Source organism: Dermacentor andersoni, chromosome 1, assembly GCF_023375885.2.
Source record: "Dermacentor andersoni chromosome 1, qqDerAnde1_hic_scaffold, whole genome shotgun sequence".
NCBI lineage: Eukaryota > Metazoa > Arthropoda > Arachnida > Ixodida > Ixodidae > Dermacentor > Dermacentor andersoni.
This window is the reverse complement of record NC_092814.1, coordinates 122,081,972-122,327,817: the sequence shown is the minus strand read 5'-3', so window position 1 is coordinate 122,327,817 and position 245,846 is coordinate 122,081,972. Positions and strand designations below refer to the sequence as shown.

Below are 245,846 nucleotides of genomic sequence, written 5' to 3'. Positions count from 1 at the left end.
TTGCATTGTGCTTCACATACCTGTATTACGTCTCTTTACGCTGTATTCATGTATGTACGTGTCCTCCTTGCTATAATCTCGTGTGATATTAGCAGTATTGATAAATAAATAAATAAATAAATAAATAAATAAATAAATAAATAAATAAGGTCTGAACGCACATGTACCCCTATTGTGAAGAATTATGCATTGTGAATTGACTCGGCGAACCTTAAACAGCAAATACGTTAAAAGTTTTTCATTATCGAGCGTCATACGATAACTACGCCTCCTTCCTGTCAGAGCCTGATTCCTCGAAGTCTGCATTTGACAGGAGACCTCATGCAAAGGGCCGACGACGGGTCGAAGCAGGGCAGCTGTTGCTGCGGTTACCGGCTCCGCCTGCTTAGGAAGGAAGGAAGGAAAAGAAGAGGTGAAAGGCAGAGATGCGCCTCCTTAGTCACGGCTACCAAACCGCAGCACAGTTAACGAGTGCTGTGACAATGGTTGCGTGGCGTTTCGATGTTGGTTGTCTGAGATCGCGTCCTGAAACACCTGTGACAGTGGCCCATAATAAGCCTAGGGGGATGAGAGACGCTTCTATGGGATTTCACACTATTCTGAATTTTCAATCGTTCCGCTCACCGGACGGCACCGAAGAACCTGCTATAACGCATGGAAGCGAGATCGGTATATCACAAAGCGTTATCGACTGCCAGAAGAACACTACAGCAATGAAAACTTGGATAGAAACTCAAAGTAATGTGGGCATTGCTAAATTCTGCCCTATCGTTTAGTTCGCCATCTTGTCAGGTGTGATTGGCTCTCAGCTAGAGGTGCTAAAGGCTCTCTAATTGGCTCAAAATGCCGCCATTGCAGAAGTATACAATATGGCCAGGGGCGTAGCCAGGGGGGGGGGGGGGGGGGCTTATGGGCCTTCAGCCCTCCCCTCCCCCCCTGAAATGTTTTCGTGCTGTCATGCACCGCCAACCAAAAGAACCCCCGGCGCTGGAAATCATTCTGGATTTGGTCTAGAATGTCTTTTTCAAGCTCGAAAATACATACGTTGCGAACATTGCAAACTCGGGCTGGATTTCGTGGCAACGCCCATGCACTGGAGTCACATAACGCAAGGAGCCCCATTCAAGCACAAAGTTTCAGGGGCGTCTTGATGGCGAGCGGGCTCGTCGCGGCACCTTGAGGAGGCGGCGGAATCCACGGAGTGCATGGATTTCAATTCCGAAATTTTATGGGTATAAAGTTCTCATAACCTTTTGATGCGAAAAGTGCAGTGCCATTTCCAAACGCTTGCTTTATATTTTCAATTCCGGAACTTTGTTGGTTTAATGTTGTTATAAACATTTGACGCCAAAGGTGCATTGACTTTTCTAAAGTCGTACACCGGATCATACAACGAGACAAGTCGAATCAACACGCTACCAGACAAGTTGACAAAGCACGCAGCGAGGTCCGATGAGACGAAACGTTGTGGTGGTTCATTTGTGCAAGAATATATAGAGCTATATGTGCAAGAAAAGAATATCAACATTTTTTCCGCCTGCGCCAAAGCATCCATGTCAAGACACTAAAGCCAGCAAAGGTAACTACTGTTACGACTTTGCACCGGTGCCACCACTATTACGACTTTGAGGTGGTCCCGTAGCGCTCGTCACCCGTTTCGTGACAGAGCATTGGTAGCGAAGACTCCGAGTCAGGCGTCGGTGAGAATAACAAAAGGGACTTTATACACTATATACAGGTCATTATACAGGACATGAAGGGATCGGCACTGGGGCCGAGAGCTCACAGCAAACGCGGCTGTTCCCGCACGGCGACGTCCGGCGAAAACGCGTGACACATCTCACTCCAGTCGAGAGCGGCACTCAGCTCCCGGTGGGTCGGCGGATCCGGTTTTCCAGGCGGCGCGTCGCGGCTTATAAGCCCCGAGAAACCATTGTCACTCAAACGGCCCAATACAAAGCCAGCACTCGACGGTCGTCCGAGAGGTCCAACCAGCGACCGCGCTGGCCACCCCGTTCAAAGTTGGCGGGCGCGGTGACCTCCCGGCAAAGGGAGGTACGGCGCCGGGCTGTCTGGCACTTGGTGACACGTTTGGACATGTTGCTCGCCGACACTTCTCCGCAGGACACCGCTGCCTGACGGCTCAGCATCTTGACTTGTCAAGGGAGAATTAGGGCGCTGTGCCTTTCGGCGCAGCCCCGGGTTTGTCCAAAGGGCGCTCGCAGGATAAATTCTGCATCTTGTAGATTCGGAATCCGGGCTGGTGGTAATGGCACAACACTACGCTCTTATATATATATATATATAAATATATCCTTTGACCTTTATTCGCGAGGACACATTGAGCCTCTTCAGTGTTATTGTCCTCGCTGCCCGCGGGCTGCCAGAGCCAGCCAGAGCGCATGCGTTTTTCTCATACTGCCCCGACCACCGCGCGACCACTTTAGTGCGCGTTCGTTTTTATCTGGCCGAGGGGATTTTAACCTGGCAGAGTTGTAGACGCTTTCCGGCTAGCAGACGAGAAAAAGAAACAATGGTCGCTTGCCATCATCACTGTGGGGACTCGACAGATTGCAATGCGTTACCTTGAGAGCATCATCTTCACTTCGATGTTATTGCAATCTCTCCGGAAAGTCTTGTCTCGCCCGTGTAGGATACCGAGCAGTATGCGTATGCTTCTCTGTGAACCAAGCGTCTCACGTTTTCTTCGATATTCCTTCGGTAGCTACATTAGATGCCCAAAGGAGGCATTCGACTGTGGCCAACATTTATTCCTTTGCGTTTTTCTTTTCATTTCAGTGCCCCCGCCTCACAAAACGAGAAGGGACATTGTTGCGGCACAGCGAATTGCCGCATGATGAAAGTTCGATTTTGTAACTTCTTCTTTTGCGGAAATGGATGAGCCGCGGGACGCTTCAGTTGCCGGATGCTCTTATTATATTATTGCGATAGCAATTACATGGACACTACAGGCGCATTCATGCCGTCGCCGTCACCCTCATGTTCCGTATGAAGTCCCAGGGCGATAACATCATGACCGCGCGCCGCATGCTGTATGTGCGAGTGAAAGCACAGGGGTGGGGGGGGGGGGCTGGCAAGGGTAAGCCGACGATGGTGGCTCAGTCGTTTGAGCGCAAGGAAGAAAAGGCGGAGAGGATGCGCGCCGCCTTCCGCTGCGCGTGATACGTCAGGGGGAGTAGAGGAGGGGTTGGGGGCGGCGAGCTTTAGGATTCTGTGATCTGTGAATCTGTGATTGCGCAACACGTTTATTTGCCTTGTTTGACGCATTATACACAGTGGCTTTTTCCTAGATAGGGAGATTTATTGGAGACTTTTACGTATATTTAAATATCTTGTTGCCAGGTTTTGTATATACGTGCAGTGAACCTTGTTTTCAGTGACACTTTCTTGCCCTTTATCAAGCTGTATCTTCGCATTTGTATATTCCATTGTATCTTCGCATTTCTAATATACGAGGACGAGTCAAATGAAAATGAGCCAATCCATCCCGCGCAATAATAGTTCGGTTCATTATCGGCGAGGAGTGCGCGTAGCACCCAGGCACCTCTCATTTACAAAAGTGGCACGCATGTGTGAGGATAAATATTCATTAATGCTCTTACACACTGGGTTGAACATGGTTGTGTGACATAATGGACGCTCCAAAAGTTGAACAGCGTGGTGTAGTGAGGTTTTTGACAGCTGAAGGTGTTTCCCAAAAAGAAAGTAGTCGCCGTATGACTGCCGTATACGTTGAACATTGTATTTCATTGGCCACTCTGAAGCATTGGAGCAAATGGTTCAAAGAAGAACGTGAAAGTTGCAAATACGATCCAAGACCGGTCGAAAGCCACCGTGCAATCACCCCCAACACAACTGCAAAGATTGATGAGCTGATTAGACAAGAACGAAGGATAAGCACCGATGAACTGGCAGAGCGTGCGAACATCAGCCACGGTTCGGTTCCCACCATAATTAATGAACATCTCAGTTATCGGTTCTTGTGTGCGCAATGGATGCCCAAGATTTTGAACCACCACCAGAATCTGATTCTGGTATCACAATAAGGGTGACGATTTCTTGTCTGCAATTGTGTTCGGAGACGAACCATCATGCCACTACTACGAGCCTGAAACACGACAGGAAAGTTCACAGTGGAAACATTAGAATTCACCACCCCCTAAGAAATCAAAGGCCGTCATTTCTGCCGGAAAGGTGTTGACTTCTTTTTCGATCGACAGGGGCCATTACTGATCGAATTTGCTAAACCTGGAGAGACTAGGGGCCCTATAACGTAAAACTATTCCAATATATTTCTATTCCAATCTCCTGACGTCAAATTTGCGTAACCACCTACGCAAGTACCGGGCGGTCACTCGCAGGGTTGTATGAACAGACCAATCAAACGCTCTCCTCGTTCATAGGAGGTCCCTTTTGTTTGCTTGAAAAACGAATAACATTGCCTACACTGAGCGGCTTGTCGTATCTAATTGGCTGACAAGAGCCGAGGAGAACGCTCAAGTGGAGAGGGATTCGATGGGGCCGAGCCACTGCACTGAAAGTCGATTACCGGATGAAGAGGGTGGTGCCGGCGTCTACGATTGGTCGGCTTTCCCTTACTTAGCTTGCGGTGGCTGGTCGAAAATCGCGGCGGCATGCAACGGAAGCTCAAGAATGACGCTAAAACGGACCCTCAGCAAAGAACAGTTGGCAGAATGAGGGGGTAAACGTGCCGAAAGTGCTCGTAAACGTTACACGGCCACGCAAGAAGTCATATTATACGCAAGTACACCCATGCTCTCCGGCAGGTGCGAGTAGCCAGCGTCTGAGCGATCGGCGGCAGCCATCTTCTATTCCTTTCGGAACGGGGCAGCCTGCGGCTATTCCGAAGAAAATTCAGTTTTGTTCGGCATATTAATGCATCTTTATCGCGTACACGTCACTTTGACGCGGTGAGTTCTTGCGGTTTTGTGACGTCGCGTGACAGGCAGGTGAAGTGGGTGCAGCCGGAAAACTTTTTACCAATAGCCGAGGGCTAATGGCGAAAAGGGGTCGAATCAGAAATAACTGTTTTTCTTTTTTCTGTCAAATCATGCATAATCAGTGGGTACACATCATATCAGATGGGGAGGTATCGCGGTTTTCGTGACGTCGCGTGACAGACAGGTGAAGTGGGGGTGGTCGAAAAAAGTTTTTGACCAATCGTGGAGGGCTGATAGCAGAATTGGAATAGAAAAGTTTGGAATAGTTTTATGTTATAGCGCCCCAGCAATCGTTTCCGATATTCTGAAACGCCGGATCGGCTGCGTGTTGCAATCAAGAACAAATGACGTGGAGGAATGGAGTCATCTTGTTACACGACAATGCCCGTCCCCACGTCGCTGATGTGATTAACACTAAACTGGCAAAGTTCAAGTGGGAAATGCTGTAACATCCGCCATACAGCCCAGACATGTCACCTTGCGACTTCCACATTTTTGGGCAATTGAAAAAAAAAATACAGCTCAAGGGAACGAGATTTGTGTCGGACGATGACGTGAAAGAGTCAGTTACATACTTTTCGAAGCAGCTACACAAAGAGTTGTATGAGACGGGAGTCACGCGACTCGTTAGTCAGTGGGACAAATGTCTAAATGCTAATGGAGACTACTTTTAAATAAAGTATCCCGTTTGTCATATATTCGCGTTGGCTCACTTTCGTTTGACTGGCCCTCCTATATTTTGCGGAACTACTACTTTTTATACATATGTGCTCTCTGTTGCGACTATAATTTCGGTGCACTTACTCCCAATACACGGCCGGTGACAGCTGCTGCTGTGCAATACATTGGAACGAAGGACAGCGTCATTGAGATTTTTTCCTGGCCGTTGCATTTGTACAAAATTGTAAACAAGGTTCTTGAATGACAAAGTTTCATTAAAATATTTGTCCTCAACTTTTTCATTTCATGGCCTTTACATTTTTTATATGAGCGGCATGCACTGCTTTGCCTGTTTCGAACTAATATAGTTCTAAAGTTTGTGTGATATTTTCTTTACTTATTAACTAGAGAAAAAGCATGGAAGCGCTGATATCAGTTATTTTGGGTGGCAGTTTTGGAACATACGAGTATATTCTTTCATGAAAAAATACATTTACTTGTTTTCACAGTGTGTAGCGTTCAAATTCGTTTGCAGCATCTTTGGCAATGGCAGTGCACTTATTATTCACCTGTTTGATCCCTCGACAAATTCCATAACGAGGAGGCCGAGCTGAAAAGTGAGCTCCCCCCCCCCCCCCCCCCGAACGAAATTTCTGGCTACGCCACTGAAAATGGCAGAATTTGACAGCGTCTAGAAAAGCACCCTTGTATGACGTGAGGTAAAGGACCGATGTGAGCTGGCTGCTAGGAACAACTGCTTTGTGTCAGAGCCAGTAAAATTTGTTTTTGAGATAAGCACGGATCGTGCTCCCTGAAACCATCGCCGGGGTTGGCCGCCTCCGAGACATCAGGCGTGGGTTGACGTTCGCACTTGTGTTACGGTGTCCATGATGAAAGAGTGTTCTTTTTTGGTCGGCTCAAGCAAATACTTGGCTGGAGAGTTAGGAAAAATGAGGGTGCCTTCTGAGCTGTGCGTGTCATTTGCGAGTGGCACGAGTGGGCACGAGCAAGTCTAGTCAGACCAGGGCCCCCATGCTTGATATCTCTCTTTTGAGAGATATTGCATTAAGCGCTCCTTGATTGGCTAAGCCATAGAGTGCGGATGCAAGAAAGGGATGACGTACCACACACAGGTGTCAGATTGTAGCTTTCGAGTGCACTGGCTGAATGTCCGCAGTTCCAGTGAGGCGCCGGGATGAACGCTATACAGCCCCCAAAGTTATTCTTAGAAAATACGGCCCAGGGGTATTATTTTGTGAGCTGTAGGGTTCGACTAGGTTGTGTACTCTTGCAATGTTTTCACGTTTGAGCCGCCTAAACAAGGCTATCGATAATGAAGTACTTCCGGAGAAGACTCCTTTTCCTCCTCACACGTTAATTCAAGTGCCTTCTAAAGGTATCTTCAAACATCCGAGTCTGTCCCGCGAGAGTTTACAATGACATTTTGCAAAGCTACATGTTTATTCATAGTGTTGTTGCTGAAACGGTCTGCGTAACTTAGCAAATTTATATCCTCAACTGGACATCCTTGTGGGATAAGGCTGTGGTATAGAATATTTTTTTTCAGCAAGTCGATAATAGCGCAGGTCGATGCCATCGTCTACAACGTAGCGCGTGCTGACATCCTGAGCACAGCGTACCTGTGCGCGATGATGGCACTAGTGCGATCATTTACGAACTTGCGGGTATGGTATCCATGCCTAGTATTGTCCAGCCAGAACCTGTTAAAACATCTGCTAGGACTTCTTATTGCTTTTGAGCATAGCGAAAACTTAATTAGATGATAGCTTGCCTCTGGTGGCTCTAATTTTGGGCAATCTATAATCTAATTAAGTCTGCTACAACATTCTATTGCTTTTGGGCAGAACGGCGAGTTATATAGATGATAACTTGCCTCCAGTGACTCTAATTTTGGGCATATTTCGTCCGTCATTACCGTCCTCACACTCTTCTTTTTTTCTCTCGTCCCTTTTCTCCAGCGCATAGTAGCTGGCTAGAGGAATGAACCTCAGACCGACCTCTCTGCATTTCATGTCATTAAACTTATTTCTCTATATCTCTGTCTCTCTCATTTTGGGCATTAGTTGATTATTTGTACCATTCTCATCAAGACATGCTTGTCCGCAGTGTTCTAGCATGTTGGGTTCCGCCTTCCGACGCAAGGCCACGGATTGCGAGGAATGCCATTGTGGAAGTTATCGGACTCATGCTCGTCACGGGTGGTCACTGTCATGCATGCTCTAGCTGACATGTTAGTGCCGTAAAATTTCCTTCGAATTAATTTCGAGAAGTTTTACGAAACTGTTCGCTCAAACGAATGTTTGCTCAAGTGAAATGTAAACTGGGTGTCGATCACTGAGGGCGCGAGATCTGAACAAATAATTCAAGTGATGTTGAATCAAATGGTATTTCCTTTGAAGAGCTCAAGACAGCGGTTCTAATAAATCAGACGGAGCGCCTGTGTCTCACACAAGCCGGACAACAACTACTGACTGAACTAAGATATTCGCTGAAACCGCAGTATTGCAGTGACAAACTCCACCAGATACCAGGCCACATCAGGAAGCCTTAAATACAAGCCACACCGATACCAAAGAACATGAATCCCGAATACCACAAATGCCGAAGACAAGCCCGAGCCAAGCAACTTGTCAAAAGCTTTGGGAATAATCAAGAAGTGCAATACACGGACGCCGCTCGGACTGCTAGAGGACACGTCATAGTAGCAGTTCGCAACACGCAGCGGAAAAGAGCCGAGATAACGGCCTCAATAAAGACAACATGCACAGCCACTGCCGAAGCTTCAGCACTCGCGATGGCAAACAAACACAGCGACAGCGCCAGGAACTCGGCACTGGTTATCTTCGACTCTCAAGCAGCATGCAGAATGTACATGCAAGGCAGATTGCCACGAATCGCTCTGAGAATCTTAGGCGACGCACTCCAAGAAGAACATGCAATCATATGGTGTCCAGGACACGAGGGCATCCCAGGAGATGAGAGGGCACGCTCCCTAGCTCGAGAACTCACAAACCGAGCGGAGACCCACAGCCCTTTCCAAGATAGTCCACTTACAGCGCGAGAAATCCTCGAACACCAACGTCGCACGAGAGAGCGCCTTGCCCCCCCCCCCCCCCCCCCGCGTCGGCGACTGGGCGTACAAGAAGCCCGCGCGTACAGAAGAACACAAACACACACCTATCCCCACTTGGGAAGAGCACACCACATGAATCCCACACTACATGCCGGCGCTTGTCCGTAGTGCGGTGCATGGCAGTGGCAGTCACTACCACATGTGACGTGGGAATATACAAGAAGACCACAAGAAGCAAACTCGTCTGAGATGCTTACCTACAATAGGGAGCCGTGGGAGATACTCCTCGCCCGGCCGGCGCTGGGGGCCCAAAAGGGCCTCTTGGACCAGGCGGAGAGAGTAGCCAGGATCCCCCCCTCCCCCTACTGGTGACCAGCAATAGGGACCCACCCAACCGCTTCCCTCTCACCCTACCCTTTTCTTTATTCCCGTCTTCTTCTGAATAATGAATAAAGTTTTTACTCCTCCTCCTCCTTCAATCTAGGCATTAGCATTATTGCTTAGCACATCTGAATCGCTGGCCTATTATAAACCGGAATTTGCAGCGCTTCTATAGGGCAGCTATCTTTTGCGTGGAGGCTGCGGGAACTAGCAGATGAAAAAAAGAGCCGCGAGAACGCTCAGCCTGTTCTTATCGCATGCTTGACGCCAGTGCTCGGTCGTCATGGCTTTGTCGTCAGCTGATCCGTTATTACCTTGGCCGCCCAGCGCGGACTGCACAGACAGCTGACAACTGAAGTCGAGATTAAGGGCTCTTGCGCTATTACGCATGTGCGAGAGTAACAGATTTTGGGCCCGTATTCACAAAAGCCTCTTACGCTATAACTGTTCGCAAGAGAAAATTTCAGCCAGTCCTGACGCTGGACATATTTTTTATCTAAAGCTGCCGGCCAGAGGCAAAGAGCACTTACGAACGAGGGTCCGTATTCACAAAAAGCTCTTACGCTAGAATAGTTTGTAAGAACGAAGTCTAGCCATTCCTAATGCTCGGCATTTCATTAGCGAGGGCGGCCGGCCAATTACAAAGATCAATTACGAACGAGAAGTTTTGTGAGTTCGGCCCCTGAGGCGGAATTTACTAAGAAAGCTTACGAACAATTTTTTGCGTAAGAAAAATCTTACGAAAAAGCGTATCCACAAAGATGAAACTTTTCGTAAGATCAGTAAGCTTCGATGCCCCCGCTGCAAATACGAGCGCTGTAGTCGAAAAAATGCGTATACTTAAGGGTAGCACAGGTGCGAACTTCAGCACTTCCGCCAATAGTTATGCCATCTTCGGCTGGTCGCCTCTGAGCGCTCTGGAGCGCTCTCGCGAGCGGCGTTGTCTTCGGCTGGTTGAAAGAGGGCGCGCGCCCTGCGTTCGGCTGGTTCTTCTCGATTGCTCTCCTCCATCTTCGAGCGCTCTGAGGCACTCCGAACCCTGTCGTTGGAGCAGTCGTCGAGATTGAAACGTCATCGCAGCGCCGCGTCGCTGCTGTTGGCGACGGCCCACCGTAACCTAGGCAACCTAAGCCACTGCATGCTGGCGTCTCGACGAACGCTCGTGCCGCCGGCGCGTCCGCCGGTGTTCTCGGCAGCGCCGGGAGCTTTTGATAGGCGAAACATTGGACGTTGGCAGTAGTCACGTGGTTTCACATCTGCCATTTCCTCCTCCGAGAGCGAGTCACACGTTCGGCTTGCGCGCTTGTCCTCTACCTCTGAGCTCGGGGAACGCCGGATCTGCCCAACTCTGCTTCGGGGGATGGAGGCGACCAGTCGAAGATACCATAAGCGTTAGTCGATTCACAAAACCTAAACAGTCGTTGCACATGACCACTTAAGAAGAAATTTCTGCGATAGGGGTGTCGCAGTCTTACGAACACAATTATGTCTATCTGAGCCGCTCGAGCTGACGCGGGTAAGCGTTAGAACGCGCTGTTGCGGCTGATTGGCGAGGGGCCACAACTGATAGCCGAGGATGGCGCGTGCTTATATCTTTGTGGCGCGTTCTGATTTGTCATCTCAAAGTGCATTGAACTGCTTCAGTGCATAATTATATTGAGCAAGCGCTGCTGTGTAAAGCAGTAATATTAATGGTGTGCGGCGAACTTCTGCCTGATGTCTGATAGGCTGTGTTTCTCTAGGCGCGCAACAGCCATGGCTTTTTATACTCGTCATGACACTCCATTTGGTGTTAGGAAATAGAAGTGTAGTGTCCATCCCTGATAACAGTAGAGTTTGTCATTATTGCGTTTGAGTACTTCTATAATTTTCTTTTTCTTCTTTTTTTTTGTTTGAGCTTTCTCTTGCTCATAGGGCGGCGGATGATTATTTTTTCCAACGCTTTGAGGCTATACTTCCCCATGCGATATGAAACAATGAGAAAACGTCTACACGTTTCTAATTATCAAAACCTGTCGCTGTTGCATAATTGGCTGTCGTCTTCCGTGCTGTTAGCCTCAGCCTTCTATCATATAGCTCATAGTTTCAATTCAGCACTAAGTCGAAGCGACGTAGTGCCTGTGTCCGCGATTTTGCCCATTCGTGGCGCTAAGGTGTAAACCAGCGTATCCTTACTACGGATGGCAATCCTGTCTACGATATGAAGCGGGACGTCAACACAAATGAAATATATAAAAAAAGAAATGCCGAATAAAATAGGGTACCACTACTGATACAAAAGTGATGCGGACTGCTTGAACAAGAGTGATGCTCTGGAATAACACGCACACACACACACACGCACAAAGATTTATATTTATATAACCACACTGACGAGGTATCACTGAAGCCACTTAGTTTTTATTAAAAGAGCGCGCAGCATAGCGCTCATAAAGACGCCACTAAGTTTTTCGTTTGGCATGCACAAAGCCAGTAACAGGCAACAGGCCATGGGAAGGCAAAACGACAAAGAAAAACGACAGTGGACGACAGCCATCGTCGTCTTACGTTTGACTGAAGATTTGTATTCTAAACCGGGGTGGGAAATGACGTCGCTCGCGTCCTTTAGTCGCTTCGTGTGATATTATTTTTATAGTTTCCTCCTCTTACATAAGAAACCCTTCATAGGCGTTTGTGAATTCTGCGCAAGAGTTTTCTTCCAGCCGGCGAATTCTTACGGCGCTCTACGCCTGCTGCGCAGTAGTCAGGGCAACATGGCGGCATGAAAAAACCGGTCACAGTGGCCTCGTATCGCAAAACGAACAATATGAAGCGTGCACGACGCTAAGCGCTTTCACTAAAACGCGTCGTATCAGCAAGATCAGCATTAACGTCGCACGAATTATGCTGCCTTGTGTGCTCTCCCGGCGGTGCGCAGCTCGATCACTTAATTCAATTCGTTTACACAAAGCTACGACATTTGTGTGTAATTAGCGGCGTAAGTGCATATCGTACGGATTGTACTGAAGGACTGAATGAATTCCACATCGAGGCCGTGGTGCTTGCAGCATGCGGCTGACAACTCAATAATTATTTCATTTATGCGTAACCTCCATATTTACGTTCCGCCACAGCGCATGTATCCGCAACTCCCCAGGCTTAGTCTCTGGCTCAGTGATAGTTGCGGCTTCAGATGTTTTAATTACCCACAAGAAAAGTGAAAAAAATATTTATCGAGACAACGGTCAGGCAAGGAGACAAAATCTCTCCAATTATATTCATTGCATGCTTAGAAGAAATATTCACGCTATTAAGCTGGGAAGGATTACGGGCGACGGTCAACGACAAATATCTCAACAACCTTCAGCTTGCCGATGGCATTGTCCTGCTCATCAACGCTGGGGCGCATTGCAACAATTGATTGAGGACGTTAACTGAGAAAGTGTAAGAGTAGGTTGAAGAATAATATGCAGAATATGCAGAAGACAACGGTAACGTTGAATAACCTGTCAATCGAACAAGAATTCATGATCGGCAGTCAGTCTCTAGAGAGTGCACAGCAGTACGATTATCTATCAATTACTCACAGGGAACCCTCACCATGAGACGGAAATTTACAGAATGAAAATGGGTCGGACTGAATACGGCCAGCATTAACAAATCGTGACCAGGAGGTCACCGATGTCGTTGAAAATCTACAATCATTCCGTTCTTTAAGTAGCATCATAATATGGGGCAGAAACTTGGAGGTTAACAATGAAGCTTGAGAAAAAGTTGAGGACCGCTCAAACAATCGATAGAACGAAAAATGTTAGGCGTAACGCTAAGAGAGAGGAAGAGAACGGTGTGTATCAGAGAGCAAACGGGGGCAGGGGTAGTTGAAATTAAGAAAAAAATAGGAGCTGGGCAGGCCGCGTAATCCATAGGGCAGATAATCGGTGATTCATTGGAAATGCAGAGCGGGTGCTGTAAGCGCTGTCGAGAACACTGGATGGATGGATGGATGGATGGATGGATGGATGGATGGATGGATGGATGGGGATGTATGTATGTATGTATGTATGTATGTATGTATGTATGTATGTATGTATGTATGTATGTATGTGTGTGTTTATGTATGTATGTATGTATGTATGTATGTATGTATGTATGTATGTATGTATGTATGTATGTATGTATGTATGTATGTATGTATGTATGTATGTATGTATGTATGTGTGTGTGTATGTTATGAGCGTGCCCTTTGGAACGGGGCAATGGGTTGCGCCACCAAGCTTTTGCTATTGTACTGGTTAAAAAAAAGAAAAAGAACACTATGAATTCCCACAACCAAATTTCCTGACCCCCTATTGTGAACTTTGGTTTTGTACGTCTCCGTTTTTCTCGTTTCCCTACTTTTCTTCCACCAATCTTCTAATCGCCTTTTACTAATCTTTATTATGGACATGTTTACTTTCCTCCTGCTCTCGCTGAACCCAAGGGCTTCAAGGAGGCCAGTGGTGCCTAAATCGACCACTGGGCAGAAACTTCACTTTCTAATAAAACATGCTCCATCGTTTCCTTAGCTTTCCCGCAGCAAGAACATGCTTCTTCTTCCTTCTTATATCTTTATATCTCGCTTTATAGGTGCATGTTCTAAGGCATCCTGATCTCGCTTCGAAAAGTAATGAGCTTCCCATTGAGTTACCACAAATTGTTTATTTCCTGATTTCGCTGGTTTCCTCTTAATCAGTTACTCATGGCAGGTTTCTTTCCGTTGTTGCCACGCATGAGATTATTTCAGCCTCTCTGACTTTCCGCTTGATGTTCTTTGTTGCTGTATTGTTCACCCTACAGGCCATATACTTGCTAGTAAGCTTCCTAGTTCTTTTTATCCACAGTGGATAAATTTCTTTCATGTACAAATACTTATATACTCTCCCAGCCCATTTACTTTCTTCCATATTCCTCAGTCGTTCTTCATACTCAATTTTACTGCGAGCTTCCCTCGCTTTGCAAAAAAGTGAGCGCCCCCTGCCGTAGGCCTGAGGAAGCGTTCGGTGCGCTGGGTGCAAGAGTATTTGTGTGGAAAACATTTCCCGTCGTCGCCTTGTTGCTACGTGTGCCATCGAGTTTCATCGCATGAAATTCAGCTTGCACTGTTTGTTTAGTTGTCTTACGTCGTAGAAATGAGGAAATTTGCAGGCATAACTTGGATTCAACTAGCACAGGTCAGGGGTAATTCAAGATCACTGGGAGAGGCCTTCGTCCAGCAGTGAACATAAAAGTACGCTGATGACGTTTTACAACATCCAAAATTCGTCCGGAATTTTAACGGACTGTTGCTCTTGAGCCGCAGTTCGCTTAGTATTGCAAGGCCACATTCGGATACTTACAGAATGGCGTCGAGCACCACTTGGATACCCCCCGCCCCCATTGGCAGCATTGTTGTGCCTAGCGATCCCTCGGAACAAAGCATGCTTCACCGGCGGACGTGCAGGTGCGGAGTGCCATTCACGTTTCGTCGTTTGCTCAAGGCGACTAAGTCGGCGCCACCTGAGTCTTACGGAGCAGCAATTATGTTCTGTATCATAGGCTCTTCGACCACCCAGAGCTGACAGGCGAGACGGGTGCCTCTCCGGTGTTACGATTGACGTTTAAGCACCATACGAAATCAGTGTAACCGAAAATGACGGCCGAAAGAAGCGCTCGCGTGGACGAGAGCTGACCCGCGGTGGGCCTGGTGATCTCTCAGAGCAAAGGACGCTTCACCGGCAGACATGCAGCTGTCACGGGTCCTGTACACGCGTCATGATTCACTTCAAGACAGCAACGTCGCCCTCCCATTGCCGCGAAGGCCGGTCTCCCGATCCTGACAGCAGAGGCCACTAATTGATGACAGGATCATCATTGACGTCAAAAGCAGGCTCACCGTTTTCCACGTGGTTGCCTCGTATTGGGCAATGGTGGGACGTTGAGATTGAGAAACGGTGGGTCGTTGACATTAGGCAATGGTGGGTCGTTGAGAGCGGGTAACGGTGGGGCGATAGAGACAGGAGGTGGTGAACGATTCGGCGTTTTGCGATTGGCCAGGGAATTCCCTCGGTGAGGGAAAGAGGGAAATAAACGGGATAAAAACGGAGCTGGAGTGCAGTGAAGGAGTGCTACAACTCGTACGTGTGCTACGACGCAGACACGTGTTCCGACGCGTACGTGTGTTCCTGATCATGCTCGTACTATTACTCGTACTAGTACATGTAACCTCTCAAATGGTAAAAATGTAAATAAGCCCTTTTCTTATTCCTTGGCCCCGGACCTCTCGATCACCTGGCACCTGGCACATCACCAGCCACGACAGAATAATGGCCGCTCGGATGCCCGAAACCCAAGAAATGCTTGACATCGAAGGGCTACGCTCCCCTGAGTTCCCACACCAGACTACGACTGGACCTAGCGCCGACGGTGAAACGTAAACAATGACAGCTCACTTCAAGACGACAACGCCGCCCTCCGACTACCACGGAGGCCAGTCTCCGGATCCTGACGGACTGACCGTCACGAAGAGGCTGCTAATTGATGAAAGGGGCCATTGTCGAGAACTCCCGTGGGAATGGCGTCGACATCAGGTTCACAGTTTGCCACGTGGTTGTCTCGTATGCGGGGGCGATTGTGCAACGTTGGAGGCGGGTGTCCGACAAAAAGGTGGGACGTCACGGGCGAGATAAGTTCGGTGTTTGTGATTGGCCGAGAAAAAGAACAGTGAATTCCCTCGACGAGTGAAAGGGGGAAATAAACGATATAGAAAGCAGATCTGGACTGCTGTAAAGAGAGGCTCGGACATGAAAAAACTTTAGGATGTAGTGTGCCTCGAGAGATGGTAATTTAGAAATGATTTTAAGCGCAAAAAATAAGACATGGACAACAAAATAAAGAACATGGACAAGTGCGTCTATCTACCAACTAGCTCGACAGCTAACGTTACTAAAATACATTTGCGTATAAACCTTTTTCTCATCTCTTGAGCATAGCTCGGCACCTTTCTTTCTCCCGGCACCTGGCACGGCACCATCCATGGCACCTTCGTGGTCGCACGGACCTCCAACTTCACAACAGCGTACTTTGCAATATTCTGACGTGCACTTGAGCGTTTGTTCTTATGAGGCTGGTAAATTTATGAGAACGTTGGCACTCAGCGTCGTGGTGATATTGACTGATTACCCTTGACGTCCTTGAGGTGCCACTTGAGCTATGACAGACAACGTAGTAAGGGCTTTAGACCTTGACATCACCAACCTATGATTTATTACCGGTCTCCAAACTCGATGTGTACGTGCCTTTGTGCAATTCGCCTCTGTCAGTATGCGGCCGCCTGAACCTGCAAAACAAGCTCTTGACCCGGTGCGAGGCATCATCGTGTTTTATCAGCTGAGAAGGAGCCAATAAGAAGCGATGAACGCTGAAACGATGACAAAGTCTGTCGTAATTTGGGAGTGTCGGTAGCCACGGCTTCTTTCTGCATTTGTTTTTTTGGGCTGCTTTCACAGCTCTCCGTGCCCTCGGCAGTGATCATATACGAAGAAAGCGCACGTTTAGTCGTCGGTCGGCGGTCGACGATACCGTCGACCAGAACCTTAGACGGTACCGGTTGCTGAGGAAACTGATACGTCGAGCCTATGCGCGGCATTAGAACCACTCCTGCAGCCGTGTGCAGTGTGATCACATAGCGTACCAATGAACGTACGTGTACTGGGCCCTTTGCCTTGAGGTATATTACGGAGTTCTTGTTTTCTTTATTTCCGTAATTAATAAAAATAAAGACATTTGGTCGCTTTGTAATACGGTGGTGGTGGTGTGTACAGGTGGGGTTGGCCTGGCAGATCTGGCCCTCAATTGAATTTCTCTTACTGCGCCAAACATGTAATCACGTCACCCTAAGTCCTGTCTCTCGTAGAAACGTGAGAAGAATGCGTAACACTTCCATTGCAATTCTTTTGTCGGCAGTGCGGTGAATTATGGCCGAGCGCGGTTGCGTTTGTCGGCGCTGCAGAAGACGCCTGGAAAAGGAAGAGGGGGGGAGACAAAGGGGAGGAAAGACAGGCGGAGGTTAGCCAGTGTAAGTACCGGCTGGCTACCCTGTGCTGGGGAAAGAGGTAAAGGGAATAAAAGGAGAAAGAAGAAGAGGGAAAAAAAGGAAACCGGAACGCTGTGTTTTTGTCTCTGCGAATTTGAAGCTACTTTGTGGGAGACACGCTCCCTTAACTACGGCGATGGACGTGGAGTCACCTGGAGGGGTTCCTGGCCCTTCTACGTCCACAGCGGCCGCTCAGAGAAAGCGGTCTAGTCGCCCGAGTGACAGCGACAGCGAGGACACTGTGATCTACTCAGCGACCAGTGATGCAACCTCGGATGACAGTGACTTCGTGCCCGTAGCGAAGCACAAATCAAAGAGAAGACTCGTCAGGACATCTCCTTCCACAAGTAAGGCAACTGTGATCCCGACGCGAAAACCATCAGACCTCACAATTTTGTTTGTGCTTGTGGCTGCTAGCGACAATCTAAACCGAATCAACTGCCAAGTCACATCTGTGTCACTCGACGTACTTGTTCCGGGTAAGATAAAAATGTAAGGATCAATACCCGTAAGAACATCCTCGCTATAGATGTCACAAACCACAGCGCGCTAAACATTCTGAGCAACGTTAAGGTGCTGAATAGCATCAGCGTACGCTGCTATAAACAAGACGATCATGACTCTACGGCTGGCGTTGTGTATGACGTAGATAATTCCTGGAAATGGAAGCTGTCGAATAGCGGTGTGCAGTGATTTGGGCCGTAAGAATATAGCCTCAGCTACATATGCATGATGTGCGATCATGGTATCAGTTGACCGCACTTGTTTAATTTCTTGTCATTTAATCCGGGCTTTGCTTCCTCCTCGCTCTCATATGACGCCGTAAGTTAAATGCGCTGCCACTTCGGTTGCACCCTTGTCTCAGCGGAATAACTTTTCAGCTAAGAAATTGCACAGCTTAGTGAATTCCGCCCCTGGTCTATAGCGGGGGGCTACTCCACCATGCCTCCACCCTAGCAAGCTAGTTTAAAATTTTAATTCCTAAACGCCGGCATTTATGCATAATGCCACGTGTGCTCCGCCTTCCTTTTGCTAATAAACTCAAAATTTCTTAGGCCTTCTGGTGTCTTGCATTGTCCACCGCCGTCGACAACTTGTACCTATACCAGAACTGATAATTTACTCAGGGTCGTGGCCTGGACTAAATCTAGATTGAGGGGTTTAAAGCACTGTTCCTTTCTTTAAAGTCAACCTGATTATCTAGCAGACTTCGGCCGCACTGCACACCTCCTTGCGTCTGTGCCCACGTTGTTTCATTCATTAATATTTCCGCCCATCTTTAGTTTTTACGTGCAGGGTCATTCCCATTTAGGGAAAACACACTAGTACTTAATCACTCATAGCAAACTAAAGTTGCGATGAAATGCAGGAGACCACTTTTCCAGTATTAGTATCCGCAGCAGGCGTCTTATAAAGCAGATGTTCCCGACGAAGTAGTACTGATCCTTTAGTGGTTTGGATGCTAATGTCTCCCCTTAGAATGGAAGACCCTTTAACATTGCCCCCCTTCATCCCCCCCCCCCTCTGCTGGTCAGGCAGCCACCCATTACTCTCCCAGTCCGACTCTTGTTTTCTGCCAATTCGTGCTTGAAACAAACAATTACTTTTTTCTGTTGTTCTTTAATAAAGTTAACTGGACTCAACACCTCGGTGGCCCGTTCAGACGGCTCTCCTGAACATCGTTCCTTGATCACCCAAGCAACGGCCGGCGCACCTGCCGATTGTTGGTCCACAGGTATAATTTGAGGATTGAATTGAATTTCAATTTTAATTCCGGTTCATTATAGGCGAAGGGAGAATGCATTGGTCTGCGCCGCCCTGAGCATACGTGAACGATCCGGGTGTGTTTGGAGTGAACCGCGGGACTGGATGCGGAAGTGTGCAACACAGAAGAACGCACATCAAGTGGCTCGATCACTTTTTGATTGCGCGCTAGAGGCGGCGAGCGGCGCGAAGCCACGCTCGAACTACCGATGTCAAGTACCGTTTCGCAGGCTTCAGAAGCTGCGGCAAGCCGGCAACGCACACGGGCCAGCTATCGCAAGCTCGAGCCACGACGGCTCTCAGCGACGTGGCGCCACAGTTGCAGAGCCGTTCGCTCCCTTACCACGGAGCGATTTGGTGGCAGGCAGCCGGAAATTGCGCCAAAACGAGGTGCGGCGTGGCAGCCCCAGGCGATAACGGCCCATGACGCCTGTTGCCCAATGTGCAGCTCGCGAGGAAGAGGGAAATACGGTGATTGAACGGAGACGAAAAGACACTGCGCCGCGTGGGGCACATCGTTTATCCGCTTTTTTTTGTCCTCTTTATTTTCAACATCCATTTTTACGCGCAAACAAAGCGAGAGCACAGAGTGATAACAGCAGTAGAGAGCGAGCGAGAACAGCCAACCAAGAGAACGACAGAGCAACAAGAAAGAAAAAAGAAATAGAAAAAGAGGGCGCCAGTGATTATGTACAGAAATGAAAGAGCTGTAGAGAGGGGTCGTGAACAAAGATTTAATCGCCGGTCCTGTGCCACGGCGCGGCACGAGCCCGTGAATGCAGGCTGGGAAGCGCCTCCTCACGCGTCGCAGGCTCGTCGACAGATGCGCGCAAACCGAGGAGAGAGACGGTTGCAGGCATGGAACTCCGGCAGGTTGATGACAAATATTTAAATTTACTCTTTTACAGAAAACGAAACAGAAAACACACACACACATATATATATACAACGAATGCCATGTTTCGCGTGCCAGAGGCCTAAATGCAAACAATTGCCGGGCCTCTGCTGTGTTTCGCCCTTCCACCAAGACATCGCCACCAAAGCTTTGGTCACTTGACGCCGCGTCCCCATTCAAGCTGCGGTCCTTGAATACTTTTGCATTGCCGCTTATACAGTACACAGTGACGCAGCAGCGAGCGTTGGGGCTTGGTGCGGGCGTGGCGAGTGCCGGTTGGTCATGTGACAGGCACCACAAAAAGAGGCGACCCGTTCAACGCTAACGAGACAGGAGCCGCCTCTGTTCGGTGTGCGGGGGGACGCTCGCCAGTGATTCCACTCGGGCACGCTTGCAGCGCCTGCCAAAAGGCCTGCTGTTCCGTCCGCTGGTCGCGGGTGCCCCCCGAGACATTTCCCACTCGCTGAGCAACCCTCGAGGAGCGGTCTGTTTGCCGCCGGTCTAAATCGGTCTAAATCTGATGTTGGTCGTGAAAGTATACGATCGTGTCTGACAGAGGAAACATGTACGACACAGTTCGTCGTTTCGCCTAGGGAGTCAGGATACTAGATGCCCACATTTTCGGAACTTGGATGACACGTTTGTTTGTTTTTCCTTCCCCCACATTCTGGTTTCTCTGACCGTGCCTTGCACGACAGGCCGACTTCCATTTTTTTTTCGGTTTGTTCAATCTTAAGTTAAATCTTTCAAAGAGGTGTCGCTCCGGCAAACCAACTGCCGACGCGTTCTGATCTTTCCCATCGTTCTACAAAGGCTTACGATGTCTCCTGTTTTGAAACATAATGTTGTTTGTACCGTCTGCGAATGGGCGTTACTTGCAAAGTTATTGTACTGAAGCGAGAACAGATTCATATTTGCAGCCCCGCGATGAGAGGAAAAGGCTGCATTATTAGCAAAAATAGTGGTGTTCCATAACTAACGCTGTGAGGCCTTCCGCTAAAGGTGTTTCACTCGTACCGCAGGAACACAAGGACAGACAAATAAAGAACGGAAAGAGAATTGTCACAACACGCGCTGCCCTCGTGTTTCTTCTCTCAGAATTTTCGTAACGCCGTGCCAACGAGTCCAAGTGTCCCTAATTATATAGAGGAAGCGTCCACAGTGTTACTCGATAAGTCAGCCGGAGTTCACGCCAACATTGCCAAGCTAGCCAGTCTTTTTCAAAAAAGGAAACAAGTTACATAAAGAGCGGATGTCAGCTTTCTCGTGATACAGCCCTCAACGCAAACAACACACTATATGACCTTGGTGTATCCAACTGATCCACCTGGAGCATCGTATAGCGTTTTGAATTTTTATTCGCTATGTGCCGCTCACTTTCGTTATTTTTTTTGCTTTTTGCCGATACGAAGAGCGCATACTTTAAGTTACCCTGTAGCTTGCGCATGTCATAGCTGGGCTTATGCGAATGGAACTAGAAATTGCTGCATGCATTCCTGCGTTCAACAGGCTCTACATAATGCCCTCTCCACTGATAATGCTGATGTCACTAATCTGCTCACCGGCTCCTGTTGTCACATGTACAGGTCGCAAATCCTGAAGTAACCCGTCGATCATCCGACAAAAGACAAATGTCAAAAGTAGTCAAATTTATAACTTGTACCCCCGAGACCAGCTCGGAACACGGAGCAGTGTGGCACAACGAGTGAATTCGCAAGGCCGGCGTCCCTCTGGTGCCCTGGCGCGAGCCCCCAAAGCACCACTGCCGCCGAAGAACACTTATTGCTCGCCATTCGGGACGCACACATATATAATCTCGAACGTGCTCGGCGAGAGAAAAATAATGCTGCCCTTGCAATGGGCCTCGCATAATATATACTTCGTTATTACCTTGCATGCTTGCCACGTGTTGAATATGAAGTACATACCCACACAAAATAGTGATGTGGCATTTTTCCTACGTGCGTGCTCTGAAGTTCACGGGACCACACATCACAAGTATAGGGCGGGATGCAGAGATCGCAGGGAAGGTGACGCTGTTTGCTACAGGGGAAACAACGCACTCTGGGAACACTGTACGCTGGGGTGCTGTATCCTGCTGCGTGAAACACTATTCTGTGCAGCCAGTCGATCGACTCGGGCCGACTTGAGCCGATTCCATCTAAACTGGGGCGAACTCAAGCCGACTCGAGCTGACCTTGACCAACTCGGGTCGGCTTGAAACTACGGGAGCCGACGTCCGATGAACAGGCGAAGCGAGTGCCCTGCTTGTGGCGCACGGATCGTGTCCGCTCCAAAAATAACACGCCGTCAAAGTTTCTCTATAGACCGCAAACATTCACAACCTGCTTTGTCTCTTGTGCAGTCCCTGAAAATATACTGTGAACAACAGGCAACACTCCTGCGCTAAAAGGCCCGGGCACAAATTCACTTTTGGATGTTACACACGCTGTAGCCACGCAACATGATGTTACTATGTCTTGTTACGTTCTTTGCTCATGCGCCTGAGTCGCACAAACTCGTTCAGCGTCTCCTGGTAAGCTGCGTGAGTACAGGGGCGCAGGTGGGCGTGAACGCCGTCGTTACAAGTATATATATATATATATATATATATATATATATATATATATATATATATATATACTTGTAACGACGGCGTTCACGCCCACCTGCGTCTCCTGGTAAGCTATATATATATATATATATATATATATATATATATATATATATATATATATATATATATATATATATATATATATATATATATATATATATATATATATATATATATCTTTGTGCGCGTGGACATAAGCGGTGCTTCTCGTGAACGTGCCTGCATAGCACACACACATACACACGTACCTGGATACCACTGTGGTCAAAGCTATAGGCTATCGACTACAATATCTACCCGTCGCCACTGACACTGTAATCAGTGGAAGATGAGGTGACAGACCAATGACGGCACGTCATTAAAACACCCTGAGTTCAATCTGCTTTAAACACGCGTGTAAAAGAAAAAAAGTTATTCAAACGCACCTCATTTAAGGGTGCAAAAAATACGTATATGACGCAATGCAAGCCCATTTAAATATGAAGCCGTTCTGGGCTGCATTACTATGACGCCATTCACACTGCTAACGGAAGGTAATTAAATAATGAGAGTTACTCCTAAGTAAGAATAATGCTGAAGATAAAAGCAATAGGATGATAGTATTGCATTGCATATTCCCATAACCGGTGCGACATAGTTATTTGACGCGAGACGCGGACAAGAGACACCTGAGCGATGTCCATGAAGCTCATCGTGCGGAGCAGTGAACCGGGTGTTCTGGGACTGACTATGACCTGCTTTCCATGAACATGAAAAAAAAAGAAACAGCTTTCTGGAGCTCCGTGAAGCAATAAATCCCTTAACCTTTTTTTTTGAAATGAAAAAGAATCAAAAACCAAAGATAATAAACGCAGAGCGTTTCTGCACTCTTTCGTTTGCAAGCGCAAGTCTTTGTCGCAAATGACAGAGCACATTGATGCCGACAGCTCACGGCAAGTACGGATGCATAAAGCGTGAAATCACGTGCTCCCGCTACTAACTTCAAAGTCAATGCGACTACGTTTTGGACGAAGCTGCACAGTTGCGTAGCGCCGCTAATGCCGAGTCTGGCCTCCCGGAGAAATCGTGTTCTACGGAGAAGCCCGCTCCATGTGGAAGCAGGAAGACCATTCGTAAGCGCAATGACGCTTGCGCATCGCCGCTAAACTGCACGAATTAACTCCACCTCCTCCCAAAACGCCACGAAAAGCAGCGTGTCCACGACGGGGACGCTTCTCATTCGCTACTCTCAGCTACTCGGACACTTCATCGAGCAGCCGCGCCGATATAATGGCGCGACGCCGCAAACACCATGCCCTGAGCATCAGCACCGACCTGGAATGACTAAGCGCAAAGGAGTAACGAGCGCGCGTTCGACGCACTATATCGTTTACGGAAACTTTGAGCTGAATTATAAGTGAAGCCAGTTGTTGTGGCTTGCTAATGTGTGTGACCTCATTCGTTCCAGCAGGGTCACGCATGACGTTAATGTATGCGCGTTGCAGCGGCTATGTACACACAGGCTACATTTTTTAAAATTACATTCGCACAGGTTAATATATAAAATAATGTGCGCTGCGCTGAGACATTCATGGTTTCTCACATATATTACATATTTATGTGTTATGAACGGTGCAAGTGCTGCGCTTTGGTTGGAAAGCGTTTGAAAAATAAAATGCGGCACTTTTGTAAAATATAGCTTTGGCACACACGTTGCCGCGCATTCAGCAACACCCCGAGAACGTCCGAGGCGCCCGCATTCATAGTATTCAGACACGAAGAACGCTGTCGTGATAATACTCGATGTGTCGGCGGACTATAAGGGCCTGAGCTTCCAAAATCAGGCGCAGCTGCCTGCTGCTGACAATCGTGTTCTTCTGCTTTACGTCCTTTCTTACGTAGATAAATTATTTCTAGTGACGATAAGCGAGAGACAGTCAGAAATTGTCACAGGGTGAAATTGAACAGCAATAACATATTGTGCTATCACCTCTTTTACCATACGCAACTTTTGCTCGTGCTGTCTGGCGTAAAGCTCTCTCTCAATATCTGGCAGATGGCTTAAAGGATGAAACGAAAAAGCGACCGGCAGCTGAGCTTACGCGAAGTTCTGCAATCGCTACGTCAAAACTATGAAGCCCGCGCAAAATCTAACAGTTCGCTCGTGGTCCACAACACGTCACACTACACGGACGAGCCCGAAGCAAAGTGTCACGAAGAGAAACAGCATACTGCAGATCGGGCGTCGTACGAACCAGGCAGTTCAGTTGCGTTTAACTGGCCCCTTTTATGGATCTTACGATGCCTGTTAATTCGTAGCCTCTGTGAAGGATTGCATTAACTATACCAACAGGAAAGCGAGAAACCGTACATATTTTTACACAAGGTTTTCAGAACGGAGGTAGTGTGCTGCAACAACGATGTTTTTTTTTTTGCCGCGTCTTCTACACAGCGACGAACACTCCCCGGTCTATCCACGTGGTACCTGTGGCGGCACAAGAAAGCTAGCGGGACGGGACCGTGCAAGGGCTCAACTTTCGTGCAGCTCTGCTTATGTGCACGCAGAGCTCGGTTAAATGCGAGGCTCTGTGCAACTTCAAAAACACGGTTATGCAACTGGCAAGACTGCGGTGGGTTCTGGGAAGAACAGGGGCTGACAATTCACTAACCACCTGCTAAGCTATAGATCAAAAGGGCAAAATGTACCATCAGCGGACTCGGGAGACCTCAACGCTCGGGCCAACGCTGCGCTCGACTCAAAACTGCTCTGCCATCTACAGGGAAGGGGCGCCAGTTTCTAGGAAAGTGGTGTTGGTCCCCAGTGTGACGTGGCTCGTAATATGACTGAGCAGCGTCAGATAAAACGAGCGGAGGCAGCGAGTTTCCATGACAACACTATCAGCTGATCTCGCTATCTGGCAACAGCCTCGCTCGTGCAACAGCTTCGGCTCGGCCGCATTCAACGCCTCGCTGCACTGCCCCACGTCACACGGATGCTCGAGTTCAACCTTTGGCGTGTTGCATAATCCCCAGATTCACGCACTCCGTGCGGTTGCCGTTGCAGAGGCAGCCAAGTCCGGCGGTGTTCGCTCGGGTAGAGGGCCCTAGCGAAGCAACCGTATAGCACAAGTGTCCAGTCACCGCACTCACCCCCGCGTCCCCCGCGAACACACACCGTCGATGCAGCGAATCCTTCGGCGCGGGCGACGTTCTTCCGAGCACACTGGCAGTCTTTTCTCACAGTTGCCGTCGCGGAAGCGAGGCCTGACGGCGAACACGGAGGGGTACGCGCGAAAGTGACTTTGGCTCCGAAAAATCTTTGGTGAGAAGACTCCAGTCCGAACGGACACCGGTGCAGTCACAAAGTGCACACCCGCAGCAAATGTGAAGGTCGTAGTAGATGCTCGACACTTTACACGTAGGTCCAGTGGCTAAGCTGCAGGAAATGAACGAAAAAAAAAACACACATTGTGAGTCTCGACCGGCACTTGGCATCGTACAGGCGAACACTATGCGGTACAACGCAAGTGCGTGAACGTAAGCGTTCATACGTAAACTGCAATACAAAGAGAAGTTCTATAATTTCGCGCAAATAAGAAGCGAGGGACAGAGACAAAAGAAAATAAAGTAGGGAGTTGTACAAAACGTACAGTCTTTGGCAAAAGTGTACGGGCTACGTTGGCTGCGACCCCCACGCTGACTACCGGCTCTTTAATGGAGCTTCTGTGCCAGGCCATAAGTCCCAGCGCCATGTAAAACGAAAAGAGGAGAAAAAAACTCCGGCACATTCACCATGCAGTTGTCTTGAGTGTCAAGAACGCCGTGGCAACCACACCACACAGCCAAATTACATATAGTGAAGGCGCGGAGTAGCCCGCGGTTTACATTTGACAAAGGCTGTACGTATATAGGGTTAGCTTCCCGACGCAAAGGAAAACGGGCAAGGTTTAGAAAGCCCTGCGAGTACACGTAATGATGCGCATATCACAGATGGAGCGACATCCATGGACAAATTTTACTCTGTGTCTCATTCTTGGTTTCACGAAGAGCGAAACGCTTTTTTTTACAGCGAAGCTTTTAAGGGCTAGTTCCCCCAGGATCGTATCCGTGTGTAGACATAAAACTCCCCCTACGTGGGCCGATCCAGATGATCGTGCAAAGCCGGGACGACCCGCGGCGGAGGTGAAGCGGGCGTTAAGCGCACTCCATATGTGGGCCGATCCCGAAAATAATGCATCACCAGGTCGACCCACGGCGGAGGTGAAGCAGGTGTTAAGCACTCCCCATACGTGGGGTGATCCCGAAAATAATGCAATACCGGGACGACCTGTGGCGGAGGTGCAGTTCGCAATTAGGGGCCCACATACACAGTTTTGCTGATCATCCTTCTTCACAGAGTGGAAAGGCACTGAGTCTTTTGACGATACATGTATGCCAAACACCACCTGCGCGTTATAGTCAATAATATGTGCGTTATTTGACCTGTCTGAACCGATAGTGGCTAGCGTACATGCAGCGAACATATCTGCGTAGAATGCGAATTAACAACTTAATCTGGCTTTTATTTTATCGCGCAATGTGTGTTTACTCATGCATAAATGGCGAAGATAGGCTTAAAAGTTTGCTATTGTGCTGGAGCCACTGTATCGCAGAAAGCGTTCTTGGCAGTTGGTTCAAGTAAAGAACTTGAAGGCGTTCCTTCGGGAAAAGTGATATATCGCCGCCTGTTGTTAGCAATATTGCAAACTGCCGGCTTAGGATTATCAAATTATAGAGTGTAGTTTTCGCGAACCCCGAGAGTATGCAGAAAAATCTTACCTTGAATCTTTCGACTGTACCCGTTTCTTTTTCCTCTTGCCTTTCAGCAGCCGGTGTTATGGTGTATGCAATTCTCTACAAAGACAGTTTTTGACAACTTTTAGCGCGAAGTTTTAGTTTCTCAGGAATGCAACATTTTCCTTTTTCACCGCTACGATCGCACTTTCTAGCGACAACGTTTTACACACTCATGCATCGTTACTGAGATCTTCGTTTCATATGGACAGCTTACGAACAAATTTCGCGGGCATGCACCTCTCATTTCCGATCGGTATCCGCCACCTTAATAAGGTAGTCTTCTACTCGGACAACAAACAGATGCGACAGACGCAAGCCCCTAGGGCTATATCTACTTTTGCCCGGTTGCCAGGGGGTAGTTACGGGTTGAACGAAGTCACGGCCACAGAAAGGAAACGCTTTGCATCCATTATTTTAAGTTATATATATATATATATATATATATATATATATATATATATATATATATATATATATAGCTTCTAACGGAAGAATGGATTCTAAAATGCCTCCGCGATCGAGCTCTTACATTGTGATTTCTCGCTTTACTGAGCGAAGATGCCACGCCAACAGGCTCTTTCGTTGGCCGCGGCGTGCTGTACAAAACACCTACAAGGAAAGCTTTAAGCACGAACTCAGGATCGGAAGTTCATCTATCAGCTTCCGCTACATTGACAAGCGTTCTGGGCAGAAATCAGTCGCCTTTGCACTAATGGCTCGTTCTTTCTAACCTTGAAAAAAAAAAAAAAACTTTGTCTTGGTGCTTTTGCGCAGTAGGCGCTATAGCGAAGGATTGCTACAGGAGCCGAGACCTGGCACCTGAAACTACACTCGAATCCTGGGAGGCATCGACATACATCTTAATTGTGACGACGGACGAGACTACTTTCGCAATGATGCAGTGTTTTTTTTCTTTATATTATATGCTGACAAAAAGCGAGAGCGTTTATTGGGTAAATTTTTTGTTTTAAACGAATGGTCCCCCCAGGGGGGGGGGGGGTGCAAAGGCTCACCTGGGTACAGGTGCCCTTGGCCCTGCACAACTTGATGATGGCCACGAGGGGCACCATGGACACGGAGGAGAGCGCCAGGCCCCAGCCCATGCTGATGGCCCACGGCGGGTACCGATAGTTGTGGTACTCCACGGGCGCCTGGTTCACCACGCCACTGATGATGACCGCCTACAGACGCCAGAGCGCGCCGCTGTCAGACTGAGCGCAAACCAGAACTAAGTCGAGGCAAACCTAAACTACAGATCGTACGAAGTGCTAGAAGATGAGACGTAACCCAATTTAGCAGCATCGCAAAAGGGACACAGACAACGGAAACATTTCGCCTGCCTATTGTGCGAGGTTCCAGTGTGACTAGCGCTGTTTAGAAACAGAAATAGCTAGCGAGTGCTATTCCCGCCCGCCACACTGTCATTTGTAGATCAAAGACCATTTTGGATGCACTTTGTAAGCTACTACATTATAATGCACGCCATTAAAGGCTCAGGGACAATATAAAGTAGCGCTTCTTTTTTTTCTTCTCCCGGTCCTACTTCATTCTTATCGTGTGTTATGCTGATCTGTCTACCTAGGCGATAATGTCGGCAGAGCGATACTCGAACGAACAACAAACAACGAAGGGAATATGTTTGGAACAGATGCATCTTGCAATAACCAGCGTCTTCCAGTGCCTTCCAGTGTGAAACCAGTGCGTTTTTTGACACCGTATCGCACTGGAGACGCTAGCGCTCGCTGGGAGTCACTGGGACACCAGTGAGAACGCTGGATGGGTTACACTGGACGAGAAGCTGGTCTCACTGCCATGACGCTGGGGCGCACTGGTTCGTGCTGTACAGGCGCTGGTTCTCACTGAAGTTCGCTGGCTCGCACTGGAAACTGCGCTGGTTGTGTGTGTGCCACACTGGTTCCAATACGCAAGGAGGAGCGCTGCTGAATATTAAATGCTTTATACAATTTCATCGCTTGATAGTAGTCTATTGTGCTAAATAACGCTATATCTTGGGGTCATAAAAGCCTATTTCGTGTCGCAGCTTGGAATAAAGGTGCGTGAGATGCCATGCTAAGCTTATGCATGCACATTTGACGCTGAAGGTCACTTTCTTTTCTTGTACTTTCCCTTTTGACTGGGCGGATATCTCAGTAGGAATCGCCGCATCAGACCAGCCAGGTTTACGTTTAGAGATGAAAAAAATTTTTAGTGTGGAAAGCGTGGCAGCTTGGGCGAGTTGGTATGTGCGGAAAAGACGTGAAAACCTATAAAGAAACGACCGGACAGGAGACGGTCTTTATCCAAACAGCGCTTGCACTTCAACCGGCATCAGTCTCTTCTCGAGGCAATACGTCAGGCACCGTGGGTGGCTTTTCGCCGAGGTGATATGTACAATTAGCAGAAAAGGCTACCTAGAAGACGAAGATGAAGCGAGAACAGGGCCCGTTATACAATAAATATAACGTATCACTACTTCATGCTGGTCTACTTGATTCGTACTTCACGCGGTAAAGAACAAAAAAAAAACGAGAGAACAAGCAAAATACGACCGGACAGGAAAGAACGTCGTTTATTTAGATGTTTTTGCGTCTTTTTCACAGTAAGAAATGCGCACCAACTAGGCCAGGCAGCAAGTAATGAAACATTTTACGTGCTACATTAATTGTGTGTCCTACACGCACTTTAGGCTGCGTCTTTTATTTCTTGATAGCACAAAAACGCAGGTTGGGGAAATGCTTCGTGACATTGGCTGTTGTGTGCTCTACAGTGCCATGCGACTTACCACAAGGAAAGTCGGAGTGATAAATTTCCAGCAAAGCCTCCAGAAGATTCCTGGACGAAAGCCCAGCATCTCATGTATGTTTCCACAGAACCGGTCCAAGCCTGCGAGAGAGCAGAGGACTTCAAACCACACTGTAAAAATGTTTACACCCTTAAGGGTGTTTTCTTGTCGGGCTGGTAACACCCTTAGCGTTAGGTATGGTATGGTATGGAAAACTTTATTCAGGTCCTTCAGGTCGCGCTAGTTTCCTAGCCCGAAGCAGGCCGCTCCCACGTCGGGACCGAAAGGCCTAGCCTCTCGGCCGCAACGCGGGCCCTCTGGACTGCCCATGTCTGTTCTTCTAGTTCGGGGATACGGATAGCCGCGTCCCAGCGCTCTTTGGTGTTGTCCTTGTGGCTGCGTAACGTGGAGCACCGCCACAGCGTATGTTCTAAGTCTATCGCATCGCGGGCAAGTGCATGAAGCCAAGGCTCCGGGAAATATTTTACTTATTAATAGGGGATTGGGATAGGTCGCCGTCTGCGAGAGCCTCAAGGTGAGAGCTTAGGGTCTGTTTAGTTTTCTGTGCGGAGGCGGATATGATCTGCGCGCCAAGTAAAAGCGTTTCGAGAGTTCGTGGTACGAGAGAAGATGGTCCCTGCAGTACGTAACATCCAAGCCTGGCTGCTTTGGCGCCACGCGGCAGTAAGCCCCCGCGCAGCGTCGTGAGTCGACTCGTTGAGATTAGTCGGGGCTCCGTCAATTTCTCCCATGCGTGCGGGAAACCATATGATCGTGCGCGGGTTAACTTCCTTGCCGTGGAGGATCGCCAGGGCCTGTCTGGAAACGGTACCCTTGGCAAAGGCTCTCACGGTCGCCCTCTGGTCACTGTGTATTCTGGTTCTCTTGTCATTCACGAGTGCCAGGGCGATGGCTACCTGTTAGGCCGCCTTCGGATCCGTTGTATATACTTGCGCGGAATTCGAGACGTTTCCCCTACCATCGAGGCAGACCGCGGTGAACGCTCGCCTGCTGGGTTCGGACGCCGCAGCGACGAAAGTGCTTTCTTCTACTCGTTCCCTGGCTTTCTCGAGCAGGGCTTTGGCTCTAGCTCGCCTTCTGCGCACGTTGTGTACTGGGTGTACGTTCCTTGGAACGGGCATGACCGTGATGCAGTGCCCCAGCTTCCTCTGCATCTCGCAGTGCTTACCTTCAACCGTGGAGGGCGAGATGCCCACCCTGTTCAGGATTTGTCTTCCGGACTGCGTGGTGGAGAGTCTGATGTATTGAGCTCTCTGCTGCGCCTCGGCAATCTCTTTTAGAGTGTTGGGCATGCCCAACTGCGTGAGCCTCTTGGTCTTCGTATATATGGGCAATCCCAGGGCTCTCTTAATCACCTTTCTCAGGAGCGCGTTAATTTGTCCCTCTGCACACTCTGCCATTCGTGCATTGCAGCGACGTAGGCAAAGTGACAGAGAACGAAGACGTGCACCATCTGGACGACGTTGTCTTCGCCGAGGCCTTGCTGTCGGTTGGTGACTCTTTTGATCAGTCTAAAGGCGTAGTCCGCCTTCTTGGTGAGACGGACGATCATTTGGTTGTTGGCAACATTGGCTTCGATCGTCATCCCGAGGACCAGCATAGAATCCACCCTCTGGATGGTTATGCCTCCCTCGTACGTAGGGTGATGTCGTTTTCCTCCAGGGGTTTCCAGCCCTTAGGTTTGGGTCCCCTTCTCTTTGGAACTCTTACTGTACTTACCGTTAGGGCCTTACAAAAATTATAGAGGCCGACAACGAAGCTCTAACTAGACGAGCGATGACAAAAGACGTAGTTGAAAACTATGTAATCATTATGACAGCCTTGGGCGCACAGAAATATCCGACAAGAGAATTTCACAGGGAGAGATATGAAACTCTTCTCTCGAATATTTCTGTGCGCCAAAGGCTGTCAAAATGATAACATAGTTTTCGACTATGTCTTTAGTCATCGCACATCTTATTAGAGCTCCGCTGTCGGCCTCTATAATTTTTTGTAAGGCCCTAACGGTAAGGGCGTTACCAGTGCGACAAGAAAACACCCTTAAGGGTGTAAACATTTTTACAGTGCATATGGTAAAGTTAATATCGCGCCATTATTAACAAGCAGCGATAAGTATTGAAACGTGTTATGTAGTTATTCAGGATTCGGTTATACGAGTTATTCTGTCATTTTTCAAATGCCTCAACATCCAACGTACCTGCACAAATTATAAGGAAAGAGAGATAATACCGCACTGCGCGAGGTATTAAAAAAAGAAGGGAGGAAAGATAGCCCTGAGTCTTGTTAAACTGGGCTGCATTCGAAATATTTGTCGCACAACTTTCCCCCTTTTAAATCTGTTTTCCCAGTTAACAACAAGCGCGAAAATATTTTATGTAGACATTCTCATTGTTGCCGCTCATAACTTTGTTGTTGGAGCAAAATATCGCAGCACCGTACATCATTATTGCACACAATCATACGGAAAGAAGTAACTTTGGATGAGAGCCAGTAGTTAAAAGCCAAAGTTCGCCGAGACTGCAGTCCCCTACTTAGCTCAGCGATTCGTTCACGGCAACCATGCCCAAATGGTAGCGTTGCGTGCCAACGGGGATTGTTGTGGCAAGAGCACAAGTTGTACGTCCAACTCACCGTAAAACCAGGCGATGCCTATAGACTCGAATAGAGCCGCACAGAGAAGAGAGATTCCAGCGGAGTAAGTGTCCAACCACGTGATCATGTAACCGCCACCCTGTGAAGAGAGTAAACGGTGATTTTCAACTTCTTAGTATTCGTACGCACAACTAACGTCGCGACTACAAAAATACGCAATAGCCTAACAGAGTAATACTTGTTGGGGGGCTAGTTGGTGCATGTTTCCAGAAGAGGGTTATAGCGCCGAAAAAACACAACACACAGCAAGCGAGACGGGACAGGCGCAACTTCCAACTGTTTATTCACCGCGTATGCGAATGAATATAAGGTCAAACAAAGATGGGTAGCAAGAACCACACATGCGCACGAGGCTTTTACAAAAAGCGGATAAAGATAGGTGAGGTACACACGTATGTCACTCCCGTGTATCTAAAAAGGCAGTTTCATTCTTATAAATGGAGATAGATGGGGCGCTAACACAATCGCTACAGTTTCTTTGAATATAGTAGGCCTCCAACAGTTCACGGGCTGTCTGGTCCTTACTTCTGCTTAAAACCTTTGCTTCTTTCAGCCTTGCCACACACTTAATCTTCCTTTCTTCTCCGCAGGCTTTACAATGATGCGGCAGATGAGAACCAGTACCATATTTTAAATCGCGATTATGTTCCGCTAATCGGTCATTAATACAACGGCCGGTTTGTCCGATGTACTTCTTTCCACATGTGAGAGGTATCTGATATACGACACCTGGTTCCTGTGGTTCCTGTGGTTTTTTCTGCCCCAAAGAAACTGGCTGGCTTCTGCGTGAAAACTGATCCCAACAAGGTAAAAAAAAAAACTGACTGTAAGAAGAGACATGCAGCCCCACTTGTTAAATGTGCCGTGGGTGTCGTATATCAGATACCTCTCACATGTGGAAAGAAGTACATCGGACAAACCGGCCGTTGTATTAATGACCGATTAGCGGAACATAATCGCGATTTAAAAAATGGTACTGGTTCTCATCTGCCGCATCATTGTAAAGCCTGCGGAGAAGAAAGGAAGATTAAGTGTGTGGCAAGGCTGAAAGAAGCAAAGGTTTTAAGCAGAAGTAAGGACCAGACAGCCCGTGAACTGTTGGAGGCCTACTATATTCAAAGAAACTGTAGCGATTGTGTTAGCGCCCCATCTATCTCCATTTATAAGAATGAAACTGCCTTTTTAGATACACGGGCGTGAGATACGTGTGTACCTCACCTATCTTTATCCGCTTTTTGTAAAAACCTCGTGCGCATGTGTGGTTCTTGCTACCCATCTTTGTTTGACCTTATATTCATTCGCATACGCGGTGAATAAACAGTTGGAAGTTGCGCCTGTCCCGTCTCGCTTGCTGTGTGTTGTGTTTTTTCGGCGCTATAACCCTCTTCTGGAATAGCCTAACAATCAAGAACACGAAAGGAGCGAAATGTGTCATGTATTTGTGATACGTTTGAAATGGTGCTACAAAGCAACCCGTATTTTACGCTGAGTGATGTTCAATGTGGAGCAAGCAACTTAACTCACAGAGCAAGATGCCATTGAAATTATTTTAAATTATGACATCTTACCGAGTTCTCCACTACAGAGGCCACTTTGTCAGCTATATTACACGCTGAGAAAAAGGTGATTTTCATTTAAAAAATTGTGTTCTCCTACATTTAATATCTTACGCTGAATTCGCAAAGCATTTAGTTCGTAAACACTGCCTAGTAATAACCGGCAGAGGTCGCTAATAACACGTCCCTGTTTTTTTTTTTTTTTTCAAGGAGCAAGAATTTGCTCACTTCTTCAAAGGAAACTCGAGCAGTGTGACGATGTACATCATGGTGGTGATGTCAAACACTTATGAACGTATGTACCCTGAAATTATGAAATTGCAGGGATATGAAATACGACCTACACGTGGAAAATCATATGTGGGACAGATCGGCAGGTGTCTCAATGTTAGATTAAAGGAACATAATCAGTCATGAAAGAAGTCCATGGCATCACATACGGCTTCACGCTGTCACACGTGTGGCTATTCACTCTTGCTTGTAGATATAGAGGTTCTTCCAAAACATTAGGAGCCAACTCGCGAAATCATCGAATATTTTTCACATTAAAAGAATAGGGGACGTATGCGTCAGCCAGGCTTCGGCATCGTTATTAGACAAAGAATATGATTATTCTGTTCGTACGTGCGATAACCCTGCATGATAGAAATGTTTCAATTTGTGCTCTTTTTAATGTTCTTGCGCTTTCTTGTCCTTTAGCGCTGATGATCATGGGTACATTGAATTGTTACAGTTTTGCGTTACAATCGCTTATATACGTTCCTTTCCAATAAAAGGTTCAGTTGTGAGTCAGCGCTTGTTCCGTGTGTTTCGTTTATGTCTTTATCTTTTTTCGCTGCAACAACTATGTTTCGTCTCCTTCCTGTTTTCTGCCATGGGAGAAGTCAGGCACTCTGCCGTGTGGCGTGTGAAACAAAGTGTACGCACTATACTGGGATGGTTTGCGACGATTGTGATCAACCGCACTTGTTTTCGTCGGAACTTGTCGAGGAAAGAGCGCGCAAGTCATGTGTCATGAGGTAAGATGGTGCACCAACTTGGATAGCGGGGACGTGGCAACGCGACACTCTTTCTAGCGCATGGTCATGGTCTCACTGGCACATGGTCACTACATTTTCAATGAAGGCTCTTGGTTAGCTTTCGTCCGTCGAACTGTAATGGTGTACGAGACCGAGCGTCATGGTGGACGAAGCAGAGTGACGTATATACGACGGGACCTTCCATCAGCACTAATGGTCAAGTCGCGTACGGACGTACCAGAAACCCTTCGATGCAAGGCCAAGTTGTGTCACATTATTGTCACTGTCGTCAGCGTATATGTGCAGCCTCACGTCAAACCTGTCGCCCACAGACCTGTCGGCAGTGTGTGAAGTTGATAACCCGATTATAATCTACAGATAATTTAGAAAATTCCTTGATGCTTGCGGTACTGAGCGTTGTGATCTACGAGCGTTTATAATAGCGTGTACATCTTAAAGCAACGCATGTATCATATTATATTACGGTTGTGCAATGTTCCAACGCGGCCCTAGCTACTGCAGTTTGCTTACTTTATGCTCCTAAGAACTAGCACATGTGCTCTTATCATTGACAAATGTCATGTCGTAGTGTCACTTGCAGTGCACTTTGTATCGAATGGTCAGTGTGGGTGACCGTGACTCTCACAATAATAATAAATGAACCAATTCATGTATTCAATACTGCATTTCTCATCCCGCGCCGACTGCACTCCATCTCACTGAAAAATAAAGGTAACTGATAACTGTGGTTAACTGTAAGTGTAACTAACTAAATTACTCATGACTTAGTCTGGAAGGGCTTTCGGCAAACCTGGACGGCTCGTCGACTGGCGCCTTACCAGCGTGAACGCTTTGGAAGAACACGGAAATTCCGAACGAGTGGGACGATAGCCCCGTGGCGCTGTGGGCTCTTCGAAGCGGCGTCGAGGCCCTCAACCCCGCTCTTTCGCTTTTCGCTGTTGTTGTGAAGTGTTGAAGCCGTCTCGTGACACGCGACTGCGCCGCCCAAGGGTAAAGACGTCCAGCCGCGCACAGTGGCGACTCCGGGGACACGGCCAATTAGGCGCCGCCTGCGAGTCAATCGCCGCGGGCCTCTTTTATTGCCGCGTGGCGTCTGTTTGCACGCGGACAGAGCGCGACGGCAGTGGCGCGCGCGGGGTCCACGTAATTGCGCCCGCGGCGGAGTCGCGGTGGCCGTAGCAGCTGGTCCGCCCATCCCTGCGACAATGAAACGCTCCTAACGCAGCGCCAACATAGCAGCCGGCCGACGCGCTAATTAAGGAGCTACTCGTGCTACTCGCCGGCGCTGCCGCCGCGCGTTGGCTGCACGCCGCCGTCTGCGGTGATGATCGGCAAGGATCGCTGCTCCTTGCCGTTTAACGTGGGCTAGATGAGGTCGTCCAGTGTGTGTCGAGGTCCGCGCTTCGGCGAAGTCAGTAGTGAGTTTCCTTCATTTTAGGGACTTTTGTTCTCCGTAGCAGGAGTCTGTTTCCGACCACTGTCTGTTTATTATTATTATTTTACATCTTCTTTTTGTTATCGATAACTGCCCCTTTTGCCTGATGATTCTGCTTGGCTTTTGTAGTGAGGTCGGGGCTGCGTCTTCGCAGCATTTAATGGGACTCCGCTGCTCCAATCCATCCTTTTCCTCCTGAGAAGCGTGCTTTGCTTCCCGCACAGTTGAGTGAGACAAAGCACACTTTCCAGGACACAAAGCCAATGTCTGCATGCGAGCGCGCGCCGCAGTTAGTCTCTTATTCCGTATTGAATACAAAGCTAGAAGAACCCGCCACACTAGTTCAGTGGCTACAGCGTACCACTGCTGAGCACGTGATTCAAGGTTAGAACCCGAGCCGCGGCGCCCGCATATTTATAGGGGCGCGTATTGCGCAAATGCTAGTGTACTTTAATTTAAGTTAGAGGTGTCGAAATAATGAACTTTTCAAATCGAATAGAACTATTTAAAAATTGTCTTCGAATATCGAATCAAATACCGTATGTTTATTCACTTCTTAAAAGTATAACAGAACGGTCAGATAGAACCCATATTATAAGCAATAGCTCTTTAAATCCTTTAGAGCATGCAAAGCCGCTCATCACTTAAAATCTGGCAGCTTGGTAGCTTTTGTGCAGAAATACGAAGTGCAGAAATACATTGAAATTGAAATTGTAAATTAAAACCGAAAGATGATAACGGTCACCTCTTGTGAGATCATGCTATAGTGAGGGGAATGAAAGAAAAAATGTTCTACAGTGGACATCTGATGAAGACAAGTCTCCTTGTCAAAATGTTGGCTGTGGGCCGACGCTTCACTTGTTTGTCCACTCTTAAACAACTCAACTGAGGTACTTGAAACGTTGGCTCGATTCGAAGAAGAAACGAAGTTAAAGAAAAAGGAGAAGGAAAAAAGCCTATGTGGTTAACTAACTAACTAACTAACTAACTAACTAACTAACTAACTAACTAACTAACTAACTAACTAACTAACTAACTAACTAACTAACTAACTAACTAACTAACTAACTAACTAACTAACTAACTAACTAACTAACTAACAAAAAAGACATCTCTTCAGTTAAAGGTCAACGTGTATATTTTAGGGAAAAATCAAGCAATGTTTGTTAATGCTCCCAGAAACAACTTATCCGCCTTGGGACTGGTGCACTTGGTAGAAATATTCAAAATCAAAATCAAAATCAAACAATCAAAAGTTTTGAAAATCAAAACTTCTTGAAAGATAGAAAGATATTTATGGAAACAATAGAAGGAGAAAGTAATTATCACAGCATCACGCAGGGCGTTCCGCAGGACAGTGTTCTTAGTCCGTTTTTATTCAATTGTGTCATGGCAGCCTTGCCACAAAAGCACCCGTCTGGTCTACGGTATTCTCTGTACGCAGATGACATCTGCATATGGGCCTCTGGTTCTAATATAAAAGACATTCAAACAACGCTGCAAGAGGGCCTTGATAGCATCGACACCTTTTTAAAAGAAAGAGGCATGAGTCTTTCATACGCAAAGACAGCCGTACTTCCTGTCACTAGACGACAGTTGATTAATTTCCAACTTAGGCTTAACGGGCAAGCTTTGATGTTTGTGAAAGAGCATAAATTTCTTGGAGTTATTCTTGACCGCCAACTTACATGGGCTTCACACATCCGCGCAATTGAAAAACAGACCAATGCAGTAATAAACGTACTTCGGCGACTCGCAGGCACAATGTGGGGGGGATCAGTCTCTTCGCTACTACAAGTTCATAACGCACTCATAAAAGAAAAAATTGCTTACTCGGCACCTATTCTCCATGGTTTATCGCAAACTTCTGAGGAACGTCTTCAACGTTTACTAGCAAGGGGGCTGCGAGTGTGTCTTGGGGTTCCGCAGGCTACCTCGAGTTCTTTAGTAATTGCTGAAGCTCGTCACCCCCCATTTCCAGTCATACGAACGGTTGAAACATGCCGACATATTTATCGCATCTTAACCCAACACGAGAAGGATCCATTAAACCTCGCGCTCACCGAAAGAAACAAAAGCAAAATTCACGATGTTGTTCGAGAACATAAAACATTATTACCAAGATTTGAATTATGCAAAGTGGATGTTAGTTACCCTCCCTGGATGTTAACATACCCTAAAATAGAGTTATCGGTTGACGGGATTATATCTAAGAGAGACATGTTCATAGTAGCCGCACAGCAACTGGCACTCTACCAAATTTACTCATTATATCCCCAGTACATCCACGTTTATACAGATGGTTCGTGTCATAAAAGTTCCTCGACTTCAGCATTCGTCATTCCACACTTAGCGCTAGAGCAAACATTTAAGTTATCCCGGGAGACATCTTCCACCATGGCAGAACTATTTGCAATCCTGTGTGCTTTGCGTTTCATAACTTTAGAAAAACATTCGCAAAAATGGGTTATCTTTAGCGATTCGCAAGCCGCTCTCACATTACTACAGAGCAATAAGAAAAATTCTTTGAACACTTCGATATTGTATGAGTCGCTCAAAGAACTTACAAAAGCAAGCGCAATGAACCACGTAATTGCATTTCAGTGGATTCCTGGGCACTGCAATATTCCTGGTAATACTGCAGCGGACGCAGCTGCGAATCGAGCGCACAACAACGCAGAGACAACCAATCTTCCCCTATTGCATAGTGAAGTCCGTCTGATCCTGAGACAGATTTCTTGTCGTCTCAGCAAAACTACCTGGTTTGACCAGCAAACTAAGAACTCGGAGTTATACTCAATAGACCCATATATAAACTTATCAATGCCGGAAACTCTAAGAGACAACAGAAAATTTGAAACTTTGGTACACCGGCTGCGTCTTGGTACTGCATTTACGAGACACTTCTTGTACAGAATAAAACGTGTCTCTAGTCCACAGTGTTCTTGTGGCCATCCAGACGAAGATGTGCATCATCTTCTTCTCGAGTGCTCGAAATACGATACACAAAGAGCGGTACTGCAAGCTAATTTGTTTATATTAGACAGAAGACCATTCACTCTAAAAAAGATACTTGGCCCATGGCCAACTGCGGGCCTTCAAAAAAGAGCGCTTCTTGCTCTGAAAAAGTTTTTAGAGGAGACCAACATTTTGGGAAAATATTAAGTATTGGATGATCCGAATACGCTAAATGAGTTACATAAACGTTTTTCGTGGTGCATAGTTGGTTTATGTGGTGATCGCAACTTTTACGCAATACGTATAATTCTGTCCTGTACTTGGAGTGTATTACAAGTGTTGTTGTGTGTTTTGGCTGTTCAAAACATCGGACTTCATATATGCGTACGTGGACTGAGCTCATCCACAGAACTTTGCGACTCATGTACTGTTGGACTGTATATTTTTTACTGATCCGGTGTTCTACTGAGTGTTATATTTAGTGTCGCTATCTCCCTTTTTGCGCAAATTTGTTTCGTCTGCCAAGTGACAAGGAGTAGCCGGTGCCACCACATAAAGGCGCCAACCTCTCCTAACATTCACTTCAATAAAAAAAAAAATCAAAATAGGTATACCGATTTCGTGCTATATGCAAGCGCCGTCACATGAAATCAAAGACAGTCACGTACAGAGTATACAGAGAAAATGACATGTTTTGATAGATATATGCAGTAAAATGTCAGAGCATGTTTCACGCAACTTCAGCCAAACAATAAATATATGCAAATTCCACGTAGCTGAACAGAACGAAGGTAATGTTTCCCGTCACTTGGAGATACTCATATTACTTTATTTTCATTTCTCCTAATTAGATAATCAGTCCTAATTAATTAATTAACTTCTCAAATATTATAATTAGATGAAAAGTGTGAATTCGAAAATTGTAGAACAACATGAAAAATTCTCGATACAGCTTTTCGTTGCTCAATACGTGCTACATAAAAGTGTTTTTCCGAGCGTGAAAGAAGGGCGCAAATACACGCAAAATTGATGCACGACTGGCCGCTCGAGGCAATTCGTTGTTGTTTGTTGCTGCCTCCGAAATACATGCACAGACACTCTGACTCTCGGAGTCTGTGAAGCGCCCAAAACCTTGCGCAGATTACGGGAATGTTTGCAAGGACGGAAGTTGTGGTGTACTTGGAGTGGTCGCATGGGCGTGCAAGAGCTTTTTCCTGTTTTCGCTAGTATTACATTGGCTATCTGAAAGGTAACCCTGCAGCAACTTCAATAACAGAGCAGGAACAGCGTTGAGACCTAGTTTCAATAAAAACATTAGAGGACACCTAAGCACTTCTTACGAGTCGTGAATGCGAAAGCACTAATGAGTGGTCCTGGCTTTAATGTTAGATTTAATAAAAGCTTTCGATACTATAGACCATAATATTATGATAAAAAAGTTGCAATATCTGGGCTTTCGGGGACACTTCATTAAGTTTTTTTTCAAGTTGTTTTGCTGACAGATTTCAGTGTGTTAGGTTAGGAGAAACATATAGCAGTTTGGAGCCACTAAAGTATGGAGTACCTCAGGGTAGTACGTTAGGACCCCTGCTTTTTAACATTTATGTTACAGACCTCAGCTTTCTACCATTACATTCTAAAATTTCCAGTATGCGTACGACACTGCGATTACTATAGATGTTGCCAACATTGATACAGGGTTCCAACAACTACAGAGTGATATTGTTAAATTATGTGATTGGTTTCAGGAAAATTATAGTTTCATAAATAAAGAAAAAACAAAGCTAATTTGTTTTAAGAATCCCCACAAAGCTATCACAATTATTAGGAGGATTTTTTTTGCATTCGTCAGACAATAATTCATGCCATTGCCTACCTTTGCCACTCGAATCAACTGTAAAGTATTTAGGTGTACATTTCGATCAATGTCTTAATTAGAATAGTCACGTTAAACACACATGTAAAAAGCTAAGATCAATAGCTGCCATGATGTATCACCTTCGAGGCAGAGCTCCATTTAAAGAAAAGCTTACTCTATTTAAGGCGCTAGCTGAATCTTTACTTATGTATGGCATTACATTATACGGCACTTGCTCTGAAAACAAAAAACAAGAAATTAATCCTGTAATTCGCAAAATAGTCAAGAGCATAACCTACGGTACAGCGTTAGATAGCGCAGGTACAAGGGAAAAATACCAAGCCCTGGGTATACTACCAGTGAAAGAACTATTTAATTATGTAATTTTGAAGAATCACTACTTCAGCAAAGAATTTAGGGTTGCCGTAAAAAAGAACGGGACATTGCGACAAACTGAGAGGTACACCCGCCGTGGTTGCTCAGGCTATGGTGTTGGGCTGCTGAGCACGAGTTCGCGGGATCGAATCCCTGCCCGTGTACTTAGATTTAGGTGCACGTTAAAGAACCCCAGGTGGTCAAAATTTCCGGAGTCCTCCACTACGGCGTGCCTCATAATCAGAAAGTGGTTTTGGCACGTAAAACCCCATAATTAAAAAAAAAAAAACTGAGAGGTACGTGAAAACACGTGTCTACACTCACTATGGAAAAAGAACCCGGAACTACTATGTCCCTGCAGTATTTAATCAATTGAGTGATGAATTATGTACAATAAACACGAAACGAGAAATGAATAAAGCGATCAGAAAATGGTGTGCAAGCTCAATAAACACTTAGTAGGTAAAGCCAGTTGACTCATATGTAATTGTTTTCAACTTTTGTTTATGATCATGCTTCGATACCTGTCTATAATTTTAAAGTCAGCAGTTTGAAGAATTGAGTTGTAGTCCTGTAAGTGACTGGTGTATTTAGGTATTGCTTTGATGTTTTGACTTTGATGTTTTTCTTGACAACATTGTGTAATGAAAAAACAGGACTCAACATGCTTATTTTTTTTTTCATGCACTGGACGGTGTTCAGTGTATATATGCGAGAGAATGTATTAATTGTGGTAATATGAATCTAATATGTTGTTTCACCAACTGCCTGGTTATATTACAAGCACTGCGTGCTTAGATTGACCAGCAAATTCATCCTGTACAAAGAACTTTGGATAAATAAATGAATGAATGAATGAAAATGAATGTCTGCTTGAATGCCGAGGAGCAGTCCCTGGAGTGTTACGCTGCGCGAGATGTTTTCACGTTTTGCTGCGGAGAACATGGTCAAGTTTTGCGATTCAATTGGTGCGGGTTATCATTATTAGTTTTTGTACAGTTTCTAAGTTAGCATGTTGGCTGTAGACCGGAATCACGTTGAGGATACTGCTGAGAAATCAAGGACGCCGCTTGCCACCGACGCCCTGCGTGACGAGAGACGGAGGAAGCGGCCACCCAAGGCTGTAGGAGGCGCGCGCAGCAGCTAAGGGCCGATTTACGCTCGAGCCGCCCATCGCCGCAAGCCGCACCGCACGCGTGCGGTCGCGTGAAAGATCGCACGTATCAAACACTTGTGCACAAATTTCGGTTTACAATGTGTAAGGTATACACTGTGCACACAGTGTGAATGGTAATTTGTGCACAAGTGCTAGATACGTGCAAATATTTCGCGCGACCGCAAGCGTGTGGTGCGGCTTGCGGCGATGGGCGGCTCGAGCGTAAATCGGCCCTAAGCCCAGTGTGTGTGTGAGAGAGAGAGAGATGTACGGAACCGCTCACCGGCTTCCGAGAGCGAGACGGCGGCACCCACACGCGCGCGTCACGCGACTGCCTCGGCGACGACAACCCATCTCGCCCCACGGTGTCGCATCGCCGTATCTGCTCCGTCGAGGCGCGCTTGTGACGTGGCGTCGCAGCCAATGCGAATTTAGGTGCCGTTTCACGGCTACACACACCGGCTTTTTTTCGCTCAATGGGCCATTTGATGCTTTCGCATCAAAATAAGTTGTGACTAATAACATTTTGCATCGCGTTGGCTCCGCGAGGCACCACTCATAAATCGCCACTCGAACGTTCTTGTATTCCGCCCCAGTCGAAATGCGACAGACACGCCCAGGAGTCGAATGCGCGATTTCGTCCTCGCAAACAGAAGAATGAGTAATTGAAAATTAAAGAGATCGTTAAAAGTACGACCGCGACATGAAATGGTGTCATCAGACCTCATATTGCCCCGCAATTTAAGCGGTGCGATGAAGATCACAGATTTGATTAGTTCGTTTTCTATATAAATCTGTAATTTTTGACGTTCGCTGTTTACCATTTGTTCAGTAAACCTTTCTACGGTCTTCTGTGGGCGGTGTGTCTTATACGGTATTGTTAATCGAAATTGCGAAGAGAACCAATAAGTAATTTCTGATGTCTTAAACAAAGAAACAAGTCCGTAGCGTCTCTCCTGTAAGGTGATGATAAATTCGCTTACTTTATCATTAGTATCATCTAATGTTAGTGGATCTGATCAATTAAAATTGAAAAAGTAATTGTAATGACTAACGTAATCACGAGCAACAATGTTATAAACGGGGTATCCTTGATCCTCGTGCATACAGACTCTCATAGCTAACATGGACCAAGCTATCAAAAAATATCAGGCTAGAAGGTACGATAATGGCATCAACGGTGTTTCGTCAGCATTCGTCTTCGGCAAATTGGGATATGCTTTTGTTATCCTTCATTGGCTAATCAACTGAATTTGATTAACCAAACAAATAAGTTTTGATATGCTGCCGTAAATTTGAACACCAAATTGTGCTTTGCACTCGAAAACATTTTATGTTTCTTTACCGCTACATTGTTCATAGTTTCTTTTCCGCATTTCAAAGTTGCAGCGCAAAATAGGAAAAAAAAGAAAAGCAGTCAGCACGCGCCTGTGCATCTCATACGCTTTACACCAACAAAATCGAAGTGGGTTTCCAAAGACTCACTCTACTAAATGTCCGGCACGGCGACTTCGTAAAAGCGACAAGGCGTCAGTGCAATGTATACTGCTGCTAAGAGCAATCCTATTTCTTATCACCGCCCAAAGCCGCCGGGAACTGCTCTAGCTTACAGTGTCACGTGGTTGCTTCTTTTTAGCAGCAGCCAATAACTACACCGATGTCTTGCCACTTTACGCGGTCGCCGTGCCAATCATTTAGCAGAGTGAGTTGTTTGCTACATCATTCATGAATAGTGCCCGTGTCACGCACGCGAGGCGCACTTGCGCGCGCTGACTGCATTTTTTGCCCTCATATTTTGCTTCACGGTATTGAAATGGGGACAAAAATGACTAGGAACAATGTACTGGGCGCGAAGCTATAGAGTATGATGTTTTCGAGTGCGAAGCACAATTTGGCATTCATACTTCCGCCGTTAAACCAGCAATTATTAGTTTGGTTAAATAACTTCAGCGTAGTGGCTAACTAAAGACAAAAAGTTGGCTGGTGACTTGGTCGTCCAGGCAACCACGAGCTGTTCTTAGGTGTGTAACTGAATTGGACCCGTTCTGTTATGTGTAAATATGTTTTTCTTTTTCAGAATGCGCAACTGGACAAAAAGAAGTGTTTTTGTAGATTAAAGAAAACGATAAACCACCGTAACATTTCTCATCAGCATCATGTGATGCACTTCCTCACCAAGAAGCAAAACGAAACAAACTACATTGCAAGCTACGCGGGGACCACTTTCTCAAAAAAGTTTTTTCTTGCTTGGATGGAAAACGCTATAGAGGGAATCGCAATTAAGGATCCTTAGAACAACACCGCGTGATTGAGCAAGCACGTATTTGGCCGTTGTTATGGCGTACCCATGTAAGCGCAAAGCCAAGTCCTTGCCAACGCACTGTAGCGACCGCAATCTCGGCCTCATCTCCAACAGCTTCCGCACCCACTACTACCCACTACCATCGCAATCTTGCCAGTACAGAAGCAGCAACATCACGCATTCATGAACCATCCGAGCAAAATGAACCATTTTATATTTAATGCTCGCTCCACGTTGTACACTGCGTAGTCTTCGTGTGCGTGCCCGAATTTTGAGAGCGGCCGCGAAAGTTAAACAAACGACGCTGGCCTCCTGTAAGGTAAGTGGTGCCCACAGAACAGTGAGACGTTCCAAATTCCATTCTTGAGTCTTAGTTTGGTCACCGTGTTAGTTTTCACATGATATAGACAAAAATTAGGCCATCGAAAACAATTTTTGTAGCTCTTTTGCATTGACTAGCTGCGGAAAAATAATATAGCAGAAGGCTTACACTGCGCACGTCTTAGCAGAGAGCGAACCTACTGGAATAGCGATACACACGTAGTGGTTCTTGGTATAGTATGTGCCATTGCTCTTACAACAAACAATTTACGATGGAAATAATAAAGGTGATGGGAACACCGATGCAAAGTTATGGTTTTCCTGGAAACGCGATGAAACTCCAATGAAGGAACATTAAGAAATAAGATACGAAAAGAAGACATGTGCATTTTGGGCGCTTGTTGTGATTTGACTACGACGTGGCTATGTGCATCTATTCAGCCTCCCGTGACAGTTGGGTGCTCTCGTTTATTTGGATCCATGCCTTGACTGCCAAAAGCACCGTAAACTGCAGCTATTCTTGCGAGCGAAAAGCACGCATGTTTTGGGGGGCTTGTGCCGTGTTGCCGACGAGCGTCGTGTTATTGCTTCAACAAGGCTGCCTCGCTCACGACTATTTAGGCGTAATGACGTAGCTTATCGCTAGCTCATTTGGCACGGTTTGCTTATTTAAAAACTGCCAAATTTTGAAACTTTTTCAATGGTTCATGCTATCTGCTAGCGATCGTGTGTGCTGCGAGAAAGCATGAACCTTTGAAAAATTGTGAAGGCTTGTCATTCTTTGAGTAAGTGTGTGTGTGAAGGGGGGGGGGTGAGTGAGTGAGTGAGTGAGTGAGTGAGTGAGTGAGTGAGTGAGTGAGTGAGTGAGTGAGTGTGTGTGTGCGTGCTTGTGCGCGTGTGCGTTTGTTGCTTGGTTAGGAGCAAGAGCTGCAATTTGTGGTGTTGCAGCATTCTTGGCCGGCAATTGTTCCGTCTGTGCATATCATGGGTTGTTAGCAAGGCTGCGTCACCAAACATTGAACATCTCAGTGTCTAGGAGGAAAACAACAGTTGTAGAACTCCTTTTTGATTACTCCGGGTCCTTGTCCAGGGTAATCAAGAAAGAAGTTGTGAATAAGGAGCTGTTGTTAGTGAAGACATCAGCCGTTATTCCACGGACAACTCACTATGGGAAATGATGGTGACAATGATGATGAAGAACAAAATAAGTGCCTTGCTTTCAAGTTATCAGTGGCTTTCAAAGGCACTAACTACAAGGGGTGCCCACCGCTCACTCTGACACCGCTTATCTGCGCATTTCGCTTTAAAATTTTTAAACACGGGAAAAGTAATTAGGAAAAATGAAGCAGGCTGTAAACTACTGAACGTGACGTTTTGAAATACGAAGAACAATTTGGTATCTGAGTATACATATTTATACCACTGAAAAATTATAAGGCTAATTAATTTCGGATAAGTAGCTATTTGAACATACATGTAATAACAAGAAATGGCTAATTTTGTAGAAGACGACTGCAAACAGAACACCGTTGGTCCCGTCTTCCCATCTCTTAGCTTGTTTTTTAATAGCTTGGCCCGCGTTACTTGTGACGCCCTGTACACTCTCCCTTGAACAAATGTACACCCTTTGGGTCGTATCTTGCCGCATAACAATAATCGTCATCTGCCTTGCTTGCGTTTCCTTTCTTGAAAACGCTGCGCTCACTACTTTCCTGTCGAGAATTCTCTGTCGTGCTGATAACGCGTGTGCCGTTAGTGACTTGGAAGTACCGGGCTCGCAGCGTTAAAGAAAAGAAATGTGGACAAGACAGATGACGATTATCGGTGTATGGCAAATATACACACCAGAGGGCGTAATCTTGTTTAAGAGTGCATAGGAAGAGCTCGTATTTATTTATTTTATTTATTTATTTATTTATTTATACAATACTGCAGGCCTCATTGAGGCCCAGGCAGGAGGGGCATACAAAATACAGAATAATTGCATTTGCAGACGTAAGAACAAAAGGACCAAATTAGTGTGCACAATAGCAATGGAGTCCACCAGCTGCGAGAACCAAATGGGTAAAAAGAACACTCGGTCTTGTAACCAAACAATTCCGAAAACAAAAGTGAAGAGTAAATGTACAAATGAACCGTCAGTACAATTTTAAGCAATGAGAAGGAATGTAACACAAAGATCAATTTCAGTTATTACTATGAAATCAGTAGTTCAAATGGTCAATGGAATCAGTACTGTTTAGTAGCGACTGAGGTAAATTATTCCAATCGGTTATAGTGCGTGGGAAAAAAGAATATTTAAAAATGTTAGTTCTGGCATTATAGGGAGTTAGAGAGTCAGCATGACGATGACGTGTTCGGCGTGCTGCCATTGGCGTTACATAAGGCTCAGGAGTGAGGGCGAGGAGATTATTTTTAAGAAGAAAAAGAAATTTCAGCCGTTGTATTTTTCTTCGTATTTCCAATGTCTGAATGCCATGTTGTCTCATTATTGCTGTCGGGGAATCAGTCATACGGTATTTCGAAAAAATAAATCTGATTGCTTTACGCTGTACTCTTTCTAGTGCACCAATGTTCGTTTTTGTGTAAGGGTCCCACACTATGCAGGCATACTCCAGTTTTGGCCTTATTATTGATGTGTAGGCTAAAAGTTTAGTTTCAGCGGGAGCTTGTTTTAGTTTATGACGTAGAAGACAGAGTTTACGAAAGGCTGAGTTACATACGTTAGAAATGTGAATGTTCCAGTGCAGGTTATGAGTTATTGTGACGCCAAGATATTTGTATTCCCTAACCTCGGTTAATGGTTCAGATCCGAGAGCGTAAGGAAAAGATAGGCTATTTATTTTTTTAGTTATCTTCATGTAAACTGTTTTGTTAGCATTTACCTCCATGTTCCAACGATTGCACCAAGAAAGAAGGTTTTGAAGATTATTGTTCAGGGTTATCTGATCATCGCAACCGGTTACCTCACTGAACAGAACACAATCGTCAGCGAACAGTTTTATTTGAACTGGTGCTGTGACAACGCTGGCAATGTCATTAATATAAATTAAGAATAATAAAGGCCCTAAAACACTACCCTGAGGGACGCCTGAGGTAACTGGAAGTTCATGGGAATGGTAAGTATCGATACTAACAAACTGTTTTCGGTTAGTGAGGTATGCTGAAACCCAATTAACAATGAAACAAGGAATGTTAATTAATCGAAGTTTTTCAATTAACTTGGAGTGTGAAACAAGGTCAAATGCTTTCCTGAAATCTAAAAATATTACATCTACCTGGCTGGATTTGTCTAGAATATTCGCAAAATAATGAATAACCGATGTTAATTGGGTGACAGTAGAAAAACCTTTTCGAAAACCATGTTGCTCAGGTGAGAGTACACTGTTATCACTTAAGAATTTAGTAATGTAGTTAGCTATGATGTGTTCTAGCATCTTACAGCATGATGACGTTAGCGATATTGGGCGATAGTTACTTATCAGCGTTAGGTCCCCTTTTTTCGGTACAGGTACTACGCGTGCAGTTAGCCAGTCAGTAGGAAGAGTTGCTGTGGATAATGAAGCACGAAAAATGAACACAAGAAACTTGGACACCATTTCTGCGTATCGGCGCAGAAAAACATTCGATATATTGTCAGGACCAGGGGTTGATTTGGTTTTTAAGTTAAGAAGCATAGAAACTACGCCAGGTACAGATACAAGGTCCGAGTTTGCAACGGACAAAGAAAAAATGGGAATCGATGTATCACTTGTATTTGCAAAGACACTATGGAAGTATGTGTTGAAATGCTCTGCAATACTTTGCTTTTCGACGATAAGAATGCCGCCAACCACTATTTGTTCAATTGGTTTGTTTTTTTTTACTCAAATATGTCCAAAATTTTTGTGGCGCGGTACGAATAAAATTGGGCAGTGTGTGGTTAAAATATCGCCGTTTAGCATGCCCAATAGACGAGCTTAATTTAGCTCTTGCGGTTTGAATTAGCGTTATAGGGGCGTTCTTTCGTCTCCAGCGTTTAATCTTTCTTTTCAAGTGAATGACTTCCCGCGTAACCCAAGGGTTAACTTTCGCTGTTTTCTTTGTCTTGTTTGGTACAAAATTTTGAACACAATATGTGCAAAGTTCTTTAAACCTGTCCCAAAGTTCTATAACATTGTTTCCTTTGAAGTTGCTGAGGTGAAAATCTAGATAATCTAAAATAGTTTCGTCCCTGGCACGTGAAAAGTCCTTCACTACAACACTTTTTGCATTACTGCGATTGCATTTTTCCAAGCAGCATGAAAAACATACCATTTCATGATCAGATATGCCGCGTTCAACAGACACTGATAACTTTTCGACATTTCTATTCACAAACACAAGGTCAAGTATTGACGACGAAGATCCGTATACTCGCGTGGGTAAAGTTACAACTTGATGTAAATTGTGGCATAGAATTATATCACGCATATAATTGACATGGGGAGTAAGTTCAGTGCAAGAAGTATTATCCTCCCAATTAACTCCTGGAAGATTGAAGTCTCCTAACAGAAATATTTTTTTTTGTGTGTGAACGAAGTGATATGCGTACGCAAATCACTCATGAATTGAAGTGGTGAACCGGGTGCTCGATAAACGGCAAACTCGTAGCACAAGTAATTCGGTTGTCATTGCGGCATTGGCGAAACAATTTGCCAAGGCCAAGAAATCATCAGTGGATGAAGAAAACTTACTGAAAGCCTGCCACGTGCGCTCCTGTAATTTTTTTGACGGCCCACCTTCGGCGCCGCTTTGTAATCGCGTTTTTGTTGTAGCGCAACGATGCACCAGTGATATCTCACTATTGATCCGTCCTGAACTTTCGTTAGACGGGCCCGTCAGATAAGCTTGTCGCGCATGCTCCAAGGTTCTTGGAGCGAGTTGTAAATCAGGAACGAGTGATCTGTCGGGATGGGTTCGACGCCCGACATTCTGGCTTGCTACTTCCGCCGCCGCCGAGTTTCTCTGCGGGCACAAGTTCGCCCAGTAACCTACATCAAGTTATTGCTCTTCGACTCGTTATTCTGACCTTCTTGCGTACCGCCGCTACTACGTGACAATATGTGTTAAAAAATCGCAAATATTATGAAAAGGAGGGACAACCACAATTTCTTGGGATAGGCAATGTGAATTCGACACAATCTGTGACAACCGCATTACCGAAAACAAGGTGACAAAAGCTTGGCGCAGATGTGTTCTGGGTAAGGGACGCTCATCGGGGACAACAGGGACATATCCCGGAAATACCAACTCCCGTCACGAAGGACGCCGTATATAGCGGAGGACTCCGGATTAAGGATGATTTCCTACAGCGTTTTCTTTTTTAAAACCCGTGCTCTTTCGGGCGTCGCGCCAAGTGGAATGGCGGTGCGGGCAATTGAACTCGCGACCCCGCGGGTGGAGCAGGATGGCCGCCGCGGTCAGCGCGGAGGCCATCCCCATGGGCCTTTATGACCCATGGTAAAACTGCCAGTGTTACTTTCCTCTAAGTTTGTGAATAATGAAAGATATAAATTATGGGGTTTTACGTGCCAAAACCACGATCTGATTATGAGGCACGCCGTAGTGTGAGACTGCGGAAATTTGGACCATCTGGGATTCCTTAACGTGCACGTAAATCTAAGTACCACGGGTGTTTTAGCATTTCACCTCCATCCAAATGCGGCCGCCGTGACCGGAATAATGAAAGAATAACACAAATATCACATCTTTCAAAAGTTATCGAGAAATATTTATTGGTTTTCAAGTTAAAATGATGTACTGCATCTGGACATATGAGGTTTCAATGGCTAAGGCACTTGTCATTGCGCTCCTGCCTCCTTGTATGAAACTTTTGAAGCACCCTTTTACGAGGAATAAAGTGTCCGTACACTTCTCGCATCTCCATGATGCTCGGACGTGAAAAATCGGCATGACAGCAGGTTTTCCGATATTTTTAGGGGTACTGATCGTGACTATCCGCCATAAGCGTCCAAATACACATATAGAAACGCCCAGAAAGCACGGCAATGGCCACGCCGGCTTCACGAGTGCGGCTAAGGTGTCTTCAGTCATGCTACTTGAATGAAACACTAACCGCAGACGTCGTTCGCGGCAAAATCATTGGTGTTGTCGCCGTCACCTTCCTTCTGATCCGTATCTTCAGCTGATTCTGGCGGCACAATCACAATATCAATGTCCTCTTCTATGTTTTCTGCACTCTCAGTTGCATCCAGAGCATCGCGAAAGCGACAAAACGGCTTCCTTCCGAAGAAAGAACTCTATATCCATGCTGGAACACATATAAAAAAAATCGCCCATATGTAACTTCTAACGCCCACTGTACTATATCCAAGTACATCAAACTTTGAATACGTCGTCCGTTCTTTGAAATGTAGTCACAGATTCGACAGTTTGCTTCTAACACGCTTAACGTATGCACTAAGCACTGCGAATAGCACAACGCATATATAAAAAGCAGGCGAGCAGAATTAAATGAAAAAGCGAGTACACATCCCCATTTGTCACGAGTCCGCAGTATTGCTGGAATTGGCGCGAAATCATTAGAGATGGATTAAACTGTAGATTACACACTGTGTTAGGGTATCTGCGCGCGGTTTCTGGGTACAAGAAACGCAAATAGTCAAAAGGAAATATTCAGCTGTTCAAGAGGCAGGGATGCGAAACGAAGTGTACTTGTTCTATAGTACAGTGGGCGCTAATCTTGTAAGTGTGAACAAGAACTGCGAGGAACGAAAAAGAGGCGTCTTTTGCGACCCCGCCTCGCCCTCGCAACGTTTCGTGTCGAGCATGCACTGCTGGCATAGGGCCAAGGGTCAAGCGGGTACTGACCCTCGTGACGTTGACGATGGAAATAAGGAAAGAGGCGCAGATGACGACCGCCGTGAATACCTCCCGGCGGCAGCGCCAGCGTGCGAAGAACGTCTTGAATTCGTCCATGAGGCCCGTGATGACGCTCTCCAGGCCACCCATCTGCAACAACAACGTTCCGCGCGCCCCCCAGAAGTCTCCGTCAGCGGCGCAGAAGTAAAGCAGCGTATAACGCTCATCCCTTTCCTATCGGGCAGAGCTTCGATAGAAGAGAGAGATCTGAAGCTATCGCGTGGCTGAGGACCAGGCCTAGTAGCTTAAGGCGAAACAGGAGTCTCCGCACACAGCTAGTTCACAACGAATGACGGGTAACTCATCATATTTGCAACAATGTCAGAAGACGACGAAGCAACACGACGTACAAAGCGGGCGCAATTGTGGTGCTTTCAGTTGAGCAGAGCAGAGCCAGCTTATAGAAAATTCTACTGATTTGCTTAGCTTCCGCGCAGAAAGTTCACCTTTATATAGTTTCGGATAGCAAAAAGATGCTAGTTCTTCAAAAATACTACAGATTGTGGCTTTGAAATAATCCACCGGCGATTACGAATTTCAGTGAGTAAAGGCAAGGCGCAACAGACCAGGACTGAAGAAGAACACGAACGTCCTGGTCTTTTGCGCCTTGCCTTTACTCATTCGAGCATGAACCAACTAGCCCAAGCAAGAGTTTTACTTAACGAATTTGAGCGCAGCTCTATACATGTTTTCATTTCGCGATATATTCGCCGGCGCGGACAATCTGTCTCGTGCGGCGCGTTGCAAACGGAGTGACTGCCTCGCTAATAGGTAGATGGCGAGAGGCAGTGCATGGGTGACGCGCGGCCGCGGTTTACAGCAGCGACCACAGACAGACCTCCGCTCATCCAGCGCTTTGTTTCCATGTCGGTGGCGTCATCGGTGAACCGACTACGCGCGCTACTCTGGCACCATCTCGTAGCCCTTATCGCCGCAGAGCCCCTCTTGCGTGGCATCGCACTTTTCTTCTCCGGCTTTCGCCATACTCTCCTCCTCCGCTTTCCTTCTCGCGCTCTCTTCGCTATCACAGTCTTTCATCCCCCGCTAAGCTCCGCGTTCGCTCTTTGATCTTTCTTGTGCTCGTTCACTCAGTTACGAGGGACGCGGATGCTCGGCGCAGGAACGGGTGCCTAAAAGCTGCGCTCTAAAATACGACGGCAACGACAAAGGATGCGGTAATGAAAAGAAAGTGTTTACACTCCTGTAACGCCTCTTCATTAAAATATATTTCACTGCAATCAAAACAAAATTTAAATGTGAACTGTTTCACGGGAATGAAACGTTGAAATTTTACGACGTTATGACACTGGCTCTTTATCGGCGGAGTTTGATGCCATGTTTGAAATGACAACCAGAGATAACTGCGGAGCAGGGCTCTCTCACACTAGTTCCGCTGTCGAGTGGTCAGAGAACTGAAGCAGGGAGGCTTTGATTCGTGAGTTTCTCTCGATTGCCTGGTGAGTGCGCATACTCCACCAGAGGTAGTTTGGGGCCCCATGACAAGGTGGAAAAGTAGGGTTTTTTCATCACATATCGCTATATTGCCATAGAAATTCTATAGTTGGAAACAGACTTACTACGCTTAAGTACAATAAATTATGAAGTAAAACAGTGACTCACGTTCGAGCCGTCATCGCGTGCAATGTTGAAGCCGCTCAATCTCTATCTAGGGCAGGTATACCCTATGGGATTGACCACTCCAATGTCTTAGCAAGATTTGAGCCCGTGTTCAGCTTGTCGTAAAAGCGATGTATACAGTTAACAGTTAGTTGTTTTAGGAAGCGACCGGATAGTTACGACAACGTATTACCGCAGCGTTGTCATCAAATATAATTCTGGTGTTGGTCGATATTATACCGAGCTGTCCCTATCAACGTCAAGCGTCAGAGGTAGGCTTGTGTTAGGTGGAGTCCTCAAATCTAGGTACTTCAAAGCTAAATGTAAGCGACCGGATATTAACAAATAGTGGCAAATTTATTGGCATCGCGCTGAAGCAGTTGAAGAAATAGCACGTCGCCGCAGCAAGCAAGTAGTCGAGCAACGGAGTGATGCACCAACCGCGCTGTCTAATCCGAGCGTCAGAAGCATGACGAAGAAGAGCACGGCCCACAGAGGACCGCCGGGCAGTGTGGCGATGGCCTCGGGGTAGACCTGGAACACGAGCCCGTGTCCCTCGGTGGCCACCTGCTGGATGGGCACCCCTTGCTTGGCCGCCATGTAGCCCAGGTACACAAAGATCACGAAGCCACTGTAGAAGCTCGTGAAACTGTTCACCGCCGTCGTCATGAGGCAGTCCCTGCGCGAACGTCGCCCATTCACACGAACACTTAACACTTGCAACACCCCGGATGTATAGTGACAAAAATCGCAGATGTATGGCGAAGCGGGACGAGCGCAACACATCCTGTTTCTATTGATAAGACATGAGAAACCTTTCAAAATACATGACGATTTTCGCTACATTTGTTTGCTGAGGGCATCCACAGTAAAATATTGCGTGCATTAGCTTCGAGGAAGAATAGGCGGGCGTTGCGTCCCTTGCGGTGGTAGTTGCCAGCCGGCTTCTCGCTTTCCCTTTCTTATCAAGTGTTTTCAAATAATAATAATAATACTAATACTAATACTACTACTACTACTACTACTACTACTACTACTACTAATAATAATAATAATAATAATAATAATAATAATAATAATAATAATAATAATAATAATAATCCCGAGGAACCGGGGTGTGTATCCACGAGAAAGACTTCACGCTAGACCTGTTTGCAGGGTGCCAGCCAATTGTGATGTTGGACATATATTAGTGAAAGCGGCGGGCCAAAGGCAAACAGCACTTAGGAGCGCACCCCTTTGTGGATACAGTCCCTGTTTTCTGAAATGAAAGCGTTTTAGAAGAGTACATTTTTGTCTTTCACCCGTAAACGCCTCCCTGTGAGATCCGTTTATAATGTTGATGGACTGGCTCTTAAACGGGCTGAGCATTATAACTATCTTGTGGTCTATTCTTAAGAAAATTTCACCTGGAATAGACATATTGAGTATCTCAACCTAAAGTCCTCAAGTGCGCACCCTCATTAGACGTAATTTTTACAAAGCCCCCCAAAGTGTAAAAGAGCAACTTTACAACACATGTTCGCACAATACTCGAGTACGCTTGCGAGGCTTGGGACCCTCAAACCTATAATCTATAGACAAACCTGAACCCATTAGAAACCGCGTGGCCAGGTTTGTTTCTGGAAATTACAACTTCCACAACAGTATTACTTTAATGAAAGAGAACTTTGGTTGGCAAAAACTAGTACAACGTCGCTTATCAACGAAATTCGAGCTTTTTTTTCCGAATTCACTCTGGTCCGACAGGAATGAACAATAACCTGTATATTTTTCGGCCCCATTTCATTTCTTTGCTATGTAATCATGAGTTTAAAGTTTTTAAAACATGCTGTAGTACCGATGTTTTCCGCAAATCATTTTCCCGCTTACATTAACGAACTGAAATAAGCTTCCTAAGAGTATTGTTCAATGTAAAACGTGCTCTGAGTTTCAGTTGCTTTTATCGTCTGACCTGTCGTAAGTGTACATCATTGCGCTTCGTGTGATAAATTAACGCTTCCTTTTTTCTATGACATGAATGCGCCTGTTAGCCTGTTGCTACGGTTTTATTTTTCTAGTTTATTTTGTTATGTTTCGTTTGTATATTGCTGTCTGCTTTTTGAATCAGCTAAATTTTTGCTCATGCTTTGCTTTTCGCTACAAATGTTGCCCCCTCTCCCCTGCAATAATGCCCTTGTGGCGGCGCTGCAGGTACCTGTAGAAATAAATAATAAACAAATAAAAACATAAGTGCGTGAGCTTCCGATCACCGCGGAAGTGTGATTTTTCATTGATACGAATAAGTTGGTTGATGTGACGTTCAAGCATGTAATACTTTACTAACATTTAATTTCACAGTGGTACACAAATAGCTCATGGAATAATAGGCATTGTATAAAATCAAGCGCTAAGCTTAATATTGTTTCCAAATTGTTTACATGTAAGTGCGGGTTGACGTAGCAAGCAGAAAAAAAAATTGGAGGACGCTTAAGTTTCTCCTTCAAGAGTGGAACGCGATAGCGTTATCGCACCCCGTTCGCACCGCCTACGCAAACGCGCTACGCCAGCCAAACGTCGCGATCGGCACAGATAGCCGCGCCCCGACGCGCCATGAAGGCGGACGCGATCATGGGGCGAGTGGCGCGCCACGTGTCGGGGCAGCGCCGTAAGTTACGAGGAGGGGGTCTTGTGTGTTTGCCGCAAGATGGCTCTGCGTGTGCGCAGAACGCAGAAGAAATGTAGCGGAAACGTACTTCGCTACTCGTGAAACTGCGACTTCTGTAAGTTACATGGTCATAATTACCGATATACACCGCGATATACACTTTCTACGGAACGTTTCTAAGGCAACAGCGCATTCACTAGAGGCGATTTTGTCCCGTTTTGAAGGAACCAACTCGTGGCTGAGTGGTAGCGTCTCCGTCTCACACTCCGGAGTGCCTGGTTCAATTCCCACCAGCCCATCTTGCAAGATGTTTTTTATTTATGAAGTGCCTTCTGGGATTTATCGCTCACGGCCAACGCCGCTGACGCCGACACCGACGACACCGGCTTTTCTGCGGCACGAGCTCCTTAACGCTGTCGCGTTAAAACAAGACAAAAGAAAACGCTAGAAATGCAACGTATGCTTAGCTTTTCGTGAGAAGCTCGGTTCTATTGTATTCTGATATCATCCTGCTTTCATGACCAGCGGATCCAGGTGATGGCACAGACGGGGAGTGTCAGTCGGACCAGTGACGAAGCTCGAAAAGTAGTAGTATTGCAATAGAATCATTATGTTATCCCGGCGATGAACACTAAAAAAAAGGAACCTTTGAAGATGTACGACCATTTAAAAGGTTTCGCATGCGCTCCCTGGAACTTTGGAAGGCGTCTGTCGATGTTGAACTAAAGCAGTTGTCTTCTAGAATACGTGCCGTCGAAGTTGACGTCGTGTCCTTGAAGGGCAGCATGGTTCTTCAACAGTCCCGTCATCGCAAATTGTTGCCGACAACGTATGTTAAGAGCTTAAGTGCATTGAATTTCGATGCGAAGACACTGAGAACCGGCTGCGGTGTTTTGGTTTGCTTTTCTTTGGCCACCCCTATGGACTGCCCGAGTTCTGGTCCTCGTCCGACCAAAATATTATCGACCTACGTTCACGGAATCTCGGCATCGTATTTCAACCATCGAAAATTGAAACGGCCCATAGTCTTGTCGGATACCAAGCTGACAAGTGTAGACCTGTCATAATGAAATTTTCATTATTTAAAGACATGCACAGTATACTGGAGAAAGGTCACAAACTAAAAGGTACGGTCTTTGCCATGCGTGAGAAGTTTACCCTTCAAACACGGTTTGCCAGAAAGAAACTAACAATTCGGAAAAGCAAGGAACGTAGCTCTCAAGCTTTCAGTTCATAAACTGCTTATGTGTAGGGCACTAGTAGTGACAGAGTAACAGAAGCTCCGCGAGAGATAGCACGCAAGGCAGCAACGCGCACAGTTGCTAATCGTTGGATATAACGTGCTGATTCCATTTAGTATTAATTTACTTACACTAACGTGCGTAGCATTATTGAAAAACGCACAGAGTCATATTCGTATCTCGAAAATTGGAGCTGTGACATTATACTGCTTATGGGAAACGTGGCTTCACTCCAGTATACCGGACAGCAAAATTTTGCATGATTCATCCGACTTCCGCATTTACAGAAAATATAGGCTAGGATGAACGGGAGGTGGCATGCTCGTTGACTAAAAAAGTTATATCCCGTCCTTCACGGTCGACAATTATTTCGGTGTGTACTTCGTCACATGCATCCAAATCTATATTCAGGGTCTGCTACAGGCCGCCCGACGGCGCAGGTAGTTTGTTTGCTCATCTGCGTGACCGCTTAGCGGTACTGCGCTCAAATTTCCCGAAAGCCGACGTCTTTAGTTTGAGGAACCTTTTTTACCCCGACATTGACTGGCCAAACCTAACTTCTCATTCACGCTGCTCGAAAGAATTTCTTGATATAACATTTGATTCATCTTTTGTGCAATTAGTTGATCAGCCCACAAGCCACACCCTCGATCTTGTTTTACCATCGGCACCTGAAAAAGTTAGCTACACTGTGTACGTTGATGGCTTGGATGGTGACCATCGTCTCACTCAGCTGAGAATTAGTTTACCTGTACGCATGCGTCAGGTGACTCCTACACCGATACTCAATTATAAAAAAAGGTGATGTTACAGCCAGAAACCTGGCCTTAGTAGGCTTTCATTTATGGCTTCTTTCTCCCACCGGTCTGTTAACGAAAATATGTGTCTCTTGAAAGAAAAGTTACTACAGTCGGTGTGCGACTACATACCTTGCTTATCCATTCGGGTCATTATGTCAAAACGATGGTTTAATCGAACAGTTTGCACACTTCTGAAAAAAGAAGCCTCGTTTCAGAACCGCTAAGCTATTTCGATCTCCGGCCGCATGTGCGAAATACGACGTTGCACAATATGTTTACTGTCATGCAGTACGTCAAACTGAATACAAATTCTTTTCACATGACCTTCGACTCCTTTTAAAGAATGACCCCAATAAGCTTTGGAAAGCAATCTCTCACTCACACACTATTGACTGTATCTTGCTTTTGGGTGATATTGGCGTTCCAATCGCTCGTGAAGATTGTTCTTCAGCGTTCAATGATTACTTCACCTTAGTTTTGCTGTAGGGATGTTATGCCGGTATGCCCCTACCTGCTATAGTAGATTATTTGTTTATGAATCTCACAGACATTAGCCCAGCTGGTACCTCATCACTAATTAATAACCTTAGAATTTCAACATGTTCAGGTGTCGAAGATACTAATTCCAAAATTGTAAATCACACTGTTGTTACGTCAAGCATCTTGGTTATCACGTTTTTCAGTAACCCCCCGAATGGCCGAAATTCCATACGACTGGAACGTCTCCAAAGCCATCTTTATTTTCAAATCCGGTGATAAATGCCAGCCTAGCAACTGTCGTCCCGTATATCTAACCAGCTTCCCATATAGGCTCCTAGACCCCTCATGTGAATTATGTGAAAAAACGCCTGACACGAATTTGCCATATGTTTAACTTCCTTGCAGAAAAGACCTGGGGAGTGCCAATACAGTCTATGCTGCAACTGTACAGGGTCCTCTTTATTGGATTCCTGCGGTACAGCCTACCGGTCATGTCCAACAGCTGCAGAACTGACCTTAATATAATCCAAAGCATCCAAGCCCAAGCCCTCAAGATATGTCTTGGTCTACCGCGGAGTGCGTCAACGACTGAAGTTATTGCAGTCACTCAAGATTACACTATTACAACGCACATTAGCATTGAAACAATGCGTGTGCACGTAAGGCACTTCGCCCGGACCCCTACCCACCCCCTAGCAAGTCTCCCAGTAGATAAGCCCCACACGACATTCAGTGCGACTGTCTTCGCGCACCGTGTCTCTTTCAGGTCAGGTTACACACCTGCGGCAAGGCCTTCCATTCCTCCATGGTGTATGCGTCGTACTCAAGTGAACCTTACAATCCCAGGACTTCAGAAAAAGTCGGACTTGCCATCATCAGCGCTCAAGCAACTAACTTTACTTCTCTTCTACGAGAATGGAATGGAAAAACTTTATTTCTCTATATCTCAGAGAGATTGGCGGTGGGCCGGTGTCTTCATGTTTTGAGTCCTGGCCGCTTCACAAGGTCGGCGCCCCTATTCCAGGGCACCGCTGAGTCTTGCTGCCTCGCAGGCGTGCTGCACGATTGCCCGTTGGGCTGCGAGCTCGCTGCTGGTCTACACAATACAGCGACTGCACACAGGTCTACACTGATGGATCAACTATATAAACCAGTTCCGGTGGCGCTGTAGTTATACCAGCAATGAGAATAACCAAGCGATTCAAGACTTCCCATGTCACTACGTCTACAGCTGCAGAGCTCGCGGCTCTCCGCGACGCACTTCAAGTGATAAATGCTGAAAGTCCTAGAAAATGGGCAGTCTTCTGCGATTCACGGCCGGCTTTGAAATGTGTGCAGCCGAAATCGTGGAACTTGTCCATCCCTTAAGAGAAAAAGGCCATGATGTCTCTTTTCAGTGGATACCAGGTCATTGCGGTATAACTGGAAATGATAACGCCGATAAGGCAGCTCGGACGTCAAACCAAGAAGACCGCTGCGTCCCCATTCCTCTCTCAAGGACCGACGCCACGAGACAACTTGGCATTCTAGCACGCACGATCTCCTTAGCAGAGTGGAATACCGCACATACAAGGCGCACAAGACTGCACAGACTAAACCCGTCACTTCAACTCAGACCCCCAGCCGGTCTGCACCGACGTGAAGCGTCTCTTCTGTGTCGGTTACGGCTTGGAGTTGCCTTCACGAATGCCTACTCAGCACTGATTGCAATGGCTCATAGTCCTGCATGCGATGTTTGCGGATGCGAGGAGAACATTGACCACTTATTGTGCCATTGTCCTCAATTTCAAGCACAAAGACAATCTTTGTCAAACACATTGAGAAAATTAGACGATCGTCCTCTGAGTGAACAGACAGTACTAGAGCACCGTCCCGACCGATCATCGGCTCAGAAGGCAATGAAGGCACTTTTGTGTTTTCTCAGAACTTCTGGTTTGCGCGAGCGGCTTTAACTCAAGTGCTGTCCGCACACGTATCTACACCTTCTCTCTCTCTTCTCTCTCTTCCCCTTCTCCCATCCCCCAGCGTAGGGTAGCCAACCAGACTATTGACTGGTTAACATCCCTGCCTTCCTGTATTCTTCTCTCTCTCTCTATCTCTCTTATTGCATCACATGTTGTACCTCACTTAGAGCAAAACAGTTACTTTTTCGGTAACTAGCACGGCTTCCACAAAGGCGTCTCTTGCGATACTCAGCTCACTGAGTTCGCAAACCAGCTATTTATCAACATGAATGAAAATGTTCAAACAGATTGCATATGCATTTATTTATCCAAGACCGATTGCAGATTAATAGGTAAAGTGTCCTTTCTTAACGTATATTCGCTTATGGTCCGTTGAATTAGAAACTTTCGGTGTTTTCATAAGGAGTTCACTTTCATCAGTAACATTTCTTCCCGTCTCACTGAAGTCACATGTCGTTCTTCAGGGTAGTGTCATTGGCATTGGGCATTTGTTACCTTTTTTATAAACAACCTTCCTTTTGAAACCAGATTATTCTATACGCCTTTTCATAGAAGTTTACAGAGCCTATCGCAACATCCACTCACCAACCTATCATATCGCTCTGCAGCAACATCTTGATTGCATTAAAATTTGGTGTTCGTGTTGGCTGATGTCTTATTCATTATAATACGGTGCTTAGTAGATATTGGCGCTTTTAGCAGGCGCCGCATACTCCTTTTCACACAGAGATATAAAAAAACCATTTAAAAGCATTAAAACTAGAAGCCAACTGTAAACCCCAGTAACACAAACTTAAGTCACATAAGTACACTAATGCCACACTAAAACTGAAAGTCAATTCAGAAACACAGCAACACAAAGTCTAGGCACTTAAGTACACTAAAGTCAACACAAAGTCCAGTCACATAACTGCGCTAAATCAGGGCACATAGAAAGCATGGATTAGATTCACACGAATCCACATGAATCTACGGACTGAATGGGCCAAAGCTGGGTCAAATTAATCACATAGAGTGAGCTTATCACAGATAAACGCTCTACTCAATAGTATTCGGGAATATTGATCGCTTCCAGAAATCTTTGGAGGGCCAGTAACACCCGTTTTTGCGCCTTTAAATGAATAAAAGTATAACCAAATTACTTTTACTCGGAAGGGATTAATGTCTACGATTGAGTATTTTCTTAATAATAGTCTTGTCCCCATCCACCTTCATCTTAAAAGTAACCTTTCTTGGTCTACACAACTAATAAGATTGCACGTTTTGTATACTACGCTACCTAAAGCGTAATCTTCGCGACCCCGCCCCCCCCCCCCCTTCCCGCCACCCCCACCCCAGCCCCGTTCCACGTGCAAACTCGCCCAGCAAACATTTGTACGACCTAAACTCGAATACGCATAGTCCATCTGGTCACCTCAACAAGTCTATCTTATCCGCTGTTTAGAATCAGTTCAAAACCAAGTCAACGATTACACCAAACATTCTGGCGTGACGAGAATCAAGCAATCGCTATCACATTTTTCTTTGAATTCGCGGAGAAGCATTTTGCTTCTTTGTCTGATGCACAAAATCAGCAAGTGTAAAGAGCCCTCTTTCTTGCCGCTTCGTAGATCACATGGCCATTTCCCGCCGTCTGTACAATAATCCCAGTTTTCAGATTATCTACGGTCACACCAATGCATGTAACACATCTGCATTTCAACGTTCCTTTGTAGTATGAAATAACCCTCCTGAAGATACAGCGAATACGCCGTTTCTCTGGTACTAGAAATATATTATTGGCTAGATGTTGCGGTTTACGTAGATCCAGCATTTTAAACGTCGTCCTTAACATATTATAATGTTTCATTTCTGTGTACACTTTAATGTATTTCTTCAGAAACCAAAAGTTTCTAATGTCTTTTTCCCTTTCTGTAGCATCTGGTTTTTACTGCTTCTTGTCAAAACAAAAGTGTTATTACCGTGCACACAATATTCCGATGCCGGAACCTGTACAGTACCTGTATAAATAAATAAATAAATAAATAAATAAATAAATAAATAAATAAATAAATAAATAAATCACCGACCGGAGTTCAGAGATGATAAAAGCACAATGACGTTAGCGATGGCCCCTTTTTCCTGGCTCATGCTTAGACTGCCCCTGCCACCTGTCACGTACCGATGTGACGCAATAAAATGCGTCCGTGCTTTCGAATACTATTTATGCAAGGAGGAACATAATTCTACGAGCTACGCAATCGCTGTCACCACGCACATTTCACGCAAGTAACGCAATGGAGTTGCAAAAGCCTATTTTCGCCAGAAACTGCGATTGCACTCGATGCGCGTTTTCCTTGCTCCTTTTTCCACAGCTCCCACGGACCCCCCTTGGCCGTCTCACCGTATAGCCGTAACTTGGCCTTTGTGTCAGCGGCGCATGAGGCAACATCTCCCAATAAGTCAGGCACGCTGGCGGCACATTTTTCGACGCAAAATTTGCCTTTAAAATTTCCGCTCACGCAAGAGAGCTTGCCACGCAAGGCCTGCTCTTATTGACTCAACTGGAGCGTTCGCGGGACGATGCGGTATTTTAAGTCGAATCTGTTGAAGTTAAGAGCACACACATGTGTGGTTTCGGCTAACGAGAACTGGGCCCCTCGATTCCCCTCCTTCTCGTTCTTAAATAAAGCAAATAGTTTCCTAGAAGCTAAATAGGTGTCTAGCGTGTGTTGCTATAGAAATAGCTGAGGCAACGACTCAACGCTCTTGAATGCGTATGTCGGCTGCAGTAAGGACATTTAGGTAGCGTTTGTTGTCTCAGCATTTAGGTCAAATGACGCTGTTTCGACAGCGTAGCGCCATGACACGCGAGAGGCTCAGAAAGTCGCACGGGTATTGACGGAGTTCGTGGTCGCTGTTTGGCTTTCCCTCCAGCTGTGGCCCTTTATCCCCGTTAATTGCCCCCCCTGCTGTAAGCACAGCTCCGTATGGGCATCGGGCAAACAGGCCACACTTCATTAATTAATCAGCTGCCGCTTTATAATGCAACGGAAGCTTGGCTGAAGAATATGCCGGATCAATGCAGATTATTATGGGCGATTTGCCAGTTTTTAGGGTAGGTTAAACTCGATGGACTTCAGAATTTTTTCAGAGGCAAGCATTCTGGGACGGTGACCACATCTGTCGCTGGCGAAAAACGCTATTCGTGCGCCGTTGGAGTATCTTGAAGTGCAGCGCTAGGAGGGACCGTTTGTGTTTGCTGCCTCTCCCTGTGTGTGCGCGGCGTTCACTGTCACTCTTTTTCTGTTCACTCTTTCCTTAGGCCCCTGCCACGTGTAGGGTAGCGAACTGGACACTCGACCAGTTCAGCTTCGTAGTTTTCCTATTTTCACTTTCGTTTCAAAGATAACAGCAAACATAGCAGCAAACATAAAACGCCAGCGGACAATGAATCCATGACAAACACAAAGGACATTATCTGTTGTTTTATATATAAGCTGTACATAAGTATTATGAGCCGTATATCATTATAAAAGCGAGAGTTGTGCTGCACGAAATACTTTATATTTTTAATCAAGGAAAAAAGAAATGGACGGGGAAAAGACCGTGCTGAAACGATGGACAATGACTGTCAATATAAACGAATGGCTGAACGCTTCTAGAAATCTGTTTGCTTTATTGAAGGACCAGAAGGAGGGGAACCAAGGGGCCCAATTTTAGTTAGTCAAAACCACATGAAGCCAACAGATAATGAAGCCAAGAAAAAAACATAGGGTAAATTATTTGTTGTTTTAATTGAAGTGTAGAAGTGATAACGTAAAGAGAAAGGAAAGTGGACAAAGAAGACAACAGCTTGTCGCCAGTGGGAGCCGAATCCCCGTTCTCCGCATTACGTGTGCGTTGCTATAGAAACTTAGCTGAGGCGACGACTCAATGAATGGGGCTCTTGAATGCGTATGTTGGCTGCAGTGAGGATACTTAGGCGGCATTTGTGGTCTCATTGCGTAATTCCGTAGAGACCAGATCTGGTAACCACGACATCTGTAGCGGTGCCGGAGCTCTGTCCTGCAACCGCTACAGGGGGAAAGGCAGCGGGAGAAGTGGAGGGCTGTCCTCCCTTTAATTCTCCACCACAGCATATAAACCTTCACAGGCCCCATAGCTCTCGCGCTACAGCATTTGCCGGTAGGTTCGGGTATTCGCCTACACTCACAACTCTCTGACGCGCTTTACAGACCATGTTGCGAAGGCATGTCTACAACAAGGCTGAGTTCCACCTTCTCATTGTCATCCATTGCCTATTTTTCCAAATACCAACACAGCTCTGGATAATAATTGACATTTGACGAAAGATTTTCCATTCCAATCTATTCCTTTATTTCAGCATTCATTCTTTACAAAAAGAAAAGTTCAAATGCCAGGACAAAGGCAAGGAAGCCGATGTATTTTCGCGAATATCGTATCTATAATAGTAAGTTTGTGAAAACAACGTGCCCATCGAAGGGATTCTGAATCTGATATATTTATTTTTGTATTCGGAAACGAACGCGCACCGCAACTCGGTTGTGCGAGAGCGCGCGCCTTTTGCCTCTACGCCTTTGTAACGGCAGTGCAAGTCTACCCACCAACCATCGACCACGAAAACGGTTGAAAGAGACAAAGAAAGCTAGTCGCTTTATTTTTTTGTATTTTAAAGCGCCTTTGCTACCAGTGGTAGTCAAATTCAGAAATCAGAACCTTCGCTTGACGAATGCGATGCTTTACCAATCAAGCTACGGTGGTGGCTTTCCCGCCATCCATTTTCATGGGCATTTAACTATAAGTGTGTTCATAACCTATTTCTCTTTTTATCCCTCTTAACCCTTCCCCCTGCGCAGGGTAGCCAACCGGAACTACCTCTGGTTAACCTCCCTGCCTTTCTCTGCATTATTTTCTCTCTCTCTCTCTCATAACCTAAGCCCTGGGAGCATCAGCCAGCGTCACTCATGGCAAACGGCGTTCCACTGCGGTCGTTGCGACTCGGACTCATTGCAGACATTTTGCTGTACCTAGGATGTCCCTCACAATAGCTTACCCCTTCACCGATGCAGCAATGAATTTGATCCCTAGTCCTTCAGAGGCCAGCCTAAGGAGTATACCAACAGAGAGACCTTTCTCGAACCGCTGTGAGCTCTGCGTGTCTTCGGAACCTTCCTCGAGCAAGTGACTGCTTAGACACGCTAGGAAACAAAAGAACATTGTCGGCCTAATGAACGCCACGCACCATGCGCGATAGCCCTGCCTCGCGAACTGGTTTCGCGAGGCGTTTTGCACTGGGAGCTCTGCTAATAAGGCGCCCCGTGGGCCCGCGATTGAGCGGCCGCTGATACCACGTCACGCCGCAGCGCGTCCACAGGGGACGCTGCGGGGGGGGGGAGCAAAAAATAAAAATAAAGGGTAGGAGTGAAGAAGAGTGGCGTTCTTCGGAGATGTAAATTCGCGCTGAGCACGTGACCGCAGTCGAGAAGCATGCGCGTGCGCGTATATACCTGTAGCAATTGTTGTGGAACGGGTTGTACGAGGCGTACGTGAGGTGAACGCCAAATCCGACTCCCACCGAGTAGAAGACCTGCACGGCGGCGTCCACCCACACCTGCGACGGAGAAAAAAGAGAAGGCACGTACACGCGGCCGTAAGCCGACAGCCACCGAGCGCTATCGCTTGCATCACGGCGATAACCCACGCCGTGTTTACAAACACGCGCGTATGTTGCGTGTCCGAGAAATGCCGCAAAGGGCGCATAGTCTGTAAATACGCGGGTGCCACGCGCGCTTTTACGCGGGCGACGGGCGTACTAAGGACTTCTTTCTGGGTGTGAAACGTTTTGCCATGAACCTCAGCCGCATGTCCACATGTCGCACATCTGTTTGAAGCCAGCATCGATAATTTTATTCACCGAGAGACACCCACAGGGTAAACGTGTGGGTATCTCTCGGTAACGCCTCGGATAAATCACGGAAAGAAGAAGCATGCACCTGGATATCGTGAAATGTGTACAGAAGGACCCGTTACTGGCTGGCTTTGAAAACCACCGTTGGTATAACTGACACCGCGTAACCACGTTCTGCGGAAGCAAAGTACTAGCGCCCAGCTTTAGGCTCACCTCTTATCGCACACTGGCCTTGTAACGTGTGTTCGTGTTACGACATCAGGTTGCCTCTCGTTTCATTTCATCGCAGCTTTGAGTAGCAGACGGCAGCTTCAGGTTTTATGCGGTGCGGCTATAGACGCCCGAAACTCTAATGAGCTGTCGAATGACATTCTTCTGCTCAACATTTTATGAATGGGCTGCAAATGCGGTGCCAAGAAAGGACGCCGAGGAAGCTAGTCCCGTGTTGGACGCACCTGCGTGTCCAGGAGCTTGTTGACATTTGGCTGCAAGTAGTATTGAACACCCTGGCCGGCACCCGGCAGCAGCACGCCACGCAGTAGAAGTAGAGTCAAGATGACGTAAGGAGCCGTGGCCGTCACCCAGACAACCTGCGTCACGCGCACAATGTAGTTTTCTCTGGACACACATAAGCACATGCGCCTGCCTACTCGACGACGTCAGACACATTCGCACGCGGATGGCAGCAAAAATAATTACTCAATTTTAAGAAAGCTTGCCTAGTACGAGACAGCGCTCCAACAATGGAAGGCGCACGGACGTCAGCCGGTAATGGTATTCAGCGACAACACAGCCAATGCTCCGGCCAATCGTAAGGCGCATTTAGGCGAATTTACGCGAACGTGCAGTCACACCATTGCCAATTGCCGTTTGTCGTGCGCCTTCGCTGTTCCTAAAGAGCTCAGTGCGCAGTCAGAACAAGGCTCGAACAGCAGCAGCGGCTACATGTGCCTGGAAAGTGCCGAGATCGCGCGCATCCGATACATGTACTGTAAGTAGCGTGGTGTAGCCCGTGGCCTACCTTTCCGGAAGAGCTGACCCCCTTGAAGAGCGCCAAGTAGAGGATGATGAAGACCAGGAAGACGCAGAGCAGCAGCTGCCACTTTGGACTGCCGAGGTCGTGCATGCCGGGGCTCGTGTGCAGCTCCAGCACCGCGCGGCTGTCAAAGGAAATACCGCGCGATGCGAACAGTGGCACCCACCACTCGGAAAGAAACAAATTCTTAGCTGAGGCAACCGTTTGTTGCTGCCCCTTAATGATCCCTGTGCCTTAACATACGCCGTTGAAGAGGTCCCGCCACCGGAATTTTTCAGATTTTTGAGCGACTCAACTTACGGTAGTTTCAGATACAGTAAACCTTCGGTTCACTTTCAACGTGTCTTAAGTACATAAGCTCGATTGTACCAGCGAAATCAGCATTTGCGCATTGCCCGGAGACAGATATTCGCTTTGTCTGAAAGCCTATGGGCCGGAATAATGTAACGATTCTATTACAATGGTCTTCCCTGTTACGTTTCGTCAGTAGTCCAAGCGGAGCTCCGCGCACATTATCACCTGTATCGGCAAACCATGAACGATGGATAAAAAGGAAGGAATAGAATCGAGCAAACAGAATTCTCACATTATAGCGGCTTTACATTCGTAAAGTCTCAGAAAAATTATGGCGTACTGTGGGCTCTAGAACACATATCAGCTAACCAGGGGCGGAACTTGCAATGCGTTTGATAGGCAAGAACCAATCGTCATTGGCTGGTGACTTGGCCCTCGCATTCTCGCCTACCTTTAGTAACCAGACCGTTAACAACGGCCAGTGATGTGTTGCTGTTGCGTGGTCATATTGCGAGCTCGTCCCATAACTGATTCCACACATGGCCGGTTCGTACCCCGGATTTCTGGACATTGCTCGTTCGATCAGCAGTCGAACTTCACTGCAATGCACCAGCAGAGTTTTGGTTTTGATCAAAACACTGATAACGCAGCAGGAAGTTACGCCTAAGTGCAATAAATGCGTAAGTCATTAGAAACGAGTACCCTTTCGACGTTGCCGACTGGAAGTTGTTGAAATTCGGTCAATATTTTCAAATATCAAATTTTAGAATGCTACCGATTGAGTTACGATGCTGTATTGCGGTGCAGTTCGACAGATGGCCGAAAGGACAATGTCCAGAATTTTGATACACGTTTACTGAAAATACAGTAGATGCACAATTTTTCTTTTCACTACAGAAGACGAGCTCGAAGGACGAGGATCTCATCATTATCACTAAGTTGTTTACGGTTAGTTTCGTTAATGCAGCAAGTGGGCGTAGACCTGTGTTTGTCTCCATTTTTTGTTCCTGTTTCGTGGAAATATTTTGCCTGGTTTTCTCTCTGTTTCTCTATATAAGCGTGCTTTACGCACATGTGCTGAAACCTAGCTAGTTGCTAGTTCTGAATGTTCTTGCGGTCACGCGCATATGTTCATCACCTTCTCGACTACAGTTAATGACTATGCTGCAAAACAGAGGCCGAAGCACAAATTAAGAACCACAAACTAAGGAAGACACAGGCTGACGGCTAACCGAAACACCTAAAAATAGAATAAAAAGTAAATAATAATAAAAAAATTAAGGAACGGTTGTGGCTTCTAAGGTCTTTCTGAAGAAAATCGAAATTATTGAGTATCCATTAAGATATCCGTGTATTCGTCAGATCTTGTATATATACAACGGAATTACAGGCGCCAATTTATTACACGCCATAACGTAGGGTAATGCGCCTGTGTTAGTGCGTGATAATTAATTTTATGACGTTGTGTGCATCTTAAACTACGTTTTACGTGTATCTGTGCCTGTGCGCCATGGTGCTTGTGCTACTTTCTGAAGTTGTGCATCAGAAGAACTTCAGTTTGGCCTATTTGGTGTGCTGCTGTTCCCGTCTTTATTTGCGGTCAATATGATATGAAGTTGTGCATCTGTGAGCTTCACAATGTTTATGTGATATGCATATTCGAATCTACATAAGTGAGATACATTCATGAGCGCTCTATCTATCCTGCAAACAACGTGACGAGTGCTGGCAGGCACCACTTTAACGCGCCTATGTTTCTTTCGAACTCACGCAATCAAGGAACAGAAGTACAGCTGTGAGCTCAATTTGAGGCCCGCGAGCGCTTCGTCCAAAGCATTCGAAGGCGCCGCGCTCTGACTGTTGATCTGTGCTACGACGCGCGAGCCCAACTGTCCGATATATGGGTGATGGCAGGGAAAGAGTTAGAATGAAAGTGTAACTAGCGGTGTCTAGTGAGTTCCACCCAAGGAGGAGCAGGGGCAAAACAAAGCCAAGCGAGGTGCGAAGTAGTGCTAGGTGGGCACAGAGTGCACGGGGCGATAGTAGCCATGGTAACCGCAGGGCTCCGTGTCCCGTAGGCGTCCGCGGGGTGCTTTCCGAAATCGCCCACGCCCCCTTACCGCGGGCAGGGGTCCACGGAGGCGTCAAGCGGAAGTGCCAGATAAAAGAGCGCACGTGGCCTCCTAGCGCGAAAATCTTTACGGCTCGAACAGACGGACCCTTTACGGTGGCCGCCTGTCAGGACCGCAGCTTGGTATCGCACTCCTCTGTTTGCGCAACGCAGCGCTTCTTAGCCCAACTCGGCCCCAAACTCCGTTCTAGCTTAGTGGGTGAGGCCAGGATTCTTTGCTCGAACTCGTTCGGTCGTTGCTTAAATGTATCTGCTCTTCGCACTTCCTTTTCCTGCATGCAGGTATCGCATGTTGCGAGCAGAGAGGCGTTCTTATATGTACACTCGCGCTCGATAGAAACGGGCGTGGGTCGACCGATTCCCGGGTTGCCGAAGTTCCTGCTTACCGAAGAAAAGTGAGAGTTATTTGCCGCTGAAAGTGTTCCCGTCGCGCTGCCATGTGTGCTTTTTGTATGTAAGATCGTTCCTTGCTTATCTGCCGTCGGTCCACGATCGGGTGTCAGCATCGGGGTTTCGGAGGCTGGTTCCCTCGCGCGCGTCGCGCTTTTCTCTTTCTTCGCTTTGGGACTCAGCTTTTGCTTCGTTCCCACCGTGGGCCGCGGTGGCGGCGGACTCGGTTCGGCAAGGTGGGAGACAAGGGCGCGGTCCTTCTTTGCGGGTCGCGGCTGCCGGTGTCAGCTGTCGGCGAAAGCGGGTAACAAGAGCGCAAGCCACCAGGGAGTTTGAAGTAATTGTCGCTGGCAGCGGGACATCCCCTTTGCTTTTTGCACCTTGGATAAATTGTTTATTTCCTTGGCGCGACAACGGGAAGGCGGGAGGTTGAAAAAGTGGCGAAGAGGAAAGCCGGATTCCGTTTTCTGTCTTTCTGTCTTTTTTATCTCGACATCAAATGTCTCGGCTTGGTAGTTGGTTTCTTGCGGACAAACAACCCATTAGGGATTAACGTGTAGAGAATCCGTTAGGCAGCAGCCTACAGGGTTGGTAAAAGCGATGGGTGATCGCAGTGTCCGCATTTCTGACACGTCAACATTCATAATTTTTGCCAAATGGCACCAGGTCTCAGAGAAAAAATAAAATAAATTAAAACCAAAGTAAAAACAAATTAACAAAGAAAGAAAGACCCACCGAAAAGACGGGTGAGTCCCTGCGTTCATATAAACAACGAAGTGAGACACGTAAATATCCCCGCATTATAATTTATACGAAATCTATCTCCGGATGTTTTGTTCGCACCTGCGAAGCCCCAGAAGCCGACTGCATAGTTGATGTCAGCGTGGGAAGGTTACACACTGGCAGTATTCACGTTAGATGCTTTCTCCTGACAAGGTGGAAACCTCACAGTTGGAACCTATGTCGTATGTCTCTAGCGAACTTCCAAAACAATACGCCGCACTTCCATCACTGCGGAGACACACATCTCTTCGCCACCACTTTCTAAACCAAAACCGAGAGTACTGAGCGAATCAAAGACGTGCATATAGAAGGGGTGCGTATACCCTGATTCCACACAGCAGGCGTTGTGGCATATCACACCATGGTCTGCTGGCGCTTGCCGTGAACAATAGGGCGCGCCATACCGTCGCTAAATATTTTTTCAACCTGTTGTGGGTGGTATTGTACAAATCTTCTCTCAAAACAACGCATGCAAGAAGACATGCACGGGGATTTGTGCTGTTTGCCCTTTTGTATTCGCTGGCCGCCTTCGCAAATAGCATAATCCTTTGCGATGATTGCCCGACGCCTTTTGTTACAAAGCACTCCAGCGTACGAAAGTATTTATATGGGCCCCTGGCCCATATAACAAAACCATTCACAAAAAGCCCTTAGGCTAGAATTGTTCGCAGGAGTAAATTCCGTTCAGTCCTGATGCTGGACATATCAATGAAAGGCGGACAACCAATGGCAAATAGCACTCACAAACAAAAATGTTCGTGAATTCGGTCCCTATTACGTAAGAGCGGTTTTTCATCGGCTGGCTTTCGGGCACCTGCCACTCATGATAATGTTAAGCGTGATAATGAGATGATCACGTAGCGATACAGTCACACGCGCACGGCACTTACGAGAAGTATTGTAAGTATGCACCCTGATTTCGGCACAGTATTAATTCTCGGAAATAAGGCTGCAAAAATGATGACAGTGTGACCTCCTCGTCCAAAATGCGTAGCTACGAGTGCCTTGACAACGCAATTTAAGTACGCTGGGACGAAGAAGACGAGACGGTTCGGTCCCATCTGCTTCTCACTCGCCTTTTCGTTTTAGAGCGATCAGAAAGCGAATTAATGTTCTATGAGCACGAGGGCCAGTATTCGCGAAAAGCTTTTACGCTAGAATTGTTCGTAAGAGAAATTTCCAGCCAATCCTGATGCTGGGCATACTATTAGCGAAGGGGGTCGGTCGATGGTAAAGAGCGCTTGCGAACGAAATCTTTGTGAATTCGGTCCCAGCGTTTCGTGCGAAAGTGAGCTTTGCCATTGGCCGACCCCCTTCGCTAATAATATGCCGAGCATCAGGATTAGCTGACTGTTACGAACAATTTTCTCTTACAAGCATAAGAACTTTCTGTGACTATGGGCCCAGGACCTGGTATTCACGACACAAAAACTAAAAAAAAAGCACGCTAATACCGTCAGGCAGAGCAGATGCTAGCCAATCCTGATGCTGGACATATTAGCGAAGAAGGCCGACAAAGGGCAAACAGCACTACGAACTGAAACCTTTGTGAGTTTGATCCATGGAAAGCCTTTTTTTCCTAAGTGCTGTTTGCCATTGGCCGGTGTTACGGTCTCTTTTTGTGGCCATGAATGGAACGAATGCCATACGCTTGAGACACGACGTGCCTAACCTTCACGCTCGTAAACATCAAAAGACTTGTCCTTCGGTGTGTGCGACGGGATTATGCACCAGTGCAAATCCTACTCTCCTCTGTGTTATGCTCACCGCCTCTACGCCAGGGAGTGGTTTCTCTCCGAATTCCTTTGCGTGGGCTGACCCGACGTGACCTACGTCCACCACCGTAGTCTACGCCAGGAAGTGGTATCTCTCCGTATTCATCTGTGTGAGTTGACCAGTGTGCTGACAAGGCCCTCTACCAGGGAGCAAGAGAGAATGAGGTTGCGCGGATGGTGTAGCGTATAAGAAGGGCAGCGAGGCGCCACGTGATCTTCTTTGCCCTTGCGTGCAGGAGCACGTACGACGAACGTATCTGTACTTTTTTGTTTTGGAGGAGGAGGAGGAAAAACTTTATTTGCTCTAATTGGTTAGAAATTAGCGGTGGCAGTTGTGGTCGGCCGTCTTCACGGTCTTATTCCCCATCTGCGCAGGGTCGACGCCCCTATTCCAGGGCACCACTGAGGGTGGCTACTCGGTGAGCGTGCCTTACTAGACCATGCTGGACTTTCGGGTCGCTGCTGGAGAGCACCCTCTCCCACTGCTCCGCACTCGGGTCTCTTATTTGAAGGAATTGTTGATTCTGAACGCATTCCCATGTAATGTGATATAAGGTGGGCTTGGCGCCGCACCAGGGGCAAATGTCTCTATACTGGGTGGGAAACATCTTGCTTAGTGTGTTTAGATTTGGGTATGTTCCTGTTTGCAGGCTCCTCCAAGAGAATGCTTCATGCTGATTTAGGAGGGTATTCGATTCGGACCCCCTTATAGTAAAATCAGGGTCGGTGCTTGTGGCCGCTCGGTTTATGCGCTCTCGAGCTGCCTTGTCCGCCCTTAGGTTCCCTTCTATTTCAGCGTGTCCCGGTACCCAGAAAATTGTATGCCTGACTGTTGTTAGCCCTGCAGGAGCGGAGGATGTGAAGCGCTCTGCGTCCTATTCTGCCGTTCATGTAATTTCGACACGTAGTTTGCGAGTCGGTGAGTATTGTTAAAGACCTTTCGGATCGGTAGCCCTCCACTGCCGCTAGAGCTACGGCTATTTCCTCAGCTTCCGTTACCGAGCAGTCCTTCATTGACACGCTGCTGATCTCTTTGTAGTCCTGGCTTATTACTATCGCAGCTGTCTTTACTATGTTTGTGCCTCTTTGCTTGGTGTATACTGCAGCATCTGTGTATACTGTTGTGTTTTTTGTGGCCAGGTACTTTTCGACGTATTTCGCCCTTGCGTCCCTTCGCGCCGTGTGCAGGTTTGGGTCCATGTTTTTGGGTAGGGGGCTAACAGTGTATGTTTTCCGATATTCATCAGGGATCCCCTCCGTTATTTGGGTTTCTTTGATTGATTCCGCGAAGCCTAGCCTTATTAGCAGTTCCCTACAGGTGATCTTACGGGTGAGCGCACCGCTCACCCGTAATGATGTATTAAACTTCTGTTATTTCTTTTTACATCACCTCGTCTTTCCTGCCGAACCCTCTTAGATTGTCAACCTTGTTCGAGCTCCAAGCAGACGCTGTTGAAGGTCGCCTAAACCCCGTCCCCGTAACAACTGGTGGCTGCCTTAACACCAGCCACTTTCGCTAATGATATGTACGACAGCGTGACCGGATGTCATATGACCTTACGAATAGTTTTAGCAGAATAACTTTTTTGGTGCATACTATCCTAGGGGCCTGGGGCCGAATGTACAAAGCTTTTCGTTCTTAAGTGTTGTTTTCCATTGACTGGATGCGTTCGTTAATAACATGCACAGCATCAGTATTGGCAGGAACTTTCTTTTACGAAAACTTCTGGAGCAGAACGTTTTGCGAATACGAGCCTTGATTCAGAAGGAGTTTTTTTCTCCGCAAAAAAAATGTGCGATTGGTAGATCATCGTAGCGAACATTGTGCTTTATCACGATCGACGGTTTCATGATCCTACGAAGCGCTGTAGCTCTAGAAGGACTTTGTGAATGCGCCCTTTCAAGGCCGAATTCACAAAGTTTTCTTTTTGTCGGCAAGAACTTGTTGCCATTGATCGGACGCCTTAACTGACACTATATTCGGTATTACGATTGGCCGGCACCCTTTCCTTAAGAAACGCTCCCTAGCGTTTGAACTGATTTTTGAATACGGGTCTGTTCTAACACTATAGACACTGTTCGTACGAGCAGGCGCCAGTCATTCGTGTTGTGCTACATGTTATTAGCGAAGGCGACCAGCCGATGGCAAACAGCACTTACGAGCCGCAAGCTTTTCTGAATTCAGCCCCTGACGCATGACACACGGGTGCGTTCGCGCTCACCTCGCGTATACACTGAATGGCGACGGGTGTCCCTGCGCGAGGGTGGTTCGCTATAGGCACGGGAAGTGCGAGCTCACTCACTTGAAGAACTCCAGCGCGGGCGAGGTGCGGTTGTCGGCGGCCGGCGCGTCCGTGTCGTTGTCCGCCAGGGTGCCGCTGTAGCAGCTGGGCGTGTTCCACGGATTGCCGCACTTGGACCACGGCAGCTCGGCCCGGAACGACGAGAACATGAAGTACAGCGCCCAGCCGATGATGACGTTGTAGTAGAAGGACACGTACCATGACACCAGCACTGAGCAGTAGCCCACGCCTGCGAGCGCACAGGTTCCCTTGCTCACCTGCTGTGCCTGACTGACAAATGGCTGCACTCGCAAGGAGTGCGAGCGGCAGCGCGCGCGTGCTGTGGAACTCTAATATCTCGAGGCTGTAAATTCTCCGTTCCGGCGATATCGCAAGCACCTATAAAAGAAGAACCGCGTGATCGTATTGCGAATTTATGGGCCGGAAGTGCGCGTCGCTGGAGGCGTATTTATCGGAATGCGCAGTACATGTCCCTATAGGGTCACGGTGCTGCAAGGTATCTCGATGACTTTGCGTTTTGACAACCATGGTTAGGATTAAAAGGAAGATTGATCCTTAAAGGTACGTGGTTTCACAGAAACGCTCGAGACTGGAAATAACAGCTGCACGTCCGAGATACGCCCTAAATGGATTCAAATCATGGGCAACTTCAAATTGAACAGAACAAGAAAAACTGCACCGCGAAACTGCCCGACTTGCCTTTGAAGAGGGGGCACAACTTCCAGACGCTTATGGGGCCTTGTCTGTTGTACTGCCCCAGAACGAGCTCCATGTAGAAGAGTGGCAGCGCTCCAAAGATCAGCATCAGCATATACGGTATCAGGAATACACCTGGGGACGTCAAGAAGAGAATAAAGAACGTACAGAGCAGGTGAATACTGCATACAAAAGCGAGAGCAATGTTCGCATTACCCTATCCCGTAGCCATGAACTGAAAAGGCTGAAAGGACACTCTAAAATTCAAATTAGGTTCGTTGCGTCTGTATTCCGTATGTTTGCACGCGCAGAGCTTGTTTAACCTGGAATCCAGTGAAGGCATGTGAGAGTAAATGCACAAAGCGCGTGAACCTCGACTCTGGCCGGCTCTGCCTATCAGAACGGAATGAAAACGCGTCCCAGAGGTTAGCCTAGCCCGGTGGCCTGTTTCTTTTTAGAGAAGCTTTCGTTTCAGTCAACGACCCGGAGAAGGCAGCCCACAAGAAGAGCATCTCAACCCCCCCCCCCCCCCCCTTTGAACCTTTATTTTTCGCTTTACAGAGCACGCCGATTTCGCGCGCGCCTCTTTAGGGCGTAAAATGTCACAACCTTTAGAGCACGTGCATTGTCCCGATCACATCAGGCCTGGACTTAAAAGAACGCCGACGTTCGTCGATCTGTCGCAACGAGGGCAACGATGCTGAGTTTTGCATTATAATTGATAGGTATAGAGCTTCACTAGAAGGTGCGCATTGTGTAGCGCGTCATTCGCGTGAAAATCAGTCCGGGTCGCGAGGCCGCATCGGTGGCACCTGGTGTTAAGTGGCTGAAAATTTCCTACCATTTCGTCCTTTCGAAACAGCCAAGCACGCTCCACTGCTGTTTATGGATCTGGGGCGCCGAGCGGCGCGTCCGTAAACGTGCTGCGCGGCGCGCGTCAGCGATTCTGCAAAGTGCGCTTCCCTTCATGGGTAACAGGGAATGCGTGCATACACCGCGCGGAAATTTGCATCGCGCGCAGCCATCGCAGCCTTTGGCAAGCGTTGCGGTGCAACAACCGATCCGCTTTTCCTTCTGCCGAGCCCTAATGAATCGGCGGCCAGAAGAGACCGTTTTGTTTTGACTCGCGAGAGACCCGCTTGCTGAACGCGCTTCACGTTTAAAGCCGTGTTCAGACTAGAGTCGCATCTGTCATAAATGTCTTAATTGTCGTATTTAACGTAACTGCTGGAACTTGGGTTACATCGCTAAAGATCTCCTATTGTTCGCATTCAGTACTTCGGTTAAATACGCTTTTTTGAGCGGCCTATCAGCGCCCCCGGACAACTGAGAAACGAAGTTTTCAATTTCAGCAAACGAGCGCTAGCAGAGGTGCTAGCAGAACCACAGGCGACTACGCAGCAGCGTCAAAGGACGTCGCCGGCACGCCGGTTTTCTAATCCAGGAATCTGAGGAGCGCGCAACCCCGGAGACCGGTAGATGCAAACCGAAACTCCTTCGCGCATTGGTGGCATCGTAAAAGTCGTATCTGTGCTTGTCGTAAAAGTAGCGGCTACTCCAGCATTAACGCTCAGGCTGGTTGCAAATGTTGCGCGCTTTTCGCTCAATGCGACAATAGTCTGAACAAACTAGTTGCGCTTTAAGTGTTTACGCTTACAATCCGTGCGAACGATCCGTATGAAGCGCACGTAGTCTGAACGCGGCTTAAGGCTATCTGCTACGATTGCGAATTTGTCAGTTTACATGACTGAACCACGATAGCCGATTCGCTTTCCAATTTTTTAGTGAATTTGAGTTTTTTTTTTTTTTTCGGCGGCCATGGCGACTTTAAGGGCGTCCTGGTGCTAAATTGGAGGTCGCACGAGTGGTACCGCACAGTAGAAGTCGCATTTGCGTAAGAGCTGCATAATTGCTGCAGTACCGTCATTTTGATGCACTTGAAAAGAATACAGTGCTGCGGAAAATATTTCGAAGCACTCCACTTTCTCCACTTTTGCTCAGCGTTCAAGAGTTAGCTATTGGGCGCAAGTTATCAATACTATAATATCATACTGTTATCTATTCTGACATCTCGTTCTCGCAATCACTATATTTATGGCGCACCTGACAGGTCATGTCCGAAGTCTCGATTTTATTTCTCAACATAGTATGTGAATACACCTAGTTTTGTAAGTTTTGAGCTACGTTTCATTCAGGCAGAACTCTGGAGTGTTGAAATGTCGCTTGCGAAGCAACAGGGTCCCCGCTTTATTCGGCATTTTTCTTTTTTTCATGAGATGCAGTAGCTGTTGCAATGCGTGGTGTTCTAACGCCAATGTTTGATGGGCGATATATATACTCTTGCTTGGAACTTCGGTCTCGTGTTGTACAGATATATAACGACAGCACAGGGTAAAGGCCAGGGGGTAATCGAGTAATGCTCAATTACTTAAAAGCACAGCTCTCTTTGAGTATAGGCGGTGTATATTCTTATAACGCTATAGTTTTTTGCTCCTTTGGTCTTGCTCAGGCACAGTGCTCAAAAATTAAAGCGCGAACAATTTCGATACTACTTCAATGCGTTATCTTGTTTCTAGTTTCACTTGTACTTGTAACAGCTAGTGGCTTAATTCAGACTCCGAAGCGTGCACTTGGGATTACTCCATGAAGTTTTCATGTAAGCATGCTTGAAATTGAAAACGAGCTAATGAGCGAATTAAACGTCACAATTTCATTTAATTACGCGTAAAAAGCGTTCGCTTCTATCCGCGTTTGACGTTTTGAGAAGTTTACTAAATTATAGGCTGTTAATCTCGGCCCGGATTCGGCTGTTCCATACTTTGCTCAATGCCACAGGCAATGTCCTATGCACAAAAGGAAGCTAATTTGATGATTAAATTAAGCGTAACAGCATTCATGCTGTGTGTGATTCAATCAATATGTACGTATTACAAGAGACTCTCCTTCCGGACCATTGCCAAGCCAACGCTTTCTTTTCCTACTTAAGGCAATGGCTTCTTAAAGTAAGCGAAAACGACAGCTCTAGTTGAACTAGTAACTTAGCACAATAAAAACCACAGAGACAAGAAAGTCACGCTCTGCGTAATGGGCCATGACACCATGCACGATCTTGTGTGGAGCATTCCTGGCAGTACCATTCATGAGTTGTTCTCGTTCATTCGCAGCAGCTTACTAAGGGCCGAGTTATGTTAAGACAAGCAGTTGTTCATCGATGAAGCAATGTCATGGTTGCTGGTTGGACAAATTTGTACATCCTCAATTAAACGAAGGGCCGGTATAACGTAAGCATTCTTTTCCATCGAGTCTAATTTTTTTTATCATCTGCCGTTCACGAACGACCGATCGCAGACAACAATGTTGGCGGGGCGCCGCTCGTACCATTTACGAAGTGCGAAAATGATTAGCGTTGGAATAGAATGGTTACATTGTGTCGGCCCAACGAAGAAACAAGCCCGCGCGCGCAACACCACTACGCAACAAGCGAGAAACGGCGCTGCGCGTGCTCGCACCGTTCGCTTCCTTCTCGCTTCGCGAAGAAAATGGCCGACGAGCGGGTGCTCTCACCTCCGCCGTTTCTGTAGCAGAGGTAGGGAAACCTCCAGACATTGGCCAGGTCGACGGCGAAGCCAATGATGGAGAGCAGGAAGTCGGCTTTGCTCTTCCACGTGGGGCGCTCCCCGGCCGCCTTGGCATCGAGCGGCTCGCCGGCCACAGGCACAGTCGAGGCCACACCGTCGGCCAGAATCACAGCCGTCTGACCTTCGGCGGCGCTCAGGTGGTCCACGTACTCTGCGTATGCCCACGTGCGCCATCATTCATGTCCCGCTGCGGGCGCACGTCTCTGAAGCGTGACTTCTCGCTCTTAAGGCGCGGGGAAAATGCGGCGGCATTGATACTGACTGTCTGCGAACACGCCACCTCTGGCGAATCCTTCAACGTCCGGTCCAGCTGCTGCGAAAGTGTGGTAAGAGACGACGACTTCCTACCGCAAGCAGTTACTTTAAACGGTATATTTTTCGTGAGCTCGATCCTCGGTGATTTTGTTCCGCATTGACATTCTAGTAAAATTCGCTGACATCAGATTTTGGCCTGCTACGCTTCAAATATTGGTCCATCAAACTGCTCCTGTGACCAATTTCACCCGAATTGTAGTCTATTCGGCAAAGTCTTACAAGTTAGATCGCTTAATAGAACAAAATATACCGGAACAGCGTTGATTTTAGTGAGAGGAGGGACTGTACAGTCGACTGTCTAACGCCAGTGGATTGGCCTTAGTTGAAGGACAGGACACAAATCATGCTACACGGCACGTGTCCCCACTCACACTCCCTTCGTTTACTAGCCTGCCACCTGAGCAGTGTCCGTCAATGTTTCCGCAACCGTTGAACAGGTATTTGTTTCTGTACCACCGAACAGTGCCCCCTGAACGAAACAATCTCGGCCCATATTCACAAAAAATGAATGTACAGGATGTCCCAACTATCGTGTACGAAGATTCAAAAACATGCAAATGCCACGTAGCTGGACAGAACCAAGGCAACGCTGTTTGCCGTCGCTCGCAGATACTCAGATTATGTATTGCATTCCGCCTAATTGGATAATTAGTCTTGATTAATTAGTTGCCTTCTCAAATATTATAATTAGATGAAAAGCGTCAATGAGAAAATTCTGGAGCAACATGAAAAACTCCTGACACAGAGAGAGAGACAAACGGGATGGGAAAGGCAGAGAGGTTAACCGGGTGGTTTTGGCTCTGGTTTCTACCCTGCACTGGCGGATGTGCAAGGACAAATGAGAGATGGAAAAGAACAGCGAAGATAAAAGGCAAAGTAACGGGGGAAAAGATGTAGGGAAGGTCATGAACGTCCATGAGAATTACAGTCTCCCTGATAAGCCACTCGATCGTAAAAATTTCAAGAGTGTCTGCACTGTCTTGTGGCAGCTTTCTGTTGCTCAATACGGGCTGCATAAAGGTGTTTTTCCGAGGGTGAAAGGAGCCAGCGAATACACGCCAAATGGCCGCGCGACTGGCCACTCGAGGCATTAGCGAAGGTGGCCGGTCGACAGCAAAGAGCGCCTAACGAAGGAGGACACGTATTCTCGAGAAAGCATTTACGCTATAATTGTCCGTAAGAACGAATTCCAGCCAATCCTGACGCTGGACATATCATTAGCGAAGAAGGACGGTCAGTCGAAAAACACACGAAAAAAAACTTCGTGAATTCGGCCCGAGAGGCTTGGTGCATTCGGCCCCTCCGCCCGACCGTGTGGTCCCTCTGGCTGAATTCACAAAACGTACCGTTCGTATGTGCTGGTTGCCACTTACTGGTCACTTTCACTATTATTATATCCTGCATCAGGATTGGCTAGCATTTGCTCTTACAAATAATTACGCCATGCATGCCTGTACGCTTTTATTTAGCTTTACAGCAGTTTATTTATTTATTTATTTATTTATTTATTTATTTATTTATTTATTTATTTATTTATTTATTTATTTATTTATTTATACATACTGCAGCGCAATTTGCGCTATAGCAGGAGTGGGTTAAGAAAAGGTACAGAAAATACAACGGAATATACAGCGGTAAACACAAGTGAACACTTTTAAAGAGCACTGATGAAAGGCAAATACACAAATAAACACAAGCGAACATTTTTACAAAAGAGCACTGACGAAAGAAAAATACACAATAAGTTATACAAATGGATGCCAGGCATGGGTGAGCACGATTATGCATCTGGGATGGCGGTTGCAAAAATTTGGGATGAGCATGAGCGAATGGACCCAGGTAATGAATTCCAGTCTTCGATTGAGCGGGGAAAAAAGCTGAATTTGAACATATTAGTACGTGCGTAGTAGGGTATCAAGTTTAGGTCATGATGTCTTCTCGTTGATGATCCCGGCGTGAAGTTAATGTAATCATCATTTGAGAGCCTAACTAAACAATTGACAATACAATGCAAGAATTTTAATGATTCGACGCGGTGACGAGAAGAGAGTGTGTTTAGGTTCAAGGAAGAAAGTGTTGAAGAGGGCGAAAAGTCGCGATCGTAGCGATGACATATAAATCGCACAGCTTTTTCTGTATTGTTTCTAGTTTATTAATCTCTAACTGCTTATGCGGGCCCAAACTACAGATGCATAATCAAGAACAGGGCGGATTAGAGATTTATACATTAGTAACTTTGTGTCTTTAGGAGATCGGGTTAGCGTTCGCCTCAAGTAACCTAATTTTTTTAGTGCTTTACTGCATATGTAATCAATGTGTTTGGACCATGACATGTTATGCGTAAAAATGACACCAAGATACTTATACTCAGAAACCTTATCTACAGCACGGCCATTGAACGAGTAACTGAAAAGGGAGGGGGAAGATTTGTTGCAGAAAGACATCAGAACGGTTTTATTGAAATTAATGTTCATTTGCCAAGTGTTACACAAATCGCAAAACCTAGAAAACGACTCTTGAAGGCGATAATGATCATTAGAAGATTTAATCACTTCATATAGAACGCAGTCATCAGCATAGAGACGGATGTTAGAAGAGCAGTGAAATGGTAAATCGTTTATGTATAATAAAAAAAGAAGTGGCCCAAGGACGGAGCCTTGGGGCACACCTGATGTCACATCAACAGTAGCGGAGTCAGTCGAACTGTAAGAGACGAAATGGGAGCGAAATGAGAGAAAGCTTAAAATCCAGTTAACTAAATGAGGATTATTCAGTACAGCATTAAGTTTAGCAATAAGTTTAGAATGTAAAACGGTGTCAAATGCCTTCGAGAAATCTATAAAAATGGCATCAACCTGGTTGCCTACATCAAGGTTCAATGAAATGTCATGCGTGAACTCAACTAGCTGTGTTAACGTGCTAAAACCGCGCCTAAACCCATGTTGCATGTTAGACAGCAAATTATTTGATTCCAGAAAGAGCGTGATGTGCTTATGAATGATGTGTTCCAGCATTTTGCATGACTGTGACGTCAGGGAAATTGGTCTGTAGTTCGACAAACACTGCTTATCTCCAGATTTATAAAGAGGGAGCACTTTGGCTAACTTCCATGAAGAAGGTACAGTAGAGGATGATAAGGACTTTCTGAATATGACTGACAGATATTTTGATGACCACAACGAATAACGAACAAGGAACGCGTTGTGTATCCCGTCCGGACCGGTGCATTTCTTAAGATCTAGGTTTAATATAAGGTTGAGGATGCCTTCGCAGTTTATCTCAACGTCACTGATTGCTTTAGAAGAAACTATATTGGTAAGTGTCGGGATAAAGTTGTTATCGGAAACAAACACGGATTGGAAATACTTGTTGAAAGCATCGGATATCACCGCCGGGTCGTTGATGACGTCATTATCTATTCTGAAAGAAGTGGATGAAGCATCGCGAGGTAAAATAGACGACCAAAATTTTCGTGGGTTAGTTCTTAACAAATTGTGCAGGCGAACGCGAAAAAAGAAATCCTTGGCAATTTGCAACTTAAGATTGAGTTCTTTCTTTGCCTTAACAAATCTAATCCACGCCATGGGATCAGTGCCTCTTCTGGAACGCCTTAACCTTCGAACGCGACGGGACAAATGCAAGATATCACGAGTCATCCATGGAATGTTAGAATTTCTTTTCTTAGTTTTAATGGGCACAAAACGTTCGATACATGATTTGACAAGACGCTCAAAGTAATTAGCAAGGCAGTTGACGCCCTGGTTGTCTGCAAGTGCACTAAACGTATCGAAATGATGAGATAAGACATCAGTAATGGAGTCGTCCGCACGAGTAAAATCAGGGAAACTAGTAAACGTGTAGGGGGATTTAGAAATTGGACAGGAGAGTGACACTAAAACGCCTTTATGGTCTGAAATACCATCAATTACCTCGCAAGAAAAGTTACGTTCGGCTAGGTTAGCGCTTAAAAAAACTAAGTCAAGGACGGAATTTAATCTGGTTGCACTAGGAACAACCTGGGTGAGACCAAAGGAGAAGGAAATGTTTATTAGTTCTTTACAAATAGCTGTGTCGCGACCGACAGCAGACAATGATGGCCAGTGGATGCCAGGGGCGTTGAAGTCACCCATACAGATAAAGCTCGACGAAGCAATGTTGATCTCGCTCATGAAATTTGCAACAGCATGAAGAACATCAAGAGTAGAGCCGGGGGGACGATATATAACACTAATCACAATACACCGGTTATGAAGGTAAATTTTACACCACACGGATTCTGTTTCTGGAGGAGAAGGCAAGACTGAGAATCGTAGATCCGACCGGATAAGCAGTGCCACGCCACCACCAGTACCGCAAATCCTGTCTAAGCGCACGGCAAGAAAACCGGGTGGAGTGAACTCAGATTCGTAAATACCATTGTGCAGCCAAGTCTCTGTGATGCCGATAACATGGGGGGAATGAATAGATATAAGGGACAATAAATCAGGAATTTTTTTAACAATACTAGTTATGCCGCGTGGCAACCCAAGCGAAAAAAGATACAAGAAAAAGAAGGCAATTATACCGTGACAGATTTTTAGTGAACATGAGGGTTCGGCCCGTATTCACAGAAAGTTTTTACGCTAGTAAGAACTTTCTGTGAATGTGTCGCATGCGGTTGGGTGACGCATTTACAAAGTCCTATTCATTGCTGATAGGAATGGCCAACAGTGCGTCGTGCAATTTATGCGGGTGCGATGAGACTCTAGAGCACCTTCTGTGTCACTGCCCATCCTCTGACACTCAACGGCGTACCTTACAAGCGAAACTTAAGCTGCTAGATAATAGAGCGCTCTCAGATGAAAAGATCCTTCGACCATGGCCTATGCATACTTGCATGCAAAAGGCCACAAAAGCCTTTCTGCGCTTCTTGAAGGACACTGGATTGTATGAACGCGTGGGACAGTGCAGAGTCCTCTGCGACGGACTGTGGGTGACTTACCATTTTCTTTTTTCTCCCTACCTCTTCCCCCTCCCCAAGCCAACCGGGAACGTCCTCTGTTAACCTCCCTACATTTGCCTCTTAGTTTCTCTGTCTACTGTTGTCCTATACGCTAGAAAAGCTCATAAGAACAAAACAGTCCAATAGTTACAGCGAGCATATTATTAGCGAAGGCCGCCGACCAATCAGAAGAAGTCCTTAATAACAAGAACTTTGTGAATTTGCCCACTCGTCCATCTACCGTTCTCTGGCAGCCAAGCAGACTGATTATGTGATTTGTAGGTGTGCTTCACACAAGCAAGAGTTGTTTGTGATAAGAATTCTTCCTGGTGCCAGAAAGTGGTGTTTCATGAGGCCTGCTCATAGCAACGCCTTGTAGAACTGGACCCGTATTTAGAAAGAAGTGCTTACACTAGAAGTGTTCGCGAGAGAAACTGTGACTCAATCGTGACCTTGGACGTAATAGTATAGAATGCGGTCGCGGCCAATGGCAAATAGCGCTCACGAAAGAAAGGCCATATGAGTACGGGTACTGCTACCACGCTCGTGCTCACTCGCCCCGCAATGAACCGTGGCTCACCTGAGGACAGGGGCGTGCTGGTCGAGGAACAATATCCGTCGTCCCGGATGGCCGAGTGGCGCAGCTTGCGCACTTTGTTCTTCTCGAAGAACACGGGGCTGTCCTTAGACGGCGCCGGCGAGCGCGGCCCGGGGCTGCTCCGGTGCTGCGGCGACCGCGGGCTGGCCTCGTCTGCCGCCGGCAGCAGCGGCTCGGCGGCCGGCTGCGGCTTGGCGGCCGCCACGCTGTTGTTGGCCGGCATCGTGGGTGGCTCCCGCTCAATGGGCACCGCTCGGCACCACCGCTGTCCGGAGACCCGCCAAGCTGCGAAGCAAACAGCCCTCTTCTAAATCTCGGGTGCGAAAGGCTGCCTTACAATAAACAAAGGGGGGGGACCTGGAAGCGAGTGCTCCATAACGCGCAACAACGAATAAAAATTTCCGCGCACAAGAGGGCTGCACTGTACTGTTCAATACAGCAGTTGTACTTTGAGCTTTTTGCATACCTGGTCCTTTCCCTCTGTGCTGCCGTCTTACTGCACAGGCCTTCCCATTACGATGATAGGTGGTGCTGTATTTCGGTGCCGGACTTGCTTTCGATGTCATCACGACGTGAGAATTTTTTACCTTTATTTGCAGAGTTTAGTCAACAGACCTCAGGATACCTTAATCAACACGTACGCAAGGTTTTCCTCATGCACATCTATGGCACCAACTACGAGAGCTATTCGATGAAAACTTTCACCAACTTTTGTTTTCGTACATTCTGTTCATCGACTGGATGATAATCGCTTCTAACGGAGACGCAACTTATAGACTGCGCCTGGCCTGCAACACGCGAATCAAGGTTGTTTACATACGTAAGCGGACTGAGGTGTCTCGTACATAGTCATAAATCGAGGCACCGTGGCGTACTCACATACCAAGCTTTTTTGGACATAATCTTCGCTCAATAAACATACTGCCGTAAATTGAGACGCTGTACTATACCCATTAACACACGGAATTAGTCAGCCCTGTTAATTTTAATCTGGCCAACCTGAATGATTAGGCACCAGGGGGATTACACAAGTCATTAAGGCTGTATTTGCAAAGAGCGATTTGTAAGCCGCAATTAAACCCATGACAAACACCTCACAGAAGAGGTTCTTTTTGTGAAGTAACATTAAATACGGCAACATGCCTCCACTGAATAAGTTCACAGAACCCCCGCATAACAGTTCTGCAAGTGCTGTACTAATTGGTAAAGAGAGAGAGAGAGAGAGGGGAGAGAGAGAGAGAGAAGAAAGGGGAAAGGCAGGGAGGTTAACTAGATGGAGAGATCTGGTTTGCTACCCTACGCTGGGGAGACAGAGGGAGGTAAAGTGATAGCAAAGTAGATATAAAGAAAGAACGGAGCATAGACATACAATCGCAGTCGGTCACTGTCACCGCATACCGTCACCGCACAGCGCAGTAGCACTTGCAGCACTATAAACATCTGTTCAGGCTACAGCCACTTGTCCAATTCTGTTGCCCTTAAAAACTGCAACAGTAATTGGTAAAGTTTTCGTCGGGACTAGCATTACTTGGATACAGCGCTGCAGCGATTTACGCGACACACAATAGGAACGCGAACACGAAGCCCATTCTCGTTCGTGCTCGGGTTTCTACTGGGTGTCTCGTAAATCTTTACATCGCTGTTTCCGAATAACTGTAATTATTTGAGCGTTACAAAGTATTGAATAACATAACAAAATTAATGTGTCATAGAAAAAAAACACAATGAAGTGCGTTCATTGAAAAAAGCGTGGAAAGAAATACTGGCAATAAACGACATCACTACACAACGAGGAAACAATTTATTCGCTGTTGTCCGAAAACTGCGATGGCGTAGCTGATACCAATTTTTCTAGGAAATGCCTCATCGCATGTCATATACAGAGTCTCTCTCTCCCTCTTTTCAATCTTCTCCCTTAATCCTCATGAATGTGTCACAACACGGGTAGTCGTCGTCTCGGTCTGTGATGTCTGCATGCAACCCGCCCCGAAACGTATATACCGCAATGCATATGCGGCAAAACATATGGCGGCGCCATGATGAGCATACCATGCCGCAGACACGTGTACATACACGGCTGAATAAATGGCTGAAAACGGCGTCCAGCCGGGCGGTAACAAATGGACGTTTTGCGTCATTTGCGAATCGCGTGGCAGAGCTTCCGTGCAAATTGGACATTGGTTTTTCGAGGCATAACAAGAAGGCAAAGCAAAAGCGGGCAAGGACGAAAGAAGAGCCGTCAAAATGCTCTTACAGCCCGAAAAACACAAGAGCAAAAGAAACGCGCACGGAGTGACGGAAAATGTTGGAATTAAGCTCCTGCGAACAGAAGCGTAACAAAGAGGACGATATATAGCGAACGGGAAAGGAGGGGGGAGGGGGAGGGGAGGGGGGAGGGCATACACATTGCCGCAGGAGCGGTGCTTCTGCGGAGAGACAGGGGAAGAGAACAGAGAGAAACAAAGAAGAGAACGAAACCGTAGAAAGGAGGATTGAGATTTTTCGGGGCCCTTATGCATCGTTTACGGAGTGCCGTAATCGTTGTCGGCAGATAATGATCCGAAGAGAGTCCAGCGCTTCTACGCCTGGCGCCCTAAATCTTGGTCAGCGAGAGCGCTCCAGCTGTGATCCCGCAGGTTGTTCCCCCTTGATTGTCTTTCGCGCTGTGCGGCGCCGGCGATTATTTGAGCGCCTCTTCGGGCGCCGCGGGGGCCAAGAAATATGACACCCGTCGGGGAAATGTTAACGAGCGAGTGGCCTTGCGGCGGCGGTGCCGATTGGCCGCGCTGGTCCGGGGCCTGACCAGAAATCAATAGTTTTCCAGAACGTGAGTCCAGAAAATAAAGTGGGCGCCAATCTGACCGGCAGGTGGCAAGCTCCCTTGAGCCGTAAAGCGTGACATTATTATTTTACCCTGCGTTATGGTATAAATCTATAGCACCGGAGCGTACATCGCTATTTCGCTAGATAGCAGCGCTGGCCGAACGGGTTTAGTCAAAGAGCCGCGAAAGAAGAACCATTTCGTCGATGAGCAGCACCACAAGTGGGCGTCGCATACGTTGTTATCACCGGATCTTGGACTAATGGAGAAGAATAAGTGAATTCGAGGGGCTCGATATTTTGTTGGTCACTAATACCGTACCAAGAAAGAGACAACAAGGTCAGGGAAAGCATAACAGAAATGATTTGTCTTGCATAACAGAAATGTAGGAAAGTTTGAGTAATGGGAAGTGGAAGTGAACGAAAAGAAACTACTTGCCGTTGGTAGGAGCCGAGCCCACATCTTCCGCATTACACGTGCGGTGCTTTATTGGCCTGGTCCTTAGCTCATGCACTACGTAACTCTTGCGGTTGAAAGAATGTCTCACATCTGCCGCTTTTGCCGTAAGGGGCGGTGGCTAACAATACCAGGGCTAATTTTGTGCGCATGTGCAAATAGCCAAGTGGGCGGGGGTAATGGCACCGCTGTCCTTAAATGGTAAAGCACCGCACGCGTAATGCGCAAGATGCGGGTCCAGTTCCCACTGGCGGGAAGTTCTCTTTTCGTCTACTTCCCTTTTATTGCTACCATTTCTATTAGGCATAAGAAATAATTTCCTCTGTGCTTTCTCCGGCTTCGTTGTCTGTTTCTTTGCATGGTTGTAGCTATTGAACTGTAGTATTTCGAATTTCCTTCGTCGTTATTTCTGATTGTCCTTCTTGTATGCGGAGGAAGGCCGGCGCGTAGTCTTCATGAATCACTGATACCTAATAATATGCAATGTCCCCAGTACCCCAAAGAGCCAGTGTGGTATTACAGTGGTCTTGTAGGGGGCTGATACTAAGTGAAGGGTTCCGCGACGCCGCACATAAAAGAAGCCGAGTAGAGTACGGGTTCTGCGCACGCTAGACTTGTACGTAACGAGTAACATGTAATTGATTACTTGTAGTCAATTACATTTCTCGGTAATCTTGTAATTTAACAAATATTTTGTTTACTCGGTAACACTCGCTCAAGTTCAAAAACATTTTTGCAGCAACCACTTACATGTAACCGGTTACTTTATTGATGGGACAAGCTACAGCAAAAGACGCAATTCGGCCCCTGGGGCCGCATTTACAAAGAACTGCTTTCGTAAGGGCTCCTTCCCATTGGCCGGCCGCCTTCGCTAGTAATATGCCTTGTATCTAATTGGCTGAAATTTCATCTTACGAACAATTTTAGCGTAAGAATGTTTCGTGAATTCGGGCCCATGATTTAGAGAAAAGGAAAGAGAAAAGTAGAAGGCAGGGAGGTTAACCAGAATAACGTCCGGTTGGCTACCCTACACCGGGGGAATGGGAAAGGGGAAAACAAAGATCACAGGGAGAGAGAGCAGGGAAAGAAAGAAGGAAATCGCGGCGAGTTCGCTGACGCGTGTGGTCTTACAGAAATCGCGTTAATAGTCACAGATGGTCGCACAAACCCGTCGTCCTTAAGAAACACAAAAGCGCCTTCACCGCTTTATGGGCCGACGGGCGATGGGGGCGGTGTTCTAGCAGCACCTGCACAGAAAGCAGCCGATTGTCCAGTTTTTGGAAAGCTTTGGCAAGTTCTTGTCTCTCTGAGGCATATCTTGGACAGTGGCACAGCAGGTGGTCGATGTTTTCTTCGGTGCCACAGACCTCGCAAGCTGCACTGTCAGTCATTCCAATTAATGTAGAGTATGCCTTTGTGAAGACCACTCCTAACCAAAGGCGGCAGAGAAGCGCAGCTTCACGTCGAGGAAGTCCGAGTGGAGGTCGAAGTTGCAGGGAGGGGTTTAGTCGATGCAGTCGCGTGAGTCGTAAGTTTGGCGAGTTCCACTCGGTCAGTGTGAGACTGCGTGCAAGGTGTCGAAGCTGCTTTGCAGCGTCAGTCCTCGAAAGCGGAATTGAAACGCTGTGCTCTCCTTGATGTGCTGTGCGAGCAGCGTTATCGGCGGAATCATTGCCACTGATTCCACAGTGACCAGGTATCCATTGAAAAACGACCTCGTGACCTTTTTGTTGGACATCATGGTAAAGTTTCACAACTTCGTATGTCAATTGGTCATGACATCCGTGTCGGAGAACGGACTGCGTGCCCTGTAGTGCTGGTTTTGAATCGCAGAACACAGCCCATTTTCTAGGTCTTTCAGAATCAATGAATTCCAGTGCTCGACGCAGGGCCGTTAGTTCTGCCGCCGTTGAGGTCGTGACATGCGATGTCTTGAACCGCAGTGTCATTCCTCGCGTTGGTATAACCACGGCACCAGAAGAACTGCACGACGTACTCGATCTGTCGGTATAGATGTGCACGTGGTTGCTGTACTTTTCATGCAGAAGAAGTAAGCTCAGCTGTTTTAGAGCAGGGGCCGGTAGATCTGTCTTCTTCTGTAGTCCCGGAATCATTAGATGTACTTGTGGATGGCTCAAACACCACGGAGTGAACGCTGGCTTGGCCGCAGGTGCGTACCCTGAAGTAAACAACGCACGATGTGCACTGACAATACTGCTAAATGTCGAGCAGGGCCTTGCAGCAGTGAGGCTCGCCAAGTGGTGGGAAGGGGTCCTAGCATACTGCCTGAGATGCATACGCATTGTCTCAACGGTAATGTGCGTCGTGATGGGGTAATCCTGCGCAAGGGCAATGGTTTCAGCCGTTGATGCACTGCGTGGTAAGCCAAGACATATCTTAAGGGCTTGGGCTTGAATACTCTGAATCGTACGCAGGTTAGTCTTGCAGGTGTTGGATATTGCAGGCAGGCTGTATCGCAGGAATCCAACGAACAACGCCATGTACAGCTGTAACATAGCCTGTATAGATACTCCCCAACTTTTTCCTGCAAGGAACCTGAACAGGTGACAGATAGCAGTCAGCCGCTTTTTCACGTAATTGACGTGCGGAGTCCAAGATAGGTCTCTGTCAATTATGACTCCCAAGAATCTGTGACTTCTGCTGTATGGTATAAGTTGTCCGTTAATAGATACGCCGTAACCAGACATTGGCTTCCTCGTGAATGCCACCATTGCGCACTTTCCGCAAGAAATTTCAAGTCCTTGTTCACGAAGGTAGCAAGATGTCATTGTGGCTGCCTTCTGAAGCCGAGCGCGAAGCTGAAGTCGTGTCACACCTGATGCCCAAATGCAGATGTCGTCCGCATAGATGGAAAGTCCTACCGTGCTTGGCAGGTTGTAAACTAATCCACTGAGGGTGAGATTGAAAAGAGTCGGGCTAAGCACTCCTCCTTGAGGGACTCCTGGGCTACCGTAATGCTCGGATGTCGGGCCACCCTAGATCGTGCCATTCAGCACCCTAGAACACCCTAGATCGTGCCATTCAGCAGTCTCGCGAATTCGCAAGTTCAGACAGGCGAAACCGGAGGCTCAGTATTGGTTTCCTCAGCTTAACGCTCTCCCAGATATTGGCGGACGAATTGAAGAGGGGCTGGTATGTCTCCATAGCGAAGGCCAATAAAGACGTGTGAACGACTTTTTAGCTTTTCACTGCTGCAACCGGAAGCGTCTTCTCCAAGCCCCAGCAAAAATGAAGCGCTGCGCCTCACAGAGCTAGGATCCAGGTGCTGAGAAACCACAATCTTGTGTGCTAGATACGTATACGTTACAACACCGCCCCCAGCGCGTACATCGAGCGAACTGGCAAAGCTCTTGGTCTTTCAGTTTTCAGTGCCGCTGCTGATGTCTTCACTACAAAGAAAGAACGACGATTATCGGCGAAATTTTTTAAAAGCAATTGTTATGGCCGATAAGCAATGTATGATGGTTGCAGAGGCCGCACTCAGAGTGCCAGGCCAGTTCGTTCTATTACTGGATCCACGCAATTCTAATAAAAGTGCAAAAACTAACGTAGAAGTAATCGATTACTACGTGTAACTCCTCAATTACTTTCGTAGGGCAGTAATTGGCAACAGCAATCAATTGAATTTTTGAATTAAATAATTGTAATTGTAATCACTTACTTTTTTTTTCTGTGACGCTTACAAATTTGGCGCGCGCGCACAATGTCGCTGACGTTGTTTTAGGGTATCGCTAAGCCTCTTGTGGCCACGATTCTCTAAACTTCACTATTACGCGTACAAAACTGCATGAGTGCGCGTAAATTACTCCCCTATCAGACAGGTATATTGGGCGCCGTTTCTGCATAATAATGTTACCGCAACGGTGCTCATCAACCGCATGTGTAAGCAAGCACTCGTCGCAACGAGGCATCCCAGAAACTATGATTCAGTAAAGGATACCGTGCAATGTAGGTAGTGCTCACCTGTCACGTATTCAGGACGATCGGAATGTCTGGCTGGCGGGTGCGCCTTCCAAGTTGCACCGATATAAACGAGGCCCTGGCAGATAATAGTATAAGTCGATGTCTGCTAAGTATTTTCCCACTGAATGAGTATGATAGATGCATATTTGTTTTATTTAGAGATCATGTATCTGCTTGTCTCGTGGTTCACTATATAGCGTATAACCAGAGGATATAGTAACACAATGCACGTTCTGCAGGATAGAAGAAAAAGGAAGCTGGAGAACAGATAGCCGGGACAAGGCGGTCGTCGTGTCTTTTGCTCTGCCTCGTTCTTGGTGCAGTTCAGCGCTGTCCATTGAAACCACAAGGAAACAAACAAATAATTGCAAAGCGTATACTCTTGTGGCATCTCAGTTATACTACACGCCACTGCTATTCGGTGCCCTTATACCCATTAATTTTTAAATCAAATTAGTAATGTTAATCTGTCAGTCAGCGGTACGCTTTCCATGTTTTTATTGTCAAAACATGCTGACAAAACCGGCCGACGTGAGACCCAACTAGCAGAGATTTGAATCACGATAACGTGCCACTTGCGGTGAATGTGGAAGTATCGGTTACAAGTATCTAGCGACTGGCGATGACAGGGTTAGCATTTTAGGGCAGTGCAGAAATCATATTCTCGATGGAACCCATCCAACGGTCCCTTCTCTTTAGTGCGATGCTCAGACACAACGTGTGGGACATTGTTGACAGTAAGATGAGAAACGTCGTCATCATACGTTTCCCAGCCTGTTGCCGCTGGTTTAGCAAATTCAAATGTTCATCCCCGACAATGACCGTTTGAGAAGACCACCCATGGGGAGCCCTGTTCGCAGCAACGCTGGTGGATTTCTACATGTTGGGACCAATGAGACGAGGCATAATGGCGGAATCTGACAGGCGAAACGTAAACAAGGGAGTCTCTCAATTGGAAATTTGGGTGCAGGTGTTTCGCACATCATGAACTGCGCGCAGTATAGACTAACGTAACAACCAGCTCCGTAGAGCAACTGTACAGTTCTTGCGTAGAAAAAGTTTGGGCATAGGAAAGGTTGTGCCAAACACGCAAGAATCACCGAGGCTCTATTATTTTCTATTCCGCTGCGGTATTGAAGTTCAGGGCGCTGTCAACTGCGAAAAAGCTCCGAAGCGTCAACGTCCCATTGACCCAGTTTCATTTCCCCCACGCTGAAAATATTCACGGTTGATTCGATGGAGGATTAAAGGGCTAGCACGTTCGAGCGCGTTCATGTAAATCCCTATACGGCTTGGAATAAGAGGATTATTTAAGATTCATTACGGATTACCTGCCTCATGAGGGCATGTTGGCATGTAGGAGTGCGGTTATCGGTATTTTGTTTGTTTGTTTTTTATTTCTAAGTTAACTCCGTTTTGCTCTAATAGCAACAGCAAGCGTGTTGCTACCCGGGTCGTGTCCCAAGAGTAAGAATGTGGTTTTGTCGTGCTTGACAAAAGCGAGTTAAGGGCCGGAATAATGTAAGGGTGCCTTTTGCTCGATTCCACGACTTTCTTACTAGTAACTGTTAATGGCCGGGTAGTCATGGGGATAAAATGTAGGAGGAGCACCCCTCAGATCATTGACGAAGCTCGAAAAGAAAAAAGAAAGAATTGAAATGAAATCGTAATATTGCCATGACCAAGCATTCCATACTTTCTTTCTTGCTTCAGGTGCAGATGACGCGATTCGTGAAGAGATCTCAGGCATGACTCTCTTCTGTACATTCCCAATCGTTTATGTGGCAAGACCTCCCATCCACAACGGCAACAAGGTCACAGCGGCAACAAGGTTATGGTGAAAATGAGGCCTGATTCGGGCCTTACATCCCGAGGCAGTCATGGGGCTATTATTGGAGTCCGAGTGGAGGGATCCAGGATAATTGATCCTGAAGCCCTCTCTATCCACCAAAGCTTTTGTATTCCGCTTCCATTGGAAGGCCATGTGGTTGCCGCGACCGGGATTCATACCCTAGACCTCTTGCTCGTTATAACATAAAGTCAAAGTTACAAATTCACTGCAGTGGGCCTATGTGATTATTATTATTATTATTATTAGACGCTCGTTCCTGTCCGGTCATTTCTTCACATGGTTTCGCGTCTTTTCCACCATAGTAAGAATGAATCAATTAGCCCAGCAACAAGTAGTGATACTTACGTTAAAGATCTTATAGAATGTATTCAGAAAGCATTCACTCACAATTGAGAAACATGTTCGTGTTTTCGATGGTTCATTACAGTCCTTCTGCAATCAGCTGCGATCTGTGCTGTGAACAAGCCATAGATTAAACTGACTGTGTGATTGAGGCTGGTACGCGAAAAAATTCTATAACTGGGGTGATCACTGTGCCTATACGTCGGCCGCAATTTTTTTTTCTTAGTTTTACCGCATCTGTTCGTACTTCACATTTATCTTATTCTATGGCTGTAATACCGTTACGTATAGCATGCCTTCTTATCGTTTTGTTTAGTACAATGTGTTCTTTATATATATTATAACAAAGCTTGTCTTCTTTTCGTATATTGTGCAGTCAAAAAAGTTTCGAGTCCTGCTCTGTTTTCAAGAAAGTAATTTATTATGCCCATTCGAACACTGTCTCCTTTGTAAATAGCCCGCTTGCGCCGAAATACAGTGCCCCCCGAGTTCTTGCCCCCTTTGCAAATATGTCCTGGACGTCTTCTTTCCGGGAGGAGTCGTGCACGCTTCTGTGATTCGAGCTTGATGGAGCCAATCGCGCCGAAATGGCGACTCTTGAGCGGAGTATTTAATTTTGGGAAAATACTGAAATGAGCGGGAGCCAAAACCGACGAATAGGGCCGCAAATACGTTGTTTCCAGCGAGAAACTTGCGTGCGCGGAATCTGCGACAGGGTGCATTGTCGCCGTAAAGAGCCCCAGATAAGGCCGTTTCCTCCAAACGGTTTCCCACGGATGCCCAACAACCAGTGGCGTAGCTAGGTCGTCTGGCACCCGGGGCCCATAGGTCTTCTGTCACCCCCCTCCCCGGGTGTAGCCGGCGGAAAGAGGGGCGTCTTCAGACGTATATGACCCCCCCCCCCCCTCACTGGCCCTTTGCACCCGGGGCCCACGGCCCCCCCCCCCCCCCCCCCCCCCTGTTGCTACGCTACTGCCAACAACGTGGCTGTAAAACTCGCTGCTCACAGTTTGGCCATTCGGGACGAATTGCTGATACACAATACCACGATTGCCGAAAAACATGATGAGCACGCACTTTGTGGAGCGGCGGACATGCCCAGCCTCTTTTCGGTCACGAATACGTTGGGCTTTTCAACTGCGACGACTGTTGCTTCGTCTCAGGGTCTCGCCTGTGCACCTAAGTTTTGTTTCGAGTGATGTTCTTCGACGTGAAAGACAGGTCATTCGTAAGCATTCGCTTCCGCTTACTTGTCTTTCTTCCCCAAATTAAATATCCACGTCGAAAGTCGTCATTTTGACACGCTTGCTCAAGTCAAGCCCGAATCACAGAAGGGTGCTCGACTCCCTCCGGAAAGAAAACGCCCAGAACATATTCTCAAAGGGGTCGGAACGCTAGAAGGACTGTATGGCTGCCCAAGGGGACTATTTCAAAGGCAGTAGTGTTTCAATGCACATAAATAAATTACTTTCTTCAAAACAGAGCCAGTCTCGAAACTTTTTGATTGTATCCTTACCTGTTCTATGTGACGAAATCATGTCGACTTTGTTTTATTTTTCAGTAACTATTTCAAGGCGCCAGCACCTCTTCATATCAGATTTGTTTAAGGGCGCATATAGAGAAGAGCTAGTATTCACGAAACTTCTTTTGCATAAGCACCTGGTCATCATCTTTTACGTGAGTGGTTATCGGCGCGGCGATCGTGCCGTTATCCCGTCCACTGCTCACATGAGTGGCGGCCCCTGGCCAGTGAGGAAATAAACCTTAGGCAAGAGAAGTTGTGTAGGCCTCCAGGGTGCCCAGGCAAGACTTTAAGCTATTCTTAAGAACAGCGCTTATCCCCGTTTACGCAGAATCGACACACCGAGGTGAGAGCGAAAAGAGATGAGTAATTTGTTAAAATATGAAAGTTTTATTCAATAGGCCCACATCCTTCCATCGTGATTACCACACAGGATGGTCGTTAGACATACAGTTACGGACGAACGTTCGCACATGCTTTGTACACAAACATAGAGCAATTCAAACGGATGTACAGAGAGAACACAACGGAAAACAACGGAGCATTTACACCCACATTGTCAAAGCACTGTCACTGCGATTACCACGAAGGCGTCAGTATTTTTCGAAACCCACATAAAGCATCAGCGCTGCTGCGGTGTAAACAAAACAACCGGAATGCACTCGAGATGCATACAGCAAAATGTCATGTGCATTTTGCTATAAGCGCTAGAGGAAGTGCAGGTGTGGCCTGCACTGCATATGATTTGCTACATTGTTGCTGCATTTACACGCACTGCGAAGCACAGAGCGTTTCATCGATCGAATCAGTCTATAAACAAGAGCTAGTAGTAACTTCACCGAAGAAGGTTCCTTTAAGTGCGCCAAATGACAAAGCCGAATAAAAGAAATAATAATAGTAGCAAATAAAAGTGGACGGGTGGGAGGGGGCACGAAAACTAAGGACCTCTTGTGGGTAGGCGAGAATGCACACTCGACAACGCGATGCGCAAACAATATTAAGCGATACGTGTGCCCAACTAGTTACGAGCTAGCGAGTCACGGGTGCCATACCTGCAGCGAGCAAGCGTCCTCGGAGTCAGGGCCCTGCGGCGCGCACGGACGCGAGTTCAGCTTGCGAGCAGGGCTGCAGGGCCGGGCATTCTCGGCGCAGGCTGGCGGTACATGCGCTCGGTGCGGGCATCGGCCGCGCCACTGAACAGGAACCTTTTAACAAGCCGCTGGCTGAGAGCCGCTGGTGGCGGGGGGAGGGGGGGGGGGGTATGCATGGGCACCCTACTGCGCGGTTGGCGCATGCGAGATCGAGATCTGCGCTCGCACGTGACTGTGGGGAAGCCGGCAGGGACAACGACAGCCCACCGGTATGCTGTACTATACTTGCCGCGTACCATACACCGAAGGCACGCATGGTGACGTTTAGAATTCCGGAATACTGGGCCCGTACTCGTAAAATAGTACTTGTGCTACATCGGTTCGTAACAGGGTGCGACAGCCAATAGTGATGACGGGCGTATTATTGGTGAAGGTGGCCGGTGAATGGCACAGAGCACTTACGAACGAAAAGCTTTATGAATTCGGCGCTTGGTGTTCCGCCGTGATATGTCACGTTTCGGTTGGTACAGCCACCAAGCTGAGCGCGTTCGTCCTATTGCGCAACGTCTGCAGTTATACGCATGCATGCAGAAAACTACTCGAGGGACAAAATGCTGGGCTGTTTGTCGGATGCTATACGCCAATGTTCTCACACAGTGGACGTGTTGCAGTAGCAAAGTGTGTACGAAGTCCTTCTCACAGGCACTGAGCAAACTCGCGCGAAAAGAAGAAAAAAATAGCAAGCTGGTGAGGCCTACTATCTGAAACAGTAAGAACCTCTCTTAATGCTGCCACACTCAGGAATTAATTACTTCGTATCGTCATTACAAAACAGAAGTGCATTCAACATGAACGACAAGCCAGTTAGCCATTGCAGGTTGGCATAAGTTCCACCCATGCAGCTGTAGAGAACTCAAAGTCCAATGGCGCGCACGTTTCAAGAAAGATTAGCAGAACATGCACGCAAATTTTCCGTAAGTCTCAAGAAAAACGTGCATGGTGGTAGCGACTGGCAGCCTGATGGAACGCTGCAGGGTTGGGGCGACCTGCCGTTGTTGCAATGTTTCCAGGTCAATACAGAACAGCCGCGATCAGCGAACTTCCCAACTTCCGGTACGCACCTTCATGATTTAATTTTTCTCGCGCTTTCCACGGAGCTTCCACGAGTTGTGTTACTGAGTGGAGTGCTTCTTTGTATTTTTACGTTGATATCTCTTAATTTTTCTTTTCCTTTCTTAGTAGTGTACTTGAGATTATGGGATGGCCGGCACTGAAAGAAGCCTACATTTCATATTGTTTCATTTAATAATAATAATAATAATAATAATAATAATAATAATAATAATAATAATAATAATAATAATTATTATTATTATTATTATTATTATTATTATTATTATTATTATTATTATTATTATTATTATTATAATATAAAAGAATACACTCTCAAGTTACCATCATTTCTCTAGGAAGTCTGCACATTCTCGAAACTTTCACTGTAGTAGGAGTTTTTGTATACAAATAATTCAAAGTTCAGGACAACTATTTCACTAATTATTGCTTAATCGATACGTCAAAAGGCTTCTGGGACACTGCGAAGAACTGAAGAAAGCCTCCCGTCGGTTACCTTAGGCTACCTGAGCGGTTGGCTCGCCCTCTACAGGACGCATTTGTACCACCCCGTTTCCAACACACACGTTTAACGTGGCCCGCAAAATCTCCTATGAACGGTACGCGTCACTGGGCATCCCTCGCGGCAAAATTCATTGCTTCAAATATATATATGCCTCGGCGAGCGCACGGGAGCATAAATTATTAGTGCATCGACCACGAGCCAGAAGGTCGTAATTAGCGTTGCGCTCCAGAAGAAAACACAAACATTGAATAATCTCTATTAACGAGAGATTTCACACTACGCCCGTAATGTTAAATATTGAACTGAGACAACGACACAAACTTCAACAGCAACATTCGCTCGAATGTCGACAACTTTAAACACCACTGAAAATAACGCGTAGAGAAGTAGCGTCTGCGTCATAATGCAGCAAGCACATATTCAACGGATCTGAGCGCTTAATTACAAAAAAAAAAGTGTCATACTCCGGTTACATTTAAGTTGATCCGCTCAAGTCAATTACTGGGAACAGCAGTTATGAGACACAGATACCTCAGTGCTGATACGTATTGAACCTTACCCCGAGAAAATTGACCTAGGTAGCTTAAATTGCCGGGCGTATTGGACAATTTGTACTGCTGTAGTTCAATGGTAAATTCAATGCTGTAGAAATCAGCCACCTATGTTTGCAGGTTATTTTTGTTTTTCAGGTCCAAAGTGCACATGGCAGCACTTCCAGAAAAGTTCAGTGTTAAAGAGCCTAGGACCATAAATAGGTTCCCGTTTATGCAAAGGAAACTTGCGAAGCATATATTTATGATGAAATGTCACAAACTCTGCGCCACAGTGACCCTTCATCTGCTACTGTGAAAAGTTGCGTTGTCAATCTTAAAGCTGGCCATTTCGGTGTTGAAAGTGAGACACCCAGTAGAAGGCCTGTTTCTGTCTCTGCCTGGAAATGTGAACGTCATGTATACATGACATGATGGCGGAGAATCGCCGAATATGAGTCAAAGGTATTGCTACGTATCTGGGAATATCACGTGAGAAAGTCGTTGCCATTATTCACGGCGCCTTGGAAAGGAGAAAGCTTGCGGCAAAGTGGATCCCAGTACTTATGACCACTGAACAAGAGGAAAAGTGGGAGACATCGATGGCTGTTGTTGAACGTTTTGTAAAAATGAGCCAAGTTGGGAAACTGGTAACTCGTGATCAGACTTCGATGTATTGTTATCATCCCGAGACAAAACAATAGTCTTAGAGTTGCAGGCACAGTGGCTGCCCCAGTACAAAAGAAGTTAAGAATATACTCGCATGCAGCAGTTGCATGCTTCAGCAGTTGCACACAGCGCCGTCCATTGGCAAGTGCAAGACATGCCTGGTTAGGCGGGCCCTCCACGAGTTCACCTTTACTCATGGTGTCCATTGTTTTTAGGAGGGGGGAGGGGGTTATCTCTTGCTTCAATAATTCGCGAATCTCGCAGAGAGCACGTGTACAACGAACAATGCGAGCGCCAGTGGAGCACAGGAAGAGCGCGACGCAATGCACGTGTTCTAACTTCAGGCATCGCGCCTCGATCAACCGTCAGCATGGGCTGGTGCTGTTTTAAGGCGCTCTAGATGCGCCTGACGGAAAACTGTCGGCACGTGTTATATTCTAAGTATTACGATGGCAAAATGGGCTTGGCGCGAAATAGCCGTCGCGTACTGGTTAGAATGATCGGCTTTTGTCTGCAGTTGAGCAGGCAGTTGCGGGTGCTACTGAACATGCTCATAGGGAGAAGGTTCCAGCATCATGTTTCAGTGTTTACCTTCCAACGTGGTTATTTCTATCAACAAATAAGCAGGGGCCGAACTTACAAACCTCTTCGTCCATAGGCACGCTTCGCCATCGGTCGGCCGCTTTCGCTGCACTATGTCCAGCATCAGAACCGGCTGACATATGCTCAATTGCGAACGGTTCTGAGTTACATAGGAGCTTTTTGTGAATATGGGGCCTTGGAAACGAATTCTCAAAGCTTCTCGTTCGTAAGAACTGCTTGCTGTGCGTTGGCTGCCTTCGCTAATAATAAGTCGAACATCACGACTGGCGAGCGTCTGGTCTTAAGAATAATCCTAGCGTAACGACTCTTCTGTGAATACAGTTACGAAGTCCAGCTGTCGCTTTGCGACTAAAACCGATCAGCGATGTGTGCTACCAAGATGTGCATCACTGCAACGCGACGCAATGCAACGCGACGCACTGCACTATATGCGCGGTGATCGGGCGCGCCTCCACGAATCCGCGGAGTCGACCGTGATCCGTGCCCCGCGAACGTCCCAGCGCCGCTCTATATAGTTCGGGCTGTTTCGCCTTGGTGGCATGAAATTCGTTTGCGCCGCAAATGCGGTTTGTGTCTCGCCCGCCGGCGGATACCAATGGCCAGCGCGCCCGTTGTTCCAGTGGCGTGCCAGCCACGGCTCCGATTCCGGCATCGGCTGTCGATGAGGTGGAAACTGGGTTACGGGCCACGTGTCCTTCCCGGTGGTGCGCTGCTTCCCGCCCTTGGTCGCACTTCATCAGGCGCCTCCGCCTGTAGCCCCCGATGCTTCCGGCCCGGCCGGCGGACGAGTCCACGCGACCTGTGTTCTTTTTGTTTATGGCTTATGCCCCCCCCCCCCCCTCCACACACACACAATTCCGTACAGTTTGCCGGCCGATGCGCGGCGGAATCAAGCCAACATGCGCCAGTTTACCTTACAGAGTGAATCCATACTCCCGGCACGTGGCTGAAGACTCCAGCGGTTTTTCTCGTTGTCTTCGGGAGTTTGATCTGACCCACTTCCGTGATCTCCGGGCAATAATTCCGCTTTCTTTTCGTTTCCTCTTACTCTTTCCTGTGTCTCTCCATTTTCCATCGTTGTTCTACATGACTACCTTCGTGCCCGCTTTTGACCCGGCACCGGGCTGCCGCACCCCTTCTTAGTGGAGGGAGGCGCGCTATATGTATATATATATATTATACACACTCACGTCGATCCTCCGCTGAGAAACGCTCCGAGTGGAACTGAAGGAGCGCTCCTCCCTCGTATCATCTTGACCAGAAGGGAAACGCCTTATGTGAACGGAAAGCTTCACTTTCCCTTTCTTTTTCTTCTTTTCTTTTTGGGTACGAAAGCAGGAAGAGGCCGAAAGACCCGCTGGAGTCAATGGGATGGAACACACGCGTTAAAACAAAAGGGCCCCGAACTCGGGCACTGTGATCGCGGGCTTGATTAAATAAAAGGTAACCCAATTTGTGACGACGACGACGACGACGGCGACGGCGACGCAGTCAGGTACCTCGCCGCCACCAGTAGCCCTTTAGCGCGGCAGAGGCCGATAGACCGGACGCCCGAGAAGACGCCGGGCCCCGCCAGCGCTTCATTTTCAGCTCGTCAAAGGAAAACCGGGTGGAAGGAGGTGTAAACACACACACACACGCACCGGCACGGACTTGCGCCTGAGTTAGAGCGCTTGCTCCAAGCTCACAATATACGTACTAGGGGCCAGCAGCGCTTCCGAAGAAAGAAAAAAAAAACAATCAAACGCTCGGGGAACGGTGGAGGCGCGAGAGCGCGTCTGAGAGAAGGGACGCCTCCAAGTAATGAAGTGTAACGCGCGCCTAACTCCGTTTGTTCGCACAATGTTGATTCCAAAGCTGCCCCGCTACCTTGACCCCGTGTACGCGATCGAGGTGCAAAGGTGCTTCACGAACGAAGAAAATTATAGCCCCAGGACGTGGATTTCCTTTTTCCTTATGCCCTCTCTCTCTCTCTTATATCGCTTCGGTGAGCTAGCCCAGTTCACGTCCTATCGAGCTCCTCCCTCTATTCTTTTCATTTTTTTTCCTTTCTACGCGTAACGATAACCTGAATAGCAGAGGATATCTGGTGTTCAGCAAATTTTAAAAAAATAGAAGTGCGAATTTATTATACGGATCTGTTTCTTTCTCATCAAATTTTCACGAGAAAAAAGCCACGCACTTTCTTATATCCGCCCGCCTTCTGTCCCTATACAGTACTTTTCTCTTTCTTTCGTTTTTTCTTTTTTTGCCATTTCCGCCTTTTTCTACACTACGGAAGCTCTTCGGAAGATGTTACAAGAGCACCCTGCTTGAGCAGTTTACTTCTATATCATCGTTACATACCTTCTCCACCGAATTCTATTTCGCTCAAATGTTCGCTTGTTTGTCTATCTTTCTAGCTTCTTTATTCCTTTACGTTCGAACTTCATTTATCGAGCAAATATAATAAAACGGAATGATAACGACTGCAGTTGCAGCTCTGAGTAACCTGAAACTTCAAACGCAACATTCGATATACAATGAAGCGATCAAGAGGTCGTATCGTGTTTAGGCCCCCCCATAGCGTTCCAGTTTTCTCACATCTTCTTCCTCTTTTTCAAAGCTTCTTTCTTTCTTCTTCTTTAGTTTTCGGTGGTTGTTGCTGATATTTTCAAGTGTACTACGCAATCTTTTAAAATTATTATTACGTACGTATTGTGAAGCGATCATTCGCGTTTTATTTCCCTTCTCAGCCACACAGTCGCGAGCACGTGAATGAACCGCGGAGGAGATCTTTGATCCGCGGAGCCTTTTCAGCGTCGCCCCTTGGCTCTTGGTCCTTTCGCGTGACTCCTTCACGAGATGGCGGGCGTCAGTGCTGGTCTACGTATTTTATTCTGGCGCTCAATTCTACGCTGGTAGACACTGCCTTGAACGTGGCAGAGCATGACGTACTGTAGCAGCGCGATATACGTGGTACTACAGAAACACACAGACGACGTGTCCTTCTTTCGTTTCGTCTCGTCTCACGTCTCTCGCGCTACAGTGCATCATGCTCAGTCTATACCAATCAGCCCGATTTTCTGTTGTGCTAGACTGAACAAGGCGGTGCCAAGTATTAATGATTCGATTGCTATTTGCTTAGCAGGCGACGTATTTCATCACCGCCTTATAGTTAGCTCAAGTATAAGCCGAAATAAAATGAAAGACGAAAACAGGTGCGCCTCTTAGGCTTTCATGTGAACATGCTGGTTCTTCTCAGAGCGGTCGAAATGCGGGCTTGTGCAGCGGACTAATGGGTTTCGTTACGGGCTCACGTGTCTATTACTGCGAATATACGGCCGAGGTGAGAAAATCTTACAAAAACGGGAGATGGAAACTGGGAAGAACTGACCATGCTAACTTGAACTTAACACTGACAAACCTCGCAACCTGTAATGATTCGGAGCTCGCGAGCCGCAATCTATTCGAACGGATTAAATGTGTGATGGCCTGATTTATGGAATAAATTTTGTCACTTAACAGATAGATCGCAAGACTCGTCTTACGCTAGCTCGAAATGTGGTTAGCGCTCGACTTTCCCAGCCAGTCTCTTTTCCATAAGGACCGACCGGGCTTGGTGCCGTATGCCTTGTTTCAGAAATCCGTCAAGAACGGGATTAATCAGCGCGGTACCCTGGTATAGTTAATAGGTCTCTTCGATTTGGCTGAATTTTCGGCATTTGTTCCGTTGCGGTACAGTGCGAGTGCAGAATAGTGCAGTGCCAGTTCCCAAAGTTCAAGTGCAGTGTCTGCACTAGCGCTGCACGTTTATTTCAGAAATGAACATATAAGAGTGCAAGCCTTGCTGCCTGCTCGGCGTATTTTTGCGCGTTTCGCTCATTGTGTCGTGGCTTCTGCTGTTGTCGCCACATCGTTTTACGGGCACTCCTTGAGTTGGTGCGGCTCCTGGCGGTTCGAGATATATTTCACTTTCCACCACGCTGGGCTCAAACTTTGGCTCCTGTGCGGACACGCTAGTGCAATTTGGAATCACCTCCCACCAACTTAGGGCAAGGCCTGTCGTGAAACATTTGGGCAAATTTGCATGTAGCAAAATGAAGAGTATTTTCTTTTTGTTATCGCAATAATCGCTATCGGGATAGTACTACGTTGTGAAAACGATATGGTGAACGTGGATGCCGTTATTTTTTTCATGAGAGAACAAGTTCTAAGCAATTTAACGAGCGGAAGGAATTTAACACATCACATTATTTTACTAAACTGTCCACAACCATCCATGCATTGAACTTATACCTCACATTCTTATGCCGGCTTACAGGAACATTTGCAACCAAAATGGCATATATCTACCGCCGCGCACCATTATTAAACTATAGCGCTGCGCCGTGTCGTCTGCTACCGCGAGCTTGTACGACGCCTGCACTTCCAAAGTGGCGAGTGCAGGCGAACTGTGAACCCGTGCAGCACTTGCCTTTCACGAAGCCAAATCGAAGAGCGCGGTTCTCGCGGCGCTCTCTGCGCTGTAAAGTCGAGGACATTTGTGCCGCACTCGCTGAAATAGCGAAAAAAGTGCAGCCAAATCGAAGAGATGAAATGTGTCTGCCTTGAGCGAGCCCGTCGCGGCTTCCGCGGCAGTGGATGGCTCCTCTCTCGCCCCCACCTGCCTTTCTCTCAGCAAGAACTTTTGTTTTAACCTGATTTGCAGGTGTGAAAGCGCCATCCAATGTATAACAGCGATGAGGGCAGTGGCAAGGTGACAGCCGAGACGCCAGTAAATCACGAATTGCGGTTACGTAAGACAACTTTGGCAGACAAGGGGTAAATTCCCGATTAAAAGAAAAAAAGAAAACTCATAACAATTCACGAACCATGTTAGGCGTCACTCATACAATGTAAATTAGACAACTCGCTTTTATTAAGGTGCGTGTTGCAGCGCGCTTTCTGATGACGCTGTACGCGTATGCGTTGATCTGACGACGAAAAACAGAGGGGTAGGATGAAAGACGTTCATCGCTGCTATGCGTCACCGAAAGGCGCCAATATTGAGGCGGTTGCGTAATGCGCTGATGCTGTGCTGACGGTGATGCAACTCGAGGAAACAATCCAAAGTTTTCTTTTTTTTATGTTTGCTTTAGCCTGTGACTTAGCCACTTGCAGGGTCTTATGTCACCAGGAGAATTACTGGCGGTATACGAGCGTCTTTGTCTCTTAGATGTTCAGTGTGCCTTTTCGCTAGGCATCAATCGCTTCTGTCTCTACATCTAGTATTGCATCCATCTTGCTGCTCATACTCATTCTACCATTAGAATTAACTTACTGTGAACATGCAGTTTGGTCCCCGCCACTGTCGAAGGGACATTCGTGAAAGGGCGGTCATTTTGCCTGCGCTCCTGTAAGCAAGGATTGCCTTGTCGATACTATGCGCTCTCGCATTAATTCCATGTGCATTTACCATCCCGAATGTCGGCACATTGTGCCCCTGGAAAGTACTCCACGTCTACTGTTACGCTCACAATACTGCCTTTCATTCTCCCTCCAGATTCGCAAGATGAACCCGCATAGAGGGAACGGTGCACTTGGCGTGCGTGTACGATGTATTATTCCATCGTTGATTAAAATAGGAGGAGCGACAAGACAACGAAAATCAATAAAATAAATAAGGATAGCGAAATGCGCGTGCGTGCTGAGATATGGAAAGCGAGAGAATTCGCGTCAAACCCGGTGCGGTCATGAGGGAGTCGTTGGGTTCGAAATCTGTTTGGTTGAAAACGGGGGCTCTGAGAACGAACGCTCCTGAATAGGTGGCACGTCAGAACTAAAATTAAAAGCCTCTGACGTGAATTGCAAATGGGGCCGGCCGAATCGTGAGGGTGTGCGCGTGGAAGACAAGGAGCACAATGGCGGCAGGGGTGCCAAGGGCCACGACCACATTGGAAAGGCTTGGGAAAAGCGTGGGAGAGAGGGCCCACAGAGGTTTCCCTATTCTTTCCCCTCGATGGAGACGGGGAGGAGGGAACGGCGCGCGCCGAATGTCGGCCCGGCCTCTGGCCGCGTCTATTTCGGACAGCGCGGTGGGGAAATACGACGTCAGGCCCCTCGTCTGACGCCGGGGCCGGGGGGGGGGGGGGGGGGCGCTCCGCATATGTAAAGGGCGGCGCATGCTGATTCTGACCGCTGTCGAGGCCAGAAGAAGCAGCAGGTGCGGGTGGGCCTCCGGCGTCGTCCGGTATCGTCGGCGCCTGTGGTCCTGGCGCTCCGCATTCGGGGCCAGCAGAGCGAGATGAGGTCGCCTCGAGTTGGGAAATCGGATCTTAAGGGCGCGGGAAGAAAAAGGAAAAGGGGCGCCGTCACAGTCACACCACAGCGGCGAGCCGAAACGACATTGCATTGACACAGAAACAGTTCATGTGACAATACCAACCATGTGACGGGTTTTGTTATTTATAAAAGTATATCAGCACGGAGCTTGTGATAAAATGTCGATGTCCGCTCCTCCTCGCATCCTCGCCATCCCATTGAGCACGGTAGAGCGGAAGGGGGAGAAAGGGTCCTAAGACTTGCCTCATAGCCATTGTTCTTCAATACAATAAGAAACAGACTGAGGAGTCGATGAGCAAAACGAGAACAAGGTGAAAGCCGGAGCCACCGTTTCGACAAGTGGACTTCGTCTTTTTCAAGTCCACTTGTCGAACCGTTGGCTCTGGCTTTCACTCCGTTCTCGTTTTGCTCATCGTCTTGAATTTCCAGCTACCGCCTTCCCCGAGTTTTCCCTAGACTGAAGAGTTGGAAATAAAGCACACTAGGAGAAATAGCACACTGAGAAGTTGCTAAATATAGGCAACGTGTAACGGTGAACTGGACGGCGCCCAAATGACGCTTACAAGGAACCGATCCCTTTATTTGTGATCAAGAACCCTAGAAGTCGGCCTCGCTGGGATATTTGGGTCCCTCGCACCTTGGTCACACTGAACAAAAGTAAGCGGGAGATTGTGTGTATATGTTCCTTATGTTTAATTGTCAGAGAATCGTGCGTATCCTGTGTTTACAGGCATATGCGTGGAATGACATATCCTCAGAGATCTGCTTTATGTTAAATGGTCGCAGCGGGCTTGTGCGAACTGATGTGTCTACGTATACAATACAGTACGTGACTGTCTCGGTGCATGCGGCTGACGTCAGTGTGCTTTAGCACTAGAATGGCCTCGTTTGCATTTGATCAGCGAACGTATGTTGGGAACGATTTCGCTGCATAATTTTCAATTTAACTTTGCGCTTATCTTTCATGTAAAACTTCGAGCAAACTTTATGTATTTCTAAGATTTCACAGAAGCAGTGGCGCCTGTGTAACTGTGGAGCGAGGCTGCTCAGCGACTACTCCTAAACGCGACTGATGATTAAAGCCTCAGAAGGAGCGATTGTCGGGGATGAATTACGTTATATTGAGAAGTATGCACTTACGATGTCGCCACAAATTTGTGCCGTCGCAAGTTTTTTCCGATCACGTGCTTCCGGGTGCCAAGACAAACGCGGGCGGCCGACACCCAGGGCGACGGAAGGAATGACAGCAAAACTAGGCGAGTTGTCAGTGCTTTGGGACGCTTCACAACTCCCTATTTTTCGCAAGACTATTGCTTGCGTGAAAGACAAGAACGACGGAGAGAGAGAGAGAGAAGGAATATGTGTGTGTGTCTGCGTGTGCGTATGTGAGTTAGTGAGACATTGAAAGACAGCACACAATATGACAAAGCACCATTTCATTGCTCACAAAATAACAGGTATTTTATGGATGATGCAACACTAATTTGATCTAGCACTGTTAGCGTTTATTTTTTTCATAATTAAGTACACGTGTGCGAATAGTGGCAGTTAAGAATTTGCGCTGTCTCGGAAGACACCCGGCCGCCATGAGAAAGCTTAACGGGACCACTAAAAGAAAACACTAAATTAGTTTAGATGGATAGAGCGTTATTTCAAGACTCAGTTGCCGTTAATTTTGAAATAAGAGGTTGATTATAAGAAGAGAAAATGAAGGTCAAAGTTTCATCATTTTTTGAAGGTACATCACTCTAACGTCACGGATTTCAAAGTATCATTTCCTATGTATACGCTGCGTTGGCTCAGTAAAAGTTGCCGAAACTCGCCATGTTCAATCTGCGCCTCCTTTAGAACTCAATGCAGTCTGTCTTTACCACTGAAACATTAACTGGGACCTACAAGACGCTGTCAATTTCCCTGACGTCACAGCGAGCTGGTGCGGGTAGGAGGCGTCGCCACCCGTCTTTTGTAATGGCGCGTTTTCTGGCTCACCAAGCGCCTTATCGTGGTATATAAGAGTGGAGTTCTTGAATTCGTAGAAGGGTAATTTACGGATACACAAGGAGTAATTCTCTCTCTTCAGTGACCCTTTAGTTTATTCGCGGAGCACGCAGCAAAGAAACGAGCGCCGTGCACTCTGCAGTCGCATACAATCCCAGCCTGCGAACTGAGCCTGCCAATACCAGGCCGCGCACAAGGGCCTCGAGGAAATTTGGCTTGTTTTTCCGCACTCGTTGCCGAAAGCGTCCACAAGCATCGGTACGACTGCACCGCGGCGGCTCTCACCGCTCGATTCCCATTCATCCTCAATGCGGCCCGACCTTGTCGCATGACTGAGGATCTTCATCTCGCGAGAACGTGTGGCGCACCCGGGGACTCCCGCGTGTATTCTTTCTGCGTGAGAGCGTCCGCGCCGCGACAGGTGGTTGCGCGTTCCAGAGCGGTCGCGCCGCCAACCGCGCCGTGAACGTGGGCGTCTCAAGGTGCCGAGACGACGCACCGGCGCCCACAACGCACAATCACCGGGCCATCGGCGCATAATGCGTGGCGCGACGTTCCTATAATTAATGCTGGAGATAAAAAGCGATTGTTTTCGCCTATTTAGAGAGGCGCGAAGAGGGCGCGAACCCGGCCCCCGTCTTGCCCACGGGCCGCAGCATGGCGCGAAGAGCCGTTCTAGCTCGGCATAGTAAGCGACAAGAATGTTTGCTTTTCGGCGAAGGTTTTTCAGCGGTCGACTGGAGAGTGGCCCGAAGTGTTCGGCTTCCGAGTGACGGATACACTCCACATCAGGGCTCTTGACGATAAGGGCACTGCAACCTTGCAAAGGCCTTGCGCAGCTGGTTTGCTTCTTCTTCCTGCTATCTTTTACGTGCTGGACCGCGCGGAAATTAAGCGACTGAACAACACAAACAAATGCAATAATGACGAAAACATCGTTCTTTTACGACAAACGAAGACCTACAAAGAAGAAAAAAAAGGAGAGAAACACACTTGAGTAGCGCCGATGCTCGCTTAAGGAGTAAATTGGAACGAGCAATGTCAAGTTTCTCCTCTGTAGTTCTGAAATTTTCAGAAAGGCGAGATTTTCTGAAATCCATTAATGCAAAAGGCGTCTCTATCTTCAGCAGCTATACAATGGCTGTATGGGAAATGAAGCAAGAGCGACCACAACCTTAACATTAAACCCACATGTTGCTAGAGCAACTCCCATATACAAGAACATATTACTTAACACATGCAGTACTTCACACAGGGGATGCATTTGCACCCTTTGCAAGCCCAACTGCACAATTCAATTAAAAAAAAAATAAATACTGCGTCGTCACTGCTGCATATGCTCGTTACAGTAAACTTTCACCTCATCTTTCAGGCACAGTCGTCGGCAAAGAGCTTTCTTTAATGTAACAACCTGGCCCCGTATTCACGAAATGTTCTTACGTTATAATGGTTTGTAAAAGAACATTTCAGCCAATCCTGCTGCTGGACATATAATTAGCGAAGGCGAATACGGGACTGTATCGACAAATCTTAGTCTATGTGGTCAAGAGACATCCACCCAGCCGAAATTTAACTAAAAAAAAATTGCGCCTAATTGGAACGAACTTCTAACAACCCGTCCTTCAAGCCTGACGTAAAGTGGCGAGATCCCCTTTTCGTGCACTATTTTAGCGCCTAAGTTAAGTTGAACAGCTTCCCGATATGTCTGTCACCGGAGCAGTGCCTTGGACAGCTCGTGCATGGCCACTCGTGTCTCCACGTACTCGTCTAATTGCCAATGATTCGCACCAGCGTGGGTATGCTTAATCCTCCCCGCACCAAAGTTCCTTCCCCTACGTCCAGTTCTTGAATTATGTTAAGCTGCTTCATCCGTCCCCATACCTTTCTTATGACAATGGTGTCGCCTGCATATAAATTCTGTATCAAGTTGCTGAGTGCAATTAAGACAACGGTATCATAGAAGACTCCATGAGTCAATGTTAGTTTCTTCAATACGCCATTATTCACGTGCGATGTGGAAAACGTTTTTAAGTTATTTGTCGATTTGTGTACGTAACGGATGTACTTTTCCACATCTGCTATTGAGGTGACCTACGACGTGTGCCCGCTTTTGCGCAATACATTCGGCACTACATATAGTACATTTGACGATAAGGTCCCCTTACGCATTCGTAAACCTGCATTAAGACCTGTGGCGGAAAAGTCTACGCGCATTCTGCGTACTTGCCAAAGCTGCAGAACGAGAACATTACGTTCTTAACGTTCATCGCGTTGTGGAGGAAACAAGGACAATAGATTTCGAAAGCAAAGCTCCTACCCCTTGTGTTGTTTATATGCCATGGATAACTAAGGCACACGGTTACAAAGTCATTATTTTCTGAGATGCTGTAGGCACACCAACTAACCAGGTTTTGGAAGTCGTAAGTTTGCAACTTGTACCATTCAAAAAATATTCATGCCGAAGCACCGCAAATGTTAAGTTTTGCTAGCCTTTTTTTCTGCGTAGCTCTGTACGAGGTGTCAGTACTGAAGTTCCTTAAGCAATAAATGCTCTATATGTGCCCGTTCTAGAGGATTTGCTCCAATTGGGAAGATTACTCCAAGTGTCCTTGGATTAAAGTGACCGTGAGAAAACAGCTGACCGGCGAGCAAGCACAAACTGAAACGAAATAAGAGAGAGAAAGGGGAGGGGGGGGGGGGGGCAATGGGTAAATGAAAGGCAGAGAGGTTAACCAGATCTGAGACCGGCTGGCTTCCCCGCAATGGGAGAAGAAAGAGTGACGGTTGCAAGCTTCGCCCTGCATAGAATGGAGTTGTCTACCAGAAAAAGAAACTAGAATTACTAATTAAAAAACTAACTCTGGCACTGCGATCGTTCAGCTGCCATGAGAATGACAGATATTACACAGATTTGTCTAATCTTCATGCTTCTGGATTCAGACGTTCTTGTGGTGCTACCTTATTACGCTTAAACTTCCCAAATTTCTAAGGAGTTATGCCTTTAAAAAAATATGGGGTTTTACGTGCTAAAGCCACGATCTGATTATGAGGCACGCCGTAGTGATGGACTCCGGTATAACTTCGATCACCTGGGGTTCTTTAACGTGCACACGGGTGTTTTCGCATTTCGCCCCCATCAAAATACGGCCGCCGTGGCCGGGATTCAAGCCCGCGACCTCGTGCTTAGCAGCCCAACACCATAGCCATTAAGAAACTACGGTGTTTATAAACGCATGAAGGCATTAAGTTTCTGCGCATCTGTTTATCATTGTCAAAAGTTGCATTTGTGACGCAATATTTTGTTTAAAATGATCAACTTGCGAAGTGTTTTGAAGCCAGAAGGACGATGTTTAGGGAAATCCGTGCACTACACATCATTCTCATGCTGGCCGAAGCACCATGCTGATAGCTCTAGCAGACACAAGCGCCAGAGTTCCCACTAGTAATTTTTTTTTTTTTGTATAGCACACTCCATGCTGCATGGTCCACGCGCGGTCAAGAATGTCCCATGAGGCTAAAGGGACGAGGCAAGCTCTCTCGAGTTTCCGCATGCGGCGTCTCACCCGACACCTGGCGGGCGCTCCTCGGCAGACGCGTTGCCTGCCTGGTCCTCGCCTCCACCTCCACCAGAGCCCCATTAACGCCTCTACGCTGGCTGCCGCCAACGTGTGAGTGTGTCGTAATGGCGCCGATTCACCGTGCCGTCCTCACCCCTGAAGCCTGGCTGGTGCCAACGCAACCAGTCTGTCTCGCAGGTCCTCCGTGGTCACCTGCGCACCCTTGAAACGCGTCCCCGTGGTCTGCCGGAGGCGACCCAGGATCAATAGCGGCTCCTGGTCAGTGTCAACCTCTCACGGCCATTATCTCATGTGTGCTGCGTTTATGTATATAGACATGGTGCACTGACTGATAAGATGAGAATTTAGCCACTCGAGTTCTCTCTGCTATATATAAGTAAAGTTGCTCTCGGCAGGCGAGAAAAAGCATCTCGCTGGTTTGAAGCAGCTCGATTAGGTGGTCTCCTATCGTACTGAGCGTTGGGTTGTCATATAGCGAAATACAAGAATATAACCAAATGTTTATTCACAGATATGGCAGATATTACAGACATGACAGTGCCGCACACTTCGAGTGGAATTGATGTATCAGAACGAACAGTTACGCTGCGCAAGGCCATCGGATGACGTCCTGCATGCCGCCACTAAGACCGAGAAAGTATTGTAAAAAATACATTAGTTGCGTATTTAAACATTAGTCCCAGCGATACGTTTACTGATGGTGCCTGCCAGCATATAATCAGGGCAAAGCAAATCAAGTCCGTTGAGCAACTTTCGTGCTGTTAGGTATTAAGTGAGTTATATTGTTATGTATTGTTGTTTAACGTCCAATAATGTTGCATTGAACATGAGAGTGCTGCTTCAGACCCACCCTGTAACGGTCGATAAGACAACAGCTTGAGTAAATAAAAAAACGATAGGTGATTTTCTTGCCAAGTTATGTTTTATTTTAGATGTTGATCGCGAAGCATAGATAGCGTGCACACACCATTAGGCTTAGGTGTGCGAGCGAAGCTGGCTCCTGACAGCTTCACCAACGGTAACGGTAAGCGGCAACGCTATGAAGGGCACTGCAGATTACAATGACATCTGGCAGAAAATCCCGGATACTGCAATATCTGTGACAAACCATATGCATATATGACATTGCATGCGGCTTGATCTTATTCTCTGTGGAGATCGTCTTCCATCTACAATATTGGTTTTGTTCTCGTTAATAGTGACATGAGTCCCGTGTGGTTAGATCGGTCAGAACAGAATGTATATGTCTATATTTGAAAGAGCGTAGGTTAGGGCATGTTGGTATTCCATAACTGAGGTTTTTTTAGCGTACGAAAATGTACGAAAGACAGTGGCAAGTGTCCGCGTCTTGCCACTGTCTTTCGTCCCTTTTCGTGCGCTAAAAAACCTCACTTATATATCTATATATTATACATTCACGGAAGAGTTATGTGTTGACACGCACGCACGAAAACCCAGAAAGGCTATAACGGTACCTCTTTCTTTCTTTCTTTCTTTCTTTCTTTCTTTCTTTCTTTCTCTCTCTCTCTCTTTCTTTCTTTCTTTCTTTCTTTGGTAAAGCTGCACCATGCTCTTTTCAGTCAATTTTAATGGCACGCACTTTTTAATGGGTCTAGTATTCTTGGGGATCCAACTGTGATTCTTGTGGCTGTCTAATCGTTTTTGTAATTCGATCCTGAAGATAGTACAGCTTAACAGAGCGGTAAAAACTGCACGGTCGTACGGTACCACCTTGCGGTGGTACCGGTGGTATATAGGTGGTAGCAGTTATATCGTTGGTACCGGTGGTACAATTGGATCGCTCTCAGATTTTTCCTTCGTAACAGCTGGCGTTTTAAGACGCTGTCGTTGAGATGCTGCGCCTCCTGTCACAGACGCTGCACAGGGTTCCGAACTGGTCCTTGAGGAAGTGGCGCTCGAAGGACTGGTTGGCTCTCGCGTACGGGTCAGACATGGTGGTAAGGGGAGCGCCACCCATAACACCCGTAGTGCCAACATAGTGCCACAAATAACAACTTTCCAAAGCTTGCTAAACGCAATCTTGGATAGCAAGCGAGGTTGGTTCTTCAGTATTTTTAATGCGAAGCGGAAAATCGGGCGTTGGCGTGACCACGCCATGGTCTGAAAACGCTACGAACCCATGACCAATGGTGGAAGTCGAACCCACGACATTTGGTGTTATTTAAGGCGAAGTTAATTAAGCCCGGTGTTGGCATGACCACGCCATGGTCTGAAAACGCTACGAACCCATGACCAATGGTTAAAGTTGAACCTACGACCTTTGGTGTTATTTAAGGCGAAGTTAATTAAGCCCGGTGTTGGCGTGACCACGCCATATGCATGGTCCGAAAAGGCTACGAGCCTACGATTACTGGTGGTAGTCGAACCCTCGACCTTTGGTGTTAATTACGGCACACTTCACTAAGGTAGAGTTAATTAAGGCACTCGAACCCATGACCTTTCTTGGGAGTCAAGCCCACGACCATTGCTGCTAATTAAGGAGGAACGGATACTTTAGTCATGATTGACCAACGACTGAGGCACATCTTGCTAAATTTGAACGAACCCTTTGGAGGATGCGATGTCATATACTGTCCGGAGATTTTTGTCAGTTGCCGCCTGTGAGGGCATCTGAAGTGCGGAAGCGCTCAAATATCTTCAATATGCGGTTCAATGTCCAGCGCAAGCCATGGTACCAACCTTCGTTCTACTGTCTGACACAATTCCTTCGTCAAAGTGATACCACCTTCTCGTCACTGTTCATAGAGTTGGCGATGGCGCACCCCTGAGTAAACTGGATATTGAATTCATCCAAAGAATGTTCGTCACAAACGAAGACGCTGACAGACTGTGCCCAGATGTAGTCAAGCTCTACTACTCCAACCAATATACCGACGAATTCAATGACAAGGCTTCGGAACGTTACGGCTCTGCTGCGATAACATATCTTTTAAAAGATGCTATCATTGGACATCGCAGCGATGCAGAACGTGAACATGCGCAATCACGAATCGCAGCTATGTGGGAAGCTGAAACAGGTTGCTTGTCAAGTAAAAGCACTGTTTGTCTTGGGAGTCCTTACATGATCATCAGGAACACTGATGTTACTGACGGCCTAGTTAGTAGTTGCGTTGGGAAACTTCGTTATATGCAAGTCAGTGTCAGCGGAGAACTTGTCAGGTTATGGATAAAATTTCCTGAATGCATGGAAGTCTTGGCGAGATCTAAGGGACGTCAGTATGGGCTGAACTATCCGAGCATATCTCCAAAGTGGGCGCCAATTGACACAGTCAAGTTGTCTTGCCATTTGAAGGAAAAATTTCTTCGCCACGTCTAGCTCAAAAAGAACCAATTTCCCGTGGTTCAGGCCAACGCAATAACGATACACATATCCCACCGTAGCACCTACGATTGTGCTGTAGTCGAGAATGCCATGAACTACTCTCAGAAGCTCACCTACGTGGGTTTCAGCAGAGTTACTAACATCAATGCGTTATACGCAACAAACAAAGGCGCAGATTTGACGTTCTATCATGGGAAAGAAAACAGTGACACAACTCTGACGGACGAGTTCCGCAGGCTGCATGATCACCCCTTGGAGACCATAACAAATGAGTGTGGCAAAATGATAGACCAAGCTCAAACAACTGTGGTTCGTGTGAACGTGGCGTCTTTGCCAAATTACAACGAAGGTGCCAAATAAAACCATGGACAAAGGAAGGAGACACGAAACAGCCACGTAGGCGCACTAACAACTGAGTGTTTTATTTCTTGACACAGGAATAAATAGCTGCTGTCAAGTATCAAAAACAACAAGAAGAAACAGGGCCGTCATCTGCATCGCACAACAAAACCACGTGCTCAGTGTCTTTGCCAAGCATCGCCGAGACATTACACTCAACATCAACATCAAGAAAGAAGATTTTCTTTGCCTCACAGAAACGTGGATGGACCCTTCGGCAGCAATCTAAATAGTCAGGTTTCGATATGTGTGTGAAGCAAGGCGTTCTGACATCGTTGCAGCCGGAATCACCATTTGTGCCAAAGGTGTTAACTGTAGTACGGTAGCTAGCTGGGCAAGTCAGTACATCTGCATTATTAATACTTACAGCACGAACTAAAAACACGCACAAAGAACAGAGCTGAAATACGCTTGCCTTTCGTCTCTCTTCTCTGTCCGTGTTTTAGTGCGCGCTGTAAGTAACGATGTTTTAGTGCGCGCTGTAGTAACGATGTCAAGCCCCTGGAACTTAACGACATCAACGACGTTGGTGAAACTGTGCAGCAAAGTTGTCACAAGGTCTGGTCGTCATGTCTGCGTACTTGGCTCCGAATCTGTCCGAAGAGTCCGCAGCTACCTTCACCTCAAAGAACGTCCCCCTTGCACTTCGCCACAAGTCATCGATCGTGGTAGGCGACTTCAATCAAAATGCAAAATGTTGTACTAAGTTCCTTGCACGAATGCAAGATGTCTTAAGGTTTGATTTAGTAATATCTCCACAAACTGTCATGATGACGTCCCGTGGGACTTGCGCTGATTTGGCATTCCATGTAATGTGTCTCCATCAAGGACATAAAATACGTTTCCTGCCACTTCACTGACTTTGTAGCCAGTGATGTAGCCATCGCCTTGTGGCAATGATCATGGCAATGAATCCTATGGCCTCTGCCACGCATTCCTGGTAATGGTGTTTGGACATCCGATATGTACCCCTCCGACGACGACATATGCATCGTGGAAGATGATCTTGCAATGCCACATTGTCCGTTTGAGTACGACGAACCGTGGGAGTGAGGAAGCATGTGTGTGCGTCAACTACATCACAGAAACTCTCGAAATCAAAACAAATGACATTAGTTGCAACTGAACAATCGTATGTCATGAATGTGTGTGAATGCGTCCTATGGCTTCTAAGCCAAGTACGTAAAGAAAGACGCCCCATACGCGTGAAAACGTTTAGGTCGTGTAGTTACTCAACGATTGAAAGAGCATAGGCATCGCGCGGCGGTCGCAATGCTTTCGCATTCATCCACGTAGGGATAACAAGGGTCCTTTCAATTTTTTGTTCGATCTCAACTTTTGTCCTCCGGCAGCGGGCGCCGATTCGTCATTTTGCGAGCGTATGGCACCGCGGCGTTCATTTCCGCGAACTCATTTCAAACAAGCGCGCACCTCGATCGCCCCACCGCGGCGGCGCAGCACCATCGCCGCCTCTTCGGAGCATCTAAGATTGATGCTTTCCGTGTGGTTTCATAACGGCCGATGTGGACAGCTTCCTACCCGCCTATTCACGCTTCAGCCGACCTGAAAAGTCGAGAGGCTGCTGCCATAGACCTCCACGTAGATCGAAGCGCAGCCTCGAATGAGAAGTGAAAACAGGGCATAAAACATGAGTGTTTGAAGCGGGTTATATCGGGGCTCATCAAGAAAGGAGTCCCGGCTTATGTTTCAATAAATCATTTTTCTAAAAGACGAGCGTTTTCTTTTTTTTTCTTTTTCTTCTTCCTTTCTTTCTTTCTTTTAGGGGAGGTATAGCAACGTCCAGCTTCAAGTTCAGCTTCTAAACATCTATGTGGAGCATCTATGGAGGGCCCGTATTCCATAAAACCTCTTACGGTAGAATTCTTCGTAGGAGCCAACGACAATTAATCGTGATGTTGGACATATTACTAGCGACGGCAGCTCGCCTATTGAATGCATCACTTGCGAACGGAAAGCTTTCTGAATTCGACCCCATGTCTATAGCTCGCGTGTGTGCTATACGTGCCACATACCGATTCTAATAATGCAGACAGGCTTCCTTCGTGGAAGCACGTGGAATTCACGTCTTGTTTGACGGGATTCACGGCCCTTGCCGTTGCGCCTAGATCGCCTCCTCTCGCATTCACTAGTGAACCCTTGCGTGAACGGTTTTCAATGCATGACTAGGCAATAAATGTGATTCCACTTGTATGTGGCGTGTGCTGCATAATGATGCGGAAATAGCCGGTGGAACGTCGCAGCTGGTGAACGCGTGTTCTGCGTGGTCAAGTTTATTTGTTGGAGGCTGCCAGCCCGATAGCCAAGTTTCACACGAGTTGCAAGCTGAGCGAACGCGGTGTACGAAGATTGGCCCATGCCTGTGAGTGCGTATCGTATACCCTCGCATCACGCCACAAACAACGTTGACATTGTCATCCAGTAATGAGCAATAAATTCGTTGCCGCTGCGTTGCACATATATGGTATTTGGTAAACCTTATCCGCCGGCCGAAACACTGCTTTCTATACTATATAAGGTAACGTGTTGCTTTCGAAACAGTGTGACCCAACAGCGTAACATAAAAGTACGGAACATCTATCTATGTGATGAGTTATACATGTGTGCATAGTTGCTTCAATAGAAAATTATAGCAGGCTTCAAACCTAGCTAGTGATCTAGGGAGCTCCATCATAAAGAAATATATCTCAACCTAGCAATAGATCTAGCAGAAAGGTATAACAGAAGAAGTATAAGTATACGGGGCGCGAGCTCACAGGCTCCGACTTCGAGCAATAATATCAGACCGTTCTGTGAGTAGGCATGTATCTATCAGCCTTACGGCTTAAATTGCTTTCCGCGTCGGCGAAAGTAAGGTTTCTGGTTTTTGCCAATGCTGCCGATGGGTATTAGGTAATGACGAGCGTATTTCGTAGTCAAGCAATTTGTTACAATTTACTGCATCCATCTCACCACCCGGCCTCCTTTTCCTAACAAAGAAAATGGAAAGCACAAAAAGGAAGACGCACACGAGAACTTGCGTGTGTGATTCGCATGTGCGTGTTCCGTCATCTGCATGGTACCCAGCGCTGTTTCGTTCAATTTTCATTGATGTTATGGAGCCGTGGTGTTTCGAGTTATAACGTGAACACTTTCGAAGGTGATGATCTAGTCATGAGTCCAAGCAGCACTATGTTTGGTCACCTCGTTTCATTTCCTTCTCTCGCGCTGAAGTTAATAATAAATCGGCACCGTCTAGTCCGGTTTCATTTTTTCGGAAAGTGCACCAAACCGCTGGTATACGCTTCAGGCGACTACGTTCTCCTGGCTGATGCATGGCGTTCACGGGGTCGCGAGGTAGTTCCATGTATTCCCGCTTGACACGTCATCGCTCCACCATTTTAGCGAATCTAATATTGTATTTTGTACAAGGCGGTGTCGTAAATTTAGCGGTGATTATCTGAACGGGGAGTCTACTGTAGAAACGCGCTTCATCCGATGAATGGATGGGCCTCACATACGAGCTGTTTCTTTTTCTACGGAACACTTTGTTTTAAAAGAAACTGTCCTATCTAGGCTCCTTGGCGTTTTTTGCAGATAAGCTGCGTGGCTGAGGTAGACCGTAGCAGCAAGAAAAAATTCGACGATTATTTCGTCAGTTAACTAAAATGTGCTAATTAACTTCCTAATTACATTACGCCCCATGTTTACATTGAGAAATTGAAGCCAGCCAAGGAATAGTGAAGTCTCGTCTGCTCAGCAGAAATTCTAAGCGATGAGGGTGAAATGCAAATACGGCGGTGTACCGTGCACTGGGTGCATGTTAAAGAGCCCCAGGAGGTCAAAATTAACCCGGAGTTTCCAGCCGGGATTTGATCCCGCGACCTCGTGCTTAGCAGCGCACCACCATAGCTTCTAAGCCACAACGGCGGGCAAGTGTCCCAGCTGTTCATCAACAATGAGCACGCCGCGGTCTCGCACAATAGGCCGTAAACAGTCAAAATGACCAAGAACGATTATTCTTGCGGTCGGCGATTTAAGCTATTCATTCGTAGATAGGTGCGTGACCGAAAGTGCGATTGCCAAGTGCGCCAAGCTGACAGTATAAATTGGACGTTTTAATAGCAGAGGGAGTCCACAGTCCTTGTTTAACAAATCTCTGTGCCCTTCCACTCTGTGAAGAAGGATTACCAGCGAAGCTGTGTATGTGGGCCCCTTAATGGCGAACTGCACCTCCACCACGGGTCGGCCTGGCATTGCACTATCTCCGGGATCGGCCCACGTATGGGGTTTTTTGCTTACCACAACGACACGAAAATTTCCTTGGACGGTAGAGGTATACAGCTTCGCTGTAAAAAAAGCTCCTAGCCAACACACAGGCCTGGAAAACACCAGGCCGCCCGTCGACGGCAGTACAAAGCTTTGTCACTACTTTTAGCACTTTCGCACTGTGAAAGTGGGCGTCACGCTCCGGCAATATCAGTTTGCAGTGGTGATCAATTCAGGGCTTCTGGGACAGCCAGTGTTAAGCACTAATCATACTGCTGTTACCATTTTCCTCTACTTTTCGTCTACTGGCACATCGCGAATGATGCAGCTGCAGCTACAGTGGAAACTGCCTAGGGTTGGTACACTCATACACACACTGCGGCTCCGCTAGACAGATTACTGCCGGCATGTTGTGCTTAGCTGCGAAGGAGGTGACACCAGAAATTAGAAGTTAAAACGCCCTTACGCTAGAACAGCTCGTAAGAGCAGGTGTCAGCGAATGGCGACGTCGTACATATCATTAGCGAAAGTGGACGGTCAATCGCAAACAGTTTTTATGAATGAAAAGCTTTGTGATTTCGGCCCTATCTTTTTTCATAAGTACATGGCACAGTTAACGTGGAGAACGCCTATCCCAAAGAGTAACCTTCCGTCAAAGCGGTTGATTCGTGCATAATCACCAATTATTCAGCAACCCTTCGAAGCAGCAAACCATGAGTTAACGATACACATTACTGCCTAACCACTCGTCCTTGCTTCTGCAAAGAGAGAGAGAGAGAGAGTAATATAGGAAGGCAGGGATGTTAACCAGTCAATAGTCTGGTTGGCTACCCTACGCTGGGGCAAGGGAGAAGGGGAAGCGAGAGAAGGGAGAGAGAAGGTGTAGATACGTGTACGGACAGCACTTAAGTTAAAGATGCTCGCGCAAACCAGAAGTTCTGAGAAAGCATAAAAGTGACTTCACTGCCTTCTGAGCCGATGATCGGTCGGGGCGGTGCTCTAGTAACGTCTGTTCACTCAGAGGACGATCATCTAATTTCCCCAATGTGTTGGACAAAGATTGTCTTTGTGCTTGAAATTGAGGACAATGGCACAATAAGTGTTCAATGTTCTTCTCGCATCCGCAAACATCACATGCAGGACTATCAGCCATTCCAGTTAGTGCTGAGTAGGCATTCGTGAAGGCAACTCCAACCATAACCGACACAGAAGAGACGCTTCACGTCGGTGTAGACCGGCTGGAGGTTTGAGTTGAAGTGACGGGTTTAGTCTGTGCAGTCTTGTGCGCCTTGTATGCGCGGTGTTCCACTCTGCTAAGGAGATCGTGCGTGCTAAAATGTCAAGTTGTCTCGCGGCGTCGGTCCTTACGGGAACTTACGGGAACTGTCAATGGGGCTGTGAGTCAGCAATCTTGTTCAAGCGTACCGCGGGATCCCCATATACCTGAACTTGAACTAAAAAGGGCCAGCGACACCGTCATGGAGCAAGAAGAGATGGGCAGCACTTAATTAAAGGTAGGGACACAAATGTCCCCGATACCTCGCTTCAGCTCTGACCACGAAGGAAGGGGAATCGTTTACCGAGAAACTGGCACCATACTGAATGCACTAGTGGAAAAACCAAGGTACATTCAGCTCACAAAACTTCATTAGAATCTATTTATTACTGTTCTAGTGCATTAAGCGCGTCCCATCCTAAGCAATACGCAGGGTCCGCATTTATAAAAGAGTTCTTGCGCAAGAACTGTTTGTAAAAGCAGGTATGAGCCAATCGTGATGTTGGACATAATATTAGCAAACGTGGCCGTCCACTGTCAAACAGCACATGCGAACGAAAATCTTTGTGAATTCGGCTCCAAAGGACGGTTCCGCATGAAATCGGGTAAGATCGTGTAACGTAACTCGTTCCCCAAGATGCCTTGATGTAGAGGGCTAGCGAATGATGTGTTATAGGGCAGCTTGCGATGACGGAAGGACCTGCGGAAAGATCCTGGCTTGCTTGTGCGAAGTAAGATTTTTCACTGCTTGCTTAACGGGAGCGCGACGGCTTTTATGATAGAAGAAATCTAAGCCTTCGAGCCGTTTGATGTACTGAAGAGAAGCTCACAAGTTGCGAAGCAGTGTCCACGATGCATTCGTCTGGGCAACGTTTGAAGGCCTACTGTTACCAACATTTCATTCCTTTTATCTAGTTCCTTTCTCTGTTTCTCGGTTTCCAATTATATAACTTAAATTACTAATAACTAAGCAATCGGTGAGAATAACAAGTGCATTCTCAATTTCTTGGTATCCACTGCCATACGAATAAACAGGCACCGAAGCCAGAGAAAGCATACGTGAAATTATTTATGATAATTGCAAACGAAGAATAATACGATAAAGGGAAACTAAGGTGGGTGAAAAAAACAACCTGGCGCTGGTGCGAAGCCGTACCCACATCTGCCGCATTACGCGTGCGATCTTTACCAATTACGCTACCGTGGCGGCCGCCCTCTCGTCCACCTTTGTGGGTATTGGTGCATGCGTACAAGGTTAGCCCTGGGAGTGTTAGCCAGCGGCGCTCACGGTCATGGCTGCGGATGTTACCCCTTTAATTACGGCGCATATAAATACTCGAAATAAATACTTACTTTCTATCTAAATGTGCAAAAGATATCAAGAATAAAAATAACCAACGAAAAAGAAAGAAAAAGTATTTCGCGGAAACTTTTTCAGGATGCGTTGGATTCTTTGCGCAAAGTCATGGAACGTGACGGGATGAAAGTCCACTTTGATATTCCGCTAGGCAAAGAAGTCAGTGCTGGCGTAATTCACTATGTTGACGAGACCATTGCCGACTCCGATCTGCCAGTCTTAATCAAGCCAGCTAAAAAAAAAAAACGTCATCACAAACGCGTTTTATCTCGGCATGTCACGTTGCGTAAAAGTTATGTTCAAGGGCGACTCCCTTCTACACATGTAAAAGTGGGTCACTTCCGACACGCAGTTCACCCTTTTATACAAAAACCGCTGCAATGCTGGAAGTGCATGAAGTTTGGCCATGTGAGTAGTGTGTGCAAAAACACTACCATGTCTTCTCGATGCGCTGAGCCCCACATCACTAACACGTGCGAGGCCAGTGTGCTGAAGTGCACAAACTGCAGCGGCCCTCACGAAGCATCGTCGAAGGAATGACCTCCTGTAAACATGCTCTGAATAGCATTGGAGAGATCGTATCTCCCTGTCTGACGCCTTTCTTTATTGGGATTTTGTTGCTTTGTTTATGGAGGACTAGGGTGGCTGTGGAGCCGTTATAAATATCTTACAGTATTTTTACATATGGCTCATATACACCCTGATTCCCTAATGCCTCCATGACTGCTGAGGTTTCGACTGAATCAAACGCTTTTTCGTAATCAATGGAAGCTATATATAAGGGCTGGTTAGATTTCGCACATTTCTCTATCACCTGATTGACAGTGTGAATATGGTCTATTGTTGAGCAGCCTTTACGGAATCCTGCCTGGTCCTTTGGTTGACAGAAGTTTAAGGTGTTCCTGATTCTATTTGCGATTACCTTAGTAAATACTTTGTAGGCAACGGACAGTAAGCTGATCGGTCTATAATTTTTCAAGTCTTTGGCGTCCCCTTTCTTATGGATTAGGATTATGTTAGCGTCCTTCCAAGAATTCGGTACGTTCAAGGTCATGAGGCATTGTGTATATAGGGTGGCCAGTCTTTCTAGGACAATGTTTTCACCATCCTTCAACAAATCTGCTGTTACCTGATCCTCCCCAGCTACCTTCCCCCTTTGCATAGCTCCCAAGGCGTTCTTTACTTCTTCCGGCGTTACTTGTGGGATTTCAAGTTCCTCTAGACTATTCTCTCTCACATTATCGTCGTGGGTGCTACTGGTACTGTATAAGTCTCTATAGAACTCCTCAGCCACTTGAACTATCTCATCCATATTGGTAACGATATTGCCGGCTTTGTCTCTTAACGCATATATCTCATTCTTGCCTATTCCTAGTTTCTTCTTCACTGCTTTTAGGCTTCCTCCGTTCCTGAGAGCATGTTCAATTCTATCCATATTATAGTTCCTTATGTCAGCTGTCTTACACTTGTTGATTAACTTAGAAAGTTCTGCCAGTTCTGTTCTAGCTGTAGGGTTAGAGGCTTTCATACATTGGCGTTTCTTGATCAGATCTTTCGTCTCCTGCGATAGCTTACTCGTCTCCTGTCTAACGGAGTTACCACCGACTTCTATTGCGCACTCCTTAATGATGCCCATAAGATTGTCGTTCATTGCCACAACACTAAGGTCCCCTTCCTGAGTTAAAGCCGAATACCTGTTCTGTAGCTTGATCCGGAATTCCTCTAGTTTCCCTCTTACCGCTAACTCATTGATTGACTTCTTATGAACCAGTTTCTTCCGTTCCCTCCTCAAGTCTAGGCTAATTCGAGTTCTTACCATCCTATGGTCACTGCAGCGCACCTTGCCGAGCACGTCTACATCTTGTATGATGCCAGGGTTAGCGCAGAGTATGAAGTCGATTTCATTTCTAGTCTCACCATTCCTCCACGTCCACTGTCGGCTAACCCGCTTGTGGAAAAAGGTATTCATTATCCGCATATTATTCTGTTCTGCAAACTCTACTAATAACTCTCCCCTGCTATTCCTAGAGCCTATGCCATTTTCCCCCACTGACTTGTCTCCAGCCTGCTTCTTGCCTACCCTGGCATTAAAGTCGCCCATCAGTATAGTGTATTTTGTTTTGACTTTACCCATCGCCGATTCTACGTCTTAATAAAAGCTTTCGACTTCCTGGTCATCATGACTGGATGTAGGGGCGTAGACCTCTACTACCTTCAATTTGTACCTCTTATTAACACCCTCTCGTTAATGCTATAGAATTCCTGTATGTTACCAGCTATATCCTTATTAATCAGGAATCCGACTCCTAGTTCTCGTCTCTCCGCTAAGCCCCGATAGCACAGTACGTGCCCGCTTTTGAGCACTGTATATGCTTCTTTTGTCCTCCTAACCTCACTGAGCCCTATTATATCCCATTTACTACCCTCTAATTCCTCTAATAACACTGCTAGACTCGCCTCACTACATAACGTTCTAACGTTAAACGTTGCCAGGTTAAGATTCCAATGGCGGCCTGTCCGGAGCCAGGGATTCTTAGCACCCTCTGCTGCGTCACAGATCTGACCGCCGACGTGGTTAGTTGCTTCGCGGCTGCTGGGGACTGAGGGCCGGGGTTTGATTGTTGTATTCATATAGGAGGTTGTGGCCAAGTACTGCACCAGGGTGGCCAATCCTGCTCTGGTGAGAGAGTGCGTTACCTGTTCTGGTCACCGGGATCAGGCCGCACTCCAGGCCTCTTTGTGCAATTTTCTCAACACACGGTTCTCAACACACAGCAAATCAGACACCTGGCTATCTTTGCACACAAGGCCTAACCATCTCGACAGAAACAAGTGCGTTAGTCACTGTTACATGAAAATCTATGTCTGGTTATCCAGTATTCTTCAATGGCAGCCTATCTCCTACAAGCGAAATCATAGATTTTTGAGTACCATTGCTTACCGGGACCTCTCCTGGAGCCCTCAGGTTACCCACTTGAAGAAGCTCACATCTATTGCTCACGTCGTCAAATTCATCGTAGGTTTTGCCTGCGATGAATTCTCGACCTTGGTGGGGTAAAGCAGCATATGTTATTGCATCCTGCCCTGGTGGAGACGAAGCCCTACAGAGCACCATAACAGCTTCTAACTCTTCCATAGAGAATGGAGCGTCCGTACTTGTACCTCGTGGACCGGGAATGTCGCCTAAAGTCATGTCACGGACTAAAATTGTCCCAGCGGTGGCTTTCGCACAAAATTACTCTGCAACGTCTATCTCACGGCGGTTTTGATAGAGAGCAAGGGCGTTAAAAGGGGTGTCGTTGCTGGGGACAGTGGCTATGGTGTTGGGCTCCTATGCACGGGATCGCGGGATCGAATCCCGGCCACGGCGGCCGCATTTCGATGGGGGCGAAATGCCAAAACACCTGGGGCGCTATAACGTAAAACTATTCCAAACTTTTCTATTCCAATTCTGCAATCAGCCCTCCGTGATTGGTCAAAAACTTATTTGGACCATCCCAACTTCACCTGTCTGTCACGCGACGTCACGAAAACCGCGATAGCTTCCCATTTGATATGACGAGTGCGCACTGATTATGCGTGATTAGACTGAACAAAAGAAAAATAGTTATTTCTGATTCAACGCCTTTTCAGCATTAGCCTTCGGCATTTTGTCTAAAGTTTTCGGGCGACACCCACTTCACCTGCCTGTCACGGGACGTCACAAAACCGCACAACTCACCGCGTCAAAATGACGTATACGCGTTAAAGATGCATTAATATGCCGAACAAAACTGAATTTTCTTCTGAATAGCCGCAGGCTGCCCCGTTCCGAAAGTAATAGAAGATGGCTGCCGCCGATCGCTCAGGCACTGGCTAGTCGCACCTGCCGGAGTGCATCGTTTTATTTGCGTATAATAAAACTTTTTGCGTGGTCGTGTAACGTTTTCGAGCACTTTTGGCACGTTTAGGACCTCGTTCTGCCAACTCTTCTTTGCTGAGGACCCGTTCTAGCGTCATTCTTAAGCTTCCGTTGCATGCCGCCGCGATTTTCGACCAGCCACCGCAAGCTAAGCAAGAGAAAGCGGACCAATCGCAGACGCCGGCACCACCCTCTTTATCCGGTTATAAATTTTCAGTGCAGTGGCTCGGCCTCATCGAATCCCTCTTCACTTGAGTGTGCTCCTCGCCCCTTGTCAGCCAATTAGAATAAGACAACCAGCTCAGTGTAGGCAATGTTATCCATTTTTCAAGCAAACAAAAGTGACCTCCTATGAACGAGGAGATCGTTTGATTGGTCTGTTCAGACAACCCTGCTGGTGACCGCCCGATGCTTGCGTCGGCGGTTACGCAAATTTGACGTCAGGAGATTGGAATAAAAACATATTGGAATAGTGTTAAGTTATAGGGCCCCTGTGTAATTATATTTAGGTACACGTTAAAGAACCCCAGGTGGTCCAAATTTTCGGAGTACCCCACTAAAGCGTGCCTCATAATCAGATCGTGGTTTTGGCACGTAAAACCCTATAATTTCTTTTTTTCATTGATGGGGATTGTCAGTGCGCTCCATGTTACAGTTGTACCGAGCGCTTTTTATCGAATTACTATGCTGTAGCTCCTCCGTGCTTGCTAAAACATGCAAGTCACAAGTCTGAAGTTATCGAACTGCGCTTCCGCGCAGTTCGATAACTTCAAAGCGTGCAAGCACATGCACTACGCGTTTGCCTCGGCCTTCCGCAGAGATCCTAAACACCAGGAACAATTATAATGAGCATCCGATCACGACTTGCATTACCACCGTTTCACGGATGCAATCAAGCTCGCTTTCCTGCCTGCCAGAACGACAACCACAGGCGTCATCCTCCAACGTGGTCAGCATTCATCGCGCCTCCCTACCATCGGGCTTCACACCCTCGGCACGTACACCCTCCGCTTTGTGGTGTCTAAAACAACCTCAAGTGCGATCTTCTGTTTCAGGGATAAGAAAGAAAACTGACCTGCCTACCTTGGCCTTGAAGCAAGCAACTCTGGATTGTTTGCGCACTTTCTACTTTGACCGAGTTCACATATATACGGATGGCTCTCCCACTGAGACCAGCTCCATCGGCGCAATGGTTATATCATCACGATCAATAAGTATCAGATTCAAGATTTCTCACGCCACAACATCGACCGGTTCGCAGCCTGTTACTTTCCAAAGGTGCCGTTGATTAGATTAACAACCAACCGGCTAAGCGGTGGCCAATATTCTGCGAATCGAAGACGGCCCTACAATCTCTTTTGTTCAGCTCTTCGTCGTGGGTCCGGTGAACAACTCGTGTCGTAGATACGAGAAACGCACCATCATATGATCGCGAAAGGACACGACGTCCTGTTTCAGTGGCTGCCGGGTCATTGCAGTATCTCCGGCCACGACGTCGCCGACGAAGCTACTAGGAAAATACATGAAGCAGCAAACCTTGTTTCTGTACCTTTATTAAGGACTGACGCAGCCCAAAACTTAAGTAAGCTAAGGCACCGCGTGACATTGGAGAAGTGGCACACACCTGAATTCACCCAGTATCATTGCATTCCCTAGACCCATCTATGTAACTGCGGCTGTTACCTGGGCTTCCTCAAAATGAGGAAACAATGCTGAGCCGCTTACGCTTGGGCGTCGCATTCACCAATGCATATACGTGTTTGATTGGAATGGCTGATAGCACCGAGTGCAATGCCTGCGGTGTCGATGATACTATAGAACATTCACTGTGCTACTGCCCAGCTTCTGAAAATCAAAGATATGACTTCGGCACAGCTCTAAATCAGTTAGATGGAAAACCGTTCACCTTGAACGGTTCATCTTAGGACCATGGCCTCGCATATCGCAGCTACAAAAGGCCAGAAAAGCGCTGCTGCGATTTTGGAAAGCTACCGGATTGAGCGACCATCTGTGATCCGGACTGAGTGATCAACATTGATATAGAGCAGAAAACTGTTACCACGTCGGTGATATCCACAGTGGACTTTCTGTCCTCCTCTTAATCTTTCCCTCCCCTTTTTTTCTTCCCGCAATGTGGGGTAGCCAACCGGGCTCAGTCCTTTTTAACCTCCCTGCCTTTCATTTATCATTTTCTCTCTCTCTCTCTCTCTCTCTCTCTCCATTGTATTTGTAAACAGAGCCGTCGGTGTATAATTAGAGATGGCGGTAATACATTTTGTCGACATGTTCGAACACCAGAGATATTGCGTCTGCCACAGGTGTGTTTCGCTTGGTGGGATAGGCGGAATACTTAATTGACATTCCACACTCTGTACGACCACGGTGGCTATTGACGTTCTACATTTTGTGCAAATTGCAGGCCAACTGCACGATGGGTTTGAGTGCCGCAAAGACGCCAAATTCAAACCGCCTCCGAAGTCTCTAGAGAAGAGTTTTTCCCTGCATTAGACTCGCTGTGGCGGCACTGCTTCAAGAGCAAATGTTTAGATGCAAGGAGCCGGAGAGAGGACGATTGCTACTCGTACGTGCAAAACCTTTCAGCTTTCAGCTGTCTATGGCACACCGAGACATTTCCTGTGCAGCGACTAAAGCGATCGTACTGGGACTTTGACGGCCATATTAACGGCAACTGGAAAAACACGGGGTTCAACACCAGTGCTGAGTGTAATTTCAACATCGAAAAAGGGCGACTGCTCCAGCGTGCACCAGCCATCTTTCGCACCGAGACTCGAGCGACGAAACGATGGCGTCTGCAGCCCGTCGCGAGTACATCTTGGAGCCAAGTACTACGCCAAGAAATCGTATGTGATTAGTTTTCTGAACTGATGTGCTTCCGGGGCTAGTTTTTATCTGCCTTGTTTTTCGCCGCAGCCCAGGCAACAGCGTGTCGCGCGACTTGTCCGCTGAGATGGTTAAGCCTACCGACGAGAGGTAGGCTTCTGCAGCCACAACTGGCCATTGAGCCATATTTGCCAGGCACTTGTGCCAGTACTCAGACAGCCGAAGTCAGATATCATCTGCGTATACTGACACTTCTACTGCCTTGCATGAGTAGCAATGTGTTTGGGCAAATTTTCGCAAGGTCGTGCCTTTACTATAACGCTATAGTCCCGACAGTTGTATAAGTCGCAACCATATGGCCAGGATAATGTAACGATTATTTTCCAATTCTTTCCCATTTCTTGAATGGCGAGTGCCGCTCCGCCTACACGTTATGACTACGATCGGCCGGTTGTGAGCGGTGGATGATAATGAACAAGTAGAATCGAGCGACAGGAATTCCACATACGCATTATACGCGAGCCCACGTTACAACGAAACATTGTTCCTACAGATAGCTACGTAATGACTGATTCCGTATCCGCATTATCCAAAGGCCAAAAGTTTGACGTATGATTGGCCATACTTTTTTTTTTATGTAAGCCACGTCTACGAGCTAACCTCAGAAACACCTCTGTAACATTTTCTGATACTTGTTCGCGCACACAATGTCGGATCAGCAGTGCTGCCGTAAGTAATTTGAATAAAGCGCTCTTCCTGTGAGCGCTTAGAGGTCGAACAGTGAGTGCCTTGAAACACAAACGTATTTGTCGCATTGCTCCTGACAAGAAGCGATAAACCGATGATATTCCGAAGAAAACACCCATAGGTAGACCAGGTTGCTCGACCACATTGTACGCAACGGAATTTAAAACGAAGGCGTGCCCCAGTGGCTATGGTGATGAGCACGCACTGGCGAGTTCGTTTCCCGGCCGCTGCGGTTGGAGGTAGGATGCGCAAACACTCGTGTACCGAGCATTAATCAGGGATGCGTTAAAGAACAGCGGGAGGTAAAAAATTTAACCCGGAGCTTCCATCAGTGCGGCGTCTCTCATAGCCCCTGCGTTGCTTTCGAAACGTTAAAATCCATCGATCACTCATCAAATTAGAACGAACCAAATGGTATAAATGGGAGTCCACTGGGCGCTTGGAGGCATCACGTCTTCGCTGGTCGTTGACCCAGATTTCGCTGCGCACCTACAGAACAGTTTCCTTGCAATACCTTAGCTTCGAATTTGCGATTTTCTGATTAATATGAATACGATTAAATGCAGATAAAAGAGTGCCACGTAGACCAGCCCACACTAAACTAGTGAAGTGTGCTAACCGCCGTCAAATAAAGATATATATTTATTTTATTTCTATTTATTTATTTATTTATTTATTTATTTATTTGCTTATTGAACATACCGATATGGGTCCAGGGGCCGTATTTCATAATAATTAATTTCATTTTCTATTCTTTTCTGCTCGAAGCAAGACGCGCCGCCATTATAGCTGAGATCAGTCACTTGGCGTGACGCGTGATAATAAAAGAAGAATGAAAAATAAAATGGCTGGTTGCAAAATCCGTCCCCTGATTTGAATATGCAGTACGTTCAATTTCTCACTAGTCGCTGTTAATATAGGTTAACAACTTCGTTTTAGCGTACAGCTGGCGGGCTCGGTGCAGTCACGTTTCAAATAATTTGCATCGACTGCACGATTCGATTCCCGACCTTTGTTTCCAAACTGTCCCGTAGTGCCTAACAAGCTTATCGCGCACATGAATGGAATTAGTGGCTTAACATACGTTCGCCGATGGGATTCAGAGGTTGTAGGCGTTCCGGGCGTATGGTGGGCATCGTGAACGGCTATACACGAGCTTGCAGGTCCGGCACATTTTAAACGGGTCACCCTTTCCGTATCACAGCAGCGCACACCGCAGTCGTACAGCGGCCTCCGCCGATGCTACGTATGTGGCCGAAGGGGATTTTGTCGGCGAGCGGCCGCTTCATTCACCGGTCCTTCGAGCCGCACGCGCTGTGCTCGCGCTCGGCTTCTCGCCGCTCGCGTTTCGCATCTGCGTATGCAAATCGCATCCCTTCGTCGTCATACGGCCGCTAGCAGCGTCTGGCTTCCGTTAGCGCGGCCTCGTGGCTTGCAGCGAGTATTCGTCCGGAGTTTTAGATGTTGCCTTGTATCTCCAGTGACTGTTACTCGCTGCTGGCACCTGACCGCTTGGGAAGCCTTTGCTGCGGAACCATTCTTTCTCGCTGCCACCGCTTGACCTCGGCGACCTCCGCATATATGCCTGTGCGCCCTGACGAGCTTAGAGCTGCGGAGGGCTTACACGGGCCCTTCATCAACGCCGCTTCGCGCTAAATCTTATGCGCGCGTGTGCGTGTGCCTCGAGCAATTTTTTTTAAAATCGCCAAATAGCGCAATTCTGCTTCTCTAGGTGGCTTACTTGAATTGAAGAGGCGGAGCGCTGCACGGCAACGTTTAATTATGCAATTAACCAAATACTCACAAATTACCTACATAACTATTTCCTTCGGGTCGCATGCAGCAATTGCATAATTGAAGCCGCGCGGTAATGAAGTCAAGCTTATCTTGCAATAGCCCTCAGTTTCGAAACATACGTCCCCGAAATTTGCTTCGAAATACTTGCCGAAGTGAATAAATTCCCAAAAGCCTCCCTCGCGCCACGCAGGAAAAAATTTCGGAATCCGTATAGCGCATTTTTGTAAACTTATATCTCGAAAGTGGTGCTAATCTCAGGACTTCAACGCAACGGACGTGACTTTGTTACAGCCTTTCTTCAATTTGCGTGGTTTAAATATGTGTCCCAAACGGAATAATTACGAACTATTTAACAAAAATTCGTTGATTAGCCAACCATACTATGAAATTTGTCTTGCACGCCTCTTCGTGTGATCTACTTGCCGGTACGGGATTGCGCTACCTGCCAGAGGCGATTTGTTCGAAGTTGGTTCGAAGTAAAGGAAAGCGAAAGAAAATGAAAAAATGCAGGTTGTATACACCACCATTAAAGCGACGAAGAAAATATACAGGGCGCTCAAAGTCTGACCATCATTAATTTTATTAAGAAGGTTATCCTAGATACGCAGATTCTGCTTCCATATCTGGTTTGTTCCCTTTGGTTGACACAATTTTAGTGAACAAGTAGAGTCAGCAAGTACATAATTAACAAAAATTTGTTAACTAACCTTTCGAATATTCCGGTTATGGTATACGCGTATTTGTCGTCGCGTCAATGCATACTTGCAGTGTTTCTTTGAACTTCATCACAATGCATGCCTGACGACCACAGAACGTCATCTGCATTAATAAAAATATTTACTTTCGAGGGCAGCAAACTGGGTGGTTAGCACCGATTCTGCACAACATTCTTGCTTGCACACCCAGATTGTGCAGGCTGCAGAGGACGTGCACATGACTCGCGGAAACAAAGGCTCGGCGGCTGTCGAGGAATGTTGTAATTGCAATCTTGCGCGAAAGCTTTTCATGCTTCACATACCTGACAAGGTCTGGTACATAATCTAGAGTGCTTCGGTGAAGAAAGCCCGACATTTGCTCCGAGTGTCTCGCACTGGCTCAGCATTGTGCTGCTGTTGTAGTTTATCAGGATTAGCGGTCCAACATGGAGGACACCAGATTCGCCGGTGTACAGGCTGCTGTATCAGGGCCACTTGAGCAGCCTCTCAAGCAGGTGACTCGCACTGCCAGATTTGAATGTATGCATCAAGGATGAGTTGGAAGTCTGTGCTCCAAACTGACCCTGTTTGGTATAGATAGCAGGAATGGCACGGCATCCGTCGCCCTCGGTTTGAAGGCACGGATTTCATCTGCCACAGCTTATTCCATTGAAGTATTCGCGAAGACACTGGCGCGGTGATTGTGGTGAACTGCAGATTATTTGAGGGGCAGATTAGCTGCCAAACTTATGAAAGTCAAGACGGCCTCGAAGGGTTGCAGAATCCCCTCCACTTCTTGCGCGACAGATTTTCACGTTTTCTACGCATAGGCGGAAACATTCTTTGCGCATCCTAACGATAGGCTGACGAACCAACTTCCCATTTGTAATCTGTACACGACCACAATTCTAAACTCATGGATAGAAGAATACATGAGGCAACAATTAACGTCCTTTCGGACGCATAACACTGCGTGACTTGGCGCGTCGCTCGGACGAGAAAAGTTGTGATATAGTTAGACAGTATAAAACGAGAATCAACACGAGCTCCAGCTATCGCTAGTATTGAAAATGTTTGTTCGACCACAAACCTGCGACAGCCTCGTAGCTCTCCTTTCAAATCCTTAGCCTCACATTGTAAAATCCCGACCTGTTCAAATCGGTTACTCATATAGCTACCTGAATAAGCCACTTCCATTCTAGCTTTCTGTAAAACCATCGTAATGGCTAGCAGAAGGCGAACTTCTGGTAAAAATGAAGATTCGTGTGACAGCATAATGATATCTTTCGATTTCACAAAGAGCAGTGGTACCAGCGATTTCCCTTGTTTCCCTTGTATTTCCCTTACACTTGTATAGTGTCAGATAGCGCAGCACTCCGTTGTGATAACGCCGAAGAAGAAAGGTACACTGTTGGGACTTCGAAGGGTGGTTGATCTGGAACAATTGAAGCTGTGGGTGAAGAAAAACCATACATACGCTGGTGCCTAGCTGGTGTCCAAAAATTATATTTTTAGCCGAGCCCGCTCAATCAGGAGAGGCGGAAGCCTGATTCCGCCGGTTCTATAGTATACTGCTCGCGCACCGTCAACGTGCTTGTCGTGTCGTCGTCGCCTTTTTGTGAACGGACCATTGTGGCATGTAGCAGTGCGCTATAAAGCTTTACCAGAAGAATGAGAACCTGAAGATAAGGTCGGGTTTTTGGCAAAACAGATCAGCTTAATGATCACCAAAGGAAGTGGTACGTAGGGGGGATATATGAAAAGGTTACGGGGGGACATAGTTTAATACTTGATGTCTGTTTGTTCACTTTAGCCGCATTCATTTATAGGGATGAACCACGTGGACGTCTATTGGAATTAAATTGAAACCGTGGATCCTCGTGAAAGTAGCCGTATTTTCCCTATCATAACGGTTCCTTATTACAAGGTTCTACTATAATGTTGCCAGTAGTCAATCAAGAATGGCTGTTAGCCAGCGTTGTACTTGTCCTCCTAAACTTGGTCCCGTTCTTCGAAATTTTACCTTTTCTTGCAGCAAATATCGTCGTAACCAACCCACACGCCCTGGATCTTCAAGGCACAGTGCACGTACAACGTTGTATACGAGGCAACGTCATAACACCTTTCGGGTGAAGAGTGGGGAGCATTTCTCAGTAAAGAAGGGAGATGTTACCTGGCCCATAAGACCTTACGATTCCGATGAGGATGAAAGACGAGGTGGCACGAAACGCGTAGGCTGCGGGCCCAGGTAGTGGGATAATTCCGTTCACTCGCGGCACAGATATTGCATAACAATTTCAGCTGGCCGTGCATATTTCTTCAGCGCTGAAAAACAGAAAGAGTGAAGAAAGTCACCATTCATAGTGCGCATGTAATTCCCGTTCTCGCGGGCGAATAGACGCAACGTGATTCCGATGACAGAAGAGAAAGCAAGGGATGAAGAGAAAAAGGCAAAGGGCAGGGAGGTTAACGAGAACAGAAAATCAAGTTTGCTACCCTACACTGGGTTACGGGGCACGTAGAAAGATAAGAAAAAAAAAAACAGAGCTGACACAGAGCACAAGCACACGATCACAGCCGGTCACGGCCACCGCACTTCACCACCGCACAAGACCACGTGCAACACACTGGGCACCAATGAAGGCGGAAGCCGTTTCAGCAAGGTTGTTCTCCTTAACAAGTGTAGCAGTACCTTCGTAGCTCTCTGCTGGGATGGCTTGTGAGGGCGGCATTTCAAACTTGTTCGCTCTGAAAATGGTTTGTTATCAACGCGAACTGGCGCAGCGGCGAATAATCGTCCCTGTACGCTATATAGCGAGGACAATCACATAGAGCGTGTTCAAGGGTCTCCTCGTGATCACAGTCATCGCACGTAGCGTTGTCAGCCATTCCAACGCGAAAGGCAAAATAACTCGTAAAGACCACCCCTAGCCATGTATAGCCTCGCGTCGGTAGAGTCCACATGGGATGCGAAGGCGGAGCGAAGAGCCTAGGTGGTGCAGTCGCTTGTTCTGAAAACTTGTGATGTTCCACACGGAGAACGTTATGTCTGGTGCAAGCACGAGAAGTTTTCTAGCGCTCGACAACTGTATTGGGGCCGAATTCGCAAAGCTTTTCCTCCGCTAATATTATGTCCTACATCAGGATTGGCCTAAATATTCTCTTACAAGCAATTATGGCGAAAAAGATGCTTTGTTAATGCGTGCCCTGTTCATGTGTGCCGTCGTCAAGAGTTGACTGAGTAGCGCCATGGGGGTGCTCGTTACCTATGACGCCGCAGTCACCTAAACGCCACTGAAATATGACGTGGTGCCCTTTCGCGGCCAAGGCACGCATAAATTGTCTAATCTTGGACACCAGGGTCCGCAGTCACCAAAAGCTCTTACGCTAGAAATATTCGCTAGAGAAAATACCAGCCTATGCAATTGATTGATTGATTGATTGATTGCGATCAAATTAAAAATTTTCGTAACACATCGTCAGCTTACGGTAGTGGCACAAACAAATGCGCGTATTAGACAAAAAACGTTAACTTGTCGAACGAATATGTGTGTCATATTACATGCCATTTTGGCACTGACTCACACACAAGGCAGAAACTCCCTCACAAAGCATCAGTTTTACATGTGCGCAATAGCGGCTCCCGTATGTGCATAGAAGCTGCCTCACTCGCGGTCGTATTTTGAAACAACATAAGAAAGAGATGGACATTTAATAACAACCTCCGCCATTTTTCTTTATCTGAATAGCGCGAGCGTCGTGTATACGTCCAGCGCGAAAAGCAAAAAGACCAAAGCACGTCGAAGAGCGTAGCTGTTTGCAAGTAGTATACGCCGCCCCGTGCTCGCGCCGTTCCCGCGAACCAGCGAAGATGAGGCGCAAGCACAAAGGCCCAACACGCTGCGAAGGTCGGCTTACCGGCCGCCGCAAACAGGGGATCAGAAAAAGCGGTGCTCTCTCGCGGCTTATAAGCAAGCGCCCGAGAATCGCGGGAACAAATGTGTAGCTGTTGCCTTGCGCGCAAGATGCCGTCGCTGCGCCTGCTCCTTTAATTTATGACACTATTTTCTTTGTTTGGGTCTCCCAGAGCACATCTTTGTACCTTCTTCTTTTCGGCATGGAAAAGAGGGATGTTTCTTCGCAGCCGTCGAAACCTGCAGACCTGATCCCGTTTGAGAACATCGGGTTAAGGCAAACTAGAATCTAATGGAATCGGAAAACAAAGCGAGCTACAGGACAACCCTTTCGAAACGGTAACGTCGCGCCTGCTCCTTTCCACGAAAGCGGCATCTTTTATTCATCATTTCTGTATTTTCGTAGATGCAAAACGAGAATAACACAAAGGCAGAACAGAAGCTACAGGAAGGCAACAGCTTGCAACGCGGCAAAGCGTGATAGCAGGAGGAACGCAGAGGTCAGGGTGACGAGGGAAGTGGAGATGCCGAAGGAATGGACGAGGAGGCGCCAGCTCGTTACCAACATGCATGTTGGTGTACGGCGCGTCGTTTTGTGATTCTCCGTCCACGCCCATTCGATTCCGAGCTGTCTTGGCGTTTTACTCTCCGAAGCGTAAGAGCAAAGCCATCTACTGTGCTGCGAGTCACAGGTATAGAACTAGTGCGGTAGACCAGCATTACAGTGGACAATACAGCAGGCCAAAATGAGTGCAGTTTCTACACCAACACTGCGAGAGAAGCTGTATAGTGGAGGGCTCCGAATAATTATTGACCTCTCGCCGTCCTTAAATTGAATCTGCAGGCGATGCACTATATCACCTTTGGTAAGCGGCCGCCGTGGCCACAACTACGACCTTGTGCTGAGGCGCACACAGCCATAGGTCGCTCAGCCACTACAGCGAATATACGACTGGTTACGCTGCGAGCCTAACGAGCGGAAGGAATGAAAATTTATAGGGAGACTAAAACCACTAAGGAAAGCTACACCACGCTGTCACGCGGCGTTCGTTTGCACGCGCGGTAACGAGCACTGCAGCGCTCGTCGATTGGTTTTCTTTCCCTGATCGCTTCTCTCTCGTCCCGTGTTCCGGAGTGTCTTGCTGTTAATTTTCTCCAAGGAAAGGTTTCGTCCTTATATTGGAGGCCGGCGGCTTCCTCATCTCCCACTTCGTTCTTTGCAAAGACCTAACGTCGGGAGAAAATTGTAAGCTCGGTGTTGCGATACACGAGCTGGTCTGCTACACGGAAGTTTGCCGCCAGTATCCTCCATGTATCAGCGCCTAGCAACATTGTAAAATCAAGCGCATGGAGCGACCTGCAGAGATAAAGAAGAACGGGGAGGGGGAGGGGGGTAACTAAATAAATCTGTAGAAGTTGGCCTATTGTGGAGAGGGTGACCACTCGAGCAGCTGTAGAGACAACGCCTCATCCCACCTGTACGCCCACCTACACCGGCAGAAAGTTTCATCGTATGCCTCAACGTCCACGTTTACTGTGCTATATTTCTATTAAAAAAAATTATTCGCACACTGCAAAACATAAATGCGGATAACGCCACTCTATTAGGAGGTGCATTTCGGAGACGGATATCTCGAAGCTGCTACTCGCAGAATTCCACTTTTCGGTTCATCCGGCCTCACTCTGCGATCTGCTAGCCTTCTGGTTAGCTCAAATCGTGGAGCGAACGCCCCAGAAAGGTGTTGGTTCTGTGTTCGATCCCCGGACTAGGGCGATTCTTTATTCAACTGCGAAGTTTTGCTCTGCGACAAAGAAAAAAGAAGAAAGAAAAGAAAGAAAGAAACCCGCATGCGTTACGAACGAAACAAAGCGTTTCGTTCGTCAGTCGTCATTACCATTGGCCGACCGCGTTTGCGAATGTGTCAAATATTGTGATTGGCTGGCTCTTGGGAAGCGTAAAAGATTTTTTTTTCTTTTGTGAATGCGGCACCTAGAAGTGATACAAGGTCCTTTAGGTGCTGTAGACAGAGAAGACGGCGCTAGGCGTTGTAGCGAGGACAGTTGCTTCGGGTTGCACGGTTGCTATATGTGACGCAAAGTTACAAAGTCGGATAATTAGACAAAGTTCACGAATACCTAATTGCACAGCGTGATTCGCTAAGCTTCTCCTTTGTAAGGGCCGTTTTCTAATGGTCAGTTTTCCTACGCTAATAATAAGTGCATCATCACGATTATCTTGCCTATACTTACGAACAATTCTAGCTTAAGCACCTGCGTTTTAATTCGTAACCAGTTCACTATTAGAGCCCATCGCAATCATCTGGGAAGCCATATCACGGTTGTCTTACGTCTATTCTTACGAACCGCAGTGGCGTATATGAGCGGCTTCGCGAAACCGGCTCCATATGCAGATACATTGGCTTGTTCAAGATGCGCTTCGTCAATTGCCAACACACGAGTGCCGAATAATAGGCCTCTTGTATAGATGACTGGCTCTCCGGAAGAACGGCATGATCGAAGCAGGACGGCGCTACTCATCCCTGAATCAACGGCCAAATGAAAACCACACGCTCAAAACTAGGAAAGCAAGGCCCGTATTTACGAAAAGTTCTCACGCTAGGTTTTGTCGTAAGAGAAAATTGTAGTCAATGCTGATGCTGGACATATTATAGAAGGTGGTCATCATATGTTAAATAGCAGTTACGGACGAGCAGCTCTAGAATTGAGGTCCCAGAACTTTGGGCACCGCACAGGCACAGTGTATGAGGGAAAAGGTACAATCTGACTCCCCCCCCCCCCCCGGCCCACCCTCTTCCCTTAAAAAAAAATATACGTTTAAAGAATCTTCTGGCTACGAGGAAAAGCTAACCCGCAATGGGTACCGGACAATGATGGAACTTCTTGCGCATCTAAACCTTCTTGATTATGGACCTGGGTCCGAAATCACAAAGCTTTTCTTTTGTAAGTGTTATTTGCCATTGGGCCGGACTGCTTCTCCAATAATATGTACTGCATTAAAATTGGCTTAAATGTTCTCTTACGAACAATTCTAGCATAAGTACTTTTTGTATCGTGCGCTTTGCCTCGTGCATGATACAAAGTTTTTAAAAAGTGGGTACAAAAGAGGCGGCTATCCCGAAACTCTGACTGTTAAACCCATAGTGCGTTTTTTTTTATATGTATAGCGAATTTCTTTAATGGTGCAGGTCCAACGCACATGTTAGAATCGATCTGAAGCAAATATTTATTGAGCCGGTTAAGTAAATGCTATACCTAACGGCGATGCGTACAATTGTGTTTACTGTCATCGAATGCACCGTGTAAACCTCATGCAATGTTTATCTCTATGCACCAGAAAGGTCACAACTTTAATCGCAGGCAAGCTTTATGTTTATGCACTGCATCATTCGCAGACTATGCCGAAATGCAAACACCAAATCAGGCGGATGCACAGGGTGCGAAATCTAAACAGTAATGTCACGAGGACGAAGTCCATGTATAATGCCCGTCGAGCGAAGAGTGGGGATGGCAGGTGCCTGCACAGAGGAGTACGACACATATGCAGCTGCATTTGAGAATTCTATACGTCTTGTGTCGCTGTGGCACATACTCATGCTAAAGGATTAGCCAAGAATGGACGCAGACCCGGTGGTTTAATCGAAGAAAACAAGGTGCATCAAGAAATTCGTTCAATATGATGGGCTAATTTAGGAAGAGATGGGTCTGCTTTAGACACCTACGAGCTGACATTATATGTTCAAGTTTCGTGTAGGCATTTATTTTTTTTTGGCTAGGCATAACAGAGATGTGCTCACCGCTACCACTTTGTCGGTGGTTAGCATACAGTGCTAATACCAATCCCGCTTGGTGGCAGTTGCATTAGCCGCACACATAACATTTGTAATATATATATATATATATATATATATATATATATATATATATATATATATATATATATATATATATATATATATTAGAAATTAGGCAGGAGGAAAGTCAGGCGGGTTAATGATGACAACATGGCGCGGGAATAGCCGACGTGGTGATCAGTCTGCAATCTCTCGAAAAGTAGCGCAGGATAGACGACAGGTCTCGCGGCGCATCGGAGAAGCGATTAAGCATCGATACGCACCATGCACGACCAGTGACGCCGTATAAGAAGCACACCAGTGCACGAGGAAGAACACATATGAATTGTCCGCGCAATGTGGGGAAAGCAAAAATGAATATCAGTGAACACACAAAAAAGGGAGGTACAAGAATAAACCATGCAATGAACTCACGCACATAGTCGTGCACACGCAGCATAGATAATATTTAAACAGCAATAAGAGCTAACTAACTGGGTTCCTTTCTACAGAAAATTCACCAATGGAACAAACAGTGAACTAAATTCGAGTCGACTCTGCCGGCTTTATCGAGCTCTGATCCCATATCTGAAATAGTTATTATGGAGTCATAGTACTTCGTTTATTTTTGTTACTAAATTTCTATTCTCCCCATAAGCGGAATGAAATATCTCGGAAGCATGCTGCTTTTAACCTCTCCAGCTGAAACCCCGGTTAAACCTTTAAGTAGGACAGCATTTAAGTGGCTGGACGTAGTGAACGTCACCTCACTGTGAATGCCCTCGTGCACACAAACAGAGTTTACACGAAACGTGTCCCGGTGCCGCTGACTGCCGCGTACAAAGAAAGCGGCAAATTTGGCTTCACAGTCTGCGCTGCTTCTTTCCACGCGAAGGATTTCAAGATGAGATTTTCAATTATGCACGCGCCACTGTCGAACAAGCTGTAGTTTCTTTGCAAGTAACGTGGCAAACTAAAGAATAAATGATGTGCGCGCTAGCTCGAGTCGCACGACGTAAGCTTGCGCTCAAATATGACAGAAAAATGTTTATTTCGCAAAGCAAGTCGTCAATATAGCTGCCATAGTACGTATGGTCCCGGTGCCTAAATCTAAGAACAGCGCCATCGCATTTAGCCTAATAAATGATGCACGTGTGAAGTGTGTCCATAGTTCGGGACCTTATAGTTGAATACGCGACGAGCTACATTGTTCTTTTCTTTCAGGTTTACCTAAGCTTTTGTCAAGTTCTGTGCGAATAAATGTTAACCGACAGAACTGGATTATTCTTCCAGTTTTAAAGGAGAAAAGAAATGCAGCAGTAAAAGAAAATCCGCGTCGTGCCTAGTCCCCGGCTCAGCAGACTTAGGTACTCTGGCGATCACAGTGGAAACACAATGTTCCGGAAGTTCACAATCACGGAGGACCACAGGCAGAATGTCAACGTGCGTGCGCTGCCAATCGATGGCGTGAAGCTGAAAAACACGATTGAGACACGTCGTCATGCGAGGGAATTTTAATAGTAAAACGCAGATAGCGATGAACAGCCATTTTCATTTCAAACGTTACATAACTGCGGGTGAAATAAAAATCGCGCAGCTCCCGTGCACCGCATAGCTCCTGTAAGCTGGGGAAGCATATAAGTACCACTGCAACTATTAGTAATTGATATACATATCATTAATCTGATATCTTTAACCTTGCAATCATCAGACATGAATACTTAAAGCAGTTCAGGTATGTACATACGCCGCCGGCATCTGTGTTTCTGCATCGGGTCTGACACGGCCTCAACTGCGAATGATGGGGGCTTTAAAGGCGGTCACGTGGACAACACCTTGTCTTAGTGACAAAGGTCTAGAAATTTCGAGTATAAAATACGCATTGGTGGCGTTCACTCACAACCCGACAAACTCACACATGATGTTAACAAACGTTCAAGCGATAATGTAAATCCGTGAGTTCTTGTCACAAATTCGACGGGCTTGAAAATGATCGAGGCGTCTGCGGAATCCTCAGATGAATTACTTGAAGAAGTTGTTGCAGCAATTTCCAGTCAGCTAAGGTTTCTTGCAGGAAAAGCTTGGGATATGACCGTGCATTCAGGTCTACAAGTAAACCAGGGGCTAAATTCACGAAGTTTTTTTGTAAGTGTTGTTTGCTATTATCATTTGCTCTTGAGAGCAATTTTAGTGCAAAAACGTTTTCTGCGAATATGGCCACAAATGATTCTTTCAGGTGTCCTGCAGTGTAATCTAGTTGTCATCTCTAAAAAGAGCGGAAAAGAACCCTGCGCCATCGAGAACATCAAAAGCCAGGCTCGTAAAATTTGTCTTGCATTTCCACGGAGTGCCATCCACAGCGCCGGCTATGTCTGTAGCTCCAAGACCAGCCAGTCGCAACACAGAATCCTCTCGAATCCCTGCGCCTGCACTTGAGAAACCTTGCCTGGACACCTTTCCAGCAAGATGCCAGTCAACCCAGAGAAATACCACGCATCAAGTGGAGTGCTGCCAGTTCTACGCGTAAGGCTGCCCTTCTGACTGACGACCAGGTCATTCCTCCTGATGTCTGATGCGACAACTCTGCAGTTCACCTGTCTAGAAATTCATACTAAGCCTGAGCAATCCCTGAGTTCACTAAAAAAGAGAAAACATTCACTGACGATTACGAAGCTCCCTAACGCGAAATTTGAGCGCAGCTCTATACCTGTCTCCTTTCGCACTATAGTGCGGCAGAGAATTTGAGAGACATGTAGCAGTGTCGGCGATCGTCGAACATCTGATTTATGGGTAAAGCGCGCCGCCTTTTATATATGACTCGTCGAAAGGTCCAGTGCAATCACTGGTGCCGCGTGGCTTCCAGAAAGTACTACACAATTCAAGTCGCGCATACAATCAGATTACAAAACAATCGCAAACCATGGCAATCGAAACAAGCGCGAACAAGACCAAACCAAGCAAACCAAGCAAGCGCGAGCGAGAGCTGACATGAGCAAGCGATAGTGCGAAACGAGCGGTCCAGCTGATACCAGTTCTGAGTACGCATCAAGCGCTTCGGCGGGTGGGTGCGCATGACACCAGTCTCCCGCATGCACGTCATTGAAGGGGCCGCTCTCATTCGTCTCCGCCGTTCGCGGCTCGCGCCTTTAATATCCCACTTCGCGTTCGCTCTTTCATCTTTCGCTGTGCTCGTTCGCTCGGCTACGCCGCTACCGCTGCCGATGACGACACTCGCCGTAAGAACGTAAGAGCTGTGCTGTAAAAAATCTTTCAAACGTTTTGCATGGGAAATGCAGCGGCCACACGCATGTCTACCGATGGCGTAATGACATTACAAGCTCCGATGGAGCGATGGATGTTCCGGCATCCTAAGCAATTTTTGTTTTATTGAAATTAATATTAGGAGAGGTTGGCGCCTATATAGTGGCACCGGGTACTCCTTGGCACCTGGCAACCATACATATAGTGGACACAGGTAAAACTGATTAACTTCTAAGGAACTTAAGTTCCTTAGAAGTTAATCAGTTTGGCCTGTGTCCATTATGTGTATGGTTACATGTTAATCAGTTTGACCTGTGTCCACTACGTGTATGGTTACATTTGTATTGTTTAATGTTGTTGACGCATGCGCAGCAGGAGTTGACCGACGATGACTCGCATTCCCTTTCCTCTTTCACTCTCCTTATGCCCGTTGCGAATTGTATATATTTGTGCAGGCTTCAATAAAGCTGTTGTTGGCCGTCAGCGCTCGTCCTATGTCCTCCCTTGTCCGCGTTTTTTGGTGCTGTTTTAAATATGAATGACCTTTTTTTAGAGTGAATGGTCTTCTGTCTAGTATCAACAAATTTGCTTGCAGTACCCTTCTTTGTGGATCGTATTTCGTGCACTCGAGGAGAAGATGATGCACATCTTCGTCTGGATGGCCACAAGAACACTGCGGACTAGAGACACGTTTTATTCTGTACAAGAAGTGTTTCGTAAATGCAGTACCAAGACGCAGGCGGTGTACCAATGTTTCAAATTTTCTGTTCTCTCTTAGATTTTCCGGCATTGATAAGTTTATACATGGGTCTATAAAGTATAACTCCGAGTTTTAGTTTGTTGATCAAACCGGTAGTTTTGCTGAGGCGACAGGAAATCTGTCTCAGGATCAGACGGACTTCACTACGCAATAGGGGAAAATTGGTTGTCTCTGCGTTATTGTGCGCCCGATTCGCAGCTGCGTCCGCTGCAGTATTACCAGGAATATTGCAGTGCCCAGGTATCCACTGAAACGCCATTACGTGGTTCATTGCGCTTGCCTTTGTAAGTTCTTCGAGCGTCTCATGCAATAGCAAAGTGTTCAAAGAAGTTTTCTTATTGTTCTGAAGTAATGTGAGAGCGGCTTGCGAATCGCTAAAGGTAACCCATTTTTGCGAATGCTTTTCTGATGTTTTGAAACGCAAAGCACACAGAATTGCAAACAGTTCTGCCACGGTGGAAGATGACTCTCGGGATAATTTAAATGTTTGCTCTAACGCTAAATGTGGAATGACGAATGCTGAAGTCGAGGAATTTTTATGACACGAACCATCTGTATACACGTGGATGTACTGGGGATATAATGAGTAAATTTGGAAGAGTGCCAGTTGTTGTGCGGCTACTATGATCATGTCTCTCTTAGATATAATCATGTCGACCGATAATTCAATTTTAGGACATGTTAACATCCAGGGAGGTTAACTAACATTCACTTTGCATAATTCAAATCTTGGTAATAATGCTTTATGCTCTCGAACACCATCGTGAATTTTGTTTTTGTTTCTTTCGATAAGCGCGAGGTTTAATGGCTGCTTCTCGTGTTCGGCTAAGATGCGATAAATATGTCGGCATTTTTCAACCGTTCGTATGACTGTAAATGGTGGTTGATGAGCTTCAGCAATTACTAAAGAACTCGAGGTAGCCTGCGGAACCCCAAGACACACACGTAGCCCCCTGAACGTTGAAGACGTTCCTCAGAAGTTTGCGATAAACCATGGAGAATAGGTGCCGAGTAAGCATTTCTTTTTTTTTATGAATGCATTTTGAACTTGTAGTAGTGAAGAGACTGATCTCCACACGTTGTGCCAGCGAGTCGCCGAAGTACGTTTATTACTGCATTGGTATGCTTTTCAATTGCGCAGATGTGTGATGCCCATGTTAGCTGGCGGTCAAAAATAACTCCAAGAAATTTATGCTCTTTCTCAAACATCAAAGTTTGCCCATTAAGCATAAGTTGGAAATTATTCAGCTGTCGTCTAGTGAAAGGAAGTACGGCTGTCTTTGCGTATGAAATATGCATGCCTCTTTCTTTTAAAAAGGTGTCGATATTATCAAGACCCTCTTGCAGCGTTTTTTGAATATCTTGTATATGAGATCCAGAGGCCCATATGCAGATATCATCGGCGTACAGAGAATACTGTAGACCAGACGGGAGTTTTTGTGGCAAGGCTACCATGACACAGTGAATAAAAACGGACTGAAAACACTGCCCTGCGGAATGCCCTGCGTGATGCTGTGATAATTACTCTCTCCTTCGATTGTTTCCATAAATATTTTTCTATCTTTCAAGAAATTTGATACTCATTGCAGTGTTCGACCGTGTAAGCCAAGCTCCAACATACCAGCAAGGATGTGTATGTGACTTACAGTGTCGAATGCTGTTTGAATGTCTAAGAATACTGCTACTGTCACATTTCCACAAAATCGTTCATATTCGACGCATGTGACAATGTTTAATACTGCATCCATTGTACACCGATTTTGTCGAAAACCGATCATGTAGTTGGAAAACACATTTGTGTGTTCACACCACCATTGCAGTCGACTGTCTATCATCTTCTCCATTAGTTTGGAAAAACAGCTTGTGAGACTAACGGGTCGGTAGGAGTCAAGACAAAGGGGAGTCTTTCCTGGTTTAGTACTGGAATTACCCGAGCTAATTTCCATGAATCTGGAAGAGTCTCTCTTATCCATATATCATTAAATATCTCCAAAAGAGCCATTCTTCCTACTGGACCTAGGTTCTTTAACATCACATGCGTAACACCATCTGGGCCTGCGGTTGCTTTTGTACGGCATGACGAAAGAGCACATTTCAATTCATTTGAACTAAACTCATAGTCAAGTTGAGGATGTTGCGACATAAAGCAGGCACGAACCTTCTGTTCTGCTAGTGTTGTCGAACTTGCAAATTGTAGGCAAGTAAACGGAATTCCTGGTCTGGATATAAGTTGACAGAATTCGTCAGCAACAGATGCTTCCGGAGTGCTTCGAGCCACGGCAAGGGCTCGGAAGGGATGGCTCTGGGTAACTGGACCACTAAAATATCGGACAACTGACCATATTCTGGGAACTGCAGTAAACAGACACAACGACGCGCAGTATTCTCGCCACCTTCTCGTACCTAATTTTTGTAAGCGTCTGCGCGAAGTTGACTGAACTTTCTGTGCCATCTTGTAGTCACCCAGCTTTCCACTGCGGCGGTAAGCCTGTTCTGCGCGTCTTCTACTTGCTCTTAGACATTCATATTCCCCGTCGACTGCAGCATATTCATTTGGAACAATGACTTGCTTTGTGCATATCTTGTAAGACTCACACAGTATATTTGCAAAACTTTGAAAGCTCGGATTTTTGCCCAATGATTACTTAAATGGTGACGAAAACTTTGCCAATTAGTATATTTTCAGTAGCGCCGGGTCCCTTCACTCCGTATGAGACGGTGTTTTACCAGGATCGGAAAATGATCACTACCGTGCGCTTGTATGTCCGTTGACCATTAAACGCCATCAAGAAGGTCTTGTGAGCAGAGCGTAACAGCTATACAGCTTGAGTAACGAAACCCACGCAAGAACGCTGGAGAGCTGTCATTTAACATGATCAGATTTCTTTTTTCTGCGGCAGACTCTATAATGCTTCCGCGGGAATCGTTATATTAACTGCCCCAGATGACGTTATATGCGTTGAAGTCCCCACAAACCAGCACATGCGAGTTGGCGATACCAAACACATTCACCAAGCTGTCTACTGATATTTTGCTAGAACATTGTAGATAAAGACTGATGACTGTGACGCTTGTATTTCTAAACGATAACTTGCATGCAACGAACTCCGGTAAATTTAGATCACTCGACTGTATTAAATTGGACGGCCGGTCTTTTCTCACGCATAACATCATTCTGCTACTTCCAGCAATACGCGATGATTTATATCTAACATAGTTTGAGAGACGAAAGTCATCTCGTACGCCTGCCTCCTGTATACATAAAACAGGAAAGTTATGTTGAGCTAGTAGTTTGCGAAAATCGGCTGACTTATTTCGAAGGCTATTAGCATTCCACTGAAATATGAAAACATTCTTGTAACGTTTATTCATTGTAAGCCTGCCGTGGAGCTGTTGGTGGTTGTGGAAGCACCAACGATTTTATAGAAAGCAGTGATTTTACCTGTGGCAGGTTGTTTGCCTGTGGAATGACAATGAGAATTACACGCAGAGCTGTCACAGGATGTCCATGACAGAGCTGTCATGGACACGATCATCTGTGCCACGGGTAAAGACGCGTAATCACCAAACGACGCTGAAGCTCCATGTGTGCTCGAAGGAGGTCGCTGAAGAGCTAACCGAGATGGTCGCTGGAATGACTGGTGTGGTTGAGGCGAATGCTGAGGTAGTCGTTCAGATGTTAGATGAGGTTGCTGTGTTAATGGCAGAGGGCGTTGCTGAGAAGGTCTGCGAATTTCACTCGAAGTCTGGGCAAGATGGGTAGTGTTCTGTGAAGGTGGATTGTGTCACTCGCTGTCAGAACGTTGTCAGCCTGAGTTATATAGAGCTGCAGAATAGCTCATATTGACCCCTTGCTCTTTTTCTTTGTTGGGAGTTGGAGGCGTGCATCTAACAGCATCAAGGTTGGGTGGGGGCACATTACGAGGAGGCAGCCTTCCGTATTTCAACTGATGTCTGCGTAACCTTGAGGCAGCTCTGCTCTGGGGGCACCCGGAGTAGGAAGCTGTATGGTTTCCGCTACAGTTGGCACACTTTGGCTGACACACAAACTTGCACTCTGAATGGTTGTGGTCTTCTGAGCATATATTGCAGCGACGTGGACTGCGGCAGTTCTTCGATAAATGTCCAAATCGCTGGCAGTTGTAGCATCTCAGAGCAGGGCCATGATATTCTTCTACAGGATGACTCGTGAAACCTAAATGCACTGGTTGCGGCATTGGTTTGTCTTCTCTGAAATGGAGAATGACGTTTCTCAGAGGGCGTGATTATACCGCTCCGTCTTCTTGGCGATTGTAGCGTGCCTGACGACGGGCAGATGTAACGCCAAAATCCTTCAAGAAGTCAACCAGTTGTTCTTCCGTATACTAAACTGGCACATGGCGTATCTTGCCGACATTCGTGGTATAAGATGCCGGAATGAATGACTTGACTCCCACACCAGCCACTTCACTCATCGACAGTAGATGTCTTGCACATGAGACTGAAGTAACGTTGACGGAAAAACTTCATCTCTATTCACGCGGAACGACTTCACCTTTTCCTTTGCTGCGTAAACAATATCCGACGCAGCGCGGTTTGGATTCCCTTGCAAGAAGTTGCGTCCTTCTTGTGAGGGTCGAAAAACAACTGGAATTCCCTCAGGCCGCTTCTTTTTAAACGTTACCAAGGAGAACGGCGTTTCATTGCAGTCTATGTCTTCATCTTCACTTTGCTCAAAGGTAGATGTCCTAGCTGTCGTCGTCAACCCGTGGTTTCATGGCTTCACTTTCGCTTGTCCCAGCCATATTCACTGAAGGTGCGCTGGAAGGTAGGGCAGCGTTGAAAAGTAGCGTCGCCGGCTTGATGACATTAGGTGCGTGTTGTGGCACTTCCGAGTGCGGCGCCGATTCTGCGCCACTCATGCGCCTAGAAACGCGCTGTCGGACATGTGGCTCGTGCCGGTATTCTTTGCTGCCTACCGCCGTGGTAGGCGTAGATGCGCTGCGGAGCGCAGTAAAACCACACGATATTGTGCGTGATCTTAAGCACATAGTTATCCCACGGGATGTCTGTTCTCTCTGGACAACAGCGAAGTCTCAACACAGCACTGATTCTTTGAAGAAAACAGAGAATAATATCTCACCGAAGAAGCAGCGGCCCCTCGGAGGGACTTCTTCTTCCTCTCCCCATCCTAAGTAATAATCAAGTTGATGCAAAACTTGGAGTTGTTGAAATCGTGGCATGCATGGTGTGTGAACACATCAATCCTAAGTAATAATCAAGTTGATGTGTTCTCCCACCATGCATGCCACGATTTCAACAACTCCAAGTTTTGCAGCACTGTGTGCTCCTCTTCAATGTATATAAATCAGAGAATCGATAAAAAATTTACCGCATTTTAACACCTGGGAGCCTCTTTTGTGCCTTTACAATTGGTGCTACGGCGCGGCCCCAGGCAACATCACGGAAGTCTACGAACATATGAATGAGGAGGGCCACGAAAAGGTTATCAGTGGTTACACGGCAAGGGTGACAGTGGCAGCAATGATTACGCTGGCGAAGCTACTCAACAATCGCATGAGAAAATCGTATGTGCGCCAATTCTGTTTTCGAGGACGGAAAGTGCGAAGGGACTATGTCTGTTTGCACGCAAATTAACGCGAGTAGAATGGTATAACCAATGCTGACTCGTATAATGTATAACTCGTTTCTCTGTCACATTCTCTACTGCATCTCACTTTCCCCCAGTGCAGAGTAGCAAATTATAAGCAAATGTGTTTGCACCCACTGCCTTACTTTCCTTAATTCCTCGTTGTTTCGCATACGAATCAACAAGAATTATTGTGCAAATTATGGTAAAGAAAGTATCAAAGCACCGTAGCCAGCAATGCGCGAGTACTGATGCTTTCGCAGCAAACGCCTTGGCGGTGCCAAGAAGCCGCATAATTTTTGGCAGCCTTCCGCAAGGCATAATGTAGGCTAAAATTGTCTTTTTCACCAAACCTAAAATAATAATGCATGCCGGAAGATAACTGGAAGTCTAGCCCAGATATTCATTTTCGTTTTATTGGTGCAGTTGACTACGTAACATGACATTACATAGTATAACGCTTACCTAGACAAAAAAAAAAGTTCTCTTCCTTACTTGATTCACTGCAAGACTAATCAGGTTGCATCCATCATAGTACGGTAATGTTTTAATCTAGACCCTCATACGCGCCAATAGGCAACGACGGTTATCTAAAATGACAAGCAGCCTTGTCGTTTTCACAATACGTCGTGCGAAAACAGTGCTTGATGTGTCCGCCTTATTTCTTATTGCCTGTTTGGTTCGGCACAGCAGCCTGAAGGCAAGAAAGAATCAAAGAACCTCAGAAACTGAAAGAAAACAATCACAGTTGCTCACGTTCAATCTTTTCTTGTTGTTCTTCATTCCCTCCCAACTTGGGCATTAAACTGACGAAAAGACATGCTGTTCTTTTCGCCTTTTACTGCGTGCTGGTTTTAGCCCCTTGTCTATTGCTGGAACGCCCACGCGCCAGCGTTGTCCAAGCCGCGGCTTTGCATCAGCTTTAACCATTCCGAACAGGCGCGTTTGCTGTCTCGAGTGTGCTGGCACCCGGCCAAACGCGAAACAATTTCGCTGAACGCGGCACAAAACACCGCGCGCTGTGAACCCCGCTCTCTGTAAATCGAGGCGACGCTCGGCTTGCGAGTGCGCAGCGCTCTTTGCTTGCCGGACAATGCGTCCGAGATCGCCCGCTGCTGCGGTGTTGACACAGGCCCGCGACCTGCATGGTGGCAGCCGTCTTGAAAGGAATTTGCTACACTTGCCTGTTTTGCAAACGTAATTTTTCATCTTTATTTCTGCTTGCTTTAGCACCAAGTCAGCTGTTCCCGCGAGGGGTCGCACGTGAGTAGCAGTGAGCGTGAACCTCCCTTCTAGCGACCTTAAGTGCAAAGCATCACTCCATCGTGAGCTCTGCATGAGCCAAGGTGGCTCCGCACCAACAAACGCAAGGCATAGGACTGGCAGTCTGAACGCGACTAAAAGAAAAATACAAGTGGTTAAAGAAAGTGAAAACGCAGAAAATGCAAACTATGCTAGGCTGTTAAATTTGCTGAGAGGACCACGGTGAGTACGGGAAGGAAGGTACAGTTAGTGCTGGCAGCAGCAGGTTGCGCGCCTCATGGTAAGGCGAAAGACTCGCTTAAAGCCTACATACTTTTACCACCAATCGAATAAGAAACAACCGTATGCATGCCGTATTCGGAAGTAAGGGCTAACATGAATTGGGCCCTCTTATTACATCATCATCGTTTACGCCCATCGTAGTCGACGTCCCTCTAGTGACGGCGAGTGGTGCGATGAGCGTATGCGATGATGCCATCTTATTCCTTGAGAAATATTATTTAAATGCCGCCAAATGTAATCGCCTTGTTTTCCTGCGCCCGAGCAAATTCGTTTGATGCTCATTTCCTCGTCACCATTGTTTTTTCTCGCAGCTGCTGGACATGTCGATAAGTTATTCGTGACGTGACTCATCGTCTATAGGTCTTTTGCCTCCGCAATAACTAGCACAGCGATAACCGAGGCGCGCTTCAAGAGTAGAACTCGCTTCTCTGAGCCCATGCTGGTGCCAAAATGTAGACTCATGGCTTAGTCAAGAAGCCAGAACTCCTGTAATGAATGTCGTCGGCTTGTCTACCCGACTGCCAGTGAAAAATTTCGCTTAGGTTTGTTACATCGTGAGCTGTGACATCCGGTGCTTATAGCGTGACTGTGATAGCTTGCAAGCCCATTTGTTCCATTCGCGCGTGTACCATATGTCTAGTGAGAGTGGAGCCAGTATAGAGGGCTCCGGCGCAGAGGAGGTCCTGCAGCTGACGGTTGCCGCGCCAGTACTGTAGCTCGCTAGAGACCCCGTGGCTCTTCCTCGGTCTTTATTTGCGGGTCTTGGTCGGCTACTCAATCAGGCGGCAAATTCTCCTTATGCGACATAATTACGCGCAATATCCTGTTAATTTCTGCCGAGCTTCAAGAATGCCAAACCAAAATGTGTGTCACAGCCTTCATGAACTTACGCATCAGCCTTTTCTTGCAAGCTAAACCAGTGATTCAGAGGCAGCCACTGGTACTAAAGTCTGATACTGCAGCGTCTAGCTGGGGCCTTCGTGCACTGTATTGTGGCTCTATAAGCGCAGACGCTACAATTTGAACTCAACAACCAATCAGCTTATATGCAATGCTTGCTGATTGGAAAGGTTGTCGTGAACCTCCGCTCTCACATCGCATCCAACTAGGCCAGCTCTTGGGCTTTGCACTGCTCTCGGGAGCAAAGGACCGCGGCGACGTCTCCGAACCTGCCTTCCACCAGATGTGAGCCGCTGGCCACGCCACTGCCGACAGCTGTTCGAGTGGACACACGTGGCGGAGAGCGCTGCACCGCTGATCGATCCCGGAGAAGAACGATGGTGCACCTCCGTTTCACGCGTCGCCTGCCAATTCTCGGCTACTGCGCAGCTCCCTTTAAGACTCGGACCGAAGGAAATTTCTCTTGGTGGCACGGGAAATCTTGCCTCCTCGTTCGAGGCGGCCCGAGATGTAGACATCTGGCCGTAAAGCTGTCCAGCCGGGAAAACCACTGAACACAGACCCGCGACGCTGTGCTCTGCTTTTGATTCTTTACTGGTCACTCCATAAGCGGCGACAGCTGCAAACGTAAACCCAAAGTGCCGTTATTAAGGCGCCAAGTCACGTAAGCTTCACATTTACTTTATCTACTACTGTTCGCTAGCTTTAAGCGGACAAACAACGTTGTTCCGAATTCGCCACGTCTATAAATATGTTTTCACACTCCTCTGTATGACTTAAACAATGAAAGAAGAAATTTTTGTCCACATTCTCCTGCTTGTTGAAAGAGACCATTATCTCGAACTGGACGTCGGCCTTGTACAGCTACTAAATTATTGTTAACACAGATCGTTGTTTTTTTGTATAATTGAAAAGGAGTAGCCGGAAGCATGCTGTTTCTAACCCCTCAAGTTGGACGCAATTAACCCTGCGTAGGGACCAAAAGTGCAAAGCACCTAATTTATAGATCTTCGCTGCTCTTTACGTGATGCTAACACAGGCACATAAATTGCTTGATCGTCAATTTAAACTAGCACCGCCAAAAAATAAACTGAACAAGAAAAAGAAACAAGTGAATAAATGAACCTAGTTCACGTAATCATTTGAAAGCAAACACAGCGCCTGCGTCAGAATGCAAAAATGACATTGCCACTGCCAGGGCACACAAAAAGAGGCAGTTGCTCTTTCCATTTCCCCCGCTAACAAACAGCCATTTTAGCCACCACCCGCGATATAAGTGAAACGGATTAGCAGGCAACGCGTGCTTCCAAGCTCGTCACGTGATCCCCTAGCATAATAGATCTTACTGTTTGCAGTTATAATATTACTGTTAAAGTTGTTCGAAGTAATCTGTATGACTATGTTAACAGTCGCCTCATGATAACATTGTCATATACATACTGCGGCTTATTGCTCGCAGATGTCTTGGATGCATTCTGCGAGGTGCAAATGGTAAATCAATAGACTTCTTTCTGTTTCCGTCTTTACAGGAGTACTGCAGGTATTCCAAGACGTGATCGCACGGCAATATCGCCATCAGCTGCAAACAAAGGCTTCTGAGATTGTTGAGTTAAAGCAGCGAGGTCACCTTGCACTTCGTTGCCTAACAGATAATTCAATTTATTGGTTCATGCCAATACGTTGTCTCACGTTGAACAGAAGGTTCGTGTTAATTCGTGTTAAGAAGTTGGCGTAAATAATGTTCTTTCTTACCTGCATTCGTTGGTAACGCCTTGGTTCACGCACATCGCGACGTCACGCAAAAAAAAAAAAAAAGAAAAATGAAACATTGAGTTCCTGGAGTTCACACGAATACGTGATGCGAAGCATGGCTCGTTCGGTAAAGGAATGGTTGTTGTAAACAATGTAACTGTTCTGCTCTGAATGGTAATTAAATGGTATTGCAACGTGTTGCGGACTGATGCGGAGGGCAGCGCGTGGGGGTGTTTGTTGTTGTTGTGAGAACCAGCGAGTCAAGTTGGTGTCAGAGGGGTTCATTGAAGAGCGGCATTTACCCAGGGCACACGCCTACGGGAACGATCCACATTACTAGGAACATTACCTAGTGAACGAAGTTGACGTGAGATAGGTTCAGTGAAGAGCTGCACATACCCAGTAGCGCATATCTTAGTTGGCGTCAAAAAAGTTAGTTGAAAGGCGACACATACCCAGCGGCACATGCTGACAGGAGCGGCCCACATTTTTGGACTGCACTATGTTCGGGACCGGTTCACGAAAACGGCTAGATAGTCGCTAGACAGTGTTCACAGAAAACTGCGTTGAACTCGCCAAGGACGCTCCGCATTAAAAGATATCTTACCTGGGATGGAGCTAACGGTCACGCATCTTCAAGCCGAGCGTTCTAACGACTCCGCGACGGATGCAAGGTAACATATAATAGTTGCATTAGGCGCAGACGAACACCGACGGCTTTCCGTCGGGCTCATCTCGTGCGCCGAATAATGAGCACCTTCTTCAGGAAGCGCGGCAACAGGAAGTGGACCTGGAAATGCCCTAATGGAGAAACAAGAAGTGATGTAGATTTAATACTTTCTGCCGATCCCAGCATAATGCAGTATGTAGAAGTGTTATACGTAGGGTAAAGTGCAGAGAGAATAGGTTAGTGAGGTCTAAGATTTACCTCAATATCAAGAGAGAAAGAGTGAAATAATGAATTTAGTCAAGAAGAAACAGGCCAACCTAGAAGCAGTAATTGTAAAAGCAGACCAATTCAGGCTGGTGCTTGCAAACAAATATACAGCCTTAGAACAGAGGGATGAAGATGACATAGACGTAATGAACGAAACCGTAAACATACTGGCTTCAGAAGCAGCAATTGAAGTAGGAGATAAGGCACCAAGGCAACCAGTAGGTAAGCTCTCGCATGTAACGAGGGACCCGATAAAGAAACGACAAAGAATTAAAATGTCCAAATCAAGAGATCAGATAGAATTCGCGGAACTATCATAACTGATCAACAAGGAGAAAATAGAGGATATTGGAAATTATAACGTGAGAAAGACGGAAGAAGCAATAAAAAATTGACGCAGCCTGAAAACAGTGAGAAGAAAACTTGGCATAGGACAAGCCAAGATGCATGCACTGCAAGATAAGCAGGGTAATATCATCAGTAATTTCGATGATATAGTAAAAGCAGCAGAAGAACTCTATATTGACTGGTAAAGTACCCAAAGCAGCCACGCTACCTCCATTCGAAGTAAAAATTAATTAACTTATGGGCTTTTACGTGCCAAAACCACGATCTGATTGTGAGGCTCGCTGAAGTGGCGGAGTCCGGAAATTTGGACCACGTAGGGTTCTTTAACGTGCAGCTAAATCTAGGTACACGGGTGTTTTCGCGTTTCAGCCCCCTCGAGATGCGGCTGCCGTGGCCGGGATTCGAAGCCGCGACGTCGTGCTTAGCACCATTCGAAATAATAAAGAACAGGATACAGAGGCCGCTTCTATAACTAGCGATGAAGTTAGAAGGGCCTTGCAAGACATGAACCGGGGGAAAGCGGCAGGAGAAGATGGAATAACAGTCGAGTTAATCAATAATCATGCTTGAAAAGCTTGCGGCCCTTTATACGAAATATCTCACGACTTCAAGGGTTACAGAGAACTGGAAGAATGCCGACATTATACTAATGTTGGCAAAAGGGAGACGTTAAAGAATTGGAAAATTATAAGCCCATTACCTTCGTTCCAGTGTTGTATAAAATGTTCACCAAGATAATTTCCAATAGATAAAGAGTAACACTTGACTTCAGCCAACAAAAAGAACAGGCTGGTTTCAGGAAGGAATACACAACAACTGATCACATCCATGTCATCAATCAGGTAATCGAGAAATCTGCAGCGTACAATCAACCTCTCTACGTGGCTTTTATAGATTATGAAAAGGCATTCGATTCAGTAGAAATACCAGCAGTGATACGGGCATTACGTAATCAAAGAGTACAGGACGCATACGTGAATATCTAGGAAAATATCTACAAAGATTCACATCGTGCGTGGGAAAGGTTGCTGAACATGGAATACTGAATCAATTTTCTCGGTACCTGGAAGAGCACGAGGTTTACCCTCACACGATGATCGGCTTCAGACCTGGTCAGACCTACGCAAGAAGCAAATAATGAGCCATAAGACTAGGGACACAACAGCAATACTGGGAGTAGACATGGAGAAAGCCTTCGATAATATCCTCCATACGCTTATACTCAAAACCATTTCGAATCTCGGGCTGGGTAGTCACTTTCATCAATATTTCGAAACCTTTCTCAGTGGAAAGATGGCTACGCTCGAGGCTGGGAACCTAATATCACATGCAATGAAGCTAGGTACCCCAGGCACACCACAAGGAGCGGTCATCGCGCCCACTCTTTTCAATATCTCCATGATAGGTCTCGCCAGAAAACTCGAAGACATTGAAGGCATAGAATACACCATTTACGCGGTTGACGTCACTATATGGTGTACTGGAGGCAGCGATGGAGAAATGGAACAAAGATTACAAGACGCCGTAAAAGTAATTGAAGAATATAACTCCTCCCAATGGGACTCCGATGTTCACCCAATAAATCGGAACTCCTACTATAGCGACCTAAGAGGCGAGGCCGCAAACCCAGGGGATGGTTTCCTCCTGAGGAGAACGACATAACGCTGTATACTAGGAGTGGAAGTGTCATCCCAAGGGTGGGCTCCAACCGGGTCCTAGGCTTGGTTATGGAAGCCAACGGGTCCAATAATCAAACGATTCTACGTATCGCTAAGAAAGTGAACAACGCAATCAAGCTCATCATAAGAGTGACTAACCGCCAACATGGGCTTGGAGAAGACAACGTCGTCAGGCTAGTTCACGTTTTTGTGCTATGTCACTTCGTCTACGTAGCAGCCATGCACAATTGGCAGAGATCTGAAAGAAAGAAACTCAATGCATTGTTAAGGAAGGTAATCAAGGTAGCTCTTGGCCTACCTATGTACGCGGAAATTGAAAGGCTTATGCAACCAGTTATGCACAATCGACTGGAGGAAATAGCCGAGGCACAAGAAAGAGTCCGGTTCATTAGACTCCCCATCACGCGATCAGGAAGACGCATCCTCAAACGGATTAGTATACCAATTACAGCAATGCATAATAACCGTAGATAAACTCCCAAAGACCTGCGGAAGAATGTCACGGTCGTGCCTGTTCCAAGGAATGTTCACCCCATTCATAATGTGGGCAGAAGGCAAGCCAGAGCCAAAGCCTTACGAGAGAAAGCTAAAGATCGGGCTGAAGAATGATCGTTCGTCGACGCGGCTTTCATGTCCAATAGACGAGCCTTCACAGCGGTCCTTCTCAACGGCAAAGGTGAAGTCAACTCGCCTTCCACGTACACCACACAACCAGAAATTGCAAAAAAGTTATCCATCGCATTGGAACTTTTAGACCAAAAGAGATCCAGGATCCACAGCGATTCTACGGCAGCCGTCCGAGCATTTGCCAAAGGAGACATCTACCCGCCGTGGTTGCTCAGTGCCTATGGTGTTGGGCTGCTGAGCACGAGGTCGCGGGATCGAATCCCGGCCACGGCGGCCGCATTTCGATGGGGGCGAAATGCGAAAACACCCGTGGTGCTTAGATTTAGGTGCACGTTAAAGAACCCCAGGTGGTCAAAATTTCCGGAGTCCTGCACTACAGCGTGCCTCATAATCAGAAAGTGTTTTTGGCACGTAAAACCCCATAATTGACAATGGAGACATCTCTAGACAGGCCCTGGCAATTCTCGATGGAAAGGTTGTCAAACTCCACACGATCATCTGGTTTCCTGCTCATATGGGAGAAATCACCGGTGTTCCCGCGAACATCAACGAATCTGCCCACAATACTGCACGAGTACTTGCAAACCGTGCAGCCCCAAGGCAAGAAAATGCTGAGGTTCCAGATTGCAGGGACCACCTCTTCACGTACAACGAGCTAACCAAGCACTTCTGCTTAGGACGCAAGGTCTTCCCTTTTCCGCACAGTAAACTAAATAGACCTCAGGCCATTACACTGAGGCTCTTGCAAACAAGAACTTATCCAAACCAGCTATTTACAAGATCTATCCGGAGTTCTCTACTACTACAACAGGCGATAAGTGTAACGACACCACAGATCTTAGTCATATGCTCTGGTGGTGCTCCGTGTTACGCAGCGACAAAGACAACACTTAAGAGCGGTGGGACGCAGCTCTAGGCAGTTTCACATTAGAAGAACAGCTATGGGCAGTCCAGCAGGCCGGCGAAGCGGCCGAAAAGCCAGGCATTTCGGTCCCAACGTGGGAACGGCCCCCTTCCGGCTAGGAAACTAGCGCGACCAAATAGACCTCAATAAAGTTTTTCCATCCATCCATCCATCCACTCCACAGCTACGTTGATTCTCCAGAAGAAAAGTAGAAAGATACCTATAAAGAAGGGGATTAGGCAAGGAGACACAATTTATCCAATGCTATTCACTGCATGTTTGGAAGAATTATTCAAGGCATTAAACTGGGAAGGCTTAGGAGTGAGGATCAACGGCGAATATCTCACCAACCTTTGGTTTGCAGATGACATTCTCCTGTTAAGCAACACTGGGGACAGCTTGCAACAAATTGTTGATGGCCTTAACAAAGAGAGTGTAACAGTAGCGTTGCGACTAATATGCAGAAGACAAAGATAACGCTCAATAGTCTGGCAAGGAAACAAGAGTTCAGGATCGCCAGTCAGCCTCTGGAGTATGTGAAGGGGTACGTTTACCTAGGTCAATTACTCACAGGGGACCGTGATCATGATAAGGAAATTTACAGAAGAATAAAAATGGGTTGAAGCGCATACGGCAGACTTGTGAGCTCCAGACTGGAAGCTTACCACTATCACTGAAATCACTACAATCAATGCATTCTACCGGTGCTGACATATGGAGCAGAAACTTGGAGACGGTCGAAGAAGCTCGAGAACAAGTTAAGGACCGCGCAAAGAGCGATGGAAGAAAGAATGTTAGGCGTAGCCTTAAGAGACAGGAAGAGAGCGTTGTGGATCAGAGAGCAAACGCGTATAGACGATATTCTGATATAAATATAAGCATAAATATAAGTGACTTTAAGTTCTTGCCCTTCAAGCAAGAAATTGCTCAAAACTAAGAATACCTTCAACTGCTAATCCGATTGAGTTGCACAAGAACAAACAACCTGTTTATAAGTGTTGTCAGCCTCGATGGCGCAAAGCGTGTCCCCGAACGGGTCAACCATGCTGTCGGTCTTGCTCCCGCGCTTGACTGCTGCCTGCCGCACGGCCACAACATCCAAGACCATCTCCGGCATTAGCCTGTTCACGTACCACCTGTTCCTCGTATCATGAACAGTGTAACGCAAAAGGCACACAGACGGTCGCAGAAAAGATTGGAACACAGCGCTGCGCTACGCGTAGCCGTGTTCCCGTGGCGTAGCGCCGTCAGTGTGCCTTTTGCGCTACAGTGCACATGATGCCATACTAACTAGCCCATCAGTCTGTCTTTTTGGTTTTGCTCGTAGGCGGGTGCGCAACAACATGGATAGCAGAGTCATTGTGAGTGAGAGTACAAACCGTCAGTCGGGCGTCTAATGGCCCTAGCCGGGCGGAGAAGGCCCGGCGGCCGAATCATACGTGCTGCGAAGGAACAACGCCGACTACTGGGGCAGCGTAACGTACTTCACTTTCTTCCCCGTAGCCATTCTCCGACGTGTTGAGGCGCTGGCCAGGAAGCGGGTACTTCTCGCGGCGCCTCTTCGTCCTAGGCATCCCTCACGCAGTTTCAATGCTCTGGCATTGTCGCTCAGTCAGCGGGACCTAGCAGTCGTCTTCATACCCCTGCTTGTTTTCAGAAGCGCCGGCTTCCTGGATGGTTTCGGTACAGAGTCCGACAGCGGAATCACTGTCCACCATGACTGAGCGACTGTCCACTACCAGTGGGTTGACAGGCACAGGTGTAGCGCTAATCGCGGTTGCTTCAACTAAGGTAGTATGTCCTTTCTGCATTTTTTTCGTCCGTAAGATTTCTGGAATCTGTATCGCTCTTGCTACCGCCGATCACTCTTGTACATATCACGACACAATCCGACTCATTGCGCGCGAATAGGCGGCAGTTGGTGAATCTAAAGACATTTCGAAGCTCGGCCAGGAACAGCTGCCAGAGGAGCACCATCACCGAAAAGGTTCTGAAGAGGTCACGTCATCGCGAAGTACCACATGCAAAATTCTGGTAGTGGGCAATGTTTGCTCAAAGGCCACAGCACTCCCCTCTTCGATGCACATGTCAGTTACGTGATCAACCTAAGAACATTGCCTTTGGCTTCACTGGCTAGTCAAATGGGATCGAATGAACCTTGGTAGTGATCTCACTTTTCACAGCGTCAGTAACAGCACAATATTGTTCCTTCAGTTCAAAGCCTCCCGCCTGGACTGGGATTTTCTTAGCGCCAGGCAATGCGTAGCCTTTCTTTTTTAATTGTGAGGTTTTGCGTGCGAGAACCAAAATACGATTATGAAGCCCGCCGTAGTGGGGGACCCCTGATTAATTTGTACCACCTGTGGTTATTTAACGTGCACCTAAATCTAAGTACCATGAACGTTATTGCATTTCACCCCCATGAAAATACGACCGCCGCAACCGGGATCGAACTGATGACTTCAAGCTTAGCAGCGCAACGCCGTAGCCTCTAAGCTACCGCGGCGGTTAAGGCGTATACCTTGAAAAGCAATCGATGGCCCATCTGATAGAGACTAATGCCGGTCGCTTGCTGGATGAGAGCAATATAGGATCTTTCGAAGAGGTCGTCCGGCCTCCAACACAGCGCAAGAAAATGCAATCCTTATGAAGGCACCGAAGGCTGCACAAACAGATACCCTGAAAAGGGTCCGATCGCAGGCCCACCCTGGCGGACGCCGGTTGAAAATTCACCCGCCCGCGTCTGCTCAGGAAAGGGGCTGTACAGCACGGCAGTTCCGTCGAAGTAACGGCATAGTTGGAGCATGTTATGCCGCTCGACGCACGTGCGGCGAGGCAATCACAGAGACGCCACCACTTTGCGCAGGCTTCGCGGAGGACTACAGCCTGGCGCTGCAAGCGTTGTAATGCTAGTGAAAAGGCAGATATGAGGAGACCGGCTACTATGTGCACGCTTCCTTTAGGAGAGTGGAGTGTTGTGCACGCACTAGAACACTATGACGCGACAATGAAAAGACAGTTTTCTTTGTTTGTGCGCAGCGACATTTTTCGTCTCAGGGTCCAGCCAACTGCGTCATGACGACGCCGACGAGCTCTAAAATGGCAAAGGAATTACCGGACAGAGCGCAATGTGTTGTGTCGCGCTGCTTAAAGCTGCTGTTTACAATATGTACCAACCAGGCAAAATGAAGACACTGTTAGCAAAGGCTAATAGGGCACACGTTGCGTTTTTTTTTAGAAAGTGGTGGTAAAGGATGTATTTACTAGAACAGCAAGATATACGACCAGCCCTCTCGTTGTGGTTCGCGCCGCAGTGCATGAGACCAGCAAAGTGTTAGCCGAAGAGAAGGTTCAGAGTAGCCTCGGGGTTTGTGAAACCAATTATATGGACGCTCCAGGCGCATTTCTGCCGTCGCCGTGATGCTCCGTATAAAGCCCAAGGGCGATAACATGGTCGCTTCGTGCCGTATGCTCTATGTGCGAGTGAAAGGGCGCAAGGATGAGCCAGCGATAGCGTCTCAATCTCGCGTGCGCAAAAGAGGAAAGCGGGGAGGAAGCGCGCTGTCTTCCGGCGCTCGCAAGGCTCTGTGGGGAGGGGAGGGAAGGGAGGGTGGGGCGTGTTGTACTTCGGCAGCAACTGCGTATGACGCGGCCGCGCGCACTCTCGCAGCCTTTATCTTGAAAGCGATCTGTTTTAGGGGCATAGTCTAGGTGGGGCGACGGCTCGTAGCTTTTTGTGTGCTGTGTGCTCACCGCTCATTTCGCGTTGAAGCGATAGACAGCCCGAAGGTCACTTCGCTCGCTGCTGCTGCTGCGCTTCCTCAGGCCAGCGTTTTGACAGCGAGTGTCCGCGGTCAGCGAGGGTGATGTGTTCGGGTTTGCCTGTGCGTGCTGACACATTTCTTGTTCATTTAATCAGTAAGCGAATGTTTACAAGTTTATACGGCCGATAAAACAACTATCCTTATTTCGTATGGCTGTCTACTAATCTGCTATCGCAACCGATGCTTCGCCTTTCGGGCGATACTGCGACTGTTTTTATTCAATAGGTCGTGGAGTAGAGCCGTCACTCCTCGCCACGCCGCGTCGTAGTGCACGAGACAGTCGTTAACCACCCATAGCTAGCCAATATCTATTTCAACCAATAGCTAACCAATAGCTAGCCGATACTGGTAGCTAGCGATTTGCTGTTTAAGACGTGTGTCTGCTTAAACACGCGTATGCAACCCCATTACCATTTCATCTCTCTCTCTCTCTAATATTGCTCCTTAAATATATTATTGCTCGTTGATCATGCAGCCTGAACATAAAAGTCTGGAATTAAATAATACGCAATCCGTGCTCGCAGCCAACATGGCGCAACAAGCACATTGCACTTGGCTTGCCATAGTGCTGTTTTGCTCGATACGCTGGTACAGTGAATTAGGATAATCTAGTTAACTGTAACACTGCCAGCAACGCAGATTGATAACACGAACAAATTGCCGCCAGTGTTGCTAACGAAGAGGTTTGCCACTAAAGTTAGCGGTTTGTTGCGGCGTTTAGGGGAATGTTTTTCCCCCTCTTCTTTCTCTTCTTACCTTTCTTTTTTCTTCTTTTCCTTTTCTCTCTTTTTACTTCCTTTTTCTTTATCTTTCTTTTTTGCGGGCAACAGTTGACATGACATGGCAGCTTCCTTATGGCAGTCGAAAAATTCGTAACTCTTCTACACTCAATAATGCTCCAGATGTCAAAAATCAGGCTGATTACCCCTGCCCGTTTCCCGCAAGACAGTTATTATCGTAACTGTCAAATGACACCTCTCTTCACAGTACACTTATATATCAATGCACACATTAAACAAGAGCTTCTGCATTTCGGTCAGAGAAGCACTTTCCGTCGCCGCTATTTTCAAGGCGTACCAAAAGAATTTTAGTTTCACCAGTGAAATACGCGCAAAAATCAGGACCGAATGGTCACTGCAGCACGCGCTTGAAGACGTTACTGGAAGCTTTGAGTCATTATTGCAAAGCAGAACATATTGAAATCGCGGGTGAGATATTAGCGCAGTTGCTAGACCCACAGAAAAAAAGGAAATACGTTACGTGTATCCTTTGCAACGTTCTCTAAGAATGGAATGCCAGCTTTCTTTCTAGTGCCATTTCTTCCGCTTTATGACTTATGCAGGCGCAATTATGTTTACACGAATGTTGTATTAATGATCACAGTCTGAATTCAGGTCTCTTGGAGGTTTTGGAAGCCTGGGAGCCCGTGCGGGTATGCGGGTTGTAGCGGCTTACGATGGCTCTGCTTTCAGATGCGATAATTTTTTTTTTCGTTGCCAACGCTTGTCTGCGTCGAATCGCAGCAAATGTGACGCCTGACGGCGCCCCTTTTTAGATACGAGGTCCCGAGGGGGCCCGTGCTATCTGGTCTGACAATTCGTGGCCCGCTGTATGCGTAGGCACGGGTTCCCAGGGTGTCGCTGCTACACCGCAGGAGAAGAGACGGTGCGGCGGACACGTGCTTGCATGCGTATACAGATTAAAGGACGTCGCGCGAAATGAGGCTGAAGGTGGGCCGAGAAGGAAGACTTTTCGGCGGCCCGCGTTCTCTTCGGGAGCGCGCCTCAAACTCGGCACTTTCTAAATGGTTGCTCATTATTTTCGCGAAGACGACGGGTCCCCTGGCAGGAAGGCAGCCATTGTCTTTCTCCCCTCCGCTTGCGGGGCCCGAAGGGCGAGCGTAGGTGGCCCCGACGGTGCGCAGGCCCTATATCGGCCGCCGCCGCCGAGTTGGCCAAGAATGCATCATTTGAGAGCGACTGGCCGCATTCTGGGGGCGTCGAGCACCTGCGGCCGTAATATACGACAGCGCGGCGATGAAGTCCCCCCCCCCCCCCCACTCCCATTCCCCACTTTCGTCGCCCCCCCCCACCCCCTCCTTTGTTAATTTGTTTTATTATTATTATTTTTTGCGGCTGCGCTTCGCTCTTGCCGGCAGCGATGGGGAGGGGAGTCATTCAATTTGATGCCCCGTCTTGCTCGCAGCCTCCGAAGAAAGCCGTTCGCCGCCTTTGCTTCCGTTGTTCATCCGAACCCTCGGGCCGGCCGTCCATCGCCACAAAGGGCGTCGTTTGTTGCCATGAAAGCGCGCCCAAAGTAATTAGCTGACAGATTGGAGTCGAGTTTGGAAGCAATGGGAAGGCCTCCGCGCGCGACGCAAAGAACTTCACTCGCCACCGGGCCTGCGACTCGTGGGATCGGCAACAGTTTCGAAACTTGGCCGCGACCCTGTCGCGACGGCCAGCCTGGCCCGATCGGAGGGCGGCGGCTCGAGTTGCACCGTGGACGCCTGGGCGGGAAGCTCTGGCTCCTTTTGCGCACGGTGGGACGTGGAGGTAAACCATGGTCGAGATAACGCAGCACACGGACGCAGCAGCCTATTAACGGCGCACCGGACGGGTCTAGACAGAAAGAGAGTGAAAAGAAAGAATATTGGAGAAAAAATGAAGGGTCCCCATAGAAAGGACCCCGTCACATGCGCAGAAATAGTGTGTCGCAACGTCTGCCCCGCGTCACTCTAAAGATTTCATTATTTGTATCAGTGATGTGCCAATATTCCGAAAGACGCTGGCCTGTCTTTAACCATGCCTTAGGCAATGACAGTCAGAATTTTGTTGTCTTTATCATTTCGTGCTTCTGGGCTTTTCATAGGCCACTCGGGGCCGACTTGTCAATACGGCGTAGCACGCGGCAGACAACCATCGGCGTGCGTGTGCGCCTAATGGGAGGCAGTTCGATGCTTAACAGCTATGAGCTTGGGTAATAAAATAACGTGAGGTCATACATTTCGCGCTCAGCACTAAAACCATCTGAAAGGGTATCTATCTATCTATCTATCTATCTATCTATCTATCTATCTATCTATCTATCTATCTATCTATCTATCTATCTATCTATCTATCTATCTATCTATCTATCTATCTATCTATCTCACTTTCTACCTTTTATGTCTAACCATATAGAGCTGCTTGGGCAGTCACAGCGATGTTCCTTACGTTCCTGGATTGAGAGAGTATACGCTAACGGCTGTTTGGATAACAGTGACGACATGACTATAGCTGACTCGCGCAACTGCTTCTTGAACCATATTTTCAACCAAGCCTAAAGAACTTTCTGCCAATGACGCGCTTAAATGGTTTTTCCTGACTTTCTCTCGGGTGTGAAACGATAGTTAGCTTGGCTCAACGCCTGGAGAACGTTTGATCACTGTTGCGTTCTCCAGGGTAGCGTACCCCACCGCTGCCGACCAATTGTTGCGTCGCCTGTTTCTCGCAGCTCGACCGGCGTTACTATTGGGTAGCGTGGCGTTGTCGTCAGGCTGCAGGCGTCCCGTAGACCATGGCGATCAGGCAGGGACGAGACGACTTCTAGTGCGAAACTTGCACGGCTTATTCAATGGTTGGTGAAAGATAAGAAGAGAATGAAGTGAAAAAGTACATTGCGGGGCCCTTTAAATAGGCCCACTAAAGTCGTACGCGGGATATTGCTCACGTCAACATCACGTGACAAGCACTGAGTCTGGTTGTGAATGGGCAGCTGATCACTCCTCCCTGATGAGCTAGCACGGCCCCGCCTCCACAGGTGGCAACCCTGGTGCTTGGTCGGGGATGGGGCCGCTGATCCATACTCCCAGGTGAGGTGGTACGGGCTTGCTTCCGCAGGGGGCCACTCGCGGGGCCTGTTTGGTTCGTGGAAAGTGTTGACAGTTCGTGGAAAGGGTGTCTGGTTGTGGATGGACGATGGATCCATTCTCCCTGTTGACGTTGTAAGTCCTCGTCGGGGCTTGATCCTTTCTTCTAGGCGACGTTGGTTCGCGGAAGTTCTTCAGTAGTTCAAAAGCGTTGCGTTTTGGGCAAGTTGGTTGTCCATAGTTCTTATTAGACTTTTGCGCGCACAAAGACAGGACGTCGAACGAAGAAGTCCTCTGTTTGTGCGCGCAAAAGTCTAATAAGTCTCCTCTAGAGCTTGACAGTTCGAGGAAAGGGTCCCTCTAAAGGCGCACACACACAAATGGGCCTGTAAGCACTGCGGGGCGCCAGCCAGACCGGCAACCCCTCGAGACAACCAAAACAAATTGGGAATTCACCCTTCGTTTCGATGAGGCATGGTGGTCGAGCATCCTTTTTGCACGGGGTGCTACACGCCAACCGTAATATCACACACGTCACCATGTGAGACTGGCACAGACGTCCGTCGCAGACGCCGATTCCCCTTTCACGCGGATTTGAAGCCATATGAATGTAACATCGGAACCAACACGTGCGTCATCATCATCATCATCATCATCATCATCAGCCTGGTTACGCCCACGGCAGGGAAAAGGCCTCTTCCATACTTCTCCAACTACCCTGGTCATGTACTAATATTGGCCATGTTGTCCCTGCAAACTTCTTAATCTCATCCGCCCACCTAACTTTCTGCCGACCCCTGCTACGCTTCCCTCCGCTTGGAATCCAGTCCGTAACCCTTAATGACCATCGATTATCTTCCCTCCTCATTACATGTCCCGCCCATGCCCATTTCTTTTTCTTGGTTTCAACTAAGATGTCATTAACTCGTGTTTGTTCCCTCACCCAATCTGCTCTTTTCTTATCCCTTAACGTTACACCCATCCTTCTTCTTTCCATAGCTCGTTGCGTCGTCCTCAATTTAAGTAGAACCCTTTTCGTAAGCCTCCAGGTTTCTGCCCCGTACGTGAGTACTGGTAAGACACAGCTGTTATACACTTTTCTCTTGAGGGATAATGGCAACCTTCTGTTCATGATCTGAGAATGCCTGCCAAACGCACCCCAGCCCATTCTTATTCTTCTGATTATTTCAGTCTCATGGTCCGGATCCGTGGTCATTACCCGTCCTAATTAGATGTATTCCCTTACCACTTCCAGTGCCTCGCTACCTATCGTAAATTGCTATTCTCTTCTGAGACTGTTAAACATTACTTTAGTTTTCTGCAGATTAATTTTTAGACCCACCCTTCCTGCTTTGCCTCTCCTGCTCAGTGAGCATGAATTGCAATTGGTCCTCTGAGTTACTAAGCAAGGGAATATCATCAGCGAATAGCAAGTTAATAAGGTATTCTCCATTAACTCCTATCCTCAATTCTTCCCAATCCAGGTCTCTGAATACCTCCTGTAAACACGCTGTGAATAGCATTGGAGAGATCGTATCTCCCTGTCTGACGCCTTTCTTTATTGGGATTATGTTGCTTTCTTTATGGAGGACTACGGTGGCTCTGGAGCCGCTATAGATATCTTTCAGTATATTTACATACGGCTCCTCTACACCCTGATTCCGTAATGCCTCCATGACTGCTAAGGTTTCGACTGAATCAAACACTTTCTCGTAATCAATGAAAGCTCTATATAATGGTTCGTTATATTCTGCACATTTCTCTATAACCTGATTGGTAATGTGAATATGGTCGATTGTTGAGTAGCCTTTACCGAATCCTACCTGGTCCTTTCGTTGACAGAAGTCTAAGGTGTTCCTGATTCAATTTGCGATTACCTTAGTAAATACTTTGTAGGCAACGGACAGTAAGCTGATCGGTCTATAATTTTTCAAGTCTTTGGCGTCCCCTTTCTTATGGATTAGGATTATGTTAGCGTTCTTCCAAGATTCCGGTACGCTCGAAGTCATGAGGCATTGCGTATACAGGGTGACCAGTTTTTCTAGAACAATCTGCCCACCATCCTTCAACAAATCTGCTGTTACCTGATCCTCCCCAGCTGCCTTCCCCCTTTGCATAGCTCCCAAGGCTTTCTTTACTTCTTCCGGCGTTACTTGTGGGATTTCAAATTCCTCTAGACTATCCTATCTTCCATTATCGTCGTGGGTGCGACTGGTACTTTGTAAGTCTGTATAGAACTCCCCAGCCACTTGAACTATCTCATCCATATTAGTAATGATACTGCCGGCTTTGTCTCTTAACGCATACATCTGATTCTTGCCTATTCCTAGTTTCTTCTTCACTGCTTTTAGGCTTCCTCCGTTCCTGAGAGCGTGTTCAATTCTATCCATATTATACTTCATTATGTCAGCTTACTTACGCTTGTTGATCAACTTAGAAAGTTATGCCAGTTCTATTCTAGCTGTAGGATTAGAGGCTTTCATACAATGGCGTTTCTTGATCAGATCTTTCGTCTCCTGTGATCCTGTGATAACCACCGACTTCAATAGCACTGCTAGACTCGCCTCACCAAATAACGTTCTAGCGTTAAAGGTTGCCAGGTTGAGATTCTAATGGCGGCCTGTCCGAAACCAGGGATTCTTAGCACCCTCTGCTGCATCGCAGGTCTGACCGCCGCCGTGGTCAGTCGCTTCGCAGCTGCTGGGGACTGAGGGGCCGGGGTTTGATTGTTGTATTCATATAGCAGAGGTTGCGGCCAAGTACTGCACCAGGGTGGCCAATCCTGCTCTGGTGAGGGAGTGCGTTACCGGTTCTGGTCACCGGGATCAGGCCGCACTCCAGGCCTGTTTGTGCAATTTTATCAACACACGGATTTTTTTTTAAAATCTGGTGGAAAATTGTGCGGCACCGGGATTCGAACCACGGCCCTCTTGCACGTGAGACGGATGCTCTACCTCTACGCCACCGCTGCACCTTCTTATTTACTTATCCGTGGCAGATAAATACTGCGTCATGTGATTGGCAAACGTTCTATGCTAATGATGTAGCTAGCTGTTCCCTTTCGACGCCGGTGTGGTAGGGACCACGTACTTGTATTGGCGAAGCCACGCCACGTGTATACTATTGCACTCTGTCTCAACCGGGTGCAGCTTATATTGGCCATGGCGTCGCGCTGCTGAGCTCGAAGTCCCGGCTTCAATCCCTGCCCTACATTTGTGGTGCATATCATTTGCACCACAACCCGCGAGCTTGAAGTTAACGAAAGACCAATTAATTCTATTACGCGCCCATCGATGGCACAGTCGAAAAAATCACGCGGAAGAAAATTTCCACTTTGGGTCAACGCAGTTTCAACGGTGACAAGAAGAACATAAATGATGCGATAATTTAAAGTTTACCCTGACAAGATTGGTGTCACCGGCGAAAACGTTATCAGTCTATAGTCCACTACACATAAGTGCATAAGAAGCTTGGGATGTAAGATTATTTTCATTTGATAATCATTAACGAAAGAAATGGAAACAAGCCGGCAACTGCGTCCGAAAGTGGCGCAGCGCCAACCAGTCTCACAAGTGAGAATATAAAGCTAACGCAGGAAGTAAAGATTATAAATGAAAAAATTACAAAAAGTGAAGATAGAAAATAACACAAGTGCACGAGACGCGTCGGCAAAGCGCCGAAGCAGCTCTTTCAGGATCGAGACACGTTGAAGCAGACAAATAGAGAAGCGTTAAAGAGGCTATAAGAAGCGACTGTAAATATTCCTATCCAGTAAAAAGAAAATAATCGCAATACAATATCTACCCATGATTACCAGGTGCCATTGTCGTTTGTCCTTACCGGTGATACTTTGTGCAATAGTGAGTGTTGTAACAACAACATAAAAAAAAGAAAACATGCCGAAAGCGCTCGGGTTTTCTTTGTTCCTTTTTCTTATTTTTACTTCATCCTTTCCATCTTTCGCTGACGCGTTTTTATCTTCTTTTACCTGTTTCTCCTTTCTTCTTTTTTTTCTGTTTCTTTTTCTTCATTTCTTTTTTTTTTTAGCATCAGCGACTACATGGTCAGATGGCGCAGGTGATGGCACGAACTTTCCATTGTTATGGCTAAAAATTTTTGGCCTTGAACGATAGCAGCGCTACAGCGCATGGGCAATGGAGGAAAAAAGAGATCTAAACGTATTCAATGTCATTAAGACTTGTTGGCGTCGTAAAATGTCGGCATTGTGTCCAGACTCGTAACATTCACTCTGCTTGAGTCATCGTCAACTTTTCTCCCGAGTTCACTTGTCGGTAGACTGAGTGAATAAGGTCTATAAACTTTGGAGTGAAGGTGGCTTGCGCTGGCATTTGGCTTTTTTTTTTTTTTTCATTTTTCTCCTAAAGTGAAATGCTCTTGAGGTTCTTTTATAGAATCTATCTTGTGTCTCGACCTAGTAATTTATATAAAAATTGATATTGAATTCGTACTTTTGTTCTACATGCTTAAAATTGATAAACTTGCGACAAAAAGCAGTATATGGATTGCCTGTTGAAATTTCAGGTGCCTCATTTTGCAGAAGCAAAGGAGAAACTGGTCGTTTCCATAGCTAATAACCGGCATTGATACCGCAGAAGACCTGCGAGAAATCTGGAAATAACTTTCCGCCATAGAAATATATGCAAATGATGCAATCGATGGGAGGGGTAAGTTCCCAAAGATATATCAATTTAGGGTTTACCGTACAGCGGAGAAGTCAGGAATTATTTTTTGGCACCCGATCTTTTTTTCATCGCGCGCAGGCACAGCGCCTCCGTGGAAACACGATCGGGCGCCAGTGAAGACGCGTGCTCATCAAATTTCACCATTACCGCCGATCTCAGCGCAGTGGATACAATCCGCAATATCTGATCCCCTAGCGAAATATGTATGTCTCTCAACCACACGTAGCCTATAGCATACGGGGCACGGTGACCTTTAAGGGCGATATAGTCATATCACTCTATTAACAAAACGTCGAACAACAAAGTGGAGTTCCTGATCCGCCTTCGACATTTTACCGCGCTACCTGCCGCTGCGCTCAGTCGCCGCGTTTTGCCGCACGATGACGGAGTCGCGTGTTTCGTTCCCAGCCGCGGCGGCCACCGACAGGTGGTGCAGTGCACAAACGCTCGTGTACTGAGCGCGGGGTTCGCGCCAAGGAAAGCTCCAAATCAATGCAGAACCTTCCACCACAGCGAATCTCACAAAATCTCGCGTTGTTTCTGGAACGTTAAACCCTACCGATCGATCACTTAATCAATCATCCATTATTCGTTCATTCAATCACTTCACCGCGCTAAATGCGTTACGCCACGCGTGCGACTGCTTCGGCGCACGAGTATTAATAAGTGACAGCCTCTTTATGCTGCCCCCTGTGCGCGAAGTCGTGCTGTAAGCTCGTGTGAGTACAACGCGTAGGTGTACGGGCGTCCGTGATCGCGTTCGTGCCATGTCGACGGCATCTCTCGAGCCACCGGCCCAGTGGCGATGCCGAGCGTACTGAGCGCTTCTCCTGCAGAGCTGCGACTATGTGCGACGAGAAGCTTGCGAGGGCGAAGGTACTCCGGGCACAGATGGCGCGGATCAGGCAATGTGACGTAATATATGGCGCCGCTTGAGCGGTTCGGAGAAGGTGAAAGGCAAAATGGAAGGGTTCTCGCAACCCGAGGACAAGGAGGTCGACGCCGATCGAAGGGATGCGGTTCTGACGTTTTTCGTCGCAGATAGAAAGTAAAATGGCAATAATGTTAAAATACGCCGTACGTTATTGAAAGTAAGTCGAATGATACTAAAAATGAGTACAAAAACATCGAAAGCGTATGGGGCGTGCATGAAAGGCAGCCGAAAGTTCGAAAGGCTGCGGAAAGACACACCAAAGTAAGTAAGAGATTGAGTGTCGCTGACATTTGCACTCCGACAGCTCGTTATTCCGCTAGAGCGATATATTTATTTAATTACGTGAAGCACATTTCAAAGCAAACAAACCAAAAGAAAGAAAGAAAAAAGAGGGGATAGAACATGATGCAGTTTCAACGAGAAAAACACAATGAGGCAGCTATGAGGATTTGTATAACCACGCAATGCGCGTGCTAACCTCGTGACAGAGTATCACCGCATGCTGTCGTACAACTTCGTTCACCTGTTTAAGATTGAAATATTTGATTTTAACATCTGAATTGAAACTTAATCCGGAGTCCCCACACCCCCTTCGGCGTGCATCATAATCAGATCGTGGCTTTGGCACGTAAAACCCCAGAATTTAATTGAATTATTTGATCATGCAGGTTCTCCCGCATTATACCCCTGTTTAGGAGATTAGTCATTTGCGCCACAAATTCCTGAAACATTCTGGTTGCCTCTTGGCGCCTCTATTGAAATGGTGGCTATCTTAGAGCCAGCAATTTCCACCTCCCTCCCCCCCCCCCCCCGGCGCACTTGATACACATACATACTTTTTTTAATACTTCAGCACCCATAGTAAAGCGAAGAATCCGACTAAGTATGACCCATCGCGACCGGAACAACTCAAACAGCGAATACACTTGATGCATTTAAAAAAAAATCACGCGCTGCTTCTTCTTTCTTTCTCTTTTACGCGCGGGAAGTCAACGTGCGGCAATGCATCGGCCGCGCTGGACTTGACGGCGAGCGAGCGGCCCGGATAAAGCCTTCAGCAAACTGACGCACCCTTTTCAGAGCAACTTTAGCCCGCCTTCGAGATGTGTACCGTTGGTGTTTAGAGACGCCCCGACGAAAGCAGAGCGGGATTTTACCTGTCCCAGCTGCCAAGAACAGCAGCGGCTGGGAAAATGCCGCGAAAGAAAGAAATGCGAAAGAATTTACGCAGAAGCCGAGATGCATAAGCACACAGATCGCAACGGCAGCCCGCGCGGCACGCGCTGTCTTGAACATTCACGCCTCGCCGCCGAACCCCCTCATCCGTTCCACCAACACATGCTGCGCGGAGCACTCTTCCTTCGGATTTTTTTTTCTTTCTTTCTTCGTCTTTATCTAGCCGTTTAAGGGACACTAAGAGCTTCGGTGCGATATTCAAACATTTGCGTTTTGCCACTTCACATTTCATCAGAGGCTTCACTTTCGTGAAGCGAGGAAATGAGAAAACAAAGAAGACGCGCAGCGCACAAGGTAGCTTTTCGCCGGCCGATTGGCGAAGGTTCCGGCGCTCCAGAAGCGGACACGGGAATCTCGGCATATGCGGACTGACAGGCGCCGACAAGTGGCAGCGCGAAAGCGCACGTACCTCCGAGGACGCATGCTCCAAAGTCGAGAGGCATGTCACGTTTACGCGATGCGCGCACGGATGATAAGCAAGCGAGCAAACACAACACGGACACGCGTTCACAAAACGCGGAGAGAACGAAAATACGTGAAATCCGTTTCCGTTCTCTTTTCTTTTGTTTTCTTTTATATGCGTAGGCATTTATATGCTTATCAAACGAGGAAATCCGTCCATCCGTCCGTCCGTCACGTAAAACTATCGCTTTCAAGATAGGGCCCGCGGCAGCTAACGAATTGACCTTCTTGCTGCCTCTCGCTTCAACCTGTTACGTTTCGCCTACAACGCGCGGTATAGCCGGCGCGGATGCAACGGACGCCGGAGCTTCGTTCAAAGCGGCGGACATTTTGGCCCGTTCAGCGCCGCCGATACGCCTCCCCGCCAAGCGCGTCCAGGCGTGTTTCAGTGCCACGTGTCTTCGTGTGTGCGTGTGTGTGTGCCCACGCTTGTCAAAGCGCGGCAGCCGGGGAGAGGAGCTCCCCAAGTGTGAAGCGAGGAGGTCTGACCACGGCGCCGGCCTGGCGGATGCGTCACTACACTCGTCTCAACCTGTCTCTCAGCGTGTCCGTGCCCAGTCACGTGCGCATCTGACGAGACGTTCCTCCTTGCCCTCAGCTGCGAGACTATAAAAGCAGCTGCCCCGGACGCCGAGAGAGGCTCCGATTTCTTCTGTTGAGTTACGTGCTCTCCCGTCTCTCACTTCGGTCGACCTGACCGCCCGCTCTTTTGCGATGTTAGAATAAACCAGTTGTTCTGTTACCAGTCGACTCATGCTTTGCCGGGACCTTCGGATGCTTCCAGTGCCCCAGGCCGCCAGGCCAACGCTACCCTTGGGGCTTGCGACCCATTTGCAACAACGGGCGTCAGCGCTGAGTTTGCAACAACTCGTGCCAGCGGTGCGATTTCCAACAGCTGGTTGCCAGCGGTGAGATCGCGACAACGGAGGCCAGCAGCGAAGAGATGCGGTTGACTGTATGCTGAGCAGCACAACGACCATCCGGGAGCAGTGCAACGAGCCCTGTGTGATGTCTGGTTGCCTGCAGCGGAACGACTGCGCTGAATTCTTGGCTGCGAGGTTTGGTGAGTGCGGGACTTTCTTCTTCTGAGTTTTGCCAGGCTTTTGTTAGTGTCAGAAACAGAGCTGGTAATTGTGGTTGTCGTTGCTGCCGGGTTAGTTTGCGGCAAGACAATAGTAGGCAGTAGAGAAAGCAGCATTCAGAGCAGCCATGGATTTGAAGTCGTTGCGCAAACCGAAATTGCTGGAGCTTGCAAGAGAGTTGGGTCTGGATGTCTCAGACAAACTCAGAAAACCGGAACTGCTAAGGGCTATTCTTGAGTTAGAAGCTGAGGATGACGAGCTGTCGGAATGCCTTGAGACCATTGAGGAGCGGGCAAAAAGACAGGAGCGCGAACTTAAAGAACAGAAACAGGAGCGCGAACGAAAAGAACAAAAAGAAAAAGAAGAGCGCGACCGTCAACACGCCTTGGAAATGAAGCGTCTCGAGGTAGAGATGGAACGCGCTCGTAATGGAAGTCAGGCACACGGTGCAGGAGAACGAGTATCGTTCAAAATGACTGACCTGATGCGGCCGTTTAAGCTTGGAGAGGACATTGGTTTGTTCCTGGTTAACTTTGAGCGAACGTGCGAGAAGCAGGGGTTCTCTCGGGAAACGTGGCCACAGCGCTTGCTCACTTTGTTACCCGGCGAGGCGGCCGACGTAGTCGCTCGCTTGGAGAGAGAGGAGGCAGAGGATTTCGACAAAGTGAAATCGAGTCTGCTAAAAAAGTACAGGCTGTCAGCGGAGGCGTTCCGTCGGAAGTTTCGGGAAAATGAGAAAGGTAAAAGTGAATCATATACAGAGTTTGCGTACAGGCTTATGTCAAACATGGAGGAGTGGCTCAAAGAAGAGAAAGCGTTTGGTGACCACGAGAAAGTTCTGCAGTGTTTCGGGCTAGAACAGTTTTATAGTCGGTTACCTGAGAACGTGCGGTACTGGGTCTTGGATAGGCCAGACGTTAGTACGGTGGCTCGAGCCGCTGAGCTAGCCGAGGAGTTTGTGACGCGTCGGGCTCGCGGAGCTAAGGACGGTCAAAAGGGTGAATTTGGCTCCAAGTTTGAGAGGCCGAAGTTCACACCCATGAGAGCAAAGGGGGACACACGTAGTTCGGATGCGAGTGAAAGCAGTCCGACCGAACGTAAGGAGACGGCGGCAGCCGAAGCCGAACGCAGAAAACGGTTCGAGATGAGGCAAGCGCGCGTGTGTTATACGTGTCAGAAGCCGGGTCACTTTTCGGCGCAGTGTCCAGAAACAAAAACAAAAGTCGTGTTTTTGTCCTTATGCAGCACTGACGAGAACATGAAGCTTCTCGAGCCTTACATGCGAGACCTCCTCGTGAACGGGAAAGAGTGCCGAGTGCTTCGCGATTCCGCAGCTACGATGGATGTAGTTCACCCCTCCTACGTAGAACCCGATATGTTCACGGGCGAGTGCGCATGGATCAAGCAAGCCGTGGAAGCTCACAGCGTGTGTCTGCCCGTAGCAAAAGTGCTTATTGAAGGACCTTTCGGAGCACTTGAGACGGAGGCGGCAGTGTCATCTATGCTGCCCCCCCAGTACCCGTACCTATTTTCGAACAGGTCCGATCACCTCCTGCGCGAGAAGGGGCTTTTGTTTGGTGAGGCTAGCGTTCAGGCCTTAACCAGATCGAAGGTTCGGGAGCTCGCTGCAAAGGCGGTAGTTGCGGGACCGACGTTGTCGAACGATGAGAAAGGGTCAGAGGCGCAGCAAGCTGATATTCAGAGCACGCCCGAACTGAATAAAATTGAGCCTGTAGCGTTAAAGGCACCAGATACTGGAGAGGAAATTCCCGATGCGGGAAAGTTAGAAGAGCTATCTGCAGATTTGCTCATCGCGCCTACGTCAGACGGACTTAATAGGTTGCTAAAAGTCAGCCGGTCGGCTTTGATAGCCGAGCAAAAGAAGGATGGCAGCCTAGAAAACATCCGCTGCAATGTCAAGGAAGGTATCGCCAAGAAAAATGCTCGCTTTGTGGAAAGAGGTGGGGTCCTGTACCGAAAGTATCTAGACCGCAGGGGAGTGGAGTTCGATCAGCTGATCGTGCCTCAGTGCTACCGTCAGGATCTGTTGCGCTTGTCGCATGGGGGTTCGTGGTCCGGACACCTAGGAGTTAAGAAAACTAAGGACCGTCTCTTGCAAGAGTACTATTGGCCAGGGTGTTTTCGGGACGCAGACCACTTTGTGAAGACATGCGACACCTGTCAGCGGGTGGGCAAACCAGGGGAAAAATCGAGGGCGCCGTTGAAGTTGGTACCTATCATTACGGAGCCTTTCAGACGGCTCGTTATTGATACAGTGGGACCTCTGCCGGTAACAACCACGGGGTACAGACACATTTTGACTGTGATCTGCCCAGCGACAAAGTTCCCTGAAGCAGTACCGCTTAAAGAACTCAGCTCTGTTGAGATAGTCAATGCACTACTGTCCATATTTGCGCGAGTTGGTTTTCCTGCGGAAATCCAGTCAGATCAGGGCACAGTGTTTACTAGCGCTTTGACGACAGCCTTTCTCGAAAGGTGCGGGGTAAAGCTGTTACACAGCTCAGTGCACCACCCCCAGTCGAATTCCGTTGAGAAGCTCCACTCCGTCATGAAGCGCGTGTTGAGAGCATTGTGTTTTGAACATCAAACTGACTGGGAGCTGTGTCTGCCTGGGGTGAAGTTTGCATTAAGGACCGCGCCGCATGCGGCTACGGGGTTTTCGCCAGCTGAGCTAGTGTACGGTCGCTCGCTGCGATCTCCGCTTCGCATGCTTCGAGACGGATCACTGCCCTCTCCAATGGCTGCAGACCATCTCTCCCAAAAATGGCCGCCTCCTGCGCTGGAGCCTCGCTTTGCAACAATATTCCTTTGAGGTGCGTTACAAAAAGGGGAGTCTCAACGGTAACGCCGATGGCTTAAGTCGAAGCCCCTAACGTAAGAATCAGCCTCAAAATTGTTTGTTACTGATGTTTTTCTTCCTGAGGCAGGATTTTTAACATATTGCTTTTGTGTAGTGTTTCAAAGTGATGATGTGCTTTCTCGTGCAATTTTCCAATTTGTGGACGTGTTCTGAGTGCTGCTAAACTACTGTAAGGAACTAGGCAGTAGTATAAAAGGGGAAAGAGCCTGGCAGGGCTTAGTGAGGGTTGTGCCGTGCTTGCTGACTGAGCGGTTGAGTTTCGGCGTAGTTCTAACGCTTGCCGGGAACGAGAACAAAAATGTCAACTCTCCCGAAGTCACTTTGCAGTGTCCTGGGTGAACCTGAACGAGAGAACGAGGCCTTCTCTGTGCGCTGCGCTCAAGAAACGCCGAAGGACGCCCGACTTCGGTTATGAGCATCATCGAGCGACATCCCTCCGTACAGCGGATGCAGTCCCCTGACCATCGGGATCTCCTTCCCCCGGCGGGGCGGTCTGTTACGTTTCGCCTACAACGCGCGGTATAGCCGGCGCGGATGCAACGGACGCCGGAGCTTCGTTCAAAGCGGCGGACATTTTGGCCCGTTCAGCGCCGTCGATACGCCTCCCCGCCAAGCGCGTCCAGGCGTGTTTCAGTGCCACGTGTCTTCGTGTGTGCGTGTGTGTGTGCCCACGCTTGTCAAAGCGCGGCAGCCGGGGAGAGGAGCTCCCCAAGTGTGAAGCGAGGAGGTCTGACCACGGCGCCGGCCTGGCGGATGCGTCACTACACTCGTCTCAACCTGTCTCTCAGCGTGTCCGTGCCCAGTCACGTGCGCATCTGACGAGACGTTCCTTCTTGCCCTCAGCTGCGAGACTATAAAAGCAGCTGCCCCGGACGCCGAGAGAGGCTCCGATTTCTTCTGTTGAGTTACGTGCTCTCCCGTCTCTCACTTCGGTCGACCTGACCGCCCGCTCTTTTGCGATGTTAGAATAAACCAGTTGTTCTGTTACCAGTCGACTCATGCTTTGCCGGGACCTTCGGATGCTTCCAGTGCCCCAGGCCGCCAGGCCAACGCTACCCTTGGGGCTTGCGACCCATTTGCAACAACGGGCGTCAGCGCTGAGTTTGCAACAACTCGTGCCAGCGGTGCGATTTCCAACAAACCCAAACTAAGCGGTGTGAACAGAGCGCACACGAAGCTATCAACACTCGGCGCACTCTGTCTCCATCGCTGATCGTTTTCAACATAGAGCCCGCATAGTCGCGACGTACTCAGCCGCCGCCGGAGTACAGTTGATCACGGTTGATAATGGTTCTACGCGGATGGATAAGGCGCTAAGAGCGATAACCGCTACAATGATCAAAAAGTCATCAGCGCACCTGGCGCCGCCAGCTGCAGTAGTTTGCTTGCGTCATCAATTCCCCTTGCGCCGCCGTCCGCAGCAGTTCGTGTCACCGCAGCGCTGCCGTTTATACTGGTCGGATCAAGTTTCATAACATTGATGATGACACCGCGTTGCGTGGCGATGAGCAAGTGGCACAATGCTTACGCATACTTAGCCAGCTCCCAGAGGAGTTTCATACCACATTCTTTTTCCTTCGTTTTGTTTTTTTCTAAAGGCGCATATATTTCTTAATTCGGCGCTCCTCCTGAATGGTGTTGGCAAAAGCTACGTGCAATTGCGGCATAACCGTGGAAGACTCTGACCAAATGCTGTTCCGCTGTTTATGTGTCTTCTAGAAGGAACGCTGTCCAGTTCCTCGTAATCTCAGACTGCTCTAGGAAAGGCCTCCACTTTCTTCTCTGTATGCTTTTTGTGGTCTCTGCTATTTGCTTTTCATTTATACGTATATAAGTATTCTGCTGCTGTTGCTTGCTATCTTGCGTCGGTATCTCTCCCAAAGTTTAAAGTTATTCGTTTGTGATTTCTACGCAGGTCCATTATTTGTTTATCTATCGTCATTTGGTCTAGTCATTCGTAAGCCATTTCTAAGACTAAGGCGTTGTCTATAGATGACTACCTATTTTCAGACTGTCGCGTTACCTGCCCATGACACTTATTCTTCTTTTTAATAATGTTCTGTTCCTTGCACAGTTCCAGCGCCAGATAACCATTGTAATCAGTATATCCGTATCGATCCTCCGTGTGCACATTGATAAATCTTACTAATATCACCTGGCCCGAATTTCTGAACCCGTTAATATTGTCACGTGGTAGTGACGGTGAAGAAGGCATCAAAACTGTGAATGACGGACCTAGCGTTTTATTGGGCGAACCTGTGCCCTAATTTTCTTTCTTTTCGAAAACAGTTTACTGTTGTTAACAATTTCTCTTCCCCGCCTTCTTCTGTTAGCTCTGGTGTGCCACAAGGCAGCGTCCTCGGCCCCTTACTCTTCTTAATCTACATTAACGACTTACCCACCCTGATTACTTCCTGCATGCGCCTTTTTGCCGATGGCTGCATAATCTACCGCCCTATTCACACGACTGACGATCACTTGAAACTTCAAGCAGATCTTAACCTTATCGCTAACTGGTGTAACAAATGGCTCATGACACTAAACTTTACAAAGTGCGAGGTGATGTGCTTCAGCCGAAAATGTGTAAATTCTAAATATTCGTATCATCTTAATAACACTATGCTTTCTCACACTTCATCATATAAGTACCTTGGTGTTGTTCTTACAGAGAATCGTTCATGGGCCCCACACATCACTTCTACATGCGCCAAAGCATCCCGTTCTCTTGGCTATCTACGACGCAACTTGCGAAATGCCCCGCCAAACATTCGAAAACTCGCTTTCCAAACATTCATTTTGCCACAGTTAGAATTCGCCTCCTTGATTTGGTCCCCTCATCAAAATTACCTAATAAATATGACGGAAATGATACAAAACAGAGCAGCCCGGTTCATATCCCGTAACTACAGAATAAACTCAAGCATTACAAAAATTAAACTAGACCTACTGTTGCCGCCATTAGATATCCGCCGCAACATCGCTCTTCTGTGCTTATTCCACAAATATATTTACACTAATAAACGAACCCGGTTACAACCACAAATACCCCACTCTTTTTCACGCAGATTACATAATCAGTTCAGTTTCATGCGCATATACGGTAAAACAAATGCATTTAATTCATCTGCACTACCACGTGCCATTCGTCTCTGGAATGACCTCCCTGATAACATAGCCCCCATATCTAATCCCGACACGTTCCGCTCTCAGTTACTCACGCTTTTCCCATTTAATAACGTTCACGAGTGACCAATCTAGTGTATGTTATCGTGCATTTTTGCTATGTTGTATATCATTTTCATAAACGGTATTCCTTTGTTCTGTTAACAGTAACAAGTGTTCGTGTGCCTTCACATATTGCTTTGTATTCCTAGTGCCTTCAATATTGTGTAACACGGTAATCTTTTTATAGCACTGATCCTGTTGGAAATTTGTACTTTTTATACCTTTACTATTCAATATGCCCCCCTTACTTTATGCCCTGCCATAGGGCCTGTAAGGTTCTTTTGAATAAATAAATAAATAAATAAAAAGCAAGTTACACTCAAAGAACAACGATAGTGGCGAACAGAGTCAGCGATCGTCGAAAACTTGATTTGCCGGTCAAGCGCGTCGGCTTTTATACACAAGTCATCGAAGATTCCAGGGTATTCGGTGGTGCCCGCGTGTCTTCCCGAAAGTTCTACTCAATTCTCGTCGCACATGCAGTCAGATTACACAAGCTTCGGTTACACTATAATCATCGATAACATTCGAGAAACTACCGATACATGTGGTCGCGTCCCGCGCAGAGCGATAACATTTGTTAGACGGTGAAAAGCGCTCACCCGTAAAAGATAAACAAGTCCACGCGTCAATATCACTTCTAAACCAGTCAACAAATTTTTTCTATGGGTATCCACTGGTACCAGCTCATAGGTAAGCTATTCCAGTCACGTCTTTTTTTTTTTCTTCCCATCTGCATGCCGCGAATCCATAAATGCTCCTTACATGTATAATTTATGCTTTGCCCCTTCATACCCCGCCTAATGAGCATGCTTGCTCCTCCGGCTTTTCTTGAGCCAATCCTTCTGTAGCACCCTTCCAATATAGAATTTTCAATAACAGACGGCTGCTCCAAATCTACGTCGTTCAGCACCCGCAAAATGACAGCCGATGTAGGAACTTTTTCTTATGGTGCTGTGCAATGGATGGACTATACTCGGCCTTGGCTACCAACATGTGCTTTCGAGCGATATACGCGTGCTTGGGTGCGTGTGTGTGTCTGAACGAGAATAAAGGAAACTGAGGGGCCCGATTTTTATCAGTCATGATAAGAGAAGGCGCCACAGGGCCATAGGCAACGTCAATGTCCCACTAAGACATACAACGCCGCATAGTGCACAATCACGTTTTGTATCATAATCCGGTATCTCTTAGGAAACGAAGGAGCGCCTTTATAGCGGCGCGCGCTAATGTCCATGCAGGTCAGTGTCCAAGAAGTTTGTTTTCTGTGAGTTGGCGCTTCTACAGCTGGTCTAAAGTGTGGATGAGAGCGCTGCTCTTTGCGGGTTGAAACCATGACACTCGCAATGAAGGCGCATGGTCGTTACACTGCATCCGGCAAAGTCACAAAGTGGGCTGCTGTTGGTCATTCCGATGACAGAGAAAAACGGATCTGAAAATGTGACTCCAAGTCATCGACGCGCTAGAAGGGTGCTGTGAAATCGTGAGAGGCCGGACTCAATACGAAGCTGTAAATTAGGGCACAATGTATGAAGTCGCGTGCTTCTAATTTCGGATGAATTTCGCTAATCTAATGTTGGATGACGTGCGCGCGGGAAGTTTTTTTCGCTGCGTCGGATCTCTTTGCAGATCCGACGGCCACACAGCTGACGCCGTCGTTGGTCATTCGGGCAGCGGCGTCCGCTTGAATATTTCCATGGATACCGCAGTGGCTAAGCATCTACTGAAATATTACCTCATGTCGTTTGTCAACTGCTCTATCGTGGACTTGTGACCCCTGTGACGAGCTGCTCGTGTGATCCGTCACGTAGTGCGGAGTGTAAACTCAGGAGAGCTGCCTTGGCATCTCAGAAGATTGACCATGGATGGGGTGACTCCTCACTAATTCAATGAAGAGCCGCACCTAGGGATACGTGTTGAGAAGCTGTCGCTGATGTTGCGTTAGAGGTTTTGAGTTGTATTTAGACAAACCTTGCTGGAATCACCGCCGCGGCAGCTGAACTTTTAGTTGTTACTGAGCCATCGGTGTAAACATCTAGGCGGCCATTGCGTACCTCAAGTAAAAATTGTAATGTGGCCTGTAAGATGGCAACAGACGACGTCATAGCTTTTTTTTCGTGCTACCTGGAATGGTGAAGCGCACTTCAGGTCAGCGCAGGCACCATAAAGGTGAGTACGGTCGTGCTTCAGGCATGTATAGTTCAATGGCAATGAGGCACGATTGGTAACAATTATACGGCTGAAACTTGTGTGTGGCCTTTCTGCAAACAAGCAGACAAGATAGCGAGAAAGTAGCTAGTCAATACGTTAATTATGCACCCTGAAAGCATCGGTGGAAATCATGCATGAAAGATCATAGAACGAGGTGAGCAAACGCAACTTGGCTGCGCGCGGGCAGTGGGGACTAAATAAGTTGAAAGAGCGTAGGTTTGGGCATGCTGGTATTCCATAACTTTTAGGTTTTTAGCGCACGAAAAGGGACGAGAGACAGAGCTACGACGCGGATACAGCGAATAATAGCGCTGTGTCCGCGTCCTACCTCTGTCTCTCGTCCCTTCTCATGCGCTAAAAACATCATCATCATCATCATCATCATCAGCCTAGTTACGCCCACTGCAGGGAAAAAGGCCTCTCCCATACTTCTCCAACTACCCCGGTCAAGTACTATGTAAAAACATGTCATGTCATGTCATGGTCATGTAAAAACCTAAAAGTTACTAAATAAGTGCTTGATGTTTCACTACGAATAGACTCGAATGGTCACTTGATGTGTCGTTTCAAATTAAATCTTTACTATAAATAAAGAAATCCGCTCTCGCCAGCGGCTCCTAGTGCAGCCAGAGCGATCAGCGGGCAATCATCGTCTATTCCTTTCGGAACTGGAAAGTCTGCGGCGATCCCAAAAAAAGTTTTATTCGGGAAAGTAGTGCATGTGTAGTGCGTTCACGTTACTTTTACATGGTGAGGTTTCGCTGTTTTATTTATTTATTTATTTATTTATTTATTTATTTATTTATTTATTTACTATACAATCCTACATTTACAGTAGGGGGATAACCCAATGTAACAAAGTAATCATTAAGGTTATGTAACAAAAAAACATGGCGACGAATAATGCAGTGCTGGCAGCATAACTCTCTACAAAGGAATATATATACATATGTAAATACACATACATATGCATACATAAATATATATGCACATATACGCACATACACAATCTCATACGTATATATAGTAGGCGAGCAAACACGAAAGAACTAACTTCGTGTTTGCTCACCGTGCGTATAATATACACATATATATACATGTCAAGCAGTTCATTGAAAGATGCTGAATTTGATGTTTTAGAAACGGTGTCCTCAGGCAGAGCATTCCATTCATTAATGGTTTAAGAGAAAAAGAATACTTAAACAAAGTCAAGGGTAAGACGGACGCCGACCGAAAACATTAGAAGAAACCTTCAAAAACATTAAAAGAAAAGAAACCAAGATGTTCACAATCAAGACTGTGAACAAAGGCCCCCGTATGAGCGCCGAAACGTCTTGGTTTCTTTTCTTTTATTGATTTTGGCCGGCGTCCGTTTTACCCTTGACTATGGCCAATCCTCAGCAGATGAGTTTTCGTCGAACTCTTGATTTCATTAATACTTCAACAAGTTTGTTCTTGCCTTTATCGGCCTTACTGTTAATCTGCGTTTACGGCGATGGGATAAGTAATGCGGGTTAAGCATGTATTTTGACTTAGTGATGCCAGTATTGTTGTAAAAGATCATTTAATGCCCTACCACTTTGTGAAGAAGGGTAACCAGCGAAGCTGTATTGGGGTGACTACATTGACAACCATATAAACAAATAAATAATATGAAATAAATAAATAAAAATAAAATAGAAATGAAATAAATAAATAATAGTGATTGAAAAAAGACACATACACGTAATTTCGTGGTTGTTATCGTCTTTATTTAATCTCATTGGTTACTACAGTGACCGTAGCTTTGTGATCGCTGTGGTACACCGTGATCGGTTGTACTGCTATGCTAGACACGTTCTTGCCAAAGGCTAACTCTATACACTACCGGTGACGCGTGGTTGGCACCATTGACGTCCGTGCAGCACTCAATTCCAAACCGTTCCAACAAGGACACAATCCACTCGCCGTCGGGGCGCGCTAGGTCGACGTTAAAGTCGACGATTGGTAAAATACACTATTGCGCTTTATTATGCTTTCAGACCCTCCAATGGAAGCGAAGAAGTCCCGCCATCTTAAGTTGGACGACTATTTTTTTTTTTTTCATTCTACACGGCTCTTGCCCACAGATCAATGACGCTTCGACACGCATCGTCATTGACATGCGTTTGGGCAACAGGGGCGCTATTCTGGACATTCCGCCATTTTCTTCGGTGCGTGACGTAGGCGCGACGCAAACAAAATGGCGCTGGTGGCCCAGTTTTGCCTACGTAACGTGACGCCAACTTGACGTTTCCCCTAAGAAACTGAAATGAAGGCACTGAATGTAGCGTTATCGGTAACGCAAAAGAGTTTTCCTCTTCAGTAAAAATAAAGCAGCTATCTCAAAGCGTATGATTATTCCGTCGAAAACGCTTCTCGCTTCCGTCGTCTGCTGCGTACAAGCCGTCGTCTGCTTCAATAGCTAGAATGCGTGTCCCCGGAAAATGGAATGAGTCATCGCATGGTTGGCGCTAACGCGCTTGTTTTCTTGCTTGAGGCAACATACGCGACCTACCAGTGGTGATGCGCGCACGTTCTAGGCCATGTTATCACTATCTCGTGAAACGCAAGTGACTCAGCCCGACTCGGCTGGCTGAGGAACGGTCGAGTATCACCGATAGCGTTGCGCGCGCCAGAGATATCCACTAGCGTGACGCAAGCGCCGGCGCTGCCATCTCTTGTTCATTTCGCTGGTTACTCGCACCGCGGGAGGAAACTTCAAGGCGCCGCCTTGCGTACATTTCTTTTTATAAATTAGAAAGAGGCCGTTGTCATAACTTTTGATTGTGCGAAAAGGCATTAATCCTGATTACAATACAAATGCAGCAGTAAAAAGTGGACAACATTGCCGAAAGTTTGCTATGTTCAACCAATATTATTTCGTATAAACGCGTTCTTTTAAAAAATGATGGCCCCAAACACAAATGCCAACACTACCCGAGAGCGATGCAAATACTATGAGCACGCGTTATGAACAAAAGATTTTCGTGGCGCCAAACGGCGGGGAAAATGTGGCGATACGCATTCTTCTCGGCTGTCATTGCATATGGCTGCTCATTAGCATAATTCGCGCGGCTCGTCGCAGCAAAAATTATGGCGGAAAATCTCAGCAATGGCGGCCCAGCGCAACGTCACGCATCGTCAAAATGACGTTTACGAAACGGCCCTTCCTGTGACGCTCTTACGAGATATTCCTTCAGCCAATCAGCAAGCTGGCATGGCGCATATCTTGGATCGCCACCACATATTCGCGCAATTGCACATGCATTGCACTGGTTGTGCATGCTACCGCTCACATTCTTTTTGAAGCGCTAACATCGCAACATAGCTGCCAAGGACCAAAAAGATGTATTAGTCCATAAAATTTGCAGCTCCGCGTCACGTTTCGTCATCTTGATGAAAACGCAAAATTGCATTTTGCAATACTTCCGCTTCCCGGCACAAATTTCAAAACACGTGACCTCTTGACAGCCAATCAGAGAGTAAACATGGCGGATAATGGCGGCCGTGCAGCCGCCATGCGTGTCGAGAATAGCACCCCAGCTTTCATCGCTCCGGCGCATTGTTTTTGTCAACATCTCAGACATTTCTTTTTCCGGATCCTGGGCATAGACAGCCTCGCTGCACAAATTTGTTACGCAAGCAACGCCGTCGTTCGGCTAAAGTCAAAAGCGCTAGTCGTCTTTTCATTTCTGTGACGCTACAAAATCTGCGATAGCTCCCAGTGATAAAGCGCGCCGTTAGATTTTATACGCGCTCTATACTCCGTTCCGTACATAGCAGTCAACGCTGTGGAAGCTAGAGAGACTTATTGCAGTGGCTTCGTTCGCACTTAGATATAGTTAGATGTTTTTCTACCGCAATTGTGCGTAACAGTAATTTATATTGGCTCAGTATTGAACGAAACAAGTTTTAGTCCCTAGAAACAAAGACACTGTGGTATACTGCTGCTAATGTGTTGTTTTAGATCATTTTTATTTTTGTTGTTTTTTTCGGGTTTTTTATTTGCAACCCATGGCCAGGAACCTCACGTGCTTGCTCGCGCGCAGCGAAGCATAGACGGAACGCGTGGAGAGATAACGTTTCTTGAGGGAACTTCTAGCTGAGCTTCCGCAGCGTTGACTGCTATGTATGGAACGGAGTATAGGATGTATTTAAGGTTGTCATGACTAGCGGTCCCACATCGTGCACTCAAGAATAGGCCTTCCGTATGTCGTGTATAACTTCTTGGTTGTCGGAGGGCAGGGGTGAAAGTTTCGAGCCAAGAACATTAGTGTGATATTCGCTGTCGCGGCAATCTCGGCAATGTGACCGCGCCAAGTAAGATCGCTTGAGAAGAGAAAGCCGAGGTACTTAGCACCCTGTTATGCTCGAAATGGTCGAATTATTTATAGCCTGTAAGAATGGGAGACGCCAGTTTAACAATGGGAGACGCCAGACGCCAGTGATACTCTTCTCTCTTGCGCCGCACTTCCGGTTCACCTCCTGAGATGACCAGGGAGGAAATTCAAAATAAATAAGACAGATATAGAAAACGAACAGTACAGTAAAAAATTCATGAATTTCATTATAGTTGTGATATCAGAGAATAAGTTTAGGAACAAGTTGAGTTTCTGAAGTGTCTAGAATCATTAGAATTAATTATAAATCCCTGATTACCACACATCAAAGCACAGAATCGTTGACTTTAGAGACCCGCCACGTGAGCACGACTTTGGCGAAATTCTTGGAAACCCGGAAGTGGAAAGTGGAAGTAATGACGTCACTAGTGACGTCACATACAAGACGGTGGCATGATACTTAACCAGCTAATTAAGGAAGGAAGGAAAATGTGGAGAAGGAAGGCAGGGAGGTTAACCAGTTTAGCTTAACCGGTTTGCTACCCTACACACGGGAGCAGCATGGGGGGATGAAAGATGGGGAGAAGAGATAGAGAGCCCATAACACGGCACACACATCGTTAGTTACAGTCTGTCACTCTTGCGCGGTACGTGACATCACTGTCACAGCCGCTTGTCCAAGTCCGTCTCCTTCATAAACCGAAGTTGTCCCTTCGTCGCCTTCAGCTGCGATGTCTTCTGTCGGCGATATGCGAAAATAGTTGCAACTGACAATGGTCTATTGTCAAGGTGCGCTAGAACGGACGCCAGGGACTGTCTCTGAACATTATATTCAGGACAGCCGCATATAATGTGTTCCAGCGTCTCCTCGCAAAGACAGGCATTGCAGAGAGCGTTGTCGGCCATTCCAATGCGAAACGAGTAAGATTTCGTGAAGGCCACCCCTAGCCATAAGCGATAAAGCAGGGTGGCCTCACTTCGGCGGAGTCCAGTTGGCATACAGAGATGCATCAAAGAGGGCAGGTCGTATTGACGATTGCTCCAGTTGGTCTGGCTGCTTGGTGTGCACCATAGAGAGCGCTAATTAATGGAAAACAGTCGCCTCCGAGTTCGGTTCGTGCGTTGCTCTCGCCTAAAGTTAACCTAAGGAACACCAACGCCGAGGTGCGAGTGCCACTAAGAGACATCTAAGTCAAAGATTAGGGTCACCTACCATCCTTTTTTTTCCCCTAGAAAAGCACGCGTTGCTCCATTTTGATTCATTCAGTGTCCTGAACCAAGCGGCACACCAGTTCGAAATTTTATTAAGGTCCCCTTGAACGACTTTGCTGTGACTTGGATCGACTATCGTAGGTTCGATTATGCTTTTAGCAATATCGTTAACAAAAATAGGAAATACGTATTTACTCGATTCTAAGCACCCCCTGTTTTTCACGATCGCGATGGCCAAAGTGAGGGGGGGTGCTTAGTTTCGAACAATCTAGGATGACCACCCCTCCCTCTTTTCGCTGCGACATCACGACGAGATGGGTGCGAGAAATAACATTTACTTTGCAAATATTCAAAAGGAGAATCGGTGCAGACAGTGAACCCACCGCTTCTGTCGAATGCTCAGTCACTAACACTACCACTCGAGTTCGTCGCACCGCTTGAACCGCCGCTCTCGGTATCCCACAGCAAGTCATCTTCCGTTCCGTCGAAATGGTTTGTGATCGAGCACTTCTTCAATGATTTGACCACAACGTCCACTTGGACCCGCTTCCAAGCGTCCGAAATCCACTTCGCGATGGTTGATGGGTACGCTTTCTGCAGCTTTCGCCGTACAGCCGTACAGTCCGGCTGTACGGCGTACTCGCGCCGCGGACGCCGTGCCACCGTCGGGACTCCGACGGCTCCGGCTCGATGACAGAGTGAGCAAGCGCGCTTGGCGACCTTGGCTACGCGCTCTTCCTAACAAATAGGGGGGAATGCTTAGATTCGCATGCAAACTTTTTTCTCAATTTTCTCGCGAAAATAGAGGGGGGGGGGGGGGTTGCTTAGAATCGGGGGGTGCTTAGAATTGCGAAAATACGGTATTAACGCGCCCAAAACTGACCCTTGCGGCACTCTGGACGTGACTGGAACAGATGATGAGCAACATCCATTTATCACTGTTATTTGTCTGCGATTTACGAAGTCGCTAATTAACCAGTTCATTTGGTCGGCGGGAATCCTTATATGCTAAAGTTTGTGAATTATAGAATCATGTCGTACCTGATCAAACGCTTTTTTTTTAATCTAAAGGCAATCAGCGCTAGTACCTTGATCTAATGCAGTTATGATATCAAAATAAAATTTCGTTAACTGTGTGTCATAAGAAAATCTGGAGCGAAAACCATGCTGTTCTGGGTAAAAAAAAAAAAAAAAAACTGTCGCTTTGTTTGTGCCTATGATGGTAAGGAATTGAAAAATATACCATAACTCAGAAAGTGATAGCGGGTGTTTCCTGAAGAACTGAGGCCTGTAAAGGAATATTGTTCATCACTCAATTAGCAGAAAAGGCGGACATGAAAAAGTCGTTGAGAGCAGTGGCTTTCAATTCATCATTTGTTATTGTGCCATTGTCAGACCAATTTTCTCTTTTTTGGCTGTTTTGGCAAGCTTCCATATAATTTTGTCATTGTTTCGAATCTTCACATCTAAATACTGAAAAAATGACGCTCCGCTTCACTAATTTTTGATGTACATATTCGCAGTACAGAAAGTAATTTTTCAGAAATAACTGGTACGTTGCTTTTCCTGAGGTTCTGAAAAAGACGGCGTGTTCTTCTATGGAGTTCATGGATTTCGCGGTTGATCCATGGTTTATCGTTCCTATGTTTGACAGTTAGAAATTTTGATGTTATGTGCTCCAAAATTAGTGCAAGTATCTTATCTTTCAGTACGCTCCAAGCAATGTTAACATCTTTTTCTGCGTAAACTTCCGTGAAAGCTGAGCGAAAATCAATTAGTTTGCTGTTCATTGCTTGGTAGTTTCTTTGATCGTAAAAGTATATCAGTTTCGGAGTAAGTCGAGCTCTATTTTGGTGTGGATAAGAAACGCTGGTTAAAACGACCGCGTGGTCGCTGATTCCGGGAACACAGATATGTGGAGACACTAGATTAGTTTCATTTGCGAAGAGTACATCGTGGGTGTTGGACGACAGAGCAATAAGCCTGATTGGGAATTGGGCGCACTAAGCTATAGGTTGAAGCTACTTGTGAGGTCCAACAATGCTGAATGTAATGATGAGTTTGATAATTTGGTCGGCAGATCGCGGCCCCAGAACACGTCTTGTAGGTTAAACAGTAGTACTACATCATAAGAAACTGACGCCAATGCTTCAGACGGGCTATATATAGCTGCACTGTCACCTCCAGGGGGCCTGTAAAACCAGGCGATTGTAATTGTCCTCCCAGTTTGTGAAGCAACTTTACACATGACAAGTTCGCAGTCGACGTCACAAAGATCGATCGGCCAACATTGCAAGTTACCCGAAATAAGTATGAATACACCCCCTCCGTGTCTTCCTGTCCGAGCGATAAACCGTGTAACTTAGTGGAAACACTTCAGCATTTATGACTGTGTCATCCAGCCAGGATTCAGTTTCAGTGATAATGTCAGGACAATGCAGAGAAATTACGAGCGCGAACTCATCTGCTTTATTTTTTTATGCTGCGATAGTTGATGATTACAAGCTACAAACTTTGTTTGACATGCGCAGAACGGTCAACTTCGTGGTCTTGTCATGGATTGCACTGTACTACCTCCTTCAATTGCCTCGTTACTGAAGATGTAGGCGCTGTTTCCAATATTCAAACGGTTAAACCAGAGCTTAAATGGGTGCGTCTGCTTTTTTGCGAATGAAATCAGATGCCTTCTTTCTAAGCAAACCTGCGCTGAGTAGTCCTCACTCACAGCATAGCTTGTTTCTTTAAGCTTCCTACCTCGAAGCAAGACCTTGTGTTCAGTTTTGTAGGACGAAAAAGCAACTAAAGTTGGTCGTGGTTTTTGCTCGCTGTATCGCCGCATCCTGTTGGCGCGTTCAATTTCGCTGTGACTCATGCTCACACCGAACAGATCCTTACAAAAACAGATAACATTCTTTTCCGCCTGATCCCAGGTTTCCCTTTCAGTATTCGTAGCGCCATAAAATACAAGGTTGAGTCACCTAGATCAGTTTTCTAAGTCATCGTTTTTTCTGAGAAAGTTTGAACTTCTTTCTTTAGAGATTCGACAGTCGACTGAAGGCTCATGACAATTGTCTGTGTGTCTCTGAAGGACTCAATGTCTGCTTCTACTTTGGATAGCTTTGTTGCTAAACAATCTAGTTTCTCCGTGAATTCCCCTCTATTTGACTGGACGACTGAGACCTCTTTCAAAAGTTTTTGCTGGCTTTTCTTGAATTAAAGGAATGACATCAATAGCTTTCGTGAGCTTCGCAACCTGAGCCTCTTTCAGAGGTCCAGGATTCAGCTCGACGCCTCCAGACAGAAGTACAAGCAGATGCACTACAAAACTCGTAACGCGAAACCACATGAAAGGTACACTTCCAATAAAGCGAACAGCAAGGAACAACAAGTGCCACGGTGCCGACAGGAAACGGCGCTCCTTGGGTTTAGGAGCAGCATGATACGCAACAACAACCTGCAGAAAGACGGTACGTAAGCGCATGGTAGTGCTCTCGTCGACACCGGGCCCCCTTTTGATGAAGATGCGTGAGAGACAGGTGACAGGCGGGCGGGCCGAAAAATGTTGAGCAATAACGGAGGGCTAATGGCAGAAATGGAATCGAAACAGATTGGAATAGCTTTACCACATAGCACCCTTGGTCTCTGTTGTTAACGACGCTGCGAGCGAAACGCTCACTAACAAGCTCAGCGGAGGCCTTTCGTCTTCAATAGCAAAACGGATTTACGAAAAGCGAGAGTGGGCGCCGCGAGGCAAAACTAGTCTGTACAAACGGTCGTCACCTTATCGACAGATGTGGTGGTGGTAAAACGTGGCACAAATAAACAGTATTACGCGCAATATTGTTGTGTACTTTCTGGAGGGAAGTGTACAGAAGTTTGGTGGCATACCGACATAAGCCGAAACTTGCTTCGCAAAGCGGCTGCCAGGAATCACAGCATGCTATAGTAAGTAATGCCTAGCGCGCTGATTGCGTGACGTGTGTCGACTTGACTGCAAGGTTGGAGTCACGATCTTGCACGCAAATTTGGATGCCATTGAAAAACGCGTTCCCCTCGACAGAGCTGGGACGTGTGTTGCGCATGCAATGAACGAACAAGGGGCAGCTGCAGGTCATCCAGTGAGGCTCTTTAAAGGAACACCTTGTTGATCACATTCTATGTTTCTTGTTATATAATTAAGGTTTCACTTCATCCAGAAGCTACGTTCGTGCACGTGTTGTGATTCTCATCTGATATAACCGCGCCGAATATATACAGGCATATGTTATTTGTACTTGGAGGCCACTTATTGCTTCTATTTCCTCGAAAATTTACTTTGACTATTACTCTAAGCAATCACTTCCCAGCTGTATTTTTATATTTTTTATTTATTTATTTTCCTTTTTATTCACACTACTTTTTGCTGCTAACGAATACGCGGTCGAGGATTGTTTGAGGCACCATCTCCATCATAGATAAGATCGAAAGTCATGCCTAACTCCAAAGTTCTTGCAATAAATGATGCCGACGTTTGAAAATAAGTTGCGGACAATAACTTGCATACCAACGTATCAGCTGATTTACGCTTATACGTTGCTCAAGGGTTTTGTAACCGCGCCCAGATCTACGACTTATACCGGAGAAATTTTCGAAAGATTATGAATGGCATAAAATGTTAGAGACTGCGTCTAGCGAAGGCTTCGGTTTAAACGCAGGGTGGCGCAGCACGACATTGCAACTGGATATAGGTGAACGTTCTTGCGCGGAGTATACAGAGGCCACGGCACACCTGATAAACGTTAGGTATAAGTCTACCACTTCGCTCAACGCTAGCTTAACATGTATCTGTCAATACAGTCACATCGCGCTGACACCCAACACGATCAATATATACTCCTACGTATGACATGCGAGTACATTATGCTCCATATGAGAAAGAAATGTCATCCTCCCGTAATCAAGGTTCGCATTCACAAAGATTTTCGTTCGTAAGTGTTTTATTTCCTTTGGCCCGACACGTTTGCAAATAATTGTACAGCCTCAAGATTGGCTGCAATTCTTCGTTACGCTGGAAATGTTCACAAGAGAAAATTCCAGCCAATATGAATTTGAACGTATTATTAGCAAACGCGTCCGGACAATGGCAAAGAGCACTTGCGAACGAAAGTATTTGTGAATACACGCTCTGTTCTCTTCCCACGCTTTGTTTCTTCCTACCACGTATATTTTTTTCATAGAGAGCGAAGTGTCTCCATTTCAGATAAAGGATGCAGAAATTGTTACCGCGCAATAAAGTGACCTGGCCCCTTGTCCGCTCAAAAACATGCTCTTATAATTTGAGATGTAACTCGTGCGCTCTAGGAGACGTTCTCAAATGAAGAGATGAGTGGTAGCGAGTGCGTGTTTCTAAACCTCATCAATATCCTCCTTGATTTGAGGTGTTCTCCGTCGACGACATAGGTGCACCTTGGGAATGAGCGGCTGTAGTTATAGTTATAATTACGCGTTCGTATCTAAAAGGAACGTGAACATCAGCATATGCACTTGGTAGATGTAAAAGTTTCCATTTGTTTTCTTTGTCGTAAAAACGCGATTTCTTTTATGCTTACCTGGACATACACGTAAGCAAATCGGATAGCCGTACGGAAGAAACACCATGGACAACTGTAACAACTAAGCAAGGCAGGAAGCAGTCCCGTTAAATGAGCGCTTCATGCAAGAAGACATGAATAACCTCTATGCTTCCTACGCTTTCCCATGGCGTACATACTTAATACTTTTGCGGAGGAATTTGAGGAGCCAAAGCACCCCTCTCCTGTATATGCAATATCCTTGCAACAAAATTTCACTTGTGCTTGTGTGAGGGTCATTCTAAGATTTAGTTTATCTATAAGCAGTTTACATTCTGAATCAAATTGGAGACACTCTAACAAATACGGCAAGATAAGTGCGTTGTTTGATCAGAATCTTTGCGTGTCAAACTGCAGTCGTTGTACTGTTGTTTACCTTACAATGGTGCGTGATAGCCATTGTGGTAGCGACATATAGGATGAGACATTCAAGTAGACAGAATTAGTAGACTGTATGGCCTTAAGGAGTAGATGTACAGACAGCGTCAGGTGATCGTAAGGTCGCAATGGTTCTCGGATGATCATGGAAAGGAGAGAAAGTACATATGGATGTTGATAGTTAATCATCGAATGATAGGATGTCATAGGGCTATCGCATCACGGTCACTATGGTGTAGCATAAGGACCTGTGAGACAGGTTGCACCTTGCTATTTTTGTAAGCTACATTATTCTATGATCTAAGCGGTAACTCTGAATCTAAACGGGTGCTCAACGATCAAGCGGACACATTCACTCATTTCGAGTCATCGTATTTCCAGATAATTTTGAGTACCGAATAAAAACTTATTTTATTTTAATACAATAATTCAGCACTCGAATAACGTATTCCTTTAAAAAAAACTTGCAACAGGGGACATGTTAGGAAGACAATGTAACCGCAGAAAGTTGTGCGCTTCGTGCTATATAACCAACGGAGATTTTAGTTCTAGTTATACTTGAGATGCATTTTATGACTTCTCCCACTGCAATTCATGCGCTCTTTGCAGTGCTTTTTTTTCCTGTCATATGAATTGCATTACTGGCTGCTGTTATGGCCGCTGAAATATCCCCGACGAGGTCAATAAAGAATGAACAAAAGCCGAGACGCCACTTCGCAAAAAAGCAAGAACTGCAGTCCGGTGATCCAAACTTCATCACCGACGTTAGGGTCAACAGGGGGAGACAGTTTTACAAGATACTGTTCAGACTGTGGTGCGCGGTATATGAGAGCTGTACCCCTCAAGTCAAACGTCCTGCAGTAGAATTAAGATGGTGTAAACGTCATCGAGAACTGCCACCCTGAAGAATTAAGAAATTCCACCTTGAGAACTGCCACCCTAAGAAATAAAACTCTGAATCACATCGCTTCTTTACGAGTTAGGTATGCCAGGGAGTTGAGCAGTGTTTTAGAAAATAAAATGAAACGCATACACACGTTACATACGTTCCACGCTGTCAACATGTAATGTGGAGGTTCCGCTCGCCGCCCTCGACAACAAGCGACTGGAGAGGGAGTATGCACCGAAATATCCGAAACTGCACAATCGTGGGACGCGCTGTCACTTTTTGATGTATCGAGCGGCAGATTGACAGGATCGCTAATGGCAGGGGTCGCGTCAAAAGTTGACACAACGAGTGTTACTAGAAGCTTCTGGAAACTAAAGTTTCTTCCTACACACGTGACATCCACTGATGTCCAGTGATGTATTAAACAATAAGACGAATAACCGCAATTCAGTATATGGTAGGACACTTCATAAGCCTGTTATACTCGTGCCTTACAGCCATTCTGTGGGCCGAAGGCTTCCCGCGGTATAACGTGTATATTGCAAAAAGCTTTCTAGTAGTCAGTTTGTCGGTGCCCTCCGTTTATTAATGCTCTGCCAGGGGATGAAGTTTTCTTCGAGTCGAAAGGAATTCATGCAATACATAATATTATACTCCTCGAGTCACTGTCGCGGAAACCTCCAGAGTTCGAAAGTCGTGCCAGTGCTCGTGTAGGAAATGAAAGTGCGGCGACGGCGGCCGCATACGAGCTATGCGTTTGTCGCACGTCAGCGCTCTTGCGCCACAATGTTGTGCTCCGTTCGCTCTTATACCATCGCCTGTGAGAACCACCTGCACCGCCAGCTCAGCGGCTCACGAGTTCTGAGCTCGTGGGCTGCTGGGATCAGAAAGAGCCCAGTCCTCGGCTGAGCCCAGGATTGCTTGTCGAGGCTGTGATCCAGCCTCGTTGTAGGGGCACTAATCTAGGAACATTCCCGTGCACGGAGAGAGAGAAAAAGAAACATTTAATTGATATGGAGATTTCAGCATTTTTCTTGCCCCCTTTCATTAGGCTCATCTGTAGAGGGCCTCAAGTCTCGTAGTCTGTAGAGTTGGTAGAACTCTTACAGAAGTTTTAATCAAGGCACGCCAAACAATAGGCGCTGGCGCAATGTAACTGCATATTATGTATACAACTTTGACATGAGAACGCAGCTTTTTCCAAAGCACAGGAGTTGGCCAATGAATGCGCCGGTGTCACAGAAACCAAGTGATCCACATGGTGATATTACACGCTTGCACGACCCCGATATCTCCACTGCTCGACTTTCGATGGCATGCAGAGCGTCATATATATACAAGACCATGTGAATTCCAGACACGCCACATTGATCGCATTGTTCTCCACTCTTTGACACATGTGCGCAAAAACTTGAGGAATACTGGCAATGTCAGGATGGATTAGGGCAAACCATTTTTTTCTTTTTCGGTCTTCTCTGCAGTCGCCTTCATCCTCTTCTCAAGCGCTTCCCGAATTCGCTCTTGCGTGGTGCTTTATGCAGCTGCACCGATTCGGGACGCCAGGGTGACACAGATTCCTCTCGCCCTCCCTCTCATTGACGTCAGCGGAGAAGGCGCACGAAGAGAAGAAACGGTAAGCGACAACCCTGCTCGCGTTCTTGTTCCCCAGTTGTTCTAGGGTATGAGGAATATATGCACCAACACTCGTGAATTGCACTTTCTCCATCGAGTCAAGGCAAATTTTGCTTTTCGCCTGAAACCTCTGTAGTTGTTAAAGCGAGACACGCTCCGTTATTCTTTGCCATCTGGTAGATCTTTTCCCTTCTTTTTAGACACCTGGCTCTGGCGTGTGTCTGTGTGTTTTCGTCAATCTTTTTTTTTCTTTTTTGCCTTACTGAAACGCGCTGGACCAACAAGGTACCGCAGCGAGGTGATGCGAGAAAAGAGAAAATTATAATCGATCCGTTTCATGGCGTCGTCGTCTCACTGGTATCTTCGCACGTTTTTACCATATAAATGGGACTCTCGCAGCTACCACCTTTGCGCCAGCGACCTCGGTCTGTTTGCTTTACTGTATTTTATTTGTGCTTACTGAACATGGAACAAAATCCCTACACACAAAATCAAGGGATGCAAAGGGAGGTTAGGCAAAACTACGCAAGTCTTTGAGGCAATCCAAGAAGTAGGGCGAGCGTGACGCCGCAAAATTATCGACAGATGCGCAAGAAGCCCCAGAGCATAAGGGCAAAGTGAAGAAGCCCGTAAAGCATTCTGCGAGGCACGAGTACATTTTCTTGGTTTGCGCTCCAAATGTACGGACAAAATGAATGTAAATATGACCTTGAAATTCTCTCTCGAACAGGTTACCTATCCAAAGTGGGTTTTCCGACAACCTTGTCGCTGTCAATGCTTCGCCAGAGCTCTGCTGCGCATTCGAGCTGAGTAAGCCAGGAGATGGCTTGAGTTTGCGGACGCTCTTCCTACCACCCGACGGCACGCACTGAATAACATTGTGTTTTAGTGTACACACATGCATATTGTTAGGCTACATTCGTTATGAGAACCCCACGTAGTCAATCTTTTTGAGCAGAATAGACCCGGGAACTCCTGATAACTTTTGCCAAACAGCCCTTTGCCCCTCCCCCGGTACAGGGTAGCCAACCGGAGATAATATCTGGTCAACCTCCCTGCCTTTCCTATCTCTCTCTATCTCTCTCTCTCTCTACGAGCAGACACGATGGTAGTGGTTAGACGCTTTCAGATTTCTCGATAGTTCGCTTACGAATTCAAATTTCATTATTTTATCGCACTGTTATCTATCGTAACTTTTTTTTGCCCGGTGAGCGACCACACAATATCCGAAACAGGAGTTTCCTTAGTCGAAATGATTTTTTTTTACAAGCTAAACACTGTCAAGGCGGTTTCCCATTTAAAAAGAAGGGTGTCATTGCTCTTCCGAGCGCAGAGACTTAGAGACCATATTACCCACGAGGTCTATTGAAGTAAATAGATAAGGTAACGAAGTTTAATGTTTAGCGGAAACCCGTCTGGTTGGGATGAAGCATTGTGAAGGGTAGAAGAAACACGGTGTACCACGCCGACCAAAGTATAGATTTAATAGAAAGGCTTTCACGAAGGCCTTCTTCACGAGTAAAAACGAAAAAATATGTTCGGACAGTTCGCTTAAATAGGCTAAGTTTAGAAAATGGGCAAGTTTGAAGTCACAACTCTCCTTGCACATTTGCTACTGTCATACGTTTGTCATTCTGGGTCAAAAATTCGTTTTGCATCTGTCGTTTTTAAACGTAGTCACGTTCAAAACCATGTACCTCTTGACCTGCTCGCGAACATTTTGAAATTTGAAAATTTCGAAAACGTTTATCGCTTCCACGAGTCAAGTCGCAGGCTCTTAGCTGAAGAAATGCTATTTGTTTACCAACTATCACGATGACAGGCTGAACACAGTCAGCCTGGGGTTTGTTCCTAACACCATTTGTACAGGGCCGCTCACTCTTAGCAGAACGGCTCATCACTTCTGGTCAAAGTATTTTCAGCATTTCTCCAACTTAACCGGATTCCCTTCCTGTTGAAAAGAACCCCTTTAAAGGCCATTTGGCATTGTGCCCATCCGCCCTAGATAACACAAACAGGAAAGTACTACACGTAGTCCATGAAGTCTTTGCCACTGCGTTTTCTGGGGCCGCACTCAATCTCGTCCGGTCACTTTCGGGAACACCACTATCAGTGCTCGCTGATTGGCTAATCCAGGGGAAAAGACGTCAGCTGCTCCAGCCAGTCGTAATAACGCTGGGCATTACGTCACGCAAAGTGAAAGTATCCCGTAATGCGATCGAGCGAGAATACGGTCTCCGACTTCTTAGGCGCTGCTGGCTCACCTCCTTCGTCCTAGTGACTCTGCGTCAGGAAACGCACTTCAAAGATCGCGTGGCAGAGCTCAATCTCCATGTTTATGCTATACCCTCAATACACTTGACGCTCTCGACTTCAAATGTTAAAGGAGAACACAAGTTTAGCGCCCTGCTACTTCACAGATGTCATTTGCCAACTTCAACATTCCTCGGCTACACTTGAGCATTGCGTTCTCTGAGTACAAGCCCGGTTCTTGGTGTTGGAGCACTTAGACGCGACCTGCCAGAAACCCCTGTAAGTCTATCCAGACGGATGAGTCACTGTAGACGCCGGTGGATACACAAATGCGTATTGGATTCGGTCCTTTGGCGCTTACGATCCGGACGTCCGGATCATCTCGTCTCATCAACGACTGCAAAGTGTGCGGCCACTGCTGCCACGTTCCACAAACTGGAGGTTTGCCATGCCATGGGCGTTGTCATACTTACAGCCTCTAAGCCGATGATTCAACAACTGTCTAGAGGGTTACCTTCAAACAAGTTTTGTCGCCAGTGCTACTGTCGGGTGCTACTGAAGAATGTCGAAGCAAACGATTCTAACATCAAGTTTCAATGAGCACATTCCAACAGGGGTATTTCCGGCAGCGAATCAGCAGATGCACCCGCGAGACACTGCCGAGGAACCCCAAAATTGAAACATATGACCATCTTTGTAGGTAGACAACTTGGCACCAATATAAATCATCTATATTTTGTTGTGTGATGTGTAATTCAACGGCTCAACCGCAGTAACGCTGCTGTACAGAGTACGGACTCGACCGACATTCACTCCAACTTGGATGTTCAAGAAAGAGTGCACTCATTCGTCCTTCCGCACAAACTGCAACGAGGTGGACGATGCCATGTATTATATGCCTGGTCTACCGATGCCTCAATGAGGAGAGAAACATACCATTTGACGAATTGTACAGAAGGCTTCCTCATGCATGGGGCCAGCACAGCGTTACCGTAACAACCACAAATATAGCGATGGCAGGTCGTGGTAGTGACATCTCGCATTCTTATGTGACTGTGAACTCGTGTACATGTGCTAGCGCAATTCGCGTTTTGAAAAGCTGTGCAAAAATGGACCGGTTGCCGCCACTGAATGCCTGCTTATCACCACGTGCAGTAGCGCCACCACAAATTCATCACCATCTACAATATAAGAAGAAAGTGGTCAATGTGTCGTCTAACACATGCATGTACATCTGGTAAGTAAAGGCCAATGTGCAGGCTTTCATTCAAAGTTTCAGCAGCTGAGAGCGTTTGAAAACTAATTAGGTGTTTTCTTTAAGAGCTCACGACCCTGCAGCACAGGATGAGGGGATACGCTTATAAGATGTCTCTCTCTGAGGCCGAATTTCGTAATGAATCCTGTCGCCATTTTTATTCATTTCTTATCATTTGTCCCACCAAGTTGTTATTCCCGGCGATCGCGGAGGCGCGCCTTCGTGCGCACCAATAACGAAAGGAAAGAAGTTGTAGTCATGTTTCACTTAGTGAACGCGGGATGACGCGCAAGCGTATGGGTGCTATAGCGCACACGAAGCTATCGGCCCTCGGTGTGCCTAGACGCCTACACTGCCCGCATCGCAGATCATATTCAAGACAGGGCTCGCATGGTCGCGCCATACAGCGCAGCCGCCGGAGTAGAACCAACACCCACCCACCCATTTGAAAGACGGCGCGCTTCCCCCCGCTTTCCTACTTTGCGCACGCCAGATTAATCCTCCATCACCGGCTCCCCGTCGCAAGCTTTCACTCACGCAAACAGCGTACGGCGCGAGGACGATGTTATCACGAGACGAACCCGGTACGTTTGTATCCCAAACAAAACCTGTAGCGACTGCCAGAGGAAGTCAACCTAGCGTGCCTCCACCCACCCTCCTCCTCCGCGACGCTTTGCCTAATTTCTCCTTCCCCCCTTAGCTCAACGTCACCTACACTTTCCTCTAGGTGGCGTTGCTTTACCGCGCGCTCAGCGTGCTTCTTCGTACTTTCCCTGGCCCATGACTCTCTTCACCTCCAGGCACCTTCCTCCTCCACTTCCTTCGCGGCTTCAAACAAACATTCGCCGATTGCGCTAGCTGGCCAGTTACGCTTGCATGTAAAAAAAGCATCGTTGCAATTTGAAATTAATTCTGAGGTTTCACCTGCCAAAACCACGATTTGATTATGAGACACGCCGTAGTGGGGGACTCTGGATTAATTTTGATTATCAGAGGACCTATAACGTGCCCCCAATGAACGGGACAAGGGCTTTTTTTGCATTTTACCCCCATCGAAATGCAGCCGCCGTGGCCGGAATTTGACCGCGGCCTCGTGCTTAGCAGCGCAACACCATAGCCGTTAGGCCAACGGGACAAGGGAAAGAATCCTTGTGAGATACGGCCCCTGATGTGGAATCTGTGGAATACGTACACAGGTGAAGCAGCTCATCACTATTCTGAACCATACACATAAGCTGCAAACTAGTACACGGCCAGGAAGGCGCCGTGTCTAGCGGCGAGCGGAACGACAAATTCGTCGACGAGCTTGTCCCGCTTGTCGTTGTCTTGTAACGCTACAAGGTCATATCGCTAATCATCAGGGGCCGAATGCACAAAGATTTTGAGTTTGTCATTGGTCGATTATCTTCCACTGTGGTGCTAAACATCACTAAGACACCTTTGAAGCAACAAGAGAGGTTTGTGGTCCACAAGCAATAATATATATTGTCTTAACGCTGCACCAGAGACTGGTTCCTGGCCCCATTACAGCTAAGCAACTGTTAAATACCAACTCGGTCGACCTTGCGGTAGTCCGACGTTAGCTTGTGCTCCTTCACGACATTCCGCTTAGATTTTTCCACGCGCAGGTTAAATAGACAACACGTAGCAAGAGTTCCGTATTTACGTACCCTGGTTTCTGGTTGTGTCCTTGCATATGCTCCTCAATTTCATGATGCCGAAGCGGCACCTAGCGGGTTTGCATGAGTCGGATATTACAAATTGTCTGAGTGCTGAGAAAAGACACTAAGCTACATCACAGACACACCAAGCAGAGAAGCATTGCGTGTGCCGAGGCCAAATAATCCGAACGATCAAGCAGAGCCAGCGATTCTGGAAAAACGAACTGCACACAAGTATACAGACGGCACCGCCGTCAAGGGCTGTAAACACATACCTATGAGCAAGAACTGACTCGCAGAAGGTACACCATTCTTACGGAGATAGGAATGCATAAATTTGGTGAAAATTCACATAAATGCGCTGCCTAACATGGCTAAGCTGAAGCCAGGGCACCAAGTCCTCAACCGATATCAAGAATGACGCCTTGATTCAGAATCACTAAGTCATTTAAATCAGAATTGCCACTAGACACACTACAGAAGATTTCGTCGTCCTGACGCCCTTGTCGGATGTGTGGCCCAGCGGTTAAAGTAAACCGGATGGACAGTGAAGGAGAGACCCCATAATCGAACACACGGCACCCGGGTACCGGAGCTTGACCCGTATTCACATTTGGCAGCTTCACCTGAAGGTTGAAGCACTGACAGCGATAGCAAGGTTTAGCGTTGCGCTCGAACTTCTCGAACGGTGCCCTAACTGTACGTTAGCGCGATATGTTGGCGCGTAGTTCCGCGCCAACATGTCGCAGAGCAGCTTCCAGCCTGTCGCTACGTTGTGCAAATCATTAGCGAAGGCTGCCGGCCAACGACTCTCACGAACAAAAATCGTTGCGAATTCGCCGCTAGGCCCTCACAAGAAATGACAGGCGGTGATGCTAGACCTTCAGGGCGGCCGAATTCGCAACACTTTTCGTTCGTAAGTCCCCTTTGCCATTGGCCGGCAACATTCGCTAATGATATATCCGACATCGTTATAGGCTGGTAGCTGCTGTTACGAACACTTCTAGCTTAAGAGCTTTTTTGTGAATAAGGGCCGAAGATCTTGGTGCAAGCGGCTGTCTAGTGAAGCGTGTGAAGTACATTATTCCCGCTGTCTTAGACCAAATAGCTGCAAACATCCCAATATTTATCCTAAGTGTCACTTTGTACTATCGAAGAACTTGTGACACTCAAAGTGCTCATATGCTAGTGGATCATGGTCTTACAGCATATGACCTGAAAATTCTGGACCCGTATTCGCAGAAAGCCCTTACTCAAAAACTGTTCGTAAGAAAAAAATTCTACCAATGGTGATGCTGTACATGCTATTAGCAAGATTCCCAGTCAATGGCAAAGTGCACTTACGAACGAAAAGCTTTTTGAATTCGGCCCCTGACTATCAGGACCCGTATGCGCAAAAGATTTTTAAGTTAGATTTGTTGGTAAGAGAAAATTTTAGCCAATCCTGATGCTAGACAGATTATCGAAGGCGGCCAGCCGATGGCAGAGAGCACTTAAGAACGAAAACCTGTGGATTCGACCCCAGATGTCTGCAGGGTGGGCTCCGCTATACAGCGCGGCATTCAGCGAACAAGAGCGAATCACAATACAATTCGTTGGTTCCATCCCACTGCCACAGGTTCGTTCGTCCATAGAAGTCATGGATCTGCTCGAAATGGCAGCCAGCCGAGGATTCGCGGAAATTGAAGCGTGGCGGACAGCTTCGAGCGCCGAATGCACAAAACTTTTTGCTCGTAAGTGCTCTTTTATCTGTAGTGACCGTCTTCCTTAACTTAAGAATATGGCGTAAGAACTTTTTCTTTGTGATTATGGGCCCAAATTCTTAATACTTTTTGTTTGTAACAACTGCTTGTTATTGGCCATTGGCTGCTCGCATTCGCCATTAATGTCTCAGCTATGACGATTTAGCTACTGGTATTTAATAATCGTTTTAGGTTTCGAACAGCTTTGTGAATATGGGCCAAGAGGAGCGCGTGTTGGCGGCAGGCGGCCGTGTACATCTGTTGAAGGCAGCGAACCACCGAGGCAGTGAGGCAGTACGGCGTGCCGTTGATCTTACCAGTCGCTCCCGCATGATCGACAGCACACGCCCCCTGTGCTCCCGTGGCCATCGTCACTTTATTTGACTACGACAGATGCAGCTGAACGTGTGTTCACTGGATTCCTCTTGAGATCAGATCGCAAGTGCAGAATTTGTCTAAAGCTCGCCGGTCACCGACAGTTCGCGTGACCAGTGTGTTACGCTGGGCGGCGTGATTTCGCTCCCTCTGTCTAAAAGTTAGAGCTCAAAAGATAATCTGGAAGATGGTTGTCGCCGCTTTTCAACGCGCTGCAGTGGTGAGAAGGCAAACAGAAGTTTTATATGAGGCCTATATACGGGATCTTTTCGCTCACATACAACCTGGCCGGTGCCCTTCTGACACGCAGAAAAAAAAAAAAAAAGTCGCAGTTTCACCCGAAAGGCGAAGCATCTATAGCGACAGCAAATTAGTGCACAGCTATACGAATGATACTTTTATCGGCCGTGTAAACTTGGAAACGTTCGCTTACTAAGTGAATTAACAAGCATGGTGTCCGCGCACACAAGCAAACATGAACACACACTCGATGTGCGCGGACACTCGCTGTCGAAACGCTGGTGTGAGCAAGCGCGGCAGCAGCAGCGAGCGAAGTGACCTTCGTGCGTTCTATCGCTTCAACGCAAGAGCGGCGAGAACACAGAGCGCACAAAAGTATGCGCTGTCTGCGGATCGCTTTCAAGATACGGCGCGCACTACCTTGCAAAGTACGCACTTATTGGCGGAGTCGTACGCCAGGCAGCGTCGTTCCGGTAAACATATCTGTCATCGAAAATTGCTAAATTACCTTAAAACTACCCACCGACGGAAGCACGACGTAATCATCACCAAGAAGCAGCGGCAGTGCGGTACAAGTAAACAACAACTATGCAGGGCGTTTTCTTTGTCCCGCCCTACAGCTGTGCTTTCTTGACGATGTCTAATAAACAAATGGACCACTGTCGCGCCTTACTTCGTATATTCAATATTGATTGCCTCAGAGCTAAGCGTACGGTCGCAAACAGACATATTCTGTACATTTCAAAGAGGTTCGCTGAAGCAAACGAACTCGGCAGCCAAGACATGAATGGAAAAAATAAATTAATGACCCGAAGACGCATCAGTGGCTATACAAAAATACAGAAGTATTCGAGCGCGTCTGCATCTAATGATTTAGTTGCGAAAGCCAGCAGCGGGCGATCGCTCATCTAAAACGCCAATTGACAGCAGTAAGTGTTCATCGCTTTATTTTTTTCTTTTACCCGGAAATCGCCGCCACGGTAATTTCCTGTTTTGTTTTATTTGTTTCTAAATTGTGTGATGCCTGTGTTCATACGCTTATTGCTACAACTTCGCAAATAGTAATCTTAACAACTGTTAGTCATGAAACGTGGTCAAATAACAGCTAAAGCCATAATCGACACGATAAACGCCTATCTGATTTGCATTACTAGGTTAAGTAGGTCATGGAACGTCGCGGCCATGCCGACCTCCGTAAGGCGCGACAGTGAGCTAACGCGCCGTAATGAGGTGGACCTTATCTCACATTGCGAGAGAAGCTAATGACGCTGATGTGGCACAGTGTGGCGCACTGCACTATTTTGAAACCTATCTAGCACACTCTTGGTGCAATCGCGAAGCTTCGATCCTGCCTTACGAGTTCAGTTACCACCCGGCCTCCCGCGCTGCGATGCAACATTACAGTGCGTTTGGGAGGAAACCTTGCGCATCCATAAGCATAGCGCACAGGAATCGCTAGTTCTAACATGTGCGTCTATGACGGGTGTGAAAGGCAACGGAGCCACACCTCAGCCACTACACAAGCCTCGACGTCATTCTTTCCGGAGTGACTGGTCATCACAAGCTTGTGACCAGTAAACAGTGACTATAGTCATCATACGATAAGTAAATGACTGGTCATCACGTTTTACGTGTGATGACCAGTCGCTCCTCATGACCAGGAGCGTTTATGTGGTTGCGACAGCGTCGTACCAAACCGCAGCTTCCTCGTCTTGACTCCATGCAAACTGCTCACTTCGCTACAGAGTCGGAGTGAAGTCAAACAGGGTAGTAACTTAAGGTCGGGACCAGACCGCAGCGATTCGGTCAAGTCAAGCTCATCTACGACCGGCTTCGATATTGAGCCTGCACATTCACCTAATTGACATCATACTGAGAAGCGCAATGGTGACGGACTGCCACAGAGTGCGAGAGAACCGAACAGCGATTTCAAAATGGGACAATTATTTTTATATAAAAACGCGTCAATTGACGTTTCATTCACCCGAAAAGCGTAGCCACAGATGGCGTAAGGGTACTCCTGCACGATCGTCTTTTGCACGCATTCCGCAGACCTCTTGTCCCGTTCTCTTTCGTTAGGTATGCGCTCGATATATGCATCATTAAAATTTGCCCCTGAAGAATCATCATCATCAGCAGCAGCAGCCTGGTTACGCCCACTGCAGGGCAAAGGCCTCTCCCATACGTCTCCAACTACGCCGGTCATGTACTAATTGTGGCCATGTTGTCCCTGCAAACTTCTTAATCTCATCCGCCCACCTAACTTTCTGCCGCCCCCTGCTACGCTTCCCTTCCCTTGGAATCCAGTCCGTAACCCTTAAAGACCATCGGTTATCTTCCCGCCTCATTACATGTCCTGCCCATGCCCATGTCTTTTTCTTGATTTCAACTAAGATGTCATTAACTAGCGTTTGTTCCCTCACCCAATCTGCTCTTTTCTTATCCCTGAACGTTACACCTATCAGTCTTTTTTCCATAGCTCGTTGCGTCGTCCTCAATTTAAGTAGAAGCCTTTTCGTAAGCCTCCAGGTTTCTGCCCCGTACGTGAGTACTGATAAGACACAGCTGTCATACACTTTTCTCTTGAGGGATAATGCCAACCTGCTGTAGTAGAGAAGAATAGTAGAATAGTAGAGCGTTAAAGTGAACCCCTTATGGCGAACACGTCGGCACATTTTGCCGAAGTGCCTTGCGAAGTAAGCATAGAGATAGGTCGCCAATTGCGATTCACATTGCATATTTGGCGGCAACGCACCGCTTTTCAGGCTTTCAAGCCACGTGTAAAGCTTTGTTGACGCTGAGGCGTTTGGCCCTTCGGTTCGCTTTCTATGAAGCAACGAAAGCTTCACTCTTATGAAACAACCAGTCGTCTCTTATGTCTTGGAGGTTTCGGCGTCGCGATCACATAGGCTTAAATTTTCTTTAATCGCCATAGCTGGCGATACCTTGTGCAATGTTTGTGATTAGACAGTCGAGTTAGACCGTCTGTCACTGCCCTTCCTTTGACGACCAAAGACATAATCTTAATCCTAACCTACGCTGATTGAACAACAGCCCGCTCTCGAAACAGAAGATATTGCGACCCTGCGCCTTTAGCGTCATCCACACAAAAGCTACACTACAGAGCCCTGCTTGGGTTCTGAGACAACTGTGACCGTGCGAACGCCCCTGAACGCGCAGCGATCCACTCTCGCGTTTGCGTCACTTAACACTTTTCCCTCGCCTTTTCTATATGCCTCCCCTTTCCTCTGTGCCATTTCAGGTTATATAAAACGCGAGTAACATGGTTAGCCTTCCTCTCTCCCGTTTCCTACGGAAGTACTTGTACCGTATAGGACATAGTTAAAGAGTATTCATCCTCGTGCGATACAAGGGTGGCACAGTGAAGGCGCAACCGCTGATGGTGAGGGTGCTTGTCTCGGCACCCTAATTCTAAATCGTTCATCACGTATAGTACTGCAGCGGCTTGACGACTCTTCTCCAGCTGGCTCCGAGAAGCCCTGGCTGGCTGTACCAGCTGGGGGTGCATTTTCTGGAAGCATGCACGGAGCCACCACGGCGCAACCGCCGCACGTCGTTACAAACAGAGATAACGCCCAACTCGCATCCTTGTTTTTTCCTGGTTTCGGCTTGGCGGAGCAGAGAAAGCGCGTAAAGCGAAGCCTGATAACAGCTAATCGATAAGCGGACAAGAAAACACCAAACGACCCCCTCTTCTGGAGTATTACGATAGATTAAAGGTCGTGATAAGCTGCGGTGGATGCGTCACTACAGTGCGAAGCGCTCAAAACAAACTGGAAATTGACACACGGTAATGACTGCCAGTAAAAGTGACGGAGCAACAGATTCGTTACGCGCTGCAACAGCATGTCACGGCCATTCGTTGTCAGGTTCATGTTTCGCAAACCGGTGCGTAGTAAGTGCATCACAACGCGGCCGCCGTGTATTATACCGGTCTTGTACGGAAGCGAGAACAAGTGATATTCGTGTGCGATTCGTTAGTCCATTCTGTGGCTGCGTAGGCTAAGCCACGGAAGCACAATGTCGGTCCCTTTATACGAACCAGCGGCTGAAGAGCCATCGCGTTCATGAAACCTTGATGTTACTTTTCTCAATTATGATTTCCTCTTTTCCCCAAGGGCGAAAACTCTGCAGAACAGAGCTCTCTTATCCCTGCGTGTGCAAATGTTCAATACTGCCGCCCAGTGTAATCCAGCGTTTCTGTATTTTCGATCTGGAGTAACCGTGTAAAAAAAAAGAAAAAGAAGAAGGAAGCAGCTGGAGAAATATACCTGCGCATTGGAAACAATGGGAAAGTACGGTCGTCCTCGCAGATCTAGATGCGTACAGTACCTTTTTTTTTTTTTTTCTAGAGAGAGAGAGAGAGAGAGGGAGTTGCTTATATTATTTTGTACTTGCTGCTCACAGAATTCATTTAATAAAAAAATTTTCATTGTTTACTTCGCACAATGACTTACAGCATAGAAACCACGAATGAATGAGCGAAATTCTACTTAAGAAAAGAAGTGCTTCTGGCCTGCCTTGGCAATTTATCTTGTCTAAACACGTTGGCAAATGTAAGAAAAGAAAATATTTTCAGTTTCAGTCGATAAATGTGATTCGCGGACGCTGGTAAACTACCCGCACGCTCCAACAAGACATGTCCTCTGTGGATTCGCGGCTGCGGGCATGAAGCACGATGCTCGTGCATGAATCGTGAAGACGACGGCGTATCTCAAAACGAGGCATATTTTGAGATGCGCTCTCGTTTTCGGTTACTCCGCCCGTGTTGGCACTGCTGGCTTCGTCGATAGACGGCCGGTATTTGGTCACAATAAACACGGGCGCGTGCTCCGGGAGCTTTTCTTCGTATGAGCGTCCGCATACAGAGAACACCGCTCCGGTGTCTCGAACAGCTGCGGCGAACGACGGCCGGAAGACAGGCAGGCGTGCTTCCGTAAATGGAAGCCACGAGGTCGCGCCATGTCGCAGCGTGTTGCAATTTCACTTACCGGCAGCAGCTTTCGGGAGCGCTTGCTGCGTCCGACGAACGTGCCATCACGATGACGACCCGGAATGTCAGCAGTGCACAGCCGCTGCGTACGGGTCGGTTCACTCGCACGCCTGCTGGCCGGCAAGAATGCGGTTGACTACGCGGACCTGGCAGTTCTGTAGGTCCGCCGCAGCTGCAACCGTCTGTCCGCGAGAGCAAAGCGCTGACAGTTCCTGTAGTGAGGAGTACGGCGTTCGGGCACGGCAATCCTAGAGGGAGAAACTTGCAGGGTGGCTTCTCCGGACACTAGCGAACGGGCAGATCCGCAACAGCATCCGCACTCCGGAAAAAGCAATGCGCGTGGAGAATGATCTCATCTGAACTTCTTTCGCTTCACTTCGCGCTTTCTTCGCAGTCTTTGAGCTTAGGTATTTATTCTTCCTGGTTCTTTAATCCTACAACTAAGCGCAAAAGCTGGACGGCAGCGAATAATTTAAACCTGCCGGCACCTGGCGTGCAGTAAAATGCTAATTGGCGCACACGCACGCGCATACATTGAACGTAAGCGTTGCCGCTAGAGTTTCTCCGACGAAAAATTTAGAGCTCAGCTTACACCACAGAAGCGTGCGGTTCAGAGTACGATTAACCCTCTGTTACGCCTTTTTTCTTCCCCCCGGAAGAAACCTTTTCCAAGCAAGGAACTACAGCAGGTTCACGATGAGAAAGCACGCTCGCGCACCGGACAGAGAAGTACCTGCACTCGTGACCAGTCACCAACAGAAACGTTCGGCAAAACGGCGTGACACACCGGGCCACGCTCTCGCTTCACGCCAGCGCACTTTGAGCACAGCTGTCCGCACGATAGTCGCCCAGCGAACTGGCCGTGGTCGAAGCGGCTGAGCGTTGGTCTGCGGCCGCCGCCTGCACAGAGAGGCCGTCGAGTACTAGTGCCATGTGGCCGCCGGCTTCGGACGTCTTTCACCTGCGAACGCGAGAAGAGTGGCGTCGCGCCCTCTCCCCTTCCTCCGCCACTTCCTTTCCTCTCCGCCTCTTTCTCAGCCCCGGGAGCCGCTCGACCAATGAACTCGCGCGCCGCGAAAGAGGCGGCACGCGCGGGAAATTCGAATCGCCCTACACCAGCGGCCGATTGCGAGCGAAGTCCTGCGCAGTGAGCATTGCCTGCGGCTTGTTGTTTCGTTAAGCGCGAAGCTTCCCGTCGATACAGCCTCACCGCTGCTCATGGGTATCCGCTCGAAACAGGGCAGTGTGTTCCGAAAGCAACACCTTGAACTCTCATTCGTTTCTGTCCCCTGGAGGAATGGCCGCTTGGCGCGCTGACCTTTCTTTATTACCGATGTTTGTTTTCTCTCTTTCTCTCTCTCTCTTTATTTTCTATCACCAACATTTTGCGCCGCCGCCTTGGTGCTCCCGGTATTTGAAGTTTGTGTAGTGGTGCGTGCCGGGGGCGGCGCTGGAATCGCTCCTGGTTGACGCGCTCCCGATACGAGGGAATGGGAAGTGGGGAGGAAGGCTCGGGGGTCCTGGGTCCGTGTGACGTCGAAACCTGGGTCGAAAAAAAGAAAATGCGGCCGAACCTCTGGGCAGAGGCGAAGAAAAATGACGCCGTTTGATGTCCCTCACGTTCTGATGAGGAGGAGACGCTTTTAATTAACGTTGCGCATCTCTGCTCTGCGCTTCGTAGCGTGAAGCTTTGACATGTCCCACAAGGCGATTTCTTGCGGGGAGAGATTAAATATATGAGACAGAAACACGGCGACGTCTCTTTATTTCTTTGTTTCTTTCATTTTCGTGGCTGTGGCAAAGTTATGATCGCCCTCTTTGTGTCCGCGTTTTTTCCTCATTAAGGACAGAAATATGGAGGCGAATGCGTCACTCCCCTGCCTGTTTTTTTAGATCACCTTTTTCCTTGGCATGCGCAGTATACCTTCTTTATGCGCCTCTCTATTGCTTTATTTCAGCGTTACTTTTCTGCTAATGTTTTCTACTTTATTGAGATCCCTGACATGTCCAACACATTTGCGGTTGGCGATATCACCGACTTGAATTTTAAGAAATTACCGTTTCGACACGACTCTCAGTCCTGTTCCAAGAAACACCTGCGCACAAACTCGGCATATACAATTTAGAAGCGAAATTATGGGCGAACGCAGGGGCACGAATCCGGTCATATAGCGTAGTCGTTATAGCTAGAGTAGGAAGCGAAAAGAGGCAAAATGAACAGTTGAAAACTTGAAGCTACACCTGACTGTTCTGTACGTATTCGAATGTATTAGTTCTGATAAGTTCATTCAGTTCTCTCTTTCTTCTTCCTTCTTCTTCTTCCTTTCTTTCTTCAGGTTACTCAGCCTGTTCGAGACAGGCATGATGTCTCTTTGGTGTTCTTTATATATCAATTCCCACCGAGAAAAGGTAGTAACTGATATTTTTTTACTTCTCCTCTGTCCGCTTCTCTGCGACTCTGTTTAATGCAGCTGTTTCTGGCATTTTCGCTAGGACCCCAAAAGAAACACTTCTTCGCGTAACACATTTATAGGCGAAGGAGGGAGGGAAGAGAGAAAAGTAGAAGGCAGGGAGGTTAACCAGAATAACGTCCGGTTGGCTACCCTACACCGGGGGAATGGGAAAGGGGAAAACAAAGATCACAGGGAGAGAGAGGAGGGAAGGAAAGAAGGAAATTGCGGCGAGTTCGCTGACGCGTGTCGTCCTATAGAAATTGCATTAAAAGTCACAGATGGTCGCACAAACCCGTCGTCCTTAAGAAACACAAAAGCGCTTTCACCGCTTCATTTATAGGCGAACATACTTTTGTGCTACCGCATCTCCTAAACTTATATTTTATGGCGTCAACGATTACACTCTCGTTAATGATATGAGTGATAGTGGTCACGTATGCTGCAAGGTGACGCTCCTCAGCGAAATTGCGGGAAAATGAGCAAACAAAAATAAGCAAGAAAGTAGTTTTGACTGAACAAAGACGAACTCAACGCAGCGAAATGCATACACTTACTTCTAGGGCGCATCGTAGCGTAACAACTATTTTGCGAAAGTATAACTTACATCGGAAGCATTAGACGCAAATGTGAACTGACGCATCTCGTTATCGCGGTGCACGTGCGCGATTTCCCGACGCCCATTGTTGTGCAGGTTTGCACAGGTTTAAAGTGGCTCACGTGAGCAGCTGACGTTCGTCGGTAGGCCAACGCCCGCGTTGTGCCCGAAACGTTGTTGCTCTTGTTGCAAGTTATGCTGTGTGCGACTACATTGGAAATAGATCGCAGCACCGATCTATGTTGCGGTACAATATCGGTGGCGCGTATCTCAAAACCGGAGCTACAGTCTCAGATTCGAAGTACATGGACATGACGTCTCGGTGAGCTGATGTAACTTCACCTTCAGAGGCACAGCGCATAGAGACAGACTGGAGATAAAGAAGCGACCGGGGCCGGCGTTGAACTCGCAGCTTAAGAGATTATTAGCAGCAAGCAATCTTTATATCCGCAATCAAGTGGCGTGAGCACTCGGAACACAGAGCGAGAAACCAAACAAGTATACGATAAAAAATAAACAAAAAAATGAACACCTTAGATTACGCTCTAAATCACTGACACAGAAACAATAGCAAGCGTGATATCACCCCCGGTCACATAGTTGCACCAACCCCGGACGTCAAAAACAAAGTTGCAAAGTCTGATCAGGCCTGATCCCGAAGGGAGGATGCTGAAGGGAAGATCATTACGAGAAAATTCTGCTCTTTTCTTGATAATTACATTGAGGTGTGACTGATACACAAATATTTTTAATGCGATTCGCATTCTTTGGGAACTAAGCGTGATTTCTTGTGACTGTCTAGCCATTTCCGGGGGCCGATCCTGAAGAAAGTGCAGTCTCACACAGCGGGAATAACCGCATAGTGGTATGGTACCACCAGTACCACTACAGTGCGGTAGTACCGCTGGTACCATGCAGTACAGCACGGCGGTACAACATGGTGGCGTGGTGACATACTGAACTCGTTCATGGATAGAAACCTGGATTGGTTCTTCATAATTTTTTATCTTCCATCTATGGTATGCCTCGAATATTTCCCCCATACAGTCATTATTATGACGATGAATGGGAGTAGCCGGTTCAAAAAGGGGATCCGCAGTCCCAAGTGCCATGTTTAGTGCTATCAGGTTATCACCATACAGGTTATGCTACTGGTTACATCTGCTACATTCGCCCACGTTATCTGCCCGCATGAGACTGTGTACGATGAGCTCACTTTCTCTACTATACCGTTTATCAAAGCATCATTCCATCTGATTTGCCGGCAGTGCAGAAGAGTATTGACGGAGGGATCCAAATTCCTCTTCATTAAAGTAGAGAGTATCCGACCTGAATGTACGACATATATTTTAAAGAAGGAAAGAAACCCCCGCATAGTACAAGGATGAAAGTGAAAGAAGAAATATTGCCAAAAAATGTTGAAAATATTGTCCTAACTCAGTGTTGTGCAAAATAGGACTAATGTTAACTTGGGCTGGTGCTTTTCGGTCGCTTTGGAGGCGTCTCAGGAAATGCGATTGCGTAGTCAGCTGGTCGAAACAAGGCGTTCGAAATGCACTCTGATCATTCAGCCCACGTGGCCCACACTCTAAGAGAGGGCGCAGTCCCAGCCGCTACGGCTTCTTGGGGCGCTAGGTCGTCAAGCTATTACAATCGGTTTCTATTCCATTTCCTTCGTTAGCGCTCTGCGATTGGGCGAACATTCGGGAGGCCATATGCCCATTTTGCCTGTCTGTCCTGAGACGTCACGAAAACCGCGAAGACTCCTCATCTAAAGATGGCGTGTACACACTGATTGTGCATGAGTAGGCCAAACCAACAAACAAACGAACAAAAACATCATTTTTTTTTTTCGATTCTACGCCTTTGTCACCATTAGGCTTTCGCGATTGGTGAAAATATTTTCGGGCCACGCTTTGTTCGTCTGACTGTCAGGTAACGTCACAAATCCACGAAAACTCACCACGTCTAATTGACGTGCACGCACTGTAGGGATGCATTAATAGACCGAACAAAATTGACCTTTTCTTCCAATAACCGGAGACCGACCCCGTTCCGAAAGGAACACGCGATGGTTTTGCACTGATTTCTCCAGCGCTGCGTACTCGGAGCTGCCGGCGATAATTGATTACTTTGCGCATAGAAAGCATTTTGCGTGGCAGTACAGCATTGCCGAGCCCTTTCGACACATGTATGACATCGCTCTGCCAAATCATCTTCACTGAGCATCCATGTTGGCGGCATTTTTTAACGCCGTGTTGCACGCCGCCGCGATCCTCGACGAGCCACCGCAAGCTAAGCAAGGGGAAGTGGACCAATCGTAGACGCCGGCACCACTCTCCTGACCCGGTTATCTTCTTTCACTACGCTAGCTAGGACTCACCGAAATCCTGTCCTCTTCTTCACGCTCCTTGCATCTCGTCAGCCAATCAAAGAAAACCTGTCGTGGTTGGCAAGGCTATGCGCTTTGAAAGTAAACAAACTTCACCTGCTGTAAATTAGGAGAAAGTTTGACTGGCATATAGGAACAACCTTACGGACCGCCGCCCACGCTTGCGTCGGCGGTTGCGTAAATTTGACGTTAAGAGATTACAATAAAGTCAGAATGAAATATACGTTATAAGTCGCCCTTGGTTGCAGCGCGGTTCCGAGGTCTGCCGAGGTGTGTTCACGTGGTGCGGGACACTGAATTCCGACCGAGCGCGTGCGAAAGTAAACCATCAGTGCCTTTCTCGGGCCACTTCACTGCACTGTTAACCAAACAAGTATTCGCCGTGGAGTGCGCCGAAGCCAAAACCGAAAGCGGCTCCCGATCACCTCAGACGCATAGGATTCAGCAACCTACCGGAAACGTTATACAAGTGCCGCCGTCGTCGTGTTTTTTCTCCCGTCTTTAGTCAGCACACTTCCTCCTCCTTTACGGATCATCGTCACAGTCTTCCTCATAAGTACGCTACGTGTGGAGAAATTATTCGTTATGACACGTCTCGTCCAGTTCCAGTGTAAACTCCTTGTGTGGCATCGATTGCCCGCTTCGCCAGCATCACTCGCTTATCCGTGCGCGCGCTGGTGCTCACAGAGTTATGGCTCAGTCTACAGAGAGGCATTATTGTAATTTAGAAGCAGATACTTCTATTCTCGGCACGACGCGTATTACTTTTTTAACACGTTCTTATATGGTCGACCTGTGACGGAAGGCGTCGGACGTTGCTCTCTCGGAGTATGACTGACCCTTGTTCAATTATTTGCCTAGTGAAGCATCGTCGAATATGAAAGAGAAAAAAAAATATTAAAGTTGTAGTTTCATCCGAAAGGCGAATCATTAGACCATTACACAAGGTAAAGCTCTTTGTCATATTAGTTAAAGTAAAGCTCAGTAAATATTCGCTTACTGACTAAACAATCGTGATATCATGCGCCCAAAGCCCCACATGAACAAATCTCACTTATGACCACGAGGGATCACAACGTTGGTATGATAAGGAGCACCGGCTGCTCCAAGTGCGCTTGCTTGTCCCAAGTCGATCGTTACGTGCAGCCGTATTACCATTTCAGCTGTGCCGCGTGCCTCCAAGACTCAGCAGATTAGGTGACCTCCAAGACCGGACCAGACTGGGCTCGCAAGAACACAGAGCGCATCAAGCCATCAGGCTTCCCGGCTCGCCCGCGCATGCTTACCCTTCGCGGCAGATCACGCGGCCTGTAACACAGGCCGCGTGGGCAAAGCAGGTTCGGGGCGTTTGACCGCGCGAATGTGCCGTCGCACCCGGGACAGCATGGCGGCGGCGACGAAGGCCGGCTCCCGAGAGCTTTCTTCGGAGGACTACAAAGAAAAAAAGTTTGGCAGCATGTTGCACTCCGGAAATTAAAATAAAATTATGGGGTTTTACGGGTCAAAACCACGACCTGATTATGAGGCACGCCGTAGTGGGGAGCTCCGGAAATATAGGCCACCTGGGTTTTTTTAACGTGCACCTAAATCTAAGTACACTGGTGTTTTCGCCCCCATCGAAACGCTGCCGCCGTGACCAGGATTCGATCCCGTGACCTCGTGCTTAGCAGCCCAACACCATAGCCACTAAACACCCGCGGCGGGTACGCTACTGTAACACGAGAAGGCGAAAGCCTGCTGCAGACGGGGTAATGCATTAAGTTATACGATCGGAGGGGTCAGACTTTTGCCAAAACATAACGAGTGTTACGTTTCGCCTACAACGCGCGGTAATGCCGGCGCGGATGCAACGGACGCCGGGGCTTCGTTCAAAGCGGCGGACATTTTGGGCCGTTCGACGCCGCCGCAACGCTTCCCCGCCAAGCGTGTCCAGGCGTGTTTCAGTGCCACGTGTCTTCGTGCGTGCGTGTGTGTGTGTGTGCCCACGCTTGTCAAAGCGCGGCAGCCGGGGAGCGGAGCTCCCCAAGTGAGGTGCCAGGAGGTCTGTCCGTCGGCGGGTTGGCGATGCGTCACTACACTCGGCTCAACATGTCTCTCGGCTCGACCGTGCGCGCCGTCGCGTGGGCTCATGCTCCGCCGTCGCGTGGGCTCATCCCGTGACCTTCCTTCTGGCCCGCGACGCCGAGAGTATAAGAGCAGCTGCCCCCGGACGCCAGGAGAGAGGCTCCGATTTCTTCTGTTGAGTTACGTGCTCTCCCGTCTCTCCACTTCGGTCGACCTGACCGGCCGCTCTTTTGCTATGTTAGAATAAACAAGTTGTTCTGTTACCAGTCTACTCTTGCTTTGCCGGGACCTTCGGATGCTTCCAGTGCCCCAGGCCGCCAGGCCAACGCTACCCTTGGGGCTTGCGACCCATTGGCAATAACGGGCGTCAGCACCGAGACCCCAACACGAGCCACAGTGTGAAGTAAACGTATGGCGCTGTAGGTCGACCTCCTCAACGACACATGCGAGCACCTAATGCACTGCCTCAAGGTTCTTTCGTTCTCTCTTTCTTTCCATCTTTATTATTTATTTATTTATTTCGTTCTTTCTTTCTTTGTTCTTTCTTCCGTTCTTTCATTCCTTCTTTCGTTCCTTCCTTCTTTCTTGCTTTCCTTCGTTCTTTCTTTCCCTCGTTTCTTCATTCATATTCAGCCATTGCATCTTTGCTTCCTTTGAGCCATTCCTGATGATGAGGTTTTTGCATCACTGGACTAGACGCCGCTTTTTTCGGGTATAAGCCGTTTCAACGAGCCACTTAAGGCTCTCGCCTTAAACATACAACAGCTACTATTTTTCTTATGCGTACTTCGTTAAAACGCATCTCCTGACATTGGCCTTCGCTGCGCCGCAAATGAGAATTGCGCAGCTGCGTTCCTGCGAGGCGTCACAATATTTGCCTACACACTACATCGAGCACAGCAACATAAATGCTTCGACAATAACGGCACATCTTCGGACGCTGCACAATCAGTTGCTTTGTTACGCTCTCGTGTTCTGCATGGTAAGACAAAGTTCATTGACGAAGTTTCTCTCTTCAGTTGTATAATTCAAGAAGACAGAACGACGTTAAAGGAACGCTCACAGTAACAGTTTTCCTTTATATACAACAACACGGCCTCAGCTCCTCGTCAGCTATCGTCAGGGATAAATGGACAATGACGCCATTTTTTCGCCCAGCAACTTCTCATCTCATCGCGTTCGTCTATCATCAAATGACCAATCTTGGCAGCTTGGGTGAAGTTCGTGGTCTAGATAACAGAAGTGATAACATTTCTTTGCCTACTTCTCCCTGTTCTTGTGGGAAGGCTATTTGGCCAGCCAGTTCAAGTGATAAGAAAGAGAAGCAGCAGAGAGGAAACGGAAAAAAAACCACGCGCACGGACATGGAGCCCGGACACGAAGCCGGTACGCGCTACGAGGCGGTGCGGCGACAGCGCTGAAGTTCATGAAGGACTTCACGACTTTAAAATAATTGATATATATATATATATATATATATATATATATATATATATGTCACGAGAATCAAACTTTGCTACCATTCTTCATGAGCTAAAATTTTTTACGAGGCGAGTAGCCAAGCGGCGGTGCAGGTAGCCATTCTTATACTGTTTCTACTACGCTACGTCAAGCGCATCAACTTACTTCGGCACGAATATTTCATGCATTCGTTGACGCAACTCACAAGGTTGGGTACAAAAGAACAAAGGAATACGAAAGCCCGACGCAAGTCCTTTTCTTTTATACATGAAGTCAAACTGTCGTAGTCGTTTACGGATAGCGTGAAATTACGATAGCTGATCGCAGACAACATGCGTGCCGGAAGAATAAAAAGCTCAGGTCAGATTTTGTAAGAAGGCTGTGCCAAGTATTGAGGCCTGTAAGAAGTTGTGCAATTCGAAGCTCTGAATGCTTTGAATAGTAGACTAAGCAGTGAATGAAAGCGCTGTCTGGGGGTGTTTGGAACAGACCGAAATACCACCATTCAAGAATGCGGGAGTACCATGTAAGCGGTCGAAAGAAACTGAAAACGCGGGGCTGTAGCGTTTATGGTAACACTCGTGGACTTCGTTTATGTAGACGTTCCAAAATTCCCTTTCCCCCAAGCTAGAAACGTGCGTGTTCTTTTTTTTTTTTCAGAATTGCGACACTGTTAGCTGGTACGGGTTCACAAGTATATCTACCTGTAATTAATATAAAGAAGCGCCACCACAGCCCAGCCCATCCCATCAGGCGTTCCAGTTTATTTATTTATTTATTTATTTATTTATTTATTTATTTATTTATTTATTTATTTATTGACATCGCAAAGAAACACTTCGACAACGACAGACGCCATAGCAGGGCCTTCTAATAAATTTTTACCACCTCGCATTCGTGAACATGCACGTAAATCCTAATGCGCGAACGCTTTGACATTCCGCTCCTGTCAAAATGCGACCGCCGCGTCCAGGAATCGAACCTTCGACCTCGCGGTTTAACAGGAGAACGCCATAGTCACTGAGCCTCTACGGCGGGCGCAGCGTTTAAGTCCCTCACTTTTGTCGTCTCTGTGCTGTTGTCCAATTTGAAAGAAATCGCTGCCGGGTACGTTTGCTTGAACTTTTGGAAAAGTACATTCTCAGGGTAATGAGCGAAATGCAAAAAGAAATGTGCGCGCATTTTGGATTACGAAAGGAGAGGACCAGGGAGGAGGAATGAGGAAGCACAGCTACAGAGGTGAGAAGCGTCGCCGAACCATTATGGGGCTTGGCAACGCCTCTGACTCGCCGATGTAGCTTTTCACTGCTTTTCTCCCTCTGTGCCTCTCATTTTGTCATTAGATACGTTTGCGTGAACCCAATAAAGTCCAGTCCGACTCAACTTGTCGGACCGGAAACCGGTCGTCGAGTTCGTGTAAACGCTAGCGGCTCGGGCCGTGAGAGCACCGAGACGAGTTCGATGAACCCGCTTGGTAGGATGTACGTAAACGTGGTTGGGTCGGGCTCAGTCAATTTGACTTCTGACAACTGCCACCGAGAGGGGCACCACGCCTGCCTACTCTTTCGGAAGGAGGGAATGAAAAGAAGAGAAGAGGAGAAGAAGATAGGAAACAAGGAAATATGAAAGAAAATACGAAATAAAGAAATGACAGAGACACGGACAAAAGAAAGTAGGAACACGGAAAAAATGTCTATAAACGGGAGGCCAAATCAGTTTTATGTATGAAACTTAGCAAGGCTCTATGGGCCTGGTCGCGTTGAGCAACACTCCCTTTTGGAAACAGGCAATCATCAGGGGTCGTACACTTGAGTCCAATCAGTCCATATTCCTTGATTAGCAGTGCACGGTGTGTGACGAATGCGGGACACTCCAATATAAGGTGTTCAAGTGTCTCACAGCAGCCACAGGACGTACACGACGGGCTGTCCACACGTACTTGACGAAACAAACATTCGCGCACCAACAGAGGTCCAACTCTTAATTTCACTAACAGTGCTCTGGCACTACGGGGCAAGCCACGACCACGAACACGAGGAGGGAACGAGCCATTTACAACACGCTGGTCTGGGTGCTGCTTTAGGAGGTATCGGCGGATTAACACACGGGCGTTGTCAATCATACAAGAAATTTCTGGGCAGTCACTGCCATTGTGAGTACAGATTGAAGCGAGACGATCAGCCTCCTCGTTATCAGCAATACCCACACGTGAAGGTATCCACTGGGCAGTGAGGGACACTCCACGAGAAGTAATTTGTCGGCGGACTCTATTATACTGCGGAGGATTGAGCTATTGGCATCCTTTATCAACAGCCTGCTAAGGGCAGCACGGGAGTCTGTAAAGATGACGACCTTCGATGTGCTCATTTCTTCTTGTACGTACTTCAGAGCAACATCAATCGCTGCCAGCTCCGCACTTGTTGATGAGGAGGGATGAGGTCTTCGAAACACCCTTCTTACGTCAGTCGAAGGGCAGAAGAAAGCTGCTGCAGTGCGTTGAGCGTCACTACTTACCGATGCGTCCGTAAATACTTTAAGATGGTCTCCATATTTTTCAAATAAGTGCAGTTGGGCCAACTGGAATAGTGCCGAAATAGGCTGCTCAGACTTTTTGTGCATCTCGGGAATCGAAAGATGAATAGGGAAGGGGCTTTTGTTGTATTCCTTCGGAGTCGTCAGTGAGGTAGTATCGTCTCAACTGCCAGCAATGACAACGAACAATGCTGCCACTTTCCCCATGCGAGATAACGGTCGCTGAATCAACCGGTCAATAAGTGCTTGTCCATCTTATGCTCGATGCAGACGCTCGACGTGATGTAACGCTTCTCTGGTCTGCTTGCAACCTCAGGGGCAGCCGGTGTGCTTCAGTGAGTAATGGAACAGACTGCGCCTCACGAGGTAAGCCAAGAATGACTCGGAGGGCAACACGATGGTCACGTTCCAATTTAGACATCAAATTAGGCGGCACGTTCAGCACTGGCAAGGCATACGTCATGCCGGAAAGTACAGATGATTGATATGCCAGTAGTGCTGTCATCTGGTCACAGCCGTCGCTCCTAGCAGTCAAGGCGGCCCCATATCTGAGTAGGGACTGTGCTCCGCGTCGCACAGAAGTAACGGCAGGGCGCCATGATAGGCGATCATCGATAACAACGCCCAGGTAGCCGTGTTGCTGTACACAATCTACCGATGTATCTCCGAGATATAGCCGGTGCATGGTTCGACGAGCGCGTTGTCTAGGATGATAGACAGAAGAAGCCGCTGCCTGGCGTAGGCTCCAGACAGGCACTTACACGAACCTACACATATTACATCGGATACACCCCACAGCCTACAGGGACGAATGCTCATGGTGTGGGGCCACACCAACCCTATACCACATTACGTGGGAGTGCACACTACACAACATAGAACACCCAGACACGAACACAACGAGGGAGCAATGGGAGGCACTGCTGTCCAGCTCGGCCCTCGACGACCAGCTCAAGCTGATTAAGAGAGCTGAGAAGATGGCAAGAGCCAGCGGAGCCCTGGACTAAGGGCCCCGACCATTAGCGGTTTTTCTGATTATTCTTTAATAAAGTTTATCTATCTATCTATCTATCTATCTAGGATGATACGCAATTGCGGCTGACTTAGCGGGTTAAATCTGCAGACCAACTTCATCCATGTACTCTGTTGTGACATTCAGAGATCTCTGCAAGGTTCCACGAAGACGTGGACAGTGGTGCGAAGGACTGCTGATCGACAATGCGATGTCATCAGCATAGATTGCTATGCCTATTGGAAAGTCACATTCTTGAGGCAATCGGCTTGGAAGTCCAGCAAGTACGCTGTTGAAGAGAAGCGGCGATAAGACGCTGCCTTGCGGGACACCGCACATAACAGTGCGAGATTCACTTGTGGCTCCTCCAACGCGCACTTTCATTTTGCGCTCCGATAGAAAATGGCCCACAAAACGAAGCAAACGACCCGAAATTCCCGCAGTCATAAGTGCGAAAACAATCGCCCTATGCGGTACCGAATCAAATGCTTGTGTATGTCTAGGAATAGTACATATGCAGAGTGCTTGTTTTCTCGAGCAGATTCAAGCGATGATAGGAGACCTGGAATGCTGTCAAGGGCTGAACGATGGCGACGAAAGTCGCTCATGACATCAGGAAAGCAGTTCAGTTCCTGTAATCTTCTATCTAGACGAAACAGTACCATTCGTTTTATCAGCTTGATAACGTTAAATGTTAGTGATATTGGCCGGTATGACTTGAGGTGTTTTGCAGGACGCCCGTGCTTTAAAACAGGTATCACCACAGATGATTTCCATTCGTTGGGTATCAGACTCGTTAGCCACACTCCATTATATTCGTCCAAGATAAGCTGATGAAAGGCCTCATCGATATTTCGTATGGCTTGGTATCTGACACCGTCTTCGCCTGGGGCAGTGCGGCGTTTAGAAAGGCTAAGGGCGTAGCTAAGATCCTCGAGAGTAAAGTCTGCCTCATCCATCTCGCACGTTCGAAGCATATCGCAGACACCGTGCATCGGAGGGAAAGGGGGAGGCTGAACTTCTGCCTCTCAGCGACATCGTGGCCGGCGCTTCCATCGAAAGCATCAGAATCTGTCTCTAGCGAGATCACGCCGCCGAAAGCGTCCGAGCCAACTTCTACCCCGTCTACATCAGAAAACACTGTAAACAGGGTGCCCAAAACGGTCTCAGTCAACGACGATGCCCAGCTTATCAACCTTCTTAAGATGCTTGTTAACATCATTAGGTCGCTGATTGCCGGTCGTCAGACACCAGCAGTAGCTTAAGCCATCCCCAGGCAAACATCCACTCAAGCGCTGCTGTGCTGTGCCTTTCCTTGCGATAGCAATTAAGCCCGGACCACACTTACGCCTACAGACGCGCACAAACTCGCGTACGTCTAAGCGCTTTGTGCCTGCCGCACCTCGCGAGGAATCGCGGTTTGCATCTACAAAGACGCGCGACAGCGCGCTCTCACTAGACTCACTCATAGGCGTACTGGCAGTCGCCACTTCGTACTATGTTATTGACAGTGTTTCAAAATGCTTCGACATCTATAAATGTAATTGCTATGTATTTATAGCTGTTAGATCAGCACAAGAAGAAAAGAAGCACTTTCTTGCCCGATATAAATCTGCTTCACTGAGAGTTGAATGTACCGCGCCGTAGCTGTGTAGCCAGGCGCGGCGACGCGAGGCAGCCCAAGCGCACGATAACAGAGAGGGGCTGTTCACCGAGATCGCGCTGCGCTTCGACGCGTACGAGCCGCGCCGCACCGTCTGCGCATGCCTGGGCGCGCGGACGCGAGCTTGCGCGCGTCCTAAAGCGTACGTGTGGTCTGGGCTTTATATGGACTCTCCAGGCGCATTTTTGCCGTCGCCTTCGCCGTGACATTCCGTATAAAGTGCAAGAGCGATAACACCGTCGCCGCGCGTCGTATGCTATATGTGCGAGTGAAAGCAAGGGAGGGACCCCGACGATCGCGGCTCAACCTGGCGCGCCCGAAGGAAGGAAGCGGTTTTAGGAAGCGGAAAGCAAACGCGCCCTCTGCCGTTGCGCGAAAGGCCGTGAGGGGATGGGTGGGAGGGAGGAAGGGGGGTGGCGTTGTGCTCCGGCAGTAACTGCGCGTTTCGCGACCGGGCCCAAGGGGAACTGACGATCGCGGCTCAATCTCGCGCACCATATGTGGAGGAAAGCGGGGAACCAACGCGGGAGGGATGGGGGCGGCTTCGACTCCGCCAACAAGTGCGTACTTTGCACGGCCGCACGTGCCTTATCTTGAAAGGGATCTGCAGATGGCCCATACCTTTGTGCGCACTGTGTTCTTGAGGCTCTTGCGTCGAAGAGAGAGAGCGCACAAAAGACACTTCGCTCGCTGCTGCTGCCACGCTTGCTCACCCCAGCGTTTTGACAGCGAGTGTCGGCGGTCGTCGAGTGTGATGTGTTAATGTTTGTTTGTACGCGCTGACACCATGCTTGTTAACTCAATTAGTAAGCGAATCTTTCCAAGTTTATACGGCCGCTAAATCTACTATCCTTACTTCGTATAGTTGTCCAATAATTTGCTCTCGCTGTCGATGCTTCGCAGTTCGGGCGAAACTGCGACTTCTTTTTTTTTCCTCACCTGGCGAGCGCGTACCGTTAAAACGCTCAGGCGAACTTGACATTGGTGACTATCACATTCAATAAAGCTATAGAGATGACAAAATATAACGGAGAACTTAAACGTCGGGAACGGCAGACAGAGGTAACGCATAGCCTCTTTAAAAATGCTTACTCTCAACAAAGTTCGCCCTCCCGTTGCCATTTTTGTTACCTGAAAATAAGTGCAAAATGTGACATAAAAAGCTGCTCGTAGCAGCGCGATTAGGTCTGCAGGTTCTTGGAAATGATCATGCAAACATTAGTTCCGAAAAGTTTATCATTCGTTACATAGACCCGCTGTCGCGGACCATCATGCAGCATATCATCCCACGATCTAATGGGGACACCGCTTTGCTGGTTGAAGGAAGAACGTTCTTTGCTTTCATAACCACCTCCGTTCAGATTAAGAAGGGGGAAAAATGCGTTCTCTTCAAACCATGAGACAAGAATTTTTTTTTTTTTAATCCCAGGACTCCCTTTCATATCTTCGAAGAACTAGGGCGAACACGTCTTTTCCTTTTTGCACTGGCTATACGCGGACAGAACCAAAGAGTAAGATAATCGTCTCTTCGCTGCGGTGCATTCCTGGCTGTCAGGAAAGTCCAGACACGTTCAGCGCTGGCTTTCAAGGCTCAGTCGGATCGAATACTTTAGGGGCCGTGTAGTAGTAGAGCAGCTGTGGTATTCTGCTGCGGAGCGCAACGTCGCGGATTCGATTCCCTATACTGCCGCGGCCACATCCCGATCGCGGAATGCGAAGGTGCCCGTGTACTGATATTGCAGGTTGACGAACCCCGAGATGTCTAAATTAAACTGTAGTCTCTCCACTACGACTTTAATCACAGCTTAGGTATTTCTTTAGGCCGTAAAAAAAAACATGTCTGATAAAGATAGGACGAAGCGACAAGATGCCAGCTCATGAGGCGAGTCACAAATCAAGACTAAGCGTGAGTTAAGCGCACGATACAAGCTGCGAATTTGTAGGTGTGTTGAAAAGGCATCGTACGTGTTAGAGCAGTTCCTACAGCCTCAATATTACTCAACTGTGCAGACGATGAGGCCTATAATTAATGTACAAAGAACAGAAGAACGAGAATGTATGAAGAACGGCAAGTCCACCTGCTTGAGCCTCCTTGGTTTTATACAGAGCAATCTTCATTATTAATTCATGTAACTCCTAGGGGCCGAAGACATGAGCACTTTTATTTCCTTATTCTCTAAGGTTGTTTCTAACTTTGTTTTCTTTCTTTCGTTTAGTGTTGAATAGAGACTTAAGCACTCTGTCATATTAGTGAATGTTATCGAAGGAGGCCGATCAGTGCGAGAGAGCTCTCCCTGGTTTCGCGCGTCATCACTCGCGACATCGCGTCAGCGCTGCGTCAACTGTGACGATTAGCGAGAGGCTGCTTCAGGGTTTCAGCGGCATTCACGGAGCCGATCGCGCCGCACCTTTAGCGCCTTGGCTTTTGCCACGACGCTTCCGAGCGCCGCAGGTCGGATGGCTTCACAGTGTCGGGTGACTCGTGCTCGGTCGCTCCGACGCCCAAGCCGCCGTGATCCCACAGAGGCGTCAGCAGGGCGGCCCGACATATCCGGCTATTTATTGCGGGCCATGGCTTTTAATCTCCCTTCGCGGCTCGGGTCCTCCGAAGGAGTTGTTATCCGCACAGAGACGCCATGCCGGATTGTTGGAGGCAAGAGCACTGCTCGCTCGTAATTGGGTCTCTTGCCGCGGAATGGGATCACTTCCGCTGGGCACGCTACCGCCGCGTGCTGGGCACCAGAGCGCGCGTGCGGTTCCATCTCTAATGGTTCCACAGAATGAAGACCAGCAAGAAAGGGAATAGACGCACTCGGCCGCCTATAGACATGTATAATGTATATGCGGCCATTATGCTCTCGCTTCGCCGGCAGCTTGGAAACCAGCGCAAAATAGGTGTTCGGCGGCGCCGCGACGCTCCTCTTTTATTTGCGTATGCGTGTTTATGCGCCTGTCCTGGGAAAATATTCATCAGCAAATACGTTCTCTGGGTGGGCGCTGAAGCTCCTTTTCATTTTGATCGGGCGTGCGGCGAGCGCCTTTGAAGCATTGTGTTGAAAATGAAGAGCCTCCTCCCAGGCCCCACTGTATAACGGCGGGCTTGTCAAGTAAAATTAAATCATAAATAGGGGGCGTCCGTCTGTCGCCTTCCGAGTTTATAATACGCGGTCACGTGGCGCGCGCAGGGCCCGTCTCCTCCTTCCTTTCCCGCGCTTCAAAATTTCGGGAATGCTTTATTATTAAACTTTTTGCCCGCTTGTTTGCCTGCATCGTGAACACCCCGAGCCCACACCCTTCTCGGCATCCCATTCCTTTCCGTGGCTCGGCATGTCGGAGAGGAAGGACCCCGAGCGCGGAAAATTGAGCCGGGCTCCGGGTCCCTGAGTCCAGCGGCCAAAAGCAGGCGAACAGAAAACGGGAGAGAAGAAAATGCGTATCCGCGTTAAAACTCCCGAAAAGCGATAAAAATTAGAGCGAAGGATGTCGTTTAGGGGAGGGAGGAGGAAGACCTGGTCGGGTGCAAGGCCACGGGAGAGTCCCACTCACTCCCATCCACCCCTTCTGAAGTCTGCTCATTTCGAAGGCTCATTATGCGAAATGAAAAATGGTTTCCGCCGCCTCGATGTCGTCGAGCGCCTTCTCCGAGAAAGGAGCGTCTGCTGCCCAAGGAACGAAAGTTCGCGCTAAGCTTATTAATACGGCCCGATGGAATGAACCGTGGATTTATTTGTCGGCCCGATTAGATTAATGAACAAACGGCTCCCTGGAACAGGCGCCCCATACATAACGTGGCCTGCCGAGCAGCCCGCCACCGCCGTCGGTGGGCACATGCGGTTGCAACAAAACGGCGTTCGACGACGAGAGAGAGAGAGAGACATGTAGCACGTGTGCCAGCGGCTCCGCTCTCTTGTGTCCGTCAGCATAGCCGGGAATACGGTGTCCTTTCATACAACTCCTAAGAGCGGCATGCATTCCACCGATAGCGCCAACGAGCGACGGTGTCGCGGGCGCGAAAGCCCACCAGTGTCCGCGGTAAAGATTACGTCACTGTCGTCCTTTCTGAGAAATCACTCCAGTTGCTTTGGGCCGTAAACAGTTGGCTAACACCAGCACCTTTCTTGGCATTGCGCTGTGCACTATTCCGGCGATCTGGTATCGCTCGCCGGGTCTTTTGTCGAGGGCCCTTGGTCGGATCACATGTATTATGGTGCGTAGAATATGTGCACTTGCTCGATGCCGAATAATGCTTTCAGCGTTCATTGTGATACCGCAAGTCAGTCCCCGTTAGCGTGTCATTACCCTGTCCTTGGGCGACGGGGTAGTGATAGGGCCTTAGTCCGTTAGTTTTGTTACGGCGGAGGCTTAACTGCGCTTCTTGGACGAGAAGCTGTCCAAAGCGATGGCAGACAGCACACCATATCTTGCGTCGAGCATGTCTCTTCGCACGTAAGCCACAGTGCTCTGGTGCAAGGCTCACCCAATCGACATGGAGGCGTCTGGCTCTGTTTCTCCAACAGCGAGCACATGTCTCCGACAACGACTACACCGTCGTGGAAGGCAAAAGAATGAAGAAGAAATACCGCAGGACAACTAAAAACGTGAGTGAGCAAGGTGCCACCAGACCGCCTACTCCAGTTTACATGATTGCCTATGCGCCTTTCGGCGTCTCGAAGAATGTGGCCCCTAAAGCAATAAAGGAGGTACGGTTCAACAACCGGCAAACATAGTTACGGTGGAAGTAGCAACGCAGGCTTCCCCTGGAAAAACTGAAAGCCGTGCGCATACCAGGACACGTAGAAGTCGGGTCGTTCATTGTCCACGATGGTCGCACTAGGGCAGGCGTCATTACCCATGTCGTGATTAACGTCAGCGACGAAGAGTTTCAAAAGCGTTGCAGCTCGGTCTTCTCCTTATAGAATTTGTAAAGGAATCAAATATATGAATAATAACTGCATTGCCATTGCCAAAGCTGCTGCAAACGAATTTGAACGCTACGCACTGTCAAGTAAAATATGTATTTTTCATAAAAGAACATATTTGTATGTCCCAAAAATTGTGCCAGAAGTAACTGACATGAATGCTTCCATGTTTTTGTCTATTTAATAAGGAAAGAAAATATCACACGAACTTTAGAACTAAATCACTTCGAAACCAGCAAAACAGTGCATGCTACTGATATAGAAAACGTAAAGGCCATGAAATGAACGTGTTGAGGACAAATATTTCAATGAAACTTTCTTATTCAAGAACCTTGTTTACAGTTTTGTGCATATGCAACGACCAGGGGAAAATCTCAATGACTCTGTCTTTCGTCCCAATGTATTGCGCAGTAGCAGCTGTCACCGGTCGTGTACTGCGAGTGATTGCACCGAAATTATAGTCGCAACCGAGAGCACATATAAAAAGCAGGAGTTCTGCAAAATATATATTAGGAATGCGAAGATACAATGGAATGTACAATTGCGAAGATACAGCTTGATAATGGGCAAAAAACTGTCGCTGGAAACAAAGTCCACTGCATGTATACATAAAACCTCGGAACAAGATATTTAAATATACCTATAAGTATGGATATGGATTTTCTTATGGTGGCAGCCTTTATCAGCAAACGCATGGCACGGCAATGGGAGCTTCAATATCGGTCACCACGGCTAATCTAGTAATGGAAGCCTTGGAAGGGAAAGTGCTGGCCACATTCAACCCGGTACCCAAAGTTTTTTTACCGCTACGTGGATGACTGTTTCTGTATTTTGAAGAAACAAGACATCCAACGCTTCCTGGACTGCCTGAACGCCCAAAATGCGCACGTACAATTCACTGTGGAACACGAGAGGGACAACTCGTTGCCTTTCTTGGATGTACTGGTTCGTCGGGATGGGGACGCTCTCGCCTTCTCGGTATACAGGAAGCCTACACACACAGGTCGTTATCTTAAGTTTAATTCTTGTCACCCTGTCGGCCATAAGACATCCGTAGTGTCGTCCCTGATAACACGCGCCGTACGCGTCTGCTCAGGCGACGATGCACTAAAAAAGGAATTACGGACGATCCACCGTGAACTAACCCGCAACGGCTACCCTATTCGTTTCATATGCAGGACCAAGAAGCGGATATTAGAGCCAAGCTCGGAGAACAACACGACAATCCGTGCACGTGCAGCCATCCCTTACGTCCAAGGAATCAGCGAGGCACTGTCGCGCGTATTTTCGAAATACGATTTGCGCATTGCCCACATCCCGACCAGCAAGCTCCGGAACCAGCTCATGAATGTGAAAGACAGGTTACCTGTTGAATCATTCCCAGGAGTTGTGTATAAGATACCATGCGCTGATTGCCACAGAGTATATATTGGCGAAACAGGGAAGTTCTCCAGACGCCTCAAGGAACATAAACGTGATGTAAGAAATAATAGCCACACGACGAACGCCATTGCCGAGCATGCGCATGAACATAATCATAAGATTGACTGGGACAATGCCACTGTTGTTGCCAAAGAAAAGAACGTCTCATCCCGACGGCTGCTAGAATCTCTAATCATTCAATCGACGCCAGCTACAATGAACCGGACACCAGGGACTATGCCTGCCATTTACGCACGTTCATTACGTCACGTGCTGGCTATATAAGTGACGACGATTTCTTGTCCAACTCAGTGAACAAGGAACCCGTACGCGGTTCTGAAACGTCAGATTATTCATCAGACTTGGTCAGTGACCGTAATTTCCTTCAAGTATGCAATAAATCTACGCATCTACGCAAAAGTCACTGTATGCAATGCGTAAAACAAGGCAAATAAACATGTTTCGCAGTCACAAATCACTGATTCATAAGGCCCGCCTGACCCCCTTCTCTCCACTCCCCCCCATGCATCGCGCGCTACGGAAGGCGGCGCGCTTCCTCTCCGCTTTTCTCCCTTGCGCTCACAAGACTGAGCCACCATCGTCGGCTCATCCATCGCTCCCAGCCCTACGCTTTCACTCGCACATACAGCATGCAGCGCGCGTTGACGATGTTATCGCCCTTGGACTTTACACAGAACATGACGGCGACGGCAGACTCTTCAGTTAACAAATACTATTATTATATTTTTGCGATAGCAAAAATATAATAATAGTATCCGGCAATTGAAGAGTCTTGTGGCCCATTACTTTCCGCAAAAGAAGAAGAAATAACAAAATTGAACTTTCACCATGCGACTATTCGCCGCGCCGCAACAATGTCTTTTTTTTCTTTGGTGGAGCGGGGGCACCGAAATAAAAAAAAAACGCAAAGGAAAGAATGTTGGCCACAATCTAATGTCTACTTTGGGCACCTAATGTGGCCACCAAAGGAATGTCGAAAAAAACGTGACTCGCTTGGTCCACAGAGAACCATACGCAGACTGCTCGGTATCCAACACCGCGGTGAGGCAAAAGACTTTCCGGAGAGGTTGCGATAACGTCAAAGTGAAGGTGATGCCCTCAAGCGAACGTGTTGCAATTCGTTGAGTCCCTGCAGTGATGGTGGCGAGCGACTATTGATTCTTTTTTCGTCTGCTAGCCAGCAAGCGTCCAAAACTCTGCCAGGCCAAAATCCACTTGGCGAGAGAAAAACGAACGCGCACTGATGTGCGCCGCGCGATGGTCGGGACCACATGAGAAAAACGCATGCGCTCTGGCTGGCTCTGGAAGCCCGCGTGTAGCGAAAACAAGAAAATTGAAGAGGCTCAATGTGTCCTCGCGAATAAAAGTCAAAGAAGAAAAAATGAATAAGAACGTAGTTTCTGACTTTAGTGCCTCGACATGGGTGCTTTGGCGCAAGCAAAAAAAAAATGTTGATATTCTTTTCTGTGACATAACAGCCCAAAGAAACCACCACAACGCTTCGTCTCATCGGACGTCGCTGTGTACTTTGTTAACTTGTTCGATATAGTGTTGATTTGGCTTGTCTTGTTGCATGGTCCGATGCACGACTTTACAAAAGTCAATGCATCGTTGGTGTCAAATGTTTATAAAAACATCAAACCCCTAGTTCAGGAATTGAAAATCTAAAGCACGACTTTGGAAATGTTAAGGCACCTTTCGCACATAAAGGTTATGAGAACTTTCTACCTATAAAGATTCGGAATTGAAATCTATGCCCTCCGTAGATTCCGGGGCCTCCGCGAGATGCTGTGACGAGTAGAACTTGTTGCTGGGCGAGTTGGTCAAGATCTAATGAATACATTGTTGCGCCAAAAGGAAAATAAAGACTTAGGAGGGCAAGTAAGGTTCAGTGCTCGATCTATCATTTCTTACTTGCCCTCCTAAGTGTTTATTTTACTTTTGGCGCAACAATGTATTCATTATATGCCGTGACGAGCCCGCTCGCCATGAAAACGCCCTTCAAACTTTGTGTTCGGATGGGGCTCCTTGCGTTATGTGACTCCAGATGCATGGGTGTTGCCACGAAATTTCGCCTAGTGAAAAGACATTCTAGACAAAATCTAGAATGATTTCCGGCGCCGGGTGTTGTTCTGGTCGGCGGTGCATGACCGCACAAAAACATTTCGGGAGGGGGGATGAAGCCCCATAAGCACCGCCCCCCCCCCCCCAATTCCGGCTACGCCCCTGAGTCTTAGATATGGTGCAGGGCGCAGAGTTTCCTACCGAAATTACGCAAGGGAACTCTGGCGCTTAGCGTTTACGGGATAAGCAAGTTTGGTGGTTCAGCTAGCGTGGAAATTATGGGTAGTACAGAGACAGAGAGAGAGAGATTTATATACAGAAAGGCAGAGAGGTCGGCCTGAGCTATAACTTGCTCTGGCCTGCTACTCTACACTGTGGAGGAAAGAGCTGATGAATGATGATGATGGTCTGTAGAAGAGATACGTATATACAAGTTCACAAAGTGGTAGCATCTCTAAAGCCGTGCGTACAGGCCACTGGCTTAGAGAAAGGCACTTGTTATCAGGGCTGCGCTGTTTGCATTAGGCCAAGGACCTAAAAGAAACTAAAAAGACCTAAAAGGACCTAAAAGGCGAATCCGGTACACCATGCTCGTTTGGCTTCTTTTGAGCTTGTGAGGCATACGAAATTTTATTTCTTGGCCCCATTTGTCTACTCGCTTGTGTCGTCGATCTGGTTGGGTCCAGTGTTCCAACGTGCGGTTGCGTATTACGCGACGAAGTAGGGCGTCTATGTCAGTTCGTGAGAACGGAATGCGTACTTCAGAAGCATTATTTAAAGCAGTTTTCGCTTCAACGTCTGCCTGTTCGTTCCCTATCCCGCCACAGTGTGAAGGTATCCACTGAAAGGTGACATTGTGGCCATTTCTATGTATTTGCCTAACTCAGTCCCTCTGGTTTCAAACGGCTGTGTGACTTTGCAAATGGATCCTTTTCAACAAAATGTTGCGTCATAAACGCAACTACTCGCAAATATTACGAACCTGCGTGGATACTGATTGCCTTGTTATGTTTAGAAAACGTGTTTCAAACTTTATAAAGATAGAGCGTAATACTATATCAGGTTTTCCAGCACTATATGCAAGAAGTACACAATGCGGGCGAGATGTGCCTCTGTCAAAGGAGTCCATTTTCGTCGCGGAATTCATTAATTTTGATACGCTTTGTCACAACCAGTGTTAATAAATTGCCACTGAAACAGAAAACGTGCCTTCATGCTGGAAATGTAGAGCTTGGTTTCTGCGAACGCTGCGTACTATGTCGCGAGCTACCGTGCTCTGAAATGGCGAGATATATAAACCTAAAGAAGACATCTTAGCAATATGTGAACTTGTTTAGTGTTGTGTAACCACGTACAGCGTAAAATGAAACCGCTACAAGAGGAAAATGTCGCTTACAGAACGCATTTCATCTCGCCCCGTCAACACCACCCGGCAAGCGTGCTTTTCTGTGAAACGTTGCCGTATTGCGGGCAGTGAAATTATGGTGATATCGGTCGGGGGAGAAATGGTTGTTGATTCATTCATTCATGAATTGAACTTCCCGAAGCAGCACCGGGTCTGTGAAAGACACCGTATAGAGGAGGGCTGTGGATTAATTTTGACCACCTGAGGTTGTTTAACGTGCACCTAAACCTAAGTATGCGAAGGACGAGAGTTCTGGCACTTCGCTTTCATCAAAAAGCGGACGTACGAAGTACAGCTGTAACTAACGTTTCCACCGGGGCTCGGCAGGTCGAAATAATTTCCCACGGTTATTTCCTCAAATTTTTCCCGACAAGTAGGCTTGTTATAAGCAAGCGGGCAATGCTCGGCAAGGTCGATGCAGAAGTGAAAAGACCCGAGCACTGAACTGCAATGCGAGTGCATAACGTATTACTGCTTGTTGCCGAGCCAGTTGTTTCATACTTCTTGCGCGAAAACATGTAAAAAAAGCGACCCGACGGCTCCTTTCTTTGCCTGTTTTCGTCTCTTTCCCTCCGCAAGGAAGCTGAGTGAATAACTCATTTATACGTATACGCTGTTAAAAAAAAATATACTCATTTTTGAATTCCACAGCAAACCCTCCAAAGGACTAAAGCTATGTTGACAGATTGTCACTGGCGAGTTACAGAGGTAACGTGACAGACGCGACTGGCGACCATGGAACTACTTATTGTGACTACCTATGTTCACACCGGCAAGCGCGACCCGCGAGTTGTCCTCTACCCCACCCTAAAAGGCCTCGCTCAACGCGACAATTCTCGGAATCTGCCCCGTTTCCGTGCTGGCGTCTAGTTTCGCGCCAAACCGGTGCTTGACTTCCTGATTAAACAAAGGATTTCTAAGGAGACGAGGAGAAAGAAGCAAAGTTTATTCCCTGACGACTCCCGATGCACCGCCACATACAAGGCACGGTGGCACCCATTGCCACTTCACCACCGGGAAGCACAGCTTCCACAAGCGAGGACGACTGGAGCTAGACTTGTTGCTCATCGTTGCGTCACAGCTAATAAACAGCAAGTCCAGTCCGAGTCGCCTTGGAGGTGGTGCACCCCGGCGGTGAAGGGGCGTCTGGTGCCATCGTTCCCCGGATGTGGCGGGCTCGGCGCACCAGGAGTAGTCACACGTTCTGGCACGGGTCATCCGGCGGTGGAATGGTGGGTTATTGTCGTGCGTGATAACGCAGGCGTAAGGTGAGGGCCCGGATTGTGTGGTGTATCGTGCTAGGACCCTGCCCGGCAGACCTGACCGGTAGGAGGGCCTATGTTCCGCTCAATGTTACGGATGATTCAAGGCTGAACGTTGTCGAACAGCAGCGTTTAGGGTTAACTTGTCTACAGCTGAAACTTTCAATCGCGATTTTCATACGCCATTTTTGCAAAAGGAATATCTTTTGTGAAAAACCGCTGGCAATTTACGGCTATCTTGTAATGTAAATATTTACTAAATCCTTTGTGTACCAACTGAACAGCATAAAACTTGTCTTCAGAACTTCTGTATATGGGTCATTCCATGCCAGCTGTCCCAAACATGGCGCTCAATCATCAGCGTATCTTTCTTTTATTTTTAGGCGCTCAACTATAACACGAAACGCAGTTAATGAAATATTTACCGCGAAAAATATTTTTCACCGGCTCAAGCACCACAGGTATTTTCTTGTAAGACGATAAAGTAGGCGTCATGAAAGGCGCTGCCAAAACCTGCGCTCGATCAATAAAAATGCAAGACTCATGTTTCTCAAGAGACAGGAGAGACGCCGTATACTTAAAATTGCATTTATCAATTATTACCCGTGTCTGCAATTTTTATAAGCTGTCGAAAATGGGCAGGGTGGTCCCTATTAGGGTTTTCTTTACACAATTTTATACGAAAACGTAAAATTTATATCAAGTACGTTCTCATAAACTGTACTTTGCGCGAAAAATGGTTTCAGACGGATATATTGGGCAGCGGTATGCACAAGTTACGATAAATATGTAAATAATAATAATATTTGGCATTTGTTTTGTCGTCAATTTGACACTGAAGCGATGCTAGTATAAATACGCCAAATATTGCACCTAATGGCGAGCTCTATTGTTTGTAAACTGAGAAAGCTCTATAAAATTAACTTTTATTTTAACTGAGAAAAAAATATTAAATTTTATTTCTACCGGTCTCGAAATTTGCATAGTGTTTCGCCTTCTGCACAAAGCCTCTTGGCGACATTCTATAAATGCATGCACACGAACATTCCTGCGTTAATAGAGAGATGTCTATAGAGAGCCTGCACTGTTTGTAAGTTGGTTTATTCACCGCTGAGTGAAGTAAGTTCATTTCTTCACCACTACGAGAAGGCAATTCTACCGCATGTAGATTTCTGTTGTCAACCTGCTTGACGCCTTCGCACCGCACCGGAAAGCCATCGACATCGATATGTTTACTATGAATACATGCGCTAAAAATTTAACGTTGTGAAATGTTGAATATTTGTCGAAAATATCTATCCCTTAAGATAACTCATTTTATGAGTCAACGCAGTGGTGTTTGAATATCTCTCCTGAGTAACAATACTGTTTTCCCGAAATGAATTCCGGAACCAGTTCTGGGAGGAAGTGCTTAATCCAAAATTTAACACGCACACCGATACGAGAAAATTTTCCCCTGTGTTTCGCTTACAGCAGTTGTCCAGTGCTTATGGGTCATTAGGTGCTCTCTGCCGATTAGCGAAGTGGGCTCACATTTAAAAAAAATAATAATTTATTCTTTTACTTTTTACAGCTACGATTTACCGTTTTGGTTAATCCGAAAACAAAACAAAACAAAAGTAAATACGTACCGAAATTTTTTTTCCTGAATTCGATTTTAAAACCAAAAATGTGGCAGTTTCGCCCGAGAGGCGAAGCTTTGAAAGCAAAAGCAAAGTACTAGACAACTGCACGAAGTAAAATTTTTAGTTTTATCGGCCGTATAAATTGCACTAAATATTCTCTTATTAATTAAAAATCGCGGTGTCACACGGGCACAGGCGAACATGCGAAAAGAGATCTCACTCGATGACAGCGAACACTCGCTCTCACAACGCTGGCGTGATGAAGAGCGCCGACCTCCGCGAGGGAACGGCTCGAACTGCCTCTCGTTTCAACGGCTATCCAACACTTGAGACTACGCGACCTGTAACACTAGGCGTACAAGACGTCACACGAGAAGCGACCAGCCATCTCAGCTCGCCGACGTTTGCACCCGCCGCAGATTACCTCCAAGATGCGACGCGTCGCCCGAGTGTGCGCAGCCACGGCCGGGCTAGAGGAGGAAACGTGCGCTCATGTCCACCCGTCTCCCTAGCACACGTGCGATCACATGACCTCCAACATTGGGTGCGTGGTAGGGCGGCGCGCATCAAGCCACCATCTTTCTCGACTCACCCTCGCGCGCTTTCGCTCGGACCCACAGCAAACGGCACTTGGACCTCCTCGAACTCTATGCAGAACCTCATGGCAACGCTGACGGCAGCGAAAATTCGCCCGGGGTGTCCATATAATTGCTGCCGCAATAAAAGAGCCAGGGTAAGCAACTTTACCAGACATTCAAGACGACGATTAGCATGCAGCTGCGATCTAAATGCGTTCCTACGCAGTGCATGACGATGTAAAGGTGACGCGTCAGCCTGCTGTCCAAGCAATGCGTACTTGTTTTGATACGAGAGCATCAAATGACCCATTTAGCGAAAAAAAGCGGCGTCTGTAGCAGCGAAACGGCATCTAATTTCCCATTGGCTGCGACGCCACGTCACGTGCGCACCTTGTCGGAGCAGAGCGGGCGAAAGACAATACCTGCTGCCGCGATGGCGCGCCGGGTGTTGCGTGAGGGGAGAGGGCATCGCCGCGACGCCACGTCACCCTCGCTCCCGCAGCGGTACCGCGGTAGCTCATTTGGTAAGAGCGTCGCACGCGTAATGCGAAGACGTGAGTTCGTATACCACCTGCAGCCAGTTGTTGCTGCTGCAGCTGTTGTTGTTGTTTTCATTTATTTGCAGCGAGTTTTGGCTATCTGTAGAATTAAGGTTCAGCAGGAATGATTGTATCAAGAAAACAAATGCGGTTTTCTCATTAAAGTACATGATTAAATCGAACCTTCTTAAAAACATTACGAAGTATTTTGGTAGTGCTCTCTGCTGTTGTTAATATCGTTTAAATCAATTAAAATGTAAATTTATCTGTCGCCACTGAAAAAAGTTAAGTACATTATTTGAAGGCTTATAAAAGTAAGGGGGCGGGGAGGGGAAGAACAAACCGTGCTTCCTCTCCTTCTTCTCTTTTTGATCATGATGACTTATTGGCATCCCCTTCGAAACGGGGCGGCGACAAACAGTCACCCAGCCTGCTTCAGTTAATCAGGTACTCGTATACGCGGCACATGCTTTTCATTTTAGTACTTTTGTGTGCATCTCCTTAATCTTTTTTCTCTTCCTCAAACCACTCTATCTACATTGTACCATTACCTATGCCTGTAACGGATCCGGTCGTATCAATCTATTCCCTGCTTTTTTTTTTCCGCCAATACTCTAGCGGTATCTTGCTTGTGTTCTCTGCTCACCGGCTAATGCTTCCATATGCTGTGAATCCAAGCGCTTCTGGAAGGTGTACCTACGGGTCTCGCTGGGTGAACCCCTTCGCATTCCATTAGGGTGTGCTGAGTGGTCTCCGGATTTTTTGTTGCAGCAGACACATCCCTAATCTTGTTCCGAATATATGCTCCAGTATGTTTTTGCCCTCAGGCATCTAGCTCGAGACTCAAAGAGCAAGGCAGTGCCCTTTGTGTTATCGTACGGATTTTCCCTTCTGATTTTTATGTTGCCATACTTGTGAATCTCCGAGGTTTTTCTTGTTTCCAACCTTTGCGTCCAGTTCGCTGTCTCTGTTTCCCGCACTTTCTTTTTGATAACTCCTGGTTATATATTTACGCTTCCAATTACCTTGCACTTGTTTTCCAACGTTCTTGTCCTCTTCCTCCATTCTGTGCCCACGCTCTTCAGGTACAGATACCTGTGCACTTTAACTGCACATTTTTTTTTTTCATCCGTGATCATGATTCTTCAAAACTAATTTTGCTCTGTGCTTCTCTGACTTCAAAAGAGGCACAACCCATATCACCCGGCATTGCCTTATTTGTGGTTTTACCGTGGGCTCTCAAATCCAACTGGCCCATCGATCTTTTGGTTAACTTCTAACCCCGACAAGATATCCGGTTTTAAGCACGGAATGGCATTCGCGAACGTTAGCGCTGGCACCATTACACCTTTCCAGATTCCGCGCACCACCTCGTACTTATTGTGACCCCAAAGTTCTCTGTGTTTAAGTGCTGCTGCATTCCGCTTCCCCTTTATTTTCAGGTTATTTCGGTGGGTATTTGAGTAACTCTTTCCTTCGTTTATGAAAACGCCGAGGTACTTACATTGCTTGACTGTGGGTATGACTCGCTCTTGAATTGACACCACGTAATTGCTCGTCTCTTCGTCAAATATCAGAATTCCCGGTTTCTCCGCGCTAAACTTACGGCCTAGATTTGTCGCTGCGTTGCCACACATATTCGCAAGTGTCTGTAAATATGTTGCATTGCCCGCTAGTAGCACTATGTCGTTCGCATACATCAGTGCGGGTACCTTCTGTTGCACCATTTGCCCATTACGCGTGTAGGATCGGTTGTTGAACGTTTCGGTTGTTGCACGCGTGGGAGAGATTAGGGATAATCAGTTTCACGGTCCTCCAATTAAACGTTGGAGGGATTTAGCTTGAAGTAGCGTCCCTGCATTTGGTTTCAGCAGGGAGCAGAGTCACGCAATTGTTTTCCCTGCGCCGCTCGCGCTGCTACTCGCCGAGCGCCATCACGTGGTGCAAAACGACGTCAACTGTTCCTCCGCGCTGCTGAGAAGAAAACTTTACGAACGCGACACCGACTTTTCGTTTCCTTCAGTGCCATCGAAATCGCAATCCGGCGCTGGTGAGAAGCGAACGTTAGTGTCCCTATATGTACAGGGAGACTAGCTTGAAGTTCCCTACGCTGCCATCTGTCGACTGCTTGCGACGACGTAGGGACCAGCGATGTTCCCTGACGGCTTCATTCATTCCATCTGAGATGAAGAGAAGGTGCGTAAGCAGTCACGTTGAGGTGACATAGATGAACTCACTGCCGAGGAAGATGAATGATATGGCGCACGCTGTAACGCATGTGGTCTTGCTGCTTGACATGCACCGCGTAATTTCAGGAAATCAAAGGCAAAAAACAGACGCGGAAAAATAACACCTACGATTGGTAGAAGGATCGACATTTGGGCGAGTTGGTACTGTTTGAACATCTTGAAGGGGCAGCGCAATAAGACGAAGACAGAAGGCAGGAACACACAGGACAGCGCTTAACTCACAACTAGCTTTTTTCGAAGGCATACACAAACTTATGTACACAACCCATAGCCACGTGCTCTCCCATCGATGGCGTCATTATCAGTGCGTAGGAAAAAAACGCAAAACCCTGTAATCTAATGCTACACTATGAGGCGGCGCAAAAATTCAAATTCGAATTCAAATGTTTAATTTTTTATTTTCACTCCGCACATTCCAAGGCGGTAAAAAATAGCATTGCTTTTTCAGTTCTGTTTACCGCACTTTCGAAATCGTGTTTTCCTCAGACGTCTGAGAGTTTCTTAAAACAACTGGAGCGTTTGAGAGCGGCAGGTTTTCGAGAGGATGCTATCCGCATGACCGTACAGAAGCTTGTTAAGCGTGTAAAATTAGGAGCACCCACAAGAATGAACAATCCAGAGCCTGCCGACAAGAAGAAAAAACTGGTTGTAATTCCATATGTGCATAAACTATCACACAGCCTCAGGAATGTAGCAGGCAGGTTTGATGTAAAGGTTGTTTTTTCTGCCCCTAACAAGATGATCAAAATTTATGGTAAGATTGATAGGAAATTGGCCCAGGCTGCCTCCACTCATGCTGGGAAAGGCTGTACTGTTAAGCATACTTCCCCGTTTGTGCACTGTAGAATGGGAGTTGTTTACGAGCTTCCATTTTCCTGCGGTCACGTCTATATCGGTCAAACAGGTCGTTGCCTGAATATTAGATTGTGTGAGCATAGGCGCTCGCTAACGGGTAATGCCTACTCGCATGTCGCGCGGCATTGCTCTGAGCATGGGTGCACTCCAATCTATAAAAACGCCGCAATACTTTCCGCGCATAAAAATCAGACCACGAGGGAGATTATTGAGACCTACTATATCAGGAAAAAAGGGTCGCGTTGTGTAAGCATGCCATCGTTAAATTTGCATGAGAGTGAATTTGAATTTTTAAGCCGCCTCATAGTGTAGCATTAGATTACAGAGTTTTGCGTTTTTTGCCTACGCACTGATAATGACGCCATCGATGGGAGAGCACGTGGCTATGGGTTGTGTACATAAGTTTGTGTATGCCTTCGAATAAAGCTAGTTGTGAGTTAAGCGCTGTCCAGTGTGTTCCTGCCTTCTGTCTTCATCTTATTGCGCTGTCCCTTCAAGATGTTCAACCTACGATTGGACGGGCGCCAACTTGCAACTGGGTTTATTCGGAACAAATAGTCGCTTTAAGTACAGCCAGCAGTCACGTGAGTGGTGTGAACTTACTTGCTACAAAAAAAAAGAAAAAAAAGAAGAAACGACAACAAAGCGTGAATACGAAAGGAACCATGACTAGCGTGTGTAAGCTTAAATACATGCGCATGGAGTTGTGCAGGAAGTTCCTTATCGAGAAAGGGCACAGATGGGTCAAGGAATCCTGGAACTGAGGCAATCCTGGTTTGCTGCCTTATACGGGCAGAGGGAATAAGAGGAGATTAAATCATTTAGAGGATGAAGGAACGAGAACACACGGCAACAACACGAGCTAACATGTGCAAGGAAGAGGCGTGGCCACAACTCTGTGAGGGCCGGTTGGAACCACCAGCCCAGAACTCTCTGTTCTGGTAGCGTATCGTAGCCCAACTAGCCAAAATGGAGGACTGAGCGCAAATATGTGTTGCCGCAAGATGCAACCCGCGCCGTGCAGCGAATGCATGATCGCGATGGGAGAGGAAGCTAGGGAAAGGAGGGCTTGTCTCTGCACAAAAACGTAAGAGAACTTGCAGAAGTAATGATGGTAAACGTACTAATTACAAAACTCGTGCTGACGGAAGGAGGAGCTGCAGAGATCCAGGGAATTGAAACGGGCGTCGCCGAATTCCCTCCAGCTTCACTGTAATAAATCATGAGAAAGCTTGCAAAGTCTACCCGCTCCCGCACGTTCTTGAAGTCCAGAAGGAGCACATCGAGCGCCATCACGTGCATGAACGGGTGGTTTCCTCGACATGGCTACTACCTATTATCGGCAGCACAATGACTATGGTGGCCACAAAAACAGTACATCGCAACTTTTTCGAACAGAGTTACTAGTGGCAACGGAATGATTCTGCAATCATTCCACAATTTCATCACCAGCAATGAACAGGGAATGATATGATGGTACCAGTCGGGAAGACGCACTGGGAATGCAATGGGAGCCCGACATTGCGGAATGGGGTCGGAATGGAATAGCCGCATGGTCCTGGAGCGCTAAACGTTGATTTTAGGCGAGACTACAAGCCCGATTTGTGAGTTTGGAAACTACACCAGACTAGACGTGGGCCATTTATTACGTTTCGTAATTTTTACTCAGTGCCGGCTCTTTCAGTATCCACCTATAAGTGACTGGTTCTACCGCGGTAATTATAAACAATACGGTGTTCAATACAGTATACCATTCTGAGGACCCGGAAACATTTCTGCGTTACAAAGTGTTCTTCCGAATGTTCGTGCAATGCTTCTTTCAAAAGATAATGCTATAAATTTCACCAAAATATTTGTCGAAAACAAAATTGAGAAAAGGCTTTTTTTTTTTTTCAAGAAGAAGATATTATAGAGATTGCAGATAACAACGCGATACAGCGATAACACAAAGCGCATCTACTCCAGATATGTGAATGGCCCACGTCCAGGTAGCTAGTAGGGGAACTACAGGTATCTCCGCTCTCCGGAATGGAGTGGGAATGGAATGGAGGGCCCCAATCCGGGCAACGCAGTTTCCGATTGCGCGATGGGGAATGTCTCCTAAAACAGAAAAAAGAAGTTGATTCTGGAGCGAAAGACTCATGGTAGATAGAAGGCATTGCAGAAGTTGTTTGGAGTCACAACTGCACAGAAGGTGCATATCAAGACGCATAGCTAATAGGTTTTACGGCAGCAGGTAGGACTGCACTCTCAGCGGCTGTCGATGAGGGGACATGAGTTCATCGTCGTATAAATCGCGACATGCCTCACTAGCATGACCACGTGCACATGCAGAGCTGCTGGAGGAGTCAGGAGCTGTGCCCTCGCGGAAAAATTCACCCCATGGCTTGAAGTTAAGAATGGGGAGCTGGCCTGACGATGACAGAAGGATTAACGATGACTACTCGAAGCTGACAGGACAGCTGTCGCTGTCAGCGTTGTCAGCGGTGAGGACGCATGGCACAAATATAAAAGAATGGCGCAGTTATCTTCATCCCTTGCCAGGCGTTCCTGTCTAACTGTGTCGGGTTGCGTGCGTGCGGGAAGGGAGTCGTCAGTCCGCTACTCAGTGTGCATTTTCTGCTTTCATTGAAGTGACGACTGCGCACGTTCGCACAACCATGCGGCATTTCGCGAGTCGCGAGTTCCGTCCGGCACCATTTAAAAAGTCTACATCCAACCATCTTTATCAGCGTCGCGCACTTCTGGCGATGCTGAAGGTCGTAAATAAAATCATTTGATAGTGTACGCGTTCTATAGGACAGGCCAGTGATTGGCGCTCTCGTGCAGTGAAAAGAAAGTGACCGGGTCATGTATGCCTTACCCCTACGCCCGCTCAGTGATATCTGTGTGCCCATTCCAAATTAATTTACTTTGTGAGCATTCATGGAGCGTCGTCTCTTCTGTCTTGGGCGAGTATGCGGCCAAATTTCACGCCACTGCAGGCCGATAAGCATCCACGTGCGGTGCCTTCGGTCCCGGCCGAGTGCAGCGCCCACCGGCGATTAATTCGTCCGCGAAAGGCGCGCACACGAGCGGGCGGGCAGCTCGCTGACAGCTTCCCCCCCCCCCCCCCCCCCTGCTTCGTGACACAGAATTTGGGGCGTCATTTTTCCTCTGCTCGTTTTACTTCTTCGGCACGCTCCGCGCTATTGCGCATAACACCAAGGATATAATGAAGCATCCTTCCATATTGTCATCGAAAGGTTATAAGATTATAACGCCCGTCGCCCTTTCGACCAAGGGAGAGCCTGCCGGGGAACGGGAAGGCGAAAATGAAAGTTCATGTCCTTCGGA

At 47.2% G+C, this 245,846-nt stretch overlaps 1 protein-coding gene across 1 annotated transcript; it reads right to left on the bottom strand.

The window, feature by feature from the left end:
* Window positions 1–24,815: 24,815 nt before the first annotated feature.
* LOC126544042 (sodium-dependent noradrenaline transporter-like) lies at window positions 24,816–212,334 on the bottom strand. The gene is made up of 15 exons (XM_050191232.3): window positions 211,398–212,334; window positions 86,239–86,541; window positions 80,289–80,513; window positions 76,728–76,859; window positions 76,029–76,257; window positions 68,338–68,476; window positions 67,772–67,906; window positions 66,916–67,019; window positions 54,715–54,952; window positions 52,606–52,746; window positions 32,732–32,831; window positions 30,080–30,180; window positions 28,311–28,478; window positions 27,280–27,354; window positions 24,816–25,897 (listed from the first exon to the last, which is right to left on the bottom strand). Exons 2-15 carry the CDS (start codon window positions 86,477–86,479, stop codon window positions 25,874–25,876), a joined length of 2,052 nt encoding a protein of 683 aa, XP_050047189.1. The 5' UTR covers window positions 86,480–86,541; window positions 211,398–212,334; the 3' UTR covers window positions 24,816–25,873.
* Between the last annotated feature and the right edge of the window lie 33,512 nt (window positions 212,335–245,846).

Bases quoted from the DNA above. Each gene is read 5' to 3' on its own strand.
- LOC126544042 (XM_050191232.3), bottom strand. From the start codon at position 86,479: ATGCCGGCCAACAACAGCGTGGCGGCCGCCAAGCCGCAGCCGGCCGCC. The intron at 27,355-28,310 runs GTGAGCCTTTGC...CTGTCTTTGTAG, and splicing joins CCAAGGGCACCTGTACCCAG to AGAATTGCATACACCATAAC. The intron at 25,898-27,279 runs GTAAGATTTTTC...CATTTCCTGCAG, and splicing joins GTACAGTCGAAAGATTCAAG to CTTAGCCACTGGACCTACGT.